A 229,976-nucleotide genomic window follows, 5' to 3' on the forward strand; every position below is an offset into this window, starting at 1 on the left:
CTGGGGCAGGGCCTGAGATTCTGCATCTCTAACAAGTTCCCAGATGATGCTCATGCTGGTCTGTGGCCCACATTTGAGCAGCAATGGTTAGCACACAGCCACGCACCTGAATCACTGTCAAGAGGTCTGCTTTCTCCGAATCAGGAATTTGTATTGGTTTCTTTGATCTAGCTTGAATAATAACTTTGAGGGGAAAGATCAGAATATATTCACTTTCTTTAAATGTAAAAGTCTTAATCTGAGAAGTGCTAGAAGGAACAGCAAAAAAGACAGCTCAGTTCTACAGAAAAATATAAAGAGACAAATCAATGACCCCCAGTACATTCATCAGTCAATTATAAAACTGAGAATAAACTCATTTCCATTACCTAGTGAGTGAGAAACCTGCTAAAAACAGGTGCCCTGGAGTTCTGATGGCTTCGATGGAGCTCAGCCTCACATGTAACTGAGAAGCAGTCCAGACACTAAGAGAACGTAGTTCAATCAGAACAAAATGTGTGTACAGGTTAGGCCTCAGCTGCACACACAGGTTGAAGCTGGGCATTTAGATATTTGTCCTTCAGATGATATGAATAACAAATATCAGCGAGGACCGAGCCTTAACTACATTTAAGCTCAAATAAATGGAAGTCTGAGAGGATTCCAGCCTTTTTCCCAGGAGAAAACCTGCTGTTTTGCACTATCGGTTTATCTGTGGATTTTCAGAATTTGCAAAAGGGAGCGATAAGCACTGTCGGTTAATTCTACCCGCATGCCCCTTGGTCTGCACCTGTACAACGTTATCCCAAAGTGATGGCAACAAGCGGGGGTCCTCCTGGAGGGGGGAGCCCACTGCTTCTGGGGAACCTTGCTCTGTAATCAGCGCGTCTTGCGTTCACCTAGTCCCTCGGTCATTCAAAGGAGGGAAGCGAGAAATTCTCTGTGTGTCTCGACTGCCACGTCAGAGAAGGAGGGCAATGGACTTCAGAGCTGCTTAAGTAGAGCACTTTCCCCAATTTTGCCAGGCAAGGAAAACATCTGGATCGATCTCTTTCCTCGCAGCTGGAGCAGACTAGCAGCAGAGGAAGCCTGGCTCTTCGCTGGCTCCTGCCGTCCCTGCCCTACCCCCTTCCCTCACTCCCTTAGGAGCTGTGCTCCACGCTGTCGATGGATAGAGGGAACCTCGCTCCTCCAAGGTGCTCCCTACTCAGAAAAGCACATCTGCACCTTGGGCTCAGACTGGGCCCAGTGTGAGTGGACTTCCAATCCAGCTTTTACTCCGACACGGAGAAACTCAGAATGCCAGGGGTTTCGAGTCTTCTGTGTCACAGAAGCACAAGACTCTTCCTGATGCCCAATTCTGACACTGCCAAAGGAAAAACTGGTTGGCTGAGTTTGAGACGTATCATTCACGTGATGGGGCCTGTGAATTTACACAGAGAGAGCCTGCACTTTTACTAAACTGGCTTTGCACAGCTACTAAAGGAGTAATGGCTTTTAGAAATCTCTTCTGGAATGGCTTGATAGAATTTAGGGTAGAACGATTCCTCTAAGCTTGGAATAATGTTCTTTTGTCTCTAATAGGTCCTGGAGAATTAGACTATGGCAGTTCTGTAGGCTGAGGGCCCTTGTTCTGGGGGGTCAGGCAATCGCTAGCAGTGATGTGTACTCAGAAACAGTCATTGGGAGAGCAGGCTGACACTCGACCTGCAAAAGACTAATTTGATACAAAAATGTTAATTGAAAGTTACAATATATTTTGTAATATAGCAATATATTTCATATTTAAAATAAACTGATATGCTTTCTCCTATCATTAAAAAATAGCAAGCAGTACAGAGGCAAGATGCAAATTCATATTGAAGCTCGTCTGATTCTGAATATAAACACTTCAGTTTCTGAGTTTGCCATGAAAATGTTTCCTCCGTTAACATCCCGTCATTCTCTTTTGTTGTTCGCTTCTGGTCAGTGCAGAATGAGAGTCTGGGACCAAAATTGAGTTGCTGTGCCATTAAAATCTGTCTGATGAAGGTGAATCGGTCCAGGTTGAGATTCAAAGACTGAAATAGTACGACACGGCTAGAGAATGTCATTTATCCCTTGTCCTGTGAATCTGGAGGGTGGTTGTTCCCATCAGATTCACATTTGACTTGTCATTGATTTTTTTTTTTGGCTATAAATTCAGCATCTCTTTGGGATCTTAACTTCAGGTTGATATTAAATTTTGTGCTTTTCCTCCATCAGCTTGGTTGGTCACAACGTCTCTTTTGTTTGTTTCAACACATGGCCCAGGTCCGAGATCACAGCTTCCAGAATGCGTTTCTCAGGTGTGTAAATAAGTGTCGCAGGGCACTTGGCACCTAGATTGGAGGTCATACGTTGAATATTTGATAATGGTTTTGTTCAGAGGGAACTCCAGTTCATGTTTGGGTGCTTCCAGTAATGGTGTAAGAAAAAAAAAGATCACAGTTATTTTTCCCCCCTAGTTTGTATATATGTATATACCATTGCACTGAATACTTTTTAATAAGCTTGTCTACTTCAGTAAAAATCTACATATTAGTTGTCTGACACAAGTTTTAATGCTAATTTCTATTCGTGCAACCTGGTACAAGCTTTCAGGATGAAGGGCGCTCTCCTATATTCTACACCAGAGGCAGACAGTTAATATTGCCATCCCCGCAACACTCCTCTCCTAGGGGGATCCACAGTCCCGTTCCCATAATGATTCCTTTGGTGGCAGTAGAGAGGGAAGGGGTACTGTCCAGTGTCCTCAAGCTGTCTGACCGCAGGGGGAGGGAAGAGGCTGTTCCCTGCCTAAAGGGAAACCACCCGATAGCTGTCTAAGGTACTGAAACCGAATGCAGCCGTGTCAATAGGGACAGCAAAGCGACCACCAACGGATCCTCAATCTGCTTCTTGGCAACTTCCAAGGAAGTAGAATGAATGACTGTATAGAACTGGGGGACATATTTTAGGATTTAAAAGCAGTAACTGAAAAAGAGTAGTAACCTACTGGTAGTGCAATGCGTCCCTAGTGTCCTAGTTGCAATACTGCGATGCTAGTGACACCGTTTGCTCTGGGATGAAAGGCTGATCCTTAATTTGGAGGCGCTCTTGTCCAGGTGCACTCTGGAGAGGAGGGGGCCCCTGGAGCCGTGTGCTCTTCCTGTGCTTCTCCCTGCTCACCCCATTGCCTAGCGGACATAGAATACTTTTTGGTAACTACTGATTGCCTTCAGATGAGTAACATCAGAATGTGGACTCGATAGAGTCGGTCTGGCTTGCTGTTGATGACAATAGTGATTCCATTAAAAAAAAATCTATTGAATACTTTGCACTTAAGAATATTAACTAGTATCTCCATTTTAAGTACAGGTCAACTGAGGTATGAAGTGGTTATGTTAATTGGCCAAAGATGTGGGCCCAGTGTTAGAATTTTATCTGATTCTGAGTCTCTGCGGTTTTCTTTTCTTTTCCATGACTGCTGATTCACAAGGAAATCACTGAAAATCTAAGGGGAAAATCCTCAATATATGAAAGTCATTATTTCCTTCTTACCCTTAAATAAGCAATAGCTTGCACATACTCAGCACTTTGGAATTTACTTGCACAGACATTTTTCTCCGCCTCCTAAGTTATGAGATTGCTGTCACACCACTGGTCCCTGCCGATGTCACTAGGTAGTGGTGACTCGGGGCCTTATGCCTCTTGCTCATTTGGATTATATTAAGCATTTCTGGAGATATGGATTCATGAAGTTACATATAATGAGAATGGCAAGAGCAATTCATAGATACTTTATGACAGTTTATCCATGATGATCATACATACGTGGCCTTTGAGCCAAAGGTGATTTTTATTTGGACTTCAATCTAAGGAGGAGTGAGCTCCTAGTCTGGTATGATTTAACAACTGATGCTATGTCCTGAAATTCCACTGAGATTAGTGGTCTTAAAGTATCACAGTACATCCCTGGCTTTACAGTACATGAAGCTATAATATGGCTTAAGCAATGAGGGGGTGGCCCTGTATTTTTAATTCAAGTGTCTAGATATTTTAGGGAACATCAGGGTACTTTGACCTGTCACTAAGTTATCAGACAGGTTATAGTAGGGACTCTGCCACTGGGTCAGCCTTCCAGGAGTAGGCAGAACTCAGCTAGTTCAGTATTGGAGAGAGGTTATTGTAATTCAGATTTTACATATAGCCAATTGTTGAGTAGATAATTAAACTTGAAAATAAGGAACAAGAAGGCATGGTACGAGGACCCACCTGCCCCCTCTTCCCACCTGACTGTGCTGATGAAGAGCAGTGGAATCAGCCAAAAGAGGAACACCTGGGTGAGCTACACCCTGGATAATCAATGCCTAAGTCATTGAGGGTTGATTGTACTTGCAGGAGAATGGGTAACTTCCCATGTAAAGCTGAATTACCAGTACAGAGAAGCAGCCTTCCATTTAACACTGCCGGGTCAACATGTAAATCTGATTACTTTTTGGGGAAAAGATGAAGTATCCTTTTGCCAACGATAAAATCTGTACATAGCTATTGCACTACCAATAGGTCAAGGCATGCTCCAAATGCTCATGTGTTTCCAGGAGCCAGTGGCTACTGCTACTGGAAATAAGTCCAACTATACCCTTTACTAGTGTTGCCAGTGTAGTCTTCAGGGCTTAACTCAGTGGACAACATTCATCATGGGTTAGAGAAGACTTATCCACAAGCTGGGATGGATCAATGATAGTCTGTGCACACTTTTGGGCAGGGGGAGTGGCGATGGAATCTTGCATGTCATTTCTTTGAAATGAAGAATAAATGGCTATATGTGTGTACGTGCACACACACGTCACAGGGTTACAGCAGGATGGACAGTGCAGACAGGAATTAATAGTTGAGGGCGTGGGTTAAATGATCAGAATTGGCACACTCAGCATGACCTGTCGGTGGTCTTCACTTTGTGAAATGGAATTGATGCTTCAAAGAAACTGCATGGTTATTTCATCTGTTTACATGTTTGTTTATCTGTTCAGCTGAACTGTCACGGAAAACAGGAGCGCCATTCTTGGGACATGACAAAGGAGAGGGATCTTTCAGATAGTCAATAGTTAAAAGAACAGGTAAAAAAATAAAAATCCCACAGCAAATGTGGCATCTGTGGTATGCAAAACAATCAATGAAAATCTTCAAAAGGATCATCAAAATGAACATGAGACCATTAAAGGAACAGCAGCAGCAATAAAAATAGGTAGAAGAAAGAAGTTAAGCAAGAATAGCCTTAGTTTGCCCTGGCCGGGTGGCTCAGTTGGTTAGAGCATCGTCCCATACACCAAAAAGGTTCTGGGTTCAATTCCCTGGTCAGGGCACATACAGGAGGCAACCGATCAATGTTTCTCTCTCTTTCTCCCTTCCTCTCTTTCTAAAAATCAATAAAAACATATCCTCAGGTGAGGATTAAAAAAAAATAGTGGCCTTAGTTCTGGGGTCATCTACCTTTTACTGATTCCCTTGTCCTTAGAAGAAAATCCTGCCTCGCCAGACACTGCCTTCAGAACGGTGATGATGTCCGGCACAAAGTGAAACCCAACAGGGCCACCACACACACACAACACCCGTTTGTTTTACCCTAAACAGATAAATATTCCATGCAGTATCTCTAACTCCCCACAGGCAGAAGTCAAAGACCTCAGAATGAGACAGTGATGGGTAACACGTGGAGTTCACATCACAAATGGTATGTGTGGTTAGGTTACGGAGCAATGAGAATATTTTGCTTCCACAGGCCCCCTCCTCACAATGCCTGTCATTACACTGGAGCTTACTGTTTCTGAAGTCTCCTGGAGTTTGAGAGATGTTAGGATAGTTTTTGCACCAAGGTTAATATGGCACAGTAGGAACAGGCTACTGGCACATGTCATCTTTCCTGACCTGCAAGGTTCCCTAAGGGCTCCCTTTAGTCTCACAATATTTCATTTTCGGGTGGTTTCAGGTCAGGTAGAAGGGACCACATGAGGCACTTGACCACTTTGTACTCCTAACATCTGGACCTGGAAACCTGTTGCTGGATAAATCGAGCTGAGCAAATCCCCAGACAATACATCTATTCGCTCAGGTGTCATTGGGTCGCACCTGTCTGTGCATGTGTGGGCACACCTGCACAGATCCTGACCCCCGTCCCTCACACACACCTAGTCACGCGCTCCATAGGAACATGACTTGTTTGGCTAGAAGAAGAAAACCCTGCAAAGCTGTTATTTTTAGAAGGTTCCAGAATGCCAACAATTTTAGCTTGGCATCATCTCAAACCAAGCAAACATGGTGCGCATCCAGCGTGAAGCAACCTGTATTGTGTTTGAAGGGACCTGCATCTTCCGTGAAGCTCACAATGTGGCCAACACCAGCAAGCTACCTGAACTGAAAGCACCCATATTCGGATTCAAATCAGCTCAACACCCATTTAGAGAGTGCCTACTGTGTGCAGGGTAATGTACCAGGTCCATTTTCACTCGGGTCAAGTTCAAACAGGAAACGACCTGGGTTGAATGTGGGATGTATATGTGTGTGTGTGTGCACATGCTTGCAAACACACAGGTCTATATGGGTATTGATATTGGATGGAAAATCTGGCTTTTTATTTTTCTGGGTTTTTTTCTCCCCATCTCAATTGGGTTTTATGATTGTATAAGGTATGGGAGGAAAGAATGACTGTTTTGGCAAGTTGTGGGCAGCTCTCTTTTCCTTTCGTCATCCGGCCGCTTCCTCAGACAAAAGGAAAAGTGAGCTCTGTGCTCGAGGACCCCAGCGGTGAGGAGCCCGTTCCCCAAGCCTGACACGCCCCCTCCCCCAGGGGGACCCTCTTCTGGGCCGTTCACTGTTGGTCACTTCAGTGCATTTGACTCCCATCCCCGCTGTGAACACCTGAGATTGAGCGTGGATTTCTGTTCTCCACCAACTCTGCAGCAAGGGCCCTGCCAGAGGTGTCGCCTCCTGTCATCTCAGCTTCCTGCTCCCAAGTAGAGGCACCTAAACAGAGATTAGATTTCTGGTTTCAAGGCATATCGAACCAAGCACGCTGAATGAACATGAGTTAGTTAATTAGCTCGGACTCTCTTCTTTACATTCCCTGGTCTCAGTGTTCCTTGATGGCAAAGTGACCAGGAGAGAGTTGATTTGCATCTTAAGACCTATGGGTAATGCTTCTGGAGTGGGGAGGTTTATTTAGCAACTGCTTGAACTTGTGTACGGGGTCGGGAAGGAGGTGGAGCTGACCCCGATCGGGCTGTCGGAGAGTGGGGTGTGGGTGGTGCCCACTGCCACGCTCACGCCCCGGGCCTCGAGGATGGCAGACAGCAGCTGCTGCTGCTGCTGGCGCAGCGTGTCCGCGATGAGCAAGGGCAGGGAATTGAAGCTGGCAGTGAGATGCTCCAGCTTGGACTCCAGGCTCCCAATTTGCTTCTCCAGGTCTTCGCTCCGATCATTGAGTTCTGTGATTAAGTCATACATGACATTCTGCATCTGTAGGAGAGGCAGAGAGGCGAGAGACAGGTCATCACTGAGAAATCGGCAATGGGAAAAATGAAAAACTCCTCCAGATGACAACAGGAGCGACTTCCACTCCAGCCGTGCCTGACGTGGCCGGGAAGCAGCCGCAGCTTACTCCTTACTTCCCCGGAGACACGGCGGCCCCAGAAACCTCGGCATCATCCTTCCCCTCACCCCTCACATCTCACCAGTCCAAAGTCCTGCCCATCCCTCCTATAAATATCCCTCAAATTCAATTCATTTAACTGCAACTAACCCACTTTTGTTCCACCCAGACCCATCCAGCAGTCTGCGATGCACTGTCTAGTTCTGGCTCCATGGTTCTGACTCCACTCGTATCAGGCGACTTTCTGATTATAACTGGCTTCCCAGGTTGGTGTGTAGAGCCCTTGTCTACGTGACAGTCACATCTCTCCCGCAAATTAACATATGATATCAGAGCAAGGTTCCTGGGCGTGTTCACACTCGCAGGTGTTGCTGTGGTTGAGATGGCAGAGGGCCAGCTTGCCAGTCGCTTTGTGTCCCCTGGCCCCACCCACCGGGTACTGTGGCTCTTGGGGCCTCTGGTCATTTGCCAGAGACACCTGGTCCTATTTCATCTGAAATTTCAAATTACTCCGGAAGATGCAGACACACGGGTGCCCTCAGGGGCCCAGGGAGTAGGAAATAAGGTGAGAGAGGAAAAAAAAGGGGAGTAAAGGAAGGTGGCAAATATGAGAAGCCAGAGAGAAGCTGGGGGAAAGGGAGACTGAAAATGAAGAGGTACCTTCTTCCCAGCTGACGACATGCCCCACAGGGAAGTGACTGGGGCCCAAAAGGAGCCATCACAGAAGTGGAATGAAGGCAGGGCTGCCCTTTTGAGAGCTGGATGCTATTGTGGACGCTCTCGGAAGAGAGGGTGGCTCTGGGAGTGAAAGTGCTTCCTTCATTAATTGACATTAAAGCACCTCCTCAAGGTGCCCCTCTTCCCGGAATGTACAAAACCACAGGCGCATCTGAGCGCAGGGGCACCCTGAGCGCTGCGGACGGAGTGGCGGCCCTGGGTCCCCACCAGCGCTGCCCATCGCCTACTGCCTGTCCTTGGAGGTCACTTGGGTCCTTTAGATCTTGGTTTCCTCATCGCAATCCATCACCAGAACTAGCATTTGCAAACCCTTTAGAGTTTACAAGGCCTTGTCACTGATACCATCTCATTCGATCGCTCAAGTGTCAGATGTTAGGAATTGTTTTTACATTTCAGTTGAGGAAATTGAAGTTAGCAAATAAAGAGCCCAGGCCCTCCCAGCCCTGCCACCCTGTATTCTCGGTACAAGGGCCACGTGACATTTCCTCCATTTAGAGGGGACCAAAGGGCAGGGCTGGGAAGGAGGGTGAGAAAGAAGAGGGAGGGGACACAGCATCACCGCCGGCGCTGTTGCTTGGTGACGGGAGGCCAGGGGGGATGTGGGCCAATGGGAAACCTGCTGAGCTGCTGCCAGGACCTCGGGCGAGTCTCCTGGGAGGGAAAGACAAAGCCCGATGACACATGCACTCTCCTTCCCTAGGGTCTCACACGCACCGCCCTGCAGCCCCGCCCAGGTCTCCCCTAACCCTCTCCCCCAGGTAACTTGCTCCCAGGTTGCTGCTGTCGACTCCCCCCCACCCCGTTCACAGGAGCCTCTTTCCAGCTCACCGAGGTCTTTGCTCCACCCAGTCTGTCCTGAGCTGGGCCCCACCTCTGGGAGACGCTGTGGGTGGCGCTGGGGAAATGCAGGCTTGACAGGCCGGTTTGCCTGACAGTCCCAGGAGAACTTCCCACCAGGTGAGAGGTGAGGCAGGAAACATGCTACTTCTAGAAGAAATACCTTGGGGCCTGTCGTTGGGCCATCCCTCCATCTCGGAAGGCAGGCCCTGGCCTTGTAAGCCCTACTTGGCACTCCCCCTGGCCAGCCCGATGGGTCCAGGGGTGGACACCTGACCCAAGCTTGCCAGTCATCTCATCTCTTCTGAGAGTTTCTAATGAAGAGCAACAGGCAGCCAATTGTCCTTGCCTGTGGCTAGAGCCAGAAGACTCACTCTCTGGGCAGGGGCCTGCTGTGGTCTGCTGTGGAGGCAGGAGGGAGGCACAGAAAGCTGTCAGAGGCGGGGGCGGGGGAGAAAAAGAGGGAGAACTAAAGCAGGCACTTGAACAGGAGAGGGCAGAAAGGGTGGAAGCATATTTCCTGGGTGCGAGGGCTTCCCGGGTCGGGGTCTAGCTAGTTTCTTCCTGAAGCCTGGCCACATACCTGCGTTGTGTTTCTGCCTGGAATGAGATTTTGTTGTATCTTTATAATAAATGCCTCCATTTTTTAACTGAGTGCTGGCGGGTTTCTGATACGGGACACACCCAAGACCCCAGGGAGCTCCCTCCTTCCCTTCACGTGCCCCCTCCTTCCCTTCACATGCCCCCTCTTCCAGGCTCTCAGGAGCCCTGCACTCCACCTCAGCACCCCTGCAAAGGCACACAGGCCTGTGCCTTCTCCTCTGTATAAGCCACTTGTTCCCTGGTTGGAGTCCTCCCACTCCCCTGGGGCTTGGGAGGCCCTCTCTCTGGCTTTATCCCTTCTTTGAACACGGTGCCTGCACATGGTCCAACAACCTACAGTTTCTCTGATTGCACCCTCTTTTCAAAGGGTATTTAATTTGCCTGAGGGAGTTTCTCTTGCTTACCCAGGAAATGTGGGCCATTATGATAATCGACATCTGCTGGAATATTCTGCCAGCCTGGCCCTGGCTGTACACTTGATATACAATTTTTATCAGGAGTCAATGAGGAGAAGGGCTGCGGGGGTGGGAGGAGGGGTGGTGACGGGGAGGGAGGCCCTCTCTTCAATGGCACCTATACTCAGCTGCACCAGCAGGGCAGCCTTAGGTCCCTTCGCTTCAGTGACTTGCAAGAGGAACAAGTTTCTTTACAGTATTTACAGCGGTTCAGTGCTAGAAATGCAGAATGACAGTAAGGTATCCAGCCCTGGGGTTCTCAAAGGAGGACTCTCATTTTTAGAATCTTTATATTCATCATAGGCTATTTGCCTCTTGAAAAGTAAAGAAAACTCACCACCAACTTGGGGCCAGAAAAGCCAGGTTATAAGGATTGAAGGATGCAAGAAAATGAATGTCCAATTATAACAGCGAGCTGGGAGGATTTGCCCAGGCCTGACCTCGGCAGTACCACGGCCTCATCACCGGTCGGTTCTCAGCAGTGCAAACTCGAGCTCACTTAGGAGCCCTCAACGTACAGCTAATAAAGCAATGCACTAAAAAGATTTAGTCGGCCAGCTAATTAATTCTGAGCAAAGACAAACCTGAGCGATTGAACTGAAGAAACAAATGCCAGGTGTTAAGAGACAACAAGACACACTAGCAGACTGCACATGTTAAGAACTTGAACCGAGATTGTTTTTTAACCACGGAGCAATTGCTCTTTGCTCTCCCCATCCTGCACTGTGCAGTCTGAACACAGCCCGTCTTCACAGCCACGCCTGAGAAGTCTAAAGGCCAGCCCCTGAGAACACTTTAGGATGTCTTCAGATTTCGCCACTCACCTTGGAAAGGTCCACCAGGGTGTTGGCTTGGTCGCTCAGCTTCCTCTGCTCCATCTTGACACTCCTCAGTCTGTGGGAAAGAGTTTCAATGGTCGTGGCCTCAAGTACATGCTAAGGTTCAGCCCCGCAAACACATGCCACATTCACGTCAGTTCCTCTGGTTTTGGAACCCAGCAAGGGAACCTCCAACAGAGGTGACAACTGACCAGAATCAAGGGCTTGTCAGGTCCCCAAGAAAGCAAATCCTTGTCCCCATGCATGCTTGCCTTTAGTCGCTTTGGTTTCCTCACTACTCCCAGGTCATTTTCCGGCGTCTGTGCCTTTGTCTAGGCTGTGCCTTCCATTTTGAGTGCCCTAACCTGGGCCTTTCAGGGTTTCCCCAAAACCTCCAGGTCATCACTATGCTTTTAAAATACGTCTCTTACAGAAAGTGCTGACCGCAGTTTGTTCTGCTTCGAGGTGTAACGTGTGTGTGTGGACTGTGAGAGCCCTGAGGCTCTTACTCTAATTTTTACCTTCCATAGCAGCCTGCCCAATGTCTGGCCGTAAATAAACAGACTGATCTGGGTCCAATTTATTGCCCCTGGTGGTTACTGAGTGGAAGAGAATGGATTTCTCCTACCTCTAAGTGTACCAGGAGTTACTGGTAGAGCTGTGGGGGTCCCACCCCTCCTAATCTGGCAGTCTGATGGCCGAGCTTCCCCTGCATACTCACTGGTGGATAGCCTGGAGAAACTTCCTCTGGTGTTTCCTGACTTTGGCATGGTCAATCTTCTTTAGCAGCTTTGTGTGTTTATAGATGAGCCACGTTTCCCGAAGGACATTGGCTGCAGCATTCTTGATCTAAGGAAAAGTAAATAAAACAGGTTGCTATCTGGTTAATTTCCCTAGTTTCACATAAGATATTTTTCTGTTTGCTAATATAGTCTACCTTATAAGGAAATGATTCTGCAATGATGGAATTCCTTAATCAAATCATGAACTCTTAAAATGGATGATTAGAATTCCGTGCTTACTAATCCTGTATTGAGTGCGGTACACGGGAGCCTGAGGTTCAGGGGTGTTTCTTATTCTTTCTTAATTATGTCAGGACTGCCTCCGACTGCTGCTGCTGGCGCTCTGCTCAGACAGACTGCATTAACAAGCCCTGGGGGCCCGGGGCACCTTTTGAATAGATAAATATACACCACCGCTCCTCGTGCACACAGAGTTCCAGTTCTGGGACTTCCATGGTACATGGCCTGCGTTCAGAGAGTAAACAGATTTCCTATCAGCTGGAGATTTTTTAAGGCCTTTGAGGAAATGCCTCTCCCACCAAACGAAACTATAGGTGTCAACAAGTCCATTGTTTCCTTTCCCAAACGGCCAAACGCACTTACACTGCAATTTTACATGTAGCTATAATTGGCATTAAGCTGAAATCATTTAAAACAGGATCTGAAAATTGGTAGAGATATTTAGGTGTGAAAACAGAGCCATCTCTTCCCCTGGGCTGGCAGCAATCGCATGTTTCAATATATGACACTGTCATCTATTGACATGGAAACCACTGATATCACCCGGCCCAAGACTGAGCTGACACATGGCAATGGCATCCAGATGGCTGGGGACAAAGTTTTAGTCCAAACACAGACATCCTCAGCAATTAGTAGCAAGAGCAAGAGGAAACATTTCTTATTAAGCACAAGCTAAACAGATTTTTGGTTAACCGTTCCCATTTCTGTCAGCCATATAAATTGGCACAGGCCCACAGACCCGGGCTGTGGAAGTACGTAGGCCAGCCTCGCAGAAATCAGGTTACTAGCCAGAAAAGATTTTAATAAAACTGGCAAGTACCGGCCCGCTTCTTCAGACTGACATCAACAGATGAGACGTTGTTAAAATACTGAGACATGTGGGAAGGCCTGGGAAACATTGTTTTGCAGGCTGATAACTTTCTTGTGTGTATGTTTTAAAAATTTATTACTAAGGCTGGATTACATTTTTCATTGGCGCAGAAATGATGTTTTTAAAAGAACAGCTAAGTCTTCTCAGAAATGTCTAAGTGACATAAATATTGCTTTGTTCATTCAGTAAAAATCCACTGTGACAGTGGTTTTAATGACTTAATCGCCCACCTCTGGTGATTTCTTGCTTGAAAGGAAGCAGGTAGAGGTGAGTATAAGCTGGAAATAGTGAGTGTCCAAGGAGGAGGGGAGGAGGAGGAAGGGTGGTCTCTGGGGTTCTGCCCAGGGCCTGGAGTGGACAGCGGCCAGCACGCACAGAAGGGACGCCCTTCTCTCTGCGTGGCGCACACTCCTGCTGTTTTATAGGGAGGTGATTTCCTCAGTCTCCCTGGGTGCTTAGCCCCCAAGGAGAGCCTCACAGAAAAGAGGCAGGGAAAAACCCCGCCCTGGCATTTAGGATGACCAGTGGTGCCCCAGCTCCAAGAGTCTTCGTTTTCGGATACAGTCAAGGAATAAAGGGGCTGATGGGCCTTCGACAATTGTCTGTGTCGGATTTGAAAAACCTGCAGGTGAATTCTTGTTCCAGCAGTTATTAAGCAGCTGAGGAGTAAATGCTTAATTATCTATAAGATTGGGAAAATAAATCTTTTCTTTAAGGGTTGATATAAGGCCCAAAGGAGGCGATAATGGTGCTGATGGTCTGACATCACCAGGCACAGGTCTGAGTACTTCATGTGTGTGAACTCAGTTCATTTTCACAACAACCCCATCAGGCAGGTACTAAACTACCCCCATTTTGTACATAATGAAACTGAGACTCAGACCAAGACCATAAAGTTCTAAACGGCAAACTGAGTCAAGATGGATTAAAGTGTTACATAAACTCTAAACATAGTGATATTAGTTACCATCTAGCTCCAACCCCCATGTAAAAGGAAACAGCTCCGGAGATAAGATGTGAGGGCCAGAATCACACAGCTAGCTAATGACAAAGTCCAAACGAGAGCCAGGTCCAAGAAGAGCATAAGGTTTTCATGTGGTCTGAAGAAAGACCTGACTAGATTTTATCTCTACACAAACAAAATTATTTCCTGTTTTCCAGGACCAAGGAATTGGAAAAGACATTAGAAAAATTTTTAATCATCTTGGCCTTCACTTAGCAATATGACAGAACAGGGAGTCCATGTCCTACACTTAATTTCAGCCCAAATGTAAGGTACTGAAATCACAGTGCAGCCTGGGCAGCTGAGAGAAGCAGTCGCCTCATCTTTATGGGTTTGAACAGGAGGCCCCTGTGTATTTGGGAAACCGATATGAAAAGCAAGCCTTGGTGCTGGCTCTGAAATTAATTGCCAGCAAACAGTCTGGCACAAAGCTAAGTAGATCAATATCTGCAAGAGAAAAAGAAATAGGCTTTTAACTGCCCTGTGCTTTCCCAGGTTGACAGTAACTGCTACTGCGACCAAGGTCTCCTTCAATCCTGCTGGTTGATGAGCATTGTTAGGATGGGGAGCAGCTGAGGTGGGGTGCTTTTCCTGGGATTCGCCAAGTCCCTGATGGGGGCTTGGGTGCCCTCTGAGCTCTCCTGGTGGATGGGGGCACCAGGGCCAAAAGATTCTCCTGGGGATGGCATGGATCAGGGCACTGGGAAAACCTGAGCAAGGCTGGTCCAATCAGATGGGGTCAGGGATGGTCAGAAGAGGGCCTTTGTGCGTGGAAGGCTGGCTGTTCTGTTCCCTGAACCCATAAGCCTAAGAGCTGCCTGTTTTCTCTCTATATGTTCTCTACCAAAAAATGTATGCTTTCATTCTGATGAATGCCAGAGAATGGGCTCAGTGACCTACATACTTTAGGAAGGGCTCTAAGACTAATGGAGTTGAGCAAGGAAGTCATCCCAAAAAATCCTGCAAGCAATAGTGACAGCTAACATTAACTGAGCACTTACTGTGTGCCAGGCTCTGTGCTAAACGCTCTGTGTTTACAGTGTTTGCTTAGCCCTCAGAAAACCTCACAAGTCAATGCCATCATTATCTCCTCCTTGGACCTGTTACTAAACCTCTCTGAGACTCAGTTTTCTCATTCATTCCTTCAAAAAACATTTACGAAGCCTGGACAATGAGGCAGGTGCTGCTCTAGGAAGCGAGGAAACCCACACGCAAAAACTGGTAACATTCAAGCCCTCGAGGAGTTTGTAATCTTGTGGAGACTGTAGGCAGCTTGTGATATGGTATCAGGTGATACACGCTTCGAAAGAAAAATACAGCAGAGAGACACCTAGAGAGGATGCACATGCCATAGATCTGGAAAATGGGATCGTAGTGTTGATTAAGTGAGAATACACTTCAAACACTGAGCACAGAGCCTGGCCACAGTGCTCTTCAGTACATGGTAGCTCCATTAATACCGCCCCCCAAGTAAATGGCAGTGTCTTTCTCTTCCCTCCTTCCTAACAAAAGAGAGCATTAAACAAAACACATAGGTCTATTCCTTGAGCTCTTGGCCATAGCATTCAAGTCAATGGCTTGCTCTGGCCACCTCTCTGCCAGGGTAATGTGCCACTCGGTATCACAGAGGGACTGTCGGTTGCAGGAGGAACGAGACAGGATGGGAGAGGCACCCTTGTTGGACTCCCCATGTCTCCAGAAGCCACAGGGAGACCTGGAAGAATAAGCCAGGAGCCCCACTGGGAGACATCATTGGCATGCCCGCTACGCTGCCAGGAACCCTGCCCAGGGAAAGGGTGGGCACCAGGAGGCCGGAGAAGGGGGCAGGAGGAGGGAAAGGGAAGCTGCAGGTGAATCGTGACTTAACTTTAAGGAGTTGCACAGGTTGCATTTAGATTAACTGAGAGCTGACGAACATCATAATCCGAGCACCTAACGCCAGCTCCATCTTCAGACACTTGACCGAAGGTGTCCCTTGGACATACGGCCATGCTGACTTCCTGCAGCTGTCATCTCTTTCATCTCCCTACCTATTCCCTCTCTCCTTCCTTCCCCATCCTATTCTACACCCCCTTCTCCGTCCATCTCACCTGGAAGCCACCCCTGAACTGGGGCTCCACCCCCATGCTGGCAAGAAATTGGGGCAGGGAGCGAGAAGAGACGTATTTCTGTGGTTCAAAGTTGGAGCTTGAAGCTCTTTCCCCATAGCAGTATGGCAATGAATGGTGAGTATTTCTATAATATCACTCATGCTCAGTGAGTCTGCAGGTAAACTGGCTTTTCTCTCCAGCAGGCCCGGAACCCTAACAGCCTTGCTGAGTTTCAAGGAACTGACTGCTCTGGAAAATCCACTGGGTGATGGCTGGAAAGCTGCCTGCAGGCCCGAGAACAAACTGCAGGCCTGGCCAGGATCCAGCTAGCTGTGCATGGCTGGCCACCCTCACCCCTCACCGGGCCGAGGCACATTCCCAAGGATCCTCCCAGCTCAGAAGCTCAGTTTCTATGACTACTGTCCCAACCTGTCTGGCACAGAATCCTTGTGGGTAATAGAATTTACAATCCCCTTCTGGGTGGAATTAGCATTCCTGATAACTGCTCGATTTATTATCTGATAAATTTTAAAGAGATTAAGACCTGTTCTGGGAATCCACTCTAGGGACCAACCAGTTGTCAGCCACAAATCTAGTACTGGATCCTTTTACCAGACATTCTGCACCTGGTACAACAATGACTTGCCTTTTCTTATAAAATACCCTACTGTGAGTAAATCTCTGAATTAGTCTGCTGGAAAATTTTTTTTTGCTTTTTCCAACAAGACTGCGATAAAACTTTGACATATGCTCATAATTTTCTTTAGCACTGTTCAGTAGGCACAGAGGGATTGCTAGAGGTTTCTGAGCAGGTTGCTATGTTCAGAGCTGAGTCTTAGAGTCTAAGGAGATCCACGGGAAGCAAAGTGGAGGACTGGGTTAGAGCGGAAAAGATAGCAAGCAGCTGTGACGGTGCAAGATTGAGGTGATACTGGCTTTAGGTACCGTGGGCAGAGGGCCAGGAGAGGCCAGCGTGCAGGAACAGCCACGGCATGGCGAGGTCAAATCAGGCTCAGAAACTGCTCATACCCCTGTGGGTCCAGATGGCGTTGAGTTTTCAGGCATGGAGAACAGTGAAGTCATTAGCTGACCAGGGACATCAGGAGAAGGAACTAATTTAGGGAAGATTTGGGTTTGGTTTCATGGCGAAATGTACTTGCATGAAGTATTTGGAGCAAGAACCCCTTGTGGCAAGGATAAAGGACACGATTCTCAGCCAGTGGCACACAGCGGGGTGCCATCTAAAAGGTCAGACATGAAGAGTAGGTGGGGCAAACAGAGCATGTCCTGCCTCTTAAGCCAAGTGTGTCCCTGGGCAGCCTATCTTGACTTTAGAAAGAAGAGGTGCTTTCTGAGGGCAGGCAGTAAGGACGAGGGCAGGGACCATCTCTCACCCATCTTGATGTCCCCAGAACACAAAGCGTGGCATCCAGCAGGTGACCCTGTGATGGATGTGTTCAGTTACATAAAACAGAGAGATGGGGACATGTAGCGTTGCGTGGTAGAAAAGATGGGGAGCTAGTCTCTCGGTGTGTCGTTTACATACATATTATCTCATGGCCTAGAGGTTAGCAATAAATTATAATTTCAGAATCACAACAGCAGTAATACTGCAAAGTCAGTGTGAGAAGATCCGATGGCATTAAACACAGACGTGATGTTGCCATCAGGGTTGACAAGTTATACAAGTGAAGGAAGAAAAGCCATGGGATTCAGGAAAAGCAGAAACTGAATTCTTACCCTGTGCTACCAGACATCCCCACCCCCACCAAAAAATACATAAAAATTGTCTGACTCTAAAGGAAAGGACAGGGTGATTAAACACTAGAACAATCTATTTTCATGATGCATAGGCTATGGTTCCTCTTTTTGTTTTTTGTTTAGGTGTTTGAAGAATGAAGGTTGCATGCACTTGTAACAGATTGCTTTTAACTGTGAAATTGAATTATCCACTCCTGAGAGGTTTGGAATCACGTCACAACCGGTTCCTCCCATGACTGGATCTTTCTCTGAGATCTAATGAATAGACTGAGCCTAGCATCGCATTGACCCATGAGCCACTCCCGCCGGACATGCTGGGCCCTTTGGAGAGGACAGAGGGTGGCCGAGGCATCCCCAGGGGGAAAAAGTGGGCTTCTCTGAGCAGGCCAAGCTCGCAGCCAGTTTCCTTCAACCAAGGTTATGCCACAGAACCTTCGGGAGTCTCAGTCCCCCCAGCTTTGAAAATCCTCTCTCTGTCGGAACCACCCCTTTTGTGTTGTCTGGTTCTCTGGGAAAACATATTAGACACTAAAGGGACATTTCAACAGATTAAGTGTTCTCAGAAGAGTGAGATGTTACTCGATTAAAATGGTGCCTTGCCCTCACGAATGGGCAATAAATATCTGTTGATTTGATTTTCAGTCCTACTTTTCAAGGAGAAGTGGACTGACTTAAGGAGGATTTTAGAGAATTATTTCCCAAAGATTGAAATTAGCAGCCACAGTCTCATCTCCTCTGCAACTGTATTGCAGAAAACTTGTTTATCTCCCTGTCATGCGAGGGAGCCGGCTTTCCTCGGCTTTATTTTCCTCCAGAGTCTGATTTACGGAGAGAAACAGGGAGAGAACAAAGGAAGGGAATAGCACGGAATACAAAGCATAGCCTAGGTTTCAAAAAGCAAACTGTGGGGTGAGACCCCTAATGCCTCACAGGTGCTGAGAAGGTTTTAGAGGCAAAATTCGTTTGCCTTCACTCCTGCACGAAATCGTTTCAGGGAAGTAGCTGCAAGTATATTTGCATCGAGGTGTTCCAGTCACTTCTCTGATTTGCTCAGTACCAGGCATAACTTTGCACGTGTATCCCGGGCTGCGCGAGAGCAGCTGGGTTGCAGGGTTGTGGGTGAAACCCCACCGGCCTACCCCTGGGTACAATCCTGCCATCTTCATGTTACGAGTTACGTTTTCTTTTGTGCAACGGACAGCTCAGGTCCACCATGTACCATACACAGTAAGTCCTCACCTAATGTTGCCGACAGGTTCTTGGAAATGTGACGAAACGACGTGTAACAAAATCAAGTTCACCTTCGACTAACATAAACAAGAATTAGGTTCCCACGGCATTGCATCAACGATACAACAAAACATCGTTATTTGGGGACCTGCTGTACAACCATCTGTATGTCAACAACATAACATTCGCCTGTCCCCGTTCCTTTTCCCATCTGTGGAGGCCCTTAGAGAATCCGATACATGTAATCAAGGACCAAACAATCACGCGCCATAAATAATTCTGCCGAGAAACCCGAGAGGCCTCGGCAACAGCGCGCTCGCCCCTGCCTTCCCCAGGAGCTCGCTCCGCGCTGCCTTCTCTGTCTTTCTGTTTCCTTGCTGCCTTTGTCTCTGTTTCTAAGACATTCTTCCTGTGCTGCAACATTGGTCACTCACTACTCTTTCTAGCTTTCAAAAACCTCAGTCAGAATTTGGTCACTTACGGGCCTTCTACCCCCGCTTAGTCCTAAAGGAGAAGCACTTGCTACGGCGGCCAAGGCCCCAGCCCGGAGTTTGGATTCTCGCTCATCTCAGAAAGAGGAGATTTCGCAGGAAATCCTATTACTGACCTGCGCCCAGCCTGCAGCTCTGAAGAATGTTCCATAAGAGCTGTCACGAAATAAACAGCTCCTGCCTGCTTGTTTCTGTCTCTTCTAAATGTGCCTTTTTCCCCCTGACAGTTCAGTGGGGTGTCGGGCTCTGCGCAGCTAAATGCTCTCCCCATTCCTGCGTGATTTCAGTTCCCATCCTTCTAAACCACCTTCATAAGGGTGCAAGTGAGAAACATTAGCCAGAAAACCCAAAAGGGGAGCGCTGGATAATGGCATTATTCAGGAATGTGAGCGCTGCAGCAGTGATTGTCTTTAATGGATTTTTTTTTAAAGGAGTGGATTTAGATACAGTCCCAATATTGCTTTTAAGACTCTCTACTGCCCTTCCTAATGAGAATCATGAAAAAATCTGAGCATAAACAAAACCATTGCCTCATGCTGGGTGATTTATTTAATTACCATCAGTCAAGGGAGTGGGTTACACCACAGTATGTGTTAGATTTAGGTACCAGGGAAATGATTTGGTTGCCTGAACCATGCACAGTCATTTAACAGAAGGCAGGACCTGGAGTGTTGAGGCATTTGCCCATTTTGTGGAGGCTGTTGGCAGGTGTCTGGGTTCCCTCCACCCTCCACTGCAAGCCACGGCCCTAATCTACACCACGCGACTACTTCCTTTCCGACTGGCCTCCACGTTGGTCTGGAGAACCCCATTAAGCTGTGAACAGTGGTATTTTACCCGTTTGGTGAGCTGAGTGTCCATCATGAAGTTGTGAACGTGCTTCTCCGCTTTGGTGAGTTCCAGCTTTCGGGCCACCACGGCCACCACGAGGGCAGTGCAGCCTGCACCCTGTTTGGGGACAGCAAGGGGACCAGGGGAGAGAGCACATCATTACGAGGCAAGGCTCAGGTGGACCACTGTGGGATTCCTGGGAGTGGAGTCGGGAGGAGGGGACTTGAGCTCTCTGGCTGGTCAAAGCCACCAAACCTGTCTGGGCCCTGATTCCTGCCCCCATGCAAAGGTCTGCAACGCTCTTGGTTGAGCTGCAGAGCTGACCTCTGGGAGACTGAGTCTTCAGAGAACTTGCCAGCTCTTAATGGAGCAGGACTTCAAATGTGGCTGAAGCTTTGGGGAATTTAAAGCAATGTACAATCATCTGGTCACCTGCCAGGCCGTGCAGGGAATACAGAGGGTCTGGCACACTCAGGCCCTCTCTCCCTGCTGCTTGGTCCAAACTCCCTGCCAGTCCCAGGCCAGCGGGCCCAGGAGGACAGAAGGCCACACATATGCTGGAGAAGGGCTGGAGCACCTGCTGGTGGTGAAGCGTTTTCCTGAAAATAATCTAATAAGGAGGCAACGCATTTCCCAGGGAACACCGGTTGGCCTGAGTCTGTTCATTCGACTGCTTGCTCCTCAGTTGGGTCTTTTCACCAAAAAGCCCAGGCTATGACTCAGCACAAGGAAGCCATTCTTTCTTGCTTTCACCAGGAGGCTCATGAATTCAAGGTCATGGAGAGATTTTTAAAGATGACAGCAATCTTTCCTCAAACCAGGATTTTAAGGGAAGCCACAGGGGGCCTGAGTATTTCCCAGAGCATCTTTCCTATTCTGCTTGGGTAGGTCCATTCCAGGGGGTAAGAGGGGAGGGTGAGTAACTGAAGCAGGGTTCCCCAGGACTTGAGCTCTCTCTCCTAATCCTCTGGGTGCGTGCTTGACTGTCTGGGAAATGAGCGGCAGAAAGAGGGACATGGCTCATTCCAACACTTTCCTGCTGGATTTTCAAGTCCCCTCCACTGGGCTTCTTGGGGGAAGTGAGAGACTCGCTCCTCCCCTGAAGTCAGCCTTGCCCCTGCCTGGTTCTTGGAAGAGAGCACGCTGTCCTCAGAGGCCATCACCCTCTTTCTGCGCACTGGGCCCGGGACCGCCCTGACCTCCACTCCTGGGAAGAGATGATAAGCTCCCCAAAGTCAACAGTCTAATCTTCAGTGGCAGCAACAGAGTTGCCACAGAGCCTAGTTCAGCAGTTGAGGTTCCAGGACAGGACTCAATCAATAACCTTTTTAGCTCATCAGGGCTAACAGAATGTGTTGGAAATGGTGACAAATGTTCTCAAAGGTGCCTTATCTGTCCCAGAGCCGGGAGGAATGGATACAGATAGATCAGTGCCCTACTGTTTCCTTTATAATCTTTCTTTCCTTTTCTAAAGGTTGGCAAAGGCCAGCCTGGGTAAGGTCTTGGCATGGCTGAAGCTGGCAACGCTTTCCCTTAGCTTTTCACAACGGTTCCCATGAAAATAATCTCATGTTTCTTGGTACATTTGGTCAGCCACCCATTTCTTTTCTTTTTTTTTTTGCCACCCATTTATAGCATAACAAATCGAACCTTTCTTTTCTGACCTCAATTTCCTCTCTTGTTCAGGGACGGCCGTGTTTTCTTGGCATCTGTGACTTGCAAGAGAATCTGTGCCCAATTTTCAAAGGATATGTATGGGCAGTTGGAAAGCCTGGTCTGTAGCTGTAATCAATTTAGCCAGGCCTCCAAAAGCAAAAAATAGCTTAAAAGAAGCTGCCCGAGAGGGCAGATGTGAGCTCCATTCTGCTCAACCAGATCAAGTATAATCACTATCCTTTATATGGAGCTCCAAAGGTACTTTGGACTGGAAGCCCAAAAAGAGGGATATATCATAGCAGTAAAAATGGAACATCAGATGGAGAGGGTTCTCCCAGGCTCCATTCTCCCTCCTCTCCCTGGGTCCAGGCAAAGCTCTATTTAAATCACCCCTGAAACCTGGGGGCAGAATAAACCTGAAGAAGGAGTTGCCCTGCTCACCATGCCACTCAGGGAATTTCTTCAAAACAATCTCTCATCCACCTTCCCGAATTTCCAGGGTCAGGATAAAGTGCTCCGTGGTCTTGCCGCATCTCACAGTACAGCATTTTGAATGCAGGGAGCTTCTAATTAGAAGCTAGAGTGTTTTAACGAAGGAAGTCTCTATCATATATGGTTAAGATAAACTTCTGCATGGAGGCAAGAGGGTGGGCTAGATGGCGTTTCCCAGTTTCTTTCTAATTAAAAATGTCAAGACTCCCTTGCAGATATCTCTCTGGAGGATACTAAGCTCTTACCCCTTATTCTAACTTGAATCAAGAGCAGTGGATATTCCCAACTTTATTTTTCTTTCAGAAAATCCATCATCTGAATGTAATTAGGGGAGTCGCCAACAAGGAAGCTTAACTTGATCATTTCCATTAAGAGGCGGCCTTGTAAAGATGGGGTCAGAAATCTGCAACCTTCAGAAAGTGGTGGGTAGAGTGCTAAAATCCAGACTGTGGTCCTCCCCAGAGTGAGTGTGCGTGTGTGTGTGTGTGTGTGTGTGTGTGTGTGTGTGAGAGAGAGAGAGAGAGAGAGAGACAGACAGACAGACAGACAGACGGACGGAGGGAGGGAGAGAGGGAGGGAAAGAGGGAAAGAGGGAAAGAGGGAAAGAGGGAAAGAGGGAAAGAGGGAAAGAGGGAAAGAGGGAAAGAGGGAAAGAGGGAAAGAGGGAAAGAGGGAAAGAGGGAAGGGAAGGGAAGGGAAGGGAAGGGAAGGGAAGGGAAGGGAAGGGAAGGGAAGGGAAGGGAAGGGAAGGGTGCGGATGCAGAGAGAGAGAGACCTAGAGTGGTGACTGAGACAGGGAACAAATTGTGCTCCATCTTAAACAGCATGAGACAGAACAGGGAAAGAGGAAAGGATGGGCCAATGGAATTGAGAGGAAGTCCAGAAGAACGAGGAGCCAAACTTTTGACTTGAGTCAAAAGTTAAAGGTCAACTTTGACTCTCTAGAGGAAATAAAGGAAGTGTTATGGGATCCCCCTCCCTCCTGTTGCGCTCACCTCTAAATGGTATAATGATCACCTATGTTCCTTCTGGGATCATGAGCCTTTTTACTTTACAGCTTATGAGTCTGATGTTCCCATGGTGGCAGCCTGGGAATACTTATGGGATGTGGCAGTGATGTGGGTTGGTTTTAAGAGACAAATTGCCAAGGACTTGGCTGATTTGGGAGTTTGAGGGTGCATGCTGTCCTAGCATGGAATCTCAAGCGTAGCTGGTGGACAGAGGGGGCATGTCAGGGAAGGATGGACTGGGGCAGACAGAAAAGGGCCAGCAGCTGCTGGTATGACTTCCACGGGGTCAGAGTGTGGAGATAATTCATGACTCAGACTTTTGCCTTCAGATGTGCCAAACCCTGAATCACAGTTGACACCACTTGGATCCCCTGGGTCTTCTGTATCCAACTCTTATTTCCACAGAAGGGTGGTAAGAGGAGGTAGGATCCACCTCTGATGAGATCATACTGTCCAAGGTATATGGTGAACAGGAGCACAGGAGTGAGCAGAGGAAAGAGTAGCTGGCATGGGGTGAACAGGCCTAACTCATCTATAGGTTTGGACCCAAATCAGAGACCCAGGCTCCTCCACACTGCTCCTCCCACTTCTTGTTTCCAAGACACATTTTCCAGCTGGAAAACCTTAAAATTTGGAAAAACAAGTACCCCAAGGGGAAAAGTATGAGGTGTTCTTAACTAAAGGAGCATAAAATAAAATAAAACATAAATGAAAGTGACAAATGGAGGAGGGAAGCCTGGAGGATTTACAGTTGGATTCTATTTCTGCAACAGATTCCATGTAACAACTAAAATAACATCAATTGGTTTGAAACCAAGGTGTTTTAGGGAGAAGCTCATCTTCTAAAACTGACATTAAGCAGATGTCTTGCTGAGCCCTCTTTTTCCCTCCTCCCAAAATGACTCAATTTGTTCTACCTTCTACTTCCATCACTTTCTTTTTGCAGTTCAAAGGAGCATCTCTCATGAAGCCTTGGGGAAAAGCTGTGTCCCCAGCAGACATCCTGGAAGCTTTTGTCTATTTGTCCATAACTTATGAAAGGTCCACAGAGTGAGTCCAGTTTTAGAAAATGGCTCTATTGAAACAGGGCTCTTACCAAGCAGTCTTGGGGGCCCCAGAGGTCTTCCAGTTGCCTGCACAACCAGAAAGCCTCCAAAGGCATCTCTGTAAGGTTTGTTGTCATTTCCAATTCTGGATACTAGGTATTGAGAGCTTTCTCCCTGCATTGTAACTGTCATCATAAAATTCTTGGTGGAAAGTCGCTGGACTTTGATATATCTGCTTTTGCTGCTGAAGTGTCTCAGACACACCAGGTCTGTGGCAACAATGTCAAGTTGTTCAGACAATTATATACCCCGCTTAATGGTTGATAATTACACCGTTACTGGGATTGCCAAGAGAAAACAATGATTAAGACTATTTACAGGCTGCACACACAAATCTTTCCTTTCCCTTCCCGAGCAGGCCTTGTCTTGGCCTGCATGGTGTCCATGGTAACCAAACAGGAAGCCGTACCTTTAGTTAAGGCACTTGCAGTAATAATTGGGAGATGTACACAGTGCTGGGAGGCTGGGGAGGGGGTGAATGGATTTCCAGCAACCAGAAAACCTCGAAAGGAGTGACTCAGCTAGAAAAGTCACATTTGTTAGAAAAATGCCACTGGGGCTCCACATTGTGGCTGACCCCAGAGTGAGGCAACTGACTTTAATTTGGGCAAAAACACTGAGGTGAGTGGAGGAGACCTCCCTGTTCCTGTGTAGAGAGAGGAATAGGTTCATGCAGCAGGGTTCATGCAAGAGGAGAAGATGGAAGTTGCGTTGTATCTTTAATACGGGAGGTGGTATCGGTTCCTCCTCATGTTTGTTCTTCCTGCTTTGATCACAACTCTCTCGACGGGAACAAACACTCCCTTCCGAGGAGCTGCAGCAGAACAGGAGCAAAAATGGGTGCTGAAGACCACCCTCCAAGGAGAAGGCAGGGAGGGGGCCAAGGGGGCCCAGCTGCCCCGTTCAGCTTCGTCAGAGTAGAAGCCAGGAGATGCCTGCCAGAGGGAAGGAATCAGGACGTGGTGGCCAGGGGCTGCTTCTTGGATGGGGCACAGCTCCTTGCTGAGAGGGAGAATGGCTGGTATTTAAAAATAACTGAGACTCCCAGCGGGGCCCATCCACCTAGCAGCCACCCACCCCGCCCCCTGCCTGCCTGCTCTGTGCCCACCCTGGCTCGGCGCTGCTTCTGAGGCACGAAGCCCACACCCAGGAGCGGCTCTAAGACAGGAAAGCTCTGGCCTTCGGGTGGCATTTCATTTCTTTCTGAAAGAAAGAGCCGTTCCCTGGTTTCCTGGTGACAGCTGGAGCCCTGCCAGACAGACTCCTACTAACCAATGGGAGGTGTTTGCTCCAAGGCCTTACACTCACCCATGATTTATCCCAAACCCGCGCTAAACCTTTTGTCATTAACTGCTGTTCGGGAGGGCCTGCCTGGAGCGTGCACCTGCCCGGGTTTCAGTGGAAAAGGAGAGAGGGCTGTGCCCAGAGGCGCAACGGCAGCACTGGGCCCCTCCTGCTCACAGGCCCACTGCCCAGCCTCTGCTCTAGGCCCGGCTGCCTTGCCACCAGATCAGTCCCAGGAGGCCACCAGGCTGCGGTGGGGTGGGAGTGGGGCAGCCCCCACCCCTGGTGAGGAGTTAATCTCCTTTCTACTGCAGGAAAAAGTCCTTTTCATTTCTGAGGGAGGGTGGGGTTTCCTCCTGGGAGAATGAATGGAAGCTGAGGGGGCACCAAAAGGAAGGGTCTCCAGGGAGCCTGACGGGGCTGCAGAGAAGGCCCCCCTGGGGAGGGCTGTGGCACCCACCCGTGGAGACCTAGGACAAGCTACAGGCATCTGCGCCCCCTCGTACCACGCCCTCCCCAACGATGCCCAGGCTTAGACGGGAGCTTCCTTCTCTGGAGTCTGCGTTCTAGGATCCTAGGAAGGAAGCCAGAGAGCAGAGGTTGCCTGTCCTGGACCTAAAGTTCAGCAAGTCCAAGGAACCTCATCACCTGGCCAGGAAGGAGGGGTGGAGGTCGGGGATGCTGAGGACCCCGCCAACCCTGAAGGTGTGTGCGGCTCCTCGTGCAGACAAAGCACATGAACCTAAAGCATTGCCATCCATCGTCGCCACCAGCCAGCGGGAGGGAGGCACAGGCCTTCCATCCTCACTTTACGCTCGAGGTCCAGCAGGCTAAGTGCCCTGCCCAGAGTCTACAGTTTGGACGTGGTGGGAATTCAGACTCTGATTTTGATTCCCCATCCAGGTCCCTTCCATACATGGTGCTCCGATGGCCACAGGATGGGCAAGATTGTGGGTCAGGTGGGGGTGGCAGGGCGATGGGCAAAAGATATACCGTGAAAGGACGCAGACCAATGGCCAGACCAATGGCTTCATTGGGTGGTCAGACCAATGGCCAGCTCCCCCAGCCCGTTTCGGGGGTGAGGGGTAGGCTGTGAAGAGACCATTAAGTGTCAGGAACCAGGCCCTATTCCTGCCTTGGAAAAAGGAAAAAAAACAAACTTGAGAAAGCACTGTGGGTGTCACATCTGCCTCTCTGTGTGCAGAGACAGGCACGCTGGTCTGTTAACCAGCAGCTGGCCCCACACCCTGACCAGAAAGGCCCCTCTGTGCCCGCAGCTAAGGGCTCTCCTTTGGAGGGTGGGGAAGGGTAGCGGGCAGAGGCAGGTACTCACCATGATGCCGGTGAGAAGACAGACACCTTTCCCACAGTATGTGTGGGGCACCATGTCCCCGTAACCAATGGAAAGGAATGTGATGGAGATGAGCCACATGGCACCCAGAAAGTTACTAGTTACGTCCTGCTGGTCATGGTACCTGCCAAGGGGAAGACAGGAGTTAGTCGATGGAACTGCCATTTCCCAGAGTAAAGGCTGTGGGCAAATCTGGACAGGGAAGGAAATGAGGCCGTTTGCTGAGGCGGAAGCAGCAGCGATGGCGACACACAGAGATCTCTGTAGATGACTGAAGATGCCCCAACTCTGCCCACCCAGGTCCCGCTTGCAGCTCCCTGCTCGCCCACCCTCCACCACATGCTGGGTCCCAGAGGTAGAATGTTGTGTCATGATTTGCTCCATATTGTAGATGGCCTTTTGGTGCTGGTAAAATAGCTTTGGATGAAATCGTGTAGTAATAAAATTTAGATTTTCGCTCTAAGGCTGACAATCTAAATGTCTGTGGATGTGATTAACTTGAAACTACAGCTCCTGAACAGGAAAAATGTTTTTAAAAAAAACACCAAACATATTTAGCAATTTCCTGAAGGTTGATGGATCCCCAAGACTGGCACCTCCTGGCAACTGGAGGAGGCCCTGGCGGCTTCTCAAGGAACTGTTCCCTGGGGTGCTGCGTTCTCTGCAGAGGGGTGGTCTATACCTCTGAGGCCTGTGGCTGCCCCTCCCTGGAAGGAGCCAGCTGGAACTGTATCATCACCATTCCCCTGCCAGATGCCCATCCCACCCCATTTTTCTTCCCTCCCTTCACCCCCAAACACCAAGGCCCACTGTGTGCCAAGCTCTGTGCCAAGTACTGAAACACAGAGATAAACAGGCCACATCCCTGTCTCAGAGCTCTCAGCCCAGGGCAGGAATCCGTGGAGGATGCGGACATTTGCAGAAAGGTCAGTAAGTGAGTGGAAAAGGTACCTGGGGACAGAAGGGAAAGGACAATGACCTTTGTCTCAAATGTAAGAAGGTTAGTTAAAGGCTTCAGTGTTCCAGGCAGGCCAGGGGTGGGTGTTTCCAGCTGACAGGATGCCTTATGAAAGCCCCACCTTGGAGTGCAGCAAGGTGGGGCTGGTTGCACCATGGGTGGCAGGAAAGGTGGCTGTGGGCCCTTTCTCCAAATGTTCTCCAACAGGACCAGCCTGAATGACACACAAGGAACTCTGCATTTTATCCTGCAGGAACATCACTCCTTGATAAAATCTCCCCATTTGGGAGGCCACTGGGTGGGAAAATTGAGGCGGATCTGGGATATCAAACCATCCTGGCTAGACAGAGCAGAAAGCCACTTAGGAACTCTATCCACAGACTGAGTTACTAAGGAGCATACATGGATCAGTGCACGTAAACACATGTTGCCAAGTCAGAGTCGGGCATCAGTTCATCGGAATGCATTTCTTGGAAGAAGTCAGGTCAGAATGGCGAGGTTGGGGTAGTGGGTAGGGGGGAGGTGAGCCCTGGTCTAGGGCTTGACCAGCCTGACTTCAAGCCCCAGCTCTGCCTTAAGTAGTTCCATGGCTGTAGGCAAGGGGCTTAGCCTCTCTGTGACCCAGTTTCCTTAGCTGCTGATGGAAGGATTAAGGAAAATAATCCACAGTGCTCAGCTGAGAGTAAGTGCACTAAATGTCAGCAGTCACTATTGTTGTTGAGAGGGGCAGGTGCTCTCAGTCTGAGAAACAGTCTACAGAAAAATACAGGGAGAGGATTTATAAGTGCAGTGGGGAGAGGGTCCCCACAAGGGCATGATGAAGACATCTTGAAGTTTAGACTGGAGACCTATTTGATATAGGGATGAAAGGAACCTATTGTAAGTTGTTGGACAAAGAAGGGACACAAGACACTTGGTATCTGAAATGACTCTTCTAGTAGCTGCATGCAAGGCTAACTAAAGAGAGCAGGCCCCAGTCAGTGAGAACTGAGAGAAAGTTTGTAGGTGTCCAAGAAGCGGTGGAGAGCCTTGAATGCCGAACCATGAGGTCTGGATTTAGTTTGCAGCCTCTCTTTCATGTACTCTATTGGCTTTGCTGTGCACATAGGTCTCCACAGTCCTCCTTTCCTTGCAAACCCTGAGGCTTAAGTGAGTGTTCCCTGGCTGCTTGGCTGCCCTCAGGACCATGGGCCATCCGATTCATACATGGACTCGGAGGTAACGGGATTAGAGCTCAGGGTAGAATTAAGCATATGGCAGCAAGTAAGCTGTCTTTTCATAAAGTTGATGTCTGATTTACTGCTTTATTTTTCTCTAAATTCCCGTTTGGGTTTCTTTTTCTTTCACCATATAAAATCCGACTGGTGCTGACTATGTGTGCTGAGGAGAGGAGAAGTAGATCTTGAGTATGTCACTCATTCATTGTTTGCCAGACTTCAACAGCCTCTGTCCTCTGGCGGGGCCTCTAGAAGATGCCGAGATGAATCGGACAGACACCCTACACTCCCATGGCTGGGAGCATCGTCAAGGAGGTAAGACACACATGCGACTCGCCAAGCAAGAAGTGATGAGCCAGAGAGCAGGCCTGGTGATTCATACTGTGGGAGTGGGGAGGAGGTAGAAATTATATCCAAACCTATTCACAATTTTAGAGTGGTTTACACTTGTCACAGATTCACATATGAATTTCGTGCTATTTTTTACAATCGAGAATTTTTGGGAAAAAATAGTTCCCTGTTTTTCTTTAAGGACTAAGAATGAAAAGGTGTAGTTTTGGGGGGGGGGGTTATACTTATTCATTTATCATTAGGGTGTGGACTGTGGTTTTTTCACTTTTTAATATTATAAAATAAATGTATGATGGGGTAAAGATGGTGGATTAAATACACATGCTGCTTTTGCCTCTTCTCAAATCCCTCTACAACTAACAGTTTTAGTCCCCTGCTTTTAAAAATCAGCAGACAGCCAGGAATTCCCAGACAGTCTCTAGCATTCAAGACACAGACCAAATCAGTCAATTAAACAAAGAAACAGAACTCTGGGTCAAATACAGACCATTCACAGAGAACTCTTGAAAAAAATTCTATAATTAACATCATAAGAGAGATAAAACAAGATATTGGACCCATGAGACGAGAATGACATGCTATACCAAAAAGGTCTTCCTGGTAAATAGATTGAGGAAGGCTCCCAAAAGACAGAGAGAGAAATGAAAATAGGAGAAAAAATAGAAAATCAGTCTACCAATTCAAATAATAATAGTTTCAGAAAGAGAGAACTGGAAAAAAAGGAGGAGACAGAGAATGAAGGAGAAGAAAAGAATCATTAAATAAATCATTTTTTTAAATTTCCCATAACTGAAGGACACAAGTTTCTAGGTCAAGGGCCCACTGTTCCTAGCAAAGTGGATGAAAATAGACTCGCACCAAGGCACATTATTGTGAAATTTCAGAACACCAAAGGGAGGAGGTGATTCTATGGAGCTTTGGAGGAGGGGTGTCAAATGCAAAGAATCAGAAATCTGAGTGACTTTGGACTTTTTTACAGCAACACTGGAAGCTAGAGGGCCATGGAATAGACTTCAAAACTCTGAAGAAAAATTATCTCCAAATAAGAATCCTAAACCACAGAGGCCAGAATGCCAAACCAGTCAAAGTATTAGTTAAGTCTGAGAGTGGAATGAAGATATTTTCAGATGTGCAAGGCTTTCAAAGATTTGCCTCCTCTGCACCCTTTCTCGGGAAGCCACAGGAGGGTGTGTGTCACCAAAACAAAGGAGTAAGCCAAAACGAAGGAAGCCCTGGGGTACAGGGCACTGGAGAGAGGCAGAGGAAAGAGGCCCAGGGTGAAGGCCATGCACCAGTCATAGAGGGTCACCAGTCCAGACTGCAGCAAGTCAGAGGCTCGGGGAGACATTTCTCCAAGAAGATGAAATTGATAGAAAACCTGATGTGCCTGAACATCTGGAGAAGAGATTTCAACAACTGCCAGAGTTTGGAGTTGAATTAGTGATAAATACATAGAAAACTAAGCAAATGAATGAACATGATAATTAACCAGAAAAAACAAAACTGCAGGAAAGAAGGTACCATCCTTTACTACAAAGGCTCAACTATGAATAGAGTCAAATGAGTGTTGACTGAGTAACCCAAACACTGATACTGATCTAACTCAAATTAGAATACAATCATAAAGGGAGGGTGGGGGACAGGAGGAGTTCAAGGGGCTGAAAGGAAGCTCACTCCTCATCTTCCAGGGAGGAAAGGGAATAGATAATGCCGACACCCAGGCATTGAAAAGTAGCAAAACAGGCCTGTTATTTAGAGACATGGAGGTAAACACTAAAGTCAATTAGCAAAAGGAGGTACAAATATTGGTTATCTATTGCTGTATAACAAGTTGCCCCATGACTTAGCAGTTTAAATATCGTTTACTATTTCACCATTGCTACGGGTCAGGAACTCAGGGGCAGCTTGCATGGGTACCTCTGGCTCAAGATCTCTCATGCAATTGTAGTCAGACTCTGGAGAAGGGTAAATGGGTAAAGCAATTGACTCTACCCAAGTGTATGCACGTGAATTTCCATAATACAAACATAAAACCAAACCTGAGAGAAAGAAATAAAAAATGCATGTAATGTAAAATTAAGCTATGAAGCAGGAAAATAAAACAAGCATTCCTGAACTCACTGGCCAACCCTGCCCTGTTGAATCTACTTATGTGTTCTCTCCATTCAAAGTCTGCCCACTTCCCCCAGAGATAATCATTATCCTGAACTTCATGCTTAACATGACCCTGTTTTTCTTCATACAGTCGTGTTTCCACACAGGTGGATACACCTAAACTACAGCCATGGGAGTGAGCTTGGACACAGAAACCCCTTAGGTCGAGCCTTAAGGTACGATCACAGTCCTGGGTGACAGCTGGAGTACACTCTCATGAGAGACCTTGAGCCAGCTGCCCCTGAGTGACCTATAGCAATGCTCACCATAGCAAATGGTTTTTGTTTGTTTGTTTTATTAATCTTAGAGAAAAGAAGGGAGGGAGAGAGAGAGAAGCATTGATGTGAAAGAAAAACATCCTTTGGTTGCCTCCTGCACGTGACTGGGGACCAAACCCGTCGCCTTTTGGTGTATAAGACAACACACCAACCAACTGAGCCACACCAGCCAGGGCTATTATAGTCCTCTTTGTAGCCTGTTCTAAATGTCACCTCAGAGCCTAACACGGAATAGTTGCTCAGTAAATGTCTGTGGAATGAATATGGCGTGCTTGCTGCTTTTCCAGCTTCCTGTGAAAGTGGCACTTGCTTCAGTAAGTCAGTGAAGCACATTAAGGTGGCTTCAGCTGTTCTCTTAGGCAGATAAACTTTTGTCAAAGTGGCTGCCAAGTATCTTGGGATTGGAGTCAGTTCTCACTATTAATAAAAACTCAGCTTCTTGACAGTAGCTGTGACCTAACTCTTTTCACATGAATATTAGTGAGCTGACGTCTCCAGCCATTTGTTCTGGGTCTGGTTTGTTTGTTGGAAAATTTCAGGAACCAAGCCAGGTCTTCTAAAGAACTCTAGCCAAGTGGATTTCTGTCTTCACCTTCAGTCACGCAGTCAAGCCCTTGCCGCCATCGAGCTGTGGACTCTGCTTGCTAAGTTCTCCAATGAAACACCCAACAACATGTACTTGACTTGACCCTTGGTGGCCTTTGACTCCACTGGCGCCTCCCTCCTCGGCACACTGCTCTCCTGTGGCATCTTCAGTGCTTGCTCTCCCCGATTTCCTCCCCTCCAACCATCCTTGACTTTTTATCTGCCTCCTGTTCCGTGTGGCTGTGCTGCAAGCTTGCATTGTACATACACCTTCTTGCTGCTCTCATGCCTGCCACTGTCCTTGCTGGTCCCTTCTAACTGACCCTTCAAGACCCAGCTCAAATCTGACCCCAACCCACCCGGCCAAAGCGAGCTCTTTGTCTCAGATCCCGCAGCACTCAGCCTCACACTGTCTTGCGTAGGAGACCGCCAGGCTGTTTGGGGTCACGGTGAATGCACAGGCTCTAGGGCCAGCTCTCTGTTTGAATCCAGGTTTCACCCCTTAGTATGTGCATCACCTTGTCCTCAGTTTTCCCACCTGTAAAAGGGGATAATAGTGCTTGTACCAACTCACATAGAGTTACCATTAGGGGTAAATAAGCTGACGTTTCTAAAGCAATTAGAACAGTGCCTAGCACACAAGTCATACTAAAAACTGTTGGGGATTGTTATTCTATTATCACCTTGTGTATGTAAGTCTAGCCTTGGCACAGCAGGAAGAATGCCTTTCGCACCCTAATGGCTTTGTGACCTTGAACAAATGCACGGCCTCAGGGCCTGTCTCCTCCCCAGGGAATCAGGGGGTAATAACATCCCTCTGCCTATCTCTGGAGGCTGTGGGGGGAGTGACTGTGGAAGGGCTTAGCCAGCCTTGACCTTGTGATACAGATAGGGCCTTGTGACCGCCTCTCCAGGAGCCTCCCTCCTGTGCCACCTCCTGTGCAGGGCTTCCTCCTAGTGGCAAAAGCAGCCACACGGCACATGGAAGGGCAGACAGCAGACACTGCCAGGTAGGAAAAGGGTCATTTATGCCATGTTCTCCCTTTACTTGTCCTTGTCCCATGTTCTGGGTTGAGCACAGCCCCTCCCCTGTGTATGATTTGTGGAGCGAACCCCTTCTCTCTCTCTCTGAAACCCTGTCTGTTCCACTTTCTAATTATGTCCAGAATTTGACCACTCCCCACCTCAGCCGCTCCCACCTGGGCCAGGCCCTGTCTTGTCACCTGGGCCATTGCAGGAGTCGCCTAGCCCACCTCCCCGCTTCTGCCTGTTACAACCCCACCCACCACCTCACCAGCAGCAGCCAGAGCAGTCCTGTCAAAAAGTCAGATAGACCATGCCTCCTCTCCGCTCAAAAATTCCCATATCCCTCAGGACAAAAGCCGAAGGCCTCACAGGGGCCTACAGGGGACTAAGTAACCGCTCCCCCAGCCCCTGTGGCTTCCCTGCCCCCATCTGCCAGGAGCTGCCTCCTCACCAGCCAGCCCCGTCATCTGGTGTCTGCACAGTTTCTTCCACAGCCCAGCTGGACTCCCGTCTCAGAGTTGGGGTACCTACTATCCCTCCCACCTGGAAAGCTCTTGCCCTGGTAAGTCTAGCCTTGGTTCAAACGTCAGCTTCTCAGTGAGACATTCCATGACCACCCTGTTTGCAACTGCACAGCACGCCACCCCCAACACATCCTATCTTCCTTTCTTGTGTCACTTTCCTCCACATGCATATCGCCACCTGACATAATATACATGTGGCCTGCTTTTGTGTTTATTCACCGTCAACCCCCATTAGAATATAAACTCCACGAAGGAAAGGACTTTTTCTGCTTTGCTTACTGCTGTATCTCTAGTGACCAATAAATATTTGTCAAATGAATGAATGATTCCATTTTGTCTTTATCACCAGCCATCAGACCCAGGACAGCAGGACAGGGGCTGTTACCCTGGTTTTATAATGAAGCAATGAGGAGCTCGAGAGTTACTGTTTCTCACAGCAAGTAAATGAAAAAGCTGGGACTGAAACCCATAATATTTCTGATTCTCAATGCGGCAGCTGCCATGAGCAGGGCACAAGGTGGGCAACGGTGACAGCGTCTGTGTGCCTGGGCGGGGACCTGCCCTCCCTAGCTTGGCAAAGCACCTGCTCAGTCCCTGCCAGCAGGATGGTCGCCAGGAGGCCCTGTGTGTGACTGGTGAGTGCCAGCCTGTATAGGGAGCCTGAGAAGCTCTTACCAAGGTGGCATATTGCCATGGAGTCCTGGGTTTTACTCCCACCCTTACCTCTACCTTTGCCCAGTCCTTTAATATAAACAACTCCTAATTAACAAGTGCCCTCAGCGTGCTAAGGTACGTGAGTCCAGCCTTGGGGAGAAAATCGCCATTTCTTAAGGGTACTATAAACCTTAGTTTAGGAGGATTTCAGAAATTTTTGAGGTCTGTGACAGAGTACCACTGACATTCAAAGTTAGCTGAGGAATAAATGGCTTATGGTGACTTCAGAGCTACTACTGCTTATTCCAGCTATATCAAGACACACAAAGAAGTCCTTTCTTTTCTTAAAAACAAATTCTTTTATGAACATCTTCAAATATGAAACAAACGGCTTTGAAGACTCAGGGCTGACCACAAGCCTACTGGTCCACCTGCCCACGATAACATCCACACACAGAGAGTCACTCCTCATCGCTCATTCCTGTCGCCAGAGCTCTATTTTTGAGCTGGCCTTGAATTTAGGAAAATAAGGCCATTTCCCTCTACCAGGTAGTTCAAGGCAACGGCCCTGGATCTTTGCAACGCAAATCTAAATCGAGGCTTTTCTTTCCAGTCCAAGAACTAGCAGCATGGGTGCAAGGCCTCAGCAATTTTTAAAAGGGGAGAAAACCACCACCACCAAAACCCGGCAGCTCTGACAAACAGGTTGCAACTTGCCACAGACAGACGTGGCTGCTTCTCTTTCACTGAGCGCGGTTGGCGCAGGTTTTCCTCACAGGGCTGGCGGCGTGCACGCATCGCCCAATGTGGGAGAGCCAGACATTTGGATGGTGTCACACATCTGGATGCAATGTCTCTACAGCCCTTGGTGGGAAGTCTAAACAAGGACACCAGCTCAGCTTTTTTTTAAGTGTTTCTCTTCTCTTGTTTAGCTAAGATGTTTTATTCAAAGTCCCCACTTCGCAAATGGATACATTAGAGGGAAGCCAGCTGCCATTCCTTCCACAGTCCAGTTTCTTCACAAAGGGGAGCACTGTCAACCTTTTTGAATGGTTATTAAGTTAAAAACCAGATGGCTTCATCTGGCAAATTCTTCTGAGTCAGTTTCTCTAGTTGCAATGTTTCCTTTCTACTTATTAAAAATATTTCCATGTTTCCTGATTTGGAAACAATTAATAAAAATGCATGAAAATGGAGAAAAACAATATGTTTGGAAGAGACACTGTTCCCACAGGAAGTGCATCTTCCACGGTATTTGGAGGTGGTGTGGCGGCGGGGGGGGGGGGGTAGGGGGGTTCGGATCCCAGCCCTGCCACGGTTACTGGTGGCCTCAGTCAGGTTCTTATCTCTCCACGTCTTGGGCTTCCCTTCCGTAAAAATGAAGCATGTGAAACCTCTCGTGGTATCATATTGATGGTTAAATGAGGTGACAAACGTAAGACCAGGCACAGCACCTAGCACGTATTTGGGGCTTAATAAATGGGTTTATTCAGTTAACAACTGCACATGAGCCCCTACTAGGCACTAGACTTTATGGACCCTACAGTGCAGTGCAGGAGGCCAACACCAGGCAGCAAGAAAGCAAAAAAAAAAAAAAAAGGCCGAGTTATGATTGAGATGAGTGCCCGGGAGGGGCACGGGTGCACTTAGCAGGGCCTTCTCTGAGGATGCATCATTTACACCGCCCAAGACAGTCAGGGTGGGCTGGGGTGGGGCGCCCCAGGTGGAGGCACTAGCTCTGGAGGAGGCAGGGGAAGTGGGGCGTCCGTGGAGGGAGACGGACTGTGGAGGGAGAGGCCAGGTGGGTAAAGAGGTGTTTTCTCAAAGTCCCTAGCCCTGGGCTTCATTGAGTGGAACCGTGAGCACACTGGCTCCGCTGACCTGCACTGTCCCCTGCGCCCTGGGCCCTTGCTTTCCCGCTCCCCCCCACCCCCCCACCCCGTTTTTCTTCCCACTGCCTCTCCGTTCTGCCTGCTCTCTGGTTTGTCTCTTTCCCCCCTTGGGAACACTGCCCTCACCTCTCTCTCTCCCTCTCTTTTCATTTCCCTTTCACTAGCTCAGCCTCTTCCTCATTCCCTCCTGCGAGGACCCACAGAGGGAGCCCCACCAGAGGGGGTTGACAGTCCCTGTGGGGACACAGTCTTTGCTTTGGGTTGGTTTTGCTTAGCCAGAAAGCTTGTACTTTGCACCTACCAGGGCCCAGATATCAATGGCATGAGATGGAGCCCCCAGGGGAGTCAGAGCCTTATGATGTGAAGTGGGAGGCCGCGTGGAGGAGGAAGACACATTCTGTCCTCCCAGGGCCACAGACCTCAGCGCCCTGCTCTTCTGCTCCTCAAGTGCCCTTCATGGCTTCACCGTCACCACCCAGACCTCTGAAAGGGCCCCGGCCTGCCCTCTGAGCTTCATACATGTGCATCTGTCTGCCCACGTGGAACATGTCTGGGGGATAGAAGGTCAGTTAAGCTCAACTTATCCTGAACCCTGTTCATTACCTGCCCTTTCCCTAATACCCAGGTCCCCTCCACACCCAACTCCTTCTTCCTGCATCCCCTTTCTGGGGACAATACCACCATCTAGCCATGTCAGGACACCAGCATCATTTTCCAACTTCCTCCACCATCACCCCACATCCAGTGAGGCAGTCCTGTCCATTTGGGCCCCTCTAGTTCTTTCAGACCTGTCCCTGACTCTCCACCCCAGCCACCACCTCCCCAGTGGAAGCGGCATCTGGTCCCAAGTGCATCACTACAGCAGTGTCCCCAGCTGGTCTCCTTGTCTCATGGTCATCCCAATGTTCCCCTCAAACCTCCCTCCACACTGCCGCCAAGGAATCTTTCCAAAGCACGAGACCCACCAGCAGATCCCACTAGCCTAGGGAGGGGGGGCGCTCAGCCTCAGTGTGGAGACAAAGGGGGGTGTACAGACCCTGCGTCCAGGACTAGCAGTAGTGGAGGAATTAACGTTTGCGAGTGATTTACTGTGTGGTGTCAGGGTAGTTTCAAGGCTCCCACCGCTCGCACTCTTGCATTATGATTTGCCTTCTGCAGCGGCAAGGAAGGGGAGGCGCTCCAGCCAGCCCGACGGAAAGGACTGACAGCCTGGGCGCACCCGTGGCATGAGTCAGGTGTCTGAGTCCCATCGCTCCTGCATCACTGGATTAGAAGAAACAAGTAAATAAATAAAGTCGGGAACTGTTGGCTTGGTCGGGGAAGAAGCCAAAACCCTTTAAGCTGGTGAAAGAGGCCTGGCCCTTGCCCACCTTTCCAGCCCATGGCAAACAGCTGCCGATGCTCTTTCCCACCCCTTTCTTCCCCTGCCTCTGAACCCTGCTCATGCCGGTCCCTCTGCTTCGAGTGGCCTCAGCTCCCCCAAATCACCTCCTCCAGAAAGCCTTCCTAGATCAAGTGCCCTCTGCAGAGCCCCCTTAGCCTCTATGGTCCTCTCTGTCCCCTCCCACCACTGGACATATCGTGTGCTTATGCCTGGGGCTGGCATTTCTGCAGGGCCGGTGCCATCCCGGGGGCCAGGCTCTTGGAGGAAGCTCAGCTGATGTGCTAGAGGGGGCAGTGTGTGAAGGACGGCTCCAAGGGTGGCACATTTAAGCCTGGTCTTCTCTCACGCCCCTCTTTGGGCCTCTGCTTTCTCTCTCAGCTCCACCTGACAGGGGCCTTAGTCTGCTGCCTGTGAGCTTTTCTCTCTCCTGGTTGAGCCTTTTCCAACATCCATAATCAGTCGCAGAGAAGACTCGAAAGCAAAGGGGCACCGCAGTTCTGTTTTTCATATTCAGAGACAAGAATAATAGTGGTTGGAATTCTTGCAAAATATTTCCTCAAAGACCTCAGAGATGATCTTTCTCATCTCATTTTATTTCTGGGACTAGCTCTGTGAGGTAGCTAGGACTAGACATTTGGCCGTATTTTAAGAGATAACAATCATCATCATTTGTCAAGCATCAGCCCTGTGCCACATGGGCCAAACCTGGTGTGCCTTATCTCATTTAATCCTCGCAGTAACAAGATTAGCAATGTCATTTCCCATTTTCTTGAGTTGGAAACTCAGGCTGGACCAGATTAGGGAACTTGCACAAAAGAAAACATCTACCGAGTGTGAGAGCTTGGGCTTGGCTGGTTGCATTCCCATCTTTGACCCTATTATGCAGTTGAGGCAGTGCAGGCCCAGAGAGGTTGAGTGGACAGATTACTGGGGCTCCTCTCTTTCTCAGGTGTCTGATCCTGGATCTGTATTGCGGGGAGCCAGCCTCACTGGGGAGTCAACCAGAGCCAGGGCTGCCCTGTTCAGCGTGGGTTGTGCCACAGCAGGGCAACTCCAGGAGTGCCATTCACCAAGACTTCAGTGTGAATGGCGCCCCCTGGAGGGGGCAGTGCTGCATAGGCAGGGGTCGTGGCTGGAGCCTCAAAGGAAACAAGGGTGTTTTTCTCCTCTCAGTCATGCTTTCTACAGAGAATTAAAGGCAGGCAGCTCCCCAGGCAAGCAAATGTTGAGCACGGCACAAAGTTGCAGTCTCACCTGGGCAGCGTTAGTGTGGGAGGTAGGTGGGGACCACCCTGTGACCAAGAACAAAGAGAAACAGGTTGGAAAAAATTCCCGGGGAAAGAGTTTTCTTGCTACTGTTTTCCAGGGCAGTGGGTCTTCCCGGGCACGACGTGGGAGCTCTGGTTGGATGGCTTCCCCTGCCACTGAGAAGAGGGGGAGCCGGAGAGGAGACTGCACACAGGGTGAGTGGGAAGAATTCTGACTCAGCCAAAGCAACCACCCCGATCTGGTAACACGGCTGCAGGGCTCTAGGGGGCACTGCAGGATGCTCCGCGGCCAACGAGCAGCCAGCACGTGGAGTGCGCTTGCTTCTAACCTCTAACCTCTAACCTCTAACCTCTTTCCACAGGCCTGGGTATCCAGGTGGCACACTTCCTTGGATTTGTGTGGTGGGCTTTGGCCATGTAAAGGGTGGCAAAGCCTGGGGCAGGCAGGGTCTCAGGGACTGGTCCAGGCTTGCTGGTCATATAGCCAAACCACTCAGACCTTGTTTTATATGATTAACTGGAAAGTCATGGTACACATCAGAAATAATGCTAATTCTGAAGCTCGGTACCACATGGAGAAAAGAATGGAGACAGCCAGCACACATCCAGCTTTCCCCCCAAGGGGGCTTTTCGCTGAAGGAACTCTAACCCTCCAGGCTGGTGTGCCCCAAGGTCTCCAAGAGCAGCAGCTGGAAGGAAAGGTTCAAGTACGGGAGGCTCAGGCTGGGGGGCCTCCGCACACCTCCCTGCTCATCTCCACAGCCCCACAGGGGACAGGAGGGGCACAGCTGGGGCCAGGCTGCCCCCAGCATCAGCATCACTTTCTTCTGCCTCCTGAACTGAGAGAGTCCTGCCGGAGGAAAAGAAAGAGCAAGACAGGGAAGAAATGACCCATCTGGAGCTTTCTTGTTTGCAGGGCCTGAAGAGAACGGTGTAAAATGCCCTTAGTGTCAGCTGTCCCCTCGGAGCTCTAGGCCTCCGTCTGCTCCTCTGAGAAAGGAGGGGACCTGGGCCACGGGAGCTTTCCGGCCCCTTCCCTCGCAAGTGGCTGTGACTCTCTGAGCACTTCTCCTTACCCGTTGCTCACACAGGATGGAGAGCTGATGAGGTGGGGGGGTGGGCAACGGCAGCTTCCAGCCAAGGCTTTCAGGGGCCACGTTTGGAAAGACACAGCTTTCCAAGTGGCTTGCCCTGTGCTGAGAGTCTCTTCCTGCATAATGGAGGTTCTCCGAGGGAGCATTAGCCCAGAGGCCCAGAACTCCCCCAACTTCTAGGCCTTTCTGGGGAAGGAGAGAACAACATGGACACATGGTCAAGGGCCTGGGCAGGAGGTACTTTTCCTGTTGGGTCAGCTTTGTCTCTGGGAGTCACTGAGTCTTGGGTTACATCTAGCCTGACAAACCTCATTCTTTCAGGAAAAGAAAGGGAGGCAGGAACGGAGCATGCTGGGCCCAAGTCCACTGTCTTTTCATCTCTGTGCTGTTTCTTTAGACCTCATGAGGCACCAGTCATGTCAGCCTGGGATGGTCGACCCCAAGAGAAAGACCCTCAACTGGGAGCTCAGACTCTCTCCATCCTGCTGTGTGACTATAGACAAGCTGCTTCCCTTCTCTGGGCCTTGGTTTCCTCATCTGTAAAATATGAGGATTTGGTTAATTATGCTCCAGAGCCCCTTCCGGTTCTAAGGTAGGTGTTCCTTGCTCACATTCTACCCCCTGCCACTGCCACTTCCCTTCCACCCAGTCTCTGGGGAGCTTGTGGCTGGGCTGACTGCAGGTGCAGAAGCCAGGGGGCAACACAGACCACAGGCCTTTGGCACCCCACGGGGAAGAAGATGAAGTGAGAGTTCAGCTCAGGTGCCAACCGCCTAGCAGCTGTCACTCAGGGCCGGCCACACCTTGGGGAGCCACAGCAGGCGATCACCAAGTTACACAGAACCTCTAATGGGCCCTAACCAAGACTTCTGACCACAAAATACCAGTGACTCCCGAATCAGGACAGGAAAGGGTGAGTTGGTGCCTCAGTCATTGTAAAACAATCAGTATGGCTACTCTCAGTCACCATACACGCCAATCTGTCTCTCTCCCCCGTCCTCCTCCCTGCCACCCCAGAGAAGCTGGGGAGGCTTCTTCATCCCAGGGTCCCCAGCCCTGGCTCTGTTCTACAGGAAGCAGCCATCACAGAAGACACTTGTTACATGTTGCCAGGCAACAAAATGCTGCCTGAAAACTGCAACCCACCTCTGACACTTCATAGGACTGAAACCAGCAGATGAGAGGAGGCTGCCAGAACAAAGAAGCTCGGGAGGGAAACGCTGGAAAGCTAAATGAAAGAGCCCAGACAGTTGCATAAAGTGCCAAAAAGCAAACAGATGGGAGAAAAACTGACTCACTGAAATGCAGGAGACAGAGAAGGAGACATGGAGGAAAGTCCTCAGGTGTCAAGTCCTCAAAAGGCCTCGTGCGTGTTTTTGGGTTTGTTTGCTTTTTGTTTTTTGGTCAAGTGTGTCATGATTAGAGTGGAGTGGTTGCTAAGGAAGATGATGGTCACGATGACGGGAAGGAGGATTCCCCTAGCTAAACACTTGTCTATGGGCTTCTACTTTTATCTGATGAATGATCTTATTAAAAATATCCTCAAGCAATGGTACAGTTCTCCACAGACTTTCCAGGAAACACAATTATTCTCCAAAACAAAGCTCTCCACTGCCATCATCATTCATTCACCCAAATACAAGGACATTCATTCGCTTGTTAGCTTAAGTGACCTCGGGCTCTGGAATTTGCAAGCACCAAGTGGATCAAGGAGAACCAGAGTCAGCTCTGGGATGCTCAGGCTGGGTGACACCCCGGCTGCCAAGGGGACCTCGGAGGGAGGTTTGCGGACAGCAGGGGAGTGCCGCTGGTGGAGGACTCCCCATCTCCGGGCAGGAGCCCTGGGCCAGCAGTGAGATTCTGCCTCATTTACCTCTCAAAGCCTCCATTCCCTAATTTCTAAAATGGGAAAATAACTCCTGCCCTGTCCACTTCACAGAGCTCTGGGCCAGAGGGGAAGCTGCATAGATTGTAAAGCTCTGGACTATATGATGGTTTTCCTAATTTATTAAAAAATCATCACCAACCTCCTACAGGTGCTAGGTGCTCCAGAACACATTCTCTTACAGATCTACCATCTGCTGGGGGAGAAGCAACTAAACAGCAACCCCGCACAATGGTGAGCGAGTTAGTTACCCCACTGTCCTTGACATCAGTTTTTCCATCAGTGAAACGGAGGTAATGCTGCAAAAGTTTATTGGAAGGGCTAAGCGGGACATGTAGGCCAGAAGCTCTGAAATGCACTTATTACAATGGCTCTCTCCTTCGTCAGGCTTGAGGTCATCCTTACTCAGGCTTTCAAGACCCGGCTCAGTCTCACCAGCCCCCAAGCTTTGCCTAATTTGGCCACGGTGACAGTCTGGCAACCCTCAGGAGAGCAGAGTGTAATGAAAAGCCCCAAGACACATGTATCCCCTAAATAAGACGCAAAGTTTAAATTATAAATAAGAACAAAACAAATTAAGAATGCTGGTAACTAAGTGGGAGCAAGCTCATATGTTAAGCTTGACAAAATAATTATCAAGCTATTGCCCAATTAGCTAGACTCAAATTTACTTAACTCTGTAAGTTGGAAAATAGAGCTGTTTACTTTATTAATTATGACATATACTTTCTCAGAACATGTCTAGCCAGCCTCCAACCTTGTCCTTCCCCACAAAACTGACGTGGCGTTCAAAGACAATGGGCCATTTCTACCAGCATCCACTAATGGAAAGTGGCTCCCTATTAAAAATTACTAGTTTTCGCCCTGATCAGTGTGGCTGTTGGTTGGAGCATCATCCAGTGCACCAAAGGGTCGCAGGTTTGATTCCTGGTCAGGGCACATACCAGGGTCTCAGGTTCCATCCTTGGTTGGGGCACATGAGGGAGGCAGCTGATCGATGTTTCTCACATTTCTGTTTCTCTCTCCCTCTCTCCCTCTCCCTTCCTTTCTCTCTAAAAAAAATCAATTTAAAAAATTATTGTTTTCCTATACTACCAATCACAGTTTCTGTCTGGGTACAGGATAGCATGCCCTCAAACAAATTATAAAATAACATAGCCCAAAATAAAAGAAAAACTTATTTTTTTTCACATTATGCTTTCTCCTTTGACCTCTACACAGTTACATAAGACAGCTCCCCAATTTAACCAAACCCCAAGAGTCCTGTGGCAGGCAATTAGGTTCCTGGGGTCCCAGGACTCCACTGCCCTGCAAGTCAGGGGACGGGCAAATCACTGAGCCTCACTGAGTCGCCATGTCCTAATTCACAAAATGTGGACTCTGGATTCCATTCTGCCTGCTCACTTCCGAGGGCTATTGGGAGAAACGGGAACACAGTCTTGAATTTTATGGTTTCCCAGGCTTTTCATGCTTTCTCTTGCCTAAACTTCACAACCCTCCTAGGAAGTCTATAAGACAGGCTTTATCGCCAACTTCTAAAACAAAAGAATGAGGCCCAGGAAAGGAAAAGATCCAGTGTTTGTCAAGAACCAGCTACAGTCATAGGCATTTGTCTTATTCAATAGAGGGTAAGTGACTTGCCCAGGGTCACATGGCTGGTCCGTTAAGCTAGGCTGTGAGCCTGGGTTTTCTGACTTCAGGTGCTACTGCTTTCAATTCTGTAGGTACTAAAACCTTACAGGCCTCCCCAAGATGTGCCACTTGGGCATGTGAATTATTTTAAGCTGAAGGCAACCAAGACCCTGTGAGCTCATGAGAAACTTTTACCTCTCCTTTAAAGAATTTCAGTTAGGGGTTGTGTCCCTAATAAGAGTTATGGCCAGAAATAACTTTTTTCGCTATCTGTATGGCAGTGAAAATATGCAATTACTGAACACCTGCTTTTCTTATCGTCCAGTGAACGACCCTCCTCCCCTCTGAAGCCCCAACTCCAGACCTCATCCTTAGCTCAGAATGTCCCATACACCTCATTTTAAGTTTCTGTCTCTGAACCTTTCAGGTATATGGGGTTCCCATACATACATACGTAATTAAATTTGGTCATTTTCTCTTGTTAACTTGTCTCACGTATATTTAATTATTAGGTCAACTGAAAGAACTTTGAAGCGTAAAAGAAAGTTTCTTCCTCCCCATTACAATCACTGCTAATGTTACTGAACCAAACCGGTTTTATCATGGGTTGGCTGGGGTTGGACTGTCGAAGAACTTGAACACTAAAGCAAGGAATATTGGACTTAATCTTCTAGAGGAAGATATTGAAGGTTTTTAAGGGTGCTAGAATGTACGTAGTGGTAGAATAATTGAAGCCAGAGAAGTGTAGCCTGATTTAAGAAGACAGGAATCTGTACTAGTGAAGGAGCAGGAAGAGATGAATTCGAGAGACATTATAGAATAAGAACCACAGGATTTGATGCTTGAATAGAATGGAGTTGGGTACAAGGAGGGTGAATGGTTTTGAGCCTAAGAGATAGGTATGGCCCAATAGCCCTTCTCCCTTTCTTCAGTGGTAAAAGATCCCAGGAATGAGCAATGGTTACCAATAATAAAGACTACATTTTCCTAAGCATGTGAATGACCAATGGATGTAAATGGAAACATGTGCTACTTTCAGGAAATGTCTTTATAGAAAAAGAGCACATCTTACTTTGTCCCTTCCTCCTTCCTTCTGCATAGAAGGTAGATGGAATGGCTGGCGCTCCAGCAGGCTTGTTGAGCTATGAAGGAGAAGCCATGTATCAAGGCTGGCAGAGCAACAAGGGAGGAAGAACACGGGTCCTTGAGGCTGTGGGGCACTATACCAGCTTTGGACCCTTTTCCAGTCCTCTTTTGCATAACAAAGAAACTTCTGTTTTGTTTAAGCAACTGCTGTTTTGGGTTTCCTGTCACTTGCAGCCCCAAACTAATAATACTAACTGATAAAATTCCTGAGAAAAAGAAGACAAAAACAGAGAAGCAGAGAGAAATTAGGGGAAGCATGATGAATCTGAACATAGACTTGGTGCATGGGATGTTCAGTACATGAGAACATGCATATAAAACTTAGCCTGGTACATAGGATGTACTTGAGAACTCTACACTGCCACCACCACTCTTCTAAGTCACCTTTGTCTCTTGCCTGGCCTGCTGCAATGGCCTCTTAACTTGTCCTCTTAGTAGTGTCCTTACTCCCTTCCAACTTATTCTCCACAAAGATAACAGAGTGATACCCCTCTGAGCTCAGATCTCACCACACTCACATGCCCATCCATTCTATTCTCCTTTTAGTGACTCCACACACCATGCTTTTTGCCAGCTCGGGGCCTTTGGACATGCTGTTCCCTCTTCCTGGGAAGCCTTCCCTGTCTGTCTGTAAAAGGCTCAGTTCTTATCCTTCAGGTCTCAGCTGAAACATAACCTCTCTAGAGAGACCTCCAAGCAGGTCCCAGCTGAGTGGGATCCCTCTCCAACCCCATTACTTTTTAAAAAATCATTGGCAACCTTGTTTTTTAACTCCACAAATCTGAAATTACACACTTATTTATTTATTGACTTGTTATCAATCTTCCCTGGTAGACTATAAGCCCCATGAGGGGGAAAAACATGTGTAGTTTATTCTCTAAGGCATATTTAATTCCTAACAATATTGCCTGACAAATAGTAGGGCTTAATAACTATTAATAACATTATTATTATTTAGCAAGCTATTCATAATTGAGCATTACACCCCAGGGAAGAGGCTTGGCTCAGTATTCTGACTGAGGTATGGATGCATCCTTGTGAGAGTGGATGCATTCTCTGGGGGCAGAAGACATCCAGCTAAAGGAAGCAGATTCTGGTGGGACAGAAGGTGATGGGTAGGGGCCAGCCTGAGACGGGTCCTGAGGAGCAGAGGAGGCCATCTCAATAGCCAGTGCTCAGGTATCCCTATGAAGATCTGCAAGGGCCTGATAACCACTGCTTTTAGCAGCAGGGAAACTAAGGCAAAGAAATGGAGCCCCCAGGCCAGAACCCCTGCCCCTTGCTAAAGCTGGGAGCAGGACGAGTCTCTTGACATTTAGAGTCCTATCCGTTCCCCACCGGGTTTAAAACCCTCTGTCCTTAATTCAGCTGTGGCTCCTGTCGGGTGGTGGGCCTTGCTGGGTAGGGGTGCCAGTCACCCCCACAGGGCTCAGGTTAAGCAGGTTCTTTGCCGTTGTATTGAGGAAAAGTGAACAACAGAGCATGTGGCTGTAGAATGAGGGCTGTCAAAAGAGTCTCACCTAACCAGAGCTGTACCCGGGGTCTCCCTCTCCAGTTCCCAGGCCACGATGCCTGTTCTGGGAGCCCCTTCCCCTTCCCGTGGGCCACTCTCAAGCTGCATGAAAAGTGCTGAGAAAATGGGAAGTTGCCTTACACTTGGGCACTTTGTCCACTTTGTGGCACACTGATGACCAGGGAGGCGGGCAAGCAGGATACTGGAGTCTGACTGAGTCCTGTGAGGACTTGTTGAAGGATTAGAGACAATTCATTTGGAGATGATAGAACCCGGTCTCAAATATTTAAGGGACCTTCAGTGGAAGAGGGAATCCCAACCTGCCTCACCCGGTGCTTGCCTAATGCCGAATGCTTTAGCCTGTGCTGAGCGCTTTTTGTGAATTATCCCATTTCCCGATGTCCTGAGGGTAGCTTGCCCAAGGTTGCCTGCTAGTAAGAGCATGAGCAGGACTCCATATCCATACCTGCCTGGACAGCATGGTTAAACCGCCAGCCAACGCTGCTTGAATTTCTTATGTGTGGATACAGAAAATAGAGGTAGGACCCAAGGTGGAAGCTACAAGAGTTAAATTTTAGCCAATACTAGGAAGTTATTTCTAAGTCAGAGCTGTCCGTGCATGGATTGAATGGCCTTTGAAAGTGATGAGTTCCCTGTCCCAGAGGGTGTTCAGTAGAAGTAGCGTGACTCTGGTCAGGTTAAGTACACTTACAGCGTGCAAAGTAAATGGTGGGACTAGGAGCCAAACTCCTTTGACTCTGAGCTCAGGCTGCACCGTCACAGAGCTCAGCCTCTGGTGCACAACGCAGCTGCTAGCGTGTGCTGGCTCAGCTGGAACATGTTTAAACTTTTCAAGAGAAGTTTTACTAACTAGCCTTGTGGCGCCTCTGTTGTGGGGGTGGCAGGGCCTTTGAGACCCGTCTTAGCATGTCTGGGCCAGCCTGCAGGGGCTTTGTTAGCAGGCTGCTCCCATGAGCCTCTTGGGAGACCAAAATGACCAATGTGCTAAGGCTGGTAGGTTCCCAGGTTCACTAATCCCAAACCACCAGGAGACTGTGGTTGTGCCTAAACTCGAGGGCCGGGGGGGGAGGGGAGGGAGGCCTCAGTGACGTGTCATTTGGAGTATAGCATACTCTCGCCCATATTCCCTCCCAGCTCAGGCTCTGGGGAGTGAGGGCAGGTCTCTGGATGAAGGAGTCAGTGCTTAATAGAAGGAGAAGAGCTTGTGAAAAAATCCTTCAGTGGCTGGGCTGTGAGAGGCGGGAATGTGGGGCTCCACACTAGCCAGGGTGGTAGAGAGAACAGAGTGGCAGAGAGCCCGCTTGAGACAGCCGAGGCCACCGAACACATGAGAAGGCCTGTGGGTGAAGGTCCAGTCCCTTGCTGGCAGATGCCTGCACTGGAGATGCAGGGCACAATGGGATCACCTGGGGCAAACAAAACAACCCAAAGTTGACATAATATGGATTTCCTGTCTTGACTAATGTCAGCCCATAAATAGATGTGGCTGGCGTGGCAACAGGAACTCCTCCCTTTTCCTTACCTTAGCTCTCTCCAAAGACTCCCACCCTTGTAGGATTTGTGGCACCATCTCCTCCCAGTGGTGCAGCCCTTTCAGCTGGCCCCAGGGGGTGAGGAGACAGCCCAGATGCCCTTAGGCACCTACGGTAAGAGACAAACAACTTCTCTGCGGTACCTCCAGCATGGTACTTAGCTGTGTACCATTCTTGGTAGAATGGGAAGATGGTCATTCCAGCCCATCTTTGTAGGGCTCGATTCTCTCTCAGATCCCTGGTGGCAAAAGGTTGGATAATCCTTCCCAGTTGGAGAAAGAACCTGGCACTTAGAACCTGGCACTTAGCTGCGTCTACCTAAGGCAAAAAACCTGGAAGCAGAAAGCCGGTGTTGGTCACTTCCCAGCAGATAGAGTGGAGAGAAACCTGAGGTTTGATGTAACACAGACTGGAGTGATTTGGGGCTTGACCCGACTGGAAAAATGGAATGGTTTTGCATGGAGTTCACTTTGCACCCACACTATCCCAAACTTGGTGCTTCGGAATGCTAACTACAGGAATTTTCCTCATTTCCCCAATTCTTGGTTCTCTTAAGAGTTGCTATTCATTGATTAAAATATAGCCCTGGCCTGTGTGGCTCAGTGGTTAGAGCATCCTGCCATGCACGCAAGGGTCGCAGGTTTGACTCCCGGTCAAGGGCACCTCCCTGGGTTGCGGGTTCTATCCCTGCCCCAATGTGGGTATGTGCGGGAGGCAACCAACTGATATGTCTCTCACATCGATGTTTCTCTCTCTCTCCCCACTCCCTCCCTGCCTTCCACGCTCTAAAAATCAATGGAAAAAATATCCTCAGGCGAGGATTAACAACAACAAAAAATAATAATGTTATTCTTTAATATAAAAAGAAGAAACCTGTCACAAATGAACGGTTTCCATGTTTAAGTGTCAACGAGCACAAAATTACTGCGAATGAGAGAGGAAAGAGCTGCTGAATCAGAAACCAGAGAGAGAAAGTGGGCTGTGAAGGTGCGGGGAGGGGAACACAAAACCTGCAGGGGAGAGACGGCGAGCACTGCAGGCCGAGCGAGGGGCGGCCTGGAGCAGAGCCCCAGCCCCGCAGCCCCGGGGGCTGCCCGCCGGCGCCGGCGCCGCCGCCGCTGCAGGATTGAACTTGAACTCGAGCGCGGCCGCCCCTGCCCGGGCAGACCCCGCCCCCGGGCGCCCCCTGGCGGAGCGAGCCCCGGCCCAGCCCGCACCGGCCTCCTCGGGCCTTGGCGGTGCGAGGAGCCAACCCCCGGACGCGGGCGGTTTCTCCAGACCCGCTGGGCCACCAGAGCCTGGCCACTGTCCCCCCCCCGTAAACACCCCGCGGCCACAGGGGCTCTAAGTGACACACTTCTTGGGGGGGGGGGCGGCCTACTCTCCTGTAGCCCCTTGCCCTGTCGTCTAAGGCCACGCTGGCTGCTGGGGCCTTTCATTGCGCTTCTCTGAGAGAACTAGTTGGAAAACGGAGCCGCTGAACATTACTTTCCAAGGCCTGTGGGTACAAAGCATGAGTTCCTGGGGGAGAGAAACAAGGAAACAAACGCTTGCATATTGTCACGCATTTTCACTGCAGAAAATACAACACAGTGTAACAAAAATCACATGTGACATCCCACGGAGAAAACAACTTCATATTTACATGTACTTTCCAAGCATTTCCTACGCATATTGTATCTATGTGTTTTCAATTCATAGCATCCTATATAATACTATTTTGTATGCTCCTTTTTCAGATATCATATCACTGTCTTCTTACTTTATATTCTTCGAAAGGCTGATTTTTAAAACTGTTGCCTAACCGCCCATCATATGGATGTGCTATTATTTATTTAGTCATTTAAATCCTGGACAGTTACTTGGTTTCTGATTCTCCACTGCTGGAGACAGCACCATGCTGAGGAATCTGGACATAAATCGATTATTGCATTAGCAAAGCTTCCTAGAAGAAATGCCCGGTTAAAGTCACAAACTTGTACAGGCTAGCGCGACATACTGCTTAAGTGTCTCAGAGAAAGGTGGCACTAGTTTTCCCTCCTGCCACCAATGTGAGAGAAACACCCCCCCACCGCCCCCCACCATCAATAACAACTTTTTAATCACTGAATTATATTGATTTACATTTTTGTAAATGTAGTTCTAGCTTGTAGTTCTTTGATTAGTGAGGCTAAATAGGCATGTGTTTCATTTTATTGCCTTTTTGTATTTCCTCTTTTGTGGTAGTCTATTTTTAGCCTACTTTTTTTACTGAGAAGCTGAGTTTTTCTGATTAGTGTCTAAGACAGGCCTTGTATAATAGGGATATTTATCTCTTGCCATGTTTGCAGCAAATATTTTTCCTAGTGTAACATTTGCTTTTTAAGTAAGTTGATATTTCTGAAGGACAGAAACCTAAAGCTGTATATATATGGTGTTATCAAATACCCGTCTTTTCCTTCATGGTTCTTCTCTTCTGACATTTTATGCTTTCCAATTCTTTTCCATCTCAGAACTGATTAAATATTCACTTTGTTCTCTAGAGCTAGTTCATAGTTCTTCTATACTGACTCCAACTGGAATTTATTTTGCTGGCTGGTGAGAGATGGAGTTCTAACTTGATTTTTTGTCCAAATATCCAATCTCCCCATTAGCATTTATTGAATAATCTATTGCTTCCTAATTGGTTTTCTTTCTCATATATTGGGTTCTTACATGCTAGGGTTTATTTTGGAGTTTTCCATTAGGTTTCATTGATCTGCCATTACTGATTTTTCAGTAGTGCCAGAGGGACTTCATTACTTGAGTTTTATAATACATTTTAATATCAGGTAGAGAAAGTTTCCTTCAGTGTTCTTCTCTATAAGAAAAAAAAAAGTTAAGCACCCTGGACGGTTGATTCAGTTGGTTGAGAGGCCACCCGATTGATTCCCAGTCAGGGCATGTGCCCGGGTTTCAGGCTCAGTGCCCAGTAGGGAGCACACAGAGGCAGCCCATCGATGTTTCCATCTCTCTCCCTCTCCCTTCCTCTCTCTCTAAAATCAATAAAAACATATTTTAAGAAAAAAAGTAAAGCTAGTTTTATTTATTAAAACATCCTCAGAATCAATACTTGCTCTTCCCCCTTAATATTTCTAATTCTGTTTATGTTTCCTAACTTTTTTCTTGATTAGATTTATTAAGCATCAGTATCGTTTGGATTTATAAATTCTGTTTTTCTGTTTTTTAAATCCATTGATTCCCACCTTTGTCTTTGTTACAAATTTAATCTGCTCTCCTGAAGTTTGTTTCATTCTTTTAATGAATTCAATTTATTTTCATGCTTTTTTTTTTTAACTGAAAAACTTTAAGGATATTATTCATCTGAGTACAACTTCGGTCACATCCTGTGGTTTGATATATAGAGTTGTCATTGTAATCTTTTAAATAGTAGTTTGAATAATTCTATTTTGACCAAGTTGTAATTGAGGAGATTGCTTGAAAAGTTCCTCCAAAAAGTTTTTTTTAGTTGAAGATTTATGGCCTTATTGTTAGAGAATATATCTGAAATTTTTTTCTCTGATGTTTTGGAATGTGTGGCTAAGAAGTTGACTGACTTTTGTCAATGTTCCATGGGTGCTTTAAAGGGAGATGTATTATTTGTTTATAGGCTACAAAGTTCAATATTTATCAGTTCATTAAAACATCTCATAATTCAGATTCTCAACCTCTTTATTTACTTTTGCATAAAAGTTTGAAGTTTTACTATGTTTAGTCTTTTTATTTCTATTAAAGTGATTCTTTTGGATCATTCAATGGTTTTTGCTTTGAAGTCAACTTGATTTAAAACGGTGATTTCTACTCAATTGCCCTTACCTAATAAATCTTTGTTACTCATTTATTTTTCTTGGTCTTTCCATTTAGGGTACCTCTTTTGTAAACAGCATGAAATTAAATTTTGCTTCTAAGTCCTATTTAAGTAAGAGGCATTGTCTTCTAATAAGGGAGAAAAACTCAATTTCGTTGATAGTTATAAATGTCAAGTTTAGTTTCCTCTCATTTTGTTTCATGTGTTCTGTTTTCACTTCCTTCCGGCCTCCTTTATTTTTCTGTTTGATGTTTGTATGTTCCACCCAGCGGAACAGTCTCAGGGTGGGTGAAAAACGGGGCTTTCAGGTACGGTGTTGGGGCCTCAGGTCTGCCACACCCTGGCTCTGTGACCCAAAGCGCATTGCTTAACCTCTCTGTGCCCCAATTTCTTCACGTGTGGACTGGAGACAGTAATAACCCCAGTACCAAAGCTGTGCTATGGATTAAGTGAAATAATACCTGGCTGATGCTATTATCATTACTGTTATACTTTTAAAATTCTATCTGTGGTTACCTTTAGGTTTAAATTATATTTCTCTAATTATTAGAATCTAGTGATAAGGCTTTTTAAATTCTCTTCTGCCTAAGGCGATGAATTTAGCATGCTTTTTACTAATCCTTTCTAGCCTTCTCTCTCAACTTTTTAATCTGAGGGTTTGCAATCCTCTAATTATTATGGAATTATTGCTTTTCTTTCATACAGTTACTCTTTCCAGAATCTACTTTTTCTAGAATTAGGTTTTGCAACGTCTGGATTTTATATTACGATTTCAATGCTGTCCACCGGTCTTTCTTTCACACTGTTCCATTCTGAAGATCTTAATTGTGATTCATCCCTTGGTCAACTGGCAGTCGAGCTCCCCAAAAATATAGGTTGTTTACCTTCCGAGTCCAAAAAAAACCCCTCCAAGAATGACTTTTGTTTTTCTTGTTTCCTCAGTAATGCCCTAACGTCTCCTGGGATCTAGGGTTCCTGAGGAAAAGTCTGCTCTGTTCCCTGCATGCTTCTAGGACTGCTTACCCTTATGATTCAGTAAATTTTCCAGAAAAAAAAATTTTTTTCTCTCCTTCTAACTGGAAAATGGAAAGCCTTTCTGATCTGCCTAATCTTAAACCTCCTCACTGCCCCTCAGCTGGCCAATTCTGGAAAGGTTTTCTTCGTGCATGTCCTTGATTATGCTTTTATCCAAATGATTCTCGTTTCTTCCTCCAAAGATAATTCTAATTCTTGGATTTAGTCTTAATTTTATAGCCTTTAGTTCAGTCCCACTCACCCTCTTCTCTCATATCTTTGTTCTGGTCTTCTACATTCAGAGAGAACTTTTAAGTTTGTCTTCCACATTTTAAAAAGTTCAGTGCCTCCAATATGGATTTTCTTTTTGCTGAAGTGATTTTAGTTTTCTGGAACCCTCTGCTTGTGTGAAACAGATACATTTTCATTCCACATCTGCCCACTCTTCCCCATCACAGACACCGCACCTTCTCGCACCCTGCGAGGGATGCCCAGGAATCTTCTGAGGCTGCTTTTCGTTCCTCATAAGTAAACATTCTTCTGCATCTCCAGGATTATTTTCCTCTTTCTTAATGCTGCAGATTTGTTTCAAAGGCCTCACGTAGGATCCCCTTTTCTCCCCTCATGTCCTCTCCTTTCCTCCATTCCCTCCCACCCCCGCCGTGACAATCATCTTTGAATTCCAGTGATCTGTCTACACCTGGCAGCAGCTCCTCTGCCCTACAGGGCGCTGACTCCTTTCTCTAACTAGAGGGCAGGGCTCCTGGGTCTAGCAGGCTTCATCTAATGTGGCAGGATACAATCATCATTAACTAGTCCTCTGACACCCCAAACCAGTGGTTTACAAACCTTTAAGATCATGCACTCCTGCTAGTAAACATTTTTGGAGCATGCACCCTCCCCCTGCTACATGTATGTGCATCATAAATTGCACCCAAGTATTACCATCTACCTGTGTATTAAAATATGAGCAGTGCTAATTTTTTAGATAAAAATAACTACGGCTAGAAGTTCTGATCATTTCTTCCCATTCTTCTGGGAGTCCCCACATGTGGTCCACATTGGAGGTTGTACCTCAAACCCAGGGGGCCATGAGAAACCACAGTCCTCAGCCCATGGTCCTCAGGCTCTTCTCAGCTCAGCCCAGCACACAAGCCCTACTTGGGGGCTCGCATCCCCCAGGCAGTGTGCTTCATCCTGTAGATGGGCTCCCTACTGCTCCCCTCGGAGCTGAAGGCCTGCCAGAGGGGGGAGGAGTTTGTGGGAGGAGGGAGGTCCTTGCTCCCTGCCTTCTGGTTGGTGCAGAGCTGGGTGTCGGCGATGGAGGCAGAAGACAGTGGAGGAAGGAAACCTCTTTTTATCTCCCTTCTGAGGGGGGTGGGTCTGTTTTAATGAGACAAAGAATGAGCGACTGATTGGTTTTCTCTAGTCCTAGGGGCCAGGTCTCCAGAATCAAATTTCTCATTATGATACAAAGAACCAGAAAAAGATGAAAATTCATAACATCATCACCAGAGACCTGTTGACAGGCCAGAGATACTGAGACAGCCTGTGTGCACAACTCCAAGCCTCAGGAGGGAAGAGTCCAAAGGGAATCCATTCAAGGGGCTGGCAGGTCATCTACAAACCTGGCTCAGCTCGCAGGACTCAGCCCACTTTATCAGTGTGATGGGAGGTCTTGCTGCTCCTCTAGTCGAGATAAACACATACATGTGAGCTGGCAGACCTCTACCCAGGGCGTGCCAGGGAGGTCCGCTTCCCCAGCCCGCTGCCCTTCGGACTGGGGCTGGGGCGGGGGGGGGGATCCCTCCACCCGAGAGGCTGCTCAGCGGGTGACAGTGGTTAATGAGGAGGTTCCTCGGATAGGCCCTGGGCGGCCTGTGGGAGGCGGGCAGGCAGCCAGGAGAATCCCAGAGCGCCCCAACTGCCAGGCCTCGGAGCCCCTGATGTAATGCCTCACTGGGGGCCAAGGAAAACAAGCCTGCTGTTGTCGCCGCCCTCCCAGCAACCGGCTGCTGCCCTCCCAGCAGCAGGCTGTTCCGGAGAAGTACTAACTCCCCCTCCCTACGTGGAGGGAGGAAACGTGAAAAACCTTTCTCGTCACATAAAAGCCAGCCCAAGACATGAGAAATGTCTTTCAGAATGCATCTTGCCGAAGTGGGATTTCCATAGCAACTTCAGAAGAGTGTGTATACAACCAGAGTGAAGGCTAGGCTGACGGAAGCCACCTGGAATGCGAACAAGCCCTGCTCTGGGTGTCAGGCAGGAGTTTTCCTAGAGCCTGGCAGTCTGCTCTGTGACCTTGAGCAAGTCATTTACCCTCTCCGCTGTCTAAGGTGACAGCATCATTATCAGGTCAAGCTGAGAGAGATCATGGTCATCTTGCCAACCTCACTCTCCCACCGGGGTCTCCCCAAAATAGCCCCTCTTCCAGGCTCTGTCCAGTCTTGGATTGATAAATTCCTGTCTCGAGGCTTCTGCCAATCTTGCTATTCTTTACATTGGGAAAGGACAGTGGTCATTTAAGCTTGATGCTAAAAGAAATTGCTTGGTCTTTTTAAGAGAAGCATGTTGCCTGATTCAGAAAAAACATACTGCCCAGCCAGTGTGGCTCAGTGGTTGAGCATCGGCCTATGAATCTGGAGGTCACAGTTCTATTCCTGTTGCAGGCTTGATCCCCATTAGGGGGTGTGCAGGAGGCAGCCAGTAGATGACTCTCTCATCATTGGTGTTTCTCTCTCTCCCTCTCCCTTCCTCTCTCTGAAATCAATAAAACATATTTAAAAGAAAAAACATACTGATTCACACACATTTTCTATAGGTCAGGTTCCTGGGAAAGAGTCTCTGAGACTCTGAGATTGGGGTGCAAGAAATTTGTTGGGGCTGTGCTGAGGATTCACACCGGTGGAAAGAGAGGGAAGCAGGATTGGGTGGAGAGAGAAGAGGAAATGAGGTGCAGTCACAACGGGGGCCTCTGGTGATTCCCTCAGGGAGCCCTGGAGCCTGGGTGGCCTGCAGAGTTGTCCTGCTGAAGGTGAAGGGCTGGGCCTTTAACCTCCTGCACTGACGAGCCACGGTATGCTTGCTGCCCTGGGCAGGGAGCTTGAACTTGGCTGAGGCTCTCCCTTCAGCCAGGGCAATTCTGGGAGAGGGCTCGGCCACAGCAGGCCACCCTAGCTGAGGGACTGAGAGCCTGGACCTAGAGGGGACATCTGGGGGATGCACCACGGTATCCACTACACTTGGATCTGTTTGAATTTAACATGAAGTCAGCCCTGAAGACAGTGTAATAAAATGGTTAAGAACATAGACATCAGAGGCAGACAAAACTGCAAGACTGGGATTTATGTGCAGTCACAGTGGCTTTGACACTCTCCGATGGGGAAAGTGGCCAGGAGAGTCTAGGCCATAGTTTCCCTGTAAGTGCAGGATTCGGCCTGGGGTGGTGAGATAAATATGAAGTTCAGACTCAAAATCAAGTTCAAGTCTTGGCTTCACACTACCAGCTGTGACCTCGGGCTAGTGCCTTTTTATCTGTTTCCTCAACTCTAAAATGGGGACAGTCATGCTACCTGTGTCATAGGTCTATTGTGGGGGCAAATGGAGATAACATGTAGGAAGTATCTCACATAGAACTGGCTCAGGCTAAACTCCCGAAAAGCAGGAGCAGTGAAAACACCTACTGTGGCTTGAATATACCTCATGTTAGAGCTAAGCAGAAGCCTTTTGGTCGAGGGGCCGTTTCATAAGAGAAAGGAAAACTTTGGGTGAACTTCTGATTTGCTCACTGTTTCTCTGTGCCTTTGGACTTCAGCCGGGGCGTGTCAGTCGTGTCTGTGGACAGAGGCCTTGCAGAGCCGTTCAATGCCAAACAAAGTGCAAGAGAGTACTTTGCAAACTATGCTCTTGGAAGCACGCTTATTTCCCAGTAAAAAAATAGTCACTTGTGCTTGTTACACATTCAATAGACAATGAAATTGCGCTTGCAGGTACTTTACCCCATGTTCAGCCCAGCTGCTCATCTGAAAACTGGGGTGACCGTACATGCCAAACAGGGGTGATCTGAGGACAGGGAAGATTTCAAGCACCTTAACAGGCTGTGCAAATTCAATTATTGTTGTTGTTAGAAGACTCAGCTTCAATCACTTAGAAAGGAAAACTGGAACATATGGCAGGAATCTGCTCTAATTTTAGAAAGGCAGCCACGAAATTCCTGAGTTATCAGGAATTCGTTATTATTAACTCTCACTATATTGTACTTCAGTGTACAGGTCACATACACTATCTTGTTTAGCTCTGTCAACAGATTCTGTGAAGTAGGCATTATTATCCCCAGCTTGCAGATGAGAAAACTGAGGCCCAATGACTAGCACGATGTTGCTCAGCTAAGAATACCACAAAGAGTTTGGGGTTGGAACCCAAGCACATGCTACTTTGAGTAGTGAGGCATCAATAGTGTTATACGTTGAAAAGGGTCTGTGAGCAAATACTTTTGAGAAAATCTGGACTAAACAAAATCAAACCAGTGTCATTACTGTAGGACTTCTCAGAGCCTTTAAAATGGTAGTGAGTATAATTCATCTCCAACAAGAAGAGATCATTCAAAACCTGCAGTGTTACGCCTGAGAACAGTTAACGATGTGACCAGAAGGTGTTGATATATTTTGGTTTACAGAGAGGGAGCAGACAGTGAGCAATACTAGACACGCACTTTCCCTAGCTTACCTTGGTCACGCTTCCACGCTGGAGCTCATCTTCAGCCTAGGGGCCCTCCCCCTTCCCATTTTCTCCTATGAGGTTTGGGGTACTGCCCATCTCCATCAGGCGAACACATCCTGGCACCCCGCTCCCCCTCCCCGTGCGGGCTCTGCGCTGGGGAATCGTGGGCTGCGTGGATCAGGGCACCGCAGGAATACCTTTCACAGACGCGGACGGTCCAGGCGGCGATGATCCACAGCGAGATGCTGAACACCAGCAGCACGGTGCCGGGGCAGATGGTCATGAGGGTCTTCATGACGAAGCGGGTGTTGAAGTTGATCTTGTTGAGGGCGCCGATGCTGCGGGACGAGGCGTCCGTGAAGAGCTTGCTGTGCAGCAGCATGACCCGCGCGATCAGGTACAGGCGCAGGAACATGGGGATGGACAGGATGATGTCCACGTCGGCCTCGGCCCGCGACGGCGTGTAGGAGAAGGCCAGGCGCGCCGTCCAGAAGAACTTGTACTCGCCGGGGATGGGGTGGATGGCGCACACCAGCATCTCCAGGCTGATGTAGAGGATGCGCTCGTAGGTCATGGCTATCCGCCAGTCGTCCGCACCGTTGTCGATCACGAAGAGCTGCGGGGAGCAGGGAGGCAGCCGGTTAGCGTGGCCGGGACGCAACCCACAGTGCCGGAGGCGCAGGGGACCCACCTCGGGCCGTCTGGAGCCCTCGCTGGTGTGGTGAGCGCCTTGGACGGGAGTGGGGAGACCTGGCTGAGATGTTCACCCTTGGGGCCTCCATTTCTGTAAATTGCTCCCCCAGGTCCTTCCTGCTCAAAGGTGCCCCCAAACTGGCTATTTCAAGAGAAGGAGGAAGAAAAGCTCATTTGTACTAAAACCAGGTCCCTAAGCTCCTGCCAGGCCCTGAACTAAGCCCTGGAGGGGAACCTGGAGGTGAAAAGTTATGTTTTCCTTGTGAGCCAGGGGATGCAGGCTCCTCGGCCCAGGCCGAGGAGGGACCCGCCAGTGTCTGCTTTGTTCTCACAGGGAGCAGCGGGTGTCGATGGTGTGGGCCCTGGGGAGGAACTGTCTGGGTCTGGACCCTGATCCTAACGCTCACTAGCTCTGTGATCTTGGGCACCTCTGAGCACCTCTCTGTGCCTTGGTTTGCTCATCTGGGGACGATAGTACCTGTAGCTGCCACTGTGAGCCTGCGATGGATTTTTTATACAAAGCATATAGAACCCTGCCTAGCACCCAGCAAACGCTCTTTAAGGATTAGCTATTATTATTTTTAGCATTACTAATGGGTGGGGTCTCAGTCTTTCTATAAAATAAGGGTTGGACTCGGTGACATCTAAGCTCCTTCCAGCCCTAACCTTCCATGAAACTGAGATGCCTACTGTCCTGCCAGGAGGAAGAGCAGAGCCGCTTGAAACAAGCATTCACTGAACACCTACTGTGTGCCCAGCCTGGACTTGTGCTGGGGTTCACAGATGGGGAAGGGCTCAGACTCTGCTCTCAAGGAGGTCCACCAGGAAGACTCAGGGTTGAACAAAACAGCTCTGAGCCTGAGGAGCATGGAGGGGAACTATGGGAGCAACTGGCTGAGGGGCTGACCTCTGCTTAGGTGGCTCTAATTAGGAAGGTGGGATCTCTAAACAGGAGAGGGTACCCAACACACCCAGACTAGCCTCCCCCACCCTCCTTCCCCAGTGCAGCTAAGCCTGGGTGTTTCCAGACACAGCTTTCCATCATCTATGGAAACAGAAAAGACCTAATGGCTCTCCTGGGTTCCCTCTGTTCCTAACTGCCACCAACAGGCCAAGCCATGGCAGCGTGACTGGCTGGACAAACTCTTCAAATACAAAATGAAAACCACCCTCCCTATCTATAATAAAGAATTGCATCAGGTTACTATAGTAACTGGGTTCACTCTGGGCAGGAACTAAAGCAACGAGTCACAGATTCCTATGAGTCCCTGCTGGGGAACGAGATTGTATGGCATCCGACGCATCACCACTGCCCAACCTGGCAGAAAGTTCTGGACCAGGGTGGCAGTGCCACTGCCTCTCGGGTGTCCTGCTTCTGCTTCAGTTTCCTGGTGCACTGTGGGTGGGGGCAACATGCAGAGCGGAGCTAGAGGCTGGGGAGCTAGACTGAGGTCTCACACATAAGCTGTGTGATCTTAGGTGGGTCACACCACTTCTCTGGGCCTCTTTCCTCATCTCTATCATGGAACTGTTAACTTGACCATGTGCACTCATGGGATTAGCATTAGGATCCCGTATTACAGATAGTAAGAGGGAATGTGCTTTACTAACTACTCTAAAAATGTGAAGGGTTATTAAGCTGCGGGCCTGGGGACAATTCATAAACAGTGGGGCGGGTGTTTTGGGTGGGGGTTGGGGGTGTATGAAGGGCAGAGAGTCATTTTATGTTGCGGATTGAGAGCCTCTGTTCAATAGGGCTCCTGTGCAGGGATTTGTGGATCTGCAGGGTGGGCAATATGTCCCAGAAGATTCTATTGCTGTCCCATATGAGAACAGCCTGTGCCTGCTCCATCTGACCCTTGGAAGCACAGCCCTCTAAGCATATCAGATAACAAACACCCCACCCTGCTGTATCCTCACTCATCCTGTTCCTTCCTTACAGATCACAAATCTCAGTTGTGAATATATTCATGTTTACTTGGTTTTTGTCTGTCTCTCCCCCTAGAGCAGTGGTTCTCAGCCTGGCTGCACATTAGAATCCCTTGGAGAACTTGTTTAAAATACACATGTTTAGGCCACCCAGACCAAGCAAATCTGGGTCTCTGGGCATAAGGCCCTGGAATTGTTTTGGGGTTTTTTTAAAGCTCCCCAGCTGATTCTAAAGTGCAACTGGATTAGGACTCACCAGTCATAGTTGAACCTCCAAAAGGACAGGGACTGTGTCTGCCTTGTTCCCTGTGGGATCTCCAGTGCCCAGCTCAGATCTTACTATATAGTAGGTGCTCAATAAATGCTTGATTAGTGAACTAATAACTACCACTTACTGTGTGTCTCTAGATGTCAGCTCCCTCTCTTGGGCTCAGTTTCCTGCTCTGAGGAATGAGGGATGGATTCGATGCGGTGTCTTCTGCTCTGTAGCATTTTTTTTTTTAAATCCTCACCTAAGGATATGCTTATTGATTTTAGAAAGAGGAGAAGGGGAAAAGAGAGAGAAAAACATCGATGTGAGAGAGACACATCGACTGGTTGCCTCCTGTACATGCCTGACCAGGGATTGAACCCGCAACCTAGGTATGTGCCCTGACCAGGAATTGAACCTGCCACCTTTTGGTGTATGGGACAATGCTCCAACCAACTGAGCCACACTGGCCAGGGCAATAACTCTGTAGTCTTATGCAGCCCTCTGACTTGGTGCCTCCCACCTCATGTATGTTTTCGGGGCACGTGCGCTCTCCGGAGACAGGACCCATGCCTGGCTCATCTCGCCTTGCTCCAATGCCTGAGACTGTGCCTGGCACACAGTGGGCAGTTGGTAGAATTCTAGCGAGTAAAGCAGTGAACATGACTGTGTCACATAAAGGAAACTCATTCCTAAGCCTGTGACCAGTTAAGTCCCTGATGATTCAGCTTATGCCATGGGAAGGACACCTTTCTAGTCCCAAAGAGTGGTCCAATCTGGAATAAGTTGTCCCAGGTGATCTTCAAGCCTTAGGAAGTTCTGGAGTTTAGAACCAGAAGTTTGAGCAGCACTGCACCAGAGCAGTGAGGGGGGCTGTGCAAGCAGCTCCAAAAAAGGCCTGTCCCCTACATTTGGTCTCAGCCACCCTCCCAGCCCTGGTTCTAGAGCAGCCCAACTGTTTGCCCTGATGAATTTTGGAAGAGTATTGAGGTGATGTGGACAGGATCTGGCATGTTCTGAGCTATCACGGAGCAGAAGTCTCAGAGGCCTGGGGCTGGCAAACGAGTTTCCTCCTGACCTGGCTGAGATTTGCCCCTTGCATGCTCGCTTCCCTGGGTGGGGAAGGAGAGCTACATCCTCCAAGTTTCTGAGTCTTTCTGCCTCCTAAGGCTAAAACAGTGATTTCATTCATGTGGGGATGGTCAGCCTGAAGATGCTTCAGTGCCAGGGCCTATGGTGTCCTGCAAGTGCCACACTTTCCCCAGATAGTGCCCTGAGCAGAGCTGGCTCCAGACCTAATCCTCCTGCCACTTAACTGAGAGCCTGTAGGATTTTGGTCTGCCGGTGGGAAGGAGATTTTATGTGCTAGAGCAATTCCAAACTTGCCTTCAAGGAGCTCGTAATTAGAAAGGAGAACCAACTCAATTCAATTCAACTCGACTCAATTCAATAAAAGCAATTAGTAAGAACCCACTAGTACCTGAAATTTGCTGAGAGTACATCTTGAGTGTTCTCACACTTACAAAAAAGGTAATGATGTGAAGTGATGGGTGTGTTCATTAACTTGATTGTGGCGATTGCTGCACAGTGTGTACATATATGAAATTATCACATTGTACACTTTAAATATATACAATTTTATTTATCAATTACACTTCAATAAAAAAGAACCAGCTAGGTGAGGACCCTGTGGTGATATAAATATGAATCAGACTCACACCCCATGAGCCAGCTGGCAATTTCAAGGCGCTCTAGCACGGGAGGCACCATTAGGCCCATCTCCGGAGGCTTTCTGGGCAGGAGGGGGTTTCGGTGGCGCCTGGCAGGCCTGTGCAGACAGACCTGGTGCGGCAGCTCATCTAGACGGCCACAGGTTCCTCCCGTCCTGTTTGCTTCCCATGGGACTGTGCCTCTTCTAGCAAGACCACAGTGTATTTCTCAATCCCTTGAACCTGAACTCGGCCACGTGCCTTGTTTTGGCCAATGGGACATTAGAAACTGTGATGTAGCAGAAGTTTGAAAAATGTCACTGCTGTGGAGCTTGCCGTAGACACGTGGCCCAATTTATAGGCAGGCATGCGGAGAGGGAGGCCATCTCCGACTAGGTGCGTGACAGAAACGCACCCGGGTGAGACCGACAGGAATTACCGAGCTGAGCCCGCCCAGGTGGCTGGCCCACATCATGAGCTAAATGACTATTGTTCTAAGCCATTAATTGTCAGGGTACTTTCTTATGCAACAAAACTAATGCTTAACAGCACCTAAGGTTGCCGGTTCGATTCCTGGTCAGGGCACATACCTGGGTTGAGGGTTTGATCCCCAGCTGGGGAGTGTATGGAAGCCAACCTATTGATGTTTCTCTCTCACATCAACGTTTTTTCTCTCTCTCTCTCTCTAAGCATGTCCTCAGGTGAGAATTAAAAAAAACAACAACCAAAAAACAAAAACAACCCCCCCCCCCACACACACACACACAAACGCATAACAAAACTAGCTCATGCACTTACTTATTAGCACGTGTCTTAGGAGACTCAGGTAATTTGCCCAACCAACATTGCCCTTGTAGCTTCTCATGCCACAGCCTCTAGAAGGAACTCCCACCTTCACCCCCCACCCCCACAGCCGACCAGCTGGGGCTGGCCAGTCTTTCTCCAGTAGCTGGGTGGGAGGAGGTCACAGTCAACAGGCAGGCCAGCTTCCCCCGCCCGGTGGCCACATGATTCTGTATATCAAAGAGTAAGTCAGCGGATTCAGAAAGTTACTTTTCGAGCCACTTAATGATTTTGCATGCAAAGTGTTTCTCACATGAGGAAGTCAGTTGGTAGACTGGACCAAGGAACAAAGGCAGAGCAGAACTCACTGGGTGTGCGGGTGAGAAAACTGCAGGGAGTGAAGGAACAGTGAATCTTGTTGAGAAATTCTGGGAGTAAATTGATTAGCTGGCAGCTAGCAAAGAGGTCAGTCGTGGGCATTCCATCCTTGAATGGCCAATTAGAGGTATCAAAGAAACAACTTCAGCTATTTAAGGGTTCTCCAGAAACCCTGGAATTTTGGCTGTGGCACACGGGTGCATAACAGGTGCACTCTCTCTCTCTCCTCTCTCTCTCTGTAAAGTCTGCTGGGCCCACCTATCTACACCTCCACCTCAGCCAGACCAGATCTGTATGCTTTCCTTTTAGAGTATCTCACAGTTCCCCATGGGGGCCAACTCTGAAGGGCCATCTCGTCACCCCAAGACAGGTCAGTTCAGGCTGGCCAGCGTGGCTCAGTGGTTGAGCATCAACCTAGGATCCAGGAGATCAAGGTTCAATTCCTGGTCAGGGCACATGCCCAGTTGTGAGCTCGATCCCCAGCAGGGGACATGCAGGAGGCAGCCAATCAATGACTCTCTCTCATCGTTGATGTTTCTATCTCTCTCCCTCTCCCTTCCTCTCTCTGAAATCACTAAAGATTGAAAAAAAGAAACAGGTCAGTTCAAGTGGAATTTCTAGAGCCCACTATGTGTTAGCTTCAGGGCCCAGGACAGGCTGTCATAACAGGGAGACAACTATCCCAGAGCCTCCAGTGTCAACGTGACAGAGGGCTGAGCACCAGGCCCACAGGAGCCCTTGCATTTTCCTAGGAAGCACATGGGAAACCTGCCTTTTCTCCCACCCCTTTCCCAGTAAGTTCGGAGCTGATTCATCGGATTCACTAGTTTTCCCCATTCTGTTTTGAAAGGCTGAGGCCTTTCAGCTTCTTTATTTAAGCAACTTCTTTAATTAAAATGTGCTCAGCTGTTAGGGGAGCTCCTGCTTAGACGTTCTGACCAATTTGAAAAACTTTCATTCTTGTGCAACATTGAATTTTTTTAAATTACAGGAGAGAAAATGGAAAAGGCCTTTTGGGTTCTCTATTCTCTGTGAGAGAGCAACTCCAGGGAAAATTTCCATCATTAAAATACACACACACACGCAGAAAAAAAGCAAAAGGAAAAAATTAAAGATTTTCTTGAAATCCAGTAGTAATATATTTATTTTTTCAAACTCTCTGGAGCATGTATTCTGCATGTACACCATTACTACAGGGGTTTCCATGGAAACGATATCAAAAGCCCTGTAATACCTAATTAGGTTTCCCCAAGGACAAGAGCTGATTGCCAGTGATGAACTGAACTCCTGGGTTTGCAGTGATGGTTAATATAAAATTTCCAGTTAGCAAATGTAGCATGGAACTAGCTTAGGAAAAGGGGAGGGAGGCAAAGGTAGAAAAAGGCACCTCTAAAGAGGCCAGCAAGTAGGTGGGCTGTCAGAAAAAAAGGCTACTCAGAGGTCTGGGGTCCATGCTAGCCAGCTCTGTGTCTTTCTAAGAAGAAATCCTCCCCATCTGAAACTGCTGGGATGCAGTGAGCCAAATGGCACTTGGCCCCGTGTAATATCCCGCAGTGACTCTTTGGCCTGGCCAGGCCAGGGTTCTCCTGCGTGTTCCTGGCAGAGTTCACCTGCGGTCTCCTGCCAGTGTGCATGAGAACCCACTGGGAGTTTTGAGTCTGAAGTTTGTTTGGGACAGCCAGAGACCAGTGGTGACCACAGATCCTTTCCTGTCCCCAGTTCTTAGAGAATGAAAGCCAAGTTATAGCATTTGAGGAAGTCAGTATTTTTCTCTCACATGACAAGAATTTCTTGATCCCTGACCACGGTGCCACTGGGGATACAGGATTCTGCCACTGACCCTCTACGCTTGGGCAAGTCCCTTTCCACTGTGTCTTCCCATGGCAGAGATCTCACTCTCTCTTCCTGTAACGCCACAGTCCTACCAGATTAGGCCATTCTTGTGATATTATTTAATCTTAATTACCTCCTGAAGATCCTTTCTCCAAATATGTCACATTGGGGAGGGACACAATTCAGTCCACAGTAGAGTCCTCATGTGTCAAAATTACCCCAAAGCCCAACTACAGCCAAGCCAGGTGATTTTGCACATCCTGTCTCACTGAAACCTTCAAACCTGCCTGTAAGGAAGTGATATTCCCATTTTTTCGAACAAAGAAACTAAAATGCAGAGAGGTTAGATCCATTTCCCAGGGCCCCGCAGCATCCAGTGCACTCCCAGGCCCCACGTCCTTTCACTGCCAAGCAGGACCATCTGCTGGGGATGAGCCAGTTTGGAATTTACTTGGTTTTATTCTAAAAAAAACCTCAAGCTCACTCCTCAAAATGTTCATTTCTCAGAAGAGTCTTCACTGACCACAGAATCAATACACAATTAAAATAGGCTGGGTCTCTTCCGCATTGTGATTAGCAATCCAGATTGGTCTGTTTGTGGAGCTAAGGCACCTGCCTTCATTTTCACAGATGGGTTATCCATGTACCACCTTCCCCACCCTCCCTGTCTTACCCCCTTGGGGTAGATCTGGTGGCGGATTTCCCACTGGGGAAGGAACCATCTCTCCTTAGGAGCCACCTACATACCTAAGCACGTTTGCTAACGAACAAGGCTCCTTTGGGGCGAAGTCAGGGTGTGGTCAGAGGAGACCAACACAGGGCTTCATTTGTCTGCTCTAGAAATGAACAGGAACATTGGAGGTTGGGGACAGGAGAGGGGAAATGACTGAGGAGCACCTGGGCCAGTCCTGAGACAGGAGGGAGGGCTGAGCCCACTCAGTAGCAGCAGAACAGTGTTGAGACTTTCAAGGACAAGAGTATGCAAAGTTCAATGCCATGTTGCTTGTTGTGCCATCAGCAACATCACCCCTTCCCCTTGCTCTCCACCCACAGAAAGTCACCTAACCCAAAGGCCCTGATCATGGGTCCTATGGGGATGAAGGGACCAGGAGGTGAGCAGGTGCCCACAGAGGTCACTATGTACAGATGGGGTTGGAGAATTCAGCAGAAGCAAGAATTTGCCAACTCATCAGAGAAGCTGCCAAGAGAGAAATGGAAGCTCCCAAGAACTCCCAGACACCTGTGGAGAGACACGGGTCCCCTCCTTGTGTGGGGTGAGAGTTCATGCCCAGTTCTATCTGAAGCAGTAAGGGCAGGGTGACACTTCAAACACTTGGGTTACAGTGGCCACACCCAGGTATCATAACATCCATCTTCCACTCTGCTGCTAAAATGCAAACCAAACCATGTCGCTTCCCTTCTTAGAGCCATTCAGGGCCTCCCAGAGCATTCAGAATCAAGGCCAACCTCCTCCTCATTGTCCTTGGCAAAAGGGCCCTTCCCTGAACCTTGTGATCCCTGAACTTCTGTCCGTTGGCCTTTGCACAAGCTGTTCTCTCTTCCCAACTTCTTCCCAGGGAGCTCGTTCTCCTTGAAGCTCCAGATCAAGCATCTCCTTTCCACACATCTTAGCTGGCCTCTTCCCAACCCCAGATAGGGTTACTTGTCTCCTTGGGGATTCCCCTGTCCCTGTACTGTCCCAGAGCCAATCTTCAAATAGCGGCTGGATGACCAGAGGTCTGGAGTGACCAATTTCAGGGGAGGTGGGGAGGGAGCAGGGTGGCCTCTCCATCAGGCAGGAGGGATTGCAGCCTCACAGGCACCGGGCCGTGCTGTGTGCTTTGCAGGCATTGTCTCATTTAGTCCTAATCAGGGCTCTGAGACAGGTATTATTATTCCCATTATACAGATAGGGAAACTGAGCCTCAGAGAGATTAAGTTCTTTGCTAAAGGTCAGGTAACTAATAAGGGCAGACCTAGGCTCTAAAGCCAGGGAAGACACGTTCCAAAGTCCACAGTCTTGGCCACTGTGTCCAGGTCCCAGGCTGTGCGAAGTGGGCTTGGTGGGCCAACCCTGAGTGTCTGCCCACCTCGGGACAGGCCAGTGGGTATTTCTGGGTCTTTACGTGCCTCGGCAGATCGGGGAGTTAGAAGGTTTCTGGACACCTGCTAAGTCGTGGGTGAGAAGAATCGTTTTCTCAACAGGAAGTTTCTGGTAGGTTTCTATTTCGTTTTGACACATGATGGATCCTGCTGAATGTTTGTGGAGTAATAGTGTGACCCCTGACCTGCTGTAACTCCAACCTGTGTGCCGCTGGAGAGGGGTCCTTTAACTCTGGCTCAGAGGGTGTTTTTGCAACTAAAAATGAGGCGGTTTCTGGACCTAGTAACAATGTGGGGTGCTGAAGAGCCAGGTCAGGACCAGGTGTTAGCAGTGGGTGGGGACTGTTTGCTTTTCCCCTACTGACTAATATGCCCTTCAGGTCACAATCAAGGACCAGTTCACACCCCTCAGAGGCGTTTCCCAACCCCCAGTGGAGGGGCCCTGCAAACAGCAACTTCAGCCCACTGGTTGTTCCCACTTGCTTGGAAATGTCCAAAGCACCTTTCTTTACATTAACCCTCTCAGTCCTCACAACAACCCCACAAAAAAAGTACTGTTATTTTCCCTGCTTTATAGACGAAACAACTACCCCAAGATCGCACAGCAAGTGAACGGTGGTGACAGGATTCAAATCCAGAGTCCACACTCTCAGCTGTTAAGCCCCTTGTACTCCCGGCTGAAGCAGACCCGTCCACCTGCTGGTGGGTGCCCAGGGCCCAGCGCCCACAGGACCACAGGGCTCCTTGAACAGAACGTCTGCTGGGCACTGTGTTCAAGAAACACAGGCTGCCCTGGCTGGTTTGGATCAGTGGTTAGAACGTTGTGGACCGAAGTGTTGTGGGTTCGATTCCCGATCAAGGGCACGTACCTGGGTTGCAGGTTTGATCCCCAGCTCCTGCCAGGGCATGCACAGGAGGCAACCAATCAAGGTGTCTCTCTCACATCAACGTTTCTCCTTCACATCCCTTCGTCCCTCCCACTCACTCTAAAAATCAGTGCGGAAAAAATATCTTTGGGTGAGGATTTACAGAGAAAAGAGAGAGAGAGAGAGAGAGAGAGAGGGAGGGAGGTAGGGAGGGAGAGAGAGAAAGAAAGAAGAAAGAAAGAAAGAAAGAAAGAAAGAAAGAAAGAAAGAAAGAAAGAAAGAAAGAAAGAAAGAAAGAAAGAAAGAAAGAAGAAAGAGAAAGAAAGAAAGAAAGAAAGAAAGAAAGAAAGAAAGAAAGAAAGAAAGAAAGAAAGAAAGAAAGAAAGAAAGAAAGAAAGAAAGAAAGAAAGAAAGGAAAGAGAGAGAGGGAGAGAGAAAGAGAGAGGGAGAGAGAGAGAAAGAATGCCCAAACGAATGTGTAAATGTGAAAATGTGACAAGTTAAGATGACAAAACTACATTGGCGTGACTGTAAAGAAAAACATTTTAATTGTTTGCATTTCTATGATTCTCTCAAGGCAGAATAGTCTTTTGCAGCATATGCACCAGAGAGAGAAAGAAACCAAAAAATAACTGAAAGAGAACTGCTAACAAAAACTACTAATAATAAAACAAAACAAAACACACCAACCTAGAAACAACCTGAATACACATCAGTGGGAAAACAGTTGAATAAATAATGGCGCTCATGCTGTGGAACATTATTGGCTGTTCTTTAAAATGAAGTGGATCTATTTGTATTGACTTAGAAAATGCTCGTGATATGTATTCAGTGAAAAGAGGAAATTGTAGTATAATGGGTATAGTGTGATTCCTCTTTTAAAAAAAATAAAACAGACACCCACATATAAAACAATCCCTATATATGTATATATAGGTTCATATATTTTTCATGTGGACACACACACAAAAGGTGGTGAAGCCTTCTAGTTAATCACTAAATGGTTAATGCCAGTACCTCTGGGGAGCTGGGGGTGGGAGTCAGGGAAACTACTGATTGATTTTTACTTTGATAATTAGAACTCACCTCTGTGTTAAACAAGCCCATGTTGCTTTTATAATTTTGAAAACCCAATAACATATATTTTTAAAAGAATTGTTCTGCGGAAAGCCACTAGTTAGCTTAATGGGGATGTTTTAAGCATGGCCATTCTTGGAGGAACAATGATCTCCTGAGTCCTTTCCCTACCCTGTCATTTTCTATGCAGAGCTTCGGAGCCCCCAGGAGACCCCACCCCAGGATTTTGTGAGCAAAGCCCTGCTGGAAGATGTTAATAGCTGGGCTCATCTCACAAGGCTCCCTCACCACCACCAAGGCCAGTTTCATTACTTGTTCCCTAGCCCTTCTCACGAAACCACCCTGTGAAATATAGTTTGAATGTACATAAACTGAACACTCATTTCAAGGCCCACCTCTCCTGCACATTTATATCGCAGGCGCTGAAAGCCACATCCGTCAGCAGAAGGCTCACTGGGACTGGGCCACAGCATGCCCTGTGCAGTGCCAGACTCCATGGGTTACCACGGAGATCAGGGTGCAAGTTTGTGCCCAACGGGGAGCACATAAGTCAAAAGAATTAAACAAAGATAAGGCCATGAAAGTGACCAGCTTGGCAATGAGTGGGGTTATGAGATTTTTGTTTTAACTTCTCTGCTGTTCGCATGAATTCAAGAGGAAGAACCAAACCTCTTCAAGAGCTGACTTGCGTTCCTTTGGGCATCGTGCCAGCCCCTCAGCAATCACCTCATCTGCCAACCTGTCTGTAACATCCTGTCTATAAGAGCATCCTTCCGCTGCGCCGGGGGGGAGGCAAAGGAAACAATGTGATCGCAAGAAAATCCTAGCCGGGGTGGCAGGCGGCACCTGTGCCATAATCAGTGGAGAGTGACACCATTGTAGGTTCAGAATTGAGAGTGGGTGGAAGCAGACAGCCAGAGAATAAATCCTGGCACCATTGTGGTAAAATGGTGATGCTCACTGTGGGAATCTTGAAAGGGAACAAAGGGCCCTGAGGTTGCTAATGGGCATCCCTTTGCAGAGGGTCAGGTGACTCATGCAGCACCCTGGATGAGTTATTCCTCTTTCTGCCATGCTCCTCTAACCATGCCAATTCTCTTCCTTTACCGGGACTGTATTAAATAGCCTTTCAACGAGCAACAGAAGGAGGTGGGCTCTTAGTGGAGCCCAGTCTATAAATATAGGGTAACAATAGGAACCAGAATGCTCTGCAGGGAACTGCTGGGACTTGCCCTCCCCATACAGCATACGGAAGATTTTCACAGGGGTTTCTGCAACTGCTCCCCAATTATCATCCCAGAATGGTAATAACAAGCTATGAGTTTATTCATGTAATATCCATGAGACCAAGTTCTCTTTAAAGGAGAGGGAATTTGCAAGTTTTGTTATCTCCATTATTCCAGTTTAGCTGGTCCCTAAGAGGCTCTAATGATAGCAAGGGGGATTTTGGTTACAGAGGCGGTCAAACCTTGGGGGAGGAGCGGGGGAGACACACACACACACTCAGAGACAGAGATGGAGAAATCCTCCCCAGGGAAGTGTTTTCAAAATGGAATGTGGACCTATCCATCTGGGAAAACCTGTATGGACCCTGAAGGCCTTTCTGGTCCGTTTGCATGAACTACCTTCCCTTGCCTATAATTCAGGTAGAAGTTTCATGTTTTTCTACCCCTGAAGTTGTTGGCAGAACTAAAAGGAGGTTTCTCTGCACATACTCCCTCCTTTGGCCAGGTCTCCAGTGAATTCCAGTAGGTTCCTTCCCATAATTTCATTCCCAGCCAGACCAAGGGGGGTTCCCTGAGTTTTGGTCCTTGGACCTACACAAACAGCAGGAAGCCACTAACCCAAAACCATTGCCCTCAGGAATGTTCTCACCACAAACACCTCGAAGCCAACCTTCTTATTCCAAATGAATGTGGACAGTCAATCCAGAAAGAAAGGGCTATTTAAAAGCTGTAATAAATCATGTGCCAAGTGAGGTGTCAGACATGCAAACCAGTGAATGAAAAGTCATAGAGTTGCAAATAAAGTGGTGTGTTGAATAGCTCACCACTGTCAGGCTCTTTCTGCCCACAGCAAAGGCCCAAGGGAGGTGAAGCACTGTCCTTGCCTCTGGGCCAGGGAGCAGGAGCACCCAAATATCTGCTCCTTGGCAAGAGGCTGACCTTGAAAAGGCCACACCTAGATTTCCATCTCTGCACCTTACAGCAAGGGGGGGGGGGGGTGTCTGTGTGGTCATGGGAAAAAGAAAGCAACCAGTGGGTTCCTGCTGTGCAGAAGAATAAGTCATCTTCTCAGCGTCTGCAGGGCTCCAAGGGCTCGGGTCCCTCCTCCATGGCTTCCCTTTGCATGTCACATCCCCTTGCCCTCTCCCTTCAGCCTCACTGTCCATCTTTTGGCTGTCACACTCATCTTCTCCTTCCTGTGTGCCTTTGCGCATGCTGTTCCTTCAGCTCAGGATGCTTTTCCCTTCTCTCTATGCCAAGTTTGCCTATTCATCTTCCCACCGATGGGTCCATCCTAGGCTCTTTGTGGTATTTACTATAGTTGCAATTTTACAGTTATTTGTGCAATTATCTAAGGTCTCATCTGTCCTGAGTCTGTAGGCTACTTGAGGGCAAAGGCTGAGTCTGTTTCTATCTTCATTGTCTCTCCTGAGCCTGCCCTTAATACTAGGTACTTAATAAATACCTGAGGAATGAAAAACAATGAAGCCTACCTTAAACGACCTCATGCCCAGGTGGAGAGATTCTCTTAGGTCCTTCATGTAAATGACTCCATCAGGCCTTTCGGGCAATACCAGTTTTTAGAGTGAGGAATTGAGGAGAGAAAAGGCTTGGACTGTGGAGGTGACAGTTGTCATGCTCAGTACGCTTCACTATTGCCTGTCTGGTCTCCCTTTCAGTTACTAAGTTACTCAGCTGGACTGAGGCCCCGAGGAACAAGCGCCTTGTCTGTGGTTGAGCCAGAGTTGCAGGAGCAGCAGTATGTGGGAGCTGGGCATGGGGCACTGAGGTGCAGCAGGAGATGGCACTACCCAGGGAAAGATAAGAGGAGCTTCTCTCATGTCAGCTTGCCCAGAGTGCTTTGTGAGGATTCTGGGAAGGCATCTGAGCTCATGTAGAAAGAATGCTGGGATTGATTAGTCATGTCTGCTCTGGGCCTCACGGGACTCCAGCAGCATGCCTGTCATATGTCAGCCAGCCCTGTTCTGAAGAGGCAGGGGAGGTCGTTCACTGACCTTCTGGAGAGCTCTTTCCTGCCCATCTCCCAGGGCCTGCTTCTGGGTAACAAGGGAGGCCATTTCTTCATAGTTAGTGGTCAGGGCTGAATTTCCCACAGCTGTGTGGTTCCTTAAGTAGCCTCTGCTTAAGTTACTGAGGTCACCGTAGGTCATTCATATCTTTCATACATGAATGTTTAGATATAATTTTTAATTGGATGAATTTAGGTGCACAGACTTCTCAGGCTACAATTCATCTGGCTACAAAGGCCCATAGTGAACTGGTTGCAAATTTGTGGTTTGGGAGACAGCCATGATTCAAGAACTGGCTGTGCCCATAAAGCAGTGGGTTCGGAAATGCCTGATGCTGGGAGCCCAGGGGGGACCGAGCCCCCCACACAGCCCAGCCTGATGGCCCCACAGGTTGGTGCGCACAGCAAACACTTGCCCAGGTGTGCAAGGTGCTTCTGAGCACTTGTCAGTCATGGGGCAGGAAATGAGGCAGCGCCTGGGAGATAGAATACGGTCTTTTTGATTCTGTGGTTTGCTTTTGCAATAAATGAAAGAGTTTTTCAAATGGAGCTGGTGGAATTGAAACAATCACTAAACCAGGAAATGAAAAGGCATTTGGGAACTGGGGCTCAAGCCTGTCAGCCTGGTGTGCACCCAGAAACAGGGAGTGCTCTGCCCGGCTTCCTAAGGAGCCTGGGACAAATTAGTACCTAAAAGAGCCAGCCCTAAGACAGTGTCATCTCACTCCTAATGAGGACAGTCCCAGGAGAGGGGGGTGAAAAGGCCACCAGGATAATCCGCCTCATTCCTTCCCCTAGAACAGAAGGCAGAGAGAGCCTGGCAATGGGGTCATTTAAAGCTCATATTAATGGTCGCCATATTACCATGAACATTAGGGCAAGGATATCCTAATTCCTGGAGACAGTCAAAGATGGTGGAAAGAATTGGAACTTTGGAGTCAGGCAGAGTAGGGCTCAAATGATCTCTCTTCAACTGAACAGCTATGTGATCTTTGGCAAGTTAATTAAGCCCTCTGAGCCTCACTTTTCTTTTCTTTTCTTTTTTAATATGTTTTTATTGATTTTAGAGGGAAAGGAAGGGAGATGGAGAGAGAAAAACGTCAATGTGTTCCCTCCTGTACACATCCAGACAGGGGACTAAACCTGTAACCTGGGCACGTGTCCTGACCAGGAACTGAACCGATGACTTTTTGGTGCACAGGACAACACTCAACCAACTGATCCACCCCGGCCAGGCTGAGCCTCACTTTCTTGAGAAGATATATTGTGCCATGCTCAGCTCTGTAACCACCTACAAAATGAACCAGAGAGGCCCGGGTACAATTCTGGGGAATTTAATTGTGGGTAGGGATTTATTGAATCCCCACTGGGTATTTATTGAGGGCCCTGTGCTGGCGTGGGTACCTCCCTCTGTCTTCACAGAGCTGCTGCTCTGCCACAGGACAGAGACACAGGAGCCAGAGTTGGCAAGGGGGGTGGGGGGGGCGTGTTTCTGACTCACCTTCACCCAGGAGATGAGTGTTCAGGGCCAGGGTTTGTCATGGGACCCAGTGCAGAGCTCCAGAGCGGGTCTGCTATAAGTGGCCAGGATACAGGACACACTGGGACAGCAGATATCACCTATCCCTGTGCAGAGCAATGCTGGGCACCAGTGTGATGACAGCCAGCCTAGGAATTCAGTCCCTGGACTCCAGGCTTCACCAGGAGCCACCCGTTAGAGGGAAACAGACCAAGACTCTCTCCACAAAGCTGTCCCGGGCCAGAGCTGGCCAGTGGAATCCAGCCTCCAGCCTCCTTTCTTTGAGATTCTAGGGGAGACCAGGAGAAGGCAGCTGGGGAAGGCCCCCACTCCACACAGGGGAGGCCCTTCAGTTTCACACGGAAAGCCCTGCTTCTCCGCTAAGTCCCTCTGACTAAAGAAGACCATTGTCTTGGCAAAATGGGAGAAGGCCCTTCACATCCTGAAAAGATGTCAGCACGCGGTGACAGTTAAGGCCCCACGAGACCACGAGACCCCCAGAATCACTTTTGGTTCTTTTCTATCCACGATCATTAGGAGAGCACCTCTGCAGCTTCTGTAGGCTCCGTTCCCGGGAAGAAAATAGATCAATGAGAAAGCCCCGCCCGGAGGCTGCGCCCACTCTGCAGCCAGCGCGCCTTCTCCCCTGGAGCCCAGGCCCGAGGGACAGAGGACGCGCTCGCAGCCCCGAGAGAAGAGCTGGCCGAAGAGGCTATTTAACTAGAGATCTCTTTCTTATCTTTTGTACCGTAAGAACAAAATTCCTTTCTGAGAGTGACATATCTTACACTTCAAACAAGTGCAACTTTTGCCACTTATTTTTAAGTGCACTCGCCTGCTAAAGTGACAGCAGAAAACCGGGGAGGAAATGAACAGGATGGCACAGGCACAGCTTCCTCCACGGCTGGCGCTTCCCGCAGCAGCTGCAGGACCTGGGAAAGGTTCCCGAGAAGAGCCTGAAGAGCTGACACCCCAAGAGGATGTGTAATCCAAGTGTGAAAAACTCCACCTCCAGTGCTCCGTTTGTCACATCAGCTCACAGGTGCTCTGAGAATGCTCGTGGCAGCTCCGTGGGAGGCGCGAGCAGGTGCGCCCCAAAAGAGGAAGGGCCCACATCCACCAGTGGGGGAAGAAGACCGTAGCTCAATGTTCATTCACTTGTATATCGATTCTGCAATTATTAGCACCTACTGTGTGCAGGCACTGGCAGTGAGGGTGGGATGAAATAAAAAGAGCAACAAACCTAATGGCAGTTACCGTATTGAACCCCTACCCTGTGCTATCACTCTGCAGAGGGCTTTCTGCGTATTATTTCATCTACTGGCCACAGCGACCCGTTGAGGAAAAAGCTGATATGATTCTGTTTTACAGATGAGGAAACTGAGGCAGAGAGGCTTAAGCAACTAGCCCAAGGTTTTAGAGCTAATAAGAGGCAGAGCTGGGATCTGTACCAGATCCCCTTGACTCCCGCTAGAGAGGGGAATACGGTCCATGTGTGCTTTCTGAGCTTGCTGGCATGAGCGGGCACTGTGTTCACCGCATCGCAGAGAAGCACATGCACTGCCCTGTGTCCAGGAACTCGCGCCCCATCAAGGAAGGAGGAGAGTTCACATAAATGCAGGGAGGGGGACGGGTAGGATTGGTCCATATTCGGGGACCACAGGGCAGCTGTCCTGGGCCAGCCCTGGACAGCATGGAGCCCAGCCTCAGAGGTGGGGCTTTGAAGTTCAGGCTCAGGGGTTCAGCTTTATCTAGAAGTCCCTGAAGGGTGAGCATATGTGATAGAGGATGACCTGCTCAAGGTCGTGTTTTAGGAAGACTACCAGCTGCCAATGAATATTTATAACCTAAGAATACAAGGAGAAACACAATACCTAGAAAATTACAGAAAAAAATAGGATCCATTTACTGAAACCCTCCAGCCAGACTCAAGCCCAGGAAACTTGAGTTTGCCCAACGCCCTGCCTGCTGACACAGGTATGCCGGGGCCCATATCACGAGGAGGGAGAAGGGTCCTAGTGTCCCCTGCAGGTTTCCTGTGGCTGCCACCCAGAGGTTCCTCCTTAGCGCCGTTCTCCAGACTTTTCATGCATTCGTTCTGTCCTGTTGGAAGGGACTCCTGCCTGTATTTTGAGGGCCCTTGTTTACCATGACAAGTCACTGCTCTGCCCTCTCTTATGGCTCACCAAGGCTGGGAAGTGCCTGTTTTGGGGGACAGAGCTCTCTTTCTTCACCTGGCCTCTGCCCCAGCTGAATGCATTGGGCTTTGGTCTGTGGCCAGGCCTGAGAAATGGCTCAGAAATTCCCTGGGCCCAACCCACCAGTGAGCCTGAGGGTCTTCCTTCCCTGGGCAGATTCCTAGAGACTCCGGTGATTTGGGAACAAGAAGGGACATTTGTGACCACCAGCAAGGTGCATGGGTGGATTACTAGGGCATCCCAGCAGGCCCCAGGCAACTGCAAACATTTTACCATAATCACATTAGGGCCGCAGCTGAAAGGACAGCAGCTTCGACCAGGCTGCTCCAACAGCCAGGGGGTCTGAATGATGCTTCTGACAGCAAAACCCTCTGAGCTGTAGGTCAGAATGGACACCTGTCACCTTGGTGACCAGCGGTATCATTTCTGGCTCATAGTGCCACCCTTATAAACACTCATCAACATCTGTCTGCCCTGAGACAGATGAATTTCTTCAAAACAGGAAAACCTAGTCTTCCATAGGCAGATAGTGAATTTTTGTCTTCCGAATGCATATTTCACAGTTTGAACCCGAGGAGTGTTGAGTCCTGTTTTCCAGTGTGTTCAACCAAGTGGGGCCCAGGAATTGAACCCGTGACCCTTCGGTACGCAGGCTGATGCTCTAACCACTGAGCAACACCGGTCAGGGCAGTAAGACTAATTTTAGACTTCTGACCTCCAGAACTGAAAGATAGTAAACTTGTGTTATTTGAAGGCACTAAGTTTGTGGTAATTTGTTATAGCAGCAACAGGAAATGAATACAGGATGGATGGGAATAAATCGGGGACAGGGTAAAGATTAAATGAGATAAATTTTGTAAACCATGTAGCACTGTTCTCAGCGCTTTGTTGCTATTATTATTTTTACCTTCACCCTCCTGTCAGGGAGCTGCCACCTGTGGCCCGTGCACCTGCCACGGGGCTGCCCACCATCCCTACTAGATCCATTCCCGGGCTCCCGAGGCGGCTGAGCGGTCCCATGCCCTGTGCGTCAGCAATAAGCCTGCTTTCGTAACGCGGGCCTGGGCTGGTAGGAGCCAGCCAGTCTTTCCTGAACAGGGCAACAGGCTCCCCAGAGCCCTGCAGTGCCCGTTAACACAGCACACACCAGTGTTTCTGCTTCCTGACTCTGTTTAGGAGAAACAACAGGAAACGGGGCCGTGGGCAGGGGGAGGGCAGAGGTTTGGGAAGGGAGGCCCCCGGGGAGAATTCCTGACCACCAGCTAAGGAAGGACCGTGGGAATGGTCAGCGGGGGCCCCAGAAACTTCATCTAAAGGGGCTACAGGTGTCCAGTGGTTGCCTCCAGCAGGTATGAGCTGGAGCGCCGTGCCATGCGCGGGGGGCGAGGCCTTGCAGCAGCGATCAGCTTGGCAAGGAGGGTCCCCAATTAAACATTATTGGCCCCTGTTGCGCCAGGCTCTCGGGAGCCCTTCGCCCAGCTCCTGTAGCTGGTGCACAGCACGCCTTTGTGGCCACTGGGATCCCCCTACACGGAGGGGGAAGCGGCTCAGGGAAGCTCAGTGATATGCCTGAGTCACCTGTTAGCAGCAGAACTGGATTCAAACTCCTGATTCTGAGTCGAAAATGCTCCACTCTGTGCCATGTTTCACGTCTTTCTCAGAAAGTCCCAATGAATATTTTACTCCTTATTGATTTGATCCTAAGAACATGAGGGCACAGCTGGTACAGACTATTCATCTGGATTTCCACGTTGAAATACGCCAGCCGTAAAAATGCAGAAGCTTCAAGAACGGCAAACAGCTAGAAAGGGGCTGGAAGGAAATTTGGCGGCAGATGAATAAATCCTGTGTCGGGTCAGGGCTGCCGAAACTGCGCTTCTGCCTAATGGTGGTAAACCTTGAGTTTCCTGTGGCCCCCCAAGCGGACCAGGCAGGTAAGGGAAGACACGTCCACTCCCCGCCATGGGTGTCCGAGGACTCCCACCAAATTAGAATATTGCACCAGCCCTGGGAACTAAATTTATCCTGCAAGCTCATCCAGATCAGAATGTTCTCTGCTCCAAGCGATCCTGTCGCTCACTGTCCTCCTCTTTTTTTCCAGAGCCAGGCAGGACCAGCTGGAAAACTCAGCCCTGTCGATTCAGCCTGCAAGCCACACACATGAAGCCGGCCCAGAGCAACAGGCGCACGGGGTTAGATAGGAAAGAGAGGCAAGATAGACGCGAGAGAGAAAGGAGAGCCAGGTGGAAAGAAGCGGGTTCAGATCATGCTGATAAGAGGCCCGAAAAGAAGCCGAGAGAAGGAAAGACTGACTCAGGGCAGCTGCTGGGAAGCGCTCCTGCCAGAGCCAACAGCAGCGTGAGCCACAGACGGGTGCTGCCCAGGCCACAGGCAGCTCCTCTCCTGCTCCTACCTCTCCCCTGCATGTGCACCTGTCAAGCCCACTACAAACTGAGACACCCCCCCTCCAGTCTTGAGTGACATCACTGCTCCCTCAGGCAACAGCCAAGCCTCTGGGAGGGTGGCCCTTCTGTTCGGGCCAGGCCCCTCCCCAAACCTGCAGGCGGGTGCTGTAGGTCAAGGAAAAACCAAACTCCCTACTGGAGGGGACTCAGTCACCAAGAACACCTGGGAATGGAGTATTTTTAGGTGGAGGCTCGGCTTGGGAACAATAAGAAAAGAACAGTATTGTAAAATCTTGAGGTTCTTGTAAAGTCTCAGTTCCCTGCTAAACATCTCAAAAGATCCAACAGTGCGAGACGAGCTTGGCTCCTACAGGCCCTGGTCCTGGCGGCTCATGTTCCATCCATGAGATCACAGACGCTCAGATTCTGGGGCCAGGAGGAGGGTTTTTTTCATTCCTCTCACTCTTGAACAAGAGTGTACCAGGTGGCTGTCATTTTTACTACTAAAGATCCCCCAAGGAAGGAGATTTTTTTCAGCATTTCCTCCAGCCCAATCAACCCTGGGCTTTAAAGTCAAAGCAGGTGCCCAGACTGGGGAGGGGGTGGGCCTCTGCCATCATTTCCACCAGTCTCCACACCCCAGCCCACCCTTTGGTCTTACTACTGACTAGTGATATTTCCTCAATCCTATGGAAAATGCTCTACTAACACAACTTGGGGATCAGTCCCCTGACTTCCCTGTCCCCCATCAGATTGCCATCCCTGAGCCCCTCCTAACAGTTATGCAGCTACTGCTGTAGACGTGGAGCCCTAATCTCTCCTGCTCCAGCTGGCCAGGATCTGACTCCAGCCTCCCTTTTTGTTCTCACTTTCACCCCTGCCTTTAGGCCGACTGCTTCCCTCCCATCTCCCAGAAGCTCAGAGCTTTCCCGGCTCTCCACATCTGCTCAGACAGATCCCTTCCCCTGAGGCACCCTCACCCCCTGCACCTGCGCCTGCACCTGCAAGGACTCTGCCCAGCTGTCAAGGCCCATCTCAAAGCCCCTGCACAGCAGGCGCCTCGTTCCTATCCAAGGGGAGTCCCTCGCTATGCCCCCCCACCCTTGTTCCACAGCGCAGCTCTCAGCACTGGGCAGCCAAGGTGGGAAAATGAGCACTTATCTCCCCCTCAGGTCACAGGCCCGTTTAGGGCAGGGACCTTGCCGTCCCTGAGGTGCCCGGCTCAGAACAGACCTTCAATAGCTCCGTGTCGAGTGAATTAATCACCTTTTGTCCAGTCCTCAGGGGAGGTGGACAACAGTTTCTATTTCTAACTACAGCAGGAAGGCAAATATCACCCTGCTCACCCCACCCCCACCCCGATTCCACACTCACACTCAGCAGTGGTCATTTCTCTTTGCTCTCAAATCAATAAGGTTTCTAGCACATTCTAGCAAGAGGCACCAGAGAGAGCTGAAGGAGCCTTGGAGAGCACTCAGCTCCCTGCCCAGGTTGCACAAATGAAGGAACTGAGAGGAGCGAGGGGCAGGGCCCATGGTCACTAACACAGCAGTGTCAGGGGCATGCCTGCCTCATGGTACTGAGGCTCCAGCTGTTCGGTACCTGGTGGACAGCTCCATTGTGACTAGTTACTGATCTCTTGTTTGTGGCAGTGGCCAGTGGTGCCACAGGTGAACAATCACGGCCACGCCAGCAGTGGCTGAGAGTGACTCTGGGAATGCTGGAGCCACGGGGACAGGTGGCCATGCAGCAATGCTCTTCTAAGACACAGCCTGTAGGAGCAACATTTGCGACACCCCAGTTCTGCCTGGTGGGCAAGCACCCACTTCACCCACTTTCACAGACCGTGAGCGGAACAAAGATGGGGTTCACTCTGCTCCATCCTGCACCAGAGCGTGGAGGGAGGGAGCGTGTAACCACAGCCTAAGGGGAGGCCACAGAACGTTTAGAATGAGAAAGGTTTGCAAGTCCTTGAATTTCTTTTTCTCCATTCCTCCTGTCTTTAATCCAACAAAAGGAAGTTGGCTTCCTTAGAGTCCATTTCTGGTTCCACATTTGTATCGAGGCTTTGGATGAAGCTGTCATTGTCAGGCTCATCCAATGTGGGAGGACAGGAAGCTGGGAGGCCCAAACACGTGTTGCTGAGTGAGAGGCTAAAAACCCAGGCAGGCTAGAATGAAGGGCTGAAATGAATGTGGGGAAACCAAGAGAGACAAACAAAAGGGGCAGCTCTTGTCCCCAAAAGCCGACTGTACAAGCAAGGGTAGGAGATGGGCGGGAGAGCCTGTGGCTTAGCAGCTCTGTGAAGAACACGGAGGGTTTTAGTGAACATTTGACTCAATGTGAGCTAGCAGGCTGCTATGCAAACCAAAAGGCGCCGGTTGACTTTGACTACAGTAAGGGAATGGAAAAGCAGGTAGGTGGCCCTCTGTACTGACCAGCTCACATCCCTGCGTAGACCGGTGGGGTCAGGGCTGAGACAGGGCTCCTAAATATGCCAGGGAAGTTGGGGTGTTTCATCAGGGACTGCTGAAGCCTGGCCCACCCAGGCCACCTGCAGCTCAAGGCTCAGTGTCTAAAGGGAACACCAGAAGCAAACCACGCAGACTTGTCTTGCCCATGGAGTCAGATGTGGTCCTGAGGGCTAGGTTACTGGCAGGGGCACTATGGCTCTAGGTGACCAGTGAGTGGGCACAGGAAACAGGAACTAGCCCCTTGGAGAGCAGGAGGAAGAAAGGACCAGACAGCTTGGGGCCTGGCCAGGCAGCCAGGGCTTACAGGAGACTAGCCCTGCAAGGATCAGGAGCAAAAGCCGGGAACCCAGAGCAGCATCCCAGTGCTGATGGGCTTGGAATGCTACCCTGAGAAGGCAACCCCCAGCTCCCTACAGTGCTGACCCCCTCCTTGGTAGACTAGAACTATCCAAATTTTCTTGGTAGTACAATGCAATAATCGTAAAGAAGCCTCCAAACACTAAACATTCTACAATGCCTCCAGTTTCCCAAATCCTCAGAGAGTCACTTATCTTTTTAAAAAAATATGTTTTTATTGATTTTAGAGAGAGGGGAAGAAACAGTAACACAATGAGAGAGAAACATGGATGGGCTGCCTCCTGCACACCCCCTGCTGGGGATCCAGCCCGGGAATTGAACCAGTGACCTCTTGGTGCATGGGTAGATGCTCAACCACTGAGCCACACTAGCCGGGTGAGAGTCACTTATCTTCAGCCCAGATTTACAATCACTGAGCTCCTACTATGTACAAGACCCTTTGTTGGCACAGCAGGGACGGCCACAAAAATGGCTAAGAGAAGAGGTGGCCCTCCCTGAGCCTATAAGGGAGCGTGATGTTCATCAGGTGGATGCACTGGAACCCCTCCCTGTGGGGCTTTCAAAACACACATCCCCAGCAGTGGGGTTCACTAGCCGGCGGGGCAGGGACATGCACAGGGGAGGTGATGCCCATCCCTGATTGAGAACTGCTGCTGTGGGGACAAGATCATCATTTAAAAATAGTAGCAAAAACAATACAAAATAGAATGAATTGACTAAAAAAGCCACGGCGGGTCTTTACTGGAACTCTCAGGGAGCCAGAATATTCTATTAAGTTGACACTTGCTTCCTGGTGACTTTGGAGAAGTGGGAGTTTGTATTCATGGAAGGAGGTTGGAACTCAGCACTAAGGAAGGGAGCTCAGTCACTGACTTTAATTATCCTAAAAGCTTGAAGATGTCTGACCAGTTTATATTTGCAAGAGTCTCAGAAGAGTCACCTTTAAACTTTAAGATGTTGGAGCCTAAGAACTCTCTTTTTGATTATTTACTGTTTCAAGTTCAAGGTTATATTAAGGGGATAGCTGGCTCCCTTGCAAGGTAGAGAGGCCAAGCAGTTAGGAGAAGGGACAAGGTTGCTTGGACAACCCCCCACAAAGGCTTCCTGAATACAAACTGTATTGCCATTGTTAGCAAAAAATATTCACAGCTACTCTCCCTCATTTTTTTCTTTCCTGATCACTGAACATCCTTCAGACATGGAATCCTGGATACAATCAGAGGCTCCAGAGAGAATCTGGTCCAAACTGCCCACTACACAGATGACAAAACTGAGGCTGAGAGAGAAGTAGTTAGTCCACGCTCACACAGTGATTGGCATCCCAGACGGACAAGCCACAGGCCCCTTGTACCAGGTAAAGGTGACAGAGGCTTCTGGGCAGAAGCCCCACAGGTGGGACAAGCAGCAGGGTATTTTTTCCCAGAACCCTTTCATTCACTTAGCTGCCCATGTTGGGAGGGTGATTTCTTGTATCCCTGAATTACAGCAGAAGCTTCTTGAGAGGTGTGCCACCCCCCTCGCTTCACAGGGCCCAGGGTGAGGACAGTGTGTGGTTTCCAAGGCAACACACAGATTGAGCCTCCCAGCACCTCTTCTGAGCCAGCAGCAGAGGAGAGTGGGAAGTGAGGCAACACCGACCTCCCATTCACAAACACTGACTCCTCCGAAATCAGCTTCCCCTCTGCCCCTGCCAGTGCTCAGGGGCGGAGGACACCTCTAACATCCTGGACTCCTGGAGCCAAGGAAGCTTCTAGAGGACTTGGCAAGAGGCATCCTTTGCCTGGAAATCAGTAAAGCCCGAAGGCTGACTCCAGAGGCCCAGGGCTGTCCCTCCCTGCTGGGGCAAGTCTCAACAAGCCAGGGCAGGAGTTTTCACACCTGTTAGAAGACACTGCACACGCCCTGTTGAGAAGCATGGCACAGGATGACATTTCCAAGTGACAAAACCAAAAGTCAACGCGGGCAGCTGAGAAACCTGGCTTTGCTACGACACCTGGCACACATCACTGGGTTGCCGTGAGACTCGGTGGCCTGGTAACAGCAGCAGGAGGCCTTCACACCTACAGGAAAGGGCAATGGGGCAGGAAGCCCCCTTTGAGGCAGAAAGAGTTAAACCCACATGTTTAAATATTTAGCAAATAAAAGCAAAATGTCACACAGAGACTGCCAGGGCTGGCATGGTAACCATGGCAATCCATGGCCAGCAGCAGATCCACGGGTGGAGAAGGCTGGCCAACGAGAGGGAACAAGAAGGCGGCGGGGAGGGTCATGGTGGCATGGCCAGCTCGCAGGGACAGTCCACAAGACCAGAGACCCCTTATGAGGTAAAAGCACAGGGGAGACGCCAGGCCTTCTCAGACCCGTTTCTCAGCCACATGCCCAGTTTTCTCTCCTGTAGCTGAGGGGTAATAAACCTGCCCCACCTGGCCCAGGTTTGTCACCCATCCATTCGCTTACACTTACTGAATCCCTGCTATGTGCTGGGTGCTCTCTCCCCGTCGGTCCCCGATGGACACAGCCAGGGCGGGCGTGGGCAACACTGAGTGTTTACAGTTCCACTCGAGACGTGCAGGGTCAGGGGCCGGGGCCGATGCCCAGCCACCTCCTAGAAAGGGGCGCTTTGTTCAGGGCGTGGGGGTGGCCGGAAAGGCTCCAAGAGCAGGAAAATCTATGCCGAAGCCTGAAAGTCTGGGAGGTGACGTCAGGCAGCCAAAAGGTCTCATAATATATGTGAGAACACCCCAAAATACATGAAGCACTAGACAAGATAAGGTGACGTCATCATCACTGAGGCAGCTGCTAACGTGCCAGCCTCTCAGCTTTCTGTCTTCGAAGGCTCGTCTGACAAGGCCCCAGGGTGCCCGGGCCGTGCGGGCTGTGCGGGCTGTGTGGGCTGTGCGGGCTGTGGCCGAGGCTGAGCTGCTACCCCTCCTCTCCCTCCTTCCTTTCCAGCCTCACCCGGTGCAGGCCGGCTGGTAGGAGGGTGGGTGGTGTCCTCGGCTGATGCACAGCGGTCCCCCGGGCACTGTCCCCTGGAACGCACTCCCTCTTTCCAGTCTCCTGTGTGTGCAGACATCTATCCAGGGAGAGTTTGTTAGAGTGGAGAGGAGATGGATGCGAGCTTAGCAGACGAGGCCACCATTTGGAATTTTCCTATCAAGCTCTACACCCCTGCGGTCCTGGAGTCACCCTAGGCGCTCGGAGCTCCCTCCTCATTTCTGGGAAGCATGCCTGGGCCAAGGAGCTGATGTCTTCAGACCATGCAGGCTGAGAAGGCTTCCTTCAATGCAGCCGATAACCACAAATGGAAATTGTCTCTAAAGTTTCCATCCACACACGGAACATGTGACATCCACCACTGAACTATGTCCTATCCTAGGCTCACAGCGGTCCCCCCAATTTAATCCAACAAACACTAGTTGAGCACCTGCTATGTGCCAGGCACTGTCCTGCAACTTCCTGTCCCTGCAGCTTCATTAAGGACATACAGTCTTCTCTCTGGGCCTCCAGAGGTGAGAGTGTCTGCACTGCCCTTCCCATCCTTTCTCCCACCCCTGTTCCCAGGCTCTGACCTGGGACACTTCCTGCCTGAGGCGCTCGATCCCTTCCCTTTCTGTATATTCCTAGACCAGAACTGGTTACTTCTCTCTCTCAACTGGCTCCTTTCTGACAGCTGATGGACACATGCAGTCTCTCCACTCTACATACACGAATCAACCATCACCCCCTCAGAGCCGTGTCTTCTCCAGCTCCCACCCTGGCTTCCCTCCATTCGCAGCCAAACTTCTTAGAAGACTGGCCAGTATTCACCGTCTCCACTTCCTCACCTCCAACTTGGTTCCCCTGTCCCACCACTGCCCTGTGACTGCCACTCCCAGTGACTGCACTGAGGAGTGGCGCAATGACTTCCCCAAGGCCTAATACAACTCCTTGACCTCCCCATGGCATACCCTACACTCCCTTCTCTGCCCCTGGGTCTCCTCTGACCTCCCTGACTGTTCCTTCTTCAGATCCTTTGTGGACTCCTCTTCCTCCTCCCACTTCTCACCTCAAAAATATCCCTCCGGGGATCTGTCCTGTGTCTTCCTCTCATCTCACTGCCCCCTGCTTATCCAGGCCTGGCCTCTGTGTCACTGTCCTGGAGGCAGCTGGATGCCCACCCCCCAACCTCAAACTCAACATGCCCGAAAATGACCTGGTTATCATTCCCCACCCGACTTCCTTCTGTGGTTTCAATTTTAATAAATGGAACTCCCGGCCACTGAGTTACTCATGTGACTTCTAGATGACTCCTCTTCTTACAGACAGTACAATCCTAATTGGTGACCAAGTCTGGTCGATTCCACTTGCTCAACATCTCTCATGTCCCGCTTCTCCTCCCGTCCTGGTTCAAGGAGTGACCATCTATGGTGACATGCTTCTGGACTATGGTAATATGCTTCTAGCTGGTCTTCCTGCCTCAGACATTGGCCTTTTCAACATCTGCCATGCTGCAGCTAAAATGCAGATCTGGTCATCTACCCCTTCTCCCCCAGCCCCCGGCTTGAACCCCTTCCATGATTTCCACTGTTGCCCACAGGACAGTGCCAAAACCCTTCAGCAAAACAGGCAAGTTCCTGCTTGTCCTGCCCATGCTCCATAGTAGGCCCGCCCCACTGCTCAGGACCTGGTCCTAGAGGTGTTCCAAATGCAGCTCCAGTTTCCCATCTCTGGGCAGTTGTTTATTTGAAGACCTCTACCTGGGATATCCTTCCCACCCTGTCTGCCAGGCAAACAGGTCCTCATTTAAGCTAAGGTGTTTTGCATATATTATTTAATTCGATCTGCACAACAACCCTTTGTGATGGGTACTATTATTAGTCCCATTTTGCAGGAAGGAAATAGACTAAGGGATTAAGTAACTTACTAAAGGTCACCATACACACTAGAATGTGTCAAAGAGCAGGATTTGAACCAAGCCAGGCTACACTAAAATAGTTCTCAGCCACCTGCTATCCTGTCCTCCAGGATGACACCAGAGACATTAATTAGAGCTATAGATTTACTGAAGGTTGACAACCCCTTGAAGAAGCAAAGGTGATTTCAGAGTTTCCAGCACAGAGAATCGGTCTCCTGTCCCAGCTCTGCACAGAAGAGACCCTCATAAGTATACGTTGAATGAATGAGCCAGATGGGTAATCAAAGAATAGGGGAGGGAGGATTTTGGGGGCAAAAAGAGTTCTGTGTTTTAAGCCTTGAGCCAAGGACATGCCAATGGCATTGAAAACGTGAGCCTGCAGCCCGGGCGGTTGCTCCCACTGCCCATCTGGGAGTTGGCCAATCACAGGAATAAATGGACTCTCCAAGGGAGAGTAAGGTTTTCAACGTTTGGGTAAATAAACAAAATCATTATTTTTTGTGTTTTCATTTCTTTCCAGGACACACTGGCCTGAGAAGAACAGATGCCTGAGCCTTTGAAAGCTCCATGCTCCACACCAGTGAGACAAGGGAAGACCAAGCAGAGCCAGGCTGGTCATCTTCAAACGTCGGAGGCTGCCTCGCAGGACACATGGGCACCTGCTTTCCCTGCTCCAGAGCCAAGCTGAGTGGAAATTCCAGGGAAGCCCATTTTCTCTCTGTGGGAGGGTAGATTTTCTAAAACCTTGTGCTGCCCACTGAGGGACAGCTTCCCTCAAAGGCAGCGACTCCCCGTCATGGGCAGGCCCGCAGAGGTAGAAGGGGTTCATGCACAGGGAGGGGTACACCCAGTGACCTCAGAGGGCCTTTGGAGCTGGAGACTTTCTGACTTAAAGCCAGAGTTTGATTGAGATTTACCCAATAATGTTTCAGAATCTTTCTGAAAACACAAATTGCCCAAACTAACAAATAAGAATTCTATTCTAGAAGGTTCCCTAGCATCATGCATGTGCAGAGCCAGGGCCTGGAGCCTGGATGTGAGCATCTGGGGCAGGGGCAGGGGAGGTGGAGACATGGTCATCTGGTCCCTGCTAAAATTTAGCCAAGTGACCAGCAGCTGGTATGGATGAGAGAAGCGGTGAGCAGAGCCTAAATACTGCCCTGACATCACCCCGCGGATGCAATGCGCCACCCCCGTCCCTGCCCCACTTCACACCAGATGCGCAGCAGCTGGCCTTTCCCTACCGAACGTGCTTCCCAGGCTCCGCTCTGATCAAGTGCTGGCAGTCCGCCCTCTCTCAGGAAGCAGGACCCCGCTGGCCACACACCAGACCTCAGTCAGAAAACTACAGAATTGGGGGGGCTTAGGAGCCCCAGTTAACAGATGAGGAAACTGAAGCCCAAGACCACAGAACTAAGTAATGGTCTAAATTGCTTTGGAAACCAGATATCTTGAATCCAGCCCCCTTTCATTCAACACATGCACTGCGAACACCAGCTCTTTGTCAGATACCGAGTCCCTAGAAACGAAAAGATTAATGGCATCATTGTCCCTGAGGTGGGGGGGGGGGGGGGAAACACAGAACAAAAAATTACAGTATGGCCGGGTGAGGTGCCTACAATGGATGTAGGTGAGGAGCAAGCCCACCCTGCCTCCCCCGCCACACCCCCCATGACAATCTGGGCCCAAACCACTCCCATTTCCCTCTGGCAGGAGAAGGTCTGGAAAGAACTTGACTGGAAAAGTAAGAGGCCCGGAGGGAGCCAGACACTGGTGACTTCCCATGAGACCGTGGGTCAAGCAGGATAAGGGGCTGGGTGATGGAGCTGAGAGTGCAGGCAGGGTCGGGCCGGCGTGGAGAGGAAGCCCAGCCACCTGCCAGCACTAGGCAGTCGTGACGGTGACCATCTGGTGGGCCCAGCTTGTACATGAACAAGGCCCAGCTGGAAGCAGTGGGGCAGGAAAGGGACTGAAGTTTTCATTTCTGGAATCTCTCCTGTTACCAACCCTCTTAAGAGTTAAGCAAAGTGGGCAATATGACTCCCACACTTCAGATGGGGAACCCGCGGCCCAGAGAAGTTGTTACTTACTCCAGGTCATTCAGGCTGAAGTGTCTGGGCCAGGATTCCAAACCACTTATTTCACTTTGTTTCTCCAAACTGTGAGTGCCAGCCAAGACCAATGACTGAAACAGCACCTTCTCTGCCCAAAATTAGGACAAAGCAAAGATTCACTGTGAGCTGAGGATGGGACAAAGGATGGCCAGCTAAGTGTTGGCCTGTCAGCAACATGGCCAGGATGGAGGTCACAGCTGCAGCTGGGCCAGATCAGGTCTGAAAGCTAAGGCTGCAGGCCCTGAGTGGGGAAAAAGGACGCCAAGAGAGTCAGAAGGAGGGGCACCTGGCTCTTCCAATCCCAATGGGTCTGGAATGGAGAGGGGAAGCAGTCAGACTTAGAGGAACCGTAGTGTGGGGTTGTGGCTGGGAACTACTCTCCTTCCCCCACCTCAAGCCTGCATTGTTAGCTGATCTTTATGATCCTGCCATTTTCTTTGGCCTGTGTGACACCTTCCACACAGGTCAGGGTGATATATAGTAAGACAAACTCCCCACAGGTAAGGACATGGCGGCTGACAGGGGCTGAGGGACTCCCTGGTCCTTGACTGGTTTGGGGAGGGTAAAACCTGGTCTGAGGCCCAGACTGACTCCTGGTCCTGTCTTGGTTCCTGCCCCTGTCACTCCTGCCTACACTCCTGGCTCTTTTCTGGGGCTGACTGGACAGTGTTCTAGGTTGCTACATATTTTGTCCAGTTCAGGCTCCAGGAGGGAAGCTGCTTGGTGGCATGTGGGACAGTCAGTCCTCAGCACACAACATCTCTCGGAGCACCTGTGACCTCCAGAGACTAAACAGTCCCAGCCTTCTGGATTAATGTCATCTGGTCATTGATAGAGTGGAGCCCTGCCGAGATGGCCTGGAGCCAAGGCCTCTGTGTCTAGGCCAGCCACAGCAGCCCCTGACATCTGGCAGGAAAGCAGACGCACTCCCTAGGAGGAGGCACTCACACCCACATCTGTCTGTATAGCCCATCTGTCCCTAAAAGGATGAGTAACAAAAGGTGACTGAGTTTACTGAGCATTTTCTCATATGCTCCTCACTCCAGCTTCACAACAACTGGCCAGACACCCCATGAGAAGAGGTCACGGCTGAGACCTGACCCCAGTTGTTCTGACTCTGAGTTCTGGTCTTTGTCAGTCTCTTGCCGCTACCCAGGTGTGGATCCATCTGTGCTGCTCCAGCCAAAGGACCAGGATTATATCCAGGCTCACATGTGTGACAAAAAACACCTGGATACCTAGCTCCCCGCAGAGCAGGTCATCCTGAAGGGCCAGTGATGGGGGAGACCAATTGTAAGGAGAAGATACCACAGATCTGCTCAGTCCTGCCTGCCCTTTCCAGCCCAGGTTGAACAATTTTCCCAATGTCGGCCAACTGGAAGTGCACCCTGGAGGCCTGGCCAATGTTTCTCTGGGGGCCAAGTCACTCTTGGGCACCCAGAGGGAAAATGACTCCTCCCAGCCTGCAAGTGTCCAGGAGGGGTAAAGTCTATACCACATGGAAATGCAGATGCCTGGCGGTATTAGGTACAGAGTGTGTGTGTGTGTGTGTGTGTGTGTGTGTGTGTGTGTGTAGGACACGAGGCAGCTCTGTCTCACTGGGGGGATTCCATGGCTCAAGTTCAGAAAGGATCCAGCAAGAGAGAAAAGTCAAAGCAACTCATAGGGGCTCTAACAGTACAGTGATACTAAAGAGGATGCTGAGCAGACTGCCCCCTAAATCATAAAGCCACGGTTGCCTCTGGGATCCCCCAATGAAGATGAGGTCGCAGTTCTAAAGCCACAGGGCAGCCTCACAATTCCCTTTCCCATGAGGGTCCAAACCAATGGAGGAGCCACGATCTTGAATACCAGCTTATCAAATCATCCGAGTAGCTGCTTAGGGAGTGGTTTTGGGGTGAGGACAGGCTTAGCGAGGCGAAAGAAATGGCCACTGCCTGCGGGGTAAGGGCCAGGGCACCTACCTGGACTTCACGTGTGTGATAGGCGATGATCAGACCCAAGAGGATGATGGTGGACAGACTGATAAGGCATTTCAGGGCCAACGAAAACATGGAATCCTGCAGGAGAAATGGAGAGAGAATTATGGAGGGCCAGGAATGGGGCGTCTCATTTTACTCTGAGGCCACGTAAAAGTGAAGGCCTGGGGGCAAAGGAGGGACTGTCACCAGAAAGTGCCTTACGCTGGGCCCCGGGCCGGCTCCATCTCCGCAGCTGCTCCCCACCCCAGCCTCTGTTCTCTAGGTTTAAATCATTTTTGCATCCCTGGGATGAACTCTACTTGGGTGTGATGTATTACATTTGTTATATGTGGCTAGATTCAGTTTGCTGATGTGTTGTTCAGAATTTTTGCCTCCATGCTCATAAGTCATCTGAACATAATTTTTTTTGGTGCTGCTATGATATGATTTGAGCATCAGTACTGTGCCAGCCAAGGCCTCTCCTTTCTCTTAACAAACCTGAACCAGAGGATTCCTGAGGTCCTTCTATCTTTGACCATGCAGAATTTTTTCAGGAATGAATTAGAATGTCCTGGCAGCTGCTCTCATCTCCTGTTTTAGGTCAAGGGCAGGGAGGGAGACAAGGATGGCAGAGGAGCTACTGAAGAGAGAAGGGGGATGAGCACAGGAGCAAAGAGGGGTCCTGGGCAGGAGAAGTGTCCTGAAGGTCCCTCCTGTGGAGGATGGGGGATGCAGGTGAGCTACTGGGCCTTCACTGCAGCCTTCCAGCCCCAGGGCAGCTTAGAGGACCCACGTGGTTGGGAGCACAGCTCTGGGGCCAGCCCACTGGGTCCAAACCCTGGCACAGCCACTAGCTATGTGACCTCAGGCTATTCAGTCCTCTGTGCTCGGCTGCCTCATATGCCACATGGGGATAACCTACTTCATGGCTGCTATGAAAAAGAAAGGAAATTTGTGTATGCAAAGTGCCGGGACCAGTGCCTGGCCATGTAAAGGTTACCTACTCCTGCCATTTACTTTGCTGCCTCTACAAATTCAGGACGACTTTGTGCCTCCCTGGCATCTGAAAACCAAGGAGTAGAGATGGCTTCCAATCCCAGAGGAAGGCAAGAACCTAGCCCTGAGTTAAGGTAGCAGATGAGAGGCAGGTGGCCTGGGTGTCGTGAGAGATGGACGCCACGCAGGAAACAGCCCCTGCGCTCCCGGAGCTGGGATCATGGCAGTGCCATATTTCTGTAAAGCACCTTGCAGTTTACAAGGTGCTTTCACATACTAATTCTCATTCATCCTCACAACAGCCCTTGGCCTCTATCCCAACTTTATAGATATCAAGGCAAAGGCTCAGAGATGTAAGTGGCTCATGTCAGAGTTCAAAGCCACAGCCTCTGGCTGCCAGGTCAGAGCACTTCCACAAGCCCTCAGGCCCACGCTCCAAAGGGAAACAGAGTAGAAACGTGCTCTGAGAAGTGTCCATGTAAACAGACCCAAATGACAGCTTACAACAATAATGTAAGGCATTTCAAAGGTAGGATATCATTAAAGGCCTGATGTAACCTACAGTAAAGCTGGGGTGAGGTGGGGGGAAATCAAGAGAGGGAGACCTCACTGTCAAGAAAGCCTTCAGAGACCGAGTGACCGGTGGCTGGGATCTGCAGGGTTGGGTAGTATTGTCCAATTTGGCAACCACTAGAGTCATGCCCAAATCCATGCTCCCACCACCCTCTGCAGGCTGATGGAATGAAAGCAGCCATCTGTGCTGTCGGTCCCTCTACCATTCATTTATCTGATAGTTACTGGGGCCCACTTTACGCCAGGTGAGCACTTAGGGATCCAAGGGAGAACTAAGGTAGGTCATTCATTCATTGCTTCTTTCATTCATGACAATTTCAACCACTTCTCACTTCTTGAGCACCTATTAGATGACCAACAGTGTGCTAGATACTGTAAAATATTTCTAGAGAGCCTCTGCCCACCAGAAGCTACCATGTGGCTTATACACAAACTCTGACTTTCTACACTGTGTGGGGTCATCCAGCTGTGGGGAAAGGTCTTCATTCTGCGCTGTCCAGACAATGATCTAAACATAAGCCGCTTCCCTTTAGCCTCTGTCATGGTGTACAATTTAATGAAGAGCAGCCTGCAATAACTTACTCGGCACACATGTACAGGGACTGGTGGTGTGCCGCTCCAATTATGGGCACAAAGAAAAACAGATCACAGTTCCAGGCCTGGAGAAGGTTCTGGTCTTCGAAAGCACCAGTCAATGCCTGAAACATGACCCAAGCCCCAGGCCAGGGACACTCAGACTGTTTCAGGATAAGACAAACCTCGCTATAGGAACCAACTAGGAACAGCTCACAATGTTTTTGAGCCAGAAATGACCATAACTTTCTTCTCAAAGGGGTCTGAAGGCATCTGGGGAGCATCATACCTCCCCAGGGAGGGGTTTGGGATCAGCTGCTCATTTCAACTTCTAATTTATTTCTTTTGGCAGAAATTAACTGAAATCATTATTCAAGTCTATTTCCATCATTTGAAGGTGAAGGAAAGGGGGCCAGATGCTGTCTCCTCTCCTTTCAGCCTCTTCCCTTTGTTCTAAAACTTGAAGCCTTTACATAAGAGGCAACTCCTACCTGCTTCGTGGTTTTGGCTGGTGCAACATCCTTGGCCAGCTCCAGCCCCCTAGGGAAATGAGCTGTGCACTGGATCAGCTGGAACACTTGCTACTTTACAGATTTCCTTGCATTCTCTATTGCATGTCAATAAACAATAAGCCATCAACCAGTTTTAATAGCTGGAAAACACATCAAAGAATTCTGACTGGACTAGAAATGTTTTCTGTTTGGTAAAATGTTTAATTATCATCTTTTCTTTGCTGCCTGAACTCCAATGGAGCTTGAAATTGATATGGTTCTTGGGTGGGTGGTGACAGCGACTCGGGGGTGACTAATTAGCTGCCATACACCACGTGCTGGGGGCACCTGCCACACCTGCTCTGCCCCACTCACTCCAATCCAAGGGCCGAAAGGGACTCATAGGGCAGGAAGGAGGTCCTATGGCCAACTGGCCAACCCTTCTCCCCTGCAACTCAGAACTTTTCAATAACAGAACAATAATCCTTACTACACAGGAATGCTTAGGAATTATATCTCAACAGATAAGAGTCATTTTTAAGCCATTTATTCCTCAATGCCCCAAAATATTAGGATGGGTCAATTTAAGAACAGCCAGTGATAGAACACTAAGTAGCCACTTGAAACCATTTCTGCAGAGAATATTTGAAGACATGAGGAAAGGCTCAGGATATAATATCAAGTGAAAACCCCAGACCCCAAAACTGTATATATGGTATATTTCAATTATTTTTCAACTTTTTACTTTTTTACTGTAAAAAAAAGACTGTGAAAACACAGTATCATGCTATAAAGTGGCAGGCAGGGTACTCAATTCACAGCACAAGTCTGTACACTCCTACCATGGAGAGACTGAGAATTCAGGAAACACGACATTGATACCATAACACTTCTGACACTCTGAGTACAATAGGTGTTTAATAAGTGCTTCCTGAATTACTTAATAATAGTGCTTTTATTTTTGCCTACCATTTATTGAGTACTGACTGTGTACCAAGTCCCAGACTAGGCCCGCTACACAATTTAACTTATGTCCTCAGCCTACAGACCAGGTCATAGTGTCTCCATTTTATTAATAAAGAAACTAATAAAGTGACTTTTCCAAGGTCACACAACTAGCCCAGATTTTAGCTCTAGGCCAGATTTTTTTATATACCATGCTTCTCCCCTTCCTCCAAATGAACTAGGTTTCCTTGTGAGATGGTGACTTCCTGTCTTTCTAGTAGAGGCTGGCTATAGCCATCTGGGGTGCCACAGAGTCAGAGGGTGAACCGCAAGATACCCCCATTCACGTGGCCCCTGTTCCGCTCCAGGCCATCAGCCAGCCTTCACAGATCTGTGATTTCTCACTGCTGACAACATCTGTAACAAAGTGCTACTGTAGGGCTTACCATGCAAGGTGGGCATCACCAACCCACTCTTACAGAGGTGGAAACAGGCTCCGAGAAATTACCTAATTGTCCAAGGATGTGCCAACAAATGGCAAAGTCAGGACTGAAGGAGCCGGGATTCCTCCAGACCTGTCTGCCTCCAGGTTCCTCGCTGCCCGCACACTAACACCCCCTCCGTGCCCCGCCGGCCTCCAGTTCCTGCAGTGAGGCTCTCAGACTGCAGGCCCTCCTCCCCCGAAGCTGCAGAGTGTGATGAAGTGTGTTCCTGGCTTCTGCGCCAGCCGTATAAATTGCTCTCCTGCCTGCCTTGTGGCTTCCAAAGACAGGCCAGAACTGTAATGATTACGGTAGATCTTCCCAGACACACTGAAGTTTTATTGTTTGGAACATTTGAAAGGAACAGAAAACTATGCTCGCAGGCAGAGTCCTGGAGAGGCACTAAACAGAAGTGAAATATCATCTTTACCAAGGTAGACATGTGCAGGGGCCTTCCCCAACCAAGCTTGATACCCCCAAAATGTGTGTGTGTCTGTGTGTACGTGCGTGCACACATATATGGCCCATTCATGATGAATTTTGTCACTAGCCAGAACCCCCAAAGGGAAAGAGGTGATCCCATGTAAAGTCTGTGTTTGCTGAGTTAAGAGATACATTTTGTGCATTCAATTGGGAAATAACTGATTTAGAAATCTTTTGTTTAATAAGGTCAACTTTTTTTTCGGTTTCATGGAGAGGCTCCAAAATCGATTGATATTCAGCATCAGCTTAATACTGCGACTCGGTAATGGTTGTCCTAATTAGATACTCTTGCTAATTAATGCTATGCAAATTAAAACCAGCCCCTAATCCACTGGCATGTAAGACCACAATCCTGGCTGCTGTGCTCTGTGGAGAAGGGGCTCCTCTCCCCAACCTGAGGGTTCCACGGCAGCATCAAGCCCCTGTTTTCTTCCTCCTCCACTCTCAGGCTGCTCCTCTCTCATGGTCGCTCCTTCCCATGCACTCTCATCTTTCACCCTCAGGCTCATCCCTCAGCTCGGCCTCAGCTTCCCAGGCTAAGCTGCCTGATTTAAGTACAGTCATGGCACCTCCTGGCATCCTCAGAGTGTCAGGAGGATGCCCAGCCTGACTCTTACCAGAAGCCAGCCACCAGAATCCTATTTTGGTCACTCACGGTCGAGTGGAATCACTCAGACCCTCTGCATCCTTGGACTGTCTAACTTGAGAGCAGGGGAAACAGGTGAAGCTGTCACAGTGGGATGGGAGGGTGGGCCTGGGGGCCTCAGAAGGATCTCCAACGGGCCTGAGAAGAGATAAGTTCCAAGAACCCAGGATGCTTCATAACCAAGAGGGCTCTGGCATCAGGGGGCCCTCCATGGAAAATGCCTGGCTTTGGATAAGACATCTCACCCTTCTAGGCTTTGGTTCCCCCAGTAGAATGAGACTCTTGGAACAAATAGTCCCTGAAGTTCATCTAAGCCTAATGGCCGATAGCACTGGCACACACTGGCTATGACAAACACAGGTCATAGGGACACTCCAAACCTTCCTTTCCTTTCCTTTCCTTTCCTTTCCTTTCCTTTCCTTTCCTTTCCTTTCCTTTCCTTTCCTTTCCTTTCCTTTCCTTTCCTTTCCTTTCCTTTCCTTTCCTTTCCTTTCCTTTCCTTTCCTTTCCTTTCCTTTCCTTTCCTTTCCTTTCCTTTCCTTTCCTTTCCTTTCCTTTCCTTTCCTTTCCCAAGCACTTCTATACATGACGAAATTGTGAGTGTGAAAAGGTCAGCAGCAAAACTCACTCATGCCAGCTTCTCCTCCAACAGAACAAAGAAGATTGCCATTGTCTCTTTCTAAATAATGTGGCATTTAAGATCAAAACACCAAAATTCAAGTGACATCTTTGCTGCTCACTCACTGTGTGACACAGGACCTGTCCCTAACCTCTCTGGGCCTGTTTCCTTCTCTGAAAGCCAGGTCCAACAGGGCCTCCTCTCCCTTTACTCACAGGTGCTGGAGCATGAAATAAAATAATGCATATGAAGAAAACTTACTCTGTTTTCACACAAAGGAAAAATCATATTCCTTTGTAGCCTAACACCCCTTCTCTTGCTGCACAGATGTCAGTGCAGGCGAGCTGTTGGGGGCTGAATGCACTTCCAGTATCAGCATTTTAGAGTCGCAACAATTTACAGAGGTACTCCCCAGTATTTCAGAAAGACGCCTCTAGCAGTCTTCGGTGAGCCAAACATCCATTCACATATAAATATTTACCGGGTACTTGTTCCGCCCAGACCCTGCGCTGGGTACTTGCAACCTGCCAGGGATCTCCCCACCCCCCCGCCTGCTGAGCCTGAATTCCAGCCGGAGGGCAAAGGGGCAGGTGAGCAGGGCCTGGAGAGGAATCGGGCTGGGGCAGTTAGAAAAGAACGGGAAGCCCAGGATGGAGAAAAGACCTGCAAGTGGCTCCTGAATGACCAGGGCGTGACCAGAGGAGGTGACCCTAGACAGGCAGCTGAAGCTGAACCTGACCCTACATTCTGAGCTCAAGATGAGATGCTACTCACTGAGCCACAGACTCTCCACATGAGCTAGCAGGTGACAGGTCACAAGGCCTTCTCCTGCTCAGCACCCACCAGAGCTGAGCACCAGGCCTGGGTGCTCACAACCCTGTATGGGCAAGGGCACATCTCTACCAGGTCCCAGGGACTGGCGATGGGGCTGAACATCCCTGCTGCCTTTCCTGCATCTGAGTCACCTTATAGGGAGCTTCTGCTCTGCCTCGCGCCCCCACAGCGGCTGGGGGATGCATGAGGCATCTCCCCAGTGCAGGGAAGCCACGGTGAAGCCACCCACACTATCCGCTCTGTCCCAGATGCTGTCCGGGACATTCTGATCCAGCTGACATTTGAACCCAGGCAAGTCAGACCCGCAGGTCTGTGCCCTCTCCACCGTCATGTCTCACGACGCATGGGATGTCAGTCATCAAAACTACATCTTCCCAGACCCAGCCTTCCAGGTCAATGAATGCCCCATCTTGCCTGCTCCCTGATGAGGGCCCAACTGTGTCACCGTGAAACCTGAGGGCAGGGCTGGGGGTCAACATCACTACTGCACGTGTGGCCCAGACCAGGCCTGATGTGGGGAACAGGCAGGAAACGTTTGTGGAGTGAAGGAAGCCAATAGTCTCAAAATAAAACTCATAAAGTCAAGTTGGCCTGGGGCGCTTCTCTGCGGCCCTCTACTCTTGTCACTCCCGAGGAAATGGAACCTGATGTGTGCAGTTAATAACAGGGGCGTTCAGGTCTGAGCGGAGAATGGCCTGGTAATGGTGAGTGAACTGAGCGAAGCCAGCGCGATGACCAGGGCGCCAATTAAGAGGAAATGATCCTCCCTAGGCCCTGGCTCTCCCGCTGCATGATGCCTCAAGGAAGGAAAAAAGGTCATCTGGGAGACCATGCCACCAAAATGTCAAGTCAGACAGGCCACCCCTATGGCCACAAACATAACTCCAATTAAGGAGATGGTTTCCTTTACAAGGTCGTGGCAGGTGGGAACTGGCATAGCATGAATTCTCTGCGCATGCTTGCTTATCACTTATTCTCCTGCCCCACTTACAACCTCGGCAAAGATCCCATGTGAGTCGATCAAATTTTTTATTACATGTGCCAGGCACTGTGCTCAGTGTGGGACATGGAAATAGACAAAAGGAGGTCTCTCTAAGGGCAGTTGGGTGCTTGCTGCTCCCAAGGTAGTCAAACTGGCCCTTGTAAGACTCCTCCAGACACAAAGTAAGCGCTTAACAAATGTGTGTTGGGCGAATGAATGTGGGAAGATAAATATAGCCTGAAACTTTTCAGCTCTATCTCAGGATGGAATGAAACCAGAGGGGTTGTCTCTCTCCACCCCACTGGGGAGTGTGAGGGTGCGATGGAAACTGGCCAGGTACCAACAGCCCAGGCCATTCTAGACCTGAGGGGCCTGGGTCTCATCCCAGAACAATTAAGTCAGAATCTCTGCAGGTGAGGCCTGGGCACTGACATTTACAAAAATACTTCAGTGATTATAATATGCAGGCCAGGGATGAGAATTGCTGCTCTAGGGCACAAGAAAGAAGCCCAGAAGGTTGGGGCCACCATCCACCATCACAGCCCTGAGGAGATGCTTTTGAACAGAAAGTCACACACATAAGCAGTGGAGCCCCAGAGTCTTGGAGTTAAAAGGAAATTTAAAAGCCATCTATCTAGTTAAATGGGCCATGACTCTTCTCTGGAAGATTCCTGGCATGTGGTCATCTAGTCTCTGCTTGATTACCTCCGGGGACAGAGAACTCCCTTCCTCTCAAGGCAGTCCATCTCTACTTGGGAAGGCTCAAACTTTTTCAAGGATCTGGCTTCAGCTTTCTCAGGTGCTTGGCCCCTAGTAAAGTTAAACCAATACCTCTGTGAAGCCTCACTCTGGTGTCCCCAAAAAGTGAGCTCTAGCCGCAGCCAGGTGGCTCAGTTGGTTGGAGCATCGTCCCATACACCAAATATATTGCGGGTTCGATTTCCAGTCAGAGCACATACCTAGGTTGTGGGTTCGATCCCTGTTGGGGTGTGTACAGGAAGCGACCAATTGATGTTTCTCTCTCACATTGATGTCTCTCTCTCTCTACTTTTCTATCTCTCTGTCTTTCTCTCTCCCTTTTAAATCAGCAGAAACATATCCTCAGGTGGGGGGTGGGGGTGAGCTCTGTTTTCCAAAAGCCCACACCCCTACCCTGGAAGTCACCTCCAAACCCTTCCTCTAGCCTCTCTAGTTGTTCCTCCAACAATCTGCTCCCGATTACCTTTCATGTTCCCTCGCTTGTGGAACAAGTGCTCTTGGCCAACCAGCAATTATATTACTCTGTGGTGTCAAATAGCCCCTGCAGCCTTCTCCAACTTAGATGAATGAACATCTGTCACTATGCATCTCATTCTGAAGGTCCCAGCCCACACCTGCATCTCTGGGAGAGGCACTTACTGAAGGTCCCTGGTCCCAGCACCCATCCTGGCAGCTAGGGGTCCTGAGTGACAGGGAACCACTTAACTTCAATTGAACCCCTCCCTGGGGTGGCAGAGCCCTGCCAGAAGGCTGCATCATGTGCCGTCACCATAAGGAGTTCTTCTTACAAATATCCCCTTGCTTCCCTCACCAAGATCATGGTCCCTGTATTTCCTCAGCTTGCAGAAGCCTCCATTCTCTTAAATATTCTAGAATGCTTGAAACAAATAACTGTGCTTTCTGATGGCTTACTTTGAAGTCATTTTCTTTTCTCTTATTAAAACCCATCTGGCCCCCAAACCAATAAAACAACAGGAAATCATTTTCTCTGCAGAAAGCTGTGTGTGCTCACTGGGTTTCTGGTTAGAAATGAACCAGCCCAGTCCTGGGCTCCTCTCTCCCCATCCTGCCCCATGACACACACCAGGCTCCCAGCTTCTCTGCAGGAGCTCTGGTCAACCAACTGCCATGGACTTGGTAAATCCACCTTTGGATGGACATAACTTGAAATTAGAGTGCTAATTCAATCACCTGATAGCCCCAGGGAAGCATGTGTTGGTTTTAAAGACGCAAAGCGGGGCCTACAGACGATCCGCACCAACCCCCCTTCATCTCAGCCTGACCACCTTCTCCAGTTTGCCTTCCTCTTTTCTCCCTGCAGCCCCTGCCTGTCTGCACCGAAGGCTGCTGCTGTCACAGAAGCAGTACTGTGGCCTCACCGGTACCTTCCAACCTCATCAGAGAATTCCAGGGTGGACCTCTCTTTCCACTCCCAGCCTGCTGCCTGGAGGCAAACGCACCTTCATCCCTGCACGGAGCAAAAATCATCCCCTGAGCCTGGCAGTGTTTGGGTCAGCTGAAAATTTTAAGTTGCCCAGAAATCCCATATGGTGAGACAAACAATCGCCTGGGCGGCCCCACAGACACCTCTGAAGGCTGCTTGGGAGCCTCCTAGATAAAGAACAGCCCTATCTGTGTTTCCCCTGCCATGTCTCCAGGCTTCCTGGAGCAGCATTCTAGGGACAGCATCCCCTTCCTTTCGCTTCCACACCCACAGTCTTGCCAATAAACGTGAGACAGCAAGTGCTCCACCCAACACACAGGCTTCGCTGGAAGGGGCCTTCTAGGCTGTCTAGTCCAACTCCCATCCTATAGGCAAGGAAACTGAGGGTCAGAGAGGGGCTTTGTCCTACCCAAGGCCTTACAGCAGTAACAGAAAGGGCTAATATTGTCCTAAGTTGTCGGAGTGCTGGGCTAGTGTTTTTCCCATGTCCCCATTCTGCCTGTTCATCAGCTGGATGATCCTGAAAGGGGCAGGACCCTGTCTGATTGCTTCCCGACCCCTTTGCAAATATTCAATTCAGGTTTGGAGAGGGAACATTTCTTATATGAAATATTCAAGGGCAAATCAGAAATAATAATTACCTGCTCCAAGGTCTTTATCTCCTTTTTGCTTAAAAATATAAAAGCTTAAACATAAATAAAGGGAAATGGTCTGGAAAAATAACCAGTTGGCATGGAACAACTGGCATTTCGGAGCTGCCTGAGAAGCGAAAATACTGTTTTTCAGAAACGCGGCCCAGCCTGAGTTGTTAACTCCTAGACATTTGGCACAAGCTGTTCAATTGTTTGGATGTGATGGACGATGTTGACAAAAGTGGTGGAGCCCAAATGTGGGCTATTAATAGGACAAACGGGGCACTTTTATAAGTCTCTTTTTCCTTTACTAGCTCTCTGGCACCAAACTGTTGCCTACCTTTTGCTTTGAGGTGCCGTCACTTCCAGCAATGAGGCACCATGCAAGCCACGTCTCCTGCCCACATCCAAGCTAGCTCATCCCTGAGCCTAGAAGTCAAGTTCCTGGGCCAACGTGGGCTGCCCACCTGTGCAGAGCCTCAAGGGAGTCAAGGGGCCTGAAAGTGCCTTTCACAGTGCACAGTCGATTATCCATGGCCTAGGGGAATCAGGAATCTCTCAACTTCTCCATGTATTTCTTTTACCCACTTCCTTCCTCCAAGAACCTGGAGCAGTCCCGATCTCGAGGCAGGAGCTCATCCATCCAACAGCTCAAGTTAGAGCTATTTTAAGGTGAAAGGACCCCGGTCGTTCCCTAAGGGAGGGTGTTTCTGGGAATCCTCTCCAGATCCAAACTCTGCTAGGATTTACTGAGGACCTAGGACATGTCAGGCCCTGAGCCTACCCATTTTTATATAGGATCTCACTTAATCCTCACAGCAAGAGATTACTGTCCCCACAGGACAAATCAAAGAGTGATTATGCAATTTGCTAAGATCGCATAGCTACTACGTGCAGGAGTCTTCTGATTCCAAGCCCAGGATCAGAAGAGATTCAGGCAAAGTCTCTGCTGGACTTGAGCCCTGTGCTCCCGGTGGATGTGGCCCCTTTGCTGCTGCTCCACTGAAACTGGAGCTGCAGGTTCTCTCCCTTGAGTTCCATTTGTTTCCCCAGACACAGAGCTTCCTGATCCTGGCCAGCTGTCCTCTGCCTGCATTGGGTCAGCCACCAGGGAAGTCAGGCCACAGACCACAGCTGGACTGGTTTGGCTTCATCACCATCTTTCACATCCATTCGATGAGAGTAAAATTCCTTCCTTCCTTCCACGGTTACTGGGAGGAAGACCAGATAATGAATGAGGAAATGCTCTCTTACCAAGGGTTCGCAGGAGCTTAAAACATCTCTGCGTAGGGGGACCGTATATCCTGGTTTGCCTCAGCGGGTCCAGAGATGCCTGTTGTCTGGTGTAATTATGAATTTGAGCACTAATTATTAATGTAATACTCTCAAAAGTGCCCCAGTTTGGCAATGAATCATATGATCGCCCTATATACAAAGCATTTGCTGCCATAGGGTGAGAGAATTGGGGCCTCTCCCTGCCCTTCTGCCCCCAGTCTCCCAGCTTCCACACCCACTTTGTATAGTAGGAGGGGCAGGGCTCCGTGCTGCTATTAGCAGACCTTTTGCCAGGGTCCCTGCTCCTAAGCTCATGGACAGGCATCGTTTTGCTAGATCAAAGCAATTATTAGTAGACACTATTTTTAGCAGGGCAGTGTCACAGTGCCTGGATTAGCTGCAATTATACTTCACTCCTTTAAGGTTTATTCCATCAATTATGGACAATCTCAGCCATGTGCTTAGTCTGCCTTAACCCTTTGCAGCTTGAATTTCTCAGCACAGAGGAGGCTACCACCATGGAGAAGATTGAATACCAGAATATATTTGCTACTGAATCATTGTCCTGGACGTCAGTTTTGAGCTTTCCTGTTTATGAAGCCTTTTCTTGTGCAGTTTCCGATTTGATCCCTGGGAGATAGGAAGAGCCACTCCCATTTGGTAGATGGGAAAACTGAGGCTCAGTGTATTTAAGCAATTACCCAAGGTCACACAGTTAGGAACCCCAACTATTCTAATAATGTGTTGACGAAACATTGTCTTCTTTATAGATCAATAAGCATGACCTGCATGGGAAACCTTTGGAGTGTGACCCTTGGGCTCCAGTGGTCTGACAGAGCCCATGGCCAGGCATACGGGACAGTATCTGAGGGGACTGGAGGCAGTCCTGTACTTTGAGCATTTCAAATGACCTTACCGACAGAAAGAAAAAGAAAGGAAAGAAACTCCAAGAAGAGCATGTCCACATCAGAAAGTATGTCCATAAACATGAAGACCCAGAACCTTCCTTCCGTGTTCAGCTGGGAGAGCAGTGGAAGGCACCTCCTGCTAGTAAGGAGGTGATGGGACTCCCACAGGCCCTATCTGGGCCCCATCTGAGGAACCGTGTCTTCTACTCAGAGGGCCTTGATTTGGGCCCCTGCCCCATATCTGCGGTCCCTGCACTGGTCACAGACTATTAGTTCAAAGCAGATCTCTGAGATCCCCCAGTCCAAAGCCTCATTTTACAGATGGGGAAACTGAGACACAGAGGGAGTAAGCAGTCTGTGAGCCAGCTTGCCAGGGCAGAGCTGAGAGAGAACACGGGCCTTTCTTTCCCTCGGGCCTTGCTAACTGGCTTGAGCTGCGGCAGGGAAATGAGGGGCTGCCTGGAGGGGCTCTCTCATGGGAAAGTTTGCTGCTTCCCTTCTGCCGCCATTCTTTCTTTCCTCCACCCTCATCTCACTCTCCTTGCCCATATTTCTTCCCTCTTGCACTATTTCTATTTCCCTGTTTTCTGGGAACAGGGGTTAGGACTGTCATAGGCTAAAGCTTCTCGGTCTGAATGAAACCCCTTGTGCTGAAGCTCCTGAGACCCCGCAGGTGCTGCCTTGGCTTCCCACTGGGTGGTCACCCCAGACTGGGGGCTGCTGGTCTCATCCCGTTTGTCTCTCTGTCCCCATTAGTTCACATAGGCTTGGCACATAGTAGCAGGTACTCAATAAATACCTGATGAATGAGTGAGTGGGTGAGTGAGTGAATGAATGAGTGAATGAATGAATGAATGAATGAATGAATGAATGAATGAATGAAATAACATGCCAAACTCCCAAGGAGAGAAGAACCAAGATTATTCCTTTTCAGGTCTGCTCACTCAGGTAGTAAATAGCACTTAGAGCTAAGGGGGAAATCTGAGTCACCTTTAATTTCCTCATTCCACTGACTAAACAGATACTTATTTGTTTAAAACCCATTGTTTAAGCATTTAAATATAACATCTGTTTTCCTCAAAGACCTAGGAAAACAGAAGCCCCAGGCCACCGCTCCTCTGGGCTCCTCAGCCCAGGGCTGCTCTAGGACCAACACCAACAGAACAAACTTGCCTCCACCCACAGCCATTCCCAAGGCCTCCTGCAAGTGGCTCCCGGGGTCCCTGGTCAGAAAGAGTGAATGCCGGGCGTCCTAGGCAACCATTGCAGACGATGATCTGCTAAGCTTTTAAAACCCCAGGTCAGAGCTCAGGAAAAAGACTGCATGGGCCAAAGGCACTGATATCTCTCCACAGAGATGTCCCTGGCTTCCAGGCAGCGACTCCAAATCAGCTGCCTCTTTTTACTTGGGGCCATGTAGTGGGGGGTTGGACACCGGGAATGTTTCACTGAAGAATCCCACTGGGCAGGGCTATGAGCTGTGGGGAGCCAGGTGAGTGGAGCCAGGGGAAAGGTGTTCCTGCAGGGCTGGAAAAGGCCCCAGGCAGTCGGTGAGCTACAGGGAGGGGGGCAGGAGTGCACATTCTTCCTGGGGGACTCATCCCTCTCCCTCCAGCTGCCAGCAGCTGCTGAGGACGGTGGGACAGCCAGGAAATATGTCAGGTGGCCAGAGGTGGATGGACAAGTACAGAACCAAGGGCCTGGGGGCCAAAAAGAGAGGCAGTCGTGGGTGTGGAGAACATCAGAGCTGAGACAGGCCTTAGAGTCTTCTCTCATCTTATAGGTCAGGACACTGAGGCCTAGACTTGGCCAAGGTCACCCAGCTGCTAGGTCCAGATATAGAATCTAGAGCTAGAATTGAGCTTCCTAGACCCCCTGCTCCAGTGCTCCTTCTGCTATGCCATGTAGATTCCACAATGGTTTCAATGAAGCACAGATTGTGCCTCCTCTCTGCCTAAAGCCTTTCTATGACATCTGCAGCCTCTAGGATAAAGGTGGACCCCCTAAGCAAGGCACCTGCATGATCTGACCCTTGCCCACTTCTCCAGCCCCATGCAAGCCATAGAGTCCAGCCACAATGAGCTACATTCACACACCTTCAAAATGCAATACACTCTGATGTATCCGGGCCTTTGCACATGCTCAATGGGAAGGAGTGACCTTCCTCTCTTGGCCTATCACATTCCCTGTCAACCTCCAAGACCCAAATGTGCTCTCACTACTCCCACTGTGCCCCCTCCAGAGTCACCTCCTCTGTGCTTCCTCCTCGAGGCACCTCTGGTGTCTTGGGAAGACAATCTAACAGCATTAAGTATCTGTTTACCAGACTGTGAGCTCTTTGGGGGTGGGAACCAGGTCTTTTTCATCTTTTGGTTTTTTCCCCCACCCCTAACACCTAACATAGTGCAAAAACCCCATTAATGTTTGTGTAATTAATTATCAGATTAAGAAGTGAGTGGACGCCCAGGACAGCCTTGACAGTTCCTGCTTACATTCCTCATGCAGCAATTTAATCTACGGGAAGGCCAGCAGCACTCAGAATACTCTTGAACCTCCAAGTTCTTCCTCATCTCCCTCCTTCCCCACGTGGGAGGGTGGCGGGGTCTCAAACCACCACCACGTCATGTGAGGTGGCGTCTCTGCTAGGAAAACAGCAGCTGAGACCCAGGGGACCTGGGTAACACCTCCAGCCGACATGAGCGCAGGTCACTGAACAGTGATGGTGGAGCAGCCAGGCTGGTAACTGCATTCACTTATCCATGAAATGAGCCTGTCAACATGTGGCCACTGCAGTCTAGTAAACTGCAATTAACAGCCTATGGAAAGCAGGGCATAGGGGTGCACACCACCCCATCCATCACCGTTCCCTCTCGGGGACCTGCATTGGAAGGGAGCAGTGAGTCCCCAGAAGACTCCCTGGGGACTCCAAGTCATGTGATCTTATGGCCAGCAGCACTCAGAATACTCTTGAACCTCCTTCCAAATTGAACCTCCTTCCAAATTCTGTTTTCCCAGCACAAAGTATGAACAGGCTCTTACACCTGGTTAATATCCCCTGAGCATCACCAACCAGTAGGAAGGAAAGGGACCTAACGCGGCGAGACTATAGCAGGGTCTTGACCTGGTGAGGGCGAGAGGGGTGACCGAGGGCTGGCCCGAACACAGAGAATACTCCACAGGGAGGGTCCCTAGGCTCGGACCCCAGTGTGGTGGAGGACTCTGTCATGTGCCTGAGGTAGACCAGCCAGCAGAGCATCTGAGCTTTTCCAAAGCAGCCCCCAGCCACCCCCAAGAGCATTCCGGGGGCTCTGGCCACCAGTGGGAGTGTTTTGAACGATGAAGTGCAGAGACAAACACAGACAGGACAAGGTGCCGGGAGCCACATACCAGAGCTGCCTCTCCAAGCTGGGAGTGGCTCTCAGAGGGCACCAGGCTACCAGCTACCAGCTCCTGCAGGAGCAGGGCCAGAGGGAGACCTTCCGGGCAGGGGTGGGCACAGGGCTGGGGAAGGGCACACAGGGAGACAGGGATTTCCAAGACTCGGCCCCAAGAACCTGGCAGGAAAGGGGCTGGAAACTGTACTTCTCGGTTTGGTTTGTCTATTTGTCTCTTGTAATTTATCTAGTATTTTCTGAAAGGTCACTGGGTGGTGATTTCAATATTGTAAAATTTGTAGAGATGCTCTAAAAGAAATGTACAAATTTCACAGATTTACGATGGCTTAAAGATAATATATTAAAAGCATCTATTCTGAGTGCACTTTGGATAGGATTTGGCAACTGATTGGTTAGAGATCCAAAAAGCTTTGTGCTATTAAAAGATTCATTGTGTTTTTTGGGTGGTAAAAGAAATAGAAATCAAAGGCATTCGCGAAGGTGTGGTTTGTGGATGGAGGAAAAAGTGGCATGTGAGATCACAAAATGCTTTGTCGCCTCCCAGCTCCTCAAAGCTGGGAGCTAGGTAAGAAAGATGCTGATTGAAAGCAGAGGCTTCCGGCCTCCTGACACCCACAGGACCCCTTCTCCCTTCCCTCTCACTGCTCCTCATTAGCTAAACCCAATCTTTGTCATTCAAAGGAAAATAAACAGGGAGCAACCACCTGAGGGGAGAAAGAGTCCTTCAGTGTAGACTACCCGGCTTCTGCAAGCAAACACCTTTTCCCTCGGCCCCAGTCAGAATTTTCTTTCTCTCCAAAGGGCCAAGTCATTTCCTTCCTGTCAGCCCAGTGATGCACAGCTTCCTGTCAGTTCAGCTGAGGGATCTGGAGAAATGTGTCTTCCCTCACATCCTCTGCCTCAGCTTTGCCTCAACTGGAGCCAAAGAAGCCCCTCCCCCACTCTGTCCCCACCAACACCCTGCCCTGAGCCCCCCAAATTCAAGCCACCAAACCCAGACTGAGGGTATCACATGCCAGCATCTTGGACCTCTGCCTCCCTGAGGCCTTTGTAGAGAGATCAACCCTCCCAACCCCAAAACCACCAAAAGGAGACTCAGGGAGGCCTGATCATGGGGCCCCCCTCTCAGGAACCCCATCTAATCATGAGCTCCTGGGACCTGCCAGGGAGACTGAAGCCTGCCCTGGGGCTGCAGGGACGGCGCAAGGGATCAGGAAGAGGCTTTTCTAGTCAAGATGGGCCACTGGCAGCCACTTCGGGGTCAGCACTCACAGCAAACCTACCATGGAGTAGAAATGAAAATGCTCCCGCTCCCTCCAGACCCCACGATAAATGGAGTGAGAGGCAGGGAGACGAATAAAAAAATAATCATCTCCATTCACTGAGTCCTCCCCAGGTGTCTGCATTATGCCCTTTAATCCCCTATAAACCCTATGACAGTGGTTCCCAACTTTGCTGCTCATTAGTATCACCTGGGGAGATTGGGTTTTTTTGAGAATTTTATAAGAGTTTATATGAACCAAACCAATGACGTGCTGGGAAGCGAGATCTCAAATGCCCCCACACCTGGGGAGTTTTTAAAACTCCTAATACCCAGGCTGCACCCCAGACCAGTGAGATCAGAAGGTCAGAAACTGGAAGCCAGACATCAACATTGTTTTAAGATCACAGGTGTTTCCAAAACGCAGCAAAGTTTAGGAACCCCTGAGGTAGGTGTTCTTATTACCCCCATTTTATTAATGAGGAAATTGGCCCTCAGAGAGATTAAGTCACTTGCCTAAAGTCACACAGCTTATGAGCAGAGGTGTCAGGATTTCATTTCACACTTCTGTGGCTCCAACACAAAGCCCCCCTCACTCCAGTCTTCCTGCATAAAGTCAGATCTACCATGTACTGCTCTCCCACTCCACCCGCATCCCCCAATAAGAGCCTCCTAGGGCCCCACCCCACCCACTGACCTATAGCCTACACTGGCTTCTCTGAGCGCCAGACAGAATCTGGGTCCCCTTCTGTGCATTATTGAGGGACCACCCTCCATCCCCGCTTGAACCTTCCCTGACGTAACTAAATGCTCCATGCTACTTCTGTGCCTGGTTCAAACCTCTCTCCTTGCACACACCACACTGCACCACACCCACCATCTGCTCCCATAAGACCCTCCAGGGAAGGGTCCGGGCTGGAGTCAACAGAGGGAATGAAGCATCGTGGTCAGGAAGATGGACTTTAGGCCAGGAGACCTGGCTTATGCCCTGTTTTGCCACTTACCGGCCAAGTGACCAACCCTCAACTTATTCATCTATAAAATCGAGAAATAGTGACTTCATAAAGTTGTCATAAACACTGAGATGACACGTGTAAACAAGGGGCTTAGCACAGGGCCTACATTCAGGGTAGGTCCTCAGTAAATGAGAGCTGTGCGGGCTTTTTTCTCTTCATGGTCCCAGCACCTAGAGCAAGTGTGGGCCGCAGAGCTAAGTGCTTAACAAGTGCATTGAACTGAGCTGAACCCCAGCCTGTGTGGCGCCCTGACAGTCCGCTCACCTTTCCAGAAGCTAGATATCCCTGTCCACCCTCCATCCAGGGCTGGTCCCTGCATCCACCACACAGAGTGTCCCCTTCCCCAGAACAAAAAGCTGCCTCCTCCAGAGCTTTCTGGAGAAACCAGCTGCTGCACCCCCACGCACCAGGGACCAGCCCACCTCCACAGCTGCCTCCTGCACCCCTAAGCCACGCCTGCCCAGGCTTCCAGGCAGCACCTACCCGGCTCAGGCCTCAACTGCTCTCATCAAATTTAGTCCTAAGATTAGCAAGGGCCCAGGGAGGCGGGGAGGGGAAAGCAGAGGCAGAGCCGGCTTCCCAGCCTGAGGCTAAAACCCTTCAAAGCACCCATGAGAGCTGCCCAGAGAGACACCAGCGAGGTCAAGTGAAGAGTTCTCTCCTCCCACCCTCACTTTTCACCTTCACCTCCCATAAGCCAGAGAAAAAGGCACTTGGCGATAGTTACAATTCCAGGCGGCACTTAACGAAGTCCACCGTCTCGGTGAGACAGACATTGGAGAAATAATGACCCGGGGGACTTCTCAGGAAAAACTGCCGATTTAATGAAGCCAGTTCTACATGAGAGAAAAGCACAGAGTGGTGTGCCCCTGCCTCCGTGCTACCCCTGAGAGGGGAGGGACACGGAGAAGCCAAGAGGCAGCGGGACAGACAGAGGGCTAGCAGGGAAAGGCGGAGGGTGGACCAGCCTCAGGGCCAGGAGAAGGTGGGGAAGGAGGAGAGAGCGGGTGTCCCCCATTACCCAGACCTGGGCAGGCACCCTCAGCCCCACTCTTTCCCCTCCCCAGTCCTCCTCCAGCCCCTTCATTATGCAAACCAAGAGACTACACAGATTCACTAATGCATGCGTTATTAGTATGTGCTCTTGGCAGGCTCTGAGACTTCATGAAGCCACCTCTTAACGGAAAATGAGTCAATGGGAGAGACTTCCTGTCCTTTGCTCATTAAACACAAAAACAGTCTCTAAATCTTATATTGGGGAGAGGGTCATTAAAGAAGCAAAGTAACTTCCAGTTGGACCCTTTGGCCAGAAGTATATAAAGGGCTTGGGTGCCAGACACTGTACGGTCACACATATCAGCTGTGCCTTTTACACACTCAGACCGTGGAGTGGTCTGGTCCTCGGGGCAACAAAGAAAGGAGAGAGCACAGACGTGATTTTTAGGTCACTTTGGGTTCCTGAGTGATTCAGCAACAACAAAGTCCCCCCTCTGTGCTTCTATCGATTTTTTGTATTTTATGAAGTGCTTTCACTCCACTCCACTCTCACATCGCTCCATTTCACCACACTGTAAGCCACCAGGTTGGAAAAGCAACATTTGACCCCTACTTTAGAGATCAGGAAACTGGGTCCCAGAGAGGTAAAACTTCCTCACCTAAGGTCAAACACAGGCTCTCCTTTCCGCTACACCGGGGATGGCAAATGCCTGGCCACTCCTCCATCCTTCCTTGCCCAGGATAGACATCGACATCGCAAATCAATCACAGCACTCACCAAGCTCAGGTCGCACCTCAGAATCCTTCTCAACACAGCCCTTCCAGCAGCTCGTACCACTTGTTCAGAACTGACACCCAGATAAAGCCTGTTTGCTGTTCCTGCACTACCTCCTGCCAACTCCTCAACATCTAGCCAATACTGTGACAGTGCCATGAGTTTCTGGGAAATGCCTATGGGCTAAACTTGGCCTGGCTGCTCAGCCCAGGAGCCCCAGACAGCCACACATTGGCCCACTCACTGGTTCCAAATGGGCTCCAAAACGATCCAGATACACCTGCTTCTGGGAGCAGACCCAGAAGAGTCCCCCAACTCCCATAAGTCCCAGAGACCTGTTCTCCTCACTGCAGGGGCCCCACCACTGAGGCGCATCTTCACTAAACCACATCTGTTTCAGATATAGCAGGGACCCCAGGTGTCTGACTCTAAAACAGACCCAGGCTTGCTGCTCCCTCGCAAGGAGCACTCCAAGAGGTTCAGGAAGAAAAGAGGCCAAACACCACCAAAGCCCCATCCCAGTCCCTGGGACACTCTCCTCCCTCTGCATCCACTCAGCTGCTCCAGTCTAGAGAGAGATGCTCCCATAACCCTTCCCCATAGGCCCATCCCCCAATCCTGCAAGGAAACCTGTTTAAATCATGGTAATAAAACTCTAAAAGCGTTTGTCGTGATCCTCACGCACATCTTTGTTATGCGAGGTGGAGAGTGGGAACCCCAGCAGATCGCCCCCCTTCCCCAAGCCCCTCCCAGCTCCCCGAGCCCCAGGGCAGCCCTGGTTCCTTTTCCCCAGTTGAGGGGGAGCAGGGTGGCACAGCGCCCACAGCAGCTGGCACCAGTGCCCTGGCTGGGGGGCTTTCTTTCTGGAAGCCACAGGCCTCTTGCCAAGCCTGGGGGAGATGGAATACACCTCCCTCTTCCTGCCCACGTCCAAAGGGCCTGGACATTGCCTCCCCAGCCTGAGCTCACAGCCATCACTTCCACTGCCTGCATCTGCTCACCACCACTATCTCCCCCACTTCCCAGGAGGTCTCCTGGGCCCGAGTCATGCTCCCACTGCAGTCATGAATGGCTCACTCTCCAGATCATCGCTGCTTCCTCTGCAGGGCCCAATGCACTTCCTTCCTGGGCTCTTTTCTGGACAACCATTAGGCAAGGCCACACCAAGGGGGGGTGCGCATATGTCCCAAAAGAAGGAGGGTTTTATCACTGACCATATTTATAAGAGCCGGTGAGCAGTGATAATAAAAGCCAGACCAACTTTTAGTTGGTTTTACTTATTTTTTTACACTCTGCAGACAAGGTATCCCCTCATTTTCCGCACAGGGGCAGACTGCTCCCCTGCCCCTGCCTGGTGGTGCACCACAGCCCTGAGGTCACTGTAGCCAGTTCCTGCAGGGCTGGGTCACATCTCAGGAAAGGAGAAAGCTAAGGGATACAGGACAAGCAGCCAAGGCAGAGAGAGTGCAGCCCTAGACGCCCCACTTCTCTGCACGACCACAGTTGGGGAAAGGCAGGCATTTGGGATTGCCCGTGACTCCTGTACTTAGTAAAGGAGGAACGCATGTAAGGGAAGTACTGGGTATGGCCCTGTACTGGGTATGACCCATCACCATGTTGTGAGAGCCCACACATCTGATGGAGCAGGGGCAGAGCCAGTGTGAGTATCAGGTCACTGATCCCACATCCAGGGCTCTTTCCCCTCCAGAGCCTGAGCTGGGCCAGGTCCCAGCCAGAGCCTTGGGCAGAGATCGGCGAGGCTCCAGGAGGGAGGCCCTGAGGACCAAGGGCGGGCCGCCCATGCTGACCAATTCCTGAGCATCACACTGGTGTCGCCTTCAGTGAGGCTGCTGTTTTGAAAAGTTCCTTCCCAGTTAGCTAGTAAGGATTGTTCATGTGAACCGCACCACCAGAACACCCCAGCATTGCCTGATGACTCGATATCCTCAGGACTCCCCTGAACCCCTCAAATCTAGGACAAACTCACCATCTCAACCATTTCCCAGATCTCCATCTCCTTTAAAGGCAACACCCCACCCTGTCATGGCCATTCTGTCCCACAGCTTGTCAATTAACAATAGTGGCCAGCCCCGGTGGCCAGGTGGCTCAGTTGGTTGGCGCTTCGTCCTGCACACCAAAAGGTTGCGGAATCGATCCCCGGTCAGGGCACTACGGGAGGCAACGTATTGATGTTTTTCTCTCATATCTATGTTTCTCTCTCTCTTTCTCTCTCCCTTCCTCTCTCTCTAAAAATCAATTTTAAAAAATAGTAGCCATTTGTTGAGCTCAGGACATTATGCTATGATCTCATGTAATCCTCTCTCACAACCACCCGGGGCCTAAGCATCATTACCCCCATTTCACACACGCAGACACTGAGGTCTAGGGAGACCAGGCAGCTTTCCCAGCTGCACAGCCTGTCAGCACCAGAGCTACGATGTGAGCCCAAGCATAGCTGGCTCCAACACGCTGCTGCTGTTCCTCCCCTATCTTTGAAACCGAGCAGGAATAGGGTGTATTCCATCTTCCTGGGGCCTGGCAGGAGGCCAGTGCTGAGCCCTGTGGGTTCCAGAAGGAAAGCCCCCAGCCAGGGTGGCTGGTGCTGGCGCTGAGCCACCGCGCTCCCAGGGATCAGCAGGCTGCGTGAGTGCTCACAGCTTCCCATCCTCCCCGCAAGGGCTGTTTTTCTAAAGCTGAGCAGTGAGTGGATCAGGCCACGGCACTCGCTTTGACCTCCACACACAACCTAGTTATCCAGCGTAGAAATGTGTGAAACCCAATGTTGCCTGCTGCTGAAAACCCCCACCTGCTCCCACATCTTCCCTTTGCCTCTAGCCTGGTTCAAGCCTCCACTTCTCTAGAACTATTGCAATAACCTTCTAACCAGCCTCCCTGCTCTGAGCTTCCTCCTGCGATAACCCATCCTCTGCAGTGACTTGACCACACCACGCTCTGCTCAAAGACAGAATACAAACTCCTCAGCCTGCTGTGCAAAGCCCTATGAACAACGGCCACGTCCACTGCCAGTTTTCTCTTCCCAACACTTCCAGGAAAACCTTGCTCCTTTGTCCCTTCCTGAGAACACCTGGCACTTTCCAACATTGGGCCTTTGCCCAGACTGTCCTTTCAGCTTGGATTCCTCCTTCCCTTTTGCCTCATGAAACCCCACGTTCCTTCAAGGCCCAGCACAACCCCAGTTCCTCTCAGAAGACTCTAGGCATGAAGGGTCACAGATGTGTCCTTGGTGTGACGCTGCACCTCTTCAATGCTCTTGTCACAGTCTACCTCGCTGCAGAGTGGTGGCAGCCTGACCACCCCTCAACCATGTATTGCCCATCTCTGTGCCCCCCAACATTTCTGTGGTCAGTGCCTGGCACAGAGCAGGCGTCAGCGGAAGTTTGCCTGTAGAATGTCCCTGGAACTTCAGTAAGTGGGTGCAGACCCTTCCCCAACAGCAAGTCCTCCCTGGGGCTAGTCTGGAGCTCAGAACAAATATTTACTTCCTGAGGTGGTCGCTGGGGAATCCTGGCCCACTCACCCGAAAAGGATCCCAGCAATGCCCAGGCTGACGCACTCAGACGTCTCTCCCCTGCCAGGAAATCTGCCAGTCACCCAGCTTCGTCTCCCACTCACGCAGCACAGAAATAATAGCCTGCATTTTCCTGCAAACTTCTTCTTCCCCAAATGGAGACTGTAGCTCCACCTGATCCAGGAAACACAAAACAAGAAGCAAAATGGAGCAGGCCTGGGAACAGCCATGTGGCCTCACAGGGGCAAAGGAATCCCTGGGTTCTGCCTCTCCCAAAGTTACCATTCAGTGCCGGACCGAAAGTGCATCATCTGGCCACCCCCCAGTCATCAGCACATCGCAGGTGACAAAGCATCTTCCCCACACAGGGTCCCACTTGGTCCACATCACAGCCCACCTCTGGGGAAACCCCACTGTCCCATTTACAGATGAGACCTGCCAGGGTGAAAGATACGGAGACTAGAAACAAGTAAGCACTCCCCCAAGGCAGGACTTGAACTCAGGTCTTCTGGCTCCTGGTCCAGAGCCCTGGGTGACACAGGGCTGCCTCTGAGCAAAGGGTAGGGGGAGTAAGGGATTAGAATGTACGCTGAGGCCGATAACCAGCCTCGCTTTGTTCTTGTTTGTCCTCAGACAAGCCTTCAAAGATGAGTCATCTAAAGCAGGGTTCCCAACCTCAATGCTAACGACATTTGGGGCAGGGGAGTTCTTTGTTGTGGGGACTGTCCTGTGAGTTGTAGAATGTTTAACAGCACCCCTGGAAACCACCCTTACTAGCTACCTGGGAATGAACTTTTCCCCAGCCTCACTGCAGGCGACCTCAGTGTTGTGCTCAGGAGCCAGGTCTTCATGGCTGGCCGGCCCAGGCTTGGTCCTCAGTGCCTCCCTCCACCCAGCATCTACCCACTAGGTGCCTAGAACATCCTTCCCCTAGTTGTGACAACCAAAAATGTCTGCAGACATTGCTAAATGTCCCCCCAGGATCAAAATCACTCCAGATGAGGCCCCCTGATCAAAAGCATAGTTAGATCCCAGGTCTCATGAAGGTGGGGGAGACCCCCCCCTGTTCTCACTCCACCCCAGTCCTCACCCCAGCACAGCTCAGACGCCGCCTTCAGCACCATCGCCTCCACTCCGGGCAGAACCGCCCGCCCACAGGCATTCCCTCCTTCGCCTGGGAGGGGGAGGGAAGCAGTATTTGTTATGCGTCAAGTCACTGTGCTAAGGTGAACATTAACAGCACTTCACAGAGCTGCAAGGCAGACACCATTACCCCCATTCAGCAGATGGACTCAAAGATGAGATCATGGAGTCCCACAGCCCGTCAGGCTCCGGGTTCACATCTGGACCCAAGTCAGAAGGCCCAGGCTGCCGAAGCAGGGTGCCCTTGATCAGCAGGTCCCAAGACCCTCACCCTCCAGGCCCAGGTCCAAGCATCGAACATTGGCTGGGAGAAGACCTTAAAGGCCATTCCTGCACCCTTGCCCCACTCTCCACCCAGCCGCAAAGGAAACAGAATGGAAACTATCTCAATAATTTTTCCCATTGATTAGATGTTGAAATGGTAATATTCGTATTATTTTGGCTTAAATAAAAAATATTAACATTAATTTCACATTTCTCTTTTACTTTCTTTAATTACTACAGGACAACTTAAAATTCCAGATGTAGCCCTGGCCGATGTGGCTCAGTTGGTTGGGCATCGTCCTGTTTACCCAAAGGTGGCCACTTTGATTCCTGGTGCAGGGCACATGCCTGGGTTTCGGGCTCAAATCCCAGTAGGGGGCGTGCAGGAGAAAACCAATCAGTGTTACACTCTCTCTTTCCCCCTCCCTTCCTCTCTCTCTAAAAAATTCAATTAAAAATCTTTAAAAAGAAATAAAAAATAAAATTCCAGATGCAATTCATTTCTATTTCTCTTGCACAGAGCTGTCCAGACCTTGCCAGGCATAGTCCTGACTCAGTGCCTTCGTATCACTATTTTCTCTTCCACCAGGTGCCCGCTCCAGCGCCCACCCCCCGCAAAGATCTTTCCTCAGATATCACCTCCTCAGTGAGGCCTTCCCTGACCACTTATTTAAAATCACTGGCCTGCCCTCCAAACTCCCTGCCCTCCCATCCCAGCTTTATTTTTCATCATAGCATTTATCACCATCTAACATAATATATAATTAACGTACATAGTTTATTGTCAGCTTTACCCACTAAAATGTAAGTTCCCAGAGGCCAGGGGGTTTTTATCTTTTGTGGGGGTTTTCTGCTGTCTTTGTGGTGCCTAGAATAGTCCTCACACATAATAGGCATTCAGTAACTATTTGTTGAATGAATAAAGTTATCTATTTCCTGCCTGGGTTCCCTGCATGGCTGGAAATTTCTCAAGAGCAGCACCAGGCACATAGTAGATGCTTGACATATGGCTGTTGAGTGGCAGGCTGACCTGTCACCAGGCTCACTGGGGAAACAGAGGCAGCTTAGCTGAGTCATCCCATGGAAGTTAAAGGCAATTACCAGGATTCTTGAATTGTCACTGTGTCTCCTCCCCCACCACCTTGGCTCCTCTCTCCCCACCCCCAGGAAAGCTACCCTCACAGCAGTGGGTACTTCAGAGGAAGGTACATTTTCTTTCCTTCCCATCAATTTTTATTCTCCCAGTGAGAAGACAAATCTGTTTCCCATCTACCAGAAGGCCCTGAGCCACGCTCCTTACATTATAGTAATTAAATCCCTGCTGATAGGCAGGTTCAGGAGCGGACAGGCTTCATGCCAAGGGCTGGCCTGCAGGGAGGAGGCAGCAGGCAGCCAGGCTGGCCAGAGGGGCTATCTCTCGGCTGTCTCCTGATAGTGAGAAAATCCCCTTAGCCACAGCGCCTTTTTGGGTTTCACTCACCTCCCCCAGCCCACCCCTCTGAAATGCACCCTTTGAACAGCAAAGTGCTGCTTCAGCTCAGGTGCCACAGCCTTCTTCCCGTTCGCTCCCGAATCCCAGCTGATCCTCACGACCCTCCCGTGAGATGGCCAGTGGAGGAATTACCATCATCCTCAATCTCACTTTTTCCCATTTTCCAGATGGCAAAACAGAGGCCCAGAAACCAAGTTTCCCCACTCCTAGTCCACGGCCTTTTTCTTCACCACAGTCGTTACTGGTGCTCCAAGTGGGCCCCAAACTATGTCCATGCTTTATACGCAGTGGTGTCGCATTTAATCCTCAGAACTTCCCCCGAGAGACGGTTATGATGAACCTCCAAGAAAATAAAATCAAAGCGTTGAAGCAACTTGCCCAAAGCCACACAGGCAGCAAACCCAGATCTGTCGTGTTAAAGCCCGTTCCTCTAGCACCAGGCGATACTGCACGTGTGTAAGAGGCAGAGGGCGGCAAGCTGAAAGAAGTGAAGGTGAGATGGACCTGCCGGGAACCAAGGGCAGGGACAGGCAGAAGGAATGGAGACTGTCTCAGGTTTGTGGGTCGAATCTAGGCCCTGTGTGTGAGGTTCTGTCTCCTAAAAATTCATCATACCTGTCAAGCTTGTTTAACAACTGCCTCCCCACCAGCCTGTGAGTGCCACGTCTTGCTCAGTGTTTAACCCCAGAGGCAACCAGAACACCTGTTGGGAAACAGATTGATTGGGGGTAGAGGGGGGTCCTGGGATAGACATGGAAAGGGACCAACAGAGGAGCGGGGGACAGTGAGTCACTAGACTTTGCCTGACACTAGACTGGGAGTAGAAATGAGGGCCATATGGGCCCCGGGAGACGCCTGCTGGCCAGGCCAGCAAACAGATGGTGGGGGAGCTCAATCTAGCCTGCTGGGTACAGAGTTTATAGTCAGACAATGAGAAAATTAACAATAAAAACAGCCAGCATTAACCAAGCCCTTTACCATGAGCTCAGGGCAGCGTCTGTCTCATTTGCTCTTCACAACACATCCCCATGAGGGTGCAACCACCATCATCCTAGTCACAGATCTGGAGACTGAGGCTCAGAGAGCTCAGTTTTCTCATCTACATTGCACAGCCGGGAAGCTGCAGAGCTGGAACAAGAACACCAAAGCGCTCGCCATTGGCTGCTCAGGGGACCCCTGCAGAGCCCATGGGAAACTATCCTCAGCCCCAGGGCCCAGTCCTCCCTGTCAGTGTACCCAGGGCTCCTGGAGAGTCAACAACCCTCTGCGTCTAAACTGATGGTGTCCCCCTTCCGTCAGAGCTCGAATCATCTCCTGAGGCTCTGGGTGAGGCTGGCAGGGCGTGAGGGTGGTGCGGTGAGGGTGGCACAGTAAAGGGGGTGGGGTGGGCCAAGTGGAGAGCTTGGGGAGAGCAAGAAGAGCTTTTGGGCTCAAAAGAGCCCAGGTCAGGAAGTGATCTGCAAAAGCATGTCTGTTGCACAGGGCATGGGGCTTTGAATCCCAGCTCTACCATTCCCTGGCTGTGAGACCCAGGGCAAGCGAAAGGAGACTGTTGTGAAAATTAAATGAGATGAGATGTGTGAGAAAGCACATAGTAGGCCCTTAGTAAATGTTCATGTTCTTCTCCTCCCCTATCTATCCCTCTTTTCAGTCCTGAATAAGACTTCGTGTGCCTTGGAGTCATTTCTATGGAAAAGGAAAGAAGTTTCCATTTTATGAGAGTGGCACATTCTCCAGAACTGCTGGGGCAGGAGTGTTATATATGATCCCCTCCACCTGCGAGGAAACCCTCATGACTCAACTTCCATTCTGGACGTGCTCTTGGCTTAAATCAACTCCATTTCACTCCCAGGAAATCTTTCCATCGCTGGCACGCAGTGTGGACCCAGTCTGGCATCTTATGCCAAGGTGTCCTCCCACCTGGCCCAGCACCATTACTGCCCAGGAGCAGGGGAATGCCAGGTCCAGCCTGGAGCAGGAGAGGTGGGGAAGCATGGGTCCAGCTATGGGGGACTTCATATGATCCCATGGCCACTGAGCTCTAGGCAACCACCAAGGACGTCTGCCATGGGCCAGCACTGGCCAGAGAGCCCTGGGGCCCTGTCGGTGCCAGGGTGAATCCTCCCCCTCCCCCCTCAGCAAAAGGAATTAGTGCCCCACTTTCCCAATAAAAAGGCCACTGCTCAAGGGCACACAGCGAAATAGTGCACAGCTAGGATTTGAAGCCAGCTCCGTGTTGAAAGTAAAAGAGTGGGTGAAGAGCAACACATTTTGGTGAGGACAGACCCCTGTAGCTGACAAGTCCTCCGGTCTCAGACCTTTGCATTCCTGGGATGCCGAATGGGGCCTGCCACAGAGCTCAGCAGGACTAATACCTGGAATTCCTGGATTCCAGCTGCACCCTTGTCACTTACAATGCTGAGTGGCTTTGGACAAGTCACACAACTTCTCTGGGCCTGGGGTCCTGTAAAGAGGAGTTCCTACCCTGCCTTCCTCACAGAGCTGGGAGGCATACACAGGGGCCCTGCACACCTAGGTTGGCACACCTGATGGGCCTGTCAAGTTTAGCCATTCAGGGAGGTACGGTGCCACATTGGGCCAGATATGCTACCAGCTGCCCCGGAGGAGGCCTCCTCTGGGTCATCCCACCAATGCCATCCAGCTCTGAGCCCCTCCAAAGGCAGTAACGACCCAGAGCAACACGCTCACCCCAAGCCCTCCTCTCAGAGGGAGGAACCATCACCTGTCAGCGGCTCTGGGCACTCCCACATGTGGGAGCTATTCAGGAACTAGCTGAGCAAGCCAACATCCTACCCAATGGAAGCCAGAGAAGAAAGAAAATGGCTAAGCCCCAATTTGTTTAAATCAGAAATCTTCTTAAAAAGAAGAAAAGGCTCTGCAAAAATCCTTGCTGGAGGAACCTGGCAAGGGTGAGGGCAGGTGCCAACTGAGTAACAGCGTGAGGAAGAACTACCATTTGTTGGCAGTCTGGAATATGCCAGCCACTGGGCTGGCCACCTGCCCAACCATTATCACGTTTAATTCTCACCAGACTGGTGAATGCTGCTGCCTCCATTTACAATTGGAGAAACTGAGGCTCAGAGAGTTTGAGACAATGACCTTACGGTCACCCAGCACCAGGAGGCTGGGCCAGGACTAGCCCCCAGTGCAGGCTCTTCCTCTGGCAGATCACTTGCCTCAAGCTAAACACCAAACAACAGCCAGACAGTGCCCGGGAGATCTCAGGGGCGGGCCAGCCCACTCAGCCCCTGTGGGAGTGTCCTTTAAGGCAGCTTTCCTGTTCATTTGACACTGAGCACCATGCCTGTCCTTTAAGAAAAATACCCAACAAGCTGACTCAAGAATAACAGATGCCAATTAGCATATTATTTCACACATTATCTGCATGGTGTTCATTTAGTGTCACCAAGGCTCCACTCAGAATACAACCCTGGTTACCTTGCAACCAGGCCTTGTGGAAAAAAATAAATAAATGGCCTCCTGGCAAGGCCAGCCCTGATCCCCTGGCATGTCCCTCCCTTGCCCACAGCTCTTTGTGCCCCTTAGCGCCCCTTGGGAGAGGTACCACCTGCCACAGCAGGGGGGGTAGACAGAACCTGGATTCACAAGCCCTGCAACCTTTTGAATTCAAGAAGGTGGCCTTTGCAAGCCCTGAAGGAAAAAATAAGGTGCAGGGAAGTCCTAGCATTTCTTTTCTTCCCTGGTCTGTCCCAGGGCAGCCTCCTGGTGGCCCTGGCCCATTGTCCTGTGCTCCCGGACTCTCTGCCTGGTCATCATGTGTCCCCTGACTGTCCTCAAGGTCTGGCTGCCTCTGGTTTGGCTTCATGGGCTTATTTCTGTTCTCCCTCCACCTGTCCCATTCCCATGTCCACACCCAATGAGCTGTGCTCAGGCCATAGATCACTGACTCCGAGTGTAGAATAACTGGGTCCCATGAGGTAAGGAGGCGCCAGAGCCCAGGCCAGACAGCCCTGCCTTCCAGAACACACCCTGTCTCCCTCTCAGTGTGCTCACTCACCCACAGAGACCCATCCAGAAACATGACTGTGTTCCTTGGCACCCAAGGTGAGGCCATTTGATTTTATGACAAAGGGGCCATGTAGCACATGTGCTCACCTCTTCCAGAGCCCCTTCTACACCACCTGTATGGAGGGGTGACCTGCACATTCATGCCCCTCTCTGGTCCTCAGGGTGGCTGTGGGTTAGCAGGAGCATCTGGTCTCATAAGAGCAACAGCTGGCAGACATCAAGGGTCACTGTGTACCCAGCTCTGGATTGGGTGCTATGCCATAGGCAGGGGCTGTGATTCACTCTGAACATCTGGGAAATTGGCTTCAAATTCAGTAAACTCTGTGAGTTTATGCAGGTATGCAACCGAGGCTGTATTTGAACCCAGAGCACAATCCTTCAATCACCATGGCAGGCTGGCTGTGTCAACTAAGATCGCCTCTTAGAGAAGAACAGAATCAGGTCTCCAAGGCCTGAGGGTGCAGAACTCTGAGCCCCGAAAATTACAGATATCAACTGACTAGTAAATCACCCCTGTGCCCTTGCCCTGGGCAGGAGTGTTTTGCTCCCTGCTCAGAACCTCCTGGGATGAGACCAGCCCCAATAACTTTTCCAGACTCCTCTTCCCTCCCATCCTGTCTCTGTGCACACCAAATGACAGGAAGAGCCCAGCTCCATTCCCTACTCACTCTGCCCCCTGCCCAGGCTCCCAGTGTTCTCGTATTCAGTAAGTGAATATGAGACCCTCCCACCCTGTCTGTGACCCTCCCATCTTGGTGTCTAATCCTTCAGGGGCCACCTTGCTGCCTTCAAGGAGTCTCCCCAATGTTCCAAATTATGGACTCCTTCCTCAGTGATTCCAACACCAACACCAGAAACCACAGCCCACCCGGGGTGGATGGTTCCCAAGTGAAGGCTTGACTCCCCTGAAGAACACGAGTTTGAGGACTATGGCTACTGTCTCTGCGATGAAGCATGACAAACATGTGCTCAGCGGAGTCAGAAAGCTTTGGAGCAGGAAGGGAGTTCGGCATCAGGGTCTGGCCTCATTTTTTACAATGAGAAACAAAGACCCAGAGAGGTAAACGGACTTGACAAAGGCCCCACAACAGAAGCAAGAGGGGGAAGCACCTCCTCAGAGCTCCCTCAAAGCAGAGACAGGCTTTTCTTTAACATTCATTGCCAGTGACAGAGCTAAACAAAGCCTCACGCCAGGGAAGTGGGAAACTGGGACTCAAGGATGAAGAAGAAAATTCTAGAACGAGGGATGGAAAAGCCCGTGGAGGTTCCCTCATTCAAATCCCAGCAGAGGTCCATGGTGGGGGTTGGACCAGGGAGACAAGCCCTGTGCTGGAGGCTGGAGCTCTGGTTCTAGAACCATCTCTCTTAGATGGGCACGTGGAGTAAGTGATTCAATCCCTTTGTGGCTCAGTTTCCTCCTCTGTGAAATACTGATGATTATATTGACTCCCAGGGTCATGGTGGGGTCCTAAGGAACAACAACATGAAAATACCTGTGGGATGTAAATGCCGAGCCTATGGGGCTCACCCCACATAAGCAGTCCTGCAGCCAGTGCTGGAGAAGGAGAGGCTCAGGGAGGGAGGGTAAGAGGCCCCGGAGCTGTGTGCAGAAGTGTCCCACTCAGTTTGGGGCTTACTGGCTCACTAGGGGTGGAGCTGTGGGGTTGTAGGGGAAGCCAGCAGTAGTCCAGGCCTTTGAAGGATGGACTCTTGTTCTCTCTGTAACGCCCACAGCTCTCCTTCCCAGCTTTGCCAGCATGGCCTGGGGGAGACAGCATCACCAGGCCTTCAGGTGGGGAGGCATCCTCAGCACTGACCATGGCCTGTCCACAATCTCACACTAGACCCAGGTCGCCCCCAGAGCCCCTCCTTACCCTGGCCACCCCCCAGGATGCTGTCTTTTCTGGGTACCTGCGCTAGTCTCTCCCATCCTCCATCAAGCCCTATCTCTTGGTAAAATTCCTTCTGTCCCAACATTTCACATCACTGGTCTCCTGCTCAAAAACCTTAATTTGTCTCTTTTAAGAATGATAAGCAAACAAGCAGCATCTGACCTCAGTGTGCCCCATACCTCTCACTAAGTGGCCCAGCCCTGGCACTAGCAGCAGCCAGTTTGTGTTCAAAGTTTGGCCTCTCCAGGGCACCTCCAAGCTGAGCACAAGTAGTAGCCATATGTAGATCATTTTGTAGCTCATGCCAGGTGGCCCTCGGCAGACCATAGGTCACAGCTAACCTTGACCTGCACCTCCCTGGAGGTTTCAAAGCCAGCATACCAGTGGATAGCTTTAGACCACATCAAAGCATCACCCCCCAATCACTTCCACAAGCAACACACCCAGGGGTGGACTCAGAGGGCACCAAAGCCCCACAGAAGTAAGTTCCTCCTCTGTGGGGCGGACTCCTGCACAGCTGATCCTCCATGGTGGTCAGAGATCACAGCAATCACGGCTTAACTACAACAGGAGGGGTGTACACAGCCCACACGGTGGGGCACACTTCAAGTGTCCAGCTTGGGTGATAGGGAAGGTTGTGCTACCAGATTCTACAGAACACCTACTACACTAGGTCACTCTACCAAGCCTGGAAGGCATAGCAGCTCTACCTAATACATAGAAACAGACACAAGGAGGCTGCCAAAGTGAGGAGACAAAGAAACATAGTCCAAGTGAAAGAACAGAACAAAACTCCAGAAAAATAACTTTAAAAAATGGAGATAAGCTATCTACTAGATGCAGAATTCAAAACACTGGTTATGAGGATGCTCAATGAACTTAGTGAGAACTTCAACAGCATGAAAAAGGGCCAGTCAGAAAGGAAGGATACACTACCTGAAATGAAGAATAATTTACAGGGAATCAACAGGAGAGTAGATGAAGTCAAGAGTCAAACAAGCAATTTAGAATATAAGGAAGCAAAAAACACCCAATCAGCAAAAAGAGAAAAAAAATTCACAAAAATAAGGATAGTGTAAGGAGCCTTTGGGACTTTAAACATATCAATATTTGCATCATGGGGGTGCCAGCAGAAGAGAGAGAGCAATAACTGAAAACTATTTAAAAAATAATGACAGAAAACTTCCCTAACTTGATGAAGAAAATAGACATACAAGTCCAGGAAGCACAGAAAGTACCAAACAAGATGAACCCAAAGAGGACCACACCAGGACATATCATAATTAAAATGTGAAACGTTAAAGACAAAGAAAGAGCCCTAGCTCAGTGGTTAGAGAGTCAGTCCATGCACAAAAGGGTCACAGGTTTTATTCCCAGTCAAGGGTACGTACCTAGGTTGCAGGTTCAATCCCTGGCCCTGGTCGGGGCGGGGTGGGAAGCAACCAATCAACGTGTCTCTCTCACACTGATGTTTCTTTCTCTCTCTCTTTCCTCCTCCTCTTCCTCCTCCTTCTCCCTCCCTGCATTCCACTCTCTCTAAAAAAAAAAAAAAATCAATGGAAAAAATATCCTCAGGTAAGGATTAACGACAACAGCAAAAAAAGACAAAGAGAATCTTAAAAGCAACAAGAAAAAGCAATTAGTTACCTACAAGGGAACTCCCAAAACACTGTCAGCTGATTTCTCAACAGAAACCTTGCAGGCCACAAGGGATTGGCAAGAAATATTCAAAGTGATGAAAAGCAAGGACCTACAACCAAAATTGCTCTACCCAGCAAAGCCTATCACTTAGAATTGAAGGACATATAAAGAGCTTCCCAGACAAGAAAAAGCTAAAGGAGTTCATCACCACCAAACAAACCAGTATTGTATGACATGTTAAAGCGTCTCCTTTAAGAAGATGAAAAAAAAAAAAAAAAAGATTTAAAATTGAACAATAAAATGGCAATAAATGCATGTCTATCAACAATTGAATCTAAAAAACAAAGTAAACGAACAAGCAGAACAGAAACAGACTCATAGATACAGAGAACATTTTGACGGTTGTCAGATGGGAGGGGGGTTGGTGGGATGGGTGAAAAGGTGAAGGGATTAAGAAGTACAAATTGTTACAGAATAGTCACAGGGATGTAAAGTACAGTATTATTGACTATAGGGAATATAGTCAATAATATTCTAATAACTATGTATGGTGTCAGATGGGTGGGAGATTTATTGGGATGATCACTTATTAAGTTATGTAATGTCTAATCACCAGGGTGTACACCTGAAACTAATTAAACAATGTATGTTGACTGTAATTGAAAAATAAAAACGATTTTAAAATGGAAAAAAAAAAAGAATCATAAGCAATTTATCCAGCAGCAGCAGGCGAGGAAAAAGGCTTAAACTTGGGAGTCAAATGAGCCTGGGTTCTTACCCAGTGTGGTCACCCACTAGTGGTGTCAGCTTGATCCCGCGGCTTTATCTACAAAGGGGCCTTGACCACCACCTATTTCCAGAACTCTCGAGTGTACAGCTGGTCTAGAGCTTCGCAAATGGTCCCTGCCTCCCCTTCTCCTGTCGCCCAGCGGCCTCCGTCGGCCCAATGCAGAGCAGTCCCTGCCCCAAGCCCTTCTTCCCTCCTTCCCCAGCTCAGCTCCTGGGGTGGAATGACAGGGTGGCAGAGGGGCACCTGACAACCCACCAGTCTCCTCCAGACTTTCCTCACCAGAAAAAAAGGCAGGAGAATTTTCCTTCCCTGAGAACAGCATGGTCTTAGAATTCCCCACCCTCATTATTTAAAGAGAAATAGGTGGCTTTCTTCTTTTTCTCTCTCTCCCTTTGGGGTTTTAAAAGAAAGAAGAAAAACAGCTCCAAATGAACACCCTGGTCTGCCTGCCAGAGCTGAGTAGAGCGGGCTTTCATCAACATACAGCCGCCCCCTCACAACCCCCCCCACACACTCTCTCTCACACACTCATTTTCTCCTTCAAATGTGCTTTACAAATAACTGCACCAAAACCAAAGCTTTCTGTTCTGATTTGACATTTCCATCCGGGCCTCGGCTTCAGTACACAGGTTACTCAAATCTCATTTCATTTTGTTTTTCTTTACCTCATGTTATTTAGAGCAGATCTTTGGACCATGGCCTCACAAGAAGGCTCATGGAGGGAAATACAAGGCTCTCACCAGCTTTCTAATTAGCCTGCGCAGCAGATAAATGCCCCAGTGATGATGCCAGTGCCCAAGCAGGGCGATGCTGTCTGTGGGGAAGGGAAGTCTGGGCATATTATAAAGTTTTTCCCGGGACAGTTATAAATAGTGTGATGACACGCCAAGGAGAAGCATATATAAAAGTTAGCTGTCCCCTCTGTGGGTTACAAATGGTTGACTCATTGCAGACTGTCCACAAGGTTATAAATAAAGTCACCACTACCCTGGGTAAGAGAAGGGCCTCACTCTCACCTTCCCAGAGCTGTACTTGCCCTCCTTGGGCCAAGACACTCATTGTGACCGGTGAAGAGAAATTGTTTCCCTGGGGGCCCTTGGTACCTGGCTCTCGGGCTCCTGCCTATAGTCAATGGCTTATAAAGAGTCTCCTGCCTTCTGCAGCTCTGTCCTATAGGTCATCCCACATGGAGGGTCCATGAAAAGGAGCCTGGCCTATTCCTACTTTCCTAACATGCTTGACACCACAGACACGAGTGCCCTTACGCATCTCCTCCCCAACATCCGGACATTCCCCACAGCCATGCGCCTGCCCCACAGTGGCTCCTGGGTCTGGCAGGAGGTGAGGCCACTCCCCAGGTAAGCCCAGCTGCGGCTCTGCCTTTGTGTAGACAAGACCTCCATAACCAGTAGGGCAAGGATCAGAGGAGCTGGAACAAGAGATCCTACCCTATCATTCAGGCTAGAGGCTGGGATGGGCTCACTGACCCCTATGAGTTGCCCTAAGGGACCCCATTCCTCTTTGAAGAGTGAATGGCCAGGGGACCATGCTCCCCTGGGCATGCAGAGAAGCCAGGCCTTTTCAGGGTGGCTTCCCACAAAGTGTTCAGAAGATGAAAGTATGACTAGAGATGAGAAAGAAAGCCATGCATGGGAAAGACAGGACAGCCAGGTAAGACTGTCATACCAGCTCCTCTGCCCATGGCCTGGGTGACCCCAGCAACAAGGCCAAGCAGGGGGAGTGGGCAGAGCAGAAGAGCAGGAAGTTGGTGGAGCAGGCAGAGGTGGGCACAGGATGGGGCAGGGAACCAGCTCTGTCTGGGAATTGAGACTCATATGGATTGTGAGGCCAGGGGTGGAAAGTGGTGTGAGGTTGTGCAAAATTGGAAACAGAGCCACCTGCTGCACGAGCATTCCCCAGCCTCTCCTGAGATGACTCCAAAGCCTGAGGTCCCTGAGAAACAAGGTTCACCTGTGACTGGCCAGCTGGACAGACTGAAGAGGTACCAGCTCAGCAACCAGCAGGATGGCAGGGTGAGGTCCAGGAGGCCACAGCCTGGGGAGGACAGGGAGGGCAGGCTGGGCCTTGCCCAGCCCCAACTCTGTCCAATCTCGTGGAGATAACACAGCAGGCAGTGTAAGGCAACGGAGTGGGTGTGCCTCAAACCAGCTCCGGGAGAAAATAAAGAATGCCAAGAGGGACTCCCTAAATCCTCATTGCCCTACTCCTAACTAACACTAACATGCTAGCAACTATGTCACTAAGGTTTCTCAACAGGCTCTCTAGACCTGAGCATGTCATGATGTCTAAGCCCTCAGAGTAAACTCACCTATTAAAAACAAACAAGCAAACAAACAAACCCAGAGTCCCCATTCAGTTCAGGGGTAGTCCAGACCCATTAGGAGCCAGCTCAGGCCATCTCTGGCAGTTCTCTGCAGGGTGGCCTCGTGGCCCTGGATATAAGAATGAACAGTTCTCGGGTTATCTGAGCCCCACCTCAAACCATCTTCCTTCCCCTGTCATCGCCTAAGGCTTGTGAAGGGGGAACCAGGACAGCTCTGTTCCTATTTCTTACCTCCTCTCACTGGCTCCCTTTTGCATTAACTTTGAATGCACTTGGGGACAGGCCATGCTCATCTCAGGAGAGCCAGGCCTCCTGGTGAATTTCTCCCCCAGTAACAGATATCAGTCAAAGACAGGCAAACAGGAAGGCCACAGCTCCATGGGGGAAAGCAGAGAACTTCAGAGAGCAGCAGCTCAGGCACAAAGTTAGTCGTCTTCAATCACTTGGAGGGGAAAAGTGTGTCCCTCTCCCCAGGGGCCTTGGAGTGGGAACTGCCACCATCGGTGCAGAATTACCCAATCTGACTGGGGTGCCTGAGGTTACCCTATCTATCCTCCTGCTTCCAGACAGACAAAGCCAATCAGACACACAAAGTTCTCCAGCAAAAGAAATCATCACCCATCTCACCCGCAGGTCCGCTAACAATTCTGAGGGCTCCCAGTTGGTGGGTCTTCACCTTCACCCAAACCCTCTGGTCACAATAAAGTCAGTTTTCTCCACGAGGCCTGGTAACAGACGTTCACATCCCCTACAACAGACCCGTGTGGAGAGACAGTTTCCAGTGAGAAGGCCTTGTCCCTTCTCAGAACTTCTCCCTCCAAGATACAACTTCTCACCCCATCGACAAGTCCCAATCTGTTAAGGCCCCAACTAATTCTGGAGCCAGTTAGATAACAGGAAAAATATATTTCTTTTCCTCTCATCAGTATCATCATTACTAATAACAATAATAGGTTCGTTTATTGAGCAGGGCTGTATGGAGTGCCCACACTTGGCCTAACTCGCTTCTCCCCACTTGACAGCTGGGGAGACAGGCTCACAGAAGCTACATGGCTTGTCCAAGATCACACAACTAAGAGCGGCAAAGCTGGGATTCAAACTTCAGTCTGATTCTTTAAAGAAATCCTATTTGCCTCCAGGAGAAGAGAGGGATAGCCACCTTACCCCCTCCTGGGTCCACAAGGCCTGACATTGGAGACACCCAGAGAGTACTTGTTTCATAATGACTCAACGTGCAGATGGATAGACAGAAGGACTGATGAATGAGTGAGCAGGTTAAAGTGAGCCCTGCTGATCATAACCAGCACCAACTCCAAGGTACACAGGAAGTGGCCATCTCACCGCCTGAGGCAAGCAAGGCCTTTCCAGTTGCCGCCCCCTCGGTGCTGCCATCAACCAGAGGGTCAGCAATTTAGAAACAGGTAAAGCCTCGCCCCTTGGATCACTTCGCCCTTCTCCTTTCTCTGACTCTGGGGAAAGCCCTCTCCCTGAACACTCCATCAGCATGGCACCTGCTCCTGGCCCTCTCCTGCCCACAGCAACCCTCTCGTTGCATTAAGATAAATGTGCACAGACCGATCACACTGGGAACTATGTCTAAGAAGATTTCTGACCATTGGGGTCATTGAAAGGGGAGGGGCTGTCTTGCCTCTTCCCCTCAGCACCAGCACTTGGGCCTTCATCAGTTTCCCAGCAAGGGCTCCTGGTCCCCAGGAGGTGACTGGAGGGAGCCAGGGCTCTGCTCAGAGTGGCTGCCAAGCCTGCTGAGGGAGAGTCAGTTCTAAGAAGGCAGCGAACAGAAGGACCTGCAGACTCAGAGGCTCATTACAGGGAATGACTAAGTGAGCTGCGATTCCAGGGGAAACCCCACTTGCTTCTGCTTGCTGAGGGATTCAAATCCTGGGCAGCCCCCTTTGAGCAGCCAGGTTCTGGAGGGGAACCCTCCACCTGGAAGTCTTGGCACTGGCTACGAGGTTGTCACACAGGTCTGCCCCAGCCGTCTCCAGAATGGCCAAGTCTGCCCATCCCCTGCTTGAGCTCGAGGCTGGGAATGGGGGAAATCCGATCAGCACCTCCTAGGTTTTAGCGGCTGGATTTCAACAAGGAATGTGACAGTCTCGCAGCAGCTGTGCCCAGCCTGAAACAAGCTCTATTTGAAACCTCCAACAGCTGAACCCCTCCCAGCTACAGGCAGCCTGCCCAGCCATCCCCTGCCCAAAATGACAAATAAGTGAGAAATGCAAGCAACAAGGAGGCGTGCGCACACACACACACACACACCAACAAATTGGGGGTGAGGAATAGATGGGAAAAAAATCCACTTGTCCTATGACTCCCCAGGTCTCCAAGCCTTCCAGCCCACAGCAGGCAGAACATGAACAGAGACCCACCTTCCTCAATCCCCACCGCCTAGGAGGACGCGAGTTCCAAGCCCCCCTCTGGGAGGGAAGCGGCCCTCGTCTCCCGCGGACTGAGAGGCTGGAGCACCCGGGCCGGCTCCCCCACCAAGGCGGGTGCTGCCCGGCTCCCTGGGCGCGCACTCACACACTCACACACTCGCGCACACTCAGCCTCACATATCCCCAGAGAAGCCGGGGCGGGAGGGGAGCACCGGGCTGAGCCAGGGAGCGGGCTCTCAGGGATGCCTGGGAAGCCCTGTCATCCCGTCTGAAGGAGAAGCACTACGCCCCCCTCCCCCGGGCTGGTGCCAAGGCGGTGCCCATCTGCTCTGCCCGGGGAACACCTGTAGCCATTTTTATCTGGGGATGTTTATAAGGCAGCGGCAGGTTTATTCTGAGTCCGCTTTCCTGAGGGAAAGAACCGCTGATTTCCTCCACCTATATTTTTATCCCAGGTCCCCGGGAGACTCAGGTCACGGGTGCTTTTTGATTTTGCCCTAAGTCTCTCAGGAACGAGGAGGGAAAGAGAAACTTGGAAAGAGAGGGAGCAGACAGAGAGAGAAGGGACTGGCATGGAATCCCCACCCCCCACCCAGACATTTATTTCTTTTTTATCCTCAGGAAAATGGAGTGGAGCAAGGAGGAGAGGAGAGGGGGGGAAGTCACAAGAACTGGCAAGCACATCAAGGCAGAGTGTAATTAATTGGTGCGTTAAGCCGCTGGGTTATGCGTTAGTACCGGTGAGCCAGGAGGAAAAATGATTTCTCAGAAGGGATTCTTTAATCCTCTCTAACACGGAGTCTGCAAATTAGACACAGTGTATGGGGATGTCCTCTCACCAAGGAAACGAGGAATGAATTCTCCCAAGATTAAGAAGGAAAACCATGGGAAGTTAGAGTGTTCAATATAATTAAGCAATCGCCTCCCCCCCACCACCTCTCTCCCCAATCAACATCTCTCTCTCTCTCTTTCGCTCACTCTCTCGCTCTCTCACTCTCTCGTTACTTATATATTCCTTTTGTTCAAGGTATAAAGAGAAACCGCAGCCCCTACCTTTGAGTACAAACCCCAAGAGAGCTCGGTCTCTATCACCATAACAACAATTCCAAACATCCCAAAAATCAGAGCATAGTCACTCAGTCGCTTTCTCTTTTCAAACAGGGCCCTCCTGTGTCCCAGCTTATAGCCAATGTTTTGGTTTTTCCGCTTGTTGGCTTTGGGGAAGGTGGTGCTGCTGGGGGTGGTTCCGGCATGCTGGTGGTTGTGGGTGGCATTGGGGTGATGGAGCAGGGTCTGGTGGGCATGGTTGTCCTCCCGGGAGGAGATGATGATCTCTGGGGGGTTGCTGGGGCTGAAGAGCTGGAGGGGTTGGCCCTCAGGCTCAGCCTCGATGAGGTTCCTCCGGGAGGCGCTGAGGCGGCTGAGGGGCTTCATGACCCCACCACTGTACTTGCAGGAGCTCATGGCGATCTCTGTGAAGGGGTTGCTGTCCCGCCGGTGCACCAGGGGGCTGGCCTGCCGGTGCCGGCTGCCTCCACCAGGCCCACTTGTGGCTGTGGAACTTGGAGAGTGGCCAAGCAAGTGGTCATTCAGATTGAGCTGGCTGCCTTGCCTGGAGGAAGGGTGGAGGATGGCGGTGGAGTTGGACAAAGGGGGGGCCCTGAAAGCGGTGGGAGAGGAGTGAAGCAGGCCAGGGTGGACTGGCTGGCTCTGGAGTTGGGCGAGCTGAGACAAGGGATGCGGTGGCTGCTGCTGCTGTTGCTGCTGCTGCTGCTGCTGCAGAGGCTGAGGCTGCAACAGGGGTCCCGGGGGCTGCTGGGGGGTTGCTGGTGGTGCTGGCGGTGGTGGTGGCTGCTGTTGCTGCTGCTGCTGCTCATCCCCGGAGGATGGACAGGGGCACTTGGGGTCTTCATCCAGGTCCCCCACCCCCGAGTCATGGAAGTGCCCAGAAGTGTCCATCTTGGGACCAGGCTGGATTCCCTGCAGCACAACCCCCCACCCCAAAGCCACCCTTGCTCCAGAGATGTCCTCAAAGAGAACCAGGCATCCAAGCTCCCCACCAGAGTGTCTTGGCTCCAGTCCTCTCTCTGTGGCTTGCTCCGCTCTCTGGGGCTGCTTGGAGTCCAGACGCTGCCAGTCAAGAATGCATTGTACTGGGCAGGAAAGGAGGGCAGGAGGGGAGCTTGGAGGAAGAAGAAGAGGGGGAAAGAACTCTGTCTCAGGAGGTGGTCCTCTATTAGCATGCGAGGCCAGGCTCAGCTTCACTCCTCGCTGGCTCTATAGCTTTGCTCTCCTCCTCCTGCCACTGTTATATTGTAAGCCCCGCCCACTTATTAGCAGCCGGTCTCATTGGCTTGGCTTAACTCTCCCACCACCTCCTAACCCCGCCCCCGCAGGCTCCTCCCAGGGGCGGGGCCTCCCGCCCTCGGCTCCGGCCCCTCCGCCGCACTGGGCGGGCTGGGAACTGTAGTTTGCGCTCCCCGCAGGGGAGCTGAGCAGCCGCCCCCTTTCCTCCGACAGGTAGAAAGCGGGGGCGCAGGATGGTAAGGGATGTACACGCACGCGGGCAGCGGGGAGGAGGAGCACAGAGCCCCCCAAGGAGGGGAGCCGCGCACCCTCATGCGAGGGCAGGAAGCGGGGGAAGACAGTTATTCATGGCCAGGATCTACGATAGGTGGTTTCACACATGATATCCCTTTACGTCTTCCAGACACCCCAGGAGCGTGCATTATGTTCCTACTTTGCAAACTGATGCTCAGACACGTTGAGTAACAACCACAAGGTCGTAGATCCGGAAGGGATCCGCGTCCTTGTGACTCCAGGTGGATAAGCTCACCTACTGAACGCCTGCAGTCCGCGTGCAGGCGCCTGTTATCCCCAACCCCCACGTCAACCCTGTGAAAACAGCATTCTCCTTTTACAGACGAAAACCGTAAAAACAAAACAAAAAAATCACTCAGGCACAGATAAATAACTTACCAGATGTCACCCAGCTTGTAATTAAGGGTGCTGGGACTTGAACCCAGGTCAGTCTGACCCCACACCTCCTGTATCATCTCCCAGGTTGCCTTCCCACTATGATGCTCAGCACAAAGTGGTTGCTCCATAAATGTTGCTCAAATGATGGGTGGGAAAGTGCCAGAGAAAAGCTGTGGAGGAGGAACTAGACTCCCAAAGCAGGATGTGTGAAGTAGCCCATGGCCCCAGCTGGGCGTGGAGTCACCAGAGGGTCTGGCAGGAAGACTAAAGACCCCCATGATCGCTCCCCACCTGATCTGCCCCATGGGGCTCTTCGAGTCAGAGTTGGGAACAGCTGCTGGCTACCCAGGTTCAGAACCATCATCAAGTATTTATTAAGCTCCCACTGTGTGCAAAGGGAGTTTGAAAGAGATGGGACCAGAGCAGAATTCATTTCCATTTCTATCTGCAGCAGGCCTGCTTCTCCATCACCCCTTAGCCTCTGTCCAGCTGCTGCCTGGATAGGAAAGGGGAAGGGTGGGAGAGCCATGCACACACACACAGATACATGCATGCAGGTGCACACATGTACATAGGTGTGCATACACTGGCCCTTAAACATGCTTTGGCCCACATACATGGACATGCACACACATGTGCACAAACGTGCACACACTCAGTGAGCGTCTAAAACAGCTCTCCTGAACGGTAAGCAGCAAATGGCCAGCTCAGGAAGGGGCAGAGCTCTCATCAAATCAGCCCATAGCACCCTCTGCATCCCAGTTCTCACCTCTTCAACCCCCTATCTGCCTTGATGATTGAGAGGTAAATATTACCTGTTATATAAGCACAACCCCAGAAACCTGAATAATTGCAATTACACGTAACAATCTTGATTATTGTTATTATTATCAATTACATAGTCATCCCTTCTCTCCCTTCCCCCACACTACACATCATAGCACTGGGGCTCAGACACAAGCCTGGGGTTCCAAGTGTTTTCCAATGACCATGCAGGCCCTCCAGTACCCCACCCCACCCCACCTCCCACACACACCCTCCGGCATGCCCTGCTTTTCCTCTCCTTCCCTTTGGTCTTCTTGGTTTCCCTCCCTCCATCCCCAAACACAGTCACCTGTTTGGTTTCAGTGCTCCAGATCACATACTTAGGCTTCATGATTTCCTAATAAATTATTGTTACTATGTTGTTAATAGCAGACATGTGCTGTTAGTATTGGTTCTGAGTGCCAGTACAGTATCTGGGCTGTGACAGACTCCAGGCCTGGACATTTCTGTGACCACCATAACCTGCCTCTGCCTCTGCCTCTGCTGGCCTTGCTGAGCCAGCCTCTGCCTCCAGTTCCTGTGGCTGTGCCAGCTGGATCCCAATGGCGAATGTTAGAGTAAGTCCCAATATCATGGATGGGCATAAGAAACAGCTGGGCATGAGAGAGGTCCAAACTATGCCAGAGCCAAAGATCAAAGGGAGATTCATCTGGAAATGGGCTGGAGCTTGACAGCTAATGCCACCAAAGCACCTCATGCCCCTGGATACAGCCACCCCACTGGAGTGGGAAGAGAACAATGTCATGGTTACAGCTTGGGCTCTAGAGTCAGCTACCCAAGCTGGAACCCCTTTCTGCTACCCATTGGCTGTGTGGTCACAGGCAGGATCCTCAGCTTCCCACTCCATGAAATGGGAGCAATAGGGTCTCTACCTCAAGGGGTTTGGGAGGATTAGACACAAGTCAGTGTGAGTGGACTCTCCCACAGGCCCATACATGTTGGCCTTGAAGCCCTCAGTGGTGTGCTGGAGCTGGCTGGTACTGGACATGTTCACCAAACCCAGTAAGGAGAAGGTAGCCTTTGGCCATACCAGCTCCATGTCAGCCAACTTGGCCCCTGCCCTTCTTTCCACACTCATTCCTCACCGCGTTCCTCTTTAAGTGCCAGCAACACCAGCTTCTTACAGTTCCTCCGTTAAACCAGGCTATCTCACACCTCCACGCTTTTGCTCATGCTGTTCCTCTGCCTGGCATGCTCTTCTCCTATATCCTCTCCTACACATTTCTTTTTGTCCTTCAAGACATGGCTCATGGGTTTTCTTTCTGGAAGGCACCAGCATGTTCCCCAAATCCAGATTAGGGGCACTTCTATATTTTCAGTGCCTGATGCTCACCTCAATTCCTATCTTTATCAAACAGTATAGCTGTTATCTCTGTGTGTCCTTTCCCCCTAGACTATGACCGACTTGAGGGCAGGAATGATGTCTGCCCCACCGCTGTATCTCCAGGGAGCCTGGCATCTAATAGATGCTTAATAAAGACTAATTGAACTGAACTGAACTTGAAACCTGAAGAGGTTATTTATAGGCAAGTAAGAGGAAGTAATAGTACTTTCCGCAACAAATAATAACCACAATTTCCCCATTCCCCATCAGCAAAATGAATGATATAGAAAAGCTGAGTCACTCAGCTTTAAAATCCCATAATCTGTGATTTGTGGAATTTGTTGCCCCCAAATGTAGAACTGACTAAAAATAGGTTTAAGTAAAGTAATGATATGTGGTTTATATGGCTGTCTTTCCCATTAGGCTATGAACTCCTTGAGCACAGAGAAGGGGTCTAATTTTTTTCTGTATCCCCAGCACTGAGCAGGGTGCCTGGTCATGGAAACATTCATTAAAGTTTTATTGGATGGGTGGGTGGGTGGGTGGGTGGATGGATGGATGGATGGATGGATGGATGAGTGGATGGATGGATTGATAGATGGGTAGATGAGTAGGTGGGTGAATGAGTGAATGGATAGATGGATGAGTGGGTGGATGGATGAATCAGTAGATGGGTGGATGAGTATGTGGGTGGGCAGGAATGAATAGATGGTAGATGGGTGGATGGGTAGATGAATGGATAGATAGCTTTAAGATACAATAATAGACAATAGTGGGGTTTTTAGAAAAACCAGTGGTGTTAAAGGGATATTCTTAACCTTGCAGGATAGACAGTATTATAAAGATCAACCACACCCTCCCTCAGACCCTGGATGGTTGGGTCAGAACTCTGGGCTGAAGAACTCAACAGCCCATCCAGGTTCAGTCATTATTGTGTTCTTATCTAGGAGCTTTGCTACTGGGTCAATTAATGTTTTAATAATAAAAACAACCCTTGTGTTTGCATAGCATTCTATAGTTTTCCAACTACTTTCACATAAAATGCTCCATTTGCACCTCCTCGCAGTCCTGGAAGGCAGGCCAGGAAGGTTCTATTGCTCCAGCCCTTACACTCTCACCCCAATAAACTAAAGTTTAAAGGTTTAAGTGACTCTCTCAAGGTACCAATTAGTTGTAGATTTAAACCTGGATCTGTCTGACCTCTAGACTTCTGCTCTTTCCCATTTGTGCTGCCTGGAACGCCATCCACCCCTTGCTCTGGGTCCAAGCCTACTAGAATTAATGCTGCCTCCACCCAAAGCCTTCCAGGCCACCCTTCCTCTGCTCTTTCCCCCCAATTTGACATTGTCTCCCTCTTCTGAATCCCCTTAGCACTGGATCTCTCTGGGGACTCTTCACCTCTTGCCTTGTACTGGAGTTGTCTGTGAATATGTCTTTCTCCCCTGCTTTTAATTTACACCATAAGCTCCTTGGTGATAGGAGCTTATGGTGTAAATTGTAAAACACACATACACACAGCCCTGCACCTCACCCTGCACCCAAACTGTGCATTGAATCAGTAAGTGAGTGAGTGAGTACATGCATGAGTGAGAATTCAAGGCACTTTGACCTGGACACATTGATCGGTCCTCACCAACACTACTGGTCACAAGGAGTGCTGATGGGTAAGTGTAGGTCTCCTGTCCATGCTTCTTTTGTCTGAGTTCCTGAATGTCCAGACCCTGGGGTGAAGCCTTTCATAACTAAAGCCCACCCACCCTTCCCCAAACCACAGTAGAAAGAGCAAGGCAGGGCTACAGCACATTCCACCTGCCTCCAGGCCACACACCAACTCTTAGCCACCTCTAGGTGCTGAGTCTGCTTTAGCTTCACCCTATCACCGCCAGTATCCTGCTTTGCTGGAGAAAAACTGAAATTCTTGTGTCTTACCTGGGTCTTTCTATAAAGGGGACATACAGCCCAACATCCTACGTCCTGGCACATTCACTGAGGGACTGCTCTGTGCATATGTGGTTCCAACAAGCCAGCGAGTTAAGGTTAGTATCCCCATTCTACAGATGAGGAAACTGAGCTACGTTCCAAAGAAGATAACTGGCTTGTTCTTGTTCTCAGAGAAGGTAAAGGGCCATGCCAAACAGGTCTGTCCACGCACCCACGGGTCACCCTCTCTACTCAGCCACCGCCACTGGGCTTCTTCCCCTTCTAGCAAAAGTATTCCTCCTGACCTCCATTCCTGTTCCAGGTTCTCCATAAAACCCCTCTGGCAAAAGGAATGGGGGAGATTTCACAAGAACAGCTCGATGGAAAACTGTCTGGAGTAAGGGTGATGATCCTGCTCCTAAAACTCTGTGATAGACCAGGGAAGTTCTGGACATGGAGAGAGGACAGAGTGGAGCAGCCAGGCGGGGGTACCAGCAGTGCCCTGGGCTAGGAATCTGGCCCATCTGGTTAGAGTTGCTTCCTGCCAGTGATCACACAAGTAAATGGCACCATTCTGAGCCTATCAGACTGGACCCATTCATACTGTTTGTAAAAATCAAGATACATTTTTAAATGCTTTTTCTGACCCCTTCTCCATGGTTTTGGTGTGTGAACTTGCTGTCCCAGCCAGATGAGTCAGTCTGGATGGGAACATTTATTTATTTGAGGGGTCAAGGGTTAAATGAAAGGTGTTGAAACGATGACTGAAAAGAAGGCTTGGGTAATGGGCACAAGATGCCAACATTCTGTCACCATGATGTTTTACCAGGCTCACAAGGGGATGGTATAGGTACACACACTTTGCAAACTGTAAAGTGCTGCCCATATTGACTGGGCAAGTGCAAGAACCTTAGGGGATCTTAGTGGCTGAGGGAAGGCCCTATAGACAGAGCTCAGCATCTGTCTGCTCAGGGCTGAGTTGGTGGAGAGAGCTCATCTCCTGCTTGTCCTGGGTTAGGGGTGTGTCCACTCCCAGCGCCACACAGTAGTGTAGACAATGGCAGCCTTCCCCCCACCAGAGATTCAGCTTCATGAGGATGGGGGTTGTCTTTTTGTTCATTGCTGAATTCCTGGTGCCTAAAACAGTGCCTGACACAGCAGAACATGCTCTGAATTCAGATTTACTGAATAAATCAGCTTCCAGTCAGAGAAAAAAAAATGACCTCTATTCGCCAAACCCAGAGCAGGCACCTGAGCTGCCCAAGGGAGGGCTCAGAACCAGGGCAGCCGTGGGGTCTGGCAGAGAGAAGCAGAGAGCACTCTGTGGCCCTGGATGACCTGCCCTCCTACAGCGTGGGTAGCAGGTGACTGACATAGTCCCAAGGCCTGGCTGGTGCCTTGGGCTCAAGCCCCCTGAGCAAGCCCTGCTCTGCCGGCCCTTCCCTGACTGCAGTTGGCAATGACAGCTCCTGCCCAGCTGACTGGTGCTCATCCACCCGCTCACCCACCTGGCCCAGCAACCTGCGGTGGGTTTGTGAGGAGTGTGGCGACCTCTGCTGGTAGCACATGCACATAGCTCTGCACTCCAGGCACCTTGTGGGGCGGGGGGAGAGGGCAGGCAGAGCCTGCTCCCAGCCTTAACTTTCTGGCTCCTTCTGTGGAGGCCCAGGGACTGCATCTGACGACCGTTGTTAACATTTTGCAAAGGTAGCTCCTATTTGGCAGCTTCTTTGAGCTCTTCCACCATCGGGAAAGAAGATATTACCTCTGTCACCTGTCCTAGGTGAGGCAGCCTAGTCTTAGCATGAGAGGGTTGGAAGGGACCACAGAGATGCCTCTGGGCCCATTCTTATTAGCAAGAGAAGAACTCTCAGAGATGGCAGGTGGCCTGCCTAAATTCACATGTGAGTTAAGGACAAAGCTGGTACCCAAACCCAGGGTCCCCCTTCAAGGGGCCTGTCATCTCTCAGTTGCTGTTGTACACCCAACAGCACAGCTCACCGCATCCTCTCCCTCCTGCTGTCTCACCACATTCGTCCCAAACCAAAGCTCCCGCCACATGGCCACTCCATGTCGTTGCTAAGTGAGAAGAAGTTCCCCCCTGCACCGCACCCGCAGGCAGACTCAGCGCCCAGCGCTGTGCTGTGAATAATGCAGAAGGGCAGGCGCCTCGCTCACCTCCCTTCCTTTCTTTGTCTTCCTTCTCTCCCGGTGAAGGTGAAAGCTGGAGGGTTGCTATGGACACTGCACTGGGGCTCTCCCTCCTCGGTAATAATCCGTTGCCGCACTCCCTGCTGGAGTCCGAGTCTCTAATTGCCAAGCCTTGGAGGCAACGGGATGCCACACAGGAGATACCAGGCAGCGGGGAAAACCGGGGATGAGATGGGCTAAGGGGAAGGAGAGAGTGACAAGATGGAAATCACCCAAAATTGGAAGCAACAAGCTCCACCTATGTAGGTAGATTGACAAAACCAATGTCGATTTCGCCAGAATTAGAAAAGCAATAGTGTCTGCTCAGACAATCACTGTGGCCAGCGTCTCTCCAGCAGGATGCTAAAGAAGGGAGGGCAGGGCAGAGGCCCCACAGCTGTGCGTGTGAGCAGTGCCCCAGGGAAGATCTTGACAGGCCTTTTGCTGTTATATAAGAGCAGCCATGGGTCCAGGGGCTTTTCTGAGCTGGACCCCTGGCCACGCTGCTGCCCTGTGGGCAGAAGCGCCCTAGCTCCCCACTGCGACACCGCCTCCTCATTTCTCTGCACCGGGAGATTAAATCATTACCATCACTACTAGCATCTGCAACATGAAAACAGAGCATTCTCCCCACCCTTTAGGCTCCCAGCATGTGACCTAAGAACTATCACCTCTAATCCTAACCCATTCATGAGGACCAAAGCATATCGCCTCTATGAATGTCCCCTTTAAGAGACCAGGGAGGACACTGTCACTGCTATGCTTATTGCCACCACGAGCCCAGAGCTTTTTTCCCCATCACTGGTCTCTCCACCATGGAATCAGAACACTGTCACCTCTATGCATGTCCCACAGCTGCCCACCTACACATCAGACCAGGTCACCAAGACCCCAAGACTGTGCACAGCTGTGGACTCAGGTCCAAGTGGACAGCAAGGTCCAATGTGAAACACTCTTTCTCTGTTTTCTCTGGGAAGGACACTCCAGAGCCTCTGGCAACTTTTTCTAATAAAGGAGAGACACTGAAAAGTAGGGAGAGCTCCGTTTTGGAAAATGCCACGAGCAGCAGCTTGGGGGGCATAGGACCCCCACGAGACCAGATGAGGCTGCCACCCTAGTCCTTCCTGACTTGCCTCTGCCCTCTATGTGGGAACTTCTCTCCCTGCACATGAGCTCAGGAGGGTCTGTGGAGGGTCAAGAGAAGAAAGAACATTTTATTCTGGATTTCCAGGCTGCCTGTCATTGGATGGGGTGAAGAACACTTCCTCCATTGCCCCAGTACCAGGCCTGGACTATAGTTCAGAATCAGGTACAACCAACAGTTTCAGAGCACCCACCAAGCTCCAGGCACCAGGCAACTGCTTCCCATTGACCCTGTGACACTCTGGGAGGTGGTTATGTCGTCCCCATGTTACAAAGAGAAACCGGGACCCAGAGAGGCCCAGGGACTGGCCCAAGGTTAAATAACTGAGTTTCAAACTCAAAGGCCCAGCACCCTCATCTTGGCTAGTTTCCTATCTGGCCTTTGAACGCCACACATCAGAATGAGATGGGGGCGAGTCTGTACACCTCAGATAGAATACGTGCCAAAAGTAAGCCATTATTCTAACCTGGGAGTTTCTCCTACAATTTAGGAAACCTTACCTCCTCTGATTGTTTCCGAAATTGTGTTCCCAGAGTTGATTTTATGACAAATCATGGCTCCAGCAATCCCTGTGGCTTGTTGTGGGAGCTCCTGGGAAGCCTGGAGAGCACTAATCCTCTTTTCTTAACACAATACGCTTTTCCTCCTGCAAACCCCGTGATTAAGCCTCAGGACCTGACTACTGTGAGCCCCAGAGGGTAGGAAAGGCCAGCAGCTTCCTACTTTCTTCTTGGCACTTTCATTAGAGAAGCTTCTGAACCAGCTCAGAGGGCCAGAAAGGGAGGAGAAAAAGGGATGAGAGCCTGCCCTGGCAGCCCCCAGATCTTACTTGTTTTATTATTATTAGAGAGAGAGGAAGGGGAGGGAAGGGGAGAGAGGGGGGAGGAACCAGTTGGTTGCCTCCTGTACGTGCCCCAACTGTCCCGGCTGGGGTCAAACCTGAAACAGGGGAATCAAATCTGCCACCTTTCATTCCAACCAACTTAGCCACACCAGCCAGGGCACCCCCAGATATTATGGCTGCTTCTGGCTCTGTGACAGTTGACTGTGGGGCACTTCTGCATCTCCCAGTAAAGCTCAAGAAAGCTATCAACTCCCCCTTGCCCAACAAAGAAGCGTCATGTTGTCTGGTGCTCTCGGACCCCTGGAGCTTGGCTGATGGAACTTCTAGTAAAGAAAGAAAGGACAAGACAGCAAGAGATCCTGAGAGACCTGAACCCTGGGTCTAGGGTGGTAGGAAGTTGATCTGTGTTTTTGGTACCAAGGCAGGAATTTTCCAGAAACAGGCAAGCAGCCAGTATCTCCTACTTCAGGCTAGACAGGTTCTAACTAGAAAGATCTGGTCTCCCCATGAAGTAATAGATGTGATGTCCTTAGCACAGTACCAGCATGTGGCGGGTACTCAATAAATGCTCATTTCCTTCTCTCCTCACTTTCCATCCCTCTTGTATGAAGGCATTTCACTGACTGAAAGAGGGCTTTGGCAAATAAGGAGGACCTGTTACCTGGATCAAGAATCCAAAACCGCTCAATTCAGTGACTACAGTTAATTTCAGCTCATGCTGTTGCTCAAGACAGGGAAGAGGAGAGACACCCTTGGCTCCAAGGGATGTGTGCCATATGGGAAGGAGCTTAGAAGTTAGCTGTGCCCTGAGGGCCTGGGCAGGGTCCAGCTGGGGGAAGGAGCTGGTGCTCACTTTCACCTTGTAGGACCCCTGTATCATCTTGTCTTTGACCTCCTAAAGACCTTGGAGAAACTGAAGTCAGACTAGTCCAAGGGGTCGACAGAGCCCAACTCCAAGGCCAAGCTCAGTCATGCAGCCTCCAGGCTGTTCTTGGCTGGGGAAGTGGTGTTAGCGCCCTCGCTTCTCTACCATCGCCCTGGCCTTGGCCATTTTTTGAAGTAGCTTTGTCAAGTGATGCCCCAGAAGAAAGACAAGGAGAAACATGCATCCATGTGGCGGTTTGTCAGCTGCACCAGAAAAGTGATGGTGGGGGAGGCAGTGGAAGTCAGTGACTCAAAGCAGGTTCGGGGATTATCTGCTGTTTTCAATTATCCATGTCCCTCATCACCATGGAGAATTGAGAATTGGGTGTATTTGCCTCCCCCTCAACGCTGTTGTTGGCATTAGAAATGTGATTTGTACTTGAGCAACTGTGGGAAAAGGACTCAGAATGGTCTCTATATAAAATTCTTCCAGCCCTGAAATGTCATTAAATAACTCTCTGCACCTGGCCCCTCTGGGTCCCTTTAAAAATAGCTGGGCCCTGGCTGGTGTGACTCAGTCAGTTGGAGCGTAATCCCATACACCAAACGGTTGCAGGTGGGTTCCCAGTCAGGGCGTATACCCAGGTTGTGGGTTCGATCCCTGGTCAGGGCCTGTGTGGGAGGCAACCAATCGATATTTCTCTCTCACATCCGTGTCTGTCTCTCTCCCTTCCCCTCTCTCTAAAAAAATCAATGAACATGTCCTCAGGCGAGGGTTAAAAAAAAAAAAAAAAAACAGTAGCTGGAGGAGATACAAAACTAGGGAAAAGAGACCTAATGAGCATCTGTGTGGTATTCGATATTCATTTTCAGCCAAGGAAATTTCAGCTCAGAGAGGTTAAGTGCCTTGCCCGTGGCTTGTTGCAGTGCAGAATAACAGCTGGTGCTCCGAAGCAGAGCCATCTGACCCCACCTCACCCCCTCAGTGAACTCACGCTTCCCTTATAAAACATAGTGGGCCCACCTTGGACCTCCCTGACTATATCTGCTAAGGTACTTTCAGTTACCGGTAAAGAAAACCCAAATCAAGAGAGTTTTTAAAACAAGAACATTTATTATCCCCCACACTAAGAACTCAAGAGGCAGGACAGTTCCAGGGGCCATTAATTTGGTGGCACATATCACCATGAACATAGGTTCTTTCTGATTTTCTACTCTGCTGACTTCAGCATGTTGGCCATTCCCTTGTCATCACAAGGTGGTTACAGCATCTCCAGGCATCCCATCATCACCCTTCAAAGTCCAGAGGCAATAAAGGGAAGCACTCCTGTCTTAGATCTCTCTTAAATAATGAGGAAACTGTCCCAAAAGTCCCTAGACTTTCCTCCACACTGACTGGTCAAAAATGAGTTACATGCTCAGACCTAAGCCAATCACTGGCAAAGGGTGGGTGGCCTTACCATGTTGGCTACATTGAGGCTCGTCTTCCTATGGAGCAAATGTGGACAAAGTGGGGATTCGAGGAAGCAGTGAGGCAAATGCCGAATCTGCCAAGCCAGCCAGAGGTCCAGATGCACCTCATTATAAGGATTCTTGCCCCAGGGCAGCGCCCCATGTGGACCCTGAGGACATGTATCAATTCAGTGTCCTTGGAACTCAGATGGGAAGGGGTAAAAGCACTGGCTTGCACCAAAATGAGAGCCCATTAGCTTTATTGTGAGCTTGCTTATCTAAAAAACACACACGACCGACTTCATTACTGAGATCTAGGAAAGCAATCTCATTAAAGATGTGCTCTTATCACCTACCAGGGAAGCTAAGCCTTTCATGAAACTTAACAGGCCAAGCAGGTGATGCGAGCAGCTATACAGTGCCGAGGTCTTTAATTTCCTGTAGGAAACCTGATGATTATCTGTCTGGAAATGTTTCTGCTCAAGTAGGGATCTGTGAGAGCCAGAATGAAAGAGCTCTTTCTACTTTCACGCTACAAATTCAGACTCCTTCAAAAGAGATGCTTGTTGAGGGAGGCCAAACAAGTTCAGGGCATCCACCACCTCTGCCCACTCCAAATGCCCTCAAAGGCAAGCTGGGGCTCCCTTAAAATGGAGAAGACCAAGGGATTGACCTGAAGACAAGCCAGAGAGATGAGAAAGAGACAGACAGAAAAAGGTGTGAAAAGCAAGAGAGAGAACCCATCTGAGACTCAGAAGGAGATAGAGAGTGAGAGCAAGAGACTAGAGAGAGGGGGAAAAGAGAAAAGAAGGCAGATTGATGGGCAAAGGAGGAGAAATTGGAGACAGAGGGATGGTGAGAAAGGGAAGAAAGAAAGAACTAGCCAATAAGAGATGCCTCAGTCACTTTTGCAAGGCTTCTTGTTAACACTAACATTTACCACCAGAATTTCCAGCCCTGGGTCATCCTCTTTTAGCTGTCACTTGCTCTCTGCATAAGCACAGAAATCCAGGGGTCACACACTATTTTTCCAGCTCAGCAGGATCCAGATGTTTCCAGTTCCTGGACCAAGCAGACTCTTGGGTCAAGAGGCTCATTCTTCCAAGAGGCCTTGAATAGGCATGACGTTTAGTTCAAGGTGGAGGAAGAGACAGCCTGGACGCAAAGAAGTTATTCTAACTTTATGAATTCAGACCCTTGAACTCACTTCTTATCCTGACTTCCGTGGCTGGGGTGAGGACAACTGTCTATAAACAATCCACTCTTCCATCTACCCTCCTAGCTCACGTAGGCATCTCCAAAAATAATTGCCAACAGAGAAGCTCCATGTCCCTGTACTTGCTGCCTAGAGAACTCTTATTCACCCTTCAAGGCCCTGTTCAGATGAGCCACCTTTATGAGGCCTTCCCTCCCACAACCCCAAACAGGGTCAGCTGCTTTATCTGCTGTTTCGTCTCCAACACTGTAGGAACTTCCACCGGGGCACTTCTTATATGGTATTATAATTATGCACTTATGTTCCCCAGCATGTGGGACAATGCCAGGAACAGAGCGGGAACTCTATAAATATTTGTTGAATTAATGAATGAATAAGTAAAATCTGCTTCCCTGACTAGATTGTGAGCTTCTCAGCTTGTATGGAATTCAATTGAATCACAGAACTTTGGAGCCAAAGGGCACTTAGCACCCACCTAGTCCAGCTCTCAGACAACCGTGTGATCAGAATCCAGCGATCACCAAACTCTTCTCACAACCCTGGAGACACTTCCCTGATCTATGCCAATCTGTAAACATAGCAGGGTTTCCGTGTTTGGTTTATTTCCTTTTCTGAGTTTTCATAGTAAACACTTGCTCATTACGCAGTGTTAGGAAAGAGCCCTGGCTGGTATGACTCAGTGGTTAGAGCACTGGCCCGTGCACAGAAGGATCGTGGTTTCAACTCCCGGTCAAGGGCACGTACCTAGGTGGCAGGTTTTATTCTAACCCCTCAACGCATGCAGGAAGCAACGAATTGATGTGTCTCTCTCTCTCACATGGATGTTTCTCTCTCTTTCTCTCCCCCTCCCTCCCTCCCTTCCACTCTCTCTAAAAATCAATGGAAAAAATATCCTCAGGTGAGGATTTAAAAAAAAAAAAGGTTAGGAAAGAATAGAAAACAATAAGCATTGTTAATATTTGACGTATTTCAGTCTTTTGCTATGCACTGTGTTTTTCCTACGATTGAGATTATAGTGTGTATACACAGGTTTTGCAGCAGCTGTAATTAGTGTGTACCTGATATTTTATGTTCTGCTTATTTCATTAAAGGAAATCTCACAGGTACATTCATTCCCATTTTATTAATACAGCAACATCATCCCACTGCATTTTAATTAGATAACATCATGCTGTTCCCTCATATGTCTGCAGTTTGCTCAGCCATTCACTCTTCTTGGTCACTTGTCAGCGTCTGGTCATTGTAAGCATTACTGCTCTGAACCTCCAGCAAGTAGATATGTGTGGTTGGGGCTAAAGTTTCCAGTAAGAGCATCACCCATGAACTCTGCAAGTGCTGTATCTCTGCCAGCGCAGATGGAAGTGAGGGTAACGCGTGCTGGCAGACCCTCCGGGCAGCTGTGGTGGCCGTGCCACCCGGGTGTCTGCGTGCATGTGAATGAGTGAGTTCAAGGGGGCCAGGGCCAGGCCTCTCTTGTTCCCATGATATACCTGGAGCCAAGCAGGGACCCTTTAGAAGATGCGAATCTGTTCATGTTGCTCCTCTGCTCCAAACTCTGCAACGGCTTCCCGGAGCACTGGGGATAAAAGCTGACATCCTCCTTAGTGTAGCTCCACGGCCCTGCCAGGCCGACCCCTCTCTCCTTCCCTGTCACCCTGCGCCACTCCTACCCACACGCACGCCCGCCACACCGGCTCCCCCCAGCTCCTCAGAGAACCAGGTGGCCTCACCACTCAGGGCCCTCCCACGGTGGGAGTCCCCTGCCTGGAGTGCCACCAACACCCCCTCCCACCATCTTCTTTATTTGACCACCAACTCCCCCTCATCCCTAGCGTCCCCACATAGCCATCACTTAGCCCCTCAGAAAAGCCATCCCTGACTCCTCGGTCTAAGTCAGGCCATCTGTTATTTACTCCATTAATTCCTGCACCTTTCTCCCCTGACACTGTCTCGAGGGTAATCCAATAGTATGCGCTTTGTGTGCAGCCCTCCACCGAGTCCCACTAAAACAGAAGCTCCAAAGAGTGGCAGCAGGTTATCTTAGGGCCTGGAGCACAAAAATTGCTACAAAACATTGTGAAGTGACAATTATAGTAGAGAGTTAGGAGCTGTGACAGTGGAGGGCAGAAGAGGCACCTGGATCAACCCCGGAATGCAGGTAAGGCTGGGGACGTTGCCCAGGGATGGTAAACTTGAGCTGAGTGCTGAAAGATGAGGATTCGTGAGCCAACAGGGGGTAAAAATGAGAAGCTGTGCACTCGAGGTATAGAGAGAAAGCTTTGGAGAATTGCTTTGGAGAAACTGGAAATAATCCCACACGGTTTGAGATCATATAAGAGTACTTTAAGAGATATGGCTAAAGAAAAAAGTAGGAGGCAGACTTGAAGGGTTTGACAACCAAGAAAGGTCGTTTGATAAGGGAATGGAGAGCATTAAAGGATTTAAGCAGGGGAGGGACCTTAAAAAGCACTCTGGCTACAGTGTGGAGAAAGGAGAGCTACAGTGTGTCTATAGGATGGAGATAAGGAAATCAATTTGGAGGAATCCGAGGAACTAATAAGAGCCTGAACGAAGGCAGTAAGAAGAGAGAGGAGGGAAAGAAGGAAATTAGAGAGGCATTTGAAGATAGGATTGACAGGGCTTGGTGACTAAATGGCTGTGGGGTTAAGAGAAAGGGTCATTCCCAAATTCCTGACCTGAGCAGCTCAATGAAGGTACATTTTCTAAGATAAGGAATTCAGGAGGAAGAAGAGATCGGGGCAAGATGATGATACGCCATTCATTTGACATGTTGAGATTCAAGTGTCTGTGGGACAAGCCAAACTCACATGTTAAACAGGCCTGGAGCTCAGAAGAGAGGCCAGCAGGGGCTGTAGTTCAGTTCAGAAAAGATTTATCTAGCACTTGAAATGAAAGGTTAGTGCTCAGAAATGTCACTATCACAGAGGACTAAGAGGGGAATGCACAGGGGCTCTGTGGACCCACAGAGAGGTTCTTGGATCATCTGCAAGTGCCAGGAAGCTCCCTGGGGACAGTGGTGCCTGACCTGAGCACTGAAGGATACAAGGTGGGGATTAGTGGGAGATAAGGCTGGCTGGAGAGGTAGATAAAGGTCAGGTCATGGAAGCCTGGAGCGCCAAGCTAGGAAACTGGAATTTAGTCGGATGTTATTACGTAGCCATTGAAGGGTTTAATCAAAGCACTAATGTGGTCAGATGTCTGACCACATTGAGAGACAGAGTCAGAGAGAAGAAAACAGACAGAGCTATCTCCCCAACAGTCACTGCTCCCCTTCGTTTTTATAACAGGGCCAAAGACTGGTTCTGGTCCTTCATCTCTCATGTGACTATATGTCTCAGAGAAGGATAGCCACGTATCCAGTCCCAGAGGTTGAATCATAATTGATCTAATGCTACCGTGGTGGCCCCACTCACCTGAGCAGTCACTGGTTTAGGCATGGAAAAGTGACGGCCGATGGAATGAGAACGGAAGTCTGTGAGAGGCCCCTGAGAAAGTTTTCCTTGATGCTGGACATTTTGGGGTCTGTATGTAATGCCTGAGCCTATAGAAGCTATCTTAGGGCTGTGAGAGGAATTCATTTGAACTCAGTAAGACGGGCAGAGTAGAAAGAAGAAAGGAAGCTAGGTGCTTGAGGATATCTCTGGGTTGTTGAATCAGCCAACTCTGCAGCCGCTCTCCTTCCAGCTTTTTATTATGCGACCTTCTTAAAATGTGACCCCTTATGTTGATCAAGCTCACATACTTAAGACAGTGTAGAGTTTGCATAAAATAGACAAACAGATCAGTGGGACAAAACAGAGACTCTAGAAATAGGCCCATACATATGTGGAATACTGATTTTCAACAAGTGTGCAAAGGCGATTTCGTAGAGAAAGGACAGCCTTTTCAACAAATGATGTTAGAACAATTGGATATCTATCTGCAAAAAAAAAAAATTTAACTTGGATCCATATACACAAATTGACTTAAAATAGATCACAGACTTAAATGTAAAACTTAAATCTATATAACTTATAGAAGAGAACATAGGAGAAAATCTTTGTAAGCATGGATTAGACTGAGGTTTTTATTGGGATTACATTGGATCTATATTTAAAGTACAATCCATAAAATAAAATAAAAAGATAAATCAGACTTCATCAAAATTAAGAGCAATTGGAGAGCTAACGTAAGTGCACTTGATTTCAGTACGGCAGAAAGGCACCATGGGAGTGTGGTGGCTGTCTGTCGGTTGCATGCCCATACTCTGTCCTAAAAGCTTTCCCTTTGGGAACCACTCCACTCATACTTTGTAGCAGCCACATGTTTGGGCGGGATTGATGCCACCCCAGTTCCAAAGTCGTCCCAGCCTGGCACAATTTCAACTTTTGTACCATACAGTGACATTCAGGAAGAGAAGGTAATGACAACCCAAGGCAATCAATGCTCGAATCCCCTTGTCCAGTTCAGGTGAGTCCAGCCACAGTGAGGCTTCGGGCTTTTGCTCTGTGGCCGGGGAGAAGACATTCTCTCTCTGCCACAAATGAGCAAGGATGGATGTAGGCTCGTGCTGGGGGCAGCCACCTTGCCTCCTTAGGAGTCAATCTGAGAACAAAGCCAACACATCAGAGGAGGGTGGAGTCTAGAGAACTAATGACAAATAGAGCCAGAGTCCTGATCAAACCATAACTGAGGCTAAATTGCTTCTGAAATTCTCAGTCATCTGAGATACTAAATTCCCTTTATTGTTTGAGTCCATTTGAACTGATTTTCCTCTGTCACTTGCAACCAAAGCATCCTTACTGATATAGGAGCATGGAAGAGGGCCCATTAATTGTGTCCGGCAACACTGGGGGAAGTCTTCCCAGAGGGGAGATCACTTGAGCTTTGATTTATAGGATGCGTAGGAGTTTACCAGGAAACAAGAGAGGTTAAGAAAATAGAGGCTGAATCTGTCAGGTGGCTAGGTCAGCTCCCGCACGATCTCCAGGTGACCTTGAAGGCGGCCTGACTTCCCTCTAGCCCTGCTGCCGGAATCCTTTCACTCAGTTCTCCCTCCCCCACGAATCTGTACACTCTCATCTCCATTCATAGGCAGCAGCTTATCGCCAGTGAGAGGAGATATTAAAGCCGACTCCTTCTGCCCAGGAAATGGAAAGAACCCAGGAGAATTAGTTGGAGAAAACCTATTAAGCAACAAAGAACATACCCAGCTGTCGAGTCATCTTAAGAATTTTCAATCATGCAAAAATGCCTTCTGAGTGGCTTTCCCAGCCTGTAAGGGCTCTCCGCTTCAAGAGGGCCTTGGAGACCAGCGGGGTCTGAAACGTTCCCAGCCTGGGCACACCTCATCCATCTCCCCTGTGTGCCTTTCTCTAACCAGCCCCAAGACTTTAACAATAAAATCCATATAGCCATAAACCCCCCAAATAAGTATAAGGAATCCTTTTTCCTTCTGAAAAGCAATCCTTTCCCTCTTGGGCCGAGATTAAAATCCAGGCTTTGATGTGGCCTATGAGCTTCACATTGATAAAAGTTTCTTCTTGTGCAGTTCTCTCTGGCACATAATCTCCTGGGAGCTTCATAGCAACCCTGAGAACCAGGCAGAGGATACTGGCCCCAGGCAGCAGATTAGGGCCCAGAGGCTCTAAGAGATTAAGCGGCTTGTTCAAGGTCACAAGGCTAACCTCTGGTGAGGCCAAGATTTGAACATAGGCCTTTGGGGCCTGTTTCTGGACCCTGCACTGCCTCTCATCTTACATAAAAATTCTCAGAAAATCATCTTCACTGTGCATACCCCGTCTGCCATGCAAACAGTAGCAAACCTCACCCAGAACAACAAAGTATTCTGTCCTTCCAGAAATCTAGGAATCCCCTGGTGGACCACGACAGGGCTCAGATGCTGAAGTGAGGCCTTGGGCAATCATTTGATGTGTCTGAGCCTCAAATCCCTCCATGTGAAATGGAGATCAGCTGCCACACTGGCAGCAGGGAAAATCCACCAGGGTCACTGTGTTCCTCTGACAGGCTGGCATTCATTCTTGGCCAGCCTGAGAGCCAACTGTGGAGACAGGCCCCTGACATGCACACACTGGCGGAGGCAGGGCCGGAGCAGGCGTGGGAGCTGAGGGGTCTAGCTGACCAAACAGCATGCTCAGCAAAAACGATAAAAAAGCCACTTACGGCAGAAAGAGGTCAGGAGAAGGGCAACTTCCTACCTGCTCCGTGGGAACCAGAGCAGAACCTCCCCAGGGCCGAAACCTGCACACCACGCTCAAAGTTTCCATCTTTCTCACAAGGCAGCCACGCTTCCTTTCCCACACTGGTATCAACGCCTGAAACCGCCTCCTCTCTCCTGCCCGGCCTAACCCAGAACAATAGAACCAGGAGGCCTAAAATTAGCCAGCTGTGCCTCCTGTCCTGCCCGGTGGGCCCAGCCAGGTCTCCTGCCACTTTGCAGGGTCACGGTGGGACTTCCTGAGCTGGGGAGGAGGGCCAGCTTGGTTTTATCCCACCCTCCTTCCATCCCTCTGGTTCAGACCCTGCTGAGGAAATGAATGCGCAAAGCTATGGGCGTGGGAAAGCTGGGCCTGGAAAAGCTGGGCCTGGAAAAAAGGCAGGAGGCTTCCCTCTCAGTAAACAGCTGGAGACATATAAGTCAATCTGGAATGGGTACCCGCGTGCCCAGTGGGCCCAGCACACCATCTGGGAATGGACAACTCCCACCTCCAGAGTGACAAGCTCCTCCCTCCCCCCACACTCCTCGGACCTCCTACATTCTCCCCCCACCATAACAATGACCTTGCTTCATATTTCCTGGGAAAATACCTGGTGCAATCTGACCACCTGCACCCCCTCATCTCTCTGCCACCAAACTACCAGCTTACCCATATCATGGCCAGCCTGTGCTTCCCTCCTATGAGGAGGGAAAGTGTCCCTGCACCTTTCATGTGTCCCAATTCCATCCCCGTGGAGGACAAGGCTCCTGCACGGATCCTCTCTCCTGCATCAATAACTTCTTTTCTACTGAATCCTTGGCAGGCAGTTAGACAGACAGGACCAGAGCAAGGAGGATGGGCCAGGTACAGAAGGTCGCCAGGGTGGAAAGCCCTGAGTGCCTAGCAAAGGACAATTGTAGGGTAGGACCTCACCCCTAGTGTGACCTTTCCTCTCCTAGCATATTTCTGGTCATGAGCTTTGAACTCCCTGACTTTACCTCCCTCGAGATAACATCTAGACCACAGTTGTATTTCAGCTCCAGGCCCAGAAAAGCAGCAAAACCAGACAAATGACCCCACAGCTGACCTCAGGACTAGCTGCACTGAGTAATGACACTCCCCCTCTCCCAGCCCTGGCACTGACCAATCAATCAGTGGAGACCTAGGCCCTGAAAGAATGCATCTGGAAAGCTGCTGAATATTCTATTGAGATCTTCCCCTGGGACCTCCCCTAAAATCTCCACCCTTAAAACCATTAGAAGTAATTAGGATGGAGGACCCAGCATGCTCTCCCTCCCCAGAGCACTCCCTTACCTTTTCCCTCCCCTCTTCCCCTCCCCCTCTCCCCAGGCGTGGTACTATTACCTTCCTTACTCCCAACTTCCAAGGGCCCTTCCTTTGCCGCTACAACTTGTTTCCTCAGCCCATTTCTTCGATGAATTACTTCTTCCACCTCTGTGATTTTCTAAATAAATGTTCTCTTATAGATTGAGTCTTGGCTCTGAATTCTTTCCTAGCCAGAACTCAAGTACTGAGGTTGCTGAACCCAGGTCTGATCTGACCCCACTGATCTAACACCTGGTGCCATTCCTGCTGCCTGCAACAAATCCACTAATCATCACGTAAAGATGCTCTCCTATCCCCTATCTTGAAAAATCCTCCCACAATCCCATAATCCCTTCCAGGTACTTCCCATTGCACCTCCCCTCCCCTCCACAGCAAAACTTCTTTAGGACAATGGCTGCAGGCCTGACTTTACCCGCTCACCCCTCATTCTCTCTACAACACAACCCATTGAGACTGCTCAGGTCAAGGAGACTCATGACTCCCATGTTGCCAAATCCAACGGTCTCCTCCATCAGTATTTTTACACAGTTGACAATTTCCTCCATGTGTCACTTTATTCTCCTCGTTTCTCTACTCCATATGTTCCTAATTTGGCTTTCCTCCAGCCTCCAAGGCTATTTTTTCTCAGGCTCCTCCTTTGTAAGTTCTTCCTCCTTTGCTTGACCTTTTAATGCTGGAGGACGTCAGGGCTTGGTCCCAGGACCCCTTCTCCTCTCTGCCTGTATACTCTTCCTAGGTGACTACCTCCCATCCTAAGGTTTTAAATTTCATCTATATGTTTATGGCTCCCAAATCTACATTTATAGCAGTGAACTCTGGATCTCTCTGGAATTCTAGACTGAAATATGCACTGCCTACAAGACATCTCCATGTGAAAATTTAATAAGCATCTCACACTTTGCCTTGGGCAGAATAGAACTCTGATATCCTACCCCTAAATCCACTCCTCCCTCAGTCTTCCCTACCTCAATAAATAATACCACCATCTACCTAGTTACTCCATCCAAAATCTGTTTACTTCTCTCCATCTGTACTCCCTTCACTCTTGTCCAAGCCACCATGGTCTCTCCTGATGGGTCTCCTTGCTTCCACTCTTACCCAATTACAATCCATTTTCCACACCCAGTAAGAGTGATCTTCTAAAAACATAACTCACATCAGATCATTTACATGATTAAAATATTTCAATGGCTTCTCATTCCACTTAAAATTCAAACTCCTTGCCCTGGTTCACAAAACTATACCCACCCAGACTCAGGCTAAACCTTTATTGTCATTATGTCCCATTCTGCCCAACACCCCCTCCATTCCACTCTAGCCACTCTGGCTTTTTTTGCCTCCTTTCTATGCCAATCTCCTTACTTTCTGGCCTTTGCACATGTTGTTCCCTCTGCCTAGCGTGCTCTTCCACAATATTTGCTCTTGTCATGCAGAGCTCAGTTTAAGTGTTTTCTCCTCAAAAGTTCTTTTCTTGACCACCCAAGCTCAACCAGCCTCCCAGTAACCATCATATCTCCCTATATTAATTCTCAAGATAACACTTATAGCTCTCTGATAGTTTTTTGCTTCTTTGCTTGTGATCTGTCTTCCACTACAAGAATTAAACTCCACAGTAGCAGAGCCCTTATCAATTTTGTTCATTGCTGTACTTTAGACAGTGCTTGGCACATAATGAATAGTCAATAACTCTTTGTTGATTGAATAAATAAAAATGTCCTGGACAGGCCTATTTCAATTTTCCTACAGGGCTTTTTGAGTTGGCACAGTCATAATTAGAATGAGGTATTGGACAGGTTAATATGCAAAAGTAGAGAAGCTGGGCATTTAGGAGGCTGATGCAACAAGAGAGGCAAGAGGGCATGCTGCCAAGATTGGTAAAGACGACAAAGATCAATAATATCCAGTGTTAGAAAGGGCTGGAAAACCAGCATTCTCATGAACTATTGATGAAGGCATAAACCGTATAATGCTTTTGGAGAGAAATTTGGTAGTATCTATTGAAAATAGTCAACGTTTGTGTTCTCTGACCAATATTTCCACTTCTGAGAGTTTATCCTACAGAAAAAGTCCCATGAATGCATAAAGAAATATATGTACCAAAACACTCATTGCAACATTGTTTGTAAATGGCAGAACTTGGAAACAACCCAAATAGCTACATATAGCTATTTAAAAGAAAGAAACAGATTTACATGCATTTTCATGGAAAGATGTCTAATGTACTTTGATAGGGGAGAAAAAACAGTATACACAACACTGCCTTATTTAGGGTTTTAAAAAGAAATAAAAATATGTTAGTATGTACATAAAAATTTTGAAAAAGAATACACTAAACTGTTGATGACAGTTATTCCTGGGGGGTTCGATATGGGGGTTCTGCTTTCTATATTTTGTGCGTCTGCAATATTTTGGGTTTGCATATCTGTTCATTACTTCTGTGATCAGAAGATATAAAAGGCAAACCAAAGGTAGTCGGCGACGGGAGGCTAAACTAGAACAGTGGCAGAGGGAGTGGAGAGAGGAAGACAAATGTGAGAGTCACTGATGATGAAAAGGACTCACAGAGCCTGTGCCACGAAGTTCAGGCCTGGGCGACTGGGAGAGTGGAAGCCCTAGAACAGGTATATTAACACCTCTCCAAACAAGACCCACAAAATAAGGCCACATTTCATGTAAATACCCAGATTACAGCTGGCCGTCTCCCATAGGTGACAGCCACCACTCTGGCCCTACTCTTTTCTGGCCACTCGGCCCCAGTGTGACAAAATCCTCTCCTTTCATTCCCCACCGCATAGCAGAGGCCAGGCTTCCAGCACCACTCTTAGATCTGGGAGAAGGGGCCCAGCCCTGGGACCTGGGTGTGCGTGCGCACAAGCACACACACACACACACACACACTGTTAAAGAACACAGTGACCCCACAATTCCATTCCACTCCTAGGTATATATCCCCAAGAGAATAGAAAGCATATATCCACACAAAAGTTTGTACATGAATGTTCACAGCAACATGATTCATAATAGTCAAAGCGCAGAGGCAATCCAAATGTGTATCGACAATGGATACACAAAATGTGGCTTATCCAATCCATGGGATATTAGTCAGCCATGAAAAGGAGTGAAGTACTGATTCGTGCCTCAACATGGGTGAACTTTGAAAACATTGTGCTAAGTGAAATAAGCCAGTCACAAAAGGCTACAAAATATGTGATTCCATTTATATTAAATGTCCAGAAAAGATAAATCCTTAGAGACAGAAAGTAGATTAGTGGTTGCCAGGGACTTGAGGGAGGAGAGAATGGGAAGTGACTGCTAATGGGTACAGAATTTCTTTTGAGAGTGAAAAAAACTCTGAAATTAGTGATGACTGCACAGCCCTGTGAGTACACTAAAAACCAAAACCACTGAACCATTCACTTTAAATGGGTAAATTGGATCTGGCCCAGCGGCTCAATTGGTTGGAGCATTGTCCTGTACACCAAAGGGTTTCAGGTTTGATTCTCAGTCAGGGCCCATATGGGAGGCAACTGATCAATGTGTTGTTGTTTTTTCTTTCTTTCTCTCCCTCCCTCTCCTTCTCCCTCCCTCCCTTCCACTTGCTCTAAAAATCAATGGAAAAAATATCCTCAGGTGAGTATTAACAACAACAACCACAAAGAAATAGTTGTGTCTTTTTTTAAATCCTCACCGGAGGATATGTTTTGCTGATTAGAGAGAGAGAAGCATGGATGTATGAGAGAAACATCAATTGGTTGCACCCCCACTGAGGATCAAACCCGCAACCCAAGAATGTGCCCTGACCGGGAATCCAACAGGCAACTTTCAGTGCATGGGACTATACTCCAGCCAACTGAGCCACACCAGCCAGAGTTAGTTTTATTTTTATAAAAACAAGTTATAAGATTTAATTAAATTTTCATAAAATAAAATTTTAAATAGTCAACTTTATTCAAATTTTTTAATTTTTTTATATTAATTCATTTGAAACAGTATTTTGTCTTTTATTTTAATAGATAACTATTAGAAGAAAATAAATTTATTGGAAAACCTATGAAAATCAAATTTTTAATTTTTTAATGTTATACATTTACTTCAATCTACATTTTAATGAAAAAATTCAAATTCTGTGTTTTTTGCAAAAGTGTTCTTTGTGCTTTTATCTTTTAGATCATTGGTATCAACAGCACACAAATTGGGTAAAATCTTGACCAAATCAATATAATTTGTGATTTTACTAAAATAAAGGCAAAAAAAATTTCATGGAAAATTATATAACAATTTAAGAATGATATTTTTCTCTATTACTTATCCATTTATCTTGGCCCACTAACAGAACACCCAGATGTGCACAAAAATAATTAAATTCAATCAATTTGGATATTTTGCTCTGAGTTACAAGACTTTCCAACTTTGTCATTATAAGGGTATATTTTATCAAAGTGGGAGGTTAGAACATATTTATTTAATAGCTTGTTAGTTTCATTTTTAACTTTTAAATATTTAGATATTTAGCATGTAGGCCTCTCGCCCCAGTCCCACAAACTTGAGGGGCAGTGTCCCTCCAGACTCTCACTGAGAGCGATAGAAGGAAAGCAGAACACAGAGATAAACGACCCAACTACTAGACATGGACCCCTCCATGCTGAGTGAAGAAGGAGGTTCCCCAGTAACCTGGCGAAAACCTTTCTTGACCTGGGATCACCCTTTTCCCAGAATGATGAACCCTACCAACAGAGGGCGCTCTTGCTCTATGGCCTCGGACATAGCCGAACACAATATTTATCCATGTAAATCTGAGGGACAATGGCAGATGCACCATCCTTGACCTCATGCTGCCTTCAGTCCAGTGGGGGAGGTGACCATACGATCACACATCAGCCGCCCATAGCCCATCTGGTCCACGTGAGCCAGGTCTACTGCTCTGGCTTCAGTCTATCTTCCCCAGGAGGTGTGAGCACATCCCTGGGTCCTGCCCGCCGCCCTCTTCACTCAGGTCCGGACACCCACATACCACTGACCCAACAGGAAAACTGTAGATCAGTGTCCTCTAAATTCATACAGATTCAAGAAAGACTTCTCCCCACAACCCCCCAAAAGTGAGGTCTCAGAGGCAGAGCTCTGGCTCAACTATACACAAGAGCTGATATTATCAAACAGAAAGGCTGGACTACAGTGAGTGCACTCGGGTAACCAGTGACTTCAGTTCTCCCCGCCAAATGGGTAAATGCTTACGTCATATGTTTGTAATGAAAGGCCCCCTTTGGGCAATTTCCCTGAAACAAAGGAACTGCCTCCTCCAAGCTTGAACTGAAGTTACCATCTTTAGAGACAAAAAACTTTTTGTGACTTTTCAGTGACAGTGTTTCTCTTTTTAATTCATCAAGTTTTCAAAATCTGAGGGTTCAGTCTCAGTCAGGACTCCCTGTTTCTGAGCGAATAGAGCACAGAAGGGCAAGAGCAGGCCCTGTGGGGTGATGTGTAAGTGGTGGAACATCTACGTAAAGAAGCAAGAACATTCGGGAGTCACCCACATCAACATGAGCTCACCAAGAGAGGAGGGAAGAGAGAGAACAGAAAGGGAGGGCCTGAGGACCAGAAGAAAGGAGCAATCAGGCATAGACAAGGCAGGATCAGAGAGCAGGAGAACCAAAGAAGTGAATTCAGGAAAGGGGGTGGGCGATCTCATTGAATGAGAACTGAAAATGCTGGGTCCATCCTTGGGAGGTGACTTTCAAAGGAGATGGGAACAGAGGTCAAATTTTGAAGTGTTAAGAAGTGAAGGGGAGGCAGGGAAGGGAGGTGGGGGGAGGTGGAAGAGGGCATAGAGGGGATAAATGGTGGTGGAAAATAAAATAAAATAAAATAAAAATAAAAATGGGGAAAAAAAGAAGTAAAGGGGAGTGTTTTGGGCAGAGTTGCCCTGCTCCACTGAGACAGTCACCCCTCCACTGCTGAGGAGTTCATGGGGACCTATACATGTGCGGGACACCTACATTGGCCTCACCCCAGTTTCTGGCAGAGAAAAGGGAAAAGCTACCAAGGATGGATGCAGTGTGCCCCCAGGGGCCTGACTCAGGTTAATAGACTGGATGAGACATGGGTAATCTGCTATTCGAAAGCTTGTTCAGTGAGCAAAACTTCTGAAGATTTCGAGATACTAACTCACCGATTTTTGGTCAAGATGGCCGTAAGTAAACGAAACAGCTTGGGTGGGCCCAAAAGTTGGGTGGGGCGGGGCCTCAGGAAATCACCAGGGCTGGGGGAGAAAACCTTGTGAGCCAGGTTGATGGGGTCTCACATGTGGCTCCCCACCTGCTGGTTCCGTGGGGGAAGCTCATCAAAGGACTATGGCCTCTGCCAGCACTTCTCTCTGGGAGAAGGCTGCCCCTCCAGCTCTCGCCCTGATGCCAAGCAATTCAGTTCCTCCTTGTATGTCTCTGGGGCTTTTCAAGCTGCTTCCCCCGTGCTGGAGCTTAGAGGGAATGAGTCCGAGCAAGTTCATGTGCTGGCCTGTGAGGGGAACTGCCTGGGACTCCGGCAGCCTTTGTCTCCCTCAACTCAATCTCTGCTGGGTGTGACAGCCAGGAGTTATGGGACTTCTCTTCCTGGCACTGGAACCCTGGGCCTGCTGTGGGTCCCCTCCTCAGGGGGGACCTCCACAGCTGAGATATCCTTCCCAATTTTTATCCATCACACACGGGTGTGGAACCAGACTGTTCTGAGTGTCTGCTCCTCCTACCAGCCTGAAAGTGGCTTCTTCCTTAATTCTGCAGTTGTAGGACTTCCATTCCGCTCGCTTTCAGAAGGTTCTGAATGATTACCCAGCAAAGCTATCATTTAGAACCGAAGGACAGTAAAGAGCTTCTCAGAGAAGTAAAAGCTAAAGGAGTTCTCCATCAAACCAGTATTATATGAAATGTTAAAGGGTCTTCTTTAAGAAGATAAAGAAAAATGAACAATAAAATGGCAATAAATACATATCTATGAACAACTGAATCTAAAAAACAAAATAAAAGAAGTGGAATAGAAACCGAATCATCGATACAGAGAATGCTTTGACCGTTGCCAGATAGGAGGGAGGTTGGGGGCTGGGTGAAAAAGGTGAAGGGATTAAGAAGTACAGATTGGTTGTTATACAATGTTTGTGGGGATGTAAAGCACAGCATAGGGAATATAATCAATAATATTCTAATAACTATGTATGGTGTCAAATGGGTGGGAGATTTATCAGGATGTTCCCTTATTAAGTTATGTAATGTCTAATCACTGGGGTGTACACCTGAAACTAATATAATGACGTATGTCAACTGTAATTGAAAATTAAAAATGATTTTTAAAAAGTGAAGGGGAAGAGAGAGCTGAGACAGTACTTGAGGGCGCAGCAGACAGCAAACAGAAGGGAAGCTGTTTCAGGACAGGGGAAGATGGAGAAACTGGGAAATCCAAGGAAGAGGGGCTAGTTGATGCAGCCAAGTCCTAGTTGGGGGGATGGGACACTAGTGGGGAGTGACCATTGGAGAGAACCAGAGGCAGGCTTCCCACCACCAAGGCAGGAAGAACAGCGGGAGGAGATGGAGTCGAGGAGGGGAAGTGGGGGACACAGGATGGGGCTCAGCCACTCTGGCTACCATTACCTGCCCGACCTTCCTGATGCCTAAAAAATAAGCAATGTCAACATTGCTACCACTGTGTGTCTGGGATCTGAGCTAAGGCATCCGTCTGCCCCAGAGCCCAATTACTTTCGCAGTCATAATTATGGGTTGACAATGATTACTGCCAACCTACTATGTGATAGGTACCGCGCTAAGTACTGGGACTTATGTAAGAAAGACCAGGCCTCGACCTCACAAAGCTCCAAGGCCAGCAGGGAACACTATTAAGCCAACTTTCACAGGGGGGTGGTAAGGCTAGATAGAGGGTGCTATGGACACCTCATATTGGGGAGGGGCCTTGGGGGATAGTGAAACCAGGGAAGGACATGACCTAAGCAGGGAACCAAAGCCAGAAGAGGAGCCAGGAGAACAGAAGGGGCAGAGGTGTTCCGAAAAAAGGTACAGTACACTCAAAGGTACAGAAGTGATTTCAAGAACTGGGATCCAAAGTCAGGATGGCTGGAGAGCAGAGCATAGGACACTCATCCAAGGGATGGAGCTGAAGTAATAGGAGCAGAGCCTTCTGGGGATATTTGCAAAGAACACAAAATATAATAATTACCTAATTATGAGCACAGGCCTCCATAGGTCACTATATCCTAGAGCCAAAATAACTGTATACATTGTGGACTGAATAAAATCCATAACCCTTGCAGAAGGGAATTGCTGCAGTGGCTAAATCAGTGACATCAGGAGTATGAAAGGAAGGAAGGAATGGCCCCGTACTGGACTGGCTTAATGGGAGCTGAACACAATTGACTATATTGGGTTTTTCAGCTGGTCAAATTCAATTCCACCAGATGTCATGAAAGGGAGGCCCTATGGAGAATGATTGACAGAAGGAAACTGGGGATGAACAAGCTCTGAATTGTGCCTGATTCATGCTAGTAAGTCCAGTACCACCCCAAGTGTGGGTCTCCCAGATGCACCACTGTTAGCAATTTAAACACCTGTACGCACACGTACCTCAGTTGCAGGCTTGGCCCTGGTGGGGGCTTGAGCGTGAGGCAGCCACTCAATGTGTCTCTCTCACATTTATGTTTTTCTCTCTCTTTCTCTCCCTTCCACTCTCTGAAAAAATAAAAAATAAAATCTTTTAAAAAAAACACACACAAACAAACCTGCATGCCATGGAGGGAAAGGGTTCAAGCCTTGAGATGTGCTGAGAAGCTGCTCTGAGCCACCAAAGAGCGCAGCTGAGCTCACTCCAGGACTGATTCTGGTTGGCCAGCCCCTCCCAGTCCCAGGTAGGCTCAGACCATCCATCAGCGAGCCTATCTTTAAAGCCCACTCTCAGAGCAGGCAGGAGAAGCTTCCAGGAGGGCCCAAGGACCCTGAGGACCTGCCAGGGGGGGCCTGTGCAAGTCTAGACCAGCCAGACATGCTGGTAGGTACGGGTGAGCCCCATGAAAGCCAGCCTGAGCCTCAGCATTACTCAGACTAGGCGTCAGCACTCTGCCCTTTGTTCACGTTCATTTCAGTAGTTCTGTTTCCCTTTATTTCTTTTCTTTTTTAAAAAATATATCTTTATTGATTTCAGAGAGAGGAAGGGAGAGGGAGAGAAAGAGATAGAAACATCAATGATGAGAGCTGTCATTGATCAGCTGCCTCCTGCACGCCCCCTGCTGGGGATCGGGCCCACAATCCGGGCATGTGCCCTGACTGGGAATCGAACACGCGATCTCCTGGATCCTAGGTCGAGGCTCAACCTCTGAGCCACGCCTGGCCGGGCCCCTTTATTGCTTAATAAGAGTTCCTTTTCCAAAAATACTAAGCTTATCTCACACATACCAAACGTAAGTGGGGAGAGGGGACACTGAAAATGGAATAGAAGTTCAATTCCAGGCCCCACTCCACTGTTTCTGGGAAAGGAGAACGTCACAGTGGCTGAGCTCCTGGAGGGCAAGCACTGTGCTGCCAAACAGCCCTGTACAGTGAGTAGTGAGGCCCCCGTTTTACAGGTAGGAATCAAGGCTCAGAAAGTGAGCTAATTTGCTCAAGTTCCCACAGGTAGATAATGACAGATGAGATTCAAACCTGACTATACGAAGCGTGCTGGGCAAAGTCATTTCACCTTTCTGTGTCCCCATTTCTTCAGTTTAAAATGGTAACAATAATAGGGCTACTGCGAGAGTGAAATGAGTATGCGTGAAAACGCGTGGTAGACGGTAAAGTGCGTTACTGTCCTCCCCACGACCTTTCCTCCTGACCAAGGGCAGCCCCTCCTCCCCTGGTGCTCCCTGCAGGAGGGCAGGTGATAAGAATGACTCTGCCAAGGCCTCGGCTCCCTGCCCTTCCTGGCTCCCTTGGCCAATACTCAACAGGATTTACCGCATGGTTCCTGGAACATCCCGGATACACTAGAACAATGCCAGCCAGGCCAGCTGTCCTGAGGCCTCCGACCATCCTGCAGGACAGCCAGCTGCTGCAGCAGGAGACCCAAGGTGCCAAAACCGCCACTAGCTCAGGTCTGGACGTGCCCGGAAATTCACTAGAGCTATCATGACAGAAGGACATTACTGGGAATGTCCCCACTTAGCAGACACTGTCAATGCCCCAGTGGAAAGGGCCATGGTGCAGGGCAGGGCCCTCCACCTCTGGAATCCCAGCCCAGCTTCTCAGAAACAGCAGGTCTAAGTCTACACCCCGTCTCCCTTCCCCGTCTCCCTGGGCACCAGGATTGTCCCCTTCTGGGAAGTGGTCTCTGTGGCCTCCTCATCCTGGTACACCTTGGTTCTCCTAAACAGGACATGCCAGGTGGCATGACCTCCTCAGAGAAGTCTGGAAAAACCCAGGAAGCAGGGAACCAGGCCAAGGTCCCGAGGGCTCAAGCTGGGCCTTCTCTGCCACCCTCCAATAAAGGGTAAGGCTCACGTTCTCTCAGGGACACGAAGGGCAGGGGCGGGATGAGCCCTGGGTGGGGAGTCAGGAGCCCTGGGGCCTAGTCCTGGCATTGCCACCTACCGATCGAGGTAGAAGCTTGAGCAAACCACTTCCCCGCACTCGGCCTGTTTCCTCATCTATAAATGAGGGATTTGGAGCTAGATCACTGAGGCCCTTTACAATGCTTGCTTTCTGTGGCGTCACATATCATGTGACCTCTCAGAAAGCCTTACAAAGTCCCTAACACAGGCCTTCCACGTGCCTTAAACGGGGAAGCCATTTAAGGCAAAACCATGCAGCCAGCAGGCAGCAGGTCCACCTCTCACCTCCTGGCGGCGCCCTCGCTGCCCTCAGCTTGGGCTCCCCAGGACGCAGCTTTGGCTGGCTACCCCTTGGACTCACCTGAAAGAAAAAGGTTAAACCCCCAAAACTGTGAAGAGGGACTCAGCCCTTCACTTGGCTGTCAGACGAGGCACTGTCCAGATCCTGAATTAGGCCACGAAAATCATAGCCACTGATGCCCATATAATAAAAGTTGCTAAATTCCCAGTCCCCTGCCCAGGTCACAAGGCAACATGGCAAAGGCCACCATTTGTCACAGCTCAGCTGCAGACCAGTGGGGATGCCCCAGGCTAAGTTCAGGGTCCTTGGGTCCAGGCAGCCTCACCTGAACACCAGCAAACAGAACTGGGCAAAGCACACAACTCTTTAGCCCCTCGTGGTCTGCCAGTGAGCTCCAGAGGAAATGAACCCAGGAATAGACAGGAAAGCTTGGCCGCCTTGGAGAAGTCCCATAGTCTCTGGGCCTCATTTTACTTGCTGGAAAATGGGGATGAGTAACGATTAGACTGATGCAAGGGATAAATTGTACAATACCTGGATGTGTGCTGTAAAAACAGCAAAAGGGCCACCCAAATGAACTGGTAATAGTGGAAAAACAAGAGGGGTAGAATTTTTGCAGTAGTGTATGGGAGCCAGCTTGCAAGAGCCAATTTTTTTTTTTTTTTAATATATCTTTATTGATTTCAGAGAGAGGAAAGGAGAGAGAGAGAGCTGGAAACATCAATGATGACAGAGTCATTGATCGAGCCCACAACCCGGGCATGTGCCCTGACCGGGAATCGAACCCCGATCGCCTGGATCCTAGGTCGACGCTCAACCGCTGAGCGACGCCCGGCAGGGCCAAGAGCCAATTTTTAAGTGTTCAGTAATTTGGCTAGCCAGTTGGCCTCACATTGGTAGCTTGAAATGATCTATAGTGGGAGTATTTACACAAGAGAAATAGTCAAACACTAAATATCAGGGTTTTCTTTTTTCCCAGAGAGCTGATCATTTAGCATTTAGCAACACACTACTGCACATAAACAAGTAACTCAACAGGAGTCAGTCTGTTGTTGCTTCAGACACACCATAACTGTACACGTCCAGATGAATGAATGTTGACTACTCCAAGACAGAAAGCTTGGGAGGCCCTACCATTTCCTAATACAAAATTTTTCCATTTCTCCATTTATTGAGACTAATTATGTGCCAGGAAAACAAAAACCCTTTCCTGAAATGCTCACAAGGTGATGGAGGAGTAAGAAAGCACACACTCTGAGACACTCTGAAGGGGAAACGTCCAAGCCCAGATGTAGGGTCCAAGTCCGAGCCACTGGGAAGGGCCGCCCTTTAGGCAGAGAGAATGGCATTTGCAAAGGCACAGAGGCATGGATAATAAGACAACCTTTTTATTTTTATTTTTTTTAATATGTTTTTATTGATTTCAGAGAGAGAAAGGGAGAGGGAGAAATAGAAACATCAATGATGAGTCATTGATCAGCTGCCTCCGGCACACCCCCCACCGGGGATCAAGCCTGCACCCCAGGCATGTGCCCTGATCAGGAATTGAACTGTGACCTTCTGGTTCATGGGTCAACACTGAACCACGCCAGCCAGGCAAGATAACTTTTTAAAATTCCTCTCTAAGAATTGGCTTTGAGGAAATTTAGAGTTGTTACATTACAGATACCATTTATTCTAGAAAAAAAAAAAATTCATCCCTCACCCTGTCCCCTTCACCAGAATTTAGCAGCAAATTTCCCTTGACTGCTTCCAAAACCCAAATCTACTTTCAGAGTGTGGAATTTGCCATCCCTGAGACCAGCTCCTCAAAACAAAGAGGATCTCCAAAGACATTTGATACCGGCAAGATCCCTGAAATGTCTTAGCCCAAACTCCCAAGGTGACTACTGCAGGTTGCAGCAGGCAGTTAGATGTCCAAGATCATTTACATTTCTGTCTCATTACTCAATAATGATTTATAGGAAACAATGAGCACCAACTTTTTTCTCCACATTCTGCCTTGGAGAATGCCAAAATTTAAATTTAAAAAATGAAGGCAAAAAAAGAAAATCCAAAAGCATCCAGAGACAGAAAAAAAGAGGTTACCTTCAAAGGAATAAAAGTCAAGGTGGCCTGAGACTCTGCAACATTAAACAGACAGTGGAACCAGGTCATGAATCCTAAGCCAGCCAAGTCATTGTCTACATGCAGAGGTAACACAATGTCATTCGCTCATTCACAGGAGTTCAGAAAATACATCACCCACATGCCATTTTTGAAAATATATATTCAAAGGCACATCAAATGTCTGGAGAGGAATTAAAATAAAAAATTTAAAGATGGGAAAGCTGAGGTATCATATAAGGATTGAAAGTGAGTTGCAAACCAATTAGGTCTAAAAAATAAGTTATGGTAAATTTAGTTTAAAATTGAATATTAATCATTTATATGAAATTATAGAATAGGCAAAACTAGTCTATGGTGAAAGAAATCAAAACAGTCATTGTGGGAGGGCTTTACTTCTTTCCCAATCTCGATGCCTTTTTATTTCTTTTTTCTTGTCTTATTGTACTGACTAGAACCTCCAGTTTAATGCTGAATAGGTGATGAAAATAGACATCTTTGCCTCACTCCCAATCCTAGGGAAAATGCATTTTCATATTTCACCATCAAGCATGCTATTAGCTATAGGTTTTTGTAGGTCTTTTCAGATAGATGATGTTCCATTCTATTCCAAGTTTGCTGAGAGATTTTATCAAAGCTGAATGTGGGATTCATGTCAAATAAACAATTAGGGAAATGCAAATAGAATGCTGATGAGATGCCACTACATGCCTACTAGAATGGCTAGAATTAAAAAGGCTAACCGTATCACATATCGGTAAAGACCTGAAGCAACTGGAACTCTAATTCAGTACTAGTGGGCATGGAAAACAGTTTGCCAGTGTCTTTAAAAGTTAAGAAGGTGTTTATCCAGAAGAAATGAAAGCACATGTCCACAGAAAACCTTGTACATGCATCTTCATAGTTGCTTTATTTGTCATATCCAAACACTGGAAACAACCCTAATGTTCATCAACAGGTGAATGGATAAACAGTTGTGCAATATTCATACCCCACACCACAATAAAAAAATAAATTACTAATACTTGATATAATGTGGATGGATCTCAAAATAATTATGCTAAGTGAAAGAAATAAGACCCCCCAAAATAATATATACTATATGATTCACTTATGTAAAATTATTGAAAATGAAAATTAATCTTCAGAGACAGAAAGCAGATCAGGGGTTGCCTGTGGACAAGGGTGAGGGGTTAGGGAGAGGTGAGAGAAAGGGAAACATGAGAAGCTTTTGAGGGTGATAGCTGTGTCCATTGTGATTGTGGTGATGGAGTCCACGATGACTGCCAAACTTTCAGACCTGGTTAACTGGAAAAGCCAGGGAACTAGTATCAGGAACAGGTGATCTAAGGGGAGGAGATTTGGGCAAGAGTGTGTAAAGTTTAATTTGGATCATGCTGAGACTGATGTAATTTCTTTGGTCAGCCCCTTATCAGTGAGAACCATCAGAATTTGTTGGAGGAAAACAAAGCCAGGGCCAGAGAGTAGGATGCTTGGGTTAGGCCTGACGATGGCAAGGAGCCACGGGACTTTGTACTATACCCAAAGGCATGTGGCAGAGGGGACCTGGTCAGGAGTCAAGCAGCCTACCTATGTTCTAGTCTGAGTACTGACACTTACTACCCTCCGACCCCAGGCAAGCTGTTTCACTTCTCTGAGCTCTTGGCATCTGTTAAACACAGATGAATATACTCTCCTTGCCCATCTCAAAGACTGGCTTTGAAGAATCTAGAAGAAATTTACAAATTGTCTAAGGCTGTCTAAATAAAAGGGGACCTTTCCCAAGGTCCTCTATGGGAAAGCTGAGGCTTATAGTGATGTTTCTTACCCAGAGCCACTCAGTGGTTACTAGGAGCCATTGATCTCTGGTGCCTCTGTCCCTCTATGATACCTCTGTCCCTCAGGGTACCCGCTGCACTGAGCCTCTTTTGGGGCCATCCCAGAAGATGAGACCCTAAGACTCCAATCCTGTCTCTGACACAAACAGATCTCTTGCCTACATGGCCCAGGCCAAGGTCAGCCTCTGCAGGATACGTTCCAGCCCAGGTGGAAGGGAGAGCAGGAACCCATAGCCTCCTGGACAACCCAAGCTGTCTGAGCCCCACACAGGCTGGGCTGGCACCTGGGAAATGAGAGAGGTCCAGTCCTGAGCATGTGCTCCAAGGAGGTTTATTAGTGTCCACACTCTTGCCCAGAACAAGGAGCTGAAAGCATCCTGATGGGGAAGCAAGGCAGCCACAGGCTCACAGGCCAGGCACCCATGGAGATGGTGATGGTGGTGTTTCTGCTTTGATCACAGCCCTTTGCCTTCCTCCTAAGAGGCAGGACAGTCCAGTCCATAAAGAAATGAGGTCCTGGAGGTTTCTGGACTTGTCTGACATCTGCTGCCCCCCCCCCCCCCCAGGAGTCTGGACCAGGCCCTCTGTGTGCTCCCCTCCTTGGCTGACATTAGAAACCACATGTCTGGCAGAGTCAGCCCCATCCTCACCCCAGCAGCTTCTGGTGCTCCTAGAACCTGACAACTAAAGTCTGGAGTGGACAAATTCTACCAGGTTCTCCAACTGCTCCTCCAGGCGCTGCTCATCTCCATGGTTCTCGATGACCCAATCGAAGTCCCCAAAGTTGTCCAGGCCACATTCTGACTCACCATCGTCCACTCCTATGGAGGAGGCATGGAGAGGTCAAGCCTGTTCCCTCCAAACACCAGGCATCGGGCATGGAGGCCTCCTGGCCCCAGATGGAGCCGCCCTCTCTTGGCCTCTCCTCTTCCACTCCAGAGCCAAGCTCCACTCACCCCAGGGAGGGTACTTCCCGACCCCCTGAAACACCCTGAGAGAAGGATCAGTAGCCCACAGCCACCTGAGCCCTCAGAGGGTTCTGCTGACTAAACCCTTCACTCACCACTTCCTACAGAGGGTGAACTGGGTCATCTAAAGCCACAGGCAACCCAAAGGGCACTGCATTTTCACTTTATGTAAAGCTCGGTGGGCTGCCTGCTTTCTATCCCTAAATCTCTGATTCCATCCACGGGAGGTGGTGTGCGTCATCCTCATTTGTCAACAAGAAGAGTTAATACCAGCATCACCTGGCAGGTTTGCTGTGTCTGTAAACTGAGTTTAAAAGCGCTTAGCGCAGGCCAGGCCTGTGGTGGGTGCCAAAGAGATAAACAGCCATCAAGAGGGATTGTACCCACTGGATTTGAACTTCCCCAAGTCATGGTGAAGTAGGGCAGGAGGAGGCCTGAACTGTGCCTCTGAATTGCCACAGAGCAGGTCCTGGGCTTGCACCACTGAGGCTGCCCAGTACAGCTTCCTCTTGCCCCTGCCCCCTCCTCTGTTAATCAAACAGGAGTGAGTTGTCAGGCCTGCCTCTGACCCACTGTCAACCCCCACTGGGCTGGGGGTGGTCAAACTCAGACCTCCAGAAGCCCACTGGCCTAGAAAGGACAGCCCAGGTAAGGGTACCAGGCCAAAATCATGGGGAACCTCTACTCTCCCAGGACACCTGCCTTTACCCCACTCCACTTTCTAACCAGGGGGCACTCCTGAGTCTCAGATTCCCTTTTCTAATCCCTCATTCACTCTCCCACAGCCTGCCAGGGACACAGCAGATGACCTAGAACATGGGAAAGGTGGCCTGGTCTACAGGTGGCGTGGCCAGCCCGTGTACCGAGCCTTGGGGGCAAAGGTTGTGAGCAGCTCACCTGGTGTGAACACCCAGCCCCGCTGCTGTCGGCTTTGCTCCAAGGCCACCACGCGGACTGTCTGCGTCACAGCCCCATAGGCTTCCCGGAACCACTGGATATCAGACATCCTCCGTGTGTCACTCACCAGCTGCAGGAATGGGACACAGACAGGTGACCAACAGGCCATGGTGCAGGGAGCAGCAGGAAAGAGCACTGAGAGTAAGGGGGGGAAGAGGGGAAGACCCAGCCCTAGCGAGAATAAGCAGGAGCACAACAAGGTTAGTGGGGGCTACAGAGCCCAGACAAGTGTACCCCCATTCCCCATTATCACCCAACCAGCTGGAACAGACATCTCCTCCAGGCAGCCCTCCCTGATTGCTGCTTTATTTTTCCCCCTAGTGTTTATCTCCACCTGACAGATTCCATTATTACATTAGGGCCTACCTCCCTCTACCCCCAGCTACAATGTAAGCTCCCTGAGGGCAGGGGTTTCATTGCATGTTTGCACTAATGTTTCTCCAAATCACCAGGAACCAGGCTTCATACAGGAGATAATGCCAAAATGAATGTGTAAGGAAAAGGGCAGGTGCTGTGGGAGCACCAGTTAAGACCTGGGTATCAGGGAAGGCTTCCCTGCGGAGGTGTCAGGGAAGCTGAGCTGGAGCTAACCAGGTGAAGAGGGAAGGAAAGAGCAGTCCAGACAAGTAGAACATGTGCAAAGGCCCTGATTTCAGAAGTAACTCAATTGCTTCTTGTATGTGCCCTGATTGGGGATCAAACCCGTAACCTTGGTGTATCGAGACAACACTCTAACCAACTGAGCTACCCACCAGGGCCCAGAAGGAACTCAGTTTATTTGCGGAACAGAAAAAAGGCCAATGTAGCTGCAGCTTAAAGAGCAAGGAGGCTAAAAGGGTAACAGGAGCCAATCATTCAAGGCCAAAAAGTTCATGTGAAGGATTTTGGTTTTGTTCATTAGGACAGTGGGATGAAGGAATGACATGACTTGGTTTATGTTTTTAAAAGGTCACTCTGGCTGCTATGTGGTGAATGATTCATAGGGGACAAGAGCTGAATCCCGGACCAGTGTGGGGCTACTAGGCTGTCCAGGGGATAGATGGTGAGGGCTTAGGCCAGGGGAGGTGGCAGTGGAAACAGAGAAATGGACACATCTGAGATTTATCTGGGGAAAGGCTGGAGAAACGGAGTTTTCATAATGCTGCCATACAGGACTCTTACCCAGACCGGCTGCGAGACGCCCTCCACGATCTTCCTGCAGAAGAAGCCAGGGTCAGCCTGGCGCTTCTTCTCGCCCCAAAGGATCATGTCCCTCCGGTAGGCCTCCTTGTAGGTGCTGGCATCCAGGAGTCTCTGGAAGTCCAGGCTGTGCTCCTGCCCAAGGCATATTATGTCTACGCCCCAGCCTCTCAGCCTCAATGGCGTCCCCTAAAACAGAGGAAGGGCTGTCCCTTCTCTCGCCTACCTGCCCCCAGGACAATGCAAGGATCAACAAGGTTTCTGCCAGGACAGAGGCCCGCAAGGGAACGGGCTCTGAAAATGAAGAAATCCCAAACACAGACAGAAGAAAGGTCTCAAATAATCCAGACATTTTTCCAGTTTGTCTTTTAAATATGTAAGGTGGGGTTTTTTTGTTGTTGTTTGTTTGTTTTTGCAACAGTTTTACCTTCCCAATTATTTCCGACTTAATCCTGAAATCAGTTGCATAGGCTTAGCCTTCAACTAAAGTTGGAAATCTGAGCCCTAACCGGTTTGGCTCAGTGGTTAGAGCATTGGCCCGCGGACTGAAGGGTCCTGGGTTCTATTCTGGCCAAAGGCACATGCCTTGGTTGCAGGCTCGATCCCCGAACCCCGGACAGGGCACATGCAGGAGGCAACCAATTGATGTCTCTCTCTCTCTCTCCCCCCCCCCTCTCTCTCTCTGTCTCTCCTTCTTCCGCTCTCCCTGAAAAGCAATGGAAAAAATATCCTCGGGTGAGGATTGGGGGGAAAAAAGCAAATTCCTGCCTGTCCAATCCTACCCCACCCCCCAGTCTGGCTAATAGTCTGAGCCAGGCCTCATCTGAGAACTTTGGAAGCAGACCTCGGTTTTCAAATTCCTCCTGGGAGCCCTGGGGTCCTTCAGAGTTGCCCAGGTCCCACTGGGGAAGGCCTCTCCTACCCTCCGAACCCCAGAGTCACTCCTAGTCTGTCTACTGAATACAAAGAACTTCTCCATCTAAAGGTTCTCACTATGCCTGGCCAGGCATGGCTCAGAGGTTGAGCATCGACCTAGAATCCAGGAAATCACGGTTCGATTCCCAGTCAGGGCACATGACTGGTTATGAGCTCGATCCCCAGTCGGGGGCATGCAGGAGGCAGCCAATCAATGACTCTCTCTGAAATCAATATGATTGATGTTTATATCTCTCCCCCTCTCCCCTCCTCTCTCTGAAATCAATAAAGATATAGAAAAGAAAAAAAAAAGGTTCTCACTAAAAAAAAAATTTTTTTAATTGTTTAAACCACTGGCACTGTTATCCTGTTATCCCCAGGATCCCCCAGGCTGCAAGTCTATGACAGGGCCTATTTAGCTGATGAGAGAAGACTCAGTGATACAGGAGAATGCTCCCCATGAGATAAGGCTGTCATATGGAAGAGGGGGACAAATTCATCTTGTGTGGCCCCAGAAGGCCAGATTTGGACTAACTGACCAAGGAGCCATGCCTGGAAGTACCTAGAGGTCAAGGTCAGAAATGCAGTCCACAGTGGGACTCTTCACTGTGTAAAAAGCTCACCCTCCACATTTTCTTTCTAAGTCTAAGGTTCTAAGATTTCCTGTTTATTTTTTTAGCTCCTATTTTTAACAATCCTATTTATTTTTATAAAAATCCACATGGTTCAAAATTCAAAAGATACACATTCATGCACAGTGAAAAATCTCTCTCCCGCCCCAGTCCCCCAGCCCATAACTCCCCTCCCTGGAGGCCACCAATGGCCTTCCCAGCTTTTAACACATCCCAAGCACCAGAACAGTGTTTAACACAATGCAGGCACCCCATAAATATTTGAGGGATGGCTGAATATAGGAGCAGATATATTTACGATTTTCCCCATTATTATATAGCATTTTCCATACAATGTTCCAAATCTTGTGGGTTTTGTTGTGTGTGTTTTTTCACTTAATAATAAATATATCTTGACAATTCATGCGACTAAATTTCTTAGGGGAGAGTTCCGGGGGCTGTGGCAGGCCAGCTGAGGCACTGCTGCGTGGTGTCACGCTATCTGAGTAAGAGAATGTGTGCAGACCCTAATTCCACAGCATCAGAGCTGCCAACTCGCCTCTCCAGCCTCTCTTGGGTGTACTTTCTTGAACATGCTCTAGGGAGGTGGCCTGAAGTGAGTGAGGCCAATGGGAAAGACATGTAAGCTGAAAATGCCCCCAAAAATCCACCCACAGAAAACCGAGAGTTGGCCACCAGCCTGCCAACAGTGGTCACAGGGGCCCTATTAGTGACTCAAACAACAGCCACACCAACCAAAGCCAGGGAGTGACTCCTTTCGACCCACCAGATGTCACAGAGAGCAACCACCTACCTGAGCATACTGCTCCTTGAGTGGACTGGAGAGCCGGAGGACAGCACAGACGTCAGCTCCAAGTCTGTGGGACAGAGAGATCCAAACCCAGTTAGCCTGGACCTTCCAAGCCCCAGAAGGATCCAGAGCCCTGGGTTAAAGTTCCATTTCTGCTTCTGGTATTTATCTAACTTTGTCAGGTCTCAACTTCCTTGACACTGTTTTCTCATCTGTAAATGAGGATAGCAGTTTCTGGTCTGTGTATCACAGGATTATTACAAAACTTAAATGAATGTGAAGGAGTCCTGAAACTAACAGGTAAAATAACTAAAATTATAATGACAGTGTGATATTCTGGCTAGATTAGGTTACTGCTGGACCCCTGAACTCGTCTCACACAGGGTTATCTCAGTCTCAACTGACTTGGTCGCCACAAGATCAATAATTCATTCATTCAATTCAGTTTACTCAACCAACCACTTATTGTACTAAACTGTATGCTCACAGATTCACTTAAACACTAACATAGTGAGATAGGTGTTTTGCTTTGGTTTTTTATATCCTCTTCTGAGGTTTTTTTCCCCATTGCTTTTCAGAGAGAGTGGAAGGGAGAGAGAGAGAGAGAGAGAGAAATATCAATTGGTTGCCTCCCGCACAGGCCCCAACCAGGATCGAGCCTACAACCGACGTACATGCCCTTGGCAGGAACCGAACCCGGGACCCTTCGATCCGTGGACTAATGCTCTAACCACTGAGCAAACCAACTAGGGTGAACTAGGTGTTATTATTTCCATGTTTCAGATGAGAAAACTAAGGTCAAGTGAGAAGAACTGACACCCAAAGCAACACTGCAAGCAATGAAGCCAGTGTTGGTAAAGCACAACTAATAGCCAATATTTAGTTCCTGCACCCTTATGGGTTATCAAAATTGTTCTAAGCCCTTCGCATGCATTATTTCCTTTCATCCTTACTACCACCCTATTATTACCCCTGGCCCATAAATAACAAAACTGAGGCACAGAATGGATGAGAAACTTATACAAGATCACAAACTAGTAAGTGGTGAGTCAGGATTTGAACCTCAGCAGTCTAATTCCAGAGCCTACGCTTTCTGTCCGCTATTTGATTTCTGTGTTTGCAGGCAAGGAGAAATGCCTTAGGAAATGGTGGTGGATACTTGATGGTAACAAATTCAGGTAGTGATCTCTGACCTCTTAGAACCCAGGTTGTGCCCAAAAGCAACTTCCAGGTACCACCATCCCACTGGTTGGTCTTCAAGAGGAGAGGGGTCCCACCCCGCTTTCGCCCTGGCTCCTCTGCTCTCCCAGCCCATGCCATGCCTGAACAAAAACGCTCCCACACAGAGCATCTTGCTTTGAGAGAAAACACTGAGAGAAAGCTATTATTTGGGGAGACAGTGAGGTATAGCAGAAAGAACCCATTCCTTGGAGCTAGATAAAAGTTTGAGTCCTGGATCTGAGGATGACTTTGTAACCCCGCAAGTTTGGGTTTCGTTTGTTTTTTTTTACTTTTCAGACCCTCGGCTCTTCATGTGAGATGGAGATACTAATAATAACACACATGTGAGATGGAGATACTAATAATAACACACAGTGCTTAACAAAAAGGTTTGGAGGGTTAAATGAGATAATATATACACACAGTGCCTGGCACATAATAAAGGCTCAATAAACCCCAACTATTAGGTGGTGTGCTGGGCAAGGATTTGTCTTTGGAGTCAGACACAATTGGGGTGTGGTCTTAGGCAAACCTGTGACTCAGTTTTCTTAACTGCAACAGCCGGCTCCCAACCCTGTTTCGTGGATTAGGCATGGGGCGCAAAAAGCACCTCAGTAGTAACTGTTCATGCTTCTTGGCGAGAGGGACCTCCAGCTTAGTCTCTGGAGGGGTATTCGCTTGGTTCTTTCAGGTGGATGTGTGTAGACTGCCGTTTTCTGTGCTGGTGGCAATCCCCGTACTTCCCGAAGCTCAGTGCTCCTCCCACCTGTAACCGAGGACCCCCCACTAGAAAGCTCGCTCCACGCTCAAACACACCCCCGAGTCACGTGACGCAGGGCGTCCCCCTCCCTCTTCCCTCTCCGCCCGCCTGCCTCCCCACCTGCTCTGCAGCGCCTCGGTCACGAAGTCCTTCCCGGATTTCCTCTTCCCGCTGAACAGCAGCACCAGCCGAGGGCCTCTTCCCGGCGGGGCCATGGGGCCCCCACACTTTGCGACCCCTAAAGGCGACACTACTCCCTGCCCTTAAACTGGGCCGCCGGCGCCAAATGGATGCGGCCACTAGGTGGAGCGGCGACAGGCAGAGCGCTCGCCGCGCCTTGCCCGCGGCTCTGCGGAGGGCTGCCAGCCCGCATACGCACTTTCGCCCGATTTAATTAACGTCCAAACAAATTAAATCTGAAGGCAAAGAAGGCTCATTCCCAGGGCGGCCTCCTCCGCGGAAGGAGCTCCCCTCCCAGCGCTCATTTAGAACAGTCCGGCCCCGCCCAGAACCTGACGTCACAGCCCCGCCTCCTTAGCAGACGGGCCAAGGCGGGGACTGGGTGCAACTATTTTCCCCTTAGGGGAGGGGGCGTCTTCAAGTTTCCTGGCGTGAACCTCACGTTCCCTTCCTCGCAAGCTTACGGATATTATTTAAAAAGAGCAAACATGATCCGGTGCAAGAAGTTTTCCAAACCGCCTTTGCATGTGTGCATTACAACGAATGTGCTCATGCAAATCTATATTGGCCCCGCTGTGAAAACAGATCTTTCTGGAAATGAAACGAAGCGAGAGCACCAGAGGGTGGTCTGAGGCCGTCACGCTGGGGAGGAGCTTAATCGCACACACGCTACTTTATTGTTAAACAGGCTTTTATAACTGGAGAGGCCACTACAGTCCGGCCCTTTAAGCCTAGCGAGGAAGCTTACATCGCTTTTCTAGTCGCAGCATCCTCTCCAAAGGTGTTCGGAGGCGAGCGAGCTTGGAATGACATCAATAGTATAGGTTTAAAAGGGGCCTGAAAGCCACCCCTGGCCGATATTACCTAGTTTTATCTGAAGTCCACATCCCAGCCAGGAGTTCGGGGCAGAAGTTAGTGGTCGTGATCTGTCCCCTCCCTGAATTCCCAGATCCACCCCTGCCCACAGCAGCTCACAGCCAGTCTCCTTTGAGTAAGTGGAATTGTCTTTAGCCATGACTCACTGTCCAGCATTTCTCTGAATTTGTCAAAACAGAGCCTGTAACCCATTACTGCTTCCATTTTAGGAGCTATAAAGTCATGCAAAGAGAAAAAGTGAGGTGTGGAGGCCTGCTTCGAGGAACCATTAATTTCCTGAATACTGAAAAGATGGCACAGAAGCTAAGGAAAGAGTGGTCAGTGGCAAGATGCAAAAGCAGTGGACTTCAGGAAGGTCTTTTTTTTTTTTTAACACTGAAAGTGCTGCACTCAATGCACTTAGAAGGCAGCACAGAGTGGAGTTTAATCCCAGCTTTGACACTTCACAGGGATGTGACCCTCAGCAAGTCACCCTGAGTTCATCATTGGTAATTCCCACCTCACAGGGTTCTGTTAAGAAAATGAGGACAATATACGTTAAGCCCTGGCCCAGTGGCTCTGTTGGCTGGTGCTGGCGAGGATGTGGAAAAAGGGGAGCCCTGGTACACTGCTGGTGGGAATGCAGACTGGTGCAGCCACCATGGAAAGCAGTATGGAGTTTCCTCAAAAATTTAAATATGAAACTGCCATTTGACCCATTGATTCCACTTCTAGGAATATATCCTAAGAAACCCGAAACACCGACCAGAAAGAATATATGCACCCCTATGTTCACAGCAGCGCAATTTCCAATAGCTAAGATCTGGAAATGGCCCAAGTGCCCATCAGTAGGTGAGTGGATAAAAAGCTGTGGGACATTCATACCATGGAATACTACACAGCTGTAAAAAAAGAAGGATCTCCTACCCTTTGGGACAACATGGAGGGACCTGGAGAAAATTATGCTAAGTGAAATAAGTCAGGCAGAGAAAGACAAACATCACATGATCTCACTCATAGGTGGAATCTAATGAACAAAATAAACTGATAAACAAAACAGATCCAGAGACTTAGAAGCATGGAACAGACTGAGGGACCTCAGAGGGAAGGCGGGGGGTGGGAGAGTGGGTGGGGAGAGATTAATCAGATAACTTATATGCATAAATGCATAACCCTTGGACACAGACAATAGTATGGGGAAGGCCGGGAGTGGGGTGGATGGAGGGTGGAGGGGATCAATGGGGGGGAAGGGAGGACATCTGTAATACTTTCAACAATAAAGATAATTTTTTTTTAAAAAGATTTTTTAGCCCTAGCCGATTTGTTCAGTGGTTAGAGCGTTCACCCTCAGACTGAAGGATCCCAAATTCGATTCCAGCCAAGGGCATGTACCTCGGTTGCAGGCTCAATCCCTGGCACGCAGTTGGGGTGGGTGCAGGAGGCAATCAATGGATGTTTCTCTGTCTCTCTCCCCTCCACTCTCTCTGAAAAAGAAATGGGGGGGGGAATCCTCTGGTGAGGATAAAATTAAATTAAATTAAATTTTAAAAATAAAGATCTACTTCATTGGAGCTTCTAGAGACCTTTTAAAAAGAAAATAAATAAAATTAAAAATTAAAAAAAGATTTGTTATTGATTTTTAGAGAGAGAGAAAGGGAGAGGGAGAGAAAGAGAAACATCCATGTGAGAGCAACATCAATTGGCTCCCCCCAGCATGCCCCTTACTGGGGGAGGAGCCCACAACCCAGGCCTGTGCCCTGACTGGGAATCCAACCGGCACCCTTTCAGTGCACAGGATGACACCCAACCAACTGAGCCACACAGGCCAGGGCAGGAGTTTTTTTAACAAAGATTCTTGATTTAGAGAAATATTTTTGTCTTTCTGTTAGATTATTTTGCAGTGAATGTAAACCTTGGAGCTGGGGAACTAATCACACTTCAAATACTATTAAAGAGTCATTTATTGATTTCATTTTACTGTTTTTTTTAACAATCTTAGTGATAAAGGTGGATGTTTACATTAAAAAGGAGATTGAAAGACTTGCCTCAAAGTCAGGAGCTACAAGTGGTAGACCTGGGTCTGTGTGTCTCTAAAGCTGGCTGTTTCCCCCCCGCAGGGTGGCCTCCTGGACATGCAGGCCCTGCCTCGGGAGGCAGTAGTCACCCCTTCCTTGTGGTCCTCCCCCCAACACTGTACGCAACTGCACAGACTGCTGGAAAGCATATCAAGTGGTGCCAGCTCAGGGGGAGGCTCAGGGTAAGTGCTCCATCAGTGATTGATGAATAAATAAATGAGCGAAAGAATGGGGGCTCTTTGGGGAGAGCTGGGAGACCGAAAATTCATTCCTGAGGCTAGAAGGACCCTTTGTGGAATCCTCAAAGCTGAGACTTCATAATGTCAGACCCAGTTGCTCAGGTTCCTGGGGCAGCTCCTGGAGACCCCTCTCTCCCTCCCATCCCCGACCTTGGCAGGTTCAACTTCCCATCCCTCTTGCTACTGCCCCCCTGTGGCCACCACCAGACGTCTCTGCAGAAAGCCATGAGAGAAGTTACCGCTCAGGGAGGGCAAAAGGAACCTGTCTCATAGCAAGCAGCTCCTACAGACCTCATCTGAGAGCCTAAATGCCCAGCTTGAAGGGCCAGAGAGAAGAAGGGAGAGGAGGGGAGGGAGGAGGAACAGGGGACTCTTAGTCAGGGGTCAGCAGCCATGGCTCTGGTCTCCCCTCTGTCCCTAGCAAGTTTTGTGGCCTTGGACAAGTCATTTCCCTCTCTGGACCTCAGTTTCAACCTCTGAACAACAAAATAGGTGGATGTGATGTTCATGAAGGGTGTTTCCAGGGCTGGCTTCTCCTACTCACAAGCTGAGGCCCATAAGGTGGCAGCTGGTGGCCAGAGAAGAAATGTCTCCAGGACCAGGTGCCCGGGTAGCTGAAGTGAGGTATGCACAGGCCCAGGGAGGAGGAGTCAGCTAAAGAGACACACAGATGGGAACTTAGATATTGCTTCCAACCTCCGGGTCAGCTGGCAGGGAGGGAAGGAGGCCAACAGCAGTAAAGGACATTTCAAAGGCCCACTGGTGTCCTAAAGGCTGCCTGGGGGCCAGTCTTCTTACACTGTCACTGTCCAGCTATGATGAGACCTTAAGCAAGTCACCTCATCTCTCTATCTGTTTCTTCATCTGTAAAATAGAGATATTTATGGTCATACCTTCTTTAAGGTCTACTTCTCAGTGAGATAAAAGGGAGAGAATTGCTCTGAAAAGTTCATGGCCTGAGTAGATGAGTGGTTGGCCTGTTTCTTTGTAGGCTTCATGGTTTCTGCACTGGTCCCTCCCTCCCAAGGCCACATTCCAGATGAGCAGGCATTTATGGTGAGTCTGTTTGGCTCATGGGTAGTTGACCTACCGGGTAGGGGGAGGGGAGAGGGTTGTAACATTTTCCTTTCCACAGCTCATGGCTTCAGGTTTCTGCCTGTCCTGCCACAGTCCCATGACCTATTCCTTTGACTTTGGGAGGGTCACTCCCCTCTACTGGGTGCCTCCCCTCAGGCTTAGTCAAGGGAAGTGTCAGACGCTGGTAAGAGTTTCTCCAAAGGGGCCCCGCCCTGGAGAGGAATTGGGGCCTGATGAGACATGTAACTTGTGCAGCATCGAGCTGATCTGCTGGGTTTCTCTGTCCCATCCCATATCCTGTAAATCAAGCCCAGCAGCTTCCCCCCACCTACCCCCTGCACAACCAGCTTGGCCTTCACTCCTTCTTTCCCAGCAATGCATGAGAATGTAGTCGCGAGGCTGGGAGCTGAGGTGTCCTTGACTCCTCCCTCTCCCCTGTCCTTGTCCCACCCAAGGCCAGTTCATTCTAACTCACTAATCTAAATCAGGCCCCTGCTCAGGCCTTCCTTCCCTCTCAGGCGTTCATATCCTAAACTCTAAGGGTCCCACAAGACTTGCAACCAGGGGAGCAATGGGCAGTGGCAGTTCATCCCGGGCTTACCCCCTGAATCTGTCCCCAAGGCCCCCTTTTCTCTGACTTCCTGGTGAGCCAAAGCAGCCCCGCCTAGGTTCATTTCTTTCCCATAACATTTCCAGAGAGCCAAAGCAGCCCCGCCTAGGCTCTCTCCTGTTGCTCCTTCTATCCTAAGCCCTTCCTTGTTTCACTGTCCCCAGCTTTAATAAACATACTCTCAAAATCAAACTAAGTACATAACCACAGGCCCCTGTCATCTCCCTCCTGGGCTGTTGGCTGACACCTCCCTAACGACCTCCAGTTTCACATCTCTCCATTCCAGACTTCTCACTGACCACCAGCTACACTGCACCCATGTGTATCTTCATACAGGTGCCCCATGACCCTCAAATGCCTTCAGTGACACCCCTCCCCATTTCCTACAGTAAAGCTCCCCCTTAGAAATGCAGGCAGTCCTGGGAGAATTTGCTCCCTCGTGAACATGAACTTAACCCTCTGGCCACACCTTTGCTGAGTCTGAAATCCCCTCCTCTATCACAAGTCCTAGTATCCTGTCAGGTCCAACTCAAAGGCCACCCTCTCCTATCTCTTCACTTCCTCATCTGACTTCTCCCTGGCACCATTAAGAGACTACTTTTAAAATTCTTTGTGTTAAATTAATCCAGTTAGCCTCAGGGACAAAGATTGGGGTCCCCACAGCACCTTGTGTTGAGACATGAATGCTAGTGTCTTTTTCCTGCCAACTCCTGTGCAGGTTTGGAGGCCAACCCTCTCTCCTCCCATATCAGTAGCTCACTGAAGCCCCAGCTTCCCCTTAAAGCTTAATAAAATAAAAATAACTACTATTTTTAACAGTACTCTACCATTTGAAAAATCTTTTCATTTATCTTCTAGTGAATTATGTTATCCTCACAACCTATGAGGGGGCTATCTACAGTTTCCACTTTAATGATGGGAATGTGAGGAGGACTATCTTGCCCAAGTCCCTAAGTAGATATTGATGGAGCCCTGAGACTAGATTTTCTCTCTCTCCCCCTCTTTTTTTTAAAATATATTTTATTGATTTCAGATAGAGGAAGGAGAGGGAGAAAGAGATAGAAACATCAATGATGAGAGAGAGAGTCATTGATTGGCTGCCTCCTGCACACCCCCGACTGGGGATCAAGCCCACAACCCAGGCATGTGCCCTGACCGGGAATAGAACCCTTACCTCCTGGTTTATAGGTTGACACTCAACCACTGAGCCATGCCAGCCAGGTGACACTGGGTTTTCTGATCTCAAAGCCTGCCCATGTCTAGTTAGAAGAGAACTGGGCTGGGCCTCCATCTGGCCCAGATTAAAGAACAGAAGAGTGGGGAAGAGGCCCGCCTGCTCACTTTTGTTCTAACGGGAGGGCGTATTCTGGAAGCCAATGACTGCCAAAGAGATAGGCAACAATCTTAAGGCAGAAAGCCCACAGGGGAGGGATAGGGAACTCAGACAATGCAACAAGAATTGGTGACAAGAGGGTTCTGTGGCTCAGGAGGTTGGCTGAGTGGTTAAATGGGTGGGGAAGGACTTAGGACAGAAACACCCCACTTCCAACCTGCAGTGTTCCTACTAGACCCACTGTGAGCATGTGAAGTATGAAGCCATCAGGAATGTCTGGCCCAGAACAAGACCGAATGAAGAGATATCCCTGCATCAAGGTGGCCTTGGGAGGTTCCCATGGCAACAGCCAGCCAGTCCAGCATCTGTCCTTAGGCCTGGGGACGGGGTGGCACTGGGGAGCAGTTCTCAAACATGTGCCTCTGACCCTCAAGGAGCTTATGGGAGTGGAACAAGCCTAAAGGTGACCCACCACCAAATCCTAGCCACCACCCCACCCCCTCTCACACTGGGACGGGTGGGAATGGAAGCAATGGGCAGAGGCTGGGGCCCGGAGGACCTGGGAGACAGGGAGAGCCTGGGGGAGTTAAGGGCTAGAGGTGGCATCGTGAGAAGGCTGAGCTGAGGGCAGTGGGGAAGGGCGGCTAGAGGAGCAGAGGAAAGGGGGTGTGGCTAAAAATGAGGGAGAGATGGCAAATTGTGGTACAGCGGAGAAAGTGAGTGTTGGGAACTGGCCAAAGAAAGAAGAATTTTTCCATTTGAGAGGTGAAGGCACAAGAGGGCCACTGCCTACTCCAGTGATTCCCCCAAGGCACCCAGAGCTGAGCTCTTAGCTGGGGGAATTCCCAGAGGAAAGGGCAGCAGAGCCAAGTACTCAAAGCACCAAGTGCTGACACTGGAAGGCCCAGAGCAGACCCTGGGAGGCCAAGCAGGTCTGCCCACAGGCTTCCTGTTCCCCAGCCCAGCCAAAAGCTGTCCCCAAGCCCTGTAGGAAGGGAGGGATGCCATCTTCCAGCCTCCTTTGGCTCATCTCCACAAACTGGCCAATAAACAAGCAAGTATCCTATGATCTGGGACCTGGGGCCCCATCTTGACCAGTGCTAAGGTGGGTGCATGGGTGGGATGGAGAGAGGGGCCAAATGACCTATGATGGGCATGAGAATTACCTGCCAGGGCACCCCAGAGAGAGGGTCATCAGAGTGGCCAATGTCCCTGATGTCCTAGACCTCCCTAACATACCCCTTGGGTTCCTGGCTCTCTTTTTCTGATTCAGCAGTTTGAGAAACCTTCAGCTCAGCGTATCTACTTCCTGAGTGGGAAAGGAAGAGGGGGCGCTTGGGGGAACTTCCTAGCCTCCCCGAGAATCCGTTATGCAAACGAAGGCAATGGGCCCTAGAAATGAAACTGAGAAGCCCCAAGTGGCCCAAGTCAGAATCAATACCCTCTGGGAACCCAGGGAGGCCAGGTTGTGTCCCCTCCCCTAAGCCCGGTCTACCCTCCCCAAGATTCAGAATCCTTCCTACCTTCTAGCCTGAACCTCTCTCCTGGAAACCCAAGTTCACCATCAGCATGCATTTTGAGCAAGGTGAACAGGGTAAGATGGCTTCTTCACAAGGGACAATGGTCCACAGAGCTGGGATTCCAGCTCCGAACCCTGGCCCTCCACCAACCTGTACTTGCTCCTCCCACCCCCTTCTCCAGAAACAGAATATTCCTTCCCTAAAGCACCTCCAGCCCCTATCATTGACTTGCTGCCTAGGAAGAAATTGTCCTCAGGTCTCACTACAGTCCCTCTTGCTTCAGAAAGCAAGTACACAACAGACTACAAATATTTGTTGAATGTGTGGTCCTGGTTCCATCCCCAGCCAGCCCTGCCCCACCTGACCCCACAGCTGCATGCAGTGAGCTGACACACTCACTGCCCTTTGAGTGGTACATTATGACGCTTCACAGCGTTACATAAGCACTTGCCATCCATTATAGCCCCTTCTGCAGCCTGCATGCCCTCTCCCCTTTACTAATAACGCTTCTGACCTGCCCTGAAGTCACACCTCATCCTGCCCCCTGGGGGATTCCCAAGGTATCAAACACCACCATCAGGATGGACTTCCTAAAGCATAGCCTAAGGGAGTCTGAGTCTTCTTGGGAATGGTGGCCAGTGAGCAGGCCCTGGTCAGTGGGGTGGAGTTGGAGATTTGGGGCACTAAGAAGTTGGGGAGCCAGGTCTGGAGCAAATATGGAGCCAGGGCGCCACCTAGTGGCTCCCTCACCTCCCCAACCTAGAAGCCTGGTTGGGGGAGGGGGTCGTCTCTTCCCTCAAAAGGAAGTGAAATAACTTTTTCTTTCTTTTTATTGTTGACACTATTACAGATAACAGATGTCTCCATTTGTCCCCCTTTCTCCCCCCTCCACTCAGCCCCCCACACCCCTTCCCCCTTTCCCACACTGTTGTTTGTGCCCATAGGTTATGCCTGTATGTTCTTTGGCTTGAAATAACTTTTGAGTGCCAAACACTGGGCATTTTACTTACATTGCTTTATTTAATCTCTCCCCCATCCCTCCAATCCCTTTTTATGAGGAAAAGAAACACAAGGCTCCTGGAGATTAACTTGCCTAAGATCACTCAGCCTGGATTTGAGCCCAGGGCTCAGACTCCAAAACCCATGCTCATTTCTCTATATCTCCCAGGGGTGCAAGCAACGCAGCTGTAAGCAAGTGGGGTGTTCTAGCCCAGAGCACCTGAAGTTGTTGGGAGGGGAAGCAGTATATGAGAGTATATGTCCCTGTGCTTAGAAACCACCCCAAGTGACAGAGCCCCATGCAATGTCACAGCTCCAACAGCTTTTATATATATTTTTCAACTGATTTTTAGAGAGAGAGGAAGGAAGAGGGAGAAAAAGAAACATTGATGTGAGAGTGGAATATGATGGGCTGCCTGAAACCCAGGCGTGTGCCCTGACCAGAATCAAACCAGCAACCTTTTGGTGCACAGGATGAAGTCCAACCAACTGAGCCACACGAGCCAGGGCTCCAACAGCTCTTTATTGTGATCTGAATCTACAGTTCAAATGGGGAGGTGAAGCCACGTGAGAAGCCAGGGTAAAAATGGGACTTCACCCTCTTGGGAGAGCTGCTTCCAAATCTAATGCTGGGCATCCAGCCAGCAACTCTCAAACCCCAGGGGGCATGGGTCAGGGTGTGGCACCAAGTGCCCTCACTGGCGTAGCACACAAACAAGAGGAGAAAAGCTCTTTGGCTTCAGAATCAGAATGCCATGCCCCTACCCCACCCCACCCACCCCACCCCCCAAAACACCAGTCTTCTCTCCCATTCCCTTTCCCATCTGGCCAGACACAATCAGACTGCCAAGGGTCCCAGCCCAGGGTCCTAAACATTTGTACACATTTGCATAGACAGCAAGGCAGGCCCATCTAAGGTCTTTTTCTAGCGAAAGTGGCATCAGTGCAGGGCTGGGTGATTTCGCTCTCCTCTGTGAAGGACATCCAAGGACACCAACCAAGCCAGGAGAGATGGCAGTTTAACAGTCCCCAGGAGCAGATAACAGCAGCCTCAGCCTCTGCGGTGGTGCCTGTGCTCCTCCCTTGGCCCCGCAACTCTGGGGCTCCGAGAGTGTTTGTCTTTCTTCCCAGATCTGTGGGGAGATGGGGGCAGGGCAGGAAGAGGCCTTTAGAGGACAATGCCATGTGATGAGAAGGGGTTCCCTCAGAAGGAGGGGACCCTGTTCCTCCTAAGACAGCCAACACAGGCAGCCACCACCAATCATATTGGAGCCAGACCTGGTCTCCCAGGAGGAAGGCCCCAGTTGGGGAGGCGGAAGGTAGAAGCAATCTCCCTAACCCCCAAGCCGTGCAGGTGTAGGTAGGACAGGACAACTGGGGAAGAAAAATCCCCCAGCACCACGGGGATTCCCTTTGGGTGAGCAAGAGCAGCTTCCTGCCCTCGAAGGAAGACAGGAAAGTATCTGGGTGCCTTCTTAAGAGAAGCCAGTGGGGGACTAAAAATGGAGATAAAGACTCAAACTGGAAGACCCTGGACTCAGGACCCTCGCTCCTTCACACACATCCCCACCTCTCCCCTTCTCCTGTGTCCCACCCGACCCAACACCCCCATAGGTGCCCACCTCTTCTTCAGTGCTTTGTCTCCAAAGAAGTGGCTGAAGATGAAGTCCTCGAAGTCATCCACTTCATCATCATCACCTGTCTGTCTCACTGCCACTTCCTCCAGGCTGTCCTCCAAGGCGTCCACAAAGTCCCGAAAGCGGAGGCGGTCATGGCGGAAGATGCCATCCTCACCAAAGTAAGCAGGCGAGAGTGGTAGCTCCTTGGTCAGCTGCCCGGCCCAGGGCAGCCGCGCCAGGTATGTCTTCAGCAGAGAGGCCAGCTCCTGTTGCCGCACTGGGGCTAGCTCCATGCCAAAGAAGGCCAGGCCCTCCTGTCGGGCACACTCGTGCACGCCCGAGCAGCCCTGGGGTGCCCGGTACTTGTGTCTCGATAGCTCTGCCCAGAATGACAGAGGCTCATGTCTGTCTTTGGCCCCTTCCTTCCCCTGAGGGTGCTTCTGCCTTTCTCCAGAGGAGTGGGGGCTCCCACTTTTCCTGGGGGGCTCCTTGGGGCTCTGTTGCTTACCATCCTTCTTGTCCCACTCCTCTGGCCTAGGCTTGCCCTCCTTCCACCTCCCTGCCTGCTCCCTGTCCTCCTTACCCCCCCAGCCCTTCTTCCTTTCCCAGCCAGACTCCTCTTTTTTATGCTTCCAATGCTCAGCCTTCTGGTCCCCATGCCCATCCCGCCACTTTTCCTTTCCACTCCGCTCTCTAGAACTCTGGAAGTGCCACTCCTGACTCGTTTCTGAGGCATTGCCAGGGACCCCAGGGTGCTGCCCCCAGTTCCCCAGACTCTGCAGCTTCTGAGCCAGCCTGTGACCCAGCTTAGCAAGGCCAGCGTGAGCTAGGTCTCCTTGGCCTGCATCCCTTAAGCTCTGCTCCAGGTCCCGCTGCACAGACCCCAGCAGCCGCTGCTGCCTCTCCAACTCTTGCCTTAGTGCCTGGGCCTCAGCTTCTAGCTGTTCCTTCTGCTCTAGGAAGCCAGTGCTTGGCACCTGCCCCTGAGGGCCTTGCTCCTTGGTGACCTGGCCACCCTGTGGGCCTCTGTCCCAGGTGAGGCACACCCCATCTGTTCCCCGGACGCAGTCAGCCTCCAGCCCCTGGAGGCGGGCCCGCAGCTGCTGCAGCTCGGACTCCAGTGCCCTCTGGGAGGCCTTGCCGTGCTGCAGGGCCCCTCGGAGCTGGGCATTCTCTTCTTCTAGCACTTTGGGCTGGTGCATCAGGCTCTGAAGCTCTTCCTTCTGGGCCTGGAATGGGTATAAAGATGGAGGGGACCACAAGAGGGTCTTTTCAGGATGGGTCCAGTGCCTTCTACCCCAATTCTATTCCAGTACAGTGGGCAGGTGGCCCGAGCCCCTTTTACAGCCTGGGACACTCAGAGGACTTGGTTCTAGTCCTTCCCATCCACACCCTGCACCAGACCCAAAAGTCCCCAAATTCCATCACAGGCCTCAGCTTCTCTGTCCTTATGTAAGCACATGCTTCTTCAGTTCACCCAAGGATAGCCAATATGCGCTCTCATTGCCTTATTTCCACCGCCCATGCCCAGAGCGGACACTATTGATCATTCTCAGTACTTCTTTCCCGTTGAGCCTTGGCATGTTCTTCAAATCCTTCTCCACACAACCTCCAGGCAGACCATGCCAATCAATCAGAGGCGGCCTGTCCCATGGAACAGGTATGCCAGCCCTGGCCTAAACTTTACCATGAGGCATGAGTAGAGAATTAGGAAGATGGCCTGACTCTAGTGGGAAAGGGAGAGGGTCAAGGTGTATGGGTAAATAGAGGAAATTTCTTCTGCAGGAGGACACTAGGACAGACGCCTGGCCTAGGGAGGGCTGGCCTAGCCCACCCCTTCCTACTTGTGCCTACCTGCAGCTGGGCCTGCAGCAGCCGGATGTCCTGGTTCTCCTTGGCCAACTTGTCCAGCAGAAGGGCCATGTTCTGCAGGCTGGGGCCACTGTCAGGGGGCGCTGAGGCCTGCAGCTGCTGCCTTCGCCCCTCCTGAGGGCAAAGGAGCCCGTTACCCCACCCTGCCCCACAGCCCAGGGCAACCCAGAACTCCCCTACCAGGCCCACACACTGATGGACGCATTCACACATACCTGCCCATCCCCCCCAGCATTCAACATCTCATTGTCCACCGTGGGGTCTGGAAAGACCTGCAGTTCTACTTCCTCCATGGGCCCTGTGGGAAAGCGAAGTCCTGAAACCGGCCCCAGGGCACACAGAACACACTCCTTCCCTCCACACACACACACACACACACACACACACACACACACACACAATCACCCTCCTGCCCTGGATCCACCCATGACTGAGAGGTCCAGCCAGGTGAAGGGCCATGGGTCACTTTGGACAGCTGACACAGCATAACTGAGCAATAAATGTACAGCCCCCAGCATCCCTACTTCTGACCCAAAGAGCCGCCCCCATCAGCCTCCCTCAGGGCTGGGAGGGAACAGACAAGAACAAGCCAGGGCCCTCCCCACTCACCGTTCTCAGACTCCAAGAGGCCACCTGAGAATGGAGACAGAGCAGCATGGTAAGGCCCTCAGAGGAAGGCTGGGGTGAGGTGAAGGGCAGGAGGACAGTAGGGGCCAGGGTAGAGGCTCAAGGCCCCAGGAGAGGAGGCACCACTCACCAGAGAAGAGGAGGATCCCCAGGCCCAGCATAACCAGGGCGCCGAGGAGGCACATGTTGAGGGAGATGCCCAGCTCCCCGCTTACACCCTCGCCTCCGGCCTCGTCCTCTATAGTCAGGGGCACTGCAGGCTGAGGAGCGCTGGGCTCCCGGCCCCGCCGCCTCCGCAGACCCTCCACGTCCACGTGGGTGTCATCCTCGCTGCTGGTGCAGTGGTCCTCCTCCCCGCTCCAAGCTGGAGGAAGGGATGGGGGCAAGGCAGTGAGGCAATAGGAGAGTCAGGGCATAGGGAGAGAGGGGACGTGGAGGAAGGCACGGGGAGGCCCAGAGCCCTGACCACAAAGAGGGGCATGTGGAGACCTTGCCTATGTCTGCCTGGGCATCAAGGACAGCCCCTGCCCAGTCTGGAGGTGGGAGACCAGTCCTTTCTGTCTGCCAACTACAAGAGCAGCGTCATCCTAAAAGCACACGCTGTCCTCCCACGTGTGCCTCGTATCGAGCTCCTACAGCTATTACCAGCCCCCCAGGTCAGTCCTAACTCTGGCCACTCCTGCTCAGTCCCTCTTGGCTCTTTCCGGTCCTAAAGGTGGTGGTCTCCTGACACTACTTCTGTTCTCGGTTCTCCTCACTGTGCACACAGTCAGTCACCCAGTATCTCACCCATATTGCCGATGGCCGCCAAGATCAGATAAATCCCTAATGCCCAACCTGGCCTCCCTAGAGCTCCAGGGATGGACATCTGCCTGCCCACGTTCACCTCACACCCGTGCAACTCGACACTTAAACATCTGGACATCACACACCTTGTACCCGCCTTAATTCAGGTCTTCATCAGCTTTGCCTGACCACTGCAGTTACCTCCTAAGTGGCCCGAGGCCCTGGCCTCTCCCTCCACCCTGTCACCTTCTACAGAGATGATTCGTACACTCCTCTGCCACAAACCTTGGACGTAGCCTCCTTAGCACAGAACAGGTGGCCCCCAGCCTTTTGCTGATGCTGCAGCCTTGGCCTGGAATGTTCCCTACCTACCAAAAAGCCTACTCTTTGCTCCAGGCTCCACTCAAATGTCACCTCCTATGTCAACCTTTCCCCAACTATCCCTGTCTCTCCTTTCCCCTCAACCTGTGCCCTGACTGAACCATCTCCTCCTCCTGTGGGAGCAACTTAATTATACCTCCTTTTATATCCCTCATAGGTCTGACTTTCATCTTGGCTCAGTCTTGTCTGCCTTTTACATAGGCCATGAACCACCCACCACCCTCTTCCCCCAAGCAAAGAGCTAACACATGCAAGGGACTCAGGGGATAAGAGTTGAATCTAGAGGCAAGAAAAGAGGAGGCCCAAGGACAGAGAGGAAAGAATCAACCAAACCTGGGCCCTGCCACTTATCAGCTATGTGACTTTAGTCAAGTCACTTAACCTCTCTGAGCCTCAGGGGTGGTGCTGAGGACTCACTGATATAATTTAAGGAGGCGCGAAGCTACTAAGTCCTAGGGCCTGGACCAAAGCTGTGTTCAGTAGTGATGACTACTCCCACAACCATACCTTCTAGAAGGATAGTGCCAAAGGGAGACAAGGAGGACTCTCACCTGCATTGGGGAATGAGGGCAGGCTCTGTTGGGGTCTCTGATCCTCCAGGTCCTGTGTGTCTGGTCCCAGGTCTGCCACCATGGGGGTCTCCTCCAAGTCTCCCTGGGCCACTGTGTCTCCTGAGCCAGGGAACTCCACACCATGACCATCACCTTCCGGGACGCCCTGATTTAGACATAGCCGTGAGCAGCTCCTGGCCCTTCCCACTTCCTTCCCTTCCCTCAGTGAAGGTCCTCACCTTGGCCTCAGTCTCCTCTGGCAAAATGGGACCAGACTGGGAGCTTTCACTCTGGAAGAGGGTCTCTGTAGGGGAAGAAAAGGCCCAGGAAAAACACCACAGCCTACCAGCTAAACTTCCTATGCAGCCCTCTGGCTCCTGCAGGCCCCAACCAGGTTGGAAGAGGCAGAAAAAAGCCAGGATAGAATGAGGAAAGAATACCTTAAACTGAGATTAATGTGGGAAATAAGACTAACCAGCCTCCCTTTCCCTGATGAAAGTGGGAACCCTAGAACATGGAGGAGAGACAGCTGTACCCCACCCTCAGCACGGCCCTTTTACCTTTTCCATCCAAGGTCCCAGCTAATTCTTCACCATCCGCCTTGGAGGGGCTCCAAGGGGCCTGGGGCGCTCTCTCAGGCTCTGGGTCCATCCTGGATTCTGCGCCCAGGGTCTCCACAGGCAGGCTCTGCGGAGAGGGGCGCAAGCAGGAGGTGCTCCAGAGGAGGGACAACAGGACAAACCCAGGAGCACAAAGTCCTCTGCCAGGGTCCCTGGGACCAGCTGCACTGCTCAGGGACCCCAACCCACATGTCACAGAAATATAATACATTGAGTAATGAGCTGGTCCAAAGTGAGGGGAGGGGGGTCAGCTGGCACTGCACCATCACAGCCTGACGTCATGTTTGGCCCTCCCCTAACCTCATTTGCTCTTCTGAGGAACTTTCAGAGGCTCAGTTTCTGTTAAACGAAGAAGCACCACTGGACCAAAGCACTGGACACCGTACAAACCTGCCCCCGCCTAGAAGTTGGATAGATAAGAGCCTGGGTCTCCCTCCCCTCTGAGATCATCAGCACTTCCTTCCCTCCCTACAAATGACCAGTTATTGGTTGGATGGTGGGAGGATGGCAAGAGAACAAAGTCCCCTGGGTGCTTAAGGGTCACAGTCACGTTCCCCGCAAACTTCCCTGTAGTTGCCCTCACAACAGGCCGCCCACTTCACTTACATCTTCTAAGTTTTTCTGGCCTTTCCCACTCACCCACACACCCCTCTCCCTGTAGCTGCTTGCAGGAGCCCCACCCATGCCACCCACCCTAGCCTGTCCTCCAGGGTGCTCTCAGCCTGGCCGTCCAGGCTCAGCCTCTTCTCCCTCCACACACTCCTTCTCAGTGGGCCCATCACCCATTTACCCCGTCCATGGCTCCCGCCATCCCTCCAAGAATAATTCCTGGCCTTAGTATGTTTCTTTGCAATTTTCAAATCACTTTTTTCTCGTGGCCACCTCTACAAGGCAAGAATCACACAGACCCTTTTACAGGGGAGGACTGCAAGGTAAAATGCCCAGCTGTCAGAAAGGTACCCAGGACTCTGGCTGAGTGAGAGCAGAGTGTCCGCCCTCTTCTACTGGTGAGCCCATCCATGTGTCCTGCTCCAGTGTCATCCCTGAGGTCGGCTTCCTCACTCCCAACCGGGCTCCTCCAGGGCACTTAACTCCAGCTCCACGCCTTCTCTCCTCCTGGCAGTTCTGACACACCAAGCCACTGGAGTTTAGATCCCTTTACAAACTTTCTCCAGGCACTCAGTCCTCCATCCTGCTGGACCCTTCAACCTTCTCAGTGGCTTCAGGAGCACAGGAGTCCACTGGGTCCCTACCCAACTACAGGATCTTTAAAACACTCTCCTGCTGTTCCTACCCAGCCCCGCATGGCTTCACCTCTGTCCAGGCAATGAGTGTCCTGACTCCTTTAGACTCAGAGCCCTTCAGTGATTTCCTAAGAATGAGGCCTGAATGCCTGAGCCAGGCCCTTCACAGGTTCTCTTCCAGAGGTTCCCAGGCTCTGCCCCTAACCTCATTCCAACACTCTGACCCATGATGCAACCTTGTCCCATGGGCCTCCTCATAGTCTCCCCGACAATGGCTTTTCCACTGTTGCCTCAGATCCTCTGTTCATGCTGGTCTCCACACCAAAATTCCTTCCTGACTTCTCACAGCTTATCACAGCGGCACCCTTCTTCCTGGGCATGGTCCGAGCCCCAACACCTGACTCCTGGGGCCTAATTTCCTTCCCCCACCACCAGAGTTCCTCTCACAGGTGCAGAAGGTGATGCAGGTGACCACAAGGACCAAGGAAGGAACAGACCCAGAAAGCAGCCCAGTCCTGCAAGAATCCCCCTCCATGTGGTTCCCAGGCCTGCTTTTCCTACCTCTGAGCCAGCAAGCACCCAGCTATTGTCCGAATCTGGGCAGGAGGCCATAGTTGTTGAGGTCCTTGAGGCTGCTGTGGCTGCCACCTGCAGAGAAAAGCTTCAGCAATCCTATTCCCTTCAGGAAAGGCAGGATGCAGGGAGCAGCTTCAGCTGGGTTCCGAGGTCTAGGGACTGGGCAGCAGCTTCCAGAACCAGCCTGGTTCCAGTCCTTCTGACCCTAACATCTCAACTCTTCTGAGCAGTATTTGCCTTGCAAATCAGAACCTGTGGACAGCCACAGAGAGGCTCGCCTCTCCCAGGGACCAACAGGGCCTTGGGAAACTGAACTGACCTTGAAAGGTCGATGAAGCAGAGAACTGGAAAGCCTTTGGGGAATAACCCAGCCAACTCTCTCCTGCTATGGTCAGGGCAGATGAAGGCCAGAAAGGGACTGATCTGACTGGCAAAGACAAACAGCTAAGAGTGAGGAAAACAGCCCAGCCCCCCTGCACCCTGGACAGAATCATCAGTGATCTCCCACAGTCATTACCTTTTGTCTCAGGGCTAGAAAGAAAAGACTCCACAGGCTCCTTCAGCACTAAGTCTCCCACCACCCACCCACCCTAAGTCCTTTGTATGGTCTAGTTCAGGGGTTCTCAACACTGGCTGCAGCCCTGGCTGGGTAGCTCAGTTGGTTAGAGCATCATTGCAATATACCAGATAAGGTTGTGGGTTCGATCCCCAGTCAGGGCACATACAAGAAGCAACCAATGAATGCATAAACAAGTGGAGCAACGAATCAATGTTTCTTTCTCTCCTCTTCCTCTTGCTCTCTAAAATCAATCAATCATTCAATCAATAAACAAACAAAAAACCACTGGTTGTACACTGAAATCACCTAAGATTCTGATTCAATTGATATTCAGGTCAGGTTGAGGCATGGATCTCTTTTAAAACCTCCCAGATGATTCTCACCTGCAGGCAGGGTTGAGACTAACTGGCAAGGCTTAGGTCATCCGAATGTACCTTTAGTAAATCTTCTGTCACTCTCACTCTCCATTTAAACTCTGTTCCCTTATTAGTAATCCCCAGAGTTTCAAGGAACTTGACGGTGATTGGGAAAAGGATTTTATGGCAACTATCATGTATAAAGACTTTACAGTTTGCAAAAATCAGGGCTGTGGCCGTGTTCCTTACCTCTTTTGCTCTGACTTGGCAGGTGGGGGTAGGAAGTCCTTCCAGCTTCCAAAGCCTGACACAAAGCAGAGTAAAAAGAGAGGCCCCTTCATCCAAGGCCCACACTGTCCCCACAGGCTGGGCAGCTGCAACTGGAACTTGGCATAAAGATGAAGGAATAGAGGGGCTGACCTCCCAGAGTCTTGAACTGTGATCCTTCAGAGGAGGATGAATAACTCCTTACTGAGGGGCTAGAAAAGCAGCAAGTGGGAAAAGACCCTGTAAGGAAACCCTGGGGGAGGGGAGTGAGGCTGGGAAAATGGATGGCAGACCTGCCCCCTTCTGTCTGAACGAGTATAAGGTGCACGGCGCCCTAATAACCTATTGTGGATCTTCAAGATACAAGCCCAGCCCGGCCAGGCGTGGCTCAGCAGTTGAGTATCGACCTAGGATCCGGGAGTTCTTGGGTTCGATCACCAGTCAGGGAACATGCCCGGGTTGCGGGCTCAATCCCCAGTCTGGGGCGTGCAGGAGGCAGCCGATCAATGACTCTCATCATTGATGTTTCTATCTCTCTCTCTTCCTCTCTCTGAAATCAATAAAGATATATTTAAAAAAAAAAAATGATCCAAGCCCAGGACAGATGAAGGACACCTCGTGGTGTCTTTTCCAATGCCTATACCTCCCAGACACACACCCATCCCACAGAGACAGAATGGCTGCAATAACTACCCATAGTAAGTATAACAGAACACCCTGACCAGCTTATAGGCATCCATACAGCCATCGCTGTGCAGCCTTCTGCTCTCAGGCCCCTCCTCCGCTGTTCTGTCATCATCTCCCCATCCCCAGTTGCTGTGTGTGACTGTTAACAGGTGGTGGCAGGAAGGAAGTGGCAGCAGCTTGGGCTGAAGTCCCTGTTTATCCCTGGCTGTGTACAGCCTGCTCAGGTCCTTCAGAACCAAGCACCATGGCAACCAGGGTGATGTCAGACCCACTGTCTCATGGAAACCAGCAACGGTATTTGGGTCAACAAGACAAACACTTCTGAGATCCAAACAGGAGACAGTTCTTGGACCCCTGCACTCAGAGTTCTAAGCCCCAGTACCTCTTTTGGTTGGGTTCATCCCAGATTCCAAAAAATCCCCCGTTCTCCCAAGCCAGCATCTCACTGCCTTATTAGGAAGTTTCTTCTGCTGTCTAACTTCCACCTTTCCCCTTTGTATTTTCAGACCTCTTTCGTATCATCGACTTCTAGGGAGAAAACCCACCATCGCCCCCTCCCCCACCACCTCCTCTCCACTCAGGCAGGAGTCAACAAATCATCCCTTAAGGATTGTCAGACACTTCTGCTATGTCTGAAAGACAGCTAAAGGGGGAGCTCTCCCACTCTCCACAAAGCTGGGAAGTCTGGCCTAGCTAATTTCAGCCCCTCTAAGAGTTGTTCCCCAAAACCTCTAAAGCAAAGGAACTAGGGCCACAAGTATTTGCCTGGGGGACTCAGAGCAAGTTCTTGTTTTGGAAACAGTCGCCTGTGGTCCCTCTCCTCCCAGTCCAGCAGTGACAAGCAGCTCTGTAGATCCCCGGTGGAGCCCAACCCTTTGAGTTCTGCCCTTCCTCTCCGATACCCTCCTTCCCGCACCAGATCTACGGGTCCTCTCCCCGCTAGGGCATTACCTGATCCAGCTCCTGCTTCAGCCTTCAGCTGAACTTGTTTCGGCCTCCCCTGGTTCCCAGCCCCAGAAAGGGGAGTCATGTGATCAGGTACTGCCCAATTGGAAGTCAGTTTCCCTGAGGGGGCGGAAACTTTTGGCCAATAAGAGCTGGAGTTGGGGGGGAAGTAGAAGGGGGAACCTGTACAGCCCAGAAACCTCGGCTTACCTCCTGGTGGAAGACTGGAATTCCAACAAACTGAGTTCTGGGTGACCACCCCTCCTTTCCCAGTCTCTAGTTGTTAGGAGGAAGACACAAAACTGAAAGGCAAACAGTGGAATCTCTGGAGACGACAGGGACAGAGGCCAGATTGGTCCCAGGATAGACACAGGCAGCTGCAGGAAGGGGGAGGGGAGTGGCAAATCGTGGGTTGGAAATAGCCCTCCTGCCACCCTCTCCACTCTGCCTCAGTGCGGATTGTTAAGGAAGCCACTGGTACTTCTTTAAGAGGGGGTCTGAAAAGCATCCCAAAATGACATCTGCTGAACCAGGTGTAGCCCCTTCTCCCACCCTCGATGCCACACTTGACTCCTAACCCAAACAACTGGGGGGTTGAAGGGTGGGCGCTAAACGCAGAGCACTAGTCACTTATTTCTCCGAGGCCTAGGAGCCGAAGCTCCGAAACTCCCGCTTGGCTCCAGGCCCGGCCAAGGAATGTGCTCAGAAAAGAAATTTTCTCATAGCAGGGATACACGGGTAGGGTGGGGCACACAGGACTCCCTCTGCTCGGGCTCAGCAGCTTGAACGGGGTCTGCCATTCCCACTAACTGGGGCCCTCAGGGCATACAGCCCCCCAAGCACCCTCACCAGACGTGATGACAGTTCATTCCGACTTTTGCGCACATAAACAGTAAGGAGTCCTAGTCTGGATTTTCAAGCCATTTTATTAATCCAACCGTACAAAAGACTTGTCCCCCCATCACATCTCTGCCACCCCTTTCTTCCAAAACACTGGAGTGAAGGGGGGACTAAGCAGACATTCCCCCAGGAGCCACTTTACAAAATGCTGAGATGGGGGAAGGCGGCACAAAAATAGCAACAGATAAAAGATGGACAAACAGAACCACAAACACAAGGCAAAGTTGAGCAGTGTGGGGCTGCTCTCTGCTGTTTTAGAGAGGACACTCAAAGAGGGGCCCAGAGGCCACCCCTTCTTTCGCAGCATCAAAAGCTGCTGGTTCTACCTGGGCAGGCCCATGAGTTCTGCAGTACACCTGTCTTCTCTGCACATGCCCGGGTCCAGGCAACCACTAACTCCTCTCAGGCCTGCCTTCCCCACCCCATTGAGTAATATGTGCATGAGCTGTAAGAAAGAGCAGCTATGAGGGGCTCCTGATCAGTCCCGTCTCTGGCAGGCAGTGCTTTAAAAATAAAAAACAAAGCCCAGCACAAAACTCTGGCTGAGAGGAATGACAACAGCCAGAACGCCAGGCCTAAAACGATATAACAAATAGGAGAGAGAAGAAACACCCAGGATCTGAACTGCATTTCAGTACCTCAGCAATGAGGGTCCTGCTGCCTCCCCACCCACAGGCTGGCTCAGGGATCCTTTTATCAGAAGAAATGAGGTATAAGGGCTCTGTGCCCTTTCAAGCTTTCCTTCCATCAAGCCAGGGAGGCGGGGGAATACGGGCACCAGAAGTTGAAGACCTACGCTGAGAACGTGCAGCAGATGGGCAGGGTTCTGGTACAACATAGAGTCCAGGCTTCCAGGACTGTCCAAACTTCAAATATTCTGGTCAGACCACATATCCCAATTTTTGGCAAAAAAAATATGATCATTAGGAAAAAAGCACAAGAGGCTGAGAAAGGACCAATGACTTTGGTATGAGGGAGATATGTCCCGACAGCAGCTCTTACCTACTGTCTTGAAGCCTCAAATCACCAAGAAACTGCCATGGCCAAGAACTGTTTCTTCAAGCTATTTGGTTCTTTGAGAGGGAAGAATTGAACAGGTTTTGGAAGAGGCAAGGGGAGAGTAGGAAAAGAGGGAAATCCATTTTTGTTCCCTACAGCTGTCTCCCAGAGCCCATAGAAAGGCTGTATTGCAGGAATGGGAACAGACCTAACTCCTCTGGTCAGAAACCTTTTAACACTTGACTCCAAAAACTAAGGCTGCAGCTGTGGGGCTAGATAGGCGTTAGGCACAGGTGTTTGGGGGCATCCATCATCTACAGAGGGGACACCCCTGCCTTCCAGATCTTCCTCCAGCCTCTTTTCTCTTGCAGCGCTACCCCTAGGCCTCCAGAAACAACCACCAAAAAATGGCTCTGCTTGGCAGGGCTTTGGTTTCCTGGATCTCTGCAGATCTCAGCGTGAAAGTTTCCAGAATTGTGAGCGATCCAGGCTCTCCTGCCTGCCCACTTCAGTTCCTCTTCTGCCCCCAGGAGCCACTGCATTTCTGCTCTGGAGGATGGAAAGCCAGTGGAGACAAGGACCAAGAGCCAGACACAGAAACAATCATCCTGGAAGACCAGGGAGGAACGTATGCACTTTCCTGGGTCACCTCGCCAGTATCAGCCATCATTGGCAGCCACCAGCTGCCCCATGCCCTCGCGGATGTAGACAGACTGGATCTCCTTGGTCTTGAGGCAGAGATCGCAGGCCCAGACTGCAGAGGCCTCAGTGGTCAGCAGCCCATAGGCACTCTCAGTCATGCCTGTGCACTCTCGGTGGAACCATTTTTGGCAGGAGGCCTCACACAGAATGGCATCCTGGTCGTCGTTCACCTCACTCCGACAGGCACCACAAGGATACACCAGGCCTGGAGGAGGCTGGGGCCCTGAGCCCCCACCTGCCTTGCCAGGGGGTGCCAGGCTGTTGGCATCTGGAGTGCCCCCACCCCGCCCACTGCTGTTTGGAGGGAAACTGGGCTGGCTCCCATTAACAGCAGCAGCCGGGGAGCCTGAGTGGGGCTCCTGGGGAAAAGCAGTGGGAGCAGGTGGATTCAAGGGCTTCCCTCCATCCTCACCACCAGGGCCAGGAAAGCCAGGGTCTGGACCAGGGAAGGGACTTGTGTTGGGGGGCAGACTGGGGAGCCCCTGACCAGGTCTCTGAAGAGGAGAAGGGCCAAAAGGTGCCCCTGGCTGCGCAAAGCGTTGGGGGAGAGGAGGGCCCAGCTCCCCTCTGGAAGGCTGTCCCATGGTGGGTGAAATCATGGGGCCAAACCCCCCAACTGGGCCTGGCATCATCTGCCCACCAGGAGGGCTAAAGTTCTGACCCAGAGGCTGGTTGAAGGGTTGGCTGGAAAAGTTCATGTTGCCTGGCGGTGGGTAGCCAGGGCCCTGGGGGGGCATGTTGAAAGCAGGACCCATAGGGTTGGGAGGGAAAGGAGGGTGCTGTCGACGAAGAGGCTGGGGACCCCCTCCACCTCCAGTGCCGTAGCCTGGGGGTACTTGGCCTGCCATGCCCCCCTGCACACGGAAGCCTCCAAAGGGGACAGGACTGCCAAGGAATGGAGGGGCTGCACCCCCCACCTTAGTGGCTCCGAAGTCATCTTCAAAAGGGTTGGATGCAACCAGGTGATCCACCATAGGAGTCGGGGGTGGCGCAAACTCCGTTAGATGTGAGTATGCAGGGCCCTAGTGGGGGAACAGATGAGAAAAAGAGGGTCATAGAGAGAAGTGTAGCCCTAAACCAGGAGAACACCAGAAACACACTACACATTTTGGAGGCAGGTTCCAGCCAGCAGCTCAGATCTAAAAGCAGGATGGACCTTAGAATGTAACAGAGAAACAAGATACAACATAGTGCATTGTGTTTTAAAAACAGGCAGAACTATGCTGGAATCCCAGCTCTGACACTGAATAAGCTCAAGACCCTAGAGCAAGTATTTAACTTTTTTAAGCCTCAGATTCTTCATCTGTAAAACAGACAACTGCCCACCTCCCAAAACTGTTAAGAGCACTGTAGCACAATCCCTGGCACTTAGCAAAAGTAAGTGGTAGGTGTTATCATGAGGGAACCACGAAGTTGAAGGAAAGGACCAGAAAGAGCAAGAGAGAGAACTTTCTCTTCTCCCTGTCCCTGACCAAGACACAGACATTGGAGTGACAGAGGGCAGACTCCAGGGAGAGGCTGCTAGGAATTCTCCGGCCCACCAACCACCATTCACCTGCGTATTGGACTTCCTTCGCTTCTTTTCTGGGCTCTTCATTTGCAAACCTGGAAGAGCAGCAAAAGGCGAACACAAACAAGTTTCTCTGAGGCTCCCCAACCTCCTTTCTCCCAGCCACGCTTGGAGGAGCTCTTCTAACTTCAAGAAACGCTTGCTTATTTACTTAACAAGGAAATACTAACAAAGATGTAATAAGGAAAGTAAATTGTATTACTACACTCTCAGCTGCCTCATCCTTTAAATGAGACATCCTATCTCTTGATACCCACAGATTCCCAAGTGGGTCCTGAATTCCACGTGCCTTCAAACCCGAGGGTCCTCAATCTATGACACTTTCCCCTAACCCCTGGAGGGCTTCACCCACCCACCTTCTTCATGCCCCTCGGCCTAAGGACCCCCGCCTCCTCCCACCCGCCCAGCCTCCCTTCGAGGTCCCCAAGTCCTCGGCTTCTCCAGCCCCCAGCCCTCTTCGGCGCTCTCACCCGCCTTGCCCTGCTTCCTCCCGGTGCTGGGCGGCGCAGGGGGCGGTGCGGGACCGCCACCTCCCTCCAGCTTGTCCGGTGGGGGCGGCGCCGAGGCGGCCATGGAGTGGGGGACCCAGGTCAGCGGCGGCGGGAGACGGACGCGCCGTCGGGTCGCACCATCGCCCAGAAAGGGTGTCGGGGGCAGCACAGGCCCCCGCGCTGTGGCCACCCCGAGGGCGGCGAGGGGCAGGCGCCGAGCCGGAGCGCCAACTGCGCGTTCTTCCCAGCCTCACTGCCCGCCCGCGGCCGCAGCCACCGGAACCGGAACTCGGCTCGGCCGCCTCCACTGAGCCGGCTGGGGGAGGCGGGGACTGGGCTGGACCCGCCCAGAGCTCCGCGAGCGGGGCGGGCCGTACCACTGCACCACCCGAGGCGGGGGCGGGGCGTGTACCGCGGGGCGGCGGCGCGGGCCCGCTTCCCGGGCAACCGGGAGCCGATCGCCGCCCCCCCCAGCCAGGTCGGACAGTACCCGAAGGGCCGCAGCGCAAGGGGGCACGCCCGGGAAGCCTGGCCGCTCGGGGCCGCGGTCCCCATTGCAAATTCGAACCTCGCCCCCGGACGGTGGTCCCGAAGGTGCCGCCCTGCCGCACCCTCCCGCGCACCCCAGTGCTCGCGGGCGGCTGCCAGCTCGAGCGAGGCCACGCGGGTCCTGCCGCCCCCACTCTCCGCCACGGAGAGCCCACGGCGAACAATAGGTAGCGACAGTGATTGAGAGACCGAGGTAGAAGAAATATGGACTTTAATGAAGATTCTTTCCCTTTGGTATAAGTGAGACCGGTGAAAACATCCAAACAACAAAAAGGCGAGGGTTCAGTCAACTCTCCCTTAGGGACAGGGCAGGGAGGTTTCTACGTCGTGGTGGCCTCCCAGACTCACTGCGAGTAGGCCTATAGAAGATATTCAGTAACCGCAGGTTTTAAATCCCCCCACCCAACCGACCCGTGAAACACGCTCATTCAGCCAAACTTCCCCCTGCCAGCCTCACGGTGAGAGGCCCAAGTGTTTCTCATCCTAGCTTGCAATCGATTTCTGACTTAGGTCTCTCCTAGAAAAGATAATGCTACCGACCCCCACTGCCTCACAGGCTGGGGTAAGGAAAATGCCAATAGTTGTAAAAGGGCTTTGAAGGGTCAAAGAGGTGATATATAAATGTAATCGATTACCATCATTTTGTGCTCAAGAATAAGCCATAGGAAACAAATTAGGAAAGGAAATCTACAGCCCTAAAATATATGCAAAAAAATAAATGCAGTTCCAAATCTACAGATGGTACTTGGGGATTGTCTGCTGCTTTTGAGTCTCAATGCCCATTCCTGCCTCCACAAAATCCATCTAAGAGAGCTAACAGTTGAGGAGGCCCAAATTCAGTCATCCCCCACTCCCCTGGCACAGGGAGGCAGCATGGAGGATACAGGAGGAAGGGCTACACTTTGGCTGTAGAATATAACGTGCATGCAACATAGAAGGGGTGGGGTGAACAACATGTATATACAAACCCCTGGGGTCAGGGGCCTCGGCCAGGAGGCACTGAGCAAAGAAGGGGTCCATCTCCCCCCTGGCCGGGAGGGGGGCTCTGAGGCAATCCATAAAGATGGCATATGCCCAGGGAGAGGAAACAGCTGCCACTCCTGCTTCTGTTCTCCCAACCTAAACTGGAGGGGTGCTGAGCAAGGAGAGGACAGAGTCCCAGAAGCCAAGGTGTCAGTACCCCTATCCTTGACCTCAGGGGCCCGGGAACTCTTTGCATAAAATATCTTCAGAATTAGATGGTCAAAGGCACAAAGTTTAAACACTGGGAAGGGAGGCTGTTGAGACGGGCTGGAGTACCCTGAGCCCAGGGATAGACCATAGGTGTGATTTGTTCCTCGTTCCCTGGGAGGGTGACTGCCTGTCACCACAGGACATCTTCCATTACGAGGCACACTGCCCAGGCCTTGAGCACCCACCTTCTTGAGGAAGGGGATATCAGGTTGGCACAGGAAAGGCCCTGGGAAGGGGGCCACTCTAGGTTAATACTTTGGTGAGGTTTGGGGAGAAGTAGGATTCTACCCCAGGCTCCTGACTCAAACCCTCTCGCTGAGCTGGATGCTGAACCCAGTGTCCATGCTACCCACAGCTCCTACACAAAGCCAAGCCCACAGAACACTCCAAAGTGAGGTCCTGAGAGTCAGGGAATAGTTGAAGGGTTGAAGAGAGTCTTCTGGAAAGCACCTGGGACGGATCACAATTTCCGCTCCACAGGTTGTTGTAGACACAGTTCACTGCCCGCAGAGATGATGGGCAAGTGGTTGTCCATGTGGTAGCTGATGAGGTGACTGACACTCTCAAACCGGTGATCCTTTGTCCGAACCTGGGAGCGGGAAGGAAGAGGGTTGATTCAGGTGAAGTCAAATAAGACCTCAGCCCCCAAGCCTGAGGAAGCTGCGATATTCAAGAAAGCTGAGGAAGAAGAAAAAGATGGCAGCGGTGGGAGGGCTGTCCATCCTGACCACTGAGGCTTCTCTAGAGAAAGAAGCTAGAGATAGCCATGGGAATGGGAAGGCTGTGAACTGGGAAAAGGCTGATGCGACATCAGAAATTGGAAGGGATATCTACTCCTCCCTGACCTGGAGGAAAGAGCCCCTGGCTCCACTTGTAAGAGGAGACTTGGGGTGTCTAGCCTGTAACCATCTGACACTGAGCACACCTCTCCAGGATGATTATCTCATTTACCAAAAAAAAGGGGGCTGAGGTAAGATAAGCACCTTCTAGCTCTCCTGGGCATAAAGCTTTTGAATTTGAGGACTGGCCAAGACTGAAGGGAACACAGCTCAGGCTCAGGAATGTCAGAAGGGAAGGAACAGGCAATGCCAGGCATCTTCAGAGCAGGGAGGCCCATATAGAGGTACCCAGCTGGGAAAATCCAAGAAATAAGGGAAGGAACAGGGCTGCACAGGAGGGCACCCCCACCCATACCCCTGCCACACTCACCACACCCTCAGGGTCCACCAGTAGTAGGTGCTTGGGCTGCCCACTCTGCAAGCCAGTGAGCACGTACTGGCCAGGTGTGGTCGTGCTTTCCCGCACCAGGAAATCCCCGTTGAGCTGCAGCAGGGCCTCAGCCTCCCGCCGGCTCAGCTTTCCGTGGAACCAGGGCTCCCCTCGGAGCTGCTCAGCCATGGCCACTGATTGGGGAGGTGGAGGTACCCGAAGGGCATCTTCAAAGGGCTCTGGGGGTGCAGAGAGAGGACTAGGAGAGGCAGCTGGCACAATACATGCCCAGGACCCAGAACCTCTGGGAGGGGAGGCCAGGAAGGAAAGAGCTGATAGGCCAGGGAAGAAGAGGGACCAAGTAAGAAGACAAGAGATGCAGAATGGAAAGAGAAGCACTCACTCATGTCAAAGAGGTCTCGGGGTGCACTGCCATTAACAGCAAGATTGGGGGGCCCGGCCCCGCCCCCTGCTTGCCGGGCCTTGTCCAGGTTCTGGATGTTCACATAGGAGGGGTCATCAAAGAGCTCTCTGCCTGCTGAGGAAAGGGAGGCTTTCACTGACCCCAGGCCTGCCTCCTACACCCCCAGGTTCTGTCCCTCTCAGCCCCCTCCATACCTGGGCAGGGTGGAGGAGGTGGCATCTGCTTGTGGACTTCTGGGTCTCCCCCAACAGGCTGCCCCACAGGCTGAAGGAATAAAAATAAAGTGAGACCAGAGGCCCTAACCAGCCAATCCTATCCCCGGCCCAGTCCACCTCTATACAATCAACTTACCAGCGTAGCTCCCAGGTGGCTGGAGGTCTGGGCACTGGGCAGAGTGGGTCGAGCAGGCCCTGGGGGGGCTCCTTCCCGAAGCCTCATGTCCACCACCCCCCCAAGAGGGGGCTCCTTCCCCGGGAAGTCATTATAGTATTGATGGTCAGGTGCCTCTTCCTCCTCCTCATCCCAGGCTGAGCCATCAAAGCCGGCCATCCTGAGGGGAGGAACAGGAGGGAGTGAGGAATGTGGGTGGGAGGATGGGGGGGGGGGACAGAACAATGGCCACGTATTAGGATTTCCTTTGGGGTAGGAAACCCTGCCCGAGGTGGTGTTTTACTTGATCACTTCATCATCCCCACACCTCTATAAGAGAGGTACTATTTCCTTTCCCGGTTTTATGGAGGAGCAGAATGAGGGTCAGAGGTGCAAAGACTGGCCCAAGGTCTCCCAACGAAAGGTGGTTCACCTAAGATGTAAATTCAGGTTTGGCTTTAAAGTTCATGCCCTTGACCATTACACTGTCTCCTAAAAATAAAGGGGAAACACTAAGCAGCAGGGAGGGGTGCTTCAGAATATCTTAACCTCTTCTAAATACTCAATACCTACTGGCCTGAGGAACGGTAAGGAGCTCAGGGAAGAGCCACCCTCCCTCACTCAAACTTTCAATGGCTTCTAGAGGAAGGAAAATCAAGAACTAAGGATGGAGAAATGGGCAAAAAAGAGGGACAGGCCAGACACGAGGCAGCTGGAAATAAAAAGCCCATCTAGCCAGGGACAGGCTGCAACATGAGGTCCTGGACTATAGCTCCACCACAGAGAAATGAGGGAAGAGCTGGCCTGCAGCAGGCAGGACCTCGAAAGATTTTGCCAATAGCCACAGGAAACGTAAGAATAGCAGGAAGTGGGAAGCGGGGGCACACAGGTTATTTCCTTCCCTGAACCATTCTGAGCTCAAGTGTGGGAACAGACATACTTTCCCAATTCTGGTCTGGGGCCCAAGAGCTGGCTGCCCCACATCCTCCTCACCCACTCACCTGTCATGGGGGGTGACCAGCTTCGGCGGGTTCCTGAGGTACTGTTTGAATCGTAACTCGAAGGCCTGGCCAATGGTGCTGATGACATCCTGAGCAAGCCCTTCGGGACACTCCAGGATATGGCAGGCTGGGGGCACAGCAGAGGCTGTCAGTGAACTCTGAGGCAGGGAGGAGGTGCAGACAAGAGCCCTCGTCCTCAGCAAGAGCTCCTCCTGCTTAGCTCCTCCTGGTCCTGCTCACCTGCCTCATGGACAGCCAGCCCCACCCAGCGCTCCCTACCATGCCTTACCTCTCTGATTCACCGGGTCTTTGGCAACATAGGCAACATACTCAGCTGTGTCCTGGAGTGGACAGAGCCAAAAGAGGCCAGTTAGCTAAATCTGATAGCCCTACTTCACTCCTGACCCCTAAATACTAGTCCAATTCAGATATCGCCTCCATCTAGCATGCCCATTTCTCTGGCCAGTATCTTCCCAATCCCTGTCCCTTACTCTTCTCCCACCAGCTTTGCTCTGCTCCCCTACTCACCGGGTCCCCGCCAGAAGCAAACGAGATTGACTGCATGTGGTGATTGGCGATGATCTGAGGGTTAGGGCAGGGGATGGAGAAGAAAGGGGATGATGTCTGTCAGGCAGCCTCAGGGCTTACCTGAGCACCCCCCACCCCAGCCCAGAACCTTGAAGACTCAGTCCCATCCTTTTGGCTTCTTACCCCATGTCCTCCTAATAACCTCCTTTCCTACTGTCCTGCTGCTCCCAAGCCTTCTCTCCTAGTTTCTCACCCACATGGCCAGGTGCCCACTTAGCCCTCCCATGAGTGTTTCTGGTCCCCTTGCCCGGCCCCACCAACCTGTTTGCAGTCTGCGGCCATGAGGTTGAGGCTGCTGGTGGAGACGGTGAGAGTGATTGGCATTCCAGCAAATTTCAGGTTACTCCTCCCCAGAATGGAACTGAGTGGGCGGCTACAGGGCTACGGAAGTGCCCAAGTGTCTCAGAAGGTGGGGTTCCCAACACCCAGAACCCCCACACTCCTGCCTTTTGGCCTTCTCCCTTTGCCCTGCCCCTCCACATCTCCCAGCAGCATCCCTAACCCCATTGACCCCAGGTACCTTTCTCCTTCTTGTAGCCCCCTTAGCACCTGGCACAGCCTCACACACCAGACTGATGGCCTCCCTGGGGAAAGAGGGGTACTCAGACCCAGAGCCTGCTTCTCACTCTGCTGGGGCTGCCACAGGGCTGGGGGAGGGGAAGGCCAGGCCAGACTCCAGGGGCACTCCAGGCTCTTTGTCATGTAGGATTGAATTAAGGGCCTTTAATATTTGATGACACTGAGAGGCCGCTTCCTGGCTGATTGGGTTAGGACCTCAATAGACTGGCCCCACCCCCTTCCAGCTACCAAATGTCCCATTCCCTTCCCAAAGGCAGCAGCAACCTTTCATCTACCCCCATTTTCTACTCAAGCTCCAGCTGCCAGCTGCCTCTGCCACCTCCTCCAACAACTCCCAAGGCTGGATGAGTAAGAAGGATCCAGGCCAGAGTTGCCTCTTTTCATTCAGACTTAGACTCACTCCTCTAACTTTCTCTCAATCCCCTTTACCATCCAAAGATAAGCCATCACCAACCCCATCACCAAGTGACCCACTCCCCTCCTCCCCTCACTAGCCTCAGGATTCCCAGATTCTGCCCCCCTCCCCACTAACCTGGTGACCTGAGTCCGGGTGTTAAAGTCTAGGGCACGCATTGACTGCAGGACCTCCACACAGCCCATGTACTGAGGAGAGGAATGGGAGGATTATGAGTCAGCAGCCTCCCCCCAACCCCTTCCCAAAGGGTCCTAGGACTTTTCTCTCCATGGTCCGAATAAGTTCTGCCACAGCCCACAACATGCAAGACAACAGGGAATGAGTAAAGAAGGAAAGGGCAAGCTGGGAGAACCTCATACATCTGGGAAGAGAATCAGGAGAGGAACGACAGGCATTGGGTGGGATGAAGTGACATCTCTAGAAAAGGGGAGGAGACTGGAGGGAACAATTAAGAGTCACTCATTCCGACACTTACTAAGGGCCTCCCATGGGCTGGGCATGGTGCTAGGCATGGCAGGGTGGGGGTGGGGCAGGGGAGTCACAAGAAGGAAAGGGGGCCCAGGCAGAGATAGAAGGGGCTGCAGAATCAGAGAAGGAACGAGACAGGTTTAGGAAAAGGGACACGGAAACCAAGGGAGCTGCCGGGGAAGAGCAGGGAAAAAGAGACTCCAGCAAAGCTAGAGTGAGCAGAGGAACTGGAGGGGTCTGGGAGGGAGGATATTCACTCACCCGAACCAAGTAGGAAACCCCGGGTCCCATGACTTTGTCGTTAGGATGCAGCCAGCCCCTCGTGGGCTTATTGACAAAGCTCCCGTGGCGGGTCCACTCCTCGCCCCCCAGCTGGCCCCCTTCCACCCGAGTCCTGCGCCCGCCGCCTCCACTCAGCTTGTTCATGTCCTGGAGGAGGGGCAGGGGGCCTGAGTCTGGCATGGCTGCCTCTATGATCCCCTCCCCATCCTCGGCCAACCTGCCTGGCTCCCCCTTTGGCCCCAGGCGCCCCCCAGCTGGGTTGGCCAGCTTCAGGTTGCTCATCCGGGGGAAGAAGGAGCACAGGGTAGTGGGACTATCGCCAGGCAGAGGTGGCAGGATGGGCCCCAGGGAAGAGGCTGATGGGGAAGGCAGCTCCTCCGGTGGGGTGGACCCTGAAGCCCCCTCCTCCAGCGATGACAGAGACTCATTCCGTAGTGGGTTGTACTTGGGCTTGGGAGGCAGGAGATCCATGGCTGGAGTGAGGGAGGCTGCTGCCCAGCCTGGCCCCCCTGCCAGTCAGGGCAAGGGGGCCAGGCAGGGGGCATCCCCAGGCCCTTAGCCTGATTGGCCCTTTATGGCCCAGGGATCTCAAGGGTCCTGGGAAGGAAGAGGAACAAGTGGCTCCAATTCCTCTGACTCCCCCAGCGCAGACCCAGACCGTTTCAGCACCATCCCCGCCCAGCGTGGAGCCTCTTCTCGGGCTGAGAGAAGAGCAGGCTGGATCTAGAGCTGCCTGGCTCCTCCCCAAGGGCGGGAAGCTAAGGGGAGAGACCAATCCCGAAGACAGTGCTGACTCACAGGCACTGAGGGGCTGAGCCCCCACCACTGGCCCAACCTAGAACTCCTGGAGAGGCAGAGCTATCCTGGCCCATCCCTACCCTACCCCCACCCCCATACAAACAGCTAGTATCTGGGGAGTAAAGTGGGGGTGGGAGGAAAGGATGGAGGAGTGAGAAGGAAAGGAGGAGGATAAGAGGAGGTCTGACTCAATCCAAACCGGACAAGGGCAGGCCAAAGGGAGCAGGAAGCTGAGGGAGGGTAGTGAGGGAATGAGGGAGGAAACAGAGGCAGCTGGGGGTGGAAAAGGGAGGGGATCCCTGAGCTCAGCATTTTCCTTCCTGTTCAGGTGAACACTCAAATTTCCCCCATCTTCCAGCCTTGGCCACCCCTCCCCACCACTATCAAGCCGAGGGGTGATAGCCCTAGGGAGCCTGGGCCATTAGCATCCTCAGCTACAACAGCTGTGGGTAGGAGCTAAAGAAATGGGGGAAGGAGCACTGGTTGGATGGCCCAGTTGGTTGGAGCAACGGACCATACACGGAAAGGTTGCAGGTTCGATTCCCAGTCAGGGCACATACCTAGGTTTTGAGTTCGATCCCTGGTGCATACAGGAGGCAACTGGTCAATGTTTCTCTCTCTAAAATCACTTAAGAAGAAATGGGGACGGAAGCCCTGGCTGGGTAGCTCAGTTGGTTAGAACATCTTCCCAATACACCAAGGTTTTGGGAAAATATAAGAAACAACCCATGACTGCATAAATAAGTCAAACAACAAACCAATGTTTCTCTTTCTCTCTCCTTCCCTCCCTTTCTCCTTTCCTCTCTCTAAAATCACTAAATTAAAAAAAAAAAAAAAAAAAAAAATGGAGAAAGGAAGAAAGTGGTCCCAGTAGGTACAGAGAGGGGCCAAGAGGAAGGGCACAGCTGGTGAGATAAGGAAGAGGAGCTAGAGCAGAGGGCAGGCTGGTGGCACCTACCATGCCAAGGAATAGTAGCTCACAGATAAGCACTGTTCTGCCCCCTTTTCCACAGGCCTAGTTAGCAAAGCCAGCTGTGAAGGGTAGAAGAGAGGGGCGGAGGCAGGGCACTGACACTAAGGTGAGCTCCTCCTCCTTTTGCAGTGGTGACTGGTGAGGGCCCATGTGTCCACCACGGGACACAGTTCCTCTCATACCAGGGTCAAAGTCTGGCTGGAGGAGGTGGGAAAGTGAAACAGAGACCACGAAGGGACAGAGGGGGCAGAAGACAAATCTGTGCTAAGTACAGGAGAAAGGGGTGCCAAGAGGAGATGGGCTGAGGCTGGACGCAGGGAACCATCCCAAACCCATTCCTTCCACCCACAGTTTCCTGCCACAGCTCTGCTTGAGGGGGCCATAGAGGAATTTGGAAAGTGACCAAAAAGGAAGTAGTAAGATATATATACCCCCTAAGCTCACCTCTGAATTACCTACCCTTAAATTACTTGAGAAGATAAAAAGATGCAAATAATCATATGATTGTAGCGATTAACAATAACAGCACTTAAAACATGTTAGATACTATGCTAAGCTCTTTCACCCCCTCCTAGTCCTCATCAGAGGAGAGCTTTGTCATTTCATTCACCACTCCTGAGAAGGAATTCTATCAGTTTATTTCCTAAGGCTCAGCACTCAGCTATAGAGAGCATGAGAAAAGGATTCTGCTTGCTATAACCTCACACCCCTGACACGAGCAAACACACACCAGGATGTCTTCACCTTTCAGAGATGGGCGTTCTGTAGGAGCTTGCAGCATTCAGAGGCAGGGGATGACCAAGAGGTGTGGGCATTTGGAAGCAAAGAAAGAGGAAATAGGGCTCATTCTACATAGAAAGAAAGGAGATTGTAAAAGGAGATTGTCTACTGGGAGTCCGGGTGATTGGGTGTGGGGGAGAAGCTGCATGTGCCTTCTCAGACGTAGCAGGAAATGTGGAAAGCCTCAGGAATGTTTCCAGAAAGGAAGGCTGGGCAAGCAGGACCAGAAGGAATGCCCAGACAAGAACTGGTTAGGGGGAGGGTAAGAGCCAGAGAAGTGGTGGAGGCTGAGCAGCCCCTAAAACAAAAAAATCAACCACCAAAAAGGTCACTGTCCCCTACACCCACCTAAGACGCCGTTTTCTGATGGTAGAAAACTTTTGTTCCTGTCACACGTCAAATAAATGGCCTACCCAACCAGATCCCTTGGTACAGGTATGAAACATTACAACTGTTTCTGGGAAGGGAAACTCAGGGAGTGGGGCCAGAAATCTATGAGCAAGTCTGTCTCCCACCTTCGTGCCAAACCCCAAGCCCAGCCCCCTTCGGGCAGCCACGCTTGGAAGGGGGTAAAGGAGAGGAAAAGGGCTGTCTCTTAATCTCTCACTCCTCAGACCCAGAGATGGGAACTTTGACTTCCCACTGGCAGAGCACTTCGGCAAAGCTCAGGAAAACTGAGCCCAAGCGCAAAGGAGAAGAAGAAAAGGGAAATGTGAGCAGATGTAGTTCTGGGGTTGCAGACAAAGCTTCTGAGGTGAAGACCTGGGTTCCACAAGGATTAAATCTCCTGAGGGACAGTAGTCCCCTAAGGCCCGTGTTTTGGAGAGTTCTAGGAGGCCAGGCTCCTGGGCAATCCGACGACGTGGATTAAGGAAGAGGCGGGACTTCTGGAGGGGCGGAGCCCCTAGAAAGGCGTGGCCTCACGAATTGGAATACAGTAGTTCTCCGAGGGGCAGAGTTTTGCCCTTTTGGGAGCTAGGGTTTTTGGTGCGCAGCAGTTAGCAGAGAATCGTCGCGCTGAGGCGGAGTTTCGGGGAATTGGAAGGACTAACGTGGAGTTTCTTGTAGCAGGGCTTGGAAGCATGTCTAGGGGTGGCACTGCCAGGAAAGCTGGGCGTCAGGGTGGGGTCGGGGACAATAAGTAGAACACAAGTCAGGGCTCAGGCAGCCCCCTGAGGCTGGGAGGTGGGACTTCCGGGGAGGGGGTCTCAGGGGGCGGGACTTATAAATGAAGACCGGAAGTAGGGTCCCGGGAGAGGGGTTCCGGGGTGGAGGAGTGGGTCACCTAAGGAGAAAAAAAGTCCCAACTCACCAGTGCCTCATGGAGTCTCCGCACCGCACCGCGGGCTGATTTGGTTGTGGATCACGCCACTTCCTCCTTAGGTCGCCGCTCCAACTTTCTCCCTGGGCAGGCCTCCCAGGAGAAACTTTATTGCACTCACTTCCGGCCCCGCTAACCCCTGACCCTCTACCCCACCGTCCCTCCTTCACCCGTCCCACTTTCCTGAATCAGCCAATGGCACTGCGAGAACGTGCACAGAAGCAGGGCTAACCAATAAGAGACCTATTTTTGACCTAAGCTTGTTCTTGAGAAACGTAAGAAGTGTGCTCCAATAAGGACTCGACGAGAAGCAAATATAAGCCAATAGGAGGCTCGAAGGTGGGGTTGTCCCGCCTTAAACCGAAGGGACCAATAGGAAGTGCAGGCGGTGTGTTTGAAAGTGAGGCCAAAGAGGGTGGGAGCGCGTGCTGCTGGGAGTTGTTTGGAGGTTGGCGGCGCGGCACTGACGGTCCTGAGGCAGAGCAATCATGTCGCACAAACAGATTTACTATTCGGACAAATACGACGACGAGGAGTTCGAGTACCGGTTAGTGCCGGCGTGGGGGCCATAACGAGGGGGTGAGCTTTGACAAGTGAGGGCACGAGGAGTTAGTAACGAGGACTGAAGAGACAGGATCGGCGCATGCGCAGCAGATTAACGGGACAAGGGGTGATAGTGGAGAGCATAAAGCGCATGCGCGAAGCGTGGAGCCGATTGTAAAAGTAACAAAAGTGGTATGGAATTTGGAGTTAGCCCTCTTGGGGGAGGCGTAGGTGGGCGCGGGTAGAGTGTTAGCCTGCTGACTGCTCTCACCGCTTGGGGTTCCTGGATCATTCTAAACTTAATTGAGCAAGTTGAACTTGCCTTATTAAGACTGCTTGTGTCACGGCAACACCATAGAATCACGGAGCTACTAGGAAAAGGTGGCAAAGGCAGAGCTGGAATTTTCCTCGCGTCTTCAATGCAAGGGGTGTTAGAGCACCTGAGTGTCGCTGATTAATTAATGAGAAAGGGGCGTGGTTGTCCGGCTTGTTTTAGGAGGGGGCTTCAAGGAAGTGGAATGTAATAAAATTGGCCAGGAACATTGAGAAAAGACTTAACATGGACCCAGTCTATACTCTTCAAATATTTGAAGGGGATTTATTTAGGAAACAATTATGGAGTGCTTATAGGTTTTTCTAAAGTAAGCATGGCCTCTGCTTTCAACAAACCTTAAAAACCTGCGGAAATACTGACAGACTTCAGAAAGGTGATAATTGGTATGATAGAGGGATGTACTGTAATGGGAGCACATAGCACTTGCCAAGGATGGCGAAGAAAGGAATCCCTACAGAGTCTGCATGTGATAAATCCTAAATTCATTAGGGAAGACAAGGGGTTCTACAAATGTTGGCATTCCACTAACTGTATTAAGGGTAATACTTAAAACAACTTCCTAGTTTGTGTCTTGTCTTCTCAATTGAAGACCATAAAATGGAAACTTGCTTGTGTTTCTTCTCCAGCCTAGTACAGGGCTCTGGACCCTCTGGAGAGCTCCGGGTATGCTGACAAATACATTAATCATCTTTATGCCAGGTCTGTTGAAAAAGACCCCAGGCTATGCTTGGACCCAATTAACTTTCTTTTCCTCTACATCTGAACTGAGCTAATAACTAAAACTGCTTATAACACATTGCAGGCTAGGGAGAAGTCACTAGTTTCATCCTCTGGAAGATATGTCTTGGCAGTGGTATTTAGATTTAAGAAAGGCTTTTGTTTTTTTGGGGTGGTTGGGGTTTTGTTTATTGTCTAATTAGAATTGAAGCCAGTCTTTGTGCCAGGGGCTTGTTAGAATGTAAGCTATTTTCAGACATTTAGACTAGAATTATATGATCTCTTAAGAAAAAAATCTCTTACTAGTACATTTTCATTTAGCATGATAAAGCCTGTCTGGGTTAGCCCAATTCAAATCAGAGTAATAATTTCTTGGCCATGAAAAGAAATTGGTAGGAAAGCATGGAGTTTCCCAAAAGAAGTCTTGTGGCACATCCCTTCAGAGTTCGGAAAATGAAATTGAGAATAGATTTTAAAGGCTAAGACACTGGCATTATTTCATCTTTTGTGCTGGTTCTTTCACATAGCACTACATAGTAGGCCTTCTCCACAAAAATAACTTCTCTCCCTTACCAATCCTGTTCAAAACCACCTTTAATTATTATTTATACCATGTGTGCTGTGGGGCCCCCATTATATTGTTTTAGGATAATCAACTAGACGACTAAGCTCCAGGAAGGCAGAGGCAATGTAGCAACAGTGCCTGGAATTTAGGTGCTCATTCACTTGAGTTATTTATTAATTTGTACTTTTTAATATACTTTTCGAGGATTTATATAAGTTGGCCTTTATTTCTAGCTGCCTGTATCCCACAGTAAGATATAAACTCCCATCAGAAACTGGTTTCTCTTTTCTTCTGTCTCTTGGCTTCGTATGCAGGCACTTGCCTAACAGACTGTAACCCAGTACTGACCCAAATTCCCTACCTTCCCGTGTTTCTTTTACAGGCATGTCATGTTGCCCAAGGACATAGCCAAGCTGGTCCCTAAAACCCATTTGATGTCTGAATCTGAATGGAGGAATCTTGGTGTTCAGCAGAGTCAAGGATGGGTCCATTATATGATCCATGAACCAGGTCAGTGCATTCACTGAAAGAACCATGTAGGGCTGCTGCTTCACTGAGGGAATGATAGATCACATAACCCAAAGACATAAGGGGAAGGTGGGGGTGGTTTATTGGTTTCTTACCCCACCAGTCATCTAGAAAGACTGGAGTGACCAAAAATAAGAGTAAAGTATATGGGAAGTTCAGAGACAACCTATCACTGAAAATCCTCCTTTTATAGGCCACATATATCCTGGGAGAGATTATGGTCCCTACTTCATTGTCCATCAGAAAGAGAATTCTTGGATATGTTCCCAATAAGCCACAGAAAGTATATTTCCTGATAAGACACCAGACACCGAGCTGTCAGGCAAAACTAATAAAGGACACCCTGGGGCTTTACAAACAGCAAAAGAACTGATATTAACAATTCTATACTTTGCAAACAGGCCACATTTATGGGTCTGCTTCTAAGGCCATATGCTTAAATCTTAATTTAGTTATTTAAGATCTTAGTGGGTGATAGCTGGGAAATGGGAGTGGGATACCCTATAGATTGTGCATAGAATGGTGTGAATTTGTCTCTTAGATTTCACTCATTCTTTCAGAACCTCACATCTTGCTGTTCCGGAGGCCACTGCCGAAGAAGCCAAAGATATGAAGCTGGCAAGCCACTTTTCAGCCCCTAGCTTTACACAGCTGTCCTCATTTGCTAACATCTTTCTGACGACATTATGTTGCCTTCTTATTTCTCACTTTGCTATTTAAAGTATGTTTAAAATACACTGTTTGAAATGTGCTGGTGACTGCTTTGCTTCTTGAGCAGAGCCAACAGCGGCACTACCCAGCCAGAGGAGTGCTCTTTGAGCTGCAGCCTCTGCTGAGTGTGACTCCAGAAACCATGGTGAGCTCTGTATCCAACAGAACACACTTGGCAGATGGAGGGAGCATCTGAGAGTAAGACCATGGCTGTTACAGGGAATCGTGTAAACTTGCTGTTTTGGTTTTTTCTTGCCAGGTGTATGTATGGTGATTTACATTTCAATGTATTGGAAACTTTCCATTTTATTCAAGAACTCTGTTTCATGTTAAAAGCCTTGATTAAAGAGGAAGTTTTTTTATAATCTCATTGTCTACTTGTAAAGGTTTTTCTCCCTCTCAGGGTGAGCATCACTTTCAATATCATGGTTCTAATTATATGCCCTTCAGTTGGATAATGAAGCTCAGCTCTTTGCTGATAACGAGGTTTATTTCAACATTCGGGTAACTGGTTTTTAATCTGATCTTAAAAGCAGACTTGCTGTCAAACATTTACTGAAATATATTTTGATCTACTGGCCAAAGGTAGAGGTTACATAGGGATAACATCATCTCATCAAAACAAGTGAACTGTTGCCCTAGCCAGTTTGCTTAGTGGTTAGAGCATCAGCCCTCGGACTGAAGGGGTCTCGGGTTCGATTCCAGTCAAGGGCACATACCTCTGTTGCAGGCTCAATCCCCAAACGGTCAGGCCACGTGGGGGAGGCAACCAATCGATGTGTCTCTCTCCCTTCCACTCTCTGAAAAACAGTGGGAAAAATATCCTTGCGTGAGGAGTAAAAACACAAACCAAAAAACAAGTGAATTGTTTCCCACAGTCAGGGATGCCTTTAATATAATCCCAATATTTAAAGGGCACATGAGGCTATCAGCCAGAGGCTGCTAGTGTGCTCCACTTCCTGCCAGGCCTAAGGCTGGGGCACACCTATGTCCTGTTCAATGTGTACAGTGGTTGGGAGTTGTTTTCAGTAATTCTCACTTTGGCTGAGAATTGAAATTCCCTGGATAGCTTTAAAAGTACTGATTTGTAAATCATTCCTAGCGGTGTTGACTTAATTGGCCTGGAGTGTGGCCTGGATGTGGGGATTTCAAGCATTCATATGCAAGTAGTTATAGCACTAACTTGAGAAAACAGATGTAGACTGTAGCTGTTGAAAATATTTCACCAAATTACAGCCAACCCTCTACGTTTAAAAATAATAGTAGTACTAAGTAAGGGAGATTAATCTACCACTTTTCCCTGTCTTCCATTCATTTATTCCAAGTGTCCCTGGACCAGAAGCATCAACATCACCTGGAAACACAAAAATGTACATTCGTGGGCTCCACCCTAGACTTGAATCAGAAACTCAGGGTTGGGCCCAGCAACTTTAACAAGCTCTCCAGGTGATCCTGGTGCATGCTTAAGCTTGATAAACCACTGATAAAGGATTGGACCAGAGCCTGTGGTTGGGGTTTTTTGGGGGGATGGGGTCTCCTCCAAAATATCACCATTATTACTAATAAAGATAATAGAGCACATGGCTTATGTCATTAGGCAAGTAGAACTTTATTATTTTAGAGCTGAGTTTCTTTTAATTGGAAAAACACATCTTATTGCTTGAGAAAGAGTGGTCTAGAAGCCTGGCTCTACCATTCACTTTGTTTTGTGGCTGTGTGGCATCCCTTCACCTTTCTGAGCCTGTTGCCCATCTATAAAACAGGCATCATATCTATCTTAAAGGAGAGTCAAATGGAGCCAGCCAGGTATGGTTCAGCAGTCCTCCAAATGATGAATGAATTTTAAACCTTTACTACAGAAAACGAAGTCCACAGACGAGTAGCATCATCATGACTTGAGAACGGGTTAAATACAGCTCTCAGGCCCCACCCAAGGTTCCCAGACGATTAGTATGAACATGAAAGTTTGAGGAGCACTTTTAAACCAAAGGCAATTGAAATGAGAGCAAAAGGAGGAGTACAAAACAGACACAGCACTCCCTAGTCGCTGCACTCGCTTGTACACGCGAGAGCCATAGCTGGGAGAGGTGATGTTTAAGCTAAGCACCATCTGGAGCAAGGTGGGGCAAAGCTCTGTCTTGTCGATGAGGTTTAAGAAATTAGCTTTATATCAGAGACAAATGAAAGTTCTACACACTAAAAGCTCACCTCTGGGATCTTCTACTTCACAGGCAACGCTGACAATTATTCTTGGTGTTCCTTCAGTTTGCACCTGCTACAATATAAAATCCCTTCTCACACCAGTGGCAGCCCCTGACCCCTTAGCCTAATGAAAACAGCCGCGCACACAAGAATCTGAATACGGAACGAAGGTTAGAGTCAAGCCTCCATTTATTTCCAGCAGCAGAAAGGAGCACCTCAAAATCCTTGGAGCACCTCCAAACACCGTTCCTTTCACGCCCCAGCGCTCCCGCCACCCCACCCCCTGAACCCGAGCCTGGCCTCCACATTTCCGGGCGGGAGGTGTCCACGTGATTGTCGCTAATAACAACCCAACTTGCTCCCGCCCTCTAGCTAAAGCTCTCGAGCGACAGTCGATTTCACCAATGGGCCCGTGGAGGTAGTCTGAGCGACAGCCAAAGTGACCAATTAATTTGAGGTAAGTGTGGGTCTAAGGTGGGACTGCGAGTACGGAAGCCGCCCTGGGACAGGAGGAAAGGAGAGAGGGAAAGACCTGGTGAAGGGGCCAGAAGCAGGTGAGAACCTGGAAGAACTCAGTAGTCGGAAAAGTGGTGGGAAGAGATGAGATTCCGGGCTAGAAAGGGTGCGGAAGCCTTCAGAAGAAGGCGGCTCAGTTCTAATCCGGGTGGAGGGAGGGAACGCATTTAAAGGGGCCAAGCCGCAGGAGCAGGTAGACATTTAAAGGGACAGGTGCCCCAAATTGGAGAGACATTTAAAGGTGTAGTTGCCCAAGATAGAGCAGACCCGAGGAGCCGAGCTCGGCAGACACAAGACCTTTAAAGTAGCAGCTGGAGCTGGTCATTTTAAGACCAGAGCCAAGCTTAGAAGTCATTGAAAGAGGCATGGACTGGGGTTTGAGAACATGTTTATTAAAGAGGCAGGGATAAAGGAGTCAGTTGTCAAGGGCCTGGTGAGGAAGACCATGCCCTCCTGCTCTCCCCCATTTTCCTTTCTGGCTCCTCCAGGTTCCCTCGACCCCGGACCCCCTCTTCCCAGGCTATGGCCCCCAGTGCCCTTTAGATCTGGCGGGACTCCCGTGCTTGCGACCCCTATTTGGGGGTCTGGGTGGCTACTGGAGGGCCCTGCAGAGGGGCAGAGAAGGCAGGACCATGGCATCTAGGGCCTCTGAACCTCCCCCAGGGCGCAGCGTGACGGCGGGCATCATCATTGTTGGAGATGAGGTCCTCAAGGTGTGTCTGGGACCGAAGAGGGGGGAGGGTGGGGCGTTCTCCTGTCCTTAAGTGTCTGCTCCACATTGTGTTGAGGGAGGGTAAACCAGGGTGGGGGTTCCCTTGCTGCCGTAGGATCCTGGAGTGAGTCCAGTGTGGTGGAGGAAAAGTGACCCTCATTCTTTCAATTACTCTGTTGAAAAACTTATAGCAAAGTCCCTACAATTTGCCAGGCAGTATGGTGTGGGGATGAGGGGCTTTACAGAAGTGACAAGGAGTCATCCTGTAAAGGAGGTACAGGTACATGTATTATTTAAGAGTTAAATCCAACCTAATTGGGAGATGATCCAAGGCACTCAGCAGAGTGGATAAGTGAGATAGAAGGAAAGTACTAGAAGGGAGAAATCCCTTCTGACTAATCAGAGAAGTCATGGTAGGCATCAGGTTTGTAACAGTAATAGTGATCCCTGTTTTTTTAGTGCTTATTAGGACCTGACAGTGGGCTTATTACATCACATAGGTGATTTTACTAATCCTCACAACAACCCCATGACATTAGTACTTCTATTATAAATCTTAATAAATATATTATGGGACTAAGGCTCAGAAAGGTTGAGAAACTTGCCCAAGGTAACACAGCTAGGAAGTGGTAGATGGACTTTCAACCTGATTCTCTCTTACTCCAGAGCAACCATCTAACCACTAAACTGTGGAACAATAGCAGAGATGGGGCTGGAAAAGAAGATTGTATACACACCATAGACAGATAGCCTCAAATATTCTGCAAAAGAATTTGAACTTTATTCTGTATGTGGTTGGAAACAACAAGTGGCTTTTGAGCCCAACAGTGATGCAATCACAGTAACACATTAGGAAGGGTATTCAGGAGGCACCAGGCAGAGTGCTGTGGCTGGAGGCTGGGAGCCTGGCCAAGGGGCTGTTGCAACTATCCAGGTGAAAGGTGCCAAGGACCTGCTTGGTGGCAGTAGGGACAGAGAGAGGAGAGCAGATGGGGATACATTTCAGAAATGGAGTTGACAGCATGAAGGGCATGACTGGCTGTGGACAGTGTCTGGGGATGCCATTGACAGCCAGGAATAGGATGAAGATGCCCAATAAGCACTTGGAGCCAGGGGACTGAAACTGTCCGGATTGGTGAGGAAGCAGAAAAGTTGTCCACATGGAATTAATAATAGACTTCATAAGCATAGATGAGGTCAAGTCACAGTGCAGAGAAGGAGGCCCAAGGTATATCGTATCATCCCTGACTCCTTTCATGTGGATCTTCTCACTCTTGTGCTCAGTCCAGAATTCTTGGCAGCCAGAGGTGGTATCCCCCAGAGAGCAGAGTGCCCCATCACTAGGCAGATGCAACTTTCATCCCTGCACCCTTTGCCCTTCATCCCACAGCACTGACACTCTCATCTTCCCCCATCTCCAATCTTCCAGGGACACACTCAGGACACCAACACCTACTTCCTGTGCCGGACACTGCGCTCCCTGGGGGTCCAGGTGTGCCGAGTCTCTGTTGTACCTGATGAGGTAGCCACCATTGCTGCTGAGGTCACCTCTTTTTCCAGCCGCTTCACTCATGTCCTCACGGCAGGGGGCATTGGTCCCACTCATGATGATGTGACCTTCGAGGCAGTAGCACAGGCCTTTGGTGATGAGCTCAAGCCACACCCTGAGCTGGAAGCAGCCATCAAAGCCCTAGGAAAGGAGGGCTGGGAGAAGCTGTCTCTGGTGCCCTCCTCTGCCCGCCTGCATTATGGCACAGATCCTCACACTGGCCGCCCCTTCAGATTCCCACTGGTCTCGGTCCGCAACGTCTACCTCTTCCCAGGCATTCCAGAGCTGCTGCAGCGTGTGCTAGAGGGGCTGAAGGGACTGTTTCAAAACACAGCTGTTCAGTTCCACTTGCGGGAGCTGTATGTGGCAGCTGACGAGGCCTCTATTGCCCCCATCCTGGCTGAGGCCCAGGCCCACTTTGGACGCAGGCTTGGCCTGGGTTCCTACCCTGACTGGGGCAGCAACTACTATCAGGTGAAGCTGACGTTGGACTCAGAGGAAGAAGGGCCCCTGGAGGAATGCCTGGCCTATCTGACTGCCCATCTGCCTCAGGGATCGCTGGTCCCCTACATACCCAACGCTGTGGAGCAGGCCAGTGAGGCTGTATACAAACTTGCCAAGTCAGGTAGGGGCCTCCTCGGGGAAGGGCAGATGTATGGAACCACAGGCGCCACCCTAGGTCTCGGGAATGCAGGGGCTATTGGAGGCTTCCCAGAAATCCAGGAGAAGGTAGAGGATAGCTACAGTTGATTCATTCATTCTTCCAGTAGATAATGATTGAGTACCTACATTCACCAGCACTGTGCTGGGTATTGGGGAGGTAGCTCAACAGGACAGAAGTACACCCTACTTTATGACCAGTAGTTTAATAGGAAAGGTAGATGTTAAACAGGTAGTTATGCATGAGATGTCAGTGATGAGGGGGACTCTACAGCAAGGAGATCAGTCTTGGTCTGGGGTCAGGGAAGGCTTTTCTGGGCAAATGCTATAAGCTGCATGATAAGGAGGATTTGGCCGGACCAGGAGGGGGCAAGAGCACACAGTATGAAAGAGGGCATGAAAGGAAGCAGCAGGAGATTAAGGCGAATGGAAAGAAACCAGGATTCTGGAGGGTGGACACTGAGATGAGGTGTGGCTGAATGGCAGGCAGGGAGCAGACTCCGCAGGCCTAGTAGGCAGCATGACGGAATCTGGACTTCAGCCTAGAAACGCTGGGGAAATATTAAAGTTTTAAGGAAGGGCATCATGGCTCCAACTGCCCTTTGATGGCCATATGTGTCTGTCTCATCGCCTCTTCCCTACCTGTCTGGCAGGGTCTTCTCTAGGAAAAAAGGTGGCAAACGCCCTGCAGACCATTGAGACTGCCCTGGCTCGGTACAGCCTCACCCAGCTCTGTGTAGGCTTCAACGGGGGCAAGGACTGCACTGCCCTCCTGCACCTCTTCCATGCAGCTGTGCAGAGGTGAGCCTATCCCCTGGAGGCAAGACCCCAGAGATACCAAGATACCTGATCGGCCCCATTTTCTAGTTCCCCATCCTAGGAAGCAGAAAGAAAAAGAGGTATCTGGATGGAGTTTGGGAGGGAGGTAGCCATAGTGACCGCTCGATTCCCGTTTCCCCACCCTATTTATCGAGCATCTGACATGCCTGGTCCTGGGTGTGGATGTGCAAGCCACCATGCCTGACCACGGGTGGTCCTGGTCCTGTTGAGGAGGTGAGATTTATCTACCTGAAACAGGGATGTGTGCTCCAGATATGAGAGGTGAGAGATCAAGTGGGCTTTCCAGAGAAAGTAGGTTCTGATGGATGGGAAATACATGGAACGGGGAGGAGGGGAGGGTGTGCTTCCCAGGGGCCAAGGAGAAAAGCACAAGTTCTCTGGAGAGCATTTCCCTGCCAGTGCTGGCAAGCCTGTGGTTTCTCTCCCACCCTAGGAAATGCCCTGATACTCAAAAACCCCTCCAGATCCTATATATCCACAGCATCTCTCCTTTCCCTGAGCTGGAGAAGTTTCTACAGGACACCATCAAGAGGTACTAGGGGCCTGGAGGTTTGGGCTCCAAGAGGGGCTTGGAGGAGCCCATTCCTCACCCCCAGCCCTCTTCCTCAGGTATAATTTGCGAGTGCTGGAGGCTGAGGGAGACATGAAGCAGGCCCTGAGCCAGCTGCAGGCACGGCACCCCCAGCTGGAGGCTGCCCTGATGGGCACCCGCCGCACAGACCCCTACTCCCGCAGCCTCTGTCCCTTCAGCCCCACGGACCCAGGCTGGCCCTCCTTCATGCGCATCAACCCCCTGCTGGTAATGCAGAGAAGGACTTACAGCCTTCAGTCTCATGTCCTCTATCAGTCATTGCACCCTGGCTAACTGAGGTAGGGACATTGGAGCCTGGGGCTTGGATGAAGGGGCCCCATCATCCAAGGAAGGCTGAGCTATTTGTTCATTCAGCCTTTTGACCAATAATTTATTGAGCACCAAGTCAGTGGCAGACATTGTGCCTTTTGCTGTGGACAGAACAATGACTTAGACATGTGCTGTCCAGTACGGTAGCCATTAGCCATTTATTTACGTTCTAATCATAATTAAAATAAAATACAAATGACTGAAAAATACTGCACTGTATATTAAAAGGATGAATTTCAATGGCATGAATTATCTCAATTTAAAAAAATTAATTTGAAATTGATTTCCTCGGTTGCGCTAGCCACATCTCAAGTGCCCCCAGCATTAGCACAGCAGAAGAACATTTTCACCATTGTAGAAAGTTCTACTGGACAGCTCCAGCTGACACTGAGATAGCCCCTTCCTGCCCTGGTGGAACTGACATGCCAGTGGAGGGTGGATTGGGAGTAGAGAGGGCACAGGATGAAGGCTTCTCTTATTGCTTGGCCTACGCAGAGCGAGATGTACTAGCGAATCAGATAGCAGGCCCTCAAAGGCCAGGGGAGCAAAAGAACCCTGAATGGGCCTCTTCCCAGGCAGCAAAGGGTAGAGTGGGAGAAGGCAGTATTTGTGACTCTTCTCCAACTCTGACCTCCCAGGACTGGACCTACAGAGACATATGGGACTTCCTGCGTCAGCTGTTTGTCCCATACTGTATCCTGTATGACCGAGGGTAAGCGTGTCGGAAGAGAACGGGTGTGGGGAAACGTGTGGGTGCTGAGATAGGGAGAGCCACCTCACCGCACACTCACCCTCTGTTCTCCTGGCTCCAGCTACACGTCCCTGGGGAGCCGGGAGAACACGGTGCAGAACCCAGCCCTGAAGTACCTGGGCCCAGGAGGACAGCCCACCTACCGTCCAGCCTACCTACTTGAGAATGAAGACGAAGAGCGCAACTCCCGCATGTGACTCCTACTTCTGTCCACTCCAAGAGGAAGAGAAGGAGGCTGTCCTGGGGTGTAACCTCTCAATAAACTGTGCCTCTCCTCTCATGTGCCTGTTGTGTTGGCTGTGTCTCCCTGAGCCCAAGGGGATGGGAAAAGCAGCGTGGGCCAGGTCCTGCCAGCTCTGAGCTGGCAGTGCTCACTCCGAGGGGCTGGAAAGGTTCTCATTGGTGATTCTGACTGAGCGCCAACCTCGGCAGGAGCCCACCAGAGGGCAGGAGCAGGGAGTTGTGCCAACCACTGGGGGTACCAACAACCAGGCAGGGCACCCAGGGTTTCTAGGCTCAGGCTGGAGGGAGGGAAATTGAACCAGCCTGGCTGTGGAGAATGAAAGATAGAGTGGCCAGACCTCCTCCTAACCCCATCCCTCCTACATGGCTGTGCATAGGGGCTGACTCAGCCCATCCTCAGGCCCAGAACCTTCCCTCTGTTAGACCCTGGGGCCTTTGTCCCTGTAGTCATGAGGCCTGAGGGGGTAGGGACAGTGCTGATAAAAGGCACCAGAGGCAGCTCCCTCACCCTCAGAGCTGCTGTCCACATGCAGGTCGGAACGCAGGCCCTAGCCCAGGCCCTACCTTTCTCCCTCAGAGGGGCCCTGGGAGATGCTGGGCTCCGAGTGCCTATTGCAGAGATGGGCACCAGGTGGCAGGGCCTGCAGAGCATCCTGAAGGAAATTGCCTATGTCCTCCTCTGCTGCTGGTGTATCAAGGAGCTGCTGGATTAATAGCAGCAGGAAACTGCCTCCCTGCCAGCACCACAGCCTGGCATTGCTCAGGTGAGCAGGTAGGGCAAACAGACAGAGGCCTGGCTGCTGCTTCTGTGGCAGAGCCTGTCTCTCAGCTTTCTAATCTCTTTAGTGCCCAGCTCAACCTCCATCAAGACTCCTGGGGCTAGCTGCGTTTGAACAAGAATGGGCCACAAGCAAGGAATGAAGTGTGGATCCTGCTTTGAGTTGGTGCCATCTGACCATCAGACCTGCCTCATTTCTAAGCCTCCATTCCCAGTCCCCACCTCTGGTGGACTGCTGGTGCGCAGGACCTTGGCCTGCTGGCTGGGTCCCTAATAAGACTGCAGCAGGACCTCACACTCCTCCAAGCCTGGCACAGTGAGCCCACCAGCCCAGATGGTTGATCTTACCCTCTTAGTGCCAGGAATGGGCTGCCCCCTAATATCTCTGAGAATCACTGAACTATACAAATAATAAATAGGCCTTGAGGCTAAAAGTTCTCAATGTCTAAAGGGGAATCAGAAAATGTCAGCACTGGAAGGGTCTTGGAGCTGACCAGGGAAGGAAAGAGGTTGTCCTAGATGGAACTGAGACTGAAAGCCAGGTTTCCTGACTCACTGGAGCCTGAGTAGGGAGGGTGGAAAGGCCAGGTTCCTCCCAACCTGTGGGCAGGGAGGGGTCAAGCTTGGGCAGGGTCTTTTGTGAGGCCCTGTGCATTAGTATGGGAACTCAAATAGAAGACCCGGTCTGACCAGCTCCTGCTTCTGAGGGTCTTGGGGAAAGCCCTGGGCTGACGTTAGTCCCCAGCTCACAGAGGAAGTAAGGGCTCTGTTCCTCCAGCTCACAAAGCTGCAAGAAACAGGCACCTATGCGGTCACACAGGTCCCTCAGGCTCATCACAGGACACAAACAGCCAGAAGGAAAAGAATTGACTCTTCACTTCCCCTGGCAGCCACCGATAATTGTTTTCCCTGAATTACTCCCAGTGGCAGGTACACGTGAGCCATTTTCATCGTCTTGCTCATGCTTACTGACATGCCCACTCACAGCCCCATGCAACCGCAGAGCCAGCCATAGGGCCTGTTCAAAGGATCCCTAGGATCTCTACCCTCATTCCCTTGCCCCTCTTGGGGCCCAGTTATTGCCCCCCTCTTTCTCTCCCTGGGAACTGGCCTGGAGATGATGTATGGGACCCTCCCCCAACTCCCAGGGACCAGCTCTTGACCTCAGCCTTCTTCTTAGTTAACTCCTTTTTCTCTGGGCTTATTTTTATTTTTGTAAAGGTAATATATGCCTAGAGTAAAGGATTCTAATGGTAAAAGGTAAAGTTCTCTCCTACCTCTATCCTCCAGCCCCCAGCTCTCCTCCCTGGAGGTAACCATGGTTACTAGTTTCTTGGAGAGCATTATAGAGATAGTCTATATATCTCTACATATACCACACATTCATTCACTTAACAAATATGATTGAGCATCTACATACCAACCTGGATGCTCTGAATACAGCAGTGAACAAAAGAGATTCCTGTATTTGTGGAGTTTACATTCTGGTGGGTGGATACAGAAAATAAAATATAAATCTAAAAAATAAATATAGAGATGTTATTAGGTGATAGGTGGTTTGGAAAAAAGAAAAAGTTGAAATGGGGATATGAGTGGAAGCAGGTCTCTTTCACATCTATGTTTTTTCCCTCCCTCTCCCTTCCTTTCTCTAAATCAATAAATATATCCTTGGGTAAGAATTTTTTAAAAAGCCCGGCTGGGCGTGGCTCAGCGGTTGAGCATTGACCTAGGATGCAGGCAATCAGGGTTTGATTCCCGGTCAGGGCACATGCCTGGGTTGCGGGCTCCATCCCCAGTTGGGGACGTGCAGGAGGCAGCCGATCAATGACTCTCTCATCATTGATGTTTCTATCTCTCTCTCCCTCTCCTTTCCTCTCTCTGAAGTCAATAAAGATATATTTAAAAAAAAAAAAAAAAGTAGAACAAAAGTATTACCCATTTTAACAGTGAAGGAAAGAGGCCTAGAGAGGTAAAGTGACCCATCCAAATCATACCCACAGTATACTGTGCTAGGGTAGTCATTTAGGGAACCCAGATTTTCTCATCTCAAATTCAGGGCTTCTCTCAATTACCCTGCCTTCCTCTTCTGAACTGGTGCTGGGGATGGTGGCCTGGGAGGCTGGGCCAGGCAAGCAAAAGTATGGAGGGGACTGCCACCCCCATTCTGCACCCACTCCATGTTTTCCCACTTCCACTTCAACCCTAAGCTCCCCTTGTTCTCGGTTTCCCCAGCTCATTTGGGGGCCCCAGCTTCCTCATTTTCACCTAATCCACACATGCCAGGAAATGGTTCCCTGTTCTACACCTGCTCACTCCTCTAGAAGGGAAAAGAGATGCAGCAGCTTCCCTGCAATGCTCTCTTTCCAAGTAGGGTTGGAGAACATCCGGCCCATGTTCGGTTCGGTTCCCCAACCAAAATCATTTGGTCTGGCCCTGCCAAGCTCTCACCAAAGAGAAGCAGTTCCAGCCATCACATTAGGGGTGAGTTAATTAAATATTTGACCAAATATAGCAGGCTAATTTTTTTTTAATCTTCACCAAGGATATTTTTTCCATTGCTTTTCAGAGAGTGGAAGGGAAAGAGAGAGAGAAACATCAATGTGAAAGAGACACATCAATTGGTTGCCTCGGGGATCGAGCCTGCAACTGAGGTACATGCCCTTGGCTGGAATAGAACTGAGACCAGTCAGTCCTTGGGCTGATGCTCTAACCGCTGAGCCAAACAGGGCAAGGAGGCTAATTTTTAAGTTGATAATTTTGTATGGCCTGCGAATGATGTTATAAATATCCAAATGGCCCTTGGCTGAAAGTAGGTTCTCTACCCCTGTAAGCTCAGGTTTTGAGCATCCAAACTACTCTCTCAGGGATTTGCTAGATGGCTGGGAGGGATAGGGGGAGGGGTGTAGGGGTATAGGGGTAAAGGCAAGCAGAGTGCCAAAATAGGGAGGGGTGGGTAAGATCTCACCTACCCCTCTGCACCCTGGGGCCTTCTGGTGGCCACAAGGGGTAGGGGAATGGGTGGGGTAAAACGGGGAAGGTAACAGGCAGAGCTGGAAGCAAACCCTAAGGACGTTGGCCTGAGGACACCAGAATTCCCAGCTGATTTTGCAGGATACAAGACCCTCAGTAGTGTGGGAAAGACAGGTGGAGGAGAGAGGTCATAGCGAAGTGGTCTGAGCAGCCACAGGCAATAAACTGGATATTATAGTAATGATCTTGGGAGGGTCCCACGTTTTCCCAGTAAGGCCCTAGGAATAAGGGGTGTGGCAGTCATTTCACCAGCGCCAGAGAGCAGACCCTCAAGGGCATAGGCTCTTGTTTGCATCTTGTTTGCATATGAGTTATTTCCCCCTTCAATAGGCATAAGTGTGCAGCCCCTTTCTGTTACTCCCAGCTGAGGCTTTGTACTCCAGGCTCTCTGGGCATACCCATTCTTCAGGCCATTCTCGGACGCTCTGACCACCAGCCCTCAGTACCTTTCCACATTTCGCCTTCAACTCTTACCTATCCCAGCTTCAAGGCAGCGCCCCAGACTCTTCGCTGGGTTCCAGGAACTGGGGGACCTACGCCGCCTGGTGGCTGGCCGGAGGGAGGTTGAGAGCAGAGGGGTTCTGATTCGCCTTCTCTGGGACGTGGAGTTTTGGAAAATGTTCCCCAGAGCTTCCTGAAGCTAAATTTATCTCCCCAGGCCTTGGGGGGCGCAGAGATCCCGGCGAAGATTAGCGCTGCGCGCTGCAGCCCGCTCGAGCCCAGAGGCCCGGAATAGGCGCTGAGTTATAAATAGTGCAACCCGCAGGTGTGGGGGGAGTCGGCGGGAGGGGGGCAACCCTTGCAGCCACGGCCCCTTCAGGTGGGTTGGGCGGTTGCGGTGGGGGTGACAGGGGGCGGCGGGCTGGGGGGTGCTGCGGTCTGAGCGCCCCCAGCGGTTTCCTGGGCGGCGGGTTTTTCGAGGGAAGCGGAGGCAGCCGGAGGAAGGGGGGCAGCAGGGAAGAGGTGGGCGCCTGGCGCAGGCTGACGCTCCACTTTACAGCTCGGCCCCCCACATTCCAGAACTGGTCCCCAGACCCACTCACTCAGGACCCCGCCCAGGCAGAACCTGGCCTTTCCTCTCGCCAGAAGCCCTGTCTCCTCCAGGCTCTGAAAGCATCTCATTCCTCTGCGGATGCCCTTTGGAGCACGTGGCCCAACCAGCCGTCACTCAGGTTCGCTGTTCCTGGCCAGCCCCAGGTATCAGTCCTCCCTAGGAGGGTTAACTTCCAGCAAGGGCTTTCATCCTTGTTTTTGGTCAAACACTTCATTCTACGGGTATTTACCCACCTCCTGCAACTTCCCCCTCAAAATTAAGATCTAGTTGGTCGACTGAAGATGTAAGTTAGAACGTGCGTATCTGGGACACTCCCCTATACCCAGGAGGCCGCTGCAGGCCCGACACCTGCCCTCCAGTTCCCAGTTCCAGTCGGAACCTGGGGGGGGGGGGCGCGGTAGGCCCCAGGGGCCCGGCAGGGGTATCGTGGGAGGGGGTGGGGCCCCCAGTCAGCGTTTCCTGGCCGCAGCTGTCTCGGTGGTGTGGTGCGTTAAGGGCCCCAAGTTGGAGAGTAGGCGGGAACTTCAAGTAGGGGTTCCCCCCCCCCGACTTTTGAGCGAGGAAGGGAGAGGTGTGGACCAGCAGAAGAGAAACGTGATGGGGGGTGTCACTGAGGAACTATCAGGAGGTCCCAGGACTGTCGAGAATCAAGCGGGGAATGGTAATTCAGCCCTGAAAGATCCAAGTTGAGTCCAGCAAGACTTCGGACACAACCCGCAGAGATGAGAACTGGGCGAGCCCGAGGCACTGAGGCGCCGTTTGCTTATCTGTACCTAAGGGCTAATGCCAACCTAGGCGCCCGCCCTTCTATTGCATGTGGAGGCCCTAGTTCTGCTCTCCCTGTGGCACGCTCCCTCCCTTCTTTCCCTCTGCCATGCCCCCTCCTCCCCGACGCAGCCCCCTCTCCATTTCACTTGTGCATCTGGCACTGCCGCCTCCCTGGCACGGAGGTTCCCCAGGCTAGCACGACCCCGAAGGCTGGAGAAGGAAGGGGAAAACCCTGGCCTGGACCCCACCGGCTCCGGGCGCTTACCAACGGGAATCTGACCGGCGGGGCCAAGAAGAAAACCCGGAGTAGTGACCAGCCTCGGGACCCAAGGGGGACAGGGACGATAGGAAAACCCGGGGCGGATTACCCTAGCGGGAGCGCCCCATGCCTGCTGTTACCCCCTTCTTCCTATAGCCCCCCTAATTCTCCAGTGAGATAATGTCTGGGGTGGGGGGCTGTTTGGTTTGGCCTGGGCCCTCAGGGGCGCCTCACACTTTCCGCCCCTGGCTGGGACCAGCACGGCAGCAGCTCCGAGGCTGAGTCACGGCCCGAGAGAGGAGGGAGGGACCGGGACTCTGTCCCTCCCCCTGCGCGGGGATCTCGGGTCAGCCCGGGTGAGGGCCAGGGCCACACTGGCACCGCCCATTGTGGTCCAACAGGTTGAGCTGGTGCCCTGCGGAGCCACCTGCTGGAAAGGGAGGGAGGCCCCCTGCGGAGGGGGTTGGGGAGGAGAAAGCGAGTCCCACCCAGTTCGGCCCGGCAGGCCGCGGGTAGCAGAACCTGACCCGAGGTGTCCGAATTTGATTCCGTTTTACACTAGTGGGAGGAGCTCTTTGGGGTACACAGCCCTGCAGACCCAGTTGGAAGCGTCCCTCAAACTACCTTCCTCAGTTGTGGGGGGGGCACTGAAATTCGTATCTTGATCCCCTCCAAACCCACACGTCCTAATACATTCAGGCAGCCCCCTCCCCACCTGGGTCTCCCCGAATCCCAATCAAGAGGTCCCTCCTTGGAGACTCAGTTTCTCCATTTCGGGAACCCGCAGGACCGAGGCCCGCAGCTGGAGCGAGCTCGAGCCTCCCCCTCCCCCTTCGCGATCCCGGCCCCTCCCCTCTGACAGTGCCAAGGCCGCAGCGGCAACGGCTGGAGCGCAGAGGATGCTTGCCCAGGGTGCCGATCCCTCCCCACGGGAGGCGGTCACGCGTGGGGAGGGACGCAGGGTGCCCGCAGCCTCAACTCCCCCGCTCCCTCTGAGGGGGGTGGGATAGGGCGTGGGAGCTGGAGCCCAGGGCCTGGTGGCTCTCCTCCCCCTACCTCCCGGGGCCCTGACCTGATTATAGCCCCTCACGGGACCCCCCCCATCCCCTAAGTCCTCGCCTCACCCCCACCTAGCCTATCTTTAACCTCTATACTCTTCCCTCCGGAGGTGCTGACCCTACAGAAAACCCTTCTTGGAGAAGTGGGAGCCCTAGATGGGGGTGCTCGGTTCCCCGGCCTCTGCGGACACTACCCCCTCCCCCTTCCCCTCCTCCAGCTTTCAGGCCACCCCCTGGGCTCCGCCCCGTCCTGGCCGAACGCAAGGCGGGACCCAGTGGGATGGGCGGGTGTTCAGACCAATGGGCAGATGGGGCGGTGGAGTGCCCGGGGTGGGGAGGAGCCACTTTGGAGGGCTGGATAGGGGTCCGGGGCGGAGCTCAAGTTAAGGTGGACTGCGAGAGATAGGGTCTAGAGGAGAGAGAAAAAGAGAGAGAGGAGAGAGAGAGGGAGAAAGGGACCGCGGCAGGTGAAGGGAGAAAGAGACAGAGAAGGAAAGAGGGTGGGAAAAGAGGAGGGTGGGAAAGGCTCAAAGAGCAAAGTAAGAGCTTGGACGAAGGGAGCGAAAAAGGAGGGAGGGACCCATCTGCGCCCTGCGGGGACTGGCTGGACCAAGGGGTTGAAGTTTATGTCCTTATTGGGTGGAGGGAGGGGGGCCTGGGGGGGCGGGTGAAAAACCAGGAAG

At 50.2% G+C, this 229,976-nt stretch overlaps 8 protein-coding genes across 17 annotated transcripts; 3 read left to right on the plus strand and 5 right to left on the minus strand.

Annotated features, from left to right (window-relative positions):
* Positions 1-7,117: 7,117 nt before the first annotated feature.
* On the minus strand, positions 7,118-132,338 carry KCNN3 (potassium calcium-activated channel subfamily N member 3). Of its 2 annotated transcripts, XM_016221661.2 has the most exons (10): positions 131,433-132,338; positions 90,754-90,849; positions 58,147-58,565; position 57,973; positions 29,789-29,832; positions 27,259-27,400; positions 20,384-20,494; positions 11,800-11,927; positions 11,085-11,154; positions 7,118-7,494 (listed from the first exon to the last, which is right to left on the minus strand). In XM_016221661.2, the coding sequence occupies exons 1-10, from the start codon at positions 132,336-132,338 to the stop codon at positions 7,198-7,200; spliced, it is 2,214 nt and encodes a 737-aa protein (XP_016077147.2). In that variant the 3' UTR covers positions 7,118-7,197. The 2 variants fall into 2 exon arrangements, with proteins under 2 accessions (XP_016077147.2, XP_016077146.2); XM_016221660.2 differs by lacking the exons at positions 29,789-29,832; position 57,973.
* Positions 132,339-166,569: 34,231 nt separating this feature from the next.
* Positions 166,570-175,383, minus strand: PMVK (phosphomevalonate kinase). 6 transcript variants are annotated; one of them, XM_016221640.2, is made up of 6 exons: positions 175,066-175,383; positions 172,968-173,031; positions 170,610-170,762; positions 169,389-169,518; positions 168,174-168,344; positions 166,570-167,031 (listed from the first exon to the last, which is right to left on the minus strand). In XM_016221640.2, exons 1-5 carry the CDS (start codon positions 175,158-175,160, stop codon positions 168,208-168,210), a joined length of 579 nt encoding a protein of 192 aa, XP_016077126.2. In that variant the 5' UTR covers positions 175,161-175,383; the 3' UTR covers positions 166,570-167,031; positions 168,174-168,207. The 6 variants fall into 6 exon arrangements, with proteins under 6 accessions (XP_016077126.2, XP_016077124.2, XP_016077122.2 ...); XM_016221638.2 differs by having other exon boundaries at positions 166,570-166,993; positions 170,610-170,816; XM_016221636.2 differs by having other exon boundaries at positions 170,610-170,816.
* Positions 175,384-184,335: 8,952 nt separating this feature from the next.
* On the minus strand, positions 184,336-193,503 carry PBXIP1 (PBX homeobox interacting protein 1). Of its 2 annotated transcripts, XM_087827939.1 has the most exons (12): positions 193,445-193,503; positions 193,274-193,328; positions 192,095-192,181; positions 190,230-190,356; positions 189,909-189,973; positions 189,670-189,835; positions 188,082-188,315; positions 187,934-187,957; positions 187,540-187,622; positions 187,307-187,438; positions 185,456-186,681; positions 184,336-184,966 (listed from the first exon to the last, which is right to left on the minus strand). In XM_087827939.1, exons 3-12 carry the CDS (start codon positions 192,143-192,145, stop codon positions 184,885-184,887), a joined length of 2,190 nt encoding a protein of 729 aa, XP_087684065.1. In that variant the 5' UTR covers positions 192,146-192,181; positions 193,274-193,328; positions 193,445-193,503; the 3' UTR covers positions 184,336-184,884. The 2 variants fall into 2 exon arrangements, with proteins under 2 accessions (XP_087684065.1, XP_087684066.1); XM_087827940.1 differs by lacking the exons at positions 190,230-190,356; positions 192,095-192,181; positions 193,274-193,328; positions 193,445-193,503 and having other exon boundaries at positions 189,670-189,789; positions 189,909-189,943.
* Positions 193,504-195,831: 2,328 nt separating this feature from the next.
* PYGO2 (pygopus family PHD finger 2) lies at positions 195,832-199,825 on the minus strand. Its single transcript, XM_016221336.2, has 3 exons — positions 199,565-199,825; positions 199,080-199,129; positions 195,832-198,546 (listed from the first exon to the last, which is right to left on the minus strand). Exons 1-3 carry the CDS (start codon positions 199,665-199,667, stop codon positions 197,482-197,484), a joined length of 1,218 nt encoding a protein of 405 aa, XP_016076822.2. The 5' UTR covers positions 199,668-199,825; the 3' UTR covers positions 195,832-197,481.
* Positions 199,826-200,328: 503 nt separating this feature from the next.
* On the minus strand, positions 200,329-210,654 carry SHC1 (SHC adaptor protein 1). Of its 3 annotated transcripts, XM_016221613.2 has the most exons (13): positions 210,566-210,654; positions 206,682-206,849; positions 206,070-206,140; positions 205,479-205,542; positions 205,220-205,339; positions 204,899-204,952; positions 204,660-204,711; positions 204,371-204,497; positions 203,352-203,550; positions 203,195-203,264; positions 202,980-203,114; positions 202,577-202,815; positions 200,329-201,956 (listed from the first exon to the last, which is right to left on the minus strand). In XM_016221613.2, exons 2-13 carry the CDS (start codon positions 206,844-206,846, stop codon positions 201,828-201,830), a joined length of 1,425 nt encoding a protein of 474 aa, XP_016077099.1. In that variant the 5' UTR covers positions 206,847-206,849; positions 210,566-210,654; the 3' UTR covers positions 200,329-201,827. The 3 variants fall into 3 exon arrangements, with proteins under 3 accessions (XP_016077099.1, XP_016077097.1, XP_016077098.1); XM_016221611.2 differs by lacking the exon at positions 210,566-210,654 and having other exon boundaries at positions 206,682-207,535; XM_016221612.2 differs by lacking the exon at positions 210,566-210,654 and having other exon boundaries at positions 202,980-203,111; positions 206,682-207,260.
* A 358-nt stretch (positions 210,655-211,012) lies between these two features.
* On the plus strand, positions 211,013-214,337 carry CKS1B (CDC28 protein kinase regulatory subunit 1B). The gene is made up of 3 exons (XM_016221345.2): positions 211,013-211,121; positions 213,116-213,243; positions 213,822-214,337. The coding sequence occupies exons 1-3, from the start codon at positions 211,063-211,065 to the stop codon at positions 213,872-213,874; spliced, it is 240 nt and encodes a 79-aa protein (XP_016076831.1). The 5' UTR covers positions 211,013-211,062; the 3' UTR covers positions 213,875-214,337.
* A 2,444-nt stretch (positions 214,338-216,781) lies between these two features.
* On the plus strand, positions 216,782-222,489 carry FLAD1 (flavin adenine dinucleotide synthetase 1). Its single transcript, XM_016221342.2, has 8 exons — positions 216,782-216,796; positions 217,179-217,403; positions 218,832-219,576; positions 220,265-220,412; positions 220,885-220,983; positions 221,061-221,250; positions 221,991-222,064; positions 222,165-222,489. The coding sequence occupies exons 2-8, from the start codon at positions 217,323-217,325 to the stop codon at positions 222,298-222,300; spliced, it is 1,473 nt and encodes a 490-aa protein (XP_016076828.2). The 5' UTR covers positions 216,782-216,796; positions 217,179-217,322; the 3' UTR covers positions 222,301-222,489.
* A 113-nt stretch (positions 222,490-222,602) lies between these two features.
* On the plus strand, positions 222,603-223,059 carry LENEP (lens epithelial protein). The gene has a single exon (XM_016221412.1). It carries the CDS (start codon positions 222,796-222,798, stop codon positions 223,057-223,059), a length of 264 nt encoding a protein of 87 aa, XP_016076898.1. The 5' UTR covers positions 222,603-222,795.
* The last annotated feature ends 6,917 nt before the right edge of the window (positions 223,060-229,976 follow it).

The sequence above is a fragment of the Miniopterus natalensis genome, chromosome 19 (assembly GCF_054644295.1).
Source record: "Miniopterus natalensis isolate mMinNat1 chromosome 19, mMinNat1.hap1, whole genome shotgun sequence".
In the NCBI taxonomy this organism is placed as follows: domain Eukaryota; kingdom Metazoa; phylum Chordata; class Mammalia; order Chiroptera; family Miniopteridae; genus Miniopterus; species Miniopterus natalensis.

What these genes read in the sequence shown, in the direction of transcription:
- KCNN3 (XM_016221661.2), bottom strand. Translation starts at nt 132,338, where the DNA reads ATGGACACTTCTGGGCACTTCCATGACTCGGGGGTGGGGGACCTGGAT. An exon ending in CTTGGGGTTTGTACTCAAAG is followed by an intron (nt 90,850 to 131,432) that starts GTAGGGGCTGCG and finishes TTTCTCCTGCAG; the next exon opens with GATTCCATGTTTTCGTTGGC. An exon ending in GGCTCATCACTTCTTGCTTG is followed by an intron (nt 27,401 to 29,788) that starts GCGAGTCGCATG and finishes TCCCCTTGGCAG; the next exon opens with GTACCATGACCAGCAGGACG.
- PMVK (XM_016221638.2), bottom strand. Translation starts at nt 175,160, where the DNA reads ATGGCCCCGCCGGGAAGAGGCCCTCGGCTGGTGCTGCTGTTCAGCGGG. An exon ending in ACCGAGGCGCTGCAGAGCAG is followed by an intron (nt 173,032 to 175,065) that starts GTGGGGAGGCAG and finishes TCTGTCCCACAG; the next exon opens with ACTTGGAGCTGACGTCTGTG. An exon ending in TCAAGGAGCAGTATGCTCAG is followed by an intron (nt 170,817 to 172,967) that starts GTAGGTGGTTGC and finishes CCTCTGTTTTAG; the next exon opens with GGGACGCCATTGAGGCTGAG.
- PBXIP1 (XM_087827939.1), bottom strand. Translation starts at nt 192,145, where the DNA reads ATGGCCTCCTGCCCAGATTCGGACAATAGCTGGGTGCTTGCTGGCTCA. An exon ending in GCCCTCATTCCCCAATGCAG is followed by an intron (nt 188,316 to 189,669) that starts GTGAGAGTCCTC and finishes CCCTTCCTCCAG; the next exon opens with CTTGGAGCGGGGAGGAGGAC. An exon ending in TGCTGCAGGCCCAGCTGCAG is followed by an intron (nt 186,682 to 187,306) that starts GTAGGCACAAGT and finishes TACCCATTCCAG; the next exon opens with GCCCAGAAGGAAGAGCTTCA.
- PYGO2 (XM_016221336.2), bottom strand. Translation starts at nt 199,667, where the DNA reads ATGGCCGCCTCGGCGCCGCCCCCACCGGACAAGCTGGAGGGAGGTGGC. An exon ending in GAGGAAGCAGGGCAAGGCGG is followed by an intron (nt 199,130 to 199,564) that starts GTGAGAGCGCCG and finishes CTGCTCTTCCAG; the next exon opens with GTTTGCAAATGAAGAGCCCA. An exon ending in GAAGGAAGTCCAATACGCAG is followed by an intron (nt 198,547 to 199,079) that starts GTGAATGGTGGT and finishes TTCCCCCACTAG; the next exon opens with GGCCCTGCATACTCACATCT.
- SHC1 (XM_016221611.2), bottom strand. Translation starts at nt 207,173, where the DNA reads ATGGATCTCCTGCCTCCCAAGCCCAAGTACAACCCACTACGGAATGAG. An exon ending in TTGCTTCTGGCGGGGACCCG is followed by an intron (nt 204,712 to 204,898) that starts GTGAGTAGGGGA and finishes TGTCCACTCCAG; the next exon opens with GACACAGCTGAGTATGTTGC. An exon ending in GCCACCTGGGAGCTACGCTG is followed by an intron (nt 203,265 to 203,351) that starts GTAAGTTGATTG and finishes TTATTCCTTCAG; the next exon opens with CCTGTGGGGCAGCCTGTTGG.
- CKS1B (XM_016221345.2), top strand. Translation starts at nt 211,063, where the DNA reads ATGTCGCACAAACAGATTTACTATTCGGACAAATACGACGACGAGGAG. An exon ending in GACGAGGAGTTCGAGTACCG is followed by an intron (nt 211,122 to 213,115) that starts GTTAGTGCCGGC and finishes TTTCTTTTACAG; the next exon opens with GCATGTCATGTTGCCCAAGG. An exon ending in TTATATGATCCATGAACCAG is followed by an intron (nt 213,244 to 213,821) that starts GTCAGTGCATTC and finishes TCATTCTTTCAG; the next exon opens with AACCTCACATCTTGCTGTTC.
- FLAD1 (XM_016221342.2), top strand. Translation starts at nt 217,323, where the DNA reads ATGGCATCTAGGGCCTCTGAACCTCCCCCAGGGCGCAGCGTGACGGCG. An exon ending in CTACAGGACACCATCAAGAG is followed by an intron (nt 220,984 to 221,060) that starts GTACTAGGGGCC and finishes CCTCTTCCTCAG; the next exon opens with GTATAATTTGCGAGTGCTGG. An exon ending in TGCGCATCAACCCCCTGCTG is followed by an intron (nt 221,251 to 221,990) that starts GTAATGCAGAGA and finishes CTGACCTCCCAG; the next exon opens with GACTGGACCTACAGAGACAT.
- LENEP (XM_016221412.1), top strand. Translation starts at nt 222,796, where the DNA reads ATGAGGCCTGAGGGGGTAGGGACAGTGCTGATAAAAGGCACCAGAGGC.